General features: G+C 32.7%; 10 protein-coding genes and 3 non-coding genes across 34 annotated transcripts; 7 read left to right on the top strand and 6 right to left on the bottom strand.

Annotated features, from left to right (window-relative positions):
• The first annotated feature begins 20,606 nt into the window (after window positions 1–20,606).
• On the top strand, window positions 20,607–36,296 carry LOC113401399 (PAS domain-containing serine/threonine-protein kinase). 2 transcript variants are annotated; one of them, XM_026641306.2, is made up of 22 exons: window positions 20,607–20,722; window positions 20,938–21,040; window positions 21,117–21,208; window positions 21,277–21,431; window positions 21,550–21,695; window positions 21,997–22,170; window positions 22,385–22,504; window positions 22,765–22,948; window positions 23,192–23,319; window positions 23,951–24,176; window positions 24,648–25,370; window positions 26,252–26,425; window positions 26,930–27,090; window positions 27,283–27,394; window positions 27,553–27,728; window positions 29,349–29,489; window positions 29,731–29,930; window positions 31,300–31,433; window positions 31,667–31,804; window positions 32,136–32,231; window positions 32,859–33,004; window positions 33,174–36,296. In XM_026641306.2, the coding sequence occupies exons 1-22, from the start codon at window positions 20,691–20,693 to the stop codon at window positions 33,324–33,326; spliced, it is 3,714 nt and encodes a 1,237-aa protein (XP_026497091.1). In that variant the 5' UTR covers window positions 20,607–20,690; the 3' UTR covers window positions 33,327–36,296. The 2 variants fall into 2 exon arrangements, with proteins under 2 accessions (XP_026497091.1, XP_026497092.1); XM_026641307.2 differs by lacking the exon at window positions 32,136–32,231.
• Window positions 36,297–38,412: 2,116 nt separating this feature from the next.
• On the top strand, window positions 38,413–52,839 carry LOC113401381 (prolyl endopeptidase). Of its 2 annotated transcripts, none has more exons than XR_003369131.2 (16): window positions 38,413–38,581; window positions 42,429–42,527; window positions 44,777–45,000; window positions 45,789–45,976; window positions 46,770–46,852; window positions 48,095–48,237; window positions 49,026–49,185; window positions 49,456–49,587; window positions 49,706–49,786; window positions 50,144–50,329; window positions 50,429–50,542; window positions 50,705–50,853; window positions 50,929–51,136; window positions 51,721–51,860; window positions 52,020–52,210; window positions 52,572–52,839. XR_003369131.2 is itself a non-coding variant. In XM_026641279.2 (16 exons), exons 1-16 carry the CDS (start codon window positions 38,441–38,443, stop codon window positions 52,635–52,637), a joined length of 2,310 nt encoding a protein of 769 aa, XP_026497064.2. In that variant the 5' UTR covers window positions 38,413–38,440; the 3' UTR covers window positions 52,638–52,839. The 2 variants fall into 2 exon arrangements, 1 of the variants encoding a protein (XP_026497064.2); XM_026641279.2 differs by having other exon boundaries at window positions 50,929–51,141.
• Window positions 52,840–55,072: 2,233 nt separating this feature from the next.
• LOC113401367 (double-stranded RNA-binding protein Staufen homolog 2) lies at window positions 55,073–65,540 on the bottom strand. 2 transcript variants are annotated; one of them, XM_026641261.2, is made up of 18 exons: window positions 65,391–65,540; window positions 65,141–65,298; window positions 62,146–62,311; window positions 61,772–61,904; window positions 61,505–61,564; window positions 61,071–61,333; window positions 60,778–60,879; window positions 60,519–60,651; window positions 60,152–60,359; window positions 59,942–60,066; window positions 59,735–59,865; window positions 59,338–59,538; window positions 58,735–59,041; window positions 58,382–58,512; window positions 57,749–57,857; window positions 57,136–57,260; window positions 56,810–56,967; window positions 55,073–56,736 (listed from the first exon to the last, which is right to left on the bottom strand). In XM_026641261.2, the coding sequence occupies exons 2-18, from the start codon at window positions 65,281–65,283 to the stop codon at window positions 56,673–56,675; spliced, it is 2,559 nt and encodes an 852-aa protein (XP_026497046.2). In that variant the 5' UTR covers window positions 65,284–65,298; window positions 65,391–65,540; the 3' UTR covers window positions 55,073–56,672. The 2 variants fall into 2 exon arrangements, with proteins under 2 accessions (XP_026497046.2, XP_026497049.2); XM_026641264.2 differs by lacking the exon at window positions 61,505–61,564.
• Window positions 65,541–67,313: 1,773 nt separating this feature from the next.
• On the bottom strand, window positions 67,314–76,468 carry LOC113401368 (nucleoporin Nup188). Its single transcript, XM_064215651.1, has 16 exons — window positions 76,283–76,468; window positions 76,001–76,211; window positions 75,096–75,700; window positions 74,890–75,010; window positions 74,388–74,501; window positions 74,014–74,313; window positions 73,424–73,929; window positions 73,166–73,346; window positions 72,711–72,975; window positions 71,949–72,241; window positions 71,237–71,548; window positions 68,998–70,431; window positions 68,783–68,907; window positions 68,487–68,703; window positions 68,074–68,307; window positions 67,314–67,954 (listed from the first exon to the last, which is right to left on the bottom strand). Exons 1-16 carry the CDS (start codon window positions 76,300–76,302, stop codon window positions 67,358–67,360), a joined length of 5,535 nt encoding a protein of 1,844 aa, XP_064071721.1. The 5' UTR covers window positions 76,303–76,468; the 3' UTR covers window positions 67,314–67,357.
• A 1,258-nt stretch (window positions 76,469–77,726) lies between these two features.
• On the top strand, window positions 77,727–79,897 carry Ak2 (Adenylate kinase 2). Its single transcript, XM_026641391.2, has 4 exons — window positions 77,727–77,872; window positions 77,993–78,107; window positions 78,290–78,526; window positions 79,350–79,897. The coding sequence occupies exons 2-4, from the start codon at window positions 78,006–78,008 to the stop codon at window positions 79,737–79,739; spliced, it is 729 nt and encodes a 242-aa protein (XP_026497176.1). The 5' UTR covers window positions 77,727–77,872; window positions 77,993–78,005; the 3' UTR covers window positions 79,740–79,897.
• Window positions 79,898–81,812: 1,915 nt separating this feature from the next.
• Window positions 81,813–161,334, bottom strand: LOC113401434 (guanine nucleotide exchange factor DBS-like). 9 transcript variants are annotated; one of them, XR_003369134.2, is made up of 21 exons: window positions 160,866–161,326; window positions 127,606–127,807; window positions 126,761–126,851; window positions 126,276–126,506; window positions 125,902–126,035; window positions 125,614–125,733; window positions 125,409–125,529; window positions 124,266–124,416; window positions 124,039–124,193; window positions 123,614–123,784; window positions 122,533–122,655; window positions 90,802–90,936; window positions 89,026–89,211; window positions 88,699–88,890; window positions 88,498–88,623; window positions 88,174–88,371; window positions 87,523–87,728; window positions 87,127–87,283; window positions 85,772–86,020; window positions 83,740–83,872; window positions 81,813–83,616 (listed from the first exon to the last, which is right to left on the bottom strand). XR_003369134.2 is itself a non-coding variant. In XM_026641377.2 (20 exons), exons 1-20 carry the CDS (start codon window positions 161,035–161,037, stop codon window positions 83,519–83,521), a joined length of 3,102 nt encoding a protein of 1,033 aa, XP_026497162.2. In that variant the 5' UTR covers window positions 161,038–161,325; the 3' UTR covers window positions 81,813–83,518. The 9 variants fall into 9 exon arrangements, 8 of the variants coding, with proteins under 8 accessions (XP_026497162.2, XP_026497165.1, XP_026497163.1 ...); XM_026641377.2 differs by lacking the exon at window positions 85,772–86,020 and having other exon boundaries at window positions 160,866–161,325; XM_026641380.2 differs by lacking the exons at window positions 85,772–86,020; window positions 160,866–161,326 and adding an exon at window positions 144,558–144,790.
• LOC113401436 (uncharacterized) lies at window positions 154,971–158,423 on the bottom strand. The gene is made up of 4 exons (XM_026641388.2): window positions 158,214–158,423; window positions 157,645–157,925; window positions 157,297–157,527; window positions 154,971–157,039 (listed from the first exon to the last, which is right to left on the bottom strand). The coding sequence occupies exons 2-4, from the start codon at window positions 157,903–157,905 to the stop codon at window positions 155,819–155,821; spliced, it is 1,713 nt and encodes a 570-aa protein (XP_026497173.1). The 5' UTR covers window positions 157,906–157,925; window positions 158,214–158,423; the 3' UTR covers window positions 154,971–155,818.
• Window positions 161,335–161,553: 219 nt separating the features above from the next.
• On the top strand, window positions 161,554–178,106 carry LOC113401439 (glycogenin-2). Of its 11 annotated transcripts, XM_064218847.1 has the most exons (11): window positions 161,554–161,738; window positions 166,435–166,570; window positions 168,291–168,465; window positions 171,872–172,034; window positions 172,185–172,311; window positions 172,421–172,592; window positions 173,666–174,754; window positions 175,025–175,951; window positions 176,066–176,180; window positions 176,445–176,487; window positions 177,188–177,395. In XM_064218847.1, exons 1-10 carry the CDS (start codon window positions 161,732–161,734, stop codon window positions 176,477–176,479), a joined length of 2,946 nt encoding a protein of 981 aa, XP_064074917.1. In that variant the 5' UTR covers window positions 161,554–161,731; the 3' UTR covers window positions 176,480–176,487; window positions 177,188–177,395. The 11 variants fall into 11 exon arrangements, with proteins under 11 accessions (XP_064074917.1, XP_064074816.1, XP_064075052.1 ...); XM_064218746.1 differs by lacking the exon at window positions 176,445–176,487 and having other exon boundaries at window positions 177,282–178,106; XM_064218982.1 differs by lacking the exon at window positions 176,066–176,180 and having other exon boundaries at window positions 175,025–175,466; window positions 177,282–177,395.
• Window positions 178,107–179,033: 927 nt separating this feature from the next.
• On the bottom strand, window positions 179,034–179,105 carry Trnad-guc (transfer RNA aspartic acid (anticodon GUC)). Its single transcript has one exon. It is a non-coding gene; the product is annotated as a tRNA-Asp (tRNA).
• A 603-nt stretch (window positions 179,106–179,708) lies between these two features.
• On the top strand, window positions 179,709–211,356 carry LOC113401386 (tyrosine-protein kinase Drl). Its single transcript, XM_026641289.2, has 6 exons — window positions 179,709–180,163; window positions 203,358–203,485; window positions 206,894–207,580; window positions 207,705–208,018; window positions 208,292–208,588; window positions 208,982–211,356. The coding sequence occupies exons 1-6, from the start codon at window positions 180,073–180,075 to the stop codon at window positions 209,091–209,093; spliced, it is 1,629 nt and encodes a 542-aa protein (XP_026497074.1). The 5' UTR covers window positions 179,709–180,072; the 3' UTR covers window positions 209,094–211,356.
• Window positions 211,357–212,740: 1,384 nt separating this feature from the next.
• On the bottom strand, window positions 212,741–212,814 carry Trnat-agu (transfer RNA threonine (anticodon AGU)). The gene has a single exon. It is a non-coding gene; the product is annotated as a tRNA-Thr (tRNA).
• A 2,910-nt stretch (window positions 212,815–215,724) lies between these two features.
• Trnas-aga (transfer RNA serine (anticodon AGA)) lies at window positions 215,725–215,806 on the top strand. The gene has a single exon. It is a non-coding gene; the product is annotated as a tRNA-Ser (tRNA).
• Window positions 215,807–251,538: 35,732 nt separating this feature from the next.
• LOC113403546 (uncharacterized) lies at window positions 251,539–266,696 on the top strand. Its single transcript, XM_064216202.1, has 2 exons — window positions 251,539–252,071; window positions 266,666–266,696. The coding sequence occupies exons 1-2, from the start codon at window positions 251,539–251,541 to the stop codon at window positions 266,694–266,696; spliced, it is 564 nt and encodes a 187-aa protein (XP_064072272.1).
• The last annotated feature ends 21,662 nt before the right edge of the window (window positions 266,697–288,358 follow it).

Below are 288,358 nucleotides of genomic sequence, written 5' to 3'. Positions count from 1 at the left end.
TAAAATCATAGTACTTTTTAAAAAAGTCATTAATAAACGCAAACAAATTTACCGACAATCTTTTGTTTAAAGTATAGTGTATATAAAATGGTAGCACAAAATATATTACATTATAATGTGGCATGCATTAACTTTTTGTTCTTAGTTGATTATGCACAAATACAATGATCGATGAATCCTTTAAGCGACTCAAATCGTACGTATTCATATATTTTGTGATTAATATTGCAATGCATCAGCAAAATAAACAAAAGTAAATTTTGATTCCGAAATTATTTATAATTTCTAAATAAATTATTTATTATTCTAATTTATAATTAATAGATACTCAAACACTCGCATAGATAGTAAAAATATTATGATGCGCCCGCACCGATATATCACAACAGGTTTTGCCATTCGGATAATGACTTCTAACACAGCATTGACCTCTAATACAAAACAAAGATTTAGGCTGATTCTACACTTGAAACTATTTTTATATACAATAGCTTAAGATTTTAATATTTATGATTATATATTTTTTTTTAAATATTTGCATTAATGTAGAAAAATACTATGAACAATTGGGCAACGTTTCACGGTCTGATTGTATTTTACTTCAAGGTGTTCTCATTTCAGTTTCAATTTCAAAAAGGCCAAATATTTTATCCTTATAATTTATCAATTATAAAACTATACGAATAACAGAGTCATAGAAGCACAGAAAATAAAAATACTACAGTAATTATTTCATAGGTGAAAATGTGTGAAACATTAGGATGTCGAGTTTGAAATTAAATATTATTATAAAAGGGAATATGCACCTAAAAGATTTGGAAGGCCGATTTTTATCTACGTGTTATTGTTCCGGTTTTAAAACTTTAATATACCTACATATAATTCGGATAATTCGACACAATAATTCGGTAACACCTAAATGACTTGTGATGGCGCCAGAAGATGCATTGTGGAACTCTTCAATGGCTACGAAATAATTCTCACATGAACTCATTCGGTTTTGTTCGAACAAATTCCAAACATAAGACTAGGTAACTACTGTAACATACACTAAATAAAATGTATCTTTAGGTTTTTTAAATATAATTACATATTATTCAAAAGCAAACAAGTTCAATGATCTTTCAAAAAGTTTTTATCAAAATTACATTAATGAAATGAACCGGAAACACTTAATATTTTCTTCTTTTTTTTTAATTACATACTTCTCAGTAAAATAATCACGTCTTTATTTTGGTAGAGAAAAGATGAATGTTTTAGATTGTTACATAAGTAATTAAATAAAACTATTATTTATTTCTAATAGACTTACAACGGACATTTTTGTTGACATGAAAAACCGGTAAATATCATACAAATATACGAATTTATGTAAAATACTATACACTATTTATTATTTATTTATTATTATTTTTATTATTTATTTTTATATTACAATTTTTAATCTAATTTCTACACAAGATTTAGTAAGAAACGCATGCATCTTTATCTATAGTGATATATTTATATATAGTGAAAGTTTACTAATGCACATTAATATATTTATAGAATTGTTTTTGTACATCAGTAGTTTTTGCCTTTACTTATATTTAAAGTCAAATACGTCACATACGTCAATGTCACGTAAGCCATTTTATGAAATAATTAAGAATAATTTGTCTAAAATGTTGCAAAAGAGTTGTACACTAGATAAATCTACAAAATAAAAAATACGCTATAACAATAACATGTTCTTTGAAATTTGCACCACCAAAGAATTCTACTGACTACGAGCTGGACAGTAACTTGACTGAAATATTATTATAAACTATCTTAATTTCCAAGAACTATAAATCACAGCGTTTATCAGAACACCCTTAATCAGATATTGTCAAAGTAAGCAACAGTATATTATGAAATTAAATTTATTTATTTATAAAATTTATTGAACCAATAAGGGAATTATGTATTGCTAATCTAATGATACAATGGAAATACTTGTGTTCCGCGACGCACAATACCTTGGCCTCTTGAGTCGATCGATCAACAGTTTGACGTTTAATATCAGATTGAAAGCGAAATTATATTCGCCATATTCCTTTGGTATAGCAGTTGTGACTATCTGAAGGTTATCTGTTTCATCGGATTCCAAGTGCGAAGGCTGCTTTGTATATATATTTTTACAATACGTGACTATTTGAAATATTATGTATTTGAATATCATATATCTGTGTTGTTCTTAATACGATAATCTTTATAATTGTTTATTTAAAATAAACAGTATCTATTACGTCTTACTTAACTTCCTTCTTATTTCTTTGAAATATTCAAGCATGGTGATTTCATTGATATATTTAAATAAGCTATTCTTTTAGCAAACGTTTCCACATAATTTTTATTTCCTTCTACTGTATTCAGTACTTTTTATACATATTTTAAAAATATTTATGAGTATAAATGATAGTTATATGTATAGATATATTTTTTTTAGTTTTAATCATTCACCGCAGCATTTGAATATCGAACGGCATATAATATTGTTGGCAAATAGTATTATTTACATATGCCTCTTATTGCGGGTACTTGATATGTGTTTCAAAACCTTCAATGTATAATATATGCAAAGATTTTTTACAAATATGTATAAATTTCTATGGTAAGATCTTATTTTCATTAGTATTAGACATTTTTAAAATATCATTTGAAGCATACAGCATTTTTTTTGTAAACAGGTTTGTACACTTTTTTTAGAATTAAATTTAAAAATAAATCGCAACTTATTATACAAACGTCACGTTTTTCATTGTTAACCAAATGACAAATTTCTTAATTTATTTTTATCAATAAGAAAGAACTTTGTCTATGAACTTCCTATATGATATTAAAGACGCAAAAAATTATTTAATATTTATTTGAAATAATGTTTAAACACTTGAATTCGTAAGAAATAAAACGTGTCATGATTTTTATATAAACTTTCCAGAGTGAGCGGGAAATGATAAAACCTATAAATATAAAGTTTCCGTTGCTTATGTTCTTATAATACATGCATTAATATTAATTTAAGCAACGGAAATGTCAATGTATAATTAAGTACGTACAATATAAATTTTTTTTTTTTTCAATACATATGGAACAATCGACATTAATTGCCATAAAATAATATAAAATTAAGCATTTTTTTTTTATAAAATTTAATAAATCACTGCGCGAGTACGTAAATTAAAAAAAAAATGTCGTTCGCTTTTTTTGTAGGTGTCCGTGTACTTCTACAAAGTCATAACCTCTTTATAGATTATAACATCTGAACAAAATATAAAATAAAATTCAAGTGAAAGCCAATCAAAAGCATTTTTATTTTATTTTAATGTCGTTAACAACAACTTATGTCCACTTCATATTATTCTAGATCTTTGCCTATATAGGTATATTAAATTAGTTTATATCAATTAGTAATAATCAGTCTAGCTTAGAAATCAAGACGACCTTAAAGGCTTTTATACACAATGACCTTTATAGACGGACTAATTTCAATATGACTGTGAGAACTGGGCAGGTAACTAGGACTTGTTTTGTGACCACTGGCTATTATTTATATTGCAATTTTATCTAACCATTTACGTAAGACCTCCCCAGCCCTCTTAGATATTGCATAAATATAAATCCAGTCTAAGTTAATATTTTACTTGAATTGTTGTTCCCATATACAAAAAAAAAAAACAGAACAAAAGTTATCTGTTTACTTTGAATATTTTTAGATTAGATCTATCTTTAGAATTGAGTTTTTATCTTATTTTATAACATAATTTTTATAATATTATGTTAGCCTATTATATCCTTGTCCTTAGTTATGAGACATTAAAAATTATTTAGGTATTTAGGTAACATGTATATGAAATTATAAAAATATACCAGTAGTTCATTCGTCAGAAGAGATCTCAAAGAATTAAAAAATATGAATATGACATCAAATAGGAGCAATAGTTACGGAAGTGTACATAAACCATTTGAATAATTATTATCTTTAATCACCGCCCACTTACCCAAAAGGTCAACTTACAGTGGACACGATATAAGTCAAATTTTACTCGCCGAGTACTGGAATGTAAGACACCTTGGCATTTGGGAATGGTACATATTGTTGACGCAAACTGTAGCAACATTTGACTATTTAATGCTTTTTATGGCTGGTCTTGTTTAATTAAAATATGACTAATACTAGTATAATTACTTGGCATTATTAAATAAAGCATTATTACTCCACATAAGATTATATATTATGTGTGTAGATGATAAAAAAGCATGGCGATGTCATACAGGATATTAGAGATGCGATAAATGTTATTGTAAATATATTGATTTTTATTTAGATATTTATGTAAAGGACACCAGCTGGTGTGTACTTACCACCGCCCATAGACATTGGAACTGCAAGATATTTTAAATATACCATCTGCCATCGCCATCATTACATCGCCTGCCATCGATGCAATGGAATGCCATTGCATCGATAGATAATGAGCCAATATAAACCTCAGGAACTAAGATGGTATCGCCTTTGTGGCTGTAGTTAATCTCGCTCATTCACCCTTCAAACCACTCGACAATAGACGATTAACCATATAAATAATAATAAATTCGTTTACCTTTAAAAATAAAGAAAGTGTTGAAAGATAATTTAAAGCTTTATTTATTTGTACATATCTAGTCGATATATCTTTTACACACAAAATATATTTTGATTTATATTTAAAGTAATGCTTTTGGTGTTATCTACATTTATGCGGTAATATTTAAATAAACTTGATTAAAGGACGTCTACTACCTTTAAATTAAAACTGGTATTATGTATATCTTGTTTTAAATATGTAATAGCAGTTGCGTTCAATCGATTTAAATAAAATGTATTTCATATTCCAGGTTATATTGACAATTGTTTTAATCAAATAGATGTTATAAATGGGAAAGTAATGGAATAAAATATGATTAATTGCGCCTCAAAAAATTAAAATTAATTGTCAAAAGTCTTATTGGTAAGAGAGCAATCTCTTCCAGACAATCTATGTTTTAAGGGAATGAGATTAATAAAGCGGTAAGGAGGTGTACAATTCGAAAAAAAATATAATAAATATTTTTAATATATCTTTTTATGATAAAAGAATTATAAAACAAAGTCGCTTTCTGTTTTCTCTGATAACTTATTCTTAAGCGCTCAACGGATTTTGATGTGGTTTGCACTAATAGAAAGAATGATAAACAAGGAAGGATTATATTTTGAATATATTTTCTACAAAATGTCTGTGGCTTAAACTTAGGAGATACATCAAAACTATTTACTAGAAAACTGGAGGTTCTATATAAACATAATGCAATAATCAATACAAAATAAATTCAGGATAGCATGTGTCTATCTTCTAGTACACTCATAGTAGCCATTTTTTATTTATTACAAATTATTAAACCCCAAATTTTTTTTTTACGAAGCAATTTTCGCCATTTCCTTAATCCTTATTGAAGTAAATAAATTAGTTACCTTGGGCATTTGTTATAGATTAAAAATATCTTTACCCATTCGAATGAATATCATCGTTTACAAATGATGTGCAACGAAAAAAATCGGTCGCTGCAACGTTTTATGTTTTAAAAATACATACAAAACAGTAGGTATGTCATTGCTAAGCCTACAACACTAAAATAATTAGAAATTAACACCTACCACTATTATAAACCTGAGGTGTGCTTGATTATTCACCACATTCATTTACTTTTAAAAAAAGAACATGTCGTGCTTGCATCAAACATATTCAAAACTTTCAATTGAAAACATATCGATGAAAAGATTAAAAAAATTCAGCTGAAAATAGCTTAAGACGTTATAATCCCACACTTTGCTATTATTAAAATTGATATCTCTGCTCTAGTATTTGGTCAAGGTTTGCCAGTCACTTGCGGTTTGCGAACGCTTGACTAGAATGTGTACTGTGTAGTGTCCAACGAGGAAAGAACGAACGATTTTATTAAGGAAGTAATCTAATTTTAACGCCTTTTATCTTTATACTTAATCACCTTCAGACAAGATTAAACAGTTTAAAAAGCGATTATAAGTTACATTCGCACTATAGAGTTTATATGTTATATTGTATATATATTTCTTACAACGCCAATCGTTATCGGTGGTAACCACTGATCATGATGGATAAGATTCAGAAGATAAGGGCCATTAACCAGCCGTCCACCGAATATGCATGTGTGTGTATAAAAAAAAAACTCTATGAGGTATATCAAAAAATCACACAATTCGATGCGACTTGACTCGCAAAAGTTTCAAACAAATATATATTTTGCGTTTTCGGCCCGATTTGGTACTCTAAAATGAATGACACTTTGAACGAACTGATTTAATGAAACTAAAGATTGAGAACATTCCCTTATAATTACACATGTTTTCCTATGCATGATTAAATTAAGATTTCTAATCTCTATGCCTTATAGTTTAGACTGTGCGTTATAAAATCAGTCTGCAGTCATAGATCTTAAGCAACAGTTTTGTTTCTAAGTTATTGGCTATACCGATCATGTGTCTAAATTTATCTTTGATTGGCCTGTCTGGGATGTGGATGTATTTTAATTGATTATTACATCAAAAATTTACTATATAATATTACAAAACAAACTGTTCCTCGCGACTCTGGACGAGACAATTTTTTTCTTCTAGTTATTACTCCAATCGAAATTTTCCCATAAATTTCGTAAAGTAAAAGTGAAGTCACAACCTCCCACAACTGTAAGTAAATCTCCCACAACTGAGCATGCTCTCCTTTTGAGAAGAAAATTTGGAGCCTTTGCCACCACCTTGCAATGCGAATTGATGTCAGACTTTTATTAGACACATAAAGGTTTACTCACAATACTTCACCGCCTATCACGAGTTGAATTATAATCGTATATTATGCATATTACAGTTCAGTGGCGCTTGCCTGACTTTGAAATTTTAACCCGCAAGCATCGTTTCAAGTGTTCTTCGCCTTTATGTACCGTAATATATCATATTATGATGTGTGTCATATTCCAGTACGATCAGATCAATCATGTTGAAGAAACAAACAGACGAAGACTAAGTACTTTCGCATTTTTAATAATAGTCTGTAGAATGGTATCCAAGGTCTGGTAAATATAATTGTAGATTGCAGTATGTAAAGTTTATAAATCACCACGGAGAAGGGTTACAGGGCAAACTCCCAAACTATTTCTATATACACCGAACACACCGTGTTAAAACTACCGTCCGCAACTAATAACTTAATTAGTAAGTTACGATGTACTCGAACACAGCATTAAAATAATAAATTTTTTACCGCTGTTTGCAATTGTCGATTACAAAACGAACAATCTTTAACTAAATACGTTGAAAGCGATAGGCGCAAAAACATTTTTTCAACGTCGTTAGCAGAAACTGAATCGAACCGGAGCCACGCCTCTTATCCAGGACGGATGCAGCCGCGTTCCGAACAAAACACCTTCAGTTTCCACATACGTTTAAAAAGAACTTGAAATGCGTACTTTACCATAATTCGATAACGCTTTAATAAAACGTATATGAATATTGATGAAATTAATGTATCTTTTTAATGACAAACGTAAAACTGGCAAAAATTATAGCATAAGGAGAATATCTAACATAATAACATCCAAGATCTATAACAATCAGAGATAACTCAACAACTTAATAAATTTAAAAAAGCCTATCAAATATAGTATAAATTGTATAGATATTATAATAAAATAAAGATATTGCATTAGATAATACGATGGTGAAATGAGTAACATTTAAGACTACTAACGTGATTTTGGCCTAAAATCTCGAGTCAGGTCAATAAAAAAAGTTATTACATTTTTCGGTCAAGAAATTTTCAGTAGCAGTCCGAAATTAGGATGTTACTCACGCCCATGACAAACATATAAAGCCTTTAATTATGGTAACACATTCTTACATGTAATATTGAATTTGCATCCCATCGGACTTTCAAATAGATTTGATAGAGAGTACTGCGTTTGTGCACAAACGTGTGTGTTATCTCTGATGTAGTTGCATTCCTTGGCAAAAAAAATCGGTCAAGAGGAATACAACACTGAATTGCACAAAAATGAATATTTATTAATTATTTTAATATATACAATTATCTTACATAGTCGACATATACGTAATCTGGAATATAATCTGTTCTAGAAAACATTAACTACTTACATATAACAAGATACAAAATCAACAGCTTGTCAAATAAATTAGAACAATTTATTAATTCGAAGGTAAAAACAATTGATACAAAACGTGACATTGTAAACATGACCTGTCAAAACTAAAGGTTGGGTCAATTATCGACCCCGTGAAAACTGCATTACAAGAAATACATAACAATAGGTAATACATGCTAACAAAATTATTCAACGATGATATTTCACAACCCTCATTGAATCGAAGGTCGATTGCAACACCCCATTCACACTCCACTATTCCGATTATATTGTCACTTGACATCTAATTTATGTAATAATTTTCGTTCATGAATCCACGACCTTTAAGCGACATTGTTTATTATATAGAAGTTCAATGATGCCGTGCTAAGAATATACATAATGTAAATAAATGACTTCTAGTCCAATGACAGTGAATATGCGTTTTATATACAGTCATACATACACCTAGTATATAAACTGATTATGACCTAAATGGTATAAATATTTGTATTTTCGATATTGATGTTGTTTTCGTAGATCCAATAATCATAAATCGATGTAAAGAATTTAATATGTGTTTGTGAAGACACAATTACTAAGTGCTCAAAGCGAGATTAAAAAAATGTGAATTTATCGAACCTATCCATTACTTAGTATACAATAAAATTATTTTTAATTGTATTTCTAAATGTTTACACATCACTTCGATAGTACTTAAAATATTTTGTGACATGAATAGTTCATAACACATAATATTAATCATTCGTAACGCATAGCAATTTTTTTTTAATATCGAATATAAACTATAACGCTAAAAAGCGGCTAGGATTTTCGCATTTCATAACCTTCAGATGTCGATACAAAAAACTTAAGCCATTACAAGAAAATGTACTTGAACAGAAATCTACCCAAATCCGGGGCACGTAAGACAATACAGTCAATGTCATTTCCATCACGAGCACATTCGTTGGGTGAACAATATCGATTTGGCACGCACCGAGGCTCGTGTCAACGATCGTTGTAGATGTCATAACCAATAGACAAGGCTAAGCTCTTGTTTTGTAATTGAAACAAAAATCATTAAGAATATCGAACGATAGTAATCAGCAAAATTTGATTATTAGTGTATTATTAATAATATGAATCATATTAATGGATCTTTTAATGGTGTTTTGCTCAATACCGGTCAATGACTACTGAGTTTTCGTATAATTATTCATCTCGTGCACAGCGGTAGACGAAACCACATGTGTATCTACCAGCTTGCGATAGACAAACGTGTGATAGGATAAAAACTTCTCCTTAAAAGGAAACTTCTATTCAGCCGTGGGATATTAAAGGGGCTGTTAATTTTTAAAAGGTTTACATTACATTCAAAAAATAAATCTAAATATATCTTATCTTGTCTATATACATAATTTCTTAATACAAGTATTGAATAATTATTTATTTATTTATTTATAGTTTTTCGAAACACCATCGGCATATTCACAAATTATTAAGAAAAAGTAGGAATAATCTCAATGCTATGTTTTTTTTTTTTAATAAATAAAGTTAAAGCTATGCTGGCGAAATATAAAATGCTTGTATTAATTTCTTAAGTAAAACTCTAGTGTGGCATGTTACAATAACGTCGTGTTTTGACGCATTGATGCGGAGCAAGGCTAACCGAATAGGTTCAATTCGCCGACCTCACCGCTAAGGTTATATGATTAATTAAATTAACACCATATTTATTACATTAATACCATAGTATAAGGAACAAGGGAATGTGATCATTAAAATTAGAATTTTATTTAACACAATAAAAGCCATTAGTTTGAATGTTATACTATAATTTAGAAGAATAAAAAACGAATCATATCTGAATTTGTATATAAAAAAAATGCAACACTTACCATAATTGGTCAGACAAACCTCAGGCGATATAATTAAGAACACACATAATGACGTCTTATAAATTAACGACACCCGCCACGAATAATTCCTTGAGCAAAAAACATAATGGTAGATATTGCGTGAACGGACATTAAAAATAGGTAACGAGATCTCACTACTTTTGATATAATAAATTTGTCCTTGATTCTTACATTTTCATGAGATTTTACACTGTTGATTGATAATTGATATCAACAGTATTTACTATTCTGTTGATAACTGACACCAAATTATAATTTATATATTTAGTCATTGGTCACTTAGGAACTTCGATGAAAACTTTATTTTTCAACAAGGAGGTATTATACGAAATTTTGATGTTTAAATGGCCCAGTGCTATAACAAATAAATATAAACATATATTATGTTCGTTTTCAGGACTAAAAAAATGTCTCGCACTGGAAATGAAAAAAAAAATTGGGATTTTTTACCTTGTGCAATGGCCCAAAATTTGCTAGCACTTTAAAACAAAAGTTAGAGCACTATTACCACGTTATTTTACACATTATTAAAACGAAAATATGAATTAACGTAGCTAATTTCACCTGATATTTTTTGTCTCTAATATCTTTCACCTGAATCAATCTAAATAAACATATAAAAATTTTGATTTTAACAGAAACGTCTGTTATTGGTGACTGCAGTAATAGGCCTATAGAATTTAAGCTTCTTAAAATAAGTTTATGTTACTCAAACGTATTTATTCATCTTTATGAGTATTCATGTTTATTTATGTATGAGGAACCTGTATGCTAAAATTCACTATTTGCATGAACCAGTTAAACTGGATTTAAACCTTATCTCTATATTGCAAATATATTTCTAAATGTAATATGATATTCCGATTATATCATTTCCCCCGGATATTAACCAACACTCATAATTATAATCAGTAATTGTGTTTATTTTGGGTTAAAATTATGCAGGTCATCATGGTCGTAAAACTCGTTTTATACAAAATAATTAGTTAAAGTATAGTTAAAACTAGTTGACACTATTTATGAAAGTTTTGCAGAAGAGCAATGCAAATTTAAATAAAAAATAATACTAGTACAGTAGTAAGTTTATATTCTTCATCGCATTGCTAACGATATGTCCATTCTGTACAAAACATAGGGTTCTAAAGGTTTTAATTTTTTTGCCAATCCAATTAAACTTACATAGACGGCCATTTTATCTCATCCTCATTCTCCGATCATGTAAAATAATAATGTAAAACAAATACCTATTGGAGAACTCTAATTTAAATAAAGAAGCCCATATTTTGTAGGCATTTCTGTAAAAGGGTTTTTTTCTGTTTCCTCACATTTCTCGCATTCTGTATCTCGCATTTATTTTATTGTTAACAAACAATACGCATAGATAATTCTGTTAGAGTAATTAATCATTATGGTTAATGATGGACGTCGAAGGCACACGTGTGAGGTACTTTCTCGCAACTATTTAAAAACAGTTGCGCTACAATTGTTCTGTCTTAATGACTTCCCTGCTTTGACGAATTCTTTAACAAACAAAATTCGAATGTACAGGTTGCCTCAAAGCCGGAAATGCATTACAAACTCCACTCTCCTTACATTTTAGGCTTCCATGTGCGAAGGTGACCGCTTAACACCAAACGGAATTTCTGTTAGTTTGCCCACGTCATAATAAAAAACAATGCAGTAACAACCCGTTCACATACAAATTCTGACCAAAGGCCTCCTTTCTCTCTCGGGAGAAGGTGCTGTGCTTATTCCACCACGCTGCTCCGAGAACATGCTGTTGGAGAATAGATTATATAACGTCCACTATTATAAATAGTTGCTTCGATGTTTTCTTTCACTTCTGATATTCTTTGTCAAGACTCAAGTCATTATACATTTACTACCTTACTATTAAACATTGTTTACTTATCTATGCTATGTTTTCTTCTTCTTGAAATACCAAATACTGATGATAGAAAGAGAGAAAATATTATAGCAATAATTCAAGCCTTATTTAGTAGATATTTATTAGTGAAGCTTTTGTTATCCATATCTATCAAATATTAAAATGAAATAGAAATATCTTACAAATCTTTAGTATGCTGTGTGTTCGATGCATTTGTTAAATGGAATAGCGTAAATGTAAACCATAAGAACAACAATTATAATCGTAGAATAAAAATCCTTATGTAAATTCGTCTGTGATTACGTTAATTCTAATTTATCCAATAAATAAAAAAATAAAATAATAAAAAAGATATGCAAAATCACTTTTTTTAATAGGATTAGTATGTTAGATTGGTCAATTTAATATCAGTACCAAAACTAGTTGAGACTCATGTGATGAGCTTGATACTTTATTATATGATATGTTTTTTCTTCTGAATGTAGGTCGCCGATATGAAATGAACGAAATGACCGATAATGTAAGCATATCTAAAAAACTAAAACAAAAAACTACTGAACCGATTTCAATTGAAAAAATATGTATACCCATTTTTTTTATAATTGGAAGTGAAAATAACCTTTTGTTGAAATTATATTGATAAGTATAAAACAATAGTGGGCCTGATAAAGAAAAATACATATAAAACCATCGGTCCAATAAATTATTGAATATGTGTACATAAATTATTTGCATATTGCTCCTTTTTCAAAGTTAGATTAATCAATCGTGAAGTTATTCGCATAATCCCAGGCGATATGAAGTCCATTATACAAAAGAAATCTGCACATTTGTCACACGAAGCTCCAGTGTCACACGAGGTAACATTAAAAAGGAAATATCTGAACAATAGCTTGATTACATAGTCTTCTAATCTAGACCCGTAGCATAATTACTCCTATTCAAATGAAGCATTATGCAAGGTGTGCTCCTATTCTTTTAAACGCCTTTCTCAACACTTTAATTACCGATCAAGAGAAAAGGAACGCTCGAAAAACAAAAGACCGCAAAATAAATAGACCGAAAAGTGGCTGAAATAAAATACAAAAGCCATCAACTATATAAGTTGATGGCTTTTGTATCTTTTTTCTATTTATCTAACTATTGATTAACACTCAATTAAAAATAGCTTTTCAAAATATTTGTTAACTGTCGCTCTCGTAAAAATAGTCTTTTAAATTTACATTTAAAAAAATACAAAGAAAAGTAAAGTATTAAATTGTGGAAGAATAATAGTTATATTTACATTTGATAGCCTTTTGATAACCACTTTAATTATATCTTGAACACGTGAAACGTTCAAACAGGATAAGTAAATCTGAGTTTTTATACCATAGAACAAAAGCCAAATTCCCTTACGAGGGGCTTTAGCCCAGGACTTGACATGAATCGACTCTACTCTGCGAAATGAAACATTAAATAATTGCTAATAACAAAATCTAAGATTACATAGCTTTGTATAAATGCGACACAGATATTACTCATATGGAATGATGAATCCAGATATCGAAGAATGCTGCGTGTGACAATGTTGCGGTATTTCTATTATCCGTTGTGTATAGAAACTCATCTCGTATTATTTGATGTAAGATACAATCTGTCAATTAGAACATGGTATAACTAGAATAAAACATTCATTTAAAGAAACGAATTTCGTTAAATGTTTTAGTATATATTTAAGTATAAGCTATTCCCCACACATACGGAAGTATGTAATATGTAAAAAAGTTTTATAAATATATTTTAAGTAGAATTAAATAAATTGTAAGTTATTTACGCAAGTAAGTGGGCATTTACATTTAAATATTTGATATATTTTTGTGTATATTGTTCTTAAGTTTTATGAATCCATTTAAGTGAATGTAATGTCAAGAGAAGGTTGTACCGTTCACTGCAGGACAAAGTAAATATAAACTTTCGACTTATATTGTAAAACTGTAAAAAATAGCACATATATTCAGAGGATCGCGCAATATGATCTAACTAATAAAGCATGTATTATTCAAATCATAATATTCTTCTGATTAAACTTTGACCACGACTGATAACCGTGCAGAAGTATGTGCGCAAACACAAGTGCTCTCTCTTTACTTTCATACCTATAATCATAGGAATGGCAATAGATTTGTCATGATATTAAAGAAATTGGGCGAAAATCCATGGCTTCACGTCCAAATTCTTACGCTTCTGAGAATAAAAAAAAAGTTTTACTTTCATTTGCCCAGCTTCGTAACCTTCGTACTCTATACACAATGATAGATATACATATTCCTAAAACTCAAAGAAAATAACTCTAGAGACTCCTATAGTATCTGAGAAAAAATATAATGTGGTACATAATTTAAACATCCACCGTAACTTATCAGAGCAGACAGGACGTGGCTCACGACATGTGTGGGCGCATCGCCATTTATTATTTTTTTGAATATACCTAGTAGCTATTGAAAGTGCATTGTGTAGTATTTGCGAAATTATGTTTCTCTTTCTATTTGTGTCACGACATCTGATGTAAGTGTCGTTAAACGATTTTGTAGACATGAAACGTTGTCATTAATAATTTTCTCCTTTTTGATGATTAGTTATATTTTCGGCTTCTATTCATCACTCCTTTCTTTAAGCTTTACATTATAATATAATATATATACAGATTATAAAGCCTACTTCATAAATGGAAAAAATATGTAAAAATATTTACTTATTTAAATTGAGAATTGATGAGATATACAATATCAAATTATAGATATAAAGTGTTATCACGACATAAACTCGTAGTATATTTTATATTGTATGCTTTATTATTTTATACAAAAAAATTTGTGCAGTAACAAAACTCAAAGCCTACAGTCCTCGCAAACCTTGCTGTTCTCTTGCTCTACATCTGATTCTACAACGCAACTGCAGACAACGCATTTTTATGTTTTTTTAGTCACATATATTACAATATATGTACACATATGTACATACTATATTAATATCCTCTAGAGTTTTAGACCATAAAAATATTTCACGTAATCCAAAAATATGAAACGCTTTTTTCTACATACAAAATGTTTTGATATTAAGGTTCTACCCACTATTACTTTTCGATTTATACAAACAGTTAACAGACCCGTTATAATATATTATATAACATGTCACAAGAAAGACGACATACTGACATATTTGAATATCTAAGAATTATATAAAATAATCAGTTATTGAAAGACTGAACTGTTGAAATGAAAAAAAATGAGTTGAAAAAAAATGATCAAATTTAAGAGTGTAGTGGAGTGGTGGTTATGGACTAAGATCACTGGTATATTTCGGTTACAATCGAAAGCATTTTTATTAATTATGCTTTACAGTGCTTTAAAATTTTGTTTAGTATGGCTGTTTGAATGAAAAATATGTGTCTAATCTCTTTTTATTTCGTATTGAATATTTTAATCATTGGGATTGGCTTTCGTAGGCATTACCAGGAATTTTAATAAATAAAGATTATGATATTATATATAAATTTTCTCAAAAACAGTGCGTTGCTATTAGAGCGGAGATACTTTTAGGAGTATAAAACATAAATGGTAAGCATAATCTTACTATTAAACTTAACCGACAAATCCTTGAATTGTATAGCCACAATGGATTTTATGGTCTGTTAAAACATTCAACTCAGAATAGCAACGGTATTGTTTAAACGGATTTTTCACATGAAAAGGATTCATGTATTTTATCTGCTCACAATAAAAGACAAATCAAAGGTCAAAATATTAAGATGCTATAACATTAAGTAAGACAGAATAATCGTACGAGAACGTTTTTTTATTTTTAAAATGACGCTAAGACAAATATATAGTTCCTAAGTTGGTACATGACCTTAATATTAAAAGATATTTGCGTATTAACCATACGTGCTACGAGTATTAACTAGTCTATTATATGTAATAGGGCTTCGTGCAACCCCGATATTCTACCGCCAAGGAACAATACGTATTTTGTGTTCCAGTTTGAAGGATGAGCGAGACTGCGTCCCTACAGGCACAACGGACATATTAACTTAGTCCCCATGTTTGGTGGCGCAATTGACTTACGGAATGACTAAAATTTCGGCGGTAACGACCACTTACCATCACGTGGCCCATTTTCCGTTCGGCCAATAAAATATATATATATTCCAATGACAGGAGGAGTACAGGTAAACAAATCTAAGATTTACAGATTCCATGCGAGTTGCTAAATACTACATATTATACTTAACTATACCAATCTGCTTTATTACAAACAGTTCTTGATTAATTTATATTTTTTCATCGACATTTATCGACTTTATCGACATTCCTATATAAGTTTGAAAAATTGACATGATATTTTATTATATTATAGTGTAGTAAAAATCCTATTAAAGAAAAATTGTTGAAATGCATTCATTAATATTATCTGCAGTAGCCCTTCAACCACCAGAATTTAACAAAATAAACAAATCAAGACTCGCATTTCCATGGAGAACTGACAGTCAGTAAACATTAGGCTGCATATATCCCGTATTGTTATAAAACTTTTTCCAAACAGAAACACACACATGTTCCTACTTTTATTATAATCAGTGAAACAATGTAGAAGTATCAGGACTTACATATATCCACGCACAAGATGGTAACCAAAATGAATATTGACATCCAACAAAAAACTTATAAGCCGTCTTGTATAATTTTAAGTAACTAAGCTTTTTTAATCCTTACTAACAATAAATTCGATTAATTACACCCTAAATCCGACATGAACCTATTTCGTAATAAAACCTTGTATCCGTGATCAGTACCGCCTTACAATCGAAATCAATGTCCGTCCACCTCCGTCATTAACAGTAATAATTAATTATATTTATAAAGCAACAATACATTTATACTGTATTCCAGTTAATAAACGATCAAAATAAAGCTTTGTGTTTTAGATCGAACGACTCAAATTTATATGGCAGCTATAAAAACATAATTAGGTCCACTTACAGCTGGGTGGGGTAAATCGAAAGGACTATGGAAAGACCTTGGGATTTGAAAGTACACAATAACCGGAACATACTTGTAATGCACGTATTATATTATTCTCTCATAGAATATTCTCGAAGAAAATAAAAGAAAACTTTGAATAGTTTAAATCCGCTATTACAATCATAGAACGATCTTTGCGCCCTATGTCGTTGGATACGCAAAAACGGCAACAACGTAATTCACTACAATATTTTATTTTTAGAATATCATCGTGAACTTAACAAATTTTAAACCATAAATGTCTACAAACACAGACCTTGAACATACTGTCAGTCTTTTATATTTATTTTCTATTCTTTTAAATGACTACATCACTTCCCAACTTCTTCTAATAAACTGATAAATTAAAAGTGATATTTGCTTATGAATAAGTGTAGGTATTCCATCTGGACTACGCTGGCACAAAATAAATGTTGTCCTAGATACATTTCTTTAAGATATAGGTACAAACAGATATTGTGATATAATATATGATGTCATATTACAGTATGCACACATCTTAATATCATGCGCGTGCTTTTTAACATCGTATAAAAATCGAACGTATTAATCCAAATTGATATTTATCAATGGTATGATATATTTATAGGAAATTATTAAAATTAATGTTATTTTATTTTAACTAAGATATTTTTTGAACGACTTTCAGACTATGTAGACAGGATCAAATTTTGGATATGAGTATACTCTCATAATCCGATGGAACAAATGCATGCAATGAACAAAAGCGCTGGACCAACAATTTTAATTACTTTCCAAAGAACGAAAGTGTGCAAACACTTCCAACATCCAAGCTCAGTACTGCTACTGAATTTTATTGTTTTGGAGAAAATCCTTTGTCCTGGCACAAATTTAAAATGTAATAAAAATGGTAATAATGTCCAGAAAATTTTAGGAACTAAAATTATTTTATACAGAACTCTAACCTCTATTATCTAAGTAAATAAAATTTAGATATTAAAAAAAAACAAAAAAATAGAAAATTTTGAATAGTTATAAGTGTAACTTATTTATATTTTTACCAGTTTAACGAACAATAAAGTTACGGGGTCGATTTGTAAAAAAATATTATTCAAATTATCTAACAAGCATTAATTACTAAAGTAATTAAACTATTATTGCTTAGAAAAGAGACAACAGCGATATAAACGATAATAGCGAAATTCATTCCATACACAAATCGGCTCCAAAAATAAATCAGGCGTTTTTTAATAAAAAAGTGTCTGTAATATTAAAATAACCGTTTTTTACTAAATGCATATGTATGTATACACGGTACATATATCTAGAGTAATCTCTAGAATTAGGCTAATCTCTAGAATTTACTGGCTGATAGCTAATGTAATAAGGAGTAACTTAGGCTACTTTTATTTTAGAATGATATATAAAATAATAACTAAGTCACGCTTATTTGTTAACTTCAAACGCGCACAAAGTCGCGGGCACAACTAGTTTTACCTAATATTATGGAGTATAAAGTCAGTGTCTACTGAAATTTATGATATAAGTGTTCTAGCTACAATATATTCAATAATTAAAACATTTAAGGACCATTCCATTTTATAAAACACTTTGGGAAAAACAGGCAAAACTTGATAGCTGGAAATTCTCATCAGTATATTATTTTTTTATTGGTCTCCGACTGGGAACACTGCTGTGCTCTGAGCACAGATGCCCGTGTGGAAAGGAGTTGGACTCTTTCGGTTTACATGGTCTCTCTTGCCCAAGGAGTTCAGGCAGGCTTTTCCGCCACGGTTCTCTTAATGACACAATAAAGAGGGCTCCATCGACGTTCCTGCTCTTACTGAGCCTCGTGGAATTAGCCGTGATGATGATAAGTGACCTGATGGATTCACATTGGTTCCCTGGGAACGAGGACGGGTCCTTGCGTTGACACGTTAGCCCCGTCTCATATACAAGAAACAATGTTAAGAGCCGCTGCGGAAAAAGCTGAAGCAAAAATCTAAATATTCGTATCTTATGTCAAATTACTTTTTTGTCCCATTTGCTGTCGAAACACTTGGCCCTTGAAGTAATGGTGCAAAAAGCTTCATCAAAAGTATAACACCTCGCCTTATTGCCTCCACTGGTGACAGGAGAGCTGGTTCGTTTTTAGCCCAGAGGATCGGAATTGCGATTCAACGGGTAAATGCTGCTAGCATTCTTGCCATCATTCCACGCGGTCAAGATTTCATCATCATCATCAGCCCACATTCGTCCACTGCTGGACATAGGCCTCTACAAATGCACGCCACTGTGGTCTTTCTTCGGCAACTCGCATCCAGCTTCTGCCAGCCGTCTTGCGCAAATCGTCACTCCACCGTGCCTGAGGACGTCCTACACTACGTTTGCCGAGACGCGGTTTCCACTCTAGAACACGTTTTCCACAATGGTTATCGGTTCTACGACAAATATGGCGGGCCCACTGCCACTTCAGCTTACTAATCCGGTGGACTATGTCGATGATTTTGCTTCTCTGACGGATGACCTCATTTCTGATGCGATCCCTCAGAGAGACTCCGAGCATAGCCCTTTCCATAGCACGCTGAGCGACTTTAACCCGGTTGACCAGCTTTGTCGTGAGTGTCCACGTTTCGGCTCCGTATGTCATGACGGGTAGGACGCACTGGTTGAAGAATTTCGTCTTAAGCCACTGTGGGATCGACGATGTGAAGATTCGTCGTAACTTCCCAAATGCTGCCCAACCTAGCTGAATTCTTCTATTCAACTCGTCCTCAAAGTTGTTTGTCGATCAAGATTTATATAGTAACTATTTTTAATTCATATTTGTATATATTTAAGAACTTAATGTTATCAATTTTTATGTTAATAAATTTATTTAATTAATTATTGACTCTCACTTGTAATCTTTCGATACAAAAAACAGACAGCTCTGTGTATATGTGTGCTTAATATGCTTCAAAACATATTTTCAATTTATATAATTTTTGCTTTAATTTACAGTTAACTTAAATAATTCAATGTTTTTGTTATTTTCAATGTAAATATCATTTTAATCATAAAATTAAAGGTACTATTACTCATTTAATACCATACACAAAAATCTAGAAAAAATATCCATAGTCATTTTAAAAGGTTATGATTTACTAGTTTTCATTTTAAAAGAATTAGTGAAAACAAGTGAATAAAAATATATTAAACCCAAAAAAATTAATAGCATACCAACTTCTCTTCCTCTCCTTCCATACAATTCAAATTAAACCACAACCTAAAAAAATAAATATTCATTTTTTTTTTAATTATCAAGATAGCAGAAAAGAAAGCAAATAAATATTTACTTTAAAAATATTATATTATTAATTGTTAATTAATACTATTTGAAAAATAATTGTTGACGTATTGACATATTAAATAATTTGAAAATAATTTAAACAAAATGACGAAAATCAAAAATAATTATACTTTGCTTATTTCGATAATTAAAATCCAAATGAATTTCGATGCAATAACAAAACTTTTGACAACTGATTTCGGTTTACCTCTTTTGTTTGAAAATTAAAATTTTAGCATAACGACTAGCTGCAGTAATAAAGAAATATTATCGCCTTATCGACCGCCTATAGGTGTAAAACATATAACATTAAAATGGAAACTGCAAAGATTCTAAAGTTTAACAGGTATGTTGAATATATAACTTAACTTTTCATATCTTATAGCCCATTGCTGTATTTTGAACTTGCGCGCTGTAACTTATTGATTTTCTTATAAAAATAACTCTGTAGGATGTAAATAAATCATAAAGTGCTGATTACCATTTTCTTGTTGTACGTTACTGTAATATTTATTGTTAACGTATTGTAGCACTAACAAAGTTACTTTTTTGCTAAAACAGTGGTGCTACAAAAGAATTGGCAGATTTAACTCCTGTTAAACCGAGACTAGGCAGATTTTTAGATGCTTATTCACCAGAGCATCTAAATTTAACGCCAAAACATGTAAGTACATTTTGAAAATCTTGCTTATTGACGTGGTTTTCCGTAATGTATTAAAATATTAATTTCTATATTTTAGCAACGAAAACTTAAACTTGCTGTAGTGACAAATGAAAACCTTAATAGTTTACTTACACCTGAAAAACAGCTTATTATCAATGACAAATGCAGGTAAATATTGTGCAAACCATTCTTGAATTTTAAAAGTGACTTAATTCTAATATTGAAAAAAATTACAGAACTGTCAAGCCACAACAAAATTTTTGCAATGTTTGGAGCAACTGCTCTTTTGAGGGCAACCAGAGCTTCCCACGTTTAAACCGGCGAGTAAAACCTATTAAGATGGATCTTGAAACCCCCACTAAAGTGAAACCAGCAGTTGATTTAGTAAGAGGCAAGTATATGCCTTATTTATAATAAATAAGACACGCTAGGGGTAACTTCTCCTTCAATTGGCAAGTATACTTATATATAACATTTTTAACCAATTAATAATGAATCTATTATTTTAGTTGATGGTCCAAATGGACTACGATTTAACACATCTCTGGCAGCTGGTGAAGTGGCGGGTTCCCCAGCTCAGTCCCAAACAGACCGTCTGCAACAGTCCATTAACCCGACAAAGGCAGTATTCACCATAGAACCAAATTCATCTAAAGTAATTATAATCATAATTTAATTAAATGGAGAGTTAATTTATACAAGCATGGAAAAAGATTCCCCGTTGGTCTCATTCTCCATAGTTTCAAGTTGAACCCATACGTTTGACTTGAAATTATAAACTAAAATAATAATTCTAGAAATTTAATTGAATTAGTAGTTTTTGTGTGAAATAAAAAAAAATACCGGAAATAACTTTTTATAATATTATTATGTTGATAAGATTTTTGCTTCATTTTCATTATTTGTATTATTACATCTTCACAAAATACATGTTCCTACTCTCCTTATTATTGTAGATTCTCATTGTCAACAACAAGGCTTGTTCCCTCCTTGGCTATTCATCTGGAGAACTATGTGATCTCCGTTTTACTGACCTTTTGAGAAAGAGAAGCAGCAAAACCTTCAAGTTACATGATGCAGGCGATGCTGACATTTCTGAAGATGGCACTATTATATTGCTCAGTGGAAAAGTAATTCAAATAAATATGTATAAATTGTATTTACTACTTAGATCCTTAAACTATTTAAAATTCAATATTGTGAAGAAATTAAAGCATTGGTATTTCATTAATTTTACTTTTGCCATTTAAGAAACACTTTTAAATAGTATAAAGCTTTCTCGGAAAGATCTGCTATGTGATTTTGTATGACTAGACTTTTAATTACATATGAATACTGTGGCAGGTGGTTGAACTTGTGTCAAAAGATGGTGGATCAATCCAAGTTTCGCTTTGGATAAGACAACTGGATAATGATGGACCATGTTTGGTAGTTGCTGAACCAGTGATATGTAAAAATGTTGTGGTAAGATGCAAGTCTTTCAAATATCTTATTATAATAATATAATGTATGCATGTTAATATACATTTTAATATAATCAGTAGCTATTAATTATATAAAAATTGATGTAGTGAATATATACCGGTAGCTACCAGACCCGGCTTCATATGGGTACAATAAGGACACAATATAGAACATTTAAATTGGAGAACAGACATAATAAGAAACTTAGAAAGCCTAGGAAATTAATAGTTTCTAAAATCTGACATATCCTTATTTTTCAGTTGACAATAGAGGCAGAGACCGGTATAATATTGTCCTGTGACGGTGATGATGCAGCAATGTTATTCCAAGCTGATTCATCTGAGAAATTAATTGGTTTGCCTGTTGCATCCCTCATACCTTCTATACAAATACCTGCATATGATGCGCCTATGCCTAAAAATATATCCAAACAGAAGGTGACTGGTAAGTGGACTCAAGGAACTTGCAATAGTCTGTAAAATATTATTGTTGTACAATAAAAAAATGCTGAATATTTCCATATATATATATTTATTTTTATTTATGTTTTATTTTGTCTTGCTTTTATTACATACATCATTTAATTTTTTTGTTATTCTAACAACTGCCTATAACGATTTTCTCGGTAAGAAGATAATTTATTTTTCATCAAGAGAGACCTTAGAAACTATTTTTCATGTTTTTCAGGAAGAACATTAGATGGTGGTTCATTTCCTCTTTGCCTTTGGATATCCAAACCAAATGCTGTGGAATCAGCCACATGGTCATCATTGAAAACAACCAAAGAGAAGCCTGTATTCATAGTGAATGTTAGGGTAAGCTAAATTACTCATAAAATAAAATATGTTGTTGTTAGTTTCTGATTAAAATCATAGAGATTCCTCTTGATGAGTTATGATATGTTCTCTCTCCTTTACCTACAGTCGGCATTTTCATTAGTTTAATTCAGACATGTAATTTTAATGGACAGGGTCTTATAATTTAAAAAAAAGTTTTCTTCATCTTTAAATACTCGAATAACTTTTATTACCTTGACCCCATATTCAAAATCATGCCCTCGTGATCTGCAGGTATGTTGGAGTGTTTTCTACTTCTATTATACTATGTCTATGGGTCTTCTACTTATACTATGTCTGTGGGCAAAGACATTCAGTTACCATTAAATAGCTATAACTATGGGAGTATTGTAACTACAGGCACAAGGAACATAACATCTTAGCTCCCGAGATTAGTGGCGCATTGGTGCATTAAGGAATGGTTAATATTTCTTACAGAGCCAATGTCGGGTATGTATGGGTGGTGGTAGCTACTCACCATCAGGTGGCTCATACGCCTGTCCATATACAATATTACACAAAAAAAAATGACTGCCGAATAACTATGCAACAAAAAAAAATCTTATAATAAATCAGTCACTCTATTATTAATAAAATTAACACTTTTTAGGTAACTTATAATGTAAGCGGACTTCTGGTAGTAGATGAAAATGGTATCATAACAGCTTGTAATCAACACTTTGCAATGCTGACTTTCGGCAAGCCCCATTCTGAAGTTATCGGTCACCACATAGAGAATGTTATACAGAACTTTTGCCGGGAGGCCGATCTTGTCAAAATACAGGACAGGAACCGAAACTTGACTCTGTCAGTTAACAATGAAGATGAAGATTCAGGTATTTTTTATTTTATTACAAACTAATTGTCGCCTGCGGCTTTGCTCGCCTTTGTAGGGTTGGTAGTCAGGTTTTAGATATAAAAATTGGCCTATGTCTTTCTTTGAGGTTCAAGTTTGCTTCATATCAAATTTTATCAAATTCGGTTCAGTGGTTAGGCCGTGAAAGAGTGAGACAGATAGACAGATTTATTTTCGCGTTTATAATATTAGCAATATAATCTAATCTATAGTTTAAATAAGAAATATAACTGTATAAACATTACTAAGCTAAACACACTGCAAACAAATGCAAGCAGAACTAGTATACGGATGGATAAAATGTGGTTTTAAAAAGATTAAATAGTAAAATGCAAGTTTTAGTTTCAAAATGAGTTTAATAACAAAATGTTTTACTGCACTATTAAAATAATTAAAAATATTATAACTGTAAAATATTTTTTTAGAAATAAAGAGAATATTATTATTGTAGCCTCTGACACTGACGATGATTCCTGTGAAGCATTTAACGGCAGTCAAAAATCGGCTTGCATGTCACTAAACGTGCAACAGTCAATGTTATCAACGACTCGGGAGAAGTCTTCAAGCGCACTATGTCTCGACAAGTCTTACAGCATGGTCACCCACACGCCCACACCCACGCAGGACATGGTCTCCAGCCTCAGCACTACGGAGCAGAGAAACGACATGTCCGCTCTGCCCGATGTCACGTCTGGCATGTCCGGCATATCCATAGACGACGAGAACTACTGCCAGAGTAGTATATCGAAATCTCGGTCAGAAAATATACTTCGATCTGAACAATCCAACCAAGTTAAACAGACGCCGACGAAACAAGTCTGTGAAAAATCTGATTCGATATACTACACGTCCCAGCATTCGCAGGAGGTCACGCCGACTGGTAATTCTAGGGTGCGGTTGAACGACACGTCCTTGAGATTGTCATTCGATTCAAGTAAATACAAATCTATTAAAGCCCAAGGAAAAGAGGATAGGAGCAGTATATCATTGGACTTCTGCGACTCGAACGAAACTAGCGCGGATTTCCTTACGCCGATAAATGAAATGCCACCGCCCGGCTGCGAAATAGAAGACCTCCCGAAACATAATGGCAACGATGAGAGTATCGACAGCTTGAGTAATGACAATGATTTGGAAACACAAACTGAATCTGCGCCCAGGAAGAAGTATGACGGTAAGATTATTTAATTGCTAAAATTATTCTATTGAGTTCAAATATTTTTAGGCCTCAATGTTTTTGTATCTGTTAAACTAATAAAATCTAAACTTTTAAAAACAAACAAAAAAACTAAAAGAAAAATACATTTAGTTACATACTGTTAACCATTATGACTTCTTTATCTTTTCTGTGTTTAAAGTTCGGGAGGGTGTAATGTGCTTGTCTCTTAGTATAACTGGAGCTCCTTTTAAATAAACGTCCTCACTTTGATTATTTTCAATATCGTCAGACTATGGATCTATAGCGTATTCCAATGGAAGTAGTAAAAAAGATAAACAAACCTTAGATTTACGTATTTCTTACGATTTGCTAATATCTTAGCTATATTGTGCACTACAAACAGTTCTTGATTAATTTATCTTTATTTGTGTTACAATACTATTACACTTAACCACTTATTTCCACTTTAATTTTACTTCCAACATTATATACAGTAAACGTCGATAACAGTTTCATCGACGTTCAAAACGCCATTTTTTCACAAATTCATATTGAATATCAAGTCAATTTGCTTTCAAATGTTATTTATGTGGCTTTTTTCCTATTGTGGTTGGAATAGAGTATAGCCATACTTAATAAGGTTGATGACAGTTTCATTTTAGTTTAAGGGGATCTCTGAGAATGCAAGTACTTACTACTCTCCGGTCATAGCAAATTAATTTCAATAAATTAATTATATCAGAGAAAAAAATTGAAAAAACATCGAAATTACAAAACAATAGTTCGGTTTTATTAATTTTCAAGCCAACATTTTCCAGTTTTTGCCTCGAGCTTTTCAGTAAACGCCATATACAACGATGTCGTTTTTAATGTTTTTAAATCTTTAATACTATTAGATGACCCTCCTGAAACACCCTGCGCTACGAAACGTGTTCTTCGCACGCACATAACGACCTCCACGCCTCAACATACCCGGAACAGCAAGTCTGAACAATGCGACGCGAACGACTGCGGATACAAAGACGGCACGTACAAGGGCGTCGTCGTACATAAAGACGGAACTGAACTTAGTGAGTTACAATATATTTATCATTTTTATGGTCGGTATTGTTATTGCTACATTGGATCATTTGCACTTCATAATGGATGAAGGGCAAATGGATCCAACGTTACTACATGCAAAATTTAGTTCCCAAGGTTAGTGGCTCATTGGTGATGAAAGGAGTGGGCGGCGGTTACCGTTTACCGTCACGTGGCTCATATCGCGATATCGATATCCCGATATTCATAAAAGAAAATTTTTGCTTTTAAAAATGATAAATCATTTCGTTCGTATTAAAAATAGATTGTTTTATATTTTGATCAATAATATCAGGTCAATTTAAGGTTTTTTATTCATCGTTGCTCCTCTTGCCACTGAATAAGCTATAGCAGATATGGAATTGAGCTAATATGCGCCTTAAGGTGATCATCTCTACTCATCTCGTAGGAATTGTAATGCAATTACGTCGGTGCGTTTGGCGGAAAATAGAAAAGAATTGTGTCACGACTCATTAATATCCAATTCGTTGCAGGCGCGGTGTACACGGTGTCGAGCATGCAGCTGGCGACGGGCCTGCGCGTGCGCTGCGTGTGGCTGCGCGTGCGCGCGGCCGACGCGGCGCTGGAGCTGGCGCCGCGGCACGCCACGCTGGCCTCCAGCCTCGCCTCCACCGCAGACAACTCGCTCGTGCTCGTGAGTACCCGCACGCACCCGTGCGCACGCAGCTGCCGCAGCCGAGCGGTTAACGTTTTGTCTAATGACACGATTAAATGATTACACGATTGTCTATTTATGATGTGTGAGGAAATTGGAAAATAGACTATAAATAAAGTCGATGTTGTTATAGACGGTAAACATTTACTAATTAGTTCAATTTAATTTCAGGGTAACAAATCTGCGAGCAGTCGGCCCCAATCGATGTCATTAATGAGTCAAGGTGGAGAAGAGCAGATCGCCGGGGAATATAACAAGAATTATGTCACACTTAAACAGATCGGTAAACATTCACTTGCTAAAATTCTTTATTTCACATGTACTCACTATGGTTACTTTTCGGAAAAGAAAGACAAAATCGTGATAGTTGTAGATTGATCGTTCTCGATAACGAATTTCAAATTTAGATAACACGTACAGAGTAGTAGCTAATGTCGGCAGGCAAGGGCGCATACGGGTGTGTAAAGATGGCGTACCGTCGCGCGGACCGGCTGCTGTGCGTCGCCAAGTTCATCCTCAAGGAGAAGGTGGGCGTCGCCTTCTGGAGCGACGCGCCCGACGGCCGCCGCGTGCCGCTGGAGCTCAGCCTGCTGCTCACGCTCGACCATCCCAATATCGTAAGAGCTAACACTGCCGCCGTCGCCGTCGCTTGTGTGAGACGTGTGTGGCACTCGATGTGCGTGTCCCGACCTCCGCAATCGGAATTTAACCTGTTTTAATGTGTGCTGGAGGATGCACTTAAGCGAGTTTGTACTGAGCGAAAGAATGGGGTTATTTGTGGATATTTTAACATTTATATTTTAGTGCAATCTTCCATAAGTACTAGGTTCATAAATTTATTTAAGTCTTTTAATCTAAATAAAATGATTTGTGAACCTACAAGAACATCAGCAACTTCCGCAACTTGTATAGATAACGTATTTTGTAATTGTGAGATCGTTAATAAGAAAATCTTGTCAAACCTAACATCGGATCACTTTTGCCAAAAGTTGTCAATAGGTATAAAAGAAATACAAAAGAATCGGAAAATCACTTGTAGGCCATTTACTGTAAATTTTAGCTCAAATGATCCCAACTTTTTATATAATTCTCTTTTAAAATTAATTGAAAACGAATTCAATAAAATCTACCGGTTCGATCAATCATCAATTTATCGAAAAAATCAAATACAGTTCTCAGACTGGGCCACTACCGGTATCTATATTAGTCGAAATAAATTATAAGAGCTATATGAACTTAAGAAATATAATCGTAATTGTAAATTTCTCAATTTTGTTCGAAGTTTTGTTTTGTTCCAAGTTATTTAAACAAGTTTGTCAAACAGCTCGTTGGTTGCATATTAAAAAGAGAATCTTAAAATATAAAAATAAAATCAAAACTACTGGAGACAGAAAGAATGAAGTTTGGTGTAGGGCAATTATTCCTTAATATAAAAGGGAATATTGTAGGTGAAGATTTAGATATGGCCAACGAATTCGAAGAATATTTCTCTAATATTTCTACTAAAGGACTTAATGCGTTACCCAATGACGCCTTAGATTTACTTAAGTGTTACGTTCGTATGCCTAGCAGGGACACAACGTAGTGCCATTTATGCAATAAAAACAATTAGAAAAGTCACGGACATAGTATTGCTAGACTAACAGAAGAATATACAAAAATGTTCCATAAAATCTGATACACATTATTAATACAAGAAATAAGAATAAACTTGTAACCCCTACTTTCCGTTTGCATACGGTACAGAGAACGTTTTTGGGCAATGGTATACGCATATATAATAAGATACCGGAAAATATAATCAATTTACCATTTACTAAATTTAAAAAGTTTATTAAGACTTAATATTGATTAAGATAAATCTTATTATTCATTATAATAATACTTTTAGAAAAAAAAGCATTGTAAATCTGTTTATTTGAAAAGAGCAACTATGCAAGTTTCTTGCCGTTTCTTTTCGCTGGAGGCTGCCTTCCAAAACAGTGGTAATATTTAAATATCGACGATTCAAAAACGCTTAATTGTGAAGTTTACTTGAATAAAATTGATTTGATTTGATTTGTCTTTATGGTTCTATTACCGCTTCTATGAAAATGTCATTTCTGGCGAGCTATTTGTTTTACGTTAATTTACGTATACCTTTTGGCCTACGTCCGGCAGTGGAATAATACAGGCTGATCATGATAAATATTTGCTAACCTTTGTTAGTCATATTATACATGTCGTTAAACCTCCAGGTTAGCGTGATCGACGTGTTTGAGAATGAAAAGTACTTCCAAATGGTTATGGAAAAGCACGGGGCCGGCATGGACCTGTTCGAGTTTATCGAACGACGACCAAGACTCGACGAGCCGCTACTCAGCTATATATTTAGACAGGTCCACTTAACAATTTTAAGCAAACTCGAATCTATAAATTCTATTCAAGTATTCAACAAAGTTTCTTTAGGAAGAGATCAAAACAAAAAGCCTAAATAATAAATAATTTGTGCATGTATGCACAATTCTTCAATGTTGTATGTATAATTATTTCATATTCCTCTCTTAAAAGTAATCAACAAAAATGTGATGAAAATTGTATAGTTAGTGGAAAATAAATTAATGTTGTTTAAATTTTTAGATCGGTCAAGCCGTGGAATACTTACACTCTCTGAATATCTTACATCGTGATATAAAGGATGAAAACGTGATTATCGACAATAAATTCCACGTAAAGCTCATCGATTTTGGCTCGGCAACTTTCATGAGCAAAGATACTCTGTTCGCGACCTTCTACGGCACTACAGAGTACTGCAGTCCAGAGGTGTTAGCAGGCAACAAGTACATATTTTTCCATACCTTTACCACAGTAATAATTTTGACTTTTGATTATATCACAAAATTAATTTATTTATATCTGATTAGATACATACATATAAATGTATGCATGTTAGATATCAGGTACTGTAGATTATTTTATTTTAGATATATTATTAGTTCACTCTAATGTTACGTCATATATTATGTTTATACCTGCCTTGCACACCCCTAATTCTTTCTATATCTGTTTCATTCCTCTAACTTAAAGTTGCCTGGAAGAGATCGCTGTTTTGGCGATAATGCCGCCTCTTGTGTAATTTTTTTATTAAAATCTTTTATTTAATTTCACTTGTATGTATGAATGTATGTACATATGTCCTGGAATCTTGCAATCAATATTACACCCACTTCCACTGAAGCTATGGAGCTGAAAGTTGGCACACCTATTTAGTCTCGATGACAATGCACGATTCATAAATTGCTGCCATATACAATCCAATGTGGCGGACGTTACAAAAAAAATTTAAATTTTTGAATTACGTACAAATGACACTTCTAAATATTCTAGTTCTCTGGTTCACAACAATTAAAATTTTTTTTAATAAAATACTCTTACCTTTTACTATCGTTCATAAATCATATGTATGTTCGGCGCTTAATTTATAGAAAAGTTTTTTAGTTTTTCTCACGCGTTTCACTTTATTTCCCATATTTACACAATTAAAATTTATAACAAATAATATAATAAAAAAACAAGTGCCTAATTACTACTACACTATTTTAACTTAATATATTTATTTACAAGAAAGAATAATAGTTATTATAAGAAAACATGAAACAATGAATTTACAATTAAAATTACAAAAAAATATCTCGTAACGTAATGATGCAGCGAAAAGAACGACACGTCTGTATAGTATCAGGCCTCGGCCGGCAATGTCTGTACACGGCGTGTACGCACACATGCGTACGCATTTTGTTGGAAAATAAGAATATCTGATTTTAAAAAATCTATTGATTTTACTAAAAAAGTGACACATGGGTAAACTAGTATATTGCTTGTAGAATAATCTGACATAAAACCAGAATTATTGAATGTATATAAGTATAGTTATTATTTGTTTAAAGATTTTTTTAGAGGTAACTTTGTGATTTTTTTTTATCGTACCAAATTAATTACATCATATTTTCAAAATAACAAATAACTAGCATGTATTCTGAAGATTATCATATATTTTCATTTCATTTGGTTTTATAATGGATACTTTTTGCATTATAAAGCTTGCATTTAGCTCATGTAGTCCCCTTAAACACGATATTCCATGAACGAGATTCTTATCCTTTTGCAGATTTTGATTCGATTTTAATATTATACCTAAATTGTTTTCAGATATGCAGGTCCTGAATTGGAGATGTGGTCAATGGGGATAACTTTGTATGTACTGACATTCTTTGTTAACCCATTCTCCGACATTGAGGACACAATACAGGGACCACTCACCTTCCCTCAAGTTGTTTCAGAAGGTATAATAATTGTATTCCATAAATTAGTTGAATATTGATGAGACGGGATATAGTGGTTAACAAAAATAATATGTTAAACAAAAAATATTTTTCAAAAATAAATAAGCTATTTTCATTTGGTCCATTGTTTTGCAAATAATCAAAAAAAAATTAGTCATGAGTCTATATTTGTTTTTATGTTCTACTTTCTTGAAACTCTTAAATTGAAAGATTGACAAGATTTTTGATAATAGATCTAGAGCAACTTCTGCGCTGGATGCTTTGCAAGGAGCCGCTGCAGCGCTGCACGGTGGCGCAGCTGATGGCGCACGCGTGGCTGCGACAACCCGTCGCCATTGACAACTACGTCTTCCAAGATGTCGTCGATTGTGGTACTAATGCTAATATTTTTTTTATATTTAGTAGGACAAACGATAGTCTGTCAACTCCCATAGCTATTTATATGTATTAACTAAATTAGCACAATTACATTAATTAAACATCTACTAATTCAAACGATGAGAAGTAAGCTTCGAACTCTTTAATTTTATTAAGAAACCACCAAACACTTAAAAATTGACATCTTCTACAACTTCATTAAATATATTTATGTGAGTTTTTAAAAGCACTGATGGTTTCTTAATACAAAATTTAAATAGAAAGTAGCTATACTTACAAACATTAGCTAGATTATTCCCAGTATGAGATTCAGATGTTTTCTAGATCGTCACGAAGCGAACCCTGAAATGTACTTTAGTGGCAGTTTGGGCTCACCGCGCTCTGCATCTCCCGTATCTCTCGCAGACCCTCTTGCTAAAGGTATTAAAGTAGACGATTATAGACGCTTTAATTAATTTTTTTTTTCAATTATGCACTGTAATATTAGCGTTTAACTAACTAGTTTTGTCATCAAGTTTCGTCTGTGTAATCTATCTGATTTGTCGAAGCAAACGTGGACACGAGTTGGAGGCTTGCCCCCATATCCGGCCCCTAACACTCAGGTCGACGGGGTGCACTTTCCAATACTGACATGATTCCTATCCCTAAGCCGCAGATCCCCGGACCTGGGTTCAAACCCCAAGTCGGGCCGATGTAAGGTTATTGGATTTTTGTGTAGAAAAATTCCCAGAAGTAGCCAAAACTGGAAGGTAGAAGCGTCTACACTCCCTGGAAAGCACGTAAAGCCGTCGATCCAGTGATTGAAGTCTTTCCGGTCGTGTTAGATTTGTCCCCTCGGATTATTTGCTTGAAGGACTAGAGTGCGGCTATGTCTGTGCACACTCTTGTGCATTATAATATGTCCTATGTGTTTGGCTGGTCACCCTTGATATTAGAAGCTGTGGCCGAAATTGGTCTGGAGGACATCGTCATCCTATCCTAGTTGTCTTATAGTTTATCAATCAAAAAAATAAAGTGCAGGAGTAAACGAATTATATTCGTTTCCAGAACGCTCGCACCCGTCGGAGCAGGTGGCGCGCTCGGACAAGCACCTGTGCCGCGACGAGCCCAAGCGCGGCTCCGTGGCGCTGCACGCGCTGTCCGCCGAGCGGGACGCGCACTCCGACAACTACAGCCTGCGGTCGTCGGCTGACGTAAGACGCGATTTATATATCTCTTGTTTCGCTGATATGTTATAGCTGACTCGCGCGAAAGCTGACGTCTCAATACAGGATGTACTAGCCGAACGAAAAAATAAAATAAAGGAAAATTATTTACACATAAATTTAATTAAAGTTTCTATAAATATGTTACTTTACTCAGATACTAGACATTTCGTCGAAACCGGTATCTGATGCGGCACTCACTGACATCAGCTCGGATGCTACCGGCCACGCCGCCTGTGACATCGACTACGATTGTGACCAGTACGAATGCGACAGCTGGGATGAATGCGAGCAGGATAGTTTCTCTTAGAAACGACCGTGCGAGAAAAAATATAGATAAACTTACCATGGCTGAAGTATTGATTTGAGTAATTTGTTGATTCACTGTTGCGAGTGTAGTAAATATATTTCGCTAAAAGTGTCATTTGATGTGATTTTTGGTAGTTAAATGTCAATGTATGCGGGCTACATGGTCTTGTTGTTACAACGCAGGAATATCATATCGCTTCATGCTATAGAGTAAGGAGTTATAATTAAATATTGAGTATTAATTGCCAAAAGATACAAATAAATTACGTTCTGTAGCATATTATATTTATTCACATTATAAATCAAGCTTAGTTTAAGAAACATTCTTGGATGAATTTTTATGCTTATCGCATTGATAATTAATGTTGTAAATGTTGATGTGAATATCGTCATGACAACAATAGTGAAAATACCTTTTTTTCCTTGCCAGAGTCATGGAATCACCATGTCTTTTATTATAATTATCAATGACATATTAAGTAATTTTGTTCCTATAATTCCGCCCTACAATCCAACTTTTGGATTTACATTGCCAAATTATTTAATATCATTTAACATATATGTACATTCATTTTAGTATAATAACACCTTGTACCTTTAGATCACAGACTGCTTATAATATAGTTACATTTATTGACCAATCCTTAGACTCGTATAGTAGGTAGATAATTATTTTTAATTTTCAATTATATTTTTTTAACACAAAATTTGAATATTTAAATAATTCAATCACTTCAGTATTAAGATATACAAAAATTTCGCCTAATTAGATAGAAAAATGTTCTTATTCTGAATTATTTATTAGGAATTGATAAAACCATTGCATTAATGTAGCCAAATATTAGAACGCAATTACAATATTTTTAATATAACAAATATATAATTACAAAGTCGGCAGTCTTGGAATTTGTTTTTTGGTATTACATTCTCTCATAATTATTAATAACAATATTGGTTTTTTGTACGTACTATATATGTTTACCGCATAGTATAATAAATTGAGTAAGAAAGGAGAGTCGTATCGGATAATTAATTTAAAAAATTGTAATGAGACATTTCAATGCATTTCGAGAATTATCTTTTTAGGTCTATCTGTCAGTGTGCCACTTGCTCACTACAATCAATTTAAGTAAAAATAAGCCAGATCTTAAAATTTCAAGACTGAGATCACATCACGCTAAGTGTCTTTTTACAATTTTTTTAAATACTACATAAATTAACTGTTAAACCATTCCAGAAAAAAACATTCGTACAGAACCAATTTCTATATTTTTTAATAACTTTATCAATTGGTGAGTCAAATCGAATTATAGATACAGAATACAAATTCTAAGATGCCGATTTTAGAATTATTCATCTTTATAAAACTTCTAAATTTATAATTTGCTACATATCGGTGCAGATTCTCTTGTACACAAACTTAACTAAATTAATCTGACTAGGCTTAAAGAACTGCTCTGTTATTTCTCACGTTTGTGGCTGAGAAGGTTATTATGAAATAACTAGTTAAATTAACTAATATGTTGTATTCCAGTTCCTAAAACTTTTATCAAAGTCAGATTAACTATTTTGACTTCAATCAGCAAGATCATTGGTCGGCAGCCGATGACGACATAATAGTTAACCAATGAGCGTTAATGTTTTTAGTCATATTAGTTGATCTCAGTTTGCTCAACTTTTAAGATACGGGTGGTGTGTATAATAGAATCGGCACTACTGATAAGAAATATCCTAGTACAGGAATTAAATTAATATCATATATTGAATAAATGTAATTACTAATTAATTATCCCCATTGAAGATGTCTCGACTCCATTTTATTTAATGTGATAAGAAACAAAAGCTTTACCCATTCACACTCGAGTATTATGATATAAAATAACAAACATTGATAGAATTTTCTATAGAGCCCATATTAAGTTCATAATCTTACCTTTTGTTTATATAAGAACGATAAATATTGGATACGTATTTAAATCAATGTTTATTGTTCCTATACTTCCATAGTCTAAAATATTGAACTAATCTAATATTATATCCATTCTGATACTTATAACATTTTAAAAGTATTTTAGCCATAAATATATAATATCGAATCTTATGATTAAATAGTATAATCAGAATTAGGACAATACATTAGTATTTTCTTACATTAAATAATTTTAAAGTAATATTTCGAAAAGAACCAATTATTTATTTGTAGACTACATTGTAAATATCATAATGTAATTTGTTACATATCTGTGTTGGGTTCAATTTGATATAGATTAAAAAGGATGCAGGTGTCCACTGTATTAATATTTAAAAGTAAAATTTTGTTGCACAAGCAATTGCAAGTCATCAGAATGACTGCGTAGACTCTAGTCATATGATATGAAAAGTTTGGTTTTAATTTATCTTTTTTATTCAATAAATAAGTGAATGATTATCTCATGAGTCTTACCAAAAGCTGAACAAAATCATAATTATTATTAAGTGAACAAACTCTTGAAAGTCTGATTTATTTATAAATGCCTAATTCATGATATAAACAATATTTTCTTATTTTATTTTACGTATCTGTGGACACATGTGAAGATTTCTTAAGTTGATTTTTAAAAATAGATGCGTATATTTCAATTTATATTGTATTGTATGTAGACTCGGCCAAAATTGCTTAGAAAATATCAATTTTATGCATTGTACATGTGCAGACTTATTGTTAATTATCTCAAATAATTAATCTAGAATCGAAGATAACTTTGCACAAATTAAATTCCAAACGAACTCTTTTAGCGACATAGTTGTCTTCGCTTCTTATTTAATTAATAGAATTATATTTTTGTAGTTCTCATTATGATTTAATAGATGAAAGTAGTGATTAATTATTGTCCGACGCGTCCGTTTTTGACTAGTGCCTTACGGCGGACGGCGGTTACGTTGCTGGGTGTAGAACATTGTGACCATTCATCATAATAAAAATTCAACGCTACTTATATGATCTTTCATTTTTTTCCTTTTAATTTTATATATACTGTTAAATATACCAATAACTGTTGAAAATAGTAATCATTATTATTTTTGACTACACTTCTCTTATGCACTTTTGCAATTATAATTGAAGATAATTGCTGCCTCTAATATAAAGTGTTAGCGGCGATAATTTTTTGTAGTTTCATAATGAAAGCAGTAAACTATTTTTCTTAAAATACCTGCTATGTCGAATATAAGATGTACAGATTTTGTTATAAATAGATAGACATAAATGTTGCATAATTTAGCATTATTTAAAAGCGCTTATTGCCGCTTCTCAGTTTGTCCTTTTTAAGCTCGCTGCATGTATACGCACAAGTACTACAGTCGTAATGCTATTAGATTATTGTTTCAATTGTATAGAAAATAAAAATACGAATAGTAATAAATTATTGAAACAATTATAATATATTGGATATACACACAGTTCAAATATAAATAGTAAAAACTAAATTATCATTCCATAAATTAAAGATACTAAAGCCTTTCGTAATTAAAGGTAGGTGGTAACTGGTAAGTTAGCGTACCAAATTTATGCGTTCTGAACAAACAATAATACAATTTCAATTGCACTGAGAACTTCCTTTTATTAAAGTCGTTAAAATGTATTGTCATCAATAAAATATCGTTATTTTTTAAAGATGATAAAATTTAATATAAGTTAAAATAAATACATAAGTAGATACTTCAGATCAAAACGTCTTCATCATCATCGTCTTCGTCATCAAAGCGATACATGGTCCTTTTGTTAGCGCTCGGCGCGGTATGCCAATTTGCGAGTTGCTTTTCAATGTTGATAGGTAATTTTGAAAAAAATAATAAATTATAATTAATCGTAACTTTAACTTTATAATTGCATAACTATTTATACAGTTCGATATTTACCCTAGTTTTCAATCCTTTTTTCTCAAAATAATATAAGATTACATTTTATTATCAATACATTCTAGAAAAGGCAATCTGGTCATTTACGAAATGCTTACAGAAATAACTTACAACTCATTTTTATGGATGAAACAGCGTTCAATTTACACTGAAATGTGGAAATTTTTAATAGTTCATGGGAAACTATCGATAGCCAGTTATGTTATATCGATAGTATTATTTGCTGAAGACTTATCTTACTCTTATATATATATATATATATAGTGAAGTATCTTATTCTTATATATAGAGTCTTGTTCTTGTATCTTAATATATATAGTGTTATTAATTGTCTTACTTAGTGACACAGTTAACAACACTATATTTTAATAATTATAATAAAATTTGCGCCAGTAAAGAGTATATAAAGTAACTCATTTTGTACATGGAAAAAAGTTTAAATCTGTGGTACTGATTAAGTTAACCAATATAAGTAAACTGTTGCTGCTGTCAATGTTATTATTCTTCGATATATGAAAAAACATTAAAGTATACCCTCATGCTTAAAAATTATTTATTCTTGTAGAAATGTAGAATTTACATATTTACATACATACGACCGTCGATGTCCAAAGACAAAACAGGGCCTCGATTCAAGGAACATTATCGAGAATAATTCATTCAATTAATTCAAGGAACATTACTTTGACTTCGTAATGATGCTTTTCTCAAAATTCATTCACTGGCTTTCAATAGTCCAAAACCATCGATACTATCAATAGTATCACAGTATATCAATAGTTTTGCTCACAGAGAGCTCTCGATACTATCAATAGTATCGATAGTATTGATCAAAACGATACTATCGATAATACTATCGATATCCTAACTAGTTTTCGAGGACACCTATCGATAGTTATGTAACACTCATCGATAGTTACTGTAGATTAATATAATACAAGTTATTATGCCAGTGAAAGACATGATACATTTATTCATACATGTTACAAGCTATAAAAATAATGTTGTATTGTACAATATGCATAAAATACACGCCACATGGTCTTAAATATTTATTGTACCTTTCTTCAATATGTTTAAAGATTCTGAGCACTATGATGGAATTATTCAATGAAGTTCAATAGCTAGCATTTGATAAGTTTGTAACAAATTGTCTTAAATTTCAACTTCAATTCGCTGACAAATGACAAAATTTTATACATGGCAAGAAAATAGAAAATGTCAAATTGTATGGTGGTGCGTCGCTTTTTGGCTTATCATCGCCGATTTTCCGCGAATTTTGCACTATTTACCTTGCCTCATAATAAACTTATAACGAATTTAAATAATACTCTATTTACTTCAGTCAAAAATAGATTGGTAAGTTTTTTTAAATTTAGAATTAATCTTATAAGAAATTTTTAGCTGCATATTGTACTGTATTATTTAAACTGAAGCGTTTAAAGTTATTAGTCTCTTATCAATTTAAGTCAAGTGATAATAAAACTTTATTAACGTAATAACAAAGTTATGGCTTGACATACTATACTTATTAGTATTAAAGCAATTACAATTTTGGTTACAAAAACTGTCACTACCCCCATATGAGATTCTATTGGATTTTTATATAATATATAAAAATAATATATGCTTTCATTTATTAATTTATTGTAGTATATAATACCTATAAATTAATCAACCTAATAATCTTGAAATTATTTACTTTACTCAATATATTTGTAATATTTATTCTTTAATATATTTTTTGGTATGCATATAAATAAGTGTGACTGTGAAGAACTAAATGAATGTTGCTAAAATTTTTTTATTATAGTGCTTAAGGAAAATTTCAAATCATTATTTATTTTTAATAGCTACATAAATTCTAAAAAAATTATTATAGAATTACAAATATGTCTAATCAGTGTGTAATCTAAAGAAGTGTTTATTGTGTTTGATGTGTGTATCTGTTCTTATCTTGTATGTATTGTAAATATTGTGTACAATACATAAGGTTCACTGGTATTTATAAGAACAACTTAATAGCATTTTAAAATAATTTATAGAAATATATTTTAATGACTTTCGTGAAAGCAATCAATCTCTGCTCTATTATATAAGTAAAACTAAATATTTAAAACATAATATTAGTATGGAAATTAATTTAGTATTCTCTTGGTGGTAGCAATGTAAGAATGTCTGGGTAGATACCACCCACTCATCATATTTTCTACTGCCAAACAGCTATAGTTCATATTGTTGTGTGTACACTGGCACCCAGTGTTACTGCGCATTAGTATTGTAAGGAATGGTAAAAAATTCTTATAGTGTGAATCTCTAAGGACACTAGTGACCCCTTACTATCTGTTGGCCAATTTGCCGGCACTTGCCGGTCTTTAAAAAAGAGTAAAAAAAGGATTTTATAACGTAAGTTACCTTTGCAGGGGATTTTGAACGGCAAATCAATGTTTTTTTTATAACTGCTTATTCAATATAAAATTAAATTATTAATTTCATTACTTCAGTATTCATTATTATAAATTTCTATATTCAAATTGATATATATTCAATGTTGAACATGAGAGTATGTTTTTTTGAGGCCGTATTATGTATTGGTTTTAGATAATAATACAATGTGCTGTAATATTCAGATGCATAAAATGTATTGTAATGGAATTTAATTAGATTGATATTGTTTTGAAATTTAAATAATATTTTGGAATCAAAAAAGTAATAAAGTCTTAAAAATTTTCAAAGCAACTAATTCTGTTGTATGTGTAATTAATATTATATATATATAATACTTAACTATGCAGTATAGTTTTCCTGCTATGGTCCACAGCAGCCTTTGTAAAAAGGTCTTCACCCATATAAGGCTGTCAGACTGCATAATCATAGCGCCTTGATGAAGCGTCATGTGTGGCTCACACAGGAAACGGTCATAACGAAATTCCCTAGGACTGGTCCAAACACCGAAACGTGAGAAATTCCGCATACAACGCCTTACAGGAATAATTGGCTATCCTAAATTTTGCTTTTTTATGCTTTCTCGAGGAGTAATAATGCATTAAAACTATAATTTCTCGTAAACAATAAGGAAACTATGACAGAACATTCCTTATGTTATAATAATTTCGAGACTCATACAGTATAACTGATTATTGCTTTATAAATTTATTTTAGGCAGACATATGTGTTTGTCACCTTGGCCCATAGACATTGCAATCAACATAAACCACTTCTCACACCTTCAATGCTTCGCCATTCAAGACATCTATAGTTTGTTTCTGGTGGTTGTAGTTATACTAGCTTACAGTGAGTAAGCTTAAGAATAAAAATGGGACACAAAAAACAGCATTACGATTATATAACTAGTGAGTTAATGGTACCCATTCTGGTCTGTACGGAACCCTACCACTGGTACGTTATATAAAAAAATCTCTCACATTTAAAATGCGTTTTAAAAACTGAAAAAAAAAACGACTGATGGCGTAGTGTCATTTCAATTGATTACAATACCTTGATTTAAATAAATAGTAAAACAGCAATAACAAGCAAATACACACTAAACATACTAGCTTAAATATAACGATAAATAAACATAAATATACTCTTCTGTAATAAAACCAAAAATAACCACAATGTTTTCGACAAAGTCCTATCTTAGTCGAAAATATATAGGATAATTCGGAAGTATTTTTCTTATTTTAGTAATTCCTTTCGTGTGGCCCAAGACTGACTTTTTAAAGGGCTTGTGAGCCAAATATTTATCAATTACTTAAATAAAAAATAACGTACAAAAGTTTAATCTTTTTTAAATAGAATCTTTAATAATAATCCTAAATAAACATTATTGATATTTGACAAATTATTTGTTATAAAATGTTTTTGTTTTTTTTTCAAAAATGTATTTCGATGTAAATTGAACACTGTTTCACCCATAAAAGTGAGTTGTAAGTTATTTCTGTAAACACTACATAAACGAGAAAATGGCTCCCTCTAGAATGTATTGATAAAAAAAAGTGTATTCCTATATAATTTATTGAGGAAAAAGGAATGAAAACCAGGCTAAATGCACAATATTAAGCTTTAAACTTCATGTTATTTCTACAACACTACATACGTTAACCGAATAAATACTTATGCAATTATAAAGTTATTAAAATAATATTAGTTATATTATTTTTGTTTGTTAGTTGTTTTAAGTATTTTATTACTGAAAACATATATATTTTTTTAAATTACGATTTATTACAATTTATTTATTTAAAAATATATATCTATTCACATTGAAACGCAGCGCCCGAATTGGAATACCACGCCGAGCGCTCACAAAGGGAGGACGTAGCGCTCGTCGTGTGCTACACTCACACATACACATATCTATTTTCTACGTAAACTTCTCCTGGGTACAGGTACAGCGCCGCTAAGACGTTTGATTGGAAGTATTTATGTATTTATTTTAACCTATTTAATTATTAAACTTTATTAACCACAAAAATGTCATTTTCTGATGATAATATATTTTAACCGACTTCAAAAAAGGAGGTTCTCAATTTAATTGTATTATTGTTTGTTCATGACCCGATACCACGCATTTATTAGGTAGTTTAACTGACCACCTACACAAAATTTAAAAAGTATAAACAATAGTAAAATTCAAAATTTTTTTGTCACTGAAATATTTGAGTTGTGATTTTACAATACCTACTTACTATTACTACAACTTTATTATTTTACAAACTTGAAGGTTTTCCAGGCCCTCTACAATAAAATAAGATCCTCGCTACAATAATAATGTAATTGTACTCAGTTGTAATCGGCTTATAATCAAAGAACGTTCCGACTTCTCTTTTCTATTGTTATAAAATAATACTTAAAATATATTTGAAGCAAATTTTTGCTTAAAAAATACGCGATTTATTTGTATGTATTATGTTAATGCATAAAAACTCTATTGTTGTTTTTTAATTATCATATCTGACTCTGGCAATCAAAAGTAATAAACCGTGACTGTTATGTTTAGATGAAACATAATATCGATCAAAATATTTCAAATTTATTTGAAACCGGCTCGGTTGGCTTTACGCAGAGTTTCTCGGTGCGTTTTGTCTAATATAAGACGAGCATGGGCATCAAACCGTTCAGTTTGTGCCCAGTGACTGTGGGTGCAGGATTCAGAATGCGTGCCAATTATGTTGCCGTTCTAATGTGTGCATTGTTGCAGTGCAGCGCAACCAAATACGCCGCTCCGTGGAACATGGTCTTCGACTACCCAGAGGCGCGGAGGGATGAAACAGTGGTTGATGATTACCATGGAACCAAGGTAAAAAATACCATTTTGTTAACATTCACTTTTTATTGTTTACTCTTTGAGTAATTAAAGTAATAATTTATATAAAGACTAAATATAATGAAGATGTTGATATTTCATTATAAATTACATTTCAAGAGTTATCAATTATTTTTGACCTATTTTTTAGAGTTTAATCTTCTAAAATATTATCATTAGCGATTCTCTTCGTTTGTTTTTACATATATGTTATAAAATAACAGTGTTTTGTGTGTTTATTGTTTAAAATGACTTATTAATATATAAATATAATATAATTTTAGTTTTAATATTTAAATGTATGACCCTCACGTGGCAATGTAATGACATGGCATGTCAATTAAAAAAACATTAATTTACTAACGTAATTTTATAACGTCTTTATGTGACAATTTCTACAAATTCAGAAGTACATTTAAACACGATCACAAGTAGCTGATTGTTAATTATTATTGACGAGCTATAATTTAATCGTAAGTAAAGTCACGTACTTGACGCCTTCTACTTGAGTATAGGCATTCCTACATTACATCGCTTGATAGCAATGTATGTAATATCAATATTACTTCTAGATGTATTTTACACACTCAGTTATTTATAACTTAAATAAGAACATACGTTGACGAGGCGTAAACGTTTCACCATTCAACGTCAGCTCATTTTAAAGGAAGTTTTACTTAGCTTAATAAGCTAAGCATAAAACAAAAACAATATTAAAGCGATGTAATTATTGCATCAAGTTATACAAATTAGATGCATAGATTTTCTCAATTTGCGTAGGTACTTCGAATTTTGTCTGAACAGAATATAATTAACTTTCTTGGTTTGAATTATTAAATAATAATTAAAATAATGATCGGAAAATGCAAAGAGACAAATTATTATAACAAAGCTTAGAAAATGTACAAGACACGAAGTTGTGATACGAGTGACGGCTATAGGTTCAGTGACCTCTGCTGTTATAAAAAAAATATTCTTCTTGTTATACTGCTCTAAGATTTTAAGAAAAGAAACGAGCAAATTATGGCTCAAGAATCAAAGTAAATAAAAAAACCTTGTTTTGCTGGTTTTATCTTTTTTTATTATTTGGCTCCTTTATTGACTTGTCTATTTTTTATTCTTAATCGAAAAATGAATATACCTACCGTTTCATAAGTACATATATTAGAAGCTGAGAAAACATCTTAGAAATTAAATTATTTTATATTTATTGAAGTATAAACAATAAATTTTCACCAATTAAATTCAATTTTTGTACCTATGTATTTTTGTAAGTTTGACATTATTTTGTCAATATTCGCTTTTTTTTGTTTATAATATATTTCCAGTGCATCTTTAATATATAAATTTGACAAAATTGCAGTACTTTTTTTCCGTTTACAACGAATACTATTTCAAAATTTGTACAACACGCTTCGTGGCCACTCTCTGAAACTATTGATGTGACTAATCTTGCTTTTGTTTATATATAATAAGGATTGCCTTAACAATAGAATTATTATAAAAATAACTTAAGACGGCGAATAAAATCTATTTGTTTCACAATAAACGACATAGAACTCAATAAATCAAAACAATATGTTGTTATAGTAATGCCATTTATATTCAAAACAGGTACAACTTGTTCATTATATTTTACATGACAATCGAAGCTACAAGTTTCTATAGCCTTGTACGCTTATAAAGAAAATATAAATTGATTGTAATTATAACTGAATAAGTATACGTGCACTGACCCCTAGTCTATTGGAAACTTGTTTTTTTTTTTTTATTCAATGTCAAATGGACCAGGGTTGAGGTTATACTGACTATACTTTAATAAAATTTGCCCAATATTTTGAAACTGTTTTGCTTTTACTTTATATTATATTAAAAATATTAAACGTCTGTTAATTATGAATGAAATGTGTATTACGTGTACACATGCATCTATTCTCTTCGCTTCCTACATTTACGCTTCGACATTTATTTCTCTGCTCACGATCGAAGGACCGCATGAATTCTAATAAAACTTGCTATAAAACCGTTATGTATTTTAATTTACGCTTAGCGTAGCGGATGGGCAAAGTTAGACTTAAATTAATACAGAATTATTAAGTAAACTTAGTATCTCTTGTCATTGAAATTAGTACTTGAAATTAGTTTCATTTTTGTTTATATAAATACGAACAGTTCATTTCGATTAATAAAAGTGTCATTGCCATGATAAGTATATAAATTAATAATATATATCTCATTATCAGATAGCCGATCCATATCGTTGGCTCGAAGATCCAGACGCGGAGGAGACGAAAGCGTTCATCGAGGCAGAAAACAATATTACCCGTCCTTTCCTCGACTCGTGTCCGGTGAAAAAGGATATCCATAACCGACTAACAGAGCTGTGGAACTATCCGAAGTACTCTTGTCCTTTCAAACGAGGCGACCGTTACTTCTTTTTTAAAAACACTGGCCTGCAAAACCAAAAGTGAGTACAGTAGTTTCTTTGGAATAGACATCATCTTTCACGGGTGTGTTAAAAAAACTGCATTAAAAAGTTTGGGTTTGGCGACCATTCTGGGAAATGTCTGCTAATGAATCGGTTCCCACCATAGATTGATTTTTTATGCCTTATTGTATAAATAGATACACTTAACAGATATTCCCTTAAGACAACTCTTACGTCAATCATTTGTTGAAACTTTGAATTGAGTTGAATCCTACTCTGACGGAACCTACATAAATATTGGTATTACATAAATGTTGTTAAACCGGAACACAACAATATTAAGTATTAGTACTTAACGGTAGAACATGTGTGGGTGGTACCTACCTAGACGGGCTTGCACAAAGCCCTACCGTCAAGTAGATATTTAAGTATATAATGCGATTGTACGTTGACGTCGCTATTACGCAGCTAAAGGCTTCTATTTCAATTGATTATTAACGTAGAGCGCAAGTAACCCATACAAGTGCTTTTATAACATAATAAAAAAAATACACACTAATTATAATAATAAACAACTACAAAAAATGCATCTTGACATTGAGCGTTTTTTGTTTTCGACTCCTAAAATATTTTAGTGCTAAGTTTTACCTGAGGAGAACCAGTTCGGAGTTCTTTCTCGACATTTTGAATATAAGATATGTAGGTATAGTTACATAATAGAGTTTTGTACAAATAAATTCTAATTTTGTTCGTGACCGGTTTGACATAAATAAAAATAACAAACTCGAAACGATAGTCACGATCTGACCTTCAAACTTGGTATCTAGTGTCCTCTACATGCAAAAAGGCTTGGACAAGGAGCCCGAAGTTTTTCTCGACCCTAACACGCTCTCGGAGGACGGCACGGTGGCGTTGTCGGGGTACCGCTTCACCGAGGACGGCTTGACGTTCGCGTACGGGCTCTCCGCCAGCGGCTCCGACTGGATTACTATACACTTGAAGGACGTAGTCACTGGTAAGGTAAAATATTGTTTTATTATCTTCGATCGACAAGGTTCTGGGAAAAAAGCACATCACTAAAGCGGACGAAATCGCTTTTATAACTATAAAATAGTTTTATATATCGAATAGCATCACTATGACCTTCTGTCATAGCAGAAAATGTAAAATAACTTATACATAATAAGCTACAAACTTATCGAGTATAATTTGTGCATCTCGGTATCTCTATCAATTATTGTATACTAAAAAGCTATATAATAATATTTTGTATTAATGCTTCAGTTTTTTCAATGTATGTAGGAAGCCTTATTTGCACATATGCTTAATATGTCGAGTCCCATGTTGGATAACACGTTGAAAATTTAAATCATCATTCTGATTAATAAAATAACTGCTATTACCGTCGGTGTGGTTCTTCGCTGCCCGTTTACAATAATATATATATAATATTTATACAATGTCATATCATTGTATTTAATAATGAAACTTTCATACTAAAAAGGTCGAATACATGTTGATATTTATTCAAATTAGTTATTTTGTATTCGATGTCAATTCATAAATGTAAGGTTAATTATGATGTAGGTAGTCAGTCTAGGTTCCTCACAAGGTTTTCCTACATCGCACAAGACAAATGAGAAACATAAATAATAGACTTGAGCTTATCCAGATTTGAATCGATGACCATGTTTTATTTTCACTGGGGCATTGAAGTTACTTAATAATAGTTCCTTAATAACAGTACATTTTGTATTTATTTAAAATAAACGGACTTTTTTTCTAACAAAACATAAATGTTTTTACAGGCAAAGACTATCCGGAGGTGTTGAAGAAGGTGAAGTTTGCGTCAATGGCATGGTCGAAGGATAATAAGGGATTGTTTTACTCGGTATGTATTTAGCTAAATGAATAAACATTAGTGTTAATGTTCCATAGAGGTAGAATAAAATATATGATTGAAATAATTTTACATAAATTTAATCTCCAATAATTACATACTTTGATTTGAGTTTATTGCTTTCAAACAGACAGCAAAGGGGGAACTTCTCTGCATAGTATAAAACAAAGTCGCTTCCTGTTGTCGGTACGCTTAGATGTTATAAACTATGCAAAAGATTTTAATGCGTTTTTAATCAATAAATACAGTGATTCAAGAGAAAGGATTATGTGTGTAAAACATGCATATTATAGTAGAGAAAAGCCGAGAATTTCCGAAACAACATTAATTTTTCCTTTGTTCTTCAATCTAAAATTTGTATATAGACCCAACTTTACCTGCGTGAAAACGGGACGGGTACCTAGAAACTTTAGTTTATCTTTTCATTATACAATCGTACATAAACCTAGAATCATATTTATAAAGATGTAATGTTATATGGCATGTAATTCCACTGTCACAACTAAACAGATTGAAATAGAATTAGTATAGAACCTGACTGAGGATACAGGCATACAAAATTGACGCAGGCGGAGTCTCAGGGCACAACTAGTAAACGGTAAACAATAAGGACGACATAACCATACACTCGATGCCTTGTAACCATTTTCTAATATTATGGTCAACTTGTATGATAATTCAACTTGAGGAAAAGTATCTACATACTATTTTATGAATACCTCATATAATGATTACCTCTATAATATTAATAATACTTGCTTACCACGTGTAAATTATTATTAATTATAATTAATTATTTATACATTCATATGTAACATGAATTATAAATAAAAAACTAAGGTAATTGTTGTTTTTAAAGCATATATTATTTTTATATTATTACATCATATATGAAATTTAGGTTTTTGTGCGATTAGTATAATGATTACGGCATAGCGATTGCTGTTGAGCATGGATAATCTAGGAAAATGTTTACAAATTATTTACTTATATTGATATCATCAAGGAGGAGAATTTGCGTGTTTAGTCATTTTTATTAGTTCTGCTACGATCCTAATGAAAGGAGCGATAACTATTAACATCATTATTCGCTCGAATTTGTACACATAGGCTATGTAATACATAAGTATGAACGTGTGAGTATATATAAGTGCGAAATCTATGGGCAAAGCTGGTTCCTAAAATAAAATAATCATAAAATAAAACTTAAATATTTGACATATTTTATTCCAGCGCTACCCGGACCAGACGGGCAAGACGGACGGCTCCGAGACGGAGGTGAACCGCGACCAGAAGCTGTGCTACCACCGCCTCGACACGCCGCAGTCCGATGACGTCATCGTCGTCGAGTTCCCGCACGAGCCGCTCTGGAGGATGTGAGTCACCATTCGCACTGTGGCCTGTGAACTGATCCCTTCTTTTCGATGTAGTTGATAGTTAGCGACATCTTAACACATTATTATATTATTAACAGAGACGTCAATAGTCGAATGCGGAACGAAGAGAGACGCTCGTATGTTGATTAAAAACTATCATAAGATCCATCATTTATTTATGATAATTATTTTTTTTATTCATACAAAACTATACATACGTACATATAACCATTCCATTTAATTTTGCGAGTAAAACTTCATAGTTACTAAATCACATATAAAATTTAAACTATATTTAATCTGTAATAGTATCGCTGCTAGATTAAAATATATATAGACCGATGCACATGTCTGTTATGTATTGTTTACGTAATTCACATTTAGTTGTTAATATTATTTTAACCCCAAGGTCGTGTGAACGAAAGGTTTGTTTGTACCTCCTGGAATTCTTACCTACGACGCTAAATAGTTTCATGTAGCACTTTATTGTTATACAATATTATCCTTAGATATGGTATTATTAACCACCAACATTCAAGTCTGAATCTGAGTCAAGTCAATTATAGACTATGCATTATAGATATATTTGTCAGATTGTAATTTGTTTAATATAACAATTATTAATTTAACAAAAGTTACAATATTATTGTTTTACCATTTGCGACAGTTGAGAACTTCTAGGCAAAATAGCTCGCTAGGTTTTTATTGACTTGCGATTTGATCCCAGAACTCCGATCAGCAGCGTTTAAGCTAGGCACTAGACCAACGGGCAGTTAACCATTTTCCAGCGGCGCCGAGGTGTCAGACTGCGGCCGGTACCTCATCGTGAGTCCCGTGAAGGACTGCCGCGACAACCTGCTGTTCTTCGCGGACCTCAGCAAGACGCCCGTCATCAGCGGCAAGCTGCCTCTCACGCAGATCGTGCACAAGTTCGAAGCGGACTATGAGGTTTGTACCAATATGTTTAACAACATTAAACCTACATGTTTTTGCAAACAAAAACATATAATGTGTAGAATAAATAGCATAAACTTTTATAATATTTGTTTATATATTAAGTAGGCATTTTTAACTCTTGAGATTTATTCTATAGGATCGACAGTTTTGGTTCACTCTTTATAAGATTACGATACGACATTGGTAGACAAAAGAAGCACGTTAATAAAAAATAAAAAAAACATTCCCAACCTCTATCACATCTGTACTTTTCTTTTACAGTATGTGACGAACAATCTGTCAGAAAATAGCTCAGTGTGTATATTCCGTACAAATAAGAACGCCCCGAACTACAAGCTCATCAAGATCGACCTACACAACCCTGCCGAAGAGAACTGGGAAACAGTCGTACCGGTAATTATACGCATTCTCTTAAATTAATTTGATGACGTCACGTTATGTAAACGTAGAGACATTAACCGATTATAACATATTTGTTGTACCACTATATGAAGTTTATCTTTATTTGTAGGAACATCCCACAGACGTTTTGGATTGGGCATCCCCAGTGGACAATGACAAACTTGTACTTCACTACGTTCGAGACGTCAAGGTACGACGATATTATATTTTTGTTACAATATTGTAGTTATCGATTCTTAGATAAATATAATTATAAATCGATCAAATAAGAGAGAAAGACAAAAGAAAAACATTGTGTGTAAGATTATGTTGATGACTTTTGGTTTGAAAAATATATCTCTAAATAGTTTGAAAATCATGCTCTTCAGTCATTACTGAACTCTACATTTACGTATCTCATTAAATGCCATGTAAATGTATACATTGTAGAACAACATAAAAAAAATGTATAAATTAAAATCTATATAAATATTTCGAAAGTTATCTTATATTCTTATTGGAGTCTCTACACATAAATTAACGTGATCCTTATTCTACTTATTTTCAGAGTGTTTTACAATTGCATTCAGAATCAGGTGAATTGTTGCAAGTGTTTGACTTGGATGTGGGCTCTATAGTGGGCTTTTCGGGCAAGAAGCAGCAGGGCGAGATCTTCTATCATTTCATGTCTTTCCTGACGCCTGGCATCATCTACCATCTCGATTTTAGTAGCCAAAAACCATACAAACCTACTGTGAGTACTTGTCGTTGCATTTTAGAAGTTGAGGCTATCATTATTACATAGCACTTAACACGATAGAGCAGAGTATTAAATGTCATCGTATTTATTCAGGTTTTTAGAGAAGTTGAAGTTAAAGGATTCGACGCATCGCAATACGAGGCCAAGCAGATATTCTACTCCAGCAAAGACGGCACCAAAGTTCCTATGTTCATTGTTTCCAAAAAGGTATACATATGCTGATGTTCTGTTTCTTCTTGGCAATTATCTTAAGTGATAACTAGGGGGCATTTCATTACTTTCAAATTTTAATTTTAATATTATTATCTGTGAAATAATATTTATAATAAAATCGACTCTCGAATTGATTTTTCATTTGGTGTTGCGCAGAATCTGCCACGAGACGGATCGAGTCCGGCGCTGCTGTACGGCTACGGCGGATTCAACATCAACCTGCAACCCAGCTTCAGCGTGACGCGACTCGTCTTCATGCAGCACTTCAACGGCATCGTCGCCATCCCCAACATCCGAGGCGGCGGGTAGGTCTCCGTCCGCGGCTCGCCCTCCCGTCCGGCCTGACGCGACACGTGTGAACTCTGCTTGTGCACTCCCAGGGAGTACGGCGAGCGCTGGCACAACGCGGGGCGCCTCCTCAACAAGCAGAATGTGTTCGACGACTTCCAGGCGGCGGCCGAGTACCTGGTGGCGGAGCGCTACACGCGAGCGTCGCTGCTGACGGCGCAGGGAGGCTCCAACGGCGGGCTGCTGGTAGCGGCCTGCATCAACCAGCGCCCCGCGCTCTTTGGAGCCGCCATCGTGCAGGTCGGGTCAGTAGTCGCCTCCCGTCTGCCCTGCCTGTGCTTTTAGCTTAAAGAATTTATACACTAATTTCATATAACCGCCGATGTCCAAGATTAAATTTTCGGCGTTCGTAAAGACAAAATTTAAAGTTTCGTCGTGTAACTTAGCCGAAATTAGTCTAATCAATTTTATGGACAGCTCTGTTCCAAAAAATAAAGGCACAATGTAAATAAGCGATTTAGAGTCGTCTCGCTAGGTGAATAAATTGAAAGTAAAACTAATACTTTATATACCTAATTTAAGTTATTGACAGATGTTCTTAAACCACACATAAAAAAATTATGAAGGTTTATTTCTCGCTGCCATTATCGAATATTAATACAATAAAGTTTGATTGCCAGATTTATGTCATTACAGAATATTCGATTTAAAACATGCATGCATATTTATATATTTATTGATATTGCAGTGGCTTCGCTGTTCACTTGTCTTAGCTAATATAAAGCGATAATTTAATTTTATTATTTATTTATTTTATTATAAATCAATAATAAATAACATTTTATGTTATTTTACGATATATATAATTATAAACTATTTTTTAGAGTCCTGGACATGTTGCGATTCCAAAAGTTTACGATAGGCCACGCGTGGGTGTCAGACTACGGAAGCTCCGACAACAAGACACATTTCGACAACTTGCTCAAGTACTCGCCCTTACACAATATACAGCCGCCGGATAATGGTAATTAAGATTTTATTATGTATCGTATTAACGATTGGCTCGTTTAAACTCTTCATAGGACAGGCTTCATCATCTGGTCTAGTTGTCGACCCGTTATGTCACTATGACCCATACTAACATAACAGCGAGCACAAACGAGCGGTCGTTGACTATTCGCAGTGAGCCGCGCGGAGTACCCGGCCACACTGGTGCTGACGGCGGACCACGACGACCGCGTGGTGCCGCTGCACTCGCTCAAGTTCATCGCGGCGCTGCAGCACGCCGTGCGCGCCTCCCCGCAGCGCCGCCCGCTGCTGGCGCGCGTCGACACCAAGGCGGGCCACGGAGGCGGGAAGCCCACTGCCAAAATCGTGAGTACTAGCCCAGCTCAACCGCAAATGTGATCTCTGTACTCCATTCGCTCTCCTAATCCGGTCCTATGATAGGAGTGTTCAGACATGGAACCGACTAGTTTCTGAGATACAGAAATGTAAGCACTGGAAATATCCGAACTGAATACTGCTGAGAAAACCTCAATAGTTAACTTTTATTGGCTCAACCGAGGGATTAAGCCCAGGTTTTCGTAATCTTCAATCTAACAAGCTAGCCACTAGTAAGACGCAGTACATGTTACCATTAAACACTTTTATAGACCTAACCGGTGTTGCTATATTATGAGCTTCGACAGCTTACTAATTAATGTAAATGTCTATTAATGTTTCTTATTTGCAGATCGATGAACACACAGATATCTTGTGCTTTATGACACAGGCGCTCGGAATTAATTTTGAGAAGTGATTGACTGCCATATACATGAAGAAAGTTTTATAGTATTAATTGCATTGAGATAATTGAATTTAAATAAATAGTATTATGTAAATATAAAAAAAAACACAGCCACAATCAGTTGATTACCTCAGGTCTTTACCAGGAGACTGGTGATATTGTTACACATTGCTACTATTTTTATTAAATAAACATTGTTTTTATTTTTTAAGAATGTTGTATTTTTTCTTCTAATATTATTGATTTCCTTAAGTTATACTTGAATATTATAATATTAGACTCAGCTCATCACTTCTCTGACTACTAAACAGCTTTTTTTTATGCTATAATAAATTCTTAAAAACTAGTATTTCACAAGAAATATGAAAGGGAATTTGGTACAACCTCAATCTTTCGTTCCTTATCGTTTCCCTTTAAATTTACTTTTATTTTAAAGCTAAACTTCAAAAGTGCTTGTAAGAGCAGACTCAAGTGACACTAAGAGAATACCTTGTTGAGATATTTATTTTTAATATAATACAGGAATATTCAAATATTTACAAAAAAATGTTTGTTTCATTTACATTATGTCAAATGATATAGTAAATTACACATTATATTCATTTCAAGATATAGCACGACTTATTTAAATTGAGCAACAATCCTTGAAAAATATACATCATGAAAGGAAACTATTGATTCGACTCGGTATTTGAACCCAGGACTCGGGATCTGAGTCCTATAAAGATATAAGCTTATTTAGCTAAACTATATAGTTTATTTTTAAATAATCTTTATGAAGGATCTCAAGAACGGTTCATTACATAAAATATTGCATAGGTCAGGGCTGGACCATAAGTTTAGGGGCCCAAGGGCTAACAATACTTAGGGGCCCACCTAAGACATATCTGATCGTAGACTTGAATTAAATTAATTGAATGGGTTTGATTAATTGCAGGACTCGCATGGCTGCAAACCATACTATCTGTTTAATTTAATAAAGTTATGGATTCTTTCACATTATCGTCTATTTTTGACTTTGCCTTGACTTAGCTGGGGCCCCCTTGAATCCACGGTGCCCTGGGCTGAAGCCCATAAAGCCATACGGTAGATACGGACCTGGCATAGGTTAAAATACTTATCCAAAAACTTTTTTATTTCTTTTGACCTTGCACTTGTGTACAGATTTCATGAGCCTGACAGCATACAAATGTCAGACCATACATACAAGTGTAAATATTTTGCCAAGATAAATCTGTATTTGAATAATAAAAAAATATGATTGCCTTTTTATAAAGGCTATGTTTTTTATATACACACTTCATTAAATATGACAAATAAAACTTGCATGTGTTTTTTTTTTAAATTAAACAACATCCGCGGGCTCAGAGTTGTCTGAGCCTTTTTTAAATTTTTTGTTTTACCTAGGCGTTGCGGTATTAAATTTTCCTTATTTACTAAACATCAGAATATCTACGCTTGGAGCTCGTCGTTCTTCTTGAGAGACGTGGCTCACAATGACTTAAGTTTTTTTTTTAACAGACAAATTTACAGATATTTTAAACACACAGTTATGCTACTGTAAGGGCCTAAAAACTAATTCATATATTATTACTTAGGTAAGTTTCATATAACTGTAGTATATAGTGAAAAATTATAATAATCTTTTTTAAAAAATCACATTATTAAATACCATCATGTCATGGATCACATTGCAAATTGTATAGATTCCAATAAATCGTGGCGTTATACAGTTATTGGTAATTCAACGTATTCCCGTTAGGAGGTGATAGTGATGTCTATTTGCGATAATTTTAACCCCCATATGCATAATGCAAAAGTGAACCATTTCCGAGTTATCACGTTTTTTAGATTTTTTCAAAATAAGCCAAAAATGCAATAAACTATCTGTTATCTATCATTATTAAAACAACAATTATATTACTAAAACTATATTATTTCAATATTTTTTTTGAGATTTTTTTCAACTAAAATGCTTGAAAAATAAAAAAAAACGTTATTAGACTTGTCTTGCAGATTATTATAAGTTTTTAAAATTATTTTCTCTGCTATTGAAAGCTATATCTGGGGTCATATGATATCTGTCATGTACGACATCTCGCCTGTGTACTTCACGGAAGAACTCACAAAATATTAAATGAAGATGCACAGATTGACATTTTTTTCATGGGTGCGTACTTTTTGTCCAGCATAAAATTGAAATCCAACGCGTTAATTTTTTTTTGTTCCTCTTTTGAATTTCTGTGAAGTTTCACTGGAAAACTTAACGTAAATTTATAAAATATCTTAATATATTACGCAATTTTGCATCATACAATTGGACCTTGCTGGTTTTAGGTACGCTCATGACGAGCATGTCTTTTCATGCGTGACTAAATTGTAACGTTCAAAAAATTAAAACATATTTATATAAACAAAACGGAAGGGAATATTAAAAGAAACAGAAATTTGTTATTTTCGCTTTTTTATTCTTACACAATCCTAACAGCACGAAGTTCGCTTGGGACTTGCTCAACCCATATAATAATATAAAATATTAGTTACTAAGAATAAAATAAATAAAACACTTCTCAATGCCACTGTGGCGTTTCTATCCAATAATAAATTAATTTCATTATGAATTGTTACTTGTGCAACCTTTAACATGAAGAAATTCTACCATTGGCCTCGATTTAAAATCGTTTTAACGATAACTAAATATATATAGGTGCGTTTTGCCTACGCTTAGATTCAGTAGATCAGATACAATAATAAATTTACTTATAAGTAAGGGCAATCGCACCGACTTCAAAAGTTCTAAAGTTAACGATACAGTTACCATTTTGTAATTAAATATAATTCATACTTTAGACCCATTACAATGAAATGTACAATAATTTGTATACATTCATACAATTGATCGGCGGGCGTCGTGTCGCACGAGGCACGTTAACAAAACAAATAAACCGATATCAGCCTCCGAACAATTGTATTATCGTTCATGATCATTTACAGTCTTAATAATAACATTAGTCCTAGTTAATTAAAGTTACACGAAGTTAAAAGTCACTAAAGATAACAAGCAACCTTACCCTAAGTCGATTAGGAGCTCTACTTCTACTTGCGTATATTTTTCAAGTCGCGGCTTCTCTTACATCTAAAATTACACATTTCAAAGCTTAGGGTCGGGAAAAGAATAAATCTACACTTAGTATAGTTAAAAATCGAGGCCATACGTTGTGTCAATCACCGCACTCCCCGACAACAAGACTACAGCGGAACAAGACGGGCGGCTCGCGAGGGTTGCGGCGATTACTAACGGTAACCTAATCCTAAGTGTCACCATGGCCGCATGATGCAACTTTACTTCGTCGGGACTGCAGGCGACCACCGGCGCGCAGACTCGCCGAGTCCAGCATTTGTAGTTAGTAAAAATTTAATTATGAGAAGAGGTCAATGTTTATTATGTTTTGGCGCCGGTAGTCGCTAATCCATTTCTGCCGAATCCCAAAGAAACCGTTTTGGTTTGGCTTCACAGCCTCAGTTTCGCTTAATATTCGTTACTATGTGATAGTTCCGTCTCGAATGCTATATATTAAACGTTTTAACTACATTCATAAAGTTATAAATATCTTAATTAAATCTACATCGACTTATTTACTAACTGCGATAATAATAACTTTGCAGTGATTGTTTCAAATATTAACTTTATATAAATACATACAGCTGTACAATAAAGTTCACAATTAGTTTTTTCTAACAAGGACAGTTTGAGTTTAACTAAAAATACAATGCAATTTGCAAGTATAACAAAAATATAAACATTTGTATTTCTAAAATAATAGGAAAACTTTTCAGAATAATAAAGAAACTAAGAATTCTTGCAAGACCCGAGATCAAAGGAACGTCGTCGTGAATATGTCATAGCTGATGAAATAAAGTATACTGTCAGAAAAGAAGACGTCCCGAACTGTTTATTTCGCGCCGTGAAATATTCACACGTTTCAATATATTGCATGAAAAATAGAAATCCAATTAGTCTAAAGAAAGCACGAGACAAGCGACAATTCACTCGATGCCGTTACTCATGATGCTCGGCTTAGCGGCGCCGGCGGCCGGCAGGCTCTGCATGCTGCGAACAAACATTCGACGTCAGTTTTAAATACAAAGAAGCACACGATGCGACGCGCGGTCGACGGCCATACCCGGTGGTGGGCGCGTCGAGCCCCATGTGCGCGAGCGCCCGCAGCGCGGCGCGTGCGCACTGCTCGTGCGAGTGCGCCGTGGACGCGCCGCCGCCGTGGCACATGACAGGCGGCTCCGTCGACAGCGACACCAGCGACAGGTACTCGCCGTGATTGCGCTATCGCAAAAAATTACATCGTGAAAATCTTTTCAAGTATCAGTAGTACCATTGACATGATCGTTTGACTGTTTACTGATTGTCTTTAACGGCAAACAGTCCCCATTCTTGATAAAGCATAAAAATGAATACAATAAATATAGTCGATAGTGAAGTGTAATTTGGCACCTTGGGGAAGTCGGAGAACTGCACGGTAAACCCAAGGAGCTGTGACAGATACATGAGTTGGTCCTTCGCGCCCGGCGTGCTGGCCGCCGCACTCGTGCCGCCCGTAGCGCTCGTCTCACTCACACCTGATACATAAATAGACATGATGAGATGAAGACATAAAAACACAATAGTATAAGACACTACACAATTGTTTAAAAAATAAACAAGTACAAAGTACTTTATTTTGAAATAGTATCATTAATAATAGGTGTTTATATTATAGAAGGAACATTATATCTAGTAGCTTGGTTTGATCTCTCATTTATGTAAAATCTTTATTAACTTTGTCTAAGACATCTTGAGATACCACAACTTAAAATGGGATGTTTCTATGTTTTTTACAACATTCAGACATGTCTTCATTATTAGGTATTAACAATAACTTTGGAACCAAGGATTATTAATTGTTTTAAAACACTGAAAAAACAATTCATTCAAATTGTTAATAACTTATCTAAAGACCCATGTATGTTGTATACATCATTGAAGATTCGAATTTTCGTTTCAATTTCAAATTAACAACTAATATGTGCTATTTATTCATAAATGATAATATTAATGCTAATATTACCATTTGGCTGTGAGGGTTGACCAGATCGTTGGTGATAGTCCATCATAAGAACTCCAGGGACTGGTTGACGTACATCACTGTTCGCACCACCTGCATTAGTCTCACTGTCCTGCAAATGAAATAATAACTTTGTTTAAACAATAATGCCCCCTAAAAAAAAATTCACAACATTCTTCGACATCTCAAAGCCATCTACGCAAGTGATTTTATAATATATAATTGTGTGCACAAAAACAGGTCTTTTATATTGCAGTCTTTTAACACTCTCTAAGAACCTCAAAGAAATGAGATAAGGGTAATCGAATGACGATGACGATGAATGATTAATGATGATTAATTTACAAAATTGCTGTTCCTATTAATTTTAATGTTGATAATACCCGCAATACATAAATGTATCTCGAGTAAAGGTGCGGAAGTACAGTCAAATTAAACTGAAGGTATTGGGAAAATTTGACTTTCAAATTTCAATACTATTATTAGTGATTATTAATTTGTAACATCTTCTATAATAAAGGTTCTTAATAATCATGATTCTTATAAACCAAACAATATATAATTATATTAAAAAAAGATTAAAGTCGTAGGACTAAAGAATGTAGTTAAAGATAGAATAAACATATTTTTCCTTACCTTTCGTTTGACATCGACGTTGTTCGATTTATTTGTCTCGCCAGACCCGTTAGTAATTGATTCCGCTGTGTTTGTGTTTGCTGCCGTCTGTTCACCCGTGCTGGCACTCAACTCCATCGCTAGAAGCACATCTGAAATTTCATTAAGATTCAATTGTAAAATCATATTAAAAAATATTATTGCTATAGCACTTTTTTAACTATCCGACAAATTAAACTTTCCTGTTTAATAATTCTTAGTTTTGTTTTTCCGGCCCATTTTCGTAAATGATTTATGATATTAAATCGAAGTAAGAAATAATCATATATTTTAAGATAGATAAAAATAGAGGTAGTTTGACGAGTGATACAGACTATGTGCGGCTCGTCGCTTAGCGGTCTTCTTGTTGGGCCCGAGGCCCGTGGCGCAGTGCGGCGGCGCGTCGCACTGCACGAGGAACTCCCGACGCCGAGCGGCCCCGCGCTCCTCCAGCACGCGGTACTGCGGCGAGCGCGCCCGCGCCGCATGCCGCACCACCGCCAGGCGCGAAATGGGGTTGTCCGCGCCGCCGCCCGCGCTGGGCGTCGAGCCGCCTGCGCTCGTCACAGCCGCCACCGTCGCCGCGCACGGGCCGCCCCCGCCATCCGACCCCGCGGCGGGCACCGTGCTCGATCCTCCTTCCTGAACGATACGATTGTGGTTACATCGGAGGATTCAGAATCATACCCAAAACAAATTAATTCTTCTGACCATATTTTTTTAAATTTCATACATATGAATAAACTGTTTTTTATTTTAATTATTAATGATACGAAAATTTCTCATGAAATATATTTTTTTTCCGAAAACATAACTGGTAATTTAATGATAATAGACATCTAAATACCTACTGCTTATTGTTAAAAAAATCACAATTCGGACCATCAATAACTATAATAATTATATGTAATTATATCAGTCGATTAGGTTAGCAATACCTTGATGAGGTTCCTGGGCTTCTTCTTAGTAGGCGCATGCCTGCGCCGGTCGGCAGGCGGACGCGCACGGAGCAACGCGGGCGGCCAGCGCCGACGCATCTCCTCCAGCATGCGCTCAGCCGCGCGGCGCTTCGACACCTTCTTGCCGTTGCCCTCACCCTCCGTCTCCATCTCACCCACCGTGCACGCCGTAACAAATACCTGTAATTAATAATATACATACATACTCACAAGTATTTATTCAAGCAAAATTCACTTAAATGGATGGGATATAAGAATAATATTAAATCCTTGAAAAAATATATTATGGATATAATATAACACATCTAAATAGAATGTGTTTTCCGAATTCACATTTTTTTTTTTAAAAAACATTAAATATAAATAAAGAACTTACCCTCATATGTGGAGGTCCACGTTCAGATTTAACGGTAAACTGAACTGAGAGATTTCTCTTTAACGCCAACTCATGTACCAACGACACTGGAGACTTCACTTCTGAATTAAGCAAGTCTGAACCTGCATCACCTGTAAATTAACATTACGTAATGTGAGATTGTGAAATATAAATCAATTTATTGTACCGTTATTTACGTGCGCATACCGTTGTCATCAGTATGCGAGAGCGGTCGCAGCTCGTGAAGTGCGCGCGCCGCCGCATCGTGGCGCGCGCTCTGCGGCGTGGCGCCCTCGCCCACCCACGACCGTCCGCCCACGCACACTCGAACTCTGTGAAGGATTTATATATACAATGAAAAACTGGGAAGCAGAATTATAAAGGCTCGAACGCGTGCCACTTGCAAGGTACGGTCACCTGTAGAGAAGCGAAGTGGGTTCGAGAAGGCGAGGCACGTGTGCTGCGTGCGCATGGGCGTGCGGATGGTAGGGCGGCACGAAGGGCGCCGGCAGTCGATATGGAAGACGGGGTCGCGGCCGGGGCACGGCCGGTACCGAGGTGTACACCGCCGGTTGGCACAATTTCATAGCTAGCGCGTTCAACTCTACAGTCGGCATCACCGCACCTAGTAAACAGTATATCCTCAAACATCAAATAAACGAGGTAAATCTTTTTGTATGGTAAATTTTAAATTAAATTAATAAAAAAAAAATTGAATAAATTTATTAATTTTATTCAAATATCTTAGGATTGATTAGATAGGTTTTAATTAGTATGTCGGTACCCGCGTGTCGATGGTGGTGCGCCTGGTGCGCGTGATGCGCCACGGGCGGCGCCCGCGGCGGCGGTGGCAGGAAGCGCGTCCCACTCAACGCTGCTCGTGCTGCTGCGTGCTGTGCGCGTTTAATAGACGACCCCTGTGAAACGTCATTGATTACTTCTTATTCTCCCATCACGAGGGCTGATGTTGTTTACATCATATTTCATTTCCGTTATTAATTATTGTTTAGACTAGAATTAAGAGTAATAATAGTAGATTATACCTCAGCTGTATATTCTTCAGTATCACCCAGTCGGAGTGTTACTGTGAATACTTTTTTGTGAGCGGGTCCTGTTTCTGACGTGAGGCGATATTGATGCTTAATCTATAAAATATCAATTTTCTTTTTGTAACAAATAACAATAAAACAGTTTTAAATGTGGAGTTATTATAATTTTAATCATTAATTTCATACAATAACTGAAATTTTAATCAGTCTACCTAAAATTGAATATCATTTCTGTCTCATCACAAACTTCTTTACCAAATTTCAAAGGGTCAGTCGTGTGATCTTACCTTATTGTACCTGGCCAGTTCGTTGACCAGGCACATGGGTGTCTTCTCTTTACTGTTGGCCGGCGCGGCAGACGTGCGGGCCGCCTCACCCTCGCCCTCTGCCGCGTGCGCGTCTGGAATCTCCCCTTCCACGCCACCAGAGCCGATCACGCCACCCACACTCGTCACGGTCCCCGCGCCGACCGCAGCGGCTGTACTGCTATCCTCCTTCGTATCGGTCGTGTTGTTGGGTGCCACGTTTGTGCTCGGAGTTGCTGGAGTTGCTAGTTAATTATAAACACACAACGTCATTGACAACACATAATAGTGTTATTTTCAGACTTTAAATCAAGTTTTCAAATAATCTTACAAATTAAATTTAATAACACACTTATCTATACTATCTACATTTCTAAGAAATTAAATATATAAGAATAAGCAATGTCTTTACTGACCAAAGTCAGAAGTTAGTTTTGTTTTTGTTGACAAAATCGGTGATTTTGGCTTGCACAGACCTAATGATAAAAGACAAATTATTTTATTACTCTTGCTCATGAAGTTTATAGAACATCAATGAGGCACAGTTTTTATAAAGGCTTATTATATTTCTTTTCAGATTACAATGAAATTATACTAAATTAACAAACTTTGTTTACCAATATAAAGTTCATTCTTGATTTTTTGTGCTTTAATTTACATAATTGTTAATTATATGTAATTACCATTATGGCTCTGTTGTGTAGTGGGTGGTGGTAAGGGTGGTGGCTGCGCGTAGGGCGGCGGCATGACGCCGGGTCCGCCGCCGGGGCCGTATCCGCCGCCGACGGAGTAGGGGCGACGAAGACGAGTCTGTTGCTGTATCACCAATAAAACATAAATTGAATGTCTTAGACATCACATAGGAGTTCAATTGGTCATAAGTCATACAGTATTCAGAGAGCCTAGACAAAGTCACATAGATATTTTCGATTTCGTTTGAAGAAAGGGCAGAATGTGTGGAAATTACATGCATTCAATTAATTATTACATGACCAAAAAGTTTAAAATTCCTTCGATCATTTTCGAGCCAAGGTTCACAATTGTAGGTCAAACTAACTGGTGGAACGTTGTGGTGCTGTGTTGGCGGGTGGTGCATGGCTCTCATAGTGTGAGGAGGTCTCTGCGCGGGCGCATGGTGCGGCGGGACAGGCATCGCGCCCATCGTGCCCATCTGTCCATGCCCGCCCATGCCACCGCCGGGTTGCGATGGACCCAACGGAACTCTGCAAATATTATCCACCGCTTTTATGTGATTCGATATGGTTTATGTTGTGTTGGGTGATGTGAATAATGTAATGAAAACTATGTTATAATAAATTATTTTCAATGAGTTTTTGTTCATATTATAATGCAATGTATTATTTTATATTATTGCATTTTGCCGTACACCTAAAATTTTATAATATTATACCGCACACATTAGTTTATACAAAGTTGTGTAATCAAAAATCTATACTTTAGTTAATGAAATAAAATTAAATACACTGCACACAATAATCAAAATAACTGATATTTAGCAGATTCGGAACTTTTGATAGCAACTCACACAATAATGCACTACACGACATGCAAGGCCACGTGAGAAATTCGAAAGACTTTCTAGGGGGTCGCTTAGTGACCCGCCTGCTGTGATTCTGTTATTCCAACTGGCCAACTGTTCAAAGCGTATGATATATCGGGTCAGTGTTAAGAATTTTTTTATATTCACTACAAGATCACGTCGGATCAAAAGTGCCGTCATATGTTCCATTCATGACCAGTTTAAGTAACAAAGGGAGCCGCAAAGGACCCTCGACATATCAACAAATTACACAACATTTGCATATGAATGCAGGTCGTCTCTTTATAGACGAACGAGTAAAACACAGACTTTTCTTAAATAGTGTCAATGTTTGAGTGATAATCAGCTGGTAACTGGTATTATTCTTGCGCAATACCAAAGTTAATAGAAAACGATATTCATACCTCTATCTATCTTTAAGTCTGAACACTTTACAGATTACATAGCGTCAATTTAGTCGATATGGTACTATTTAGATAGTGCGTATGTTTATCAAATGCAAATAGACTAATTAATAATCTTAATTATCTCAATGTAAATTAAAATATTACTATTACAAGGACTTATAAATTTATACCCTTGCGTGCATAAATTTTCTTCGTAAAAATTTCAATAACAATACTGCATAATATATTTTATCACGTCATTTTTTATGCCTGGAAGGAGTCCGTAACAAATTATTTTATAAATGAGAAATTCAAACTTGGCCCATATTTCTACAAGTGACTGCAAAGTTTATTAATTTTATTATGATTATATGTATTACCTTTAATTAAAATACAGAGAAAATTGTAAAGGATGTAAACTAGAATTGGAAAATATATACAATAAAAAATCCTTAGATTTACGTACTTCGTTCAATTTTCTAATAACTTAGCTATATTGTGCACTAATAACAGTTCATGATTAATATATCTTTATTTATAATACAACACTATTTTTCACACATAAAACCCGATAACAGTTTCGTCGTCGTTCAAAACGCCATTTTGTCGCAAATTCGTAGTGAATATCATAGATTAATCAAGCTTGACCAATGATATCGCGTCAATTAGCTATCAAATGGTTGTTTGTTTGTTTATTTCCTGTTATGGTTGGAATAGAGTATACCTGTTTGGGTGGATACAGACATTATTACTGTATACTAAGGAATAGTGTTCAGATGTGTCTTATCTTAGATCATACTTGGTGGCATATTGATTGTATTATAAAAGTTGTTTGCGCTCTTTAGAGTACCAGTGTCATAGCAAAAGGTGACCACTCACCATTCAGAGGTCCAATTGTGGGTTTCCAGTTTTTAAATTATAAAACTAAATGCGAATAAACAAGAAACATAAAAATACTATTGTAATCATTTGTAATGGTGTCAATGATGACACCGTCCATCACATTTATATTTTTTTGAAGACTGTGGCATTTATAGGTTGAAAGCAGAGCTGTCCCAGTCATAATGGCGGTACCATTAGGAGTGGGACAGGAATACATTTATAGCATTGCCTGTCAATCACCTTTAAACTATTTCTATATTACTCTGATCCAGCTTACTATATAAATAATACAGATAGCATTGTTGCATGTTAGCATTGGAAATACATCCTGTCACCAATACTTAATCAAATAATATTTATATTACTCTAAACAAACAACACAGAAACTTAATTACGGTTCTAATGTTCCACAGATAAAATTCAGGTTTGTATTTGAATTAATAGACCAATATAAGAAATATGATAACAATTTTCTAAGGAAACATTTTGATAAAGATATTTAGCTTAACTAAAGTAAAAATAATATAATAACAAATATTGTGAATAATGTAAGGTACACAATCTCAGTCATGGTATACATTCAATAACATAAAAGCTCAAAACATTGTTGTGATTTAAGGCACTATCGTCACAACTAAAAGGTTTAAAAAATATATGTGGAGCTGAAAAAGATATTTTTGATAAAAGAAATATGAAATTCCATCTTATGTGTTGAGTGTGAACAGAAACACAAAACACTATTAATTTTCTATCAATTACTATACCTATACTGGAAAGTCCAAGCTCCTATTATTAATGTGCAATATAAACAAAGCCAGAAAAAATGCCTTATCTAAATATGTTTGAAATTGAATATTCTTGTTTCTCATCATCCATCACCTCTTTGCTGGTTTAAAATAATGTCAATGTCATATACCTTAATTTAGGTAAATTTACATTTCTAAGTTTATTCTTCATTTATAATAAAAAGTTCATAGTCAAAACAAATGAAAGTATACATTGGATTGAGTAGAAATAGATGTATATTATTAATTGATAACGATACAGATTCAACAACTTTGTTGTATCTGAAAGCTCATCATACAACTGCTTATAAGAACTGAACAATGCAACAATAAACCCAATTGACAAAACAATGACCTAAAGTGGATTAAACAGTCGCAAATGAAACCAGTAAGCATTTCAATAGCATAGCAAATAAATAGTGAAAAGCCGGACGTTACCTAGTTAGTGTTACGTGCCTGTTCTCCCTGTGCATCTGATGCGGCGGCATTTGGTGATGCGCAGGCATACCCTGGTGGCCCGGCAGGTGCTGCGGCGGATGCCCGGACATTGGCTGATGATGCATGTTCGGGTGATGCATCATCGTCGCGATCGCAACCTACATCACAAACAAAATATTCACAAACTGCCGTCAAACAAACTTCCGATGGAATTATACTTCAATTACGGATAACACATTTTGATCCTTACCGTAAATTTGTTTTACAAATTATTCAATTTTTCGGCTTTACGATCGACATAAACCCGCTCACAATAAACGCAAATGTTATTATATTTGGCAAACAGTAAAGAAAATCGTTTTGTTCAACATGCGGCCATGTTAAAAATGTTGCCAGGCGGCATCCGTTCAAAATGTTTAATTAAATAATTAATTATCATGAATAAGAATAAACATCCAAGAATCAAACACATTATTGATTGCTTCTTAAATTGTATTTTTAGTAATTTTTTATTTAAAATATATTTAGCATTACATTCTTGACGACCTCATATATAAAACAAAACAACTTGTGAATATTTTTTTTACATTGTTGCGAATTAAACTAATATTATTTTAATTTTTTTTTAATGGGTAAGTATATATATAATTTAATTAATTTATTTGATTGTTAAAAAATTTGAAAAACTCTGGAACACATTAAGCACACGTGTGTGGTGTACCGAATGTTTGCCCCGGCCCGATACGACTATATATTTTTTTGTTTTACTTTTTTGTTTCTTTTATAAATTACCTTGAAACGTTTTACTTAATATTACTATTCGGTACTTAGTATTTATGTTTTTTGACAAAAATCTTGTTATTTTATTATTATTAATTTCACTTTTATCATACTTTATTATCATAACCGTAAATATATAGACCTCTTAACATTTCCTTTATTTGCAAATTGAAGTCTATTTAGAAATCGAATAGACTTTAAAAATCCATTTGAAGTTTTGTAAAAGCCTTTCATTGAAACTTTCAAATGCTATTATTTCTAATGTGTATGTGTACTATGTATTTCTAATGTTTATTTATAATGTACTGCTAACACAAATAGTGATTAAAATTATATTTAATTTAAACATATATTGTTGAATTAATCCTCCCTGGATCGAGGATGTTAGTAAAAAAAAATTCAAGATATATATAATAATTTGATTAAAAAAAACGGTTGATAACAAAGGAAGGAAAGAAAGGAAAAGGAAAGAAGAGTCCTGAGGAACGCGAATCTTATTATGTTCCCTAAAGATAAGTTCATCCACCAATATTTGATAAATCGTAATCATTTGCCAAATCCAGTATGTGATAACTACATAACATACAACAATTATGTTATTCTCAAGCAGGACTGTTAGCGGTAAATGGTTTTATATAATGTTAAAAAGATTTTGGTAGAACCTCAGCCGGTGACGCTAACAGGGGGTAGTATAACATTGGGTCACATAAATTCACTTTGTAATTTCATGCTGCTTGGTAAGTTGATTTTTTTTTAATTTGTGCTCATGTGATTTTTTTACCTGGACGATTTATCTATAACATAACATCTAACATTATTTTTTTATTATTTATTCTTAAAAATATAATTGAGCTGCTAAATCCTAAAATAAAAATAATTTTGGACAGATAGGCCGCCTTAACAGTTGATATAGCTACTTAGAAATGCAGGCTTTTTATTTCGGAATTAATGTAGAAACAAGTCACGAGTCCAACTAGGTAATTTCCGGACCCACCATTAAAATCGATATCATCCTGTAAAAGACAAAATTCTAAATTTATTTCTTGATGAGAATTCTTACAGGATCATTGCATCAACGTAAAATTTTAAATGTTCTTTAAAAGAGAAGAAATGTTTTGGCTGACACGATCTTGTATATGGAGTTCAGTAAAATTTTCAATAAAAATAACTCTTAACACTATCGCAGTTCTTGTTCTTATTGTCTAGGAACAAGCTCTGGAATTTATTGTGATAATGGCAGAGGACCTGACGAATTGACACTCCTTAGAACGAGAATGGGTCGTATTAAGGTGTGTTACATGGATATTATCAGAGCTATGGCAATAACTAAGCGACAAAAAAAAACAGATATGACTATTTTTTAGCTAACATTTAATTAAGGAAAAAATATCAGTATAAAAAGTAAAAGTGTTTTTTTGCTTATAAAATACATACAAATTATAATTCAGACTGACAAATGTAAAGAAATACAATAGACATAAAATGAAAATAGTCTTCATCATTATTAATTTGCACATCCGTTAAATTTGAGTATACAGGTTCGATCTCTTGTGAATTATCGAGAGTATCATCGCTGTCTCTCGTAGTGTCAGCCCACGAGACCCGCTTCGAACTTCGTGAAATTTCTTTTTTCTTATCAGACGTGGGAGTCGAATGAGATACAGGTGACGGCGGGTCTTTGGTTGGAGTTTGGGCACATTTGTCTAAGTAATGTTTTCGCAAAATGTACTCGCGCATAGAGTCATGAGTTGACCGTTTCGGAGGTGGCGGTGGAGGCAATTCTCTGTCATTGTCTTCGCTGAGACATGGATTTTTTTCTTTTCTTACTTCCTCTATTCTTTTAGTCTCTTCCTCATTGGTTGTCAACGGCCACGCTCCCAGTTTATTACGAATGAGATGTGGGCGCGTATGGGCCGCACATAAGATACGTTTACGTACAAAATCGTGAAAAACGGTGAGTTCAGATGCGAGTTCGCGCCGAAGGAGCTGCTTGTGTCGTGTAGGAACGTGGTGATCACGAACAGCCAGTAATGCCTAAAAGGAATAATCGAATTAAACAAATTTCTTCTTGTTACTATTCAAACGACATTTTAAAAAATATTTTTAAAATACAGTACGAAGAAAAATAGTTTCGGCAATGCATTAGAACAAACCTGCGAAGCGAGAAGCGTAATGGTGGCCTCGAGCGCGCCGGCCACGAGGCGCTCGTTGGGCACCGGCAGCGCGCTGGCGGCGGACGACATGCTGCCCGCCGACTCGCTGCGGCCGGTGCGCGCGGCGCCCGGGCTGCCCGCGCCCGCGCCGCCCGCGCCGCCCGCGCTGCACGAGCACGCGCGCCGCCGCCCGCGAGGCGAGCGCGCCCCGCTCACCTCTTCCGAGTGGTAAGCCTGGGACAGTCAGAGACATACACGTAATTTAACGCCTTGTCGATGATCACTGAATTACGGATACGGAGTACATATTATGACGATGAGAGATTCATTGAATCATCAACGTACGGGGAAGCTGACCTGGCATGGAAGGCTGGTCATCATTTATGCTATTAAAAATATAAGGATATACTCACATGGTTCAAAGATTTAGTCAGAAGGCAAATCGCGGGTAGGATCGTTCCGAATGTGAGTTGAGGGAATTGCTCGTATGTGATTTTTGGGGCTCCGAAATGTAGCTCGACGATCGGCTGCCAGCGTTCCGTGTCCAACTCCGGATCGGCCAGCAAGGATAGCAAGTCTGGGCTAAACGACAGCAGGCAGAGCGTCGCCATGTGAAGAATTTCTAGAATTCTGCAGATAAATGTTTTTTTTTTCATTTTATTAATTTATAATTTTAAAAACGCTAGTCTTCGACCGCTAGACGCCATACCGATGCAGCGCGGCGGGCGAGGGCGGCGCGGGCGCCAGCTCGTCGGGCTGCGGCGTGAGGTCGGGCGAGCGCCGCGCGCGCAGCGTCAGCAGCACGCACTGCTGCAGGCACGCACTCGTGCTGCGCTGTCGAAGGGAAGGATGACACGTTACATTCGAATTTTATAAGAATTAGTCCGAGCGTACGGTGGTAAGGCGTTCGAATTCGATACTCACCATTGTACCGATTAAGGAGCTGATGTTTTGAGTTCGCCACCTCGCCTCGAACTTGACCAGCTGAACGATCAGGTTGAGAGTAGATGCGCATAAATTCAGCGCGTCTATGTTGTACACTTGTCGGGGCAATAACAGGGATTCGATGAGGTGTTCCAAGTGAACTCCGACAAAAGTGATCGCGTCACCGGCGAAGAATTGCCCGTGCTTCATAACCATCATGGATATGAAGTCCAAACCGTAACCGTAGACTCGCCACCATTCTTGATGTTTCCAAGTAGATAATCCGTTTCCATTTCCGTTCGAATTAGTTTCGAACTTTGGTGGTAACAATTGCATCCATAGGAACCTGTCTACATCGCTCATGAGTAGATCTTTTGAAAACGGGCCTCTCGAATAAGCCGTCAAACATCTCAATGCTGCCAAAGATGTCTGATAGTATCGTTTGTTTTGCAAGCAAACTTGAAGGCAACAAAGTAATTTATTAATAAATTTCGTAGATTGGAACCATTGTGAGAGTCCAGAAAACATATCATCGTATAAATCCAAGCACTGCTCAAGCATGGCTAGTGACAAAACAATGGGCGGTATGTCCTCACTTTGGTTAATTTGCTTAATACTGCTTTTATTATCATCTCTTATTTCATCGAACAATTTTTCCAGTTCTAAGCTATTTATATTGGTCACAGAACGTATGATGCTTTGAGCTAGAACAGTATTCGCCTTTATTTCGTAATCTAAGCTGCTAATAGCAACTGTACCAATAGACAATATCGAACGTAATGCTCTCGGGTGTAGACATTCGTAGACGATAGCTGTATTCGTTAATAAGTTATCCACTTGCTTTGCACTAGTTTTTCGATTATCGAAACAATCATCTTTCCAGTTTGCTAGCATGATAACGTAGAGTTCAGCTAAAATAACGACTAGTCTTCCATCTTTTAGATCATCTAATTCATTCAATAATGCAGTCATACACGGTGCTACCATTTTTGTCTTGTGTGCGATATTGAGACTTATTGGTAAGCATTTACAAAAAATCGTTGTGAAGTCTTTCCAAGATGTGAGGAGGCTCAACCACACGGGTACCTTGTCCACTACTTCTTTATCATTATTTCTACATTTTAGTGAGAATATATATTCTATCCAAGTATCCAAATGTGTTTTATTCGTATCGAAAAATAATTCCAACATATCCTTTAAATTTGACTCAAGTTTTCCCCTTGAAATAAACAATTCGATTCCAAGAACGTTAAATATTTGACTATAAGTTCTTAATCCTGGTTGTATTTCACTGAATAGTGGACTTGTCATGTGCTCCCAAAACTTCGGATGCTCTCGAAGTTTCTTCACTAAAATTTGCATATTGTTCTTCCATAAGGCATGGAATAAAGCCATAATACACGCCAATAAAGGGCTATGAAGAAATTTTGCATCCTACGAATTAAATTATAAATCAATATACATATGTTGAAGCTTATATATATGATATAATTTTTATTTAGACATCAGACTCAGAGAATATTTAGAGAAACATAGAAAAAGGCTGAATATAATTTAGCTATTATTTATTATTACTTATTGGCCTTCTATGTGTTTCTTACAGAACCGGTGAACTTTTGAAGGAAATAAAACAAAGAAAATTATTTTTAATCTCCATGAAATTGGTTTTATTTGACAGATTTCATTGCCGAAATACTAATATGAATAATGTGTAAATAGGACCTTCATATTTTACATGCGAACATGCCATGTACACGCTAACATCCACACGCCCGAATACATATGCAAACAAAAGTACCATAAAATGAACTATCAAGTAAAGCCAACGGCATGGAGATAAAAATATTTCTGTGTTTTATTCCAATTTAAACACTTCTTAAACATATAAAAAATAGAATTCTATCTTCTATATTTTAAAAGCATAAATATATATATATTGTCTTTTATTTGGTTTGTACGTCTAAAAGTATTTTCACATTACATTAACACTATTTAATAAAATTAAATATTAATGATAATAAATAATCGAGTAAAGAATTGTGAACGCTTAAAATGTTAAAGTATGGAGATATATTCGAACTGAAACAATGTGTCTCAAGTAAATTTTTGTGTTGCTCAAATATTTCCATCGAGGAATTGTAGGTAATATTTAATTTTTATTCAGGAAGGTGTAATATTGTAAACAAATCTTTATAAATAGAAAATATCGCTTTACTTACTCTAAACATACAGTACTTACAGCTTTAACAGTTCCAAGATAATCGGCCATATATCCTAAGATGCCTTCGAAACTATCGTCTGGCTCTGTTTTAGTTTTTACATCTTTTTCATCCTTTTCTTTGGTGGTTTCATCAACCTTCACGTTTTCGTGGTTCATCATAAAGAATGCCTCAGTGAGTCCTGGCTGTTTGCCGACACATGTTGTGACAAAGTCTAAAATGGCTATTTTCAGTTCGATTGTTTCATATTCGTCACGAAGACGGTCCAGGAACATTACTCGTACTTGATAAGCAGTCATGTCTAGTGAAGAAAATAATGACATTTGGAAGCCCTGTGAATTATTTTACTAATATGTTATTCTATTCTCTGCTCATCTAAAAAAATGCAATAGCTCTGGATATTCTTGACTGGACTTTCGTATCTGCAGCCACACTAATTATAATTGATGGAGGCACAAGTTCAAAGTTATTTCTTTGTATTATGTGTATTGAATGAACCCATTTTTTTCCTAGTCGTCGATATTTGAATATATAATTATTATATAGAAAATGTGAGGAGTACCAATGAATTTGAAGATTTCGAATATTTTACTCATTGTTCCAATTCTTTATTTATTGATAAAATTAAAGCGGAAATAGATACCGAAAATAAATAAAAGAAAAAACAGAGAGAAGAAAAAGTATGCATACAAAGATTAAATGTAAACATTACTTAATGTGGTATTTACTTACATCAGCAAACCTTTTCAGTAGACGACAGCTGAGTACCGAGAGACTTTTATTAAACGAATGATTGATATAACTCGTAACTTTTGGCACTACTTTTAACTCATCTTTCTGTTTATTTTGTGCAAATATGAGACGTTCGAGAGGAGTGACCTCATTCGATTCATTAACTAGCGATTTCTGTCGAAGTACAAACATAACTATTGCAAGACACCGTTGTAGAGTAGATGTGTATTGGAAACCAGGGCCTGATATCCAATTGGTGTCTTCTTGAATAAGGCGCTCCAAATGATCGTTGCCTGTACCAAAGAAAAGGATTGTTGTAAGTTTTTAATAACTTTCATCATTTAATGTCAATGCATTTTTGTTTTCTTCAGTTGAAGACAATTTGTCATTCATATCAGATCACAAACACGTGTCATTACACAATGTCAGTTCGATTTTAATTATGTTAGTAAATAAAGGATTGTAAAGTAGGTAATATTGAATTGGAAAATGAAAACTTATAGTCAGAGAAGAGGAAATCATATCTGCTTATATATTGTAGAATACATTGTCTTGTTTAATAAATTATTTTAGTTTTCCAAATAACATGACTCAAAATGACCATTTTAATGGTACAAAGATCCATAGATCCTGTAAAAAATTACTGGGTCATTTACCAAACTGGGACACAACAATGCGATCTATTAATCTCAAGAGGCACACTAATTGATTGCTGGACAAATAAATCGTAAATTTACTTTTCTTATTTCTAATTTCACTTACCAATTGACAAAATCTTCAGTAACTCCAAGGCGTTTTCTGTATACATGAGACTATAGACACAAGTCTTTCTTAACATTGTAGTGCTTGCTTTTGTACTTGTCTGTTCAAGTACTAAAGTAAATAGTCTAGCACATCTCTGCAAAAGCTGCCGGCGTTCAGCAGTGTTGCTATAACGCCACCCACAAACATTGGGAAAAATTTCACGTATCATAAGGACTAATCCTGGCAGCAAGATTTCTGTTATTATACGATCATCGTCTGAAGCCTGGAATAACATGGAATAATTTTATTTAAGAATGGGTCACTAACTATTGAGTTTCTTGGATAGTTCTTCTCGGTCAACTAAACATTCCGAGTTGGTGGTATTTTTAACATTTAATATAATCCAATAAAATAACGATTCAAGTGCTTGAAAAAAGCCTACTTGCATAAACAATATTTATATAAAATGATACCTCTAGAAAAGCACACAACATGTCAATGTAAGCTCCTAAAAAGCCATAAGTTCCACTTGGCTGTTCAATGGTCACCAAGTACGAGCCAACTGCTGCAGAATCCAAAGATGCCCCATTAGCATACTCTATGTGAGTTAGTTGATGGTTAATAATACGCGGCAGGATACCTGTATTTATAAGTCTACAAAAATATAAAAACATTACAATATTTTTCAACAACAGCATGACAATTATTTAAAAATATATTGGTAGCATTACCTCAAATGGACTTCTTTAGGAAATACTTGAATTAAATTTGTGCAAACTTCGATACATTCAATCAACAGTTGTAATGGTGGTGAATCTGATCTCATGAAACGAACCAATACGTCAAAAACGCCTTCACTTGGGCCTACTAATATTTTTGGAATTTCCTTTTTAATTGCCAATGCTTTTATAACACCTTTTAATACTTTAGTTCCTTCATAAACTCTCTCTAAAGTGACATTTATATTTTGATGATTTTGCTTGCGATCCAAAACTTTTTCTATCGCATTGTTAAAAATTGTCCAATATGAGTATGGTGTACGGAAATGTATCATCGTACCTTCTTTCCTTTCCATCACTGTAGCTTTTGAACCTGTTTCGATACGATAAGATTCGTCACCTAAAGGATAGTACTCACGGCCAATAACAGCGTCGTCTGCTTGTAACGACATTATTGGTACAGCATTAGGATTATATATTTCACTATAAACAGGCAAACTTTTAAGTTGCGCAATAAGCTGGAAAAAAATGTTTCCAAATTATATTTTGAACAATTTTATGAAGAAAATTAGTCATTACACACAAGAATAAAAAATACTAACATTTAACACACTATCAATTTTAGCTTCAGCTAAACCAGCTGAGAGTATTGATAGTGCATGGAAATTATATGGAAAATATTCCAAAGCTGTATTCCAAAGTGAGACTACACCATATTGCTCATCTCTTTGATATAAAGTCCAGAATTGTTCAGCAAGACATGGTGTTTTGAGAAGTTCAGCACATAGAAACATTATGCCAGGCTGGTTGCTCAAAGTTCCATCTCCATCAAATTTATCACAGAGTTCGTTTAAAAGGCAGAATAGTCGTTGTCGCATTATGAGCGAACATTTAGAGTTATCCTATAACATTTGCAGAAACATTTTTATAAAATATGTCGACCCTTAAATTATACTTTTACTATAGTGTAACTTACAGAGAATACTGAACTATTGAGCATTTGTTGGATGAAAACGAAAACCTTCATTTTTAATGCTGTTGCTCCATAGTGCTGATACTTATTCTCAAACAAGTTTGCATGAGTTTCACTCTGCAATAAATTAAACAAAGAATTAGATGGCATTTTTTCATATGATGGTTTGCTAAAGGATAGCAAGTGTAGAGCATTTGGTCATCAAATGGTCTGTATTATAGATTAACTATTATTCATAAAAAAATAAAAATATAATTCGGATTTATATGTTATACTCAACAGTGGACGTCAATCCAAATAAAGCGGTTACATGGGGGCCCGGTGAGTGATAATAGACAAAGATGAACAATTTCATTTTTTGTGATTTCCAAAGGTTATATACTGGTTATAATATTATAATTGATAGCTGCAACTTAGCCTTGTAAAATAACAATTTAAAAGTGCCAGTAAGATTCTATGGGAATAAAGCATATTTCAATATTATTTATGTAATAAGTCTAAATACTTGTAATGTTAACGTCATCCATGTGATCAGCATCAGGCTGTGTTCCGTGTTGGGTTCCAATTTAGTTAATTCTCCTTCAACTGTGTCTTTGGTCTTTTCTATCCAGTCTGATATATTCTTACTAAAATTATATTTGAACTGTTAAAAAATTATTTCAATATACAATAAAATAATAGTTACATATATTTAAAATATTTTATGCTTACATTTTATCTTTATCTAATATTATTGTTATAATTCCAACTTCCATATACATAACTTTTAGACATGTGTCTCTATGTCTCTCTTCTAAAAATATATTATAGCCTTGATTTTTGCCAAAATTATGTTTCCTAAATAGTTTGAACAAATTGATAAACTCTTGTTCTGAAAAGTGATTGTCATTGGCGATTAGCATAAGGTTCTGAAGGATAGCCAGTTGTTCTCTTAAATTTGACTCTGCCCATTCTTGTCTAACAGATTCGCTTCCAAAGTCCCCTTGAATCTTTCTGGGAGGAGGTGTTGCAGTCAATAATTTTTCAAATTGACTAATTAGGGATGTTTTTAATGGTTCAATTTTAATATCATTGATAATTTTAAGAAACTGTTTATGATATTTATGACTAGTATCATTTTGAAATTGAATAATGTACTGTAATAGTTTCAAGAGATATAATCTTTCAGAAAAATAAAAGCTCCAAGCAGTTGGTAATAGAAATGTAGGTCTTGTGTCCACAAAGGCAACATTCTTTAGTGCATTATCTAGGGTGCCATATGATATATCACATAGATAATGTTTCAAGACATCCCATATTTGAAAACAATCAATATCCTGAAATAGTTTAAAAACATTAGATGATTCCATTTCCCAATGTAGTGACAAAAACATGTAAAAAACTTGTTTCTAAGTTGTTTGTCATATAGTAAAAAAAAGGCCAGAGAGAGTATAGTTAGCCTGTAGTTCAGTATTTGCAACAAAAAAAAAACTATTAGAATATTAACACAAAAAAGTTCTGAAACCTACAATTATTTATTTACATTTAATTTTTCTTGGTAATTTAAGAAAATGTCTCAATAGAAAATGTATTAATTTCTACATAATGTAAATATATATATAATTAATATAACTTACAATATAATTTTGCAAGGTTTGAACCACACTCAGTAATTTAGTTTGTTCAGGGTACTTGGACTGTAGCAGTGTGTATGATCCTGTTTTGACTGGCTTATAACTTGCAAGGCCCTCCAACAAAGCTTGAACAACATTCTTGTCTAAAACTGACACTAATTCTTCTTCTGAAAGGCTTTGCGATGACACCCAGCGCCACAAACGCTTCCAGTAACTAATGATAAAAAATAATACTTCAAAATATTTACTAATTGCAGAATACAACAAAACTATGGAGACACTCACGGTGTAACTGTAGTAGTCATTACTGAGAGTTGAAGACCTGATGATAAAGATTTTTTTAAGTAGTTATTTAAGCAGGTAATATATATTTTACCGGTATATTTAGCATATCTGTACACTATTTAGGTTAGAAAATAAGACAGACTATTTGAACGTTCAAACAGAACGCTGTGACGGTGTCAGTTGTTATATAGTTGTAAATTACATCTGTTTTACTCTATGGTTACTGTAAATTTTTGAGAAACGTCAAATTGACAAATGAATATGCAACTGTATTGATGAATTAAATTAATAATTATATACTGCATGTGCGCAAAACGTAGTGGTTACATATACACTGTGGCATAGACAATACAATCAAAATTTAAACGTAATCAACAATCTTTTGGATGATCCTTGATACATAAATGACAAACCATAACAGAACTTGGCTTTAATTAACTTAAAGAATTGTGTATAATCAAGTGACATAGTTAACATTTGACAAAATAAAAGAATACTATAATTTCTTCATACATTGTATATAATTCTTACGGATCTATTTAAAATTAGAGCGTTTTCACATTATCCGATCCGATATCGGTGTCTTGTGTTGAAAGAAGTAAAATGTATGAAATATGTATCTGACTTTTATATTTTCCGATCGGATATCAGAGTCGAGTGTTGACACTGATGTGTCAGAAGCATGATCGGATGCCCGTGAGCTATCTTACGATATTGTTTGTATGTGAGCATAGAGCCCTATGCGCGGCCGCCATGTTATATTTTTTGTTTTGTTTACTTGTTTGGTTGTTTGTGAGATGAATTAAGCAAATTATGGAAAGAGGATTCACTCTTACGACAGTAATTAAAAAAAAACTCTTTAGGTGCGTTTTGTAGCTTGCTAAAATGAGTATGAAATGCTCCCTCTGAATATTTAGCTTCTACAATGGGATGTATTCAATACTTTCTTTCTACAGATCTTTTTTTGCGTCTCTAATATAATAGATACAGTAAATAAAGTTTTCTATTATAATACGAAGCTATGCTAAGCAATCCGAATCGAATCGGAACTACTTTGTCGGAAATATGTGAAAAATGCACATGGTTACGGCTGTCAGCTATCGTCGTCCGACATTGACATTGAATCGGAAAATGTGAAAACGCTCTTACAGTCCAAGATCGCTTACAGTTACTAAACGCAATAACGTAATAAATCTAAAAAAAGGTAAATCTTGAATATAATATATTCCACCTCCTTTTTATCTGTCTTATTTATTGTAGTCTGTATCGTAACAGTTTATCAAAGTTTTGTTTATTGAATTTTGTTTGCATATTTCTTATTATAAAGAGTGTAAATTAAGCTTAACGAATAATAAAAGTACGGTAGATGGTAAATGGTTACCTAATGATTATTGATTAGTGACCGGTATTTTGATTTTTGGGTTGAAAGGTTGATACTTGACAATGACATTGATGTTTTTTACCGACGTCATTTGACGTAAGTAACAATTATCAATCAATTAAGTTCCTTCAATTTTCAATCCTTCATGGTTAAACGTTCATTCACATGACCCTATAAAATCATTTGCCGCTTTTATCAATTTTATAACGGTAGGTTATTTACTGCATTCTTGTTTAGGGAATTTGTACGTAGTCAATTGCCGTTGCTTGTATTTATCCATTATTAACCTTTTTTATAGTACCCTCTACTACATTGTAATAATTGTTTAGAAACTAGATTAAAATGGCACCAGCTGCTCCAGCTGTTAATCCTGTGCCGGCTGAAGAGTCTGTCGGCATAAAGGCAGTTTTATTGGGACCCCCAGGCTCGGGGAAGGGCACTCAAGTGAGTTATTTGAATTGTATTTATTAATTTAATCTTTAACCTTTCTGATAATTGATAGGACAGTTCATATGAACTTACCTTAAAAGATAAATATTGAAAGATAAAAGCTATTGTTATGTAACAAATAAATAATAGTAATATTATGATTGACAATATTTGGTTTCAAAATTTATATTATTCAGGCACCACGCCTCAAAGAGAAGTTCTGTGTATGCCATTTATCAACTGGAGATATGCTCCGAGCAGAAGTGTCATCTGGCTCGGAGCTTGGTCGTCGTCTCAAAAAAGTAATGGATGAAGGCAAACTTGTCTCTGATGAGATGGTAGTGGATATGATAGACAAGAATTTAGACCAGCCAGAATGTAAGAATGGATTCCTATTAGATGGATTTCCCAGGACAGTACCACAAGCTGAAAAGGTATGTTCATTACAATTTATATTTTTTTATGAATCTATCGAAATGTCTTCACAATTACATTTATATTTTATATATCTACCATAAAAATGTATAATGATGGTATAAGATTCTTAAGTATTTTTAGGTTTTTGAATTGCATATCTAGTTTTATATACAGCAAACTTTTTGTATAACCCTGCTGATAGAGAAAAATTACAGCGGTGAATCAACTATTCGATTTACTTGTATATTTCAAATATCAGAAATGGCAAATTTCCATGCTCATTTTCTTCCCACATTTAAAAGCTTATGAAATCAATTTTTATAAATCCTTCCTTAGTGCTCACCTGTTATATGAGAAATTCCTATTCAAAAATACCATTCAGTAAGATTGGTTTAACCTTTGCGTTTATGTCAGTCAGTCAAATTAAAATTTTATTAAGTAGATTTTATCAGTAAGTTTATTTGCTTCTCAACTAAACTTGCTAATTTACAAATTTTTATTATAATTTCAGTAATTTTATATTTGACTCACAAAGGTGATCCACATAACCAGTGCAATCTCATCTATCTATGGTTAGACATACTCAAAAAGAAATATAATTTGAAGCTTAAGGGTGAGTTGGGGCCAGATTGGCAATGGGGTAATAATGTACAATCAAATTTTCATCTGATCGCTTTTTATATGATATTCTCCAAGAAGCAATTTTATTAGCTTGAGTTGTCTGGCGACCTAAATCAATAAAAAGGTGCTTGCCGATCTTACCCCAACACATTGTATTATTTTTTCCGTTATAAGATGTTTTTTTCTATGATATAAATTAAATAAAATCCATTGTTTCAGTTGGATGATTTGCTCGCTAAAAGGAAAACTCAACTGGATGCTGTAATTGAATTTAATATTGAGGACAGTTTACTTGTTCGTAGAATTACAGGTAGAATGATTCACCCACCAAGTGGTCGCAGTTACCATGAGGAATTCCATCCTCCACGGAAACCTATGACTGATGACATTACAGGCGAACCTTTGATAAAAAGGTCAGATGATAATGTTGATGCACTTAAAAAGCGTTTAGCTACATATCATAAACAAACTGTGCCACTTGTTGATTACTACATGCGTAAAGGTCTACATTATAGAGTCGATGCTGCCAAGTCTGCTGAGGATGTCTTCAGTAAAATTGATAATATTTTCAAAAGCCGTATTTTCTCTAGAGGAAGATCATCCTTATAAATATAGTCACTAGGCAGAAGTGTTTGTTGTACAAATATTACATTTATGTGTGTGCATTACGGTCACATATTTTACTGTATTTTGGGAGAACGCTGTATTAATTAAGTCTATTTTGGAGACTATTTTTTTGTACAAATACAGCAAATACAATCAGTATATATTGTTTAATTAATAAATTAAAAAGAACTTTTATATATTTACCTAAAAATATAAATAAATATACATGAAACATGGTCTTCTGAAAATTAAACAATCTTTTAATTGTTACATACTTTAATTATGCTGACTAAGAAATACATGGAATAAATATTTGTATTAAAAACTCGAATATATGAACCATATGAGGTCAGTATTTAGTCGAAATAAGCTCGGAAAGGCTAAAACATTTTTTAACTTTAATATTAAAGTTAATTTTTATTCCAATATAAACGTATTTTAAAGAAAATCCTTCCCTCAAGCCTTATTGCTATCAATACCATGCATCTAATGGTAATCGCATTTTCCTACTATCATTACACCGGCTTCAAAGACTAAGTATCAATTATGACTAAAATAAATAACATTATCAATCATACAATTATCTCTAAAACTAATCGCACTTCGTTTCGCAATCGACTTAAATAAAAAAACAACTAATATCTGACTAAGTAACAAAATTAATCGAGTAAGTATAGCTAATACAATTTTAGATTATTGAAAGTCTCAGGCTCGTAAAACTACGATATTATAATATATTATGGTTAAATGTTAATTGTAAAGGTAAAGTACGATTTATAGAGGTATATTTGTAGTGTTGTAATAGGAAGAAATATCTAAATCTTTTTGCTTTTAAAGTTTAATTATTTATCTACATGAGTATAATAATATGTAACGCATAATTTTACTGTTATATAATATGGTAAAATTTACTAAGAAAATGTAATCAGGTACATTTAATTTATCAAAAAGAAAAATACCCTATTTCTCCTATTCATAAGTTGAATAATACGTTTTTATATGGTTTCTATAAACTGCTAGTATATTTTTTTATTATATATCACTAATTATTTCACAGCCACTTACAACAATTATTTGCATTTAACAATTAACAAAAACTCATCATAAATAAATATATATAATTGAAAATAAAACGGGCATTTAAAGTGGTATATAATAATCATAAGAATGTGGAATTTATAGATTTTTATAACGTTACTAGTTGACGTCGTAAAAGCGACGATAAGGGCATGGCACTTGGGTAAACTAACCATTGTGATAACTATCAAATGCTATCCACTCTGTTTGTTGCAGAATGTTCGCTACCTATTGCTTAAATCTTTGTAACATTTCTAAAAAATAGTTGTTTTGGATTCTCAAACAATATACAATGATTTACCAACATATTATTAATAAAATTAAATAAATAATATGCTAACTTATAAAAATAGAGGTAAAGGACTACTTAGATACTAAAATAAGAATTTTAATTCAATAATATAATCATAAAATCCGTAATAATACAAAGTAATCGAACCATTTGTAATTTTGCAAGAATGAATGTACTATCTCCGACTTCGTTTTCCAATGGGAATATTTTGTAATTTTTATGATTCCAAATTCGATTAATATTTTTAAACTGATTGTTTGTTTTGAGACATTTTCATAGTTATAAAAAGTAGGCTGGATATCTATTATTTAAAATTAGTGTTTATTTAGTTCTACTGGAGTTACTTTAAAAAATATATTTATATTATTTTCTTACTATTGGTTTATTTCTTTAATTTGTCAATTCAAATATTCATTTTCGATCGTCTCGAACAAATAGATTTGTACAAACTCTGTGCTTTTGTATAAAAACAAGTAAACAACAATCGTGGGAATTAATTGGGCGATTAGTTGATTAATCGTTCGTCTATATATTAAATCAAATCAATACTTTTAAAAGTCAATTAAGTAAAATTTTAAGATAATTGTTATCGTGGTTAAAAAAGGATAAATCCTATAGGTAATAAATATTTATGCATGGTAATATGAGCTGATCATGAAATAATTCCTATGTAATGTCTGACAGGATGATGAAATAAAACAACAAAAAAATGGACAAATGTGTGTAATTCGTGGCCAGCGTTATAATGACCTCAGTAGGTACAACGTTATTTTTTTTTCAATGAGATGCTTCGGACAGGTACATGATGTACGGAGATAGATTTAAATAAAAGGCAATATGTTTTATGACAAAGTCGAGATGATATGCAATGAGATGATATAGTTATTATATAACATTCAAATGACAACGACAATTATATATAGGTACGAGGGTTATACAAAATCGCGACTAGTATTTATTTAATACTTAAGATAGGTAGCAAAGCAATCGTAGGCACCAGCATTTTCGTTACATAAAACGATACACGATGACGCTTTGTCATTATTAAAACACGCATATCAGAGTGTAAACTCTGCGATAATATGATAAACGAAAATAATAAACATTATTTAATAGATGCTGCTATCATGAGGAGTAGTCATTCGGTGCAAAACTTGAAATTGAAGTAACCTGCAATTTTTTTTTAATGATAATCAACTCAATATTGTAATGTCTCAATAACGATTAGGTATTGTGTTTTAATATAACAGTCCTAAACAAGAGTAAGTGTTATAATTATATGTATATAGCATAGTTTTGTTATCTGTCGAATAATGTTTTTAGAGTGTTTGAATATTAATCTAAATTTCGTGTTTTATCCTTCTCCCTGTCCGGTGAGACCTGCGAGTCACTTGACTCATGGTCATTGTTTCTGCTGTTTGGACAGGGAGGTTGTCAATTTCTTTAAATTCTGTTGGTTTCACAAATAGCAGCTCTATTGATAATATTATGTAAAGATGCGTCCCCACCAAAATTTTATGTTGTCAATACTGTTGATGACTAAAATTTCTTTATAAAAATGAAGTCGTTCACAAACATAGATACACAATAAGTAATATTAAAAGTGTGGTTTTGTAAAGAATAGCAACTGACATTAACAACTTATTTAGTGGAAACGCACCAGGATTCACACTGTAACTTGCCACATTGACACACATACATAATGACGGGTACACAAAGACATGTCGAACACAGAAATTGTCATGGATAATTGAGACGAAGCACACCTACCGTCGGAATAAATAACTATAATTAAAATAATAATATATATTTACAAAAGAAATACAGTCACGGCTGCTTTAACAACGTCCTACGCCACTATACAGAGCTTTGGATTATCGTAACGATAACGATCTATATCTAAAACTAATTTACAATAAAGCTTTTTAGAACAATACTAACATTATTATTGTTCGATATTAACATTAACAAGTGGGGTGGCGGGCGCTAATCAATATTCTATTCATACAAATTAAATCATAATATAAAATAAGTGTAATTATATTTTTTAATACTTTAAAAAAAAATATACGATTGACAAATATTTTAACACAACCAATGAATAGTACTCAAAGAATACATCGAAAAACGTAACCGAACAATAATAGCCGACACTGCAACAACACTTTTTAAAACGACACTTTCATTAGACGACAATCAAAATCCTAAATGCATTCATTTCTAGCGCACTCAAACATCGATATTATCCTAACACAACTACGCCTATGGGGTAGTTCTAGAGGACATTTCGAAACATTTCCTTCAACAGCTATATCAATTTGCAAGCGTTCATTGGAACAGCTTTTATACCGAACGTCACATGACTTTTATGAGGGTTGAATATAAGTATATCGCACGTGTGGCGCCGGACCGCTCAGTGGTCGTGCAGACGGTCGTGCGAGCGACTTGAGGAGCGCGAAGTTTTGCGCTGGTCTAGGTAAGCTGCTGGCGCCCAACCCTCCCCTTGACCACCTGTCAATTTATAGTCCATAAAGGTACAAAACAGTTTTTTTATATGGGGAAAGTTGTGGATGATTTAATTTTAATAAATTATATTTTATGTTTATAAGAAATTAAGTGTTTATTGGTATGTACCTGCGAGCCGGACGTACCACCAGCCGGCGCAGCCCACCTTGAGCAGGTCGGCGTGCTGTCCTTCACGCAGTGATACCTCGCTGGCGCCCACCGCCGTGTAGTCCGACAGCGCCACCAGCGCACACCCCACCGCCTGGCGTGTACCGTACATTACTCAGGGTTTACAAGAGGATAGCCAGATTTGGGATCTAAATCGTACGATCGATAGTCGTACATCGTATTAATCGATTTTTAACGACCGTTTAAAATTACTTAATAAGAAAAGAGAAACTGTACACTCTAACGGCTTACATGTAAATTTTATTTCACTTGGTTCTCTTGGTATAGTGGAAACAATGTAGGAAAATAGATTTTTACCTTTCAATGCACTAACATTTATTTTCCGTACTGGCTATAACTAATAATTTATTGATCTAAAAGGAGAATCTAATTAAATAATTACTTCGACTAACTAATATTTTTAAACATGATGCCTGTAACTAGGTATCTGTTTTAACAATGTATATTAATTAAAATATAATATACTATTCCAATGTGGGTAATAAATCCGTGTCGCCTATCAGTATAAAAATTACAAGACTTTAATCAATTTTGAATTGATATAAAACTACTAAATAAATGTATTTATTCATTAACCCACTGAACGAAATTATAGTCCCATAACATCGATTAAATCATGCACACATTTATTATCTTTAAAAAAAAAAGCGTAGAATATTCACACCGAAATTTTAACACCAATATTCAGCGCATGCGTGTTATTGCCCATTAAACCTTCGCTTTAATTTATATTTAATCTCATGTAAGCATGCAACATCTCAGTTAGTACCAATACCCATTCGATGCTTTCACGTAGTATTTTTAACCGTAACAACTTAAAATTTCTTTATAATGTATATATTTTTGTGATATCATTAATATACGAGCTGTATTTACATAGCTTAGCTTACGATACCTATATGAATCCTATATAATATTATGTTGTTACAATTAAAATTATACATTAATCTTTTGAAGTCGAGTTTCGTAATTAGCCGTGCATGTTTTACATGAAAAATTTAAATAATTGAACATAGTATGAATAATATGTTTAAGAATTGTGTTTAAATATAATTCACTAAAAATAGATAGAATTTAGTTATGGCATAGTTTTGTTAAACGATATAAATATACCTGAAAAGAAAATACATTCTGGGAAATTTGTATAATGAATAGAGTGTAGAGGTAGTTAAATGTTTTACATAAATAAATATAATTATCGACAATGATATTGTATAATAAATTATGTGATACCTTACTATCTTATACATATTACAATAGTTTATGTACGCTATCTTATATTATTGTTATGTTTTTAAGAATAAAATCTGTCAACATTGGAAACTGTTGCAGGAGTCTGTGACATGTAGCCATAGAAGAGAAAAGACAGTATAGTTATACAGTAGAGTATAGAAGACAGCACGTCGAAAGCCATGTAAGTGAATGATGGAAGCTGAGAGGCCGTGCTGGATCAAGCTAATATTCTTCTTTCCTTAATTCTTCTTTATTATTAACGAGTATATTACTTGTATAATAAGAATATCATGTATTGAGCATAGACTATAGTAACAATATATTCTTTGTAGACCCAGACTAAGATGGCCGCTTTGACATTTAAATCGAAAGGGATCTTTACATTCATTGTAGGGGTAAAGATATTTCTATATCGCTAATAAATAAATCAGTTACAATTAAACAATTTCTGGACGTACTATTTTTTAATAGTAATGTTTTCAATATTTACAAATACAAGTTAATTTCAACATCTTAGTTTGTGACTACAACGCGGAAACTTTAGTGTTTAGAGTGAAATTATAACATATACGTATAATATTTTAATTCTTATATTCTATTTCAAATAAAAATACGGATGAAAATAATATTCTTCATAAACTTACTTATGATACAAGACGTAATCAAAGCGAAGCGCATAATTGAACAAAATCAAAAAGCACACGACAATGAGTGACATAACAAACAAAACATGACTTACACGATAGTTAATGTTCTGCGAATACAACTGAAATATCCACGTTACGTCGTTGTCTTTGGTTACTTTAAACTTTGGATATGAAATCAGTCTCTTTCATAGTATTTACAAAGCCTCTACCGGTTTAGCCGTAGAGAAATTTTATCAGTACTGTGATACGTAAAATGTGGAGGTGGCTTGTGTCGAGCCCGATACTGAAAAGAATTGTACCATTCTGTGTATGGTACCGTTGAGACCGACGGCCTCCGTCACCTGTTGAACAACACAACTTAGAGCATGGCGGCTATTTTGACAACATACGCGTACCACAAAATAGCGTCACAAACTGCCACAAAGCATATAAATAAGATACTTTGAGAGTATTGAGTCTTTTTTACAGAGGTAAACTGTGCTTATCTAATGCCTGTAAGTCAGAGAAAAACGGAGCATATGTCGTTATTATATAAGAATTAAACTTTTAAAATGTTTATTTTTCTAAATTATAAGCGATGATAAGTGAATTGCAAAATCAAATATGCTGTGACGGCGTGAACTCAGATATTGGACGGTATCGTTTTTTACAAAGGTAATGTAGGGAATTCGTAGTAGCAAAACACTAATTCAGTGAAACTAAAATTCTAGATCTACGTTATAATTCATACTACGAATTCTCTAATCATTTGAAAGTTAGTTTTTGTTGAATTATAAACTTTAAAGAGCGGCGGACATTATTCCGGGAAGCGTTAAGTGCGTTCGGGTTGCTAGCTTTTTCATGCTCTACCCGGTGACTATTTTGCCCGCATTCCTTTATAAATTCAATTAAACTTACATTTAGAGTGGATTTCACTTCACTCACAACTGCAAACCCAAAATTAGTTTATATTATTTTATGATGATACCCTTATTAATTAAAGCTATCCCAATAAAGCACCACTAAATGCTATATCTGGTTAGTATATCGACATACGCGGCGAACAAAAATCTTACAAACATACAAAACAGCGAAAACGTCACTGGTATTTTACCCACAAAACAAAACATTTTACATTTAACTGCAATAAAAATTTCGAACTTACGTCTAATTCTTACAAAGTGATATCATCTTAATGAACGAACCATAGTAGTACTGGGTATAACATTTTATAGTTTGAAATGCTGAGATATTATCCCAGAAGACTTTTTAGGTTAGCGCATTAAACACGTTTGTTTCATTAATTGAACATAATATACAAATTCAAAACCTCGCCCATTTTCAAAAGAAAAAAAAAACAAATACAACATACTTTGCTCGAATCTACAATATACACTGGAAACGCGTCATTGGGTGTCGCCGGCCCGGCGACAGGTGATCATAGGGAGAGTGTAAAGAGGGTACGGACCGGTGCGTGTTCGGGCTCGTCGTCGTCGTCGTCCGAGGGGTCGGTGGACCAGCAGGGCTCGTCGTGCGCGTCGCACGAGGCCGCGCGCGCGGGCGCCGCGCCCGGCCGCGCCGCCGCGCCCGCGCCCAGCTCCCACGAGCTCGCCTGGATCAGCGTCCTGTTGGTATACTTGTTTTCAGCACCGCGCTCTTATTCGAGAAGTCGTTTACGAGTAGGTACTTTCAAATTGACAGTTTACCGAAATATATTAAAAGTAAAGCTCCCACCGGTTCTGAATGTAGATTCTACCGAGAAGAACCGGCAAAAAACTGAGTAGAAGTGACCATCAATTCTTATAGTATAATTATTTTTAGTGATTCTGCTCCTACAATTTTATTGCAAAGGCAGCGAACGTACCGATGCTGCGCGCCGTACTGTCGCACGCGCTCGCCCTTGAGCTCGTTGAGCTGGTCGAGCAGCACGCGCTTGATGCGCTCCACCCACACACGCTTGATGTCAGCGGTGGGCGCGGTGATGGTGTGTACTTCTGCGCGGCCCTGACGCCACACCTCGAACTTACGCAGGTCGCCCTTAACCGACTCCGTCAGCCCAATTTGTGACATCTGGATTGACATGAAGCATTTAATTCGTTTAATTTAATTTATATTCAACTCTAATTTTATCATGGGCTACCGATCTAGCAGAAACATTTTAATTTTAAACGATCTGTTGTTGATTAAACTTCATTCATCGTCATTTTACTTGAAGTTAGATATTTACCGCATTTTGGGAATCCCTTTATGTTTTGGAATATGCAGTAATCTATGATTTTAAATCAAATAATTATTTTAAAAAACAAATCCACAAACAGCCCTGCATACATGTTTAAAATTGTAATCTTATATTGATAATGTACCAATCGATAATATTTCTCTCAAGTATTATCTAGATCGTGTTCGAATAGTATTAGGTAAAGCTTACCAGCAGTCAGACATCCTTCAATAATTTTTTAAATTTATTTTGAGTGCTGTATAATATTTGGGTTTTATTTTTATAAGTTCCACTTACTTGGAGATCATGTTTGAAGTGATAGGTTGCTTTGTTATGACTATTCTTTGTAGCGGATTTGCAAAAGAGCATTGCTTTTTCGTAAAGAAAAATATGCCGACGTCTCGGCCGTATCCTCAGTCGGAGATCACGTTTGTTCTCTGACACTACGAGAAATGAACTCTGCAGTAGCAGCTCGCCTTGTTGACTCAAATCCACCTGAATCGAAGAATGGATTTAGTAAATAAGGTCAAATAAATGACTATAAAAAATAAAACATGAGTTAGATGAAATCAGAAGAGAATATACTTTATCATAAATATGTATAACTAGACTTTTACTTACAGGAACTCCAGTAATGGCTATCTGATGCATTGAATCGTTGACACACTTAAGAACGACTAGCATGCAGTCAAGCGCTTGTTGCAAGCCAGAGCTCATTGAACCGCATTCACTATAACGTAGTAAATCCTGAAAACAAAACAACCATTAATGTAAAATTTATATTTTTCAATTATGTTTAGTCCAAGTGTAATATATTAATACCTTAAGTAACAGTTGATATTTTGTGATTCTCTGCACTGGTTTCAGGAGATAGGCGGCCAAAGGTAATTTGTGTCCAAGACGTTGCTGGCAAGCTTGCAGAAATAGGTGAGTGTCCACTAACGTCTCTCGTAGCCTTTCCGACCGCGGGATGTTTTGGCAGTAGTAGCTGTATAGGCGGAAAAACGTCTCCCTCTGCGAACAGTTCAATAGTAAAAAACTGTCACATCTGTCCTCTATGATTTAATGTGTTCAATATAATTACTAATATATATTTAATAATTACGAATATATATTTAATAAAGGCAATAAAATTATTTCCATTGTTACCTTTTCAACAAAACATAATGCGACGAGTTCGGTAGCTGAAATTGATCTCTCCAAGTCTTTTAAGAAAATTTCTTGATGGAATGTAAATAGTTCGTGTAAATTTCCAAATAATACTTCCGTTTGTCCAACTAAGGCTGCTGGTAGGGCGTGTTGATTTTCTGGTTTTTCGATTTCTTCTTTATAGCCCTGGAAAGTACCAAACAATAAAAATATGTATATAAAAGGATATGGAATTTTGTGTTTACATATAAATTATATAAGTAAAAATTAGGTCTGTCAAACAATACCGAGTTTGTGATAGTTGAATAATGACTTATTGTGTCACACCATTCCTTTAGTCGTTTGTCGTAATCTTCGTATATAGCTTCCAAGCATTCACATTCAGATGGTGTTAAATCTTTCTGAAACTTTCGTTTCAAGTATTGTAATGTCGATGTCCAATTGTTGGTTGTAGTGTTTCTGGGCAAACTTTTTCTCTTTCTTTGATCAGAATTTTGATACTTTTTGTAATTTTTAGTCAAGTAAGGATATTTATAATGTTTGTAGTTACAGTATCTTGGAAATTTAGACAGTTGTCTGGATGGTAAAGTTGAATGTAAGCTGTGCACATAACTATCTGCATTACTTTTTCCACAAATAGACGAATTATTTTTGGAATGAGAAATCGTCGAATAATGATCTTTAATAGTGTTATTCCATTCTTTCATTATCCTCTTATAATCATTTAAGATAGTTGTTAAAATATCTTGTGAGTTTGTGCCACTATTCATCGTTTTTCTCAGTTCTGTGCAACTGTTAGAAAGTAATTGAGAATCCTTAGTTATTGATGAATAAGATGAATATTCAGGCGTTAAAATATGAACATCTGTTTCACGACATCCATAAAGAGGATTTTTAACAAGTTCTGGTAAATCAACTATAGTCGGTGCTGTTGTTATAGATTCAGCAGTGTTGTCCTCAGAAACAGTTATTATATCAGAATCTGGTAAATACGCTATTTTTTCTTCATTTTTCTTTACGTTATCATAACCAGGTAATGGTTTTCCGTAAAAGAAATTTCCAGTAAATGGTTCCATATGAACTGGCTTAATATTTCGCTGGCGGCACTTAACGCGATTATTTTTACCAACATCACTTATTGTTTTCTTGGCTTTTTTGTTTTTTGATAATCTTTCTTTCTCGAAGAGATTAATCTGATTAGTGTAATCACTGAAAAGGGTAGAGTCTGATGCGGCTCGCGGTAGCTGTTTGCTTTTGGTTGTGGAATTATTATTTTTTCTATAATACCACGAGTAGGAAGTTCCGACACTGAGATCCGCTGAAGACAGGTCGTATTTTCCGTGTTTCATTTTACAGAGTGCGATGAAGTACAGAACGCGACCGAGAACCTGCACTGGCGAACACTTGGCGAATGTGTAAAATGCATTGCGTTCCGCTTGCTGCCTCCGCGTACTAGTTTGCGTGCGCCGTATCGAATGCATCAGAGGTATATGAGGCCTTGTGAGATGTCAGATGGTCCGTGACTGACCACTGAATGTTCTTAACCATGTAATCCATGCGCTACTTCGTATAAATTGACATATTTAATTTATAGAGCGAGTAACTTATGGGAGATATCGCGCCATAGTAAATGGACTGTAACATATTCTAGTACAATCAAAATAAATACAAAGTGTCTTCCCAATAACTTATTACGAATATGAAGCTTATTATTAAGGATAATAATTTTCTTATTCTTCTATTTTAAATCACACAAGGAATTTTTCTGTTACTTACAGAGAGTATTGATCCAAGTTCTTGCACGTAAGCCCTTTCAGTTTGCAGCAGCTCAGCGAGCACGTGGCCGCGCCGTGAGCGCCGCGCCTCTGCGTCCTCTCCCCCTGAGCTTTCTGAACCTCCTGATGTTTCCATCTGTAAATTAATGTTTTTGTAAACAAACGCACATACAACACGATACAGCTTCCTGTTTAAGGATTTTTTTATCACTTACTGTGTGTAAATGTGTATGATTTATCTGGGTGGACTTAAATATAATAAACAATCTTAAAGGGGCCGAGAAACTCAGTCTTGTTTATTTGATAAAAAGATAAAACATCTTAATCACAGTGGGAGCTATAAAATTAATTGAAAGTATAGCTTTTCAAAGCTCCTTTGTAATTATTTAAATTAAAAGTAGTTGTTTGCAATCATTTAAAATAAAACTGAAGAATAAATATTGAAAAGAAATTAATTTTAATACAGAATTTTGACAAGTTTATGTTTTTATGACATGTTTCGAAAGACAATTGTCAGGTATAAATTGAAGAGTTTTGGCTTCGAGATCTTTATGAGGCCAGAAAAAGAGGACTATCAGTAAATATTAGTATAATAAATACGAACAGAATTATATTTTTAAATAATATAATTTATATAAACGAGAAGATAAAATAATTATAAAATAATAATATTTTTAATATTGAGAAATAATGTTAAAAAAAAATTGTACCATGTGTTGAGTGCATAAAAACAGATTTTGATAAAAAGTGACGTTAAACGAGATTTAAGAGTAATTTCCGTTACTTTACCGTTGAGATGTCCGTGTTGTTGTATAACTTTCACGCACGAAATGAAAAAAATAATTTAATTATACACAATTTGTCGAGTGTTTAAGTTATCGAATTATACGCTCGTTTGAAACACGGCTAATATTGTATGATTTTAATTAAAGAAATAAAGTAATTATCTAATATTTACTTTTTAAATTTGTCGCTTAACAAAGCTCTGAGTAATAAAATACAAAGATACTTACATTTTTAAGAGGTTCAGAAAAATCCTTAACAATTTTGTAACCCGTTTTCAAAACAACATTTATAGTCTCCATTTCTTAAATTTATTAAACGCATATATACATACAGACTTATTATGAATAACTTTCACAAAATATTATTACAGAAAATAAATGTCACGCACGTATATCATAATTTCGAATTTTCTAAAGTGAAGATGTTAGAGCAATGCGCATGCCGTGTGCCTTTTGCTGAGTGTAAGAATAAGGAACTGATGGCTGGGATGTGAAGGGGGCGCGGGAATATGTTGGGTCCGTAAAAAAAGTTGTTGCCACCACTTCACTGGTGTACTGACGAGATGTATGCTCTACTTTAGGTTACAGTTACGTAACATATCATTTAGGCGACAATGTAAATAAAAATAAGTAAGTATTTAAATATTAATTTAAGTAGCCTTAATGTATATTGATTTTAATAAATGTACATAATATACTTGCCTAAATTGTCTTTTAATAAAATTTATATCTATAACATTAATGTTAAACAAAACATATAAAACGAATACAACTATTATATTGCTTACTAGATCAGTATTTTAATAAATTTAGAGTAGAGCATATTTTTCGTTGTATTTTTTGCATCTGTTACAAAGGACGAGCGTGTTGTGTACCGCATTCTACTAAGCACGTAATATTTATCGAATACTTGTGTGCGTGCCTGTACGAATGTAAGAGAAGCACACCTGCCGAGTGTTCCGTAGTTACTGGGGACGAAATCTTTGTCTATTATGCTCTACTGCATTGATCTCAACGGCTGTCTAAATCAAAGCACATTGTATATTTTTTTTATACCGAAACATCTGTGAGTTTTTTTTTTGTTTAGAGCGGACGCTCAAGAGATAAGCACGTGCTGCGTGCAGGAAGGACTTGGAAATATGAGAATATCCTGGCTGTGGGAAAGAAACAAATTAGGTTGGTTTTTTGGAACATTTTTTTGCATCTTAATGCCTAAGATAATAATAATTAAAACTTTTCGAGTTTTCTGACCGATCCAATAAAATTAATTTATAGATATATACGCTTTTTATATGTCATATTACCCATGACCCCAACAGACGCGCGGCGCACTTGAACTGATTGACCATATTATATCCTCAATTGCTACACAAGTGCGCTGGCGGAATGGCAAACGTAGTCGTGAGTAAAGAAGCAATAATATACAAAACCGCCATCAAAAGACAGACACTAATTTTTAATCGTATTTTGAATTATTCCGTGACATTGATGTATCCTTATAACGCTTTTTTATTCATGGGATACCTATAATTTAAAAAATCATGTTGACTTAATAATATAATTAATAATGATTTCTTATTAATTCTTAATAATATAAATTCAACTAAAGGGTGTGAATTATTTTTACAAGATGTTAAGTATATTTAACATACGGATATGAAAATATCTTTGTTAACGAATCAATATAAAATATCTTTTAAGATCTCGCGATACTGTGAACTAATTATACTCATAATCTTTGTTAAGCAAAAGGTTACAGTAAAAACAGGTGAACAGTTGAGTAACTGACTTTGAACCGGGAAAAAGACCGTTAAATTAATCGTCTACTTGAAACTCACACTGGTCCCATTAAAAGTAACATGGAAGCGATATTGATTAATATAATATTTATTAAATTACATGTTAAGTTATATTAGATGAGAAGTCCACTGTATAACATATGTATGAATACTGTTACTGTTTAAAAGCAAATTGTAAGTTATAAAATACACGAGGTCATCTTTTTGTGATTCGAACCTAAAACTGTCATTTAAATTTTAATTATAAAGAACATCATTAATGCGAGCATGCGCAAAAATGAGTTAAGCAATATTTTTTTGTTATATTCAATATGACTCATATATTGACAGATTGACAGTTGATAGTACTTTACCAGAAACCCTCAAGAAAGTACTAACAACAACTGTAATCAACAAGTTTGAACTCAATCACAAAAGAAGCGTAAATTAATAGAATACGAACGAACACAGAATGCTTGTGTTCGTTCGTATTATAAGAAAAACAAAATACTATAAAGTTAAAATGGTACGTCTTATTGAAATTCCAAAGCAAACCATATCCATCGCGGTCGCTAACATTTAGATTGCAACCTTATTTCATGCGTAGATTTGTAGAAGCACATCAAGCTGGGTCATTTTATAGCCTAGTAAAGTTTCCATTACCGGCAAGCACAGTTCCAATCTGTTAAGATCAGTTATATGGTTTTATTTATTGCTTGATTCAAGTATGTGGAGATTGATGGATGTTGATCATGTCAAGATACCACTGTTGTCCTCATTTAAACGATTAGACATAAGACTTTTGTAAAACAAATGATTTATATTTGTATAAGTATTGAAATAAATTACCAACGGTTTTGCGATAATTGTTATTGTAAAACATAAAAATATTATCAATATATACGTACTGAAACGTGACATACAATGATGCATTACAAAAGTATTTAAGGAATTATTGTAAATTGTAAGACAAAGCAAGATTTTTCTTACAATTTCATTGGTTTACTAGTTGTTGCAAAGATAGTCCACCTCCCCAAAAGTTAAAATTTCCAAAAATCCTTTCTTGTTGTTAGTGGATGATTATGTTATCTAATAAACCTATCTTATAAAATTAAGCTTTCTAGACTGAGTAATTTTTGTTATATGTTTATAGTCAGTTCGGACACTAAAATTTTTTTTTATTCCATATCGAATCATTACGTTTACATGATATTCAGTTAAAACAAACACCGGTGTGAAGAAGAAATTACCCTGACCCGAGAATAACGGGCGAAATAAACTCTACAGATTCTTTTATCTACGTTATTGTTTACAATATGCAAAATGGAAAATAATAGGGAGCCGATCATTTCATTTCTAGGGCGTGCTATATCCATGAACTCACTAATTGTACAATTAACCCTTTTAACAGAAACGTTCCTTTAAATTTACAAGGCAGTTTCAATGCCTTCTGCTATTCTGTTTTAAAACCGTGTTAAAACCACACAAAATACTGACTGACTTATACAATTGTTTTTTAATTGTATTAAAATATCTTTTTATATGTATTTTAGTGCATTCTATATGTTATGTAACAATCGATTTACATAAATTAATTCCATATAAAACATACTACCGTGGAACATTTTTGAATTTGAATGCTAATGAACAGAAACAATAGTTGTTTTTTGTTCTTTTGATGCTAAATTGATGTTGATATAGGAAATAAAGACGTCGATTAACACTCCATTAGCAGACACGTCAATTAATGACACGGTGTAAGATTTCTGGAAATTAAGCTGACGTGTTTTCTTTTTAATCGTTATTTTTATAAATACTTACGATAATATTTTAACAATTTTCATGTTTTAAATACACTTCTTTTTTTTTTTTAAACAGTAATATAAATTAAAACTAATTAAATATATTTCGCACATCAATTAAGTTTTACTTTTAATCATATAAAGTATAAAACTGTACAAATTATTTAGTGTATACTTATATAAAATATAAAACCAAATTGTAATGCAAACTGAAACAAATAATTATAAAATATAATAATAGAAAGCATACATACATTAATCAGTCAGGTTTAAATAAATATATTACGATGTGATTCTCAAAATCAAAATATCAGACACCGGACAGTAGTTTGTCAGAAGATCTGTTTTTAAATTTTTAATGAGCATGTGTTATTTTTAAATGTAGCACTCAATTTATTTTGATACATTTACAAATTGATGAGTTAAATATAAAATCATATTTAATCTGCGTTTGTTTATAATAATTAAATACCCAACATTTGTTGTTACTTTCACAACGATGTTATTTACATAGTGCGTTATTGTGCTGCTCATGTTAGTTTAGTAAGCATAAATGTAAAACAAACAAATGTCATCTTTAAATAACGCAAATGTAATATAACAGTAAGTGACAAAAAATAATCTAATAAAAAAAGAACTACAGTCAAACAACTGTACTCAGTATTGTTGTGTTCCGGTTTGAAGGGTGAGCCAGCCAGTGTAACTACAGGCACAAGGTACTTAACATCTTAGTTCCCAAGGTTGGCGCAATGGCGATGTAAGGAACGGTTAATATTTCTTGCAGCACCATTGTTTATGGATGATGGTGACCATTTACTCGTTATATGCTCATATGCTCGTTCACCCACCTATAGATAAAAACAAACAGTACAAAGCTACTTATGTTTTATTTTTGAACTAGACGAATACCTATTTGTTATCTGTTGTCGTCATATACACGAGTATATATTCTTTAATTTTAATATTTATATACATAACAGGTTAATTAAAGCTAATAGTATTAACACGACAATATGGAAAGAATCATAGACTCACTTTGTTAAATTTCCAATCGAGTTCTTCTAGAACTTGTACCCAGTTCATATGGTAACTTTTAGCATATCGTTTTTCGCCATCTTGAGGTGGCCTCGTCACCAAATATTTCTTTCCCATTTTAGTTATTACTTGCTGTCTTAAAACTACACTCTCATCGTCTGATAGTTCGGATTTCGTTAAAGATATAGTCGAATCATCACATTTATTTATAATATTAAACATTTTTTTTGGTAACCATTTTAGTGCGACACGTTTAAATGCCGACATATTTAGATACTAATGTTATTTGTAGAATTTGATATATAAATTCTGCTTGCATAAAATCGCTAGAAGGGTACATAAATATAGAGTTTAAATTAATTTTATAATGATAGAGGCGGTGTAACGAGGTCGAAGTACGTTCTTCCGGCAAGATTCTGTTGATAATGGAAGCGAAACATACTAATATGGCTAAACCATAGTAACATTTTGTTAATTGTCTAGATTACGTAAACGCTGGGAAACAGTGAAAACAAGTTAACGTCATAAAGATACAATAAACATTTGGATTGCATATTTATTTTATTTGACACTTCAAATTTGTCTTTGCTACCAATTTAATGTCATCAAAGTGAATCTTTAAATTGGTAAATCTTGTTTATGTTAAAGGAAATCATTCAACAAAATCTATACTAATATTATAAATGTGAAAGTGACTCCTTCTGTCTGTCTGTCTGTTGCTGTTACGCAGCTAACCTGCTGAAATGTTTTATGAAGCAAGCTTGAACTTTAAGGAAGGACATATACTTAATATGCCTACCACTTGACGCCAATTCTTGATCTCAAGTGAAGACGCTGGCGGCTACAAGTATTTTATAAGAGTAAGATTTTATCATAAACTTCATTTACCGTTTTCCTTATCTCAGCCTATTTACCTTTCTTAATATGCTTACAAAACGAGATTGTTAGAAATATGTTTAATTATTTAAAAATAAATAATTGTCTGGTATTATCTTAATGTTTTTCTTAAGATTTAGAGTACAGTATACGAAACTGATGAAAAATTGTGATAATAATACAGAGATGAATGTAATATTTTAATTAAAAGGTTTTTAATCAGCAAGTCAAGAGACGTAACGAGTCGTTATGAATTAATTACGATGACCCGGATGATCATAGTGACCGTACCGTTTTGAGGCGAAACTCGAATCGTAGCGCCCCTACCAATAACCGGTCTGCGCCTGCGCATGCCAGGAAGTAGGGCAGTAGAAACTTGGAACCCACGTGCATTAACGACCTTCAAGACAGATAACCGAAAACAAATAGTTCAGCACTAGTAATGAGATAACTGTAAGTAAAAATAATTATGTACCTATATCGTACAAAAAGAATTTGATTAAGGATACAAAATTATTATTTGAAATTCAAAATCAAAAGAAATGCAAATTTATAGGTACCCTGACAGATACACATAATTTACATATTTATGACTTAAATGTATTTTTATACAATTTGACTCGACACTGTTTTATGTCATTTGATAATGTCAAATAAATAAATTATATATAAATTCATTAATAGATTTCAACAATTCGTAACCGTTTTTGAAACAGATTTATTACATAGTTTTACAAAATATAGATACATTCAAAATATTTTTTCTATATAATATCTTCTATCGATTAAGCTACAAAACATTTCACCCAACTTCAAAACAACACCTGACAATACCCAACAAAACCAGAAATATCAAACTAAGTTTTCCCTTTAGATTCTATATCAGGTATAGGTAACATACATACGTATTAATTTGTACATTAAAGGATAAGCTGCAGTCTAATCAACTACTATTACGAGGAGGTAATTACTGGGCCACTTATATCAAGGAACTGATCCTGGCGCCTAGAAATGTTTCATATGGCGCCATAGTAACGGCATGTCGTTCTTATGGTTATACATGTATTGCGTTCTCTAATTAGCATGTTATATACCTGGCAGCATTACGTCACACTGGAAGGTGGACCGTCTAAGTCGACAAAATTAAAAATCCATTAGTTACTAAGACTTTCAAACATTTCGGAGCACTATCAACTTAGTCAATTAATTTTTAAAGGTCTTTATAATATAAAACACAATAATAACCTTCAAGAAATTAAAATCTTATTATTCATTCTCTACATAATTCTGTAGTGTATTAATGAAAATGAAAGTATACGTTGTTGATTATATGAGCGATATAAATAATGACGTATCCATAGCATTAGCACACGGTCGACTACCTACCTAATGATGGTGTAAAACAAGATACGGACGAACTGCGACCTGGCGTTCGTGTCATCTTTAAAACACTTTCTCTAAGCCGGAGAATTTATTATCACATATTATAGCTAAATAGTAATTATTTATGTAAGAATTTGTGAACATATGCCTCTATATTGTTTAATAATTCATTGTCAATTTTTATGCAATCATGTGTATTATAGATTTATGGCACGTACGTACATACGCATTTTTTTTTAAATTTAATACTTATTGCTTAGTTAAAAAGACGATAGTGAAATATGGACTAGTTCAACATGATTAAAAAATATATGTATGCAAACATTGCAATCTTTCCTTTAATGTATTTCAAAAATTAAATCAGTTTTAAATATATACTTACGTATTATACAAAATTATTCTATATTCTAATAAAATTGTTTATTTTGTAAACACTGATCTTTGACCTTTGTCTTACTCAATTGACTTATTACAAAACTGTAAAATAGTTATATTTCGTCATATAAATAGAAAGAGGTTTCATTTAGTAATCCGTTTCATAAACATTACGTTCATATTTTATTCTATATCAAAAATACAAGCGTGCCTTCTCTGTGTCATCCAAAGATATAAGTACTTAGTAAAGATCAATACAATTTGTAAGTAACAGCTTGTAAATGTCTCACTGCTAAGACAGTGTTCCTTTCTTCTCGAGGAGAAGATTTGGAGCTTATACCTCGACGTTGCTCCAATTGGGTTAAGAGACATTTATGGCAGATTTTATATGTATTGTATGATTTATATGTATCGTACAAACAAAAGGCTTAAATTTATGGAGATCATTGGTTGGTGGTTAGTGGTAGTAGCTGGTAAATGTTATGAACAATTCGTAACCGTATTTTAAAATTGCTTGATTACTTAGTTTTACAAAATATAGGTACATTCCAAATATTTTTTCACCATAATGTTCTATCATTTGACACACGTAGTTTTTCTAATGATGGTTTCTTTGTCGTTTCAATATGTTCGGCCGTGTGACACGTGTTCTAGCTATGGGCTATCTTGGCTTTGAGTAAAATATATAGCTTAGTTCATACAATACGATGAATTCGTGGAATTATTGCTATAATGATATTCTATTTCTATGACGAATAGAGATACCATCGCTTACTAGCCTCCCACGGTGTCATATTTCCTTTTATAAAGTATCACAGCGTCGAGGTAATTTAACCTTTTTGTTTGTTATCAACAAGACCTAAATTGGAGAAGTTTTAGTTATTTATTCAAGTTACGAAGAAAATGTAGTGAAATAATCTGTCGGATCAACATTGCTTACGAATGCGGCAGTCGAAATAACAGGAAATAAAATATTTCACTTACACTGGTTTGAAAGTAACTTGACTAGGCCGGGAAGTGGTTGTCTGGTTTGCTTAAAAAGAGTAAGGAAGCGAGAAAAAAGTTATTACATAATGTTCGTATTACCTATTACTTACTAAACTTGTCCCATAAGGTGTTTGATTTTTACTTCTCTTTATCTTATCTGTATTCATATTATTAAGCCATCGTGTTTGTATGTTAAACGCGCTAATCCTAGGAACTACCAAAAAGTTTCAATAACTCTACGTTTGATAATCCATAAAGTTTCCTTTAACTATTCTTGAGCAATGTCTCAAACTATATATAACTTCCTGATACGAATTTGGGAACGGAATAGTAACTGTGGACGTCAACCAAACTGAACTAAGGCAAATTACCTATCGTGTGAAGTACATACATATTTTTTACCACAAATTGAAAATGGATGCAACCGTTAGGCATGTATAGTTATTTAAATTAAAAGTGGATACCGAAGTTTTTCATTTTTTAAAATTCTATATATAACATACTTTGTATTGCTATCCGTATAGAGAAAATATACCGTGAGATGTCATTAGCGAACCAAATAATTAATGCTAATTGTTCTTAATGGATTGAACTAATGATTTTCTGAACTAACTGTCAGGAATTTTCATAATAGTACACTATTTTACGGTTAATTTAAAATATAGACAAAGAAATAGATGCTTCGACACGCCATTATCCAATGTCTTTTCACGATTTTAGTTGAGTGGCTAACGTAAAATAAGTATAACAAAAAATAATTCTAAGTGATATCCATCCATTTTTAATAAATATGTATGTTAGTTTCTTATTCGAAAAATAATCTTCTTAATATCGATACTTATTAAAATAATGTTCCGTAAAATACATTTTAATTTACGGTATGGTATTATCTATGGCGTTTTTAAGTAGGTATAAATACTTTATCGCAGGAAGTCGAGTGTCCATTGAAGCATGTCTTCATGTCGTTGTAATATGTCGTAAACAATGGCACTAAAAGCTTGTGGTGAGGTGGTTCGCCGCGTAAGGACCGTTACCTATTGTATGTGCGTAAGAAAAATGTTTTCCTTTTGTAAGAATTGTGGGAAAATCATTTGCAACCAGTAGGTACTTGTTTCAATATGTCTCAGTTTATTGCTTTAATTACTAAATAATAGATTCTGTCATTTTATACATCGGTAATAACTTGTATTGATGCATATCCTTTCCATAAAACTTTTGAAACTGACTTATTCGATAAGTGAAAATGGCTCGTCTCCATAGCAATCATTCGCCCTACAATATTAGATTGTATTGATTTTCAGTCATTAATATCCATGGGGATACCAATTGTTTGCCTCGATATTTAATATGTTAAATATTTAGTAGACAAGTGTTGGAATTATGTCGAAAGCGTGGCCGAATTTTCGTCATTTTGTCAAATCAGTATTAGCCGCCTCTCTGATTTTCAAATGTAATTTTAGTTTATGCCTCAATCAACGTATGTCAAAACTTTGGTTCCGTATGAGTCCTGGAAATAATTTTCAACCGTCTGGTATGATGTTATGAGTCACAGCTATCATACAGTTTATTGTGATTCATCAGACCCCCGACAGTTACAATATTGACCTTGCCTCGTAAATAAATAAAAACGGGAAGAGAGCTTAGATACGCGCACGACTGATAAAAATAAAATCCTGGGAACCCTTCTTTGATAAGAATAAAATTCTCAAGTGATATTAACAATCTTTTGAATATTCAAGTGTTACTTAAAATTTATCGGCATTGCAAAGCATGCAATAGGATCCCCTATAACATCAGCCCTATTTTTCAAGAAACACTCATGACGTAGTACCTACATTAATTTGTACAGCAAGTTAAAAATTACTTTTCGCTTAGTCATTTACATATAATTGTTTTTTGAAATGAAGAAACTTGTACAATCTGAATAAACATGACAAATTACGCTTTTAAAACTGTACGCATATTACTTCAACAATAAAAAAGAAAGAATTTCGACTATATATCCACACATAGTTTTTCTGATTTGTTTTTAATAGGGAAAGTCTAAATTAAGAACAGGAAAATTTGTTTCTTATCCCTAAACTACGTTATTGCAAACGCAATGGGAAAATCGTAAGCAAACAGAAAATGGAGTAAATCTTAACTAATACATATAATACGAAAGTGAGTTTGTCTATTTGTTTGATACGCTTTCACGAATTAACTGCCTACTCAACCAATCATGAAATTTTGCTTACACGTCAGGGGTACCTAACCCCCCCCCCCCACATGCGGGCAGAAACAAGTATACACTTAACCGTTAGTTAACAAAGATAAAAAAAAAACATTTTAAAATTGTCAACTAGAACAATTCAGTCATTACACTTTCACTTGTTCAAATGGACGTTTAAATAAGCCATTACGATTTGACCTTTATTTACTGTAATTGATGGGTTGGTCTCGTTTTACACGTAGGAATGTACAAAAAAGCCTTAATGAGTAAGCTTAGAGAAACCAAATGTTAAATTGATTACCTTGATGTATTCGTGGTGTAAAATACAAATATTCATTAACATCGAATAACGTTTTTTAAAAAAAAAGTATTTTTGTAATTGAAAATGGTGCCGTTATTTAAAAAAAAAATATATGATGTTCATCAGCAGAGTATTATTGGGACAAGTAGGTTATGTCATTTATAACAGTGAAGTCTCAGCGGTCGTTTTGGATTTTCTTTTACTAATGTCATATTTCGAACATTCTCATATCTAAAACTGTTTTATTGATCACGCTAAAGTTTATTAAATAAAAAACAACGTTTTAAAAACACAAGAGAAAAAGGCATTCAACTGTTTTGTCTTTGCTTTCTTATTTATACAGATACTTTTATCAAAATTTAAAATGAAGCCGTGTGAAGCAATTTAAGCTACATAAGATATCTGAACCGATTGCGAAGATCGCAGCCGCAACCCGCAAGCCGCATCCTCAGGCAGGCTACTTGAAACGAGTTGAACCGCAGCCGGTGGGAGCTAGGAGTAATCTCGTTAAGTGCTCGCTGGTACAATGACCCGAGTTAGCGATAACAAAAAAGCGGGGAGATGTGAGGTGCTCGGGAAGATTGATTGAATAAAATTACAGGTTATAATCTGTAATCGGGCGTAAAGTTAGTTCACACACGAATGACTCGCAGAACTTTACCATTTATCTATTATACCTACAGAATATTAAAGAAAAATCCCTTAATCCTTATTACCCTTAATCCCTATAATTATATAAGCCCAGTTAGTTTGGTTAGAGATATAATTCGTGACAGCGAGTTCGAATCTGGTCAAATATCATTTATTAATGTGCTTTATTGGTCATGAGGAAATCTGCACGTGTATAAAATGACGCAGTGGAGCACCATGGTGGAACACGATAATAAAAACCTTCAAGTTAAAAGAAGAGGTTTGTTATTTCCTTTTTTACATATTCAAATAATTATAAATTCACTCGAAACCACTGTTATATGTTTTTAGCCCTAATTATTACAAAATGAAAGTTATTTGAATAAAACTGTACTCATTTGTACACAAATTTGTGTATATTACAAATTAGTAAAGCGAATATGTACAAAATATTATAAAACAAATGTAAATTTAGATTATAACACAAATAATAAGGTAATATCACATAAGTATGCCGGTAGTAAAGCGGCCGCGTCGTAATGGGTTATCGCAGCTATAATTAAGATTGGTGTTCGCAAACATGCGGTTAGCACCTTGCTAGAGGCTGGTTAGTGTTTTGGTTGCGTTTGTTACATTTTTGATGTTGGAATTTTGTTATTATTTTAAACGTTTTGCACAATTATCGACCTTATTCTTATACTTAAACGTTATTAATTGTTTAGAGAGTGATTTATCTCTCTCTGTCAGTGATTTAACAATAAAAATCAAAGTTATTTAACAATAACACCTCTAAACAACATTTATGTAATTTGACTAAGTTCATAAGACAGATGGATTTGTATGACACTAAAACCTAAAACAAGTCATAAAACTTACAGCTGCGTACAATCCTAATGTTTGAATGTAATGTAGGTATGTCCGAAATAAAGTTTTGTACCATCAAAAGACGGCCTTCAACGATCTTAAAGAAAAAGTATTTCCAAAGGTCAAAGCGGAGAAAAATATTTTAACTGTTAATAATTTAATTGATAAAAATAATGTAACTACGACGACATATGAATTGCTGATGAGTCTGTGTCGAAACCACAACTCGGATAAAGGCAAACATACCTCCGGGCTATACACCACGAAATCAAGTGAAGGTCAATGCGATTGTGACCGGTAATAATACGCTGATTTGATTTCATACTACAAACATTACGTCACGCAGCCTGCATCTGTATGAAATGATTTTTAAAAAAGCTTTTCAATTAAGAGGATATAATTAGGTACTAATTAGCATAATTCGCAACAATGAGATTTTGCTAAAAACAAAATATATTTATTTACTTAGATACTATCTTCTTGATGTACCTAACACGATTTATGAAAATATTTGAATAAAATTTTTGAATATCGAATATTTTATTTATAAAATATAACCTATTTTTTCTGTACCTACTCTACATAATACTAATAGCTTGACCCTTGAGTCCCTTGCCAAAATTATTTTCATTTAAAAAAATATATAATCACTAAAACAGTTTTAATTCACAGCACTATCATCACTCATGTATTGACACTTCACAGTTTAATGTTTGAACATTAAAGTCTAGATATGTTGTAAATTTTAAATACAATTCAACAACATAAACGAGTCCAACCGATGCATGTTCAAGGAAAACTGATTAATTAAAATCGTATAGTTTATAATGAATATAACTAATAATTATTACAATATCATCAAATGTTTTAATATTAAACAGTCGATGAACAAAATTCGTTAACAAATAGAGTTAGAAGTAAGACCTCTTCATTTCGAACCATGTTTTATTTTGTAATGGCAATACCAAGTAAGCTATTTTTTTTTCTCAGTCTTAGTAATATAGCTTAGACTGGCCTGAATATTTTGTTAGATGCAATCGACTTTGGCGGACCGAAAACAAATTCGCATTAGTTATCCAATCCAAGAGCGTGAAAGGCCGGCCGACGTATGGTAATATGGATGTTAGAAATTGGAAAACGGTGATCTGTTCGACGGTACTTCACATAATTTGAATTCGGAATACTTTATTTAGTAACATAACGAGTTCCTTTTTATATTTGTTTTGGTAAGTTTAAAATTGAAAAAAGTCGATCATCAAACATTACTTTTCACATTTAGGAATAAAGAGTACCAAAAATAAAGAGCCGAAATAGCTCATTGCCTAGAACACGTGAAGCTTAAACAAAAATTGTGAGTTGAAAGGTGAGCAACTATGAGTTCTAATGTGTTTAATTTGTTTTTATAAATAATTCATCTCGTCCTTGGCGATGAACGATAACATCATAATATTGCATGTTTTTCGCAGAAATTCTCTCACATGTGTATCCATCATTCAGCATTGGAACAACGTGGTGGACTAAGCTTCAAGCTCTCCAAGACTTGAAGTACACTTAAAGGCTGTTAAAATATAATGCGAATTATTAACTGTTTACAACGATTGTGGTATGAAGCAATATAAAAGTAAATTGCCGTTAATTCTTTTTTTACCGCAAATAAATACATAAACTCGTGTCTTGTATTTTCGTTATAGTTTATAAATATTAATTTGTAACGGAGCTTGATCGTTAACATTAACAAGATAATTGCAGAAAAGAATGATACTTGGTACACTTTAGCAAAGTTTATTTTTGTCGTTAGTTCATAAAACATAAAATCAATAAAAACTAAAAAGATAACACGAAAAGCAAAATGTTATGGCAAACTAATAATATTTCGAGAAAGTCTAGACCCTAAATTATTAATAAACGCTCGCTTCCAAAGGCATTTGCGGTCCCCTCTTGAGATACCTTCCAATATTGGATTTACGATTGCTTTCATAGCAATTTTGCAAATCATGTTTGAAATTTGTATACAAAAACTTTTTGATATTTGTCCCTTATAAGATAATCTTACGTCAGAAAAAAACGTAAAATCTTTCTTTACTAGATAAATATATGAAAACCGTTATAAATCATGAGCTCGTTAATCTATAAAGAACACAACAAAAGGGTTTCCCAGAAGCGATGCGGGTAGAAATTCCACTCTTATGAGCTTTCAGACAAAGAGGCGGAGTAAGGTAAGAAAAAAAGCCATATAAAGTTTCACTTTCATTGTGAAACGAGCACTATTGTATGCGACACTGCAGCGGATGACGCTAGACGCCATTTTGTGGCAGCTTCCATTTAGGATGTAAGGTTTCAAAGGGTTGACCCAAAAAGGTTTTAAGCGAAAATAATTTATAAAAAATACAGATAATTAATCTATACATAAACATTCAGACAAAACAATTCGTGCCATTTTCTTCTTTGTTCGTCGACCGTTTTTTGTTTGTGTTTTGTAGTTCTCGAGGAGTTCTAGTGTTGTCAATAACTAAGAGTAAAAAGTATGTTTTGATGACGCATATTTATATAATATATTCCTCAGATTTTCTAAAGTGATTCTGGTCGAATTTCGACCATTGGGGAACTAAATATTTGAATTTACTTTGGACCAATCATTGATTCACTAACGTAATAAAGTGCTATGTATAAGTTTAGTTTAGTTATAACTAGTCTAGTTATCTTATAACTCGAATCTAGGTTTATATTTGCATAGTAATTAAAACATTTTCATCTTTATTTAAATTTTGAATTAACGGTAAAGGTTGGAGTATTAATTTAGTTTAATTTAACATATATTTACCTGTTAGGAATTTATCAAGTTAGTAAAAAGTAATAAAATATATTTTCTTTGATTATAGAGTACTATAAGAGTACTGTCAATGCCGAATAACTCTGCTATAACAATTATATATAATAAATAATATATATAAATAATTATTATGTAAATAAATGGTTAAATAAGATAAATAACTTAATAGTGATAACAAAACAATACACTGTACACTTATTATACGTAGGTAACGTATAATAAGTGTACAGTTTATGTATATACAGTATATGCCTCTGTACTGTAGAGTATATAATATGAATAAAACTGTTTCAGTTAGAGTCAATATTCTCTTTTTCTCGCTTATATAAAAGTAGTGGCCAAGGAACAGAAACAATAAAAATAAAGAGTTAATCAAAGTTAAATATTATAAAGTAAATATTAAATAGAACTTTGTGACAGTAAATAAACAAACACATCATGTGTTTGTTTATTTACTATCATTTTCTAAAATAATTCTTTTTCATGTTTTCCAAATATTAAGGGTAAATTTTGAATGACCCTAAAGAAGTCGTGTACAAGTGAGTTACTTAGACGATGACGACGAGGGAAAAGCCAACCTGTGAATACCTAGGGGCGTCAGCTACGAGATGCTCATTAGCAGATTTTAAACCTAGGGTATAAAATAATAGTCAGTCAGCCTAAATTTTTATAAAGTAAAATTCATTCATCATAGTTTGTTAATTTAACTTAGCATTTTGCGATTTTAAATGTCCATTTGAGCTATAAGAACATCATTATTTATGAACCAACTGGTCAAATATCAGAACCTTGTATGTCACGTCGTAACTTCGTAATATTTGATTCAATTTTGGTAAGACAACTTATTTCTCAATGTGTTGCCAGTTAAAAGTTCAACTATTTCAAGGTAATCTTATATATTCTTGCAATCTATAAAATAAATTGTTAATTATACTAGTTAAAAATGGAAGATACATTATTATAATGCATCTATTATTAAACTTACGAAATCACAAAAAGTATACATATATAACAGATTTATAGGTCACGATTATACATAAAACGTTTGCTATAATATAAAAAAAATAACTCATTTATTACCTTTGCATTTAAAAGGTCAAAAAACCTATTAATAAATAATTAATAATTACTACTTTATGCATAGTCAAAAAATAACCACTCTGTGGAACCAGCTTTCGCCGGCAGTTTTTCCGAACCGATACGACTTAGGAACCTGAGTAAATTATATATGAATACAGCCTCGTATATGTTGCCATATAAAAGGTATTTCAGCGCCACTATGACGGTACAATGTTATTTGATGTCAGCCTTTTTTTCTTGGTATACTGTGTATAATAATGCCTAACCTATAGCTATATATTATACACTCCTTATTATGACATGGAGCATATAACACCACGCTAAGGACCGGATTAAGGATGTCGGGGCTTCTAAGCAATGAACGTTTCGGGGCAATTTTACCCTTTTCGAACTTCCTAAAATATGTATTTTTTCTACCACAACAAAATTGTATATATAATTACGATGTATATATAAATTAATTATTTATAATATATGACGAAGGTATGCCATAATCATATTCAAATAGGTGAAATATTTGATTACAACAATTTTTTTTTTTTTTTAAAACGAATTTAAATACTGTATAGTGTATAATCATGTGCTAAATTTAGGTCATTACATTACACTGCCTAATAGATAATCCGGCCCCAAGACTACGCTGATGTTAAGGGTTGGTGAATGTGGAGGCACGGGCAATGGACACATGCGGCAAATTTTCATTCAGGATGTTTTCCTTGACCGCCGAGCAAGAGAAGAATATGACTATACTACTATAATTACTAATATAGTAATACTGCTATAATAACACGAATGCGGCATATAAAAACTTGTGTCAGTTGTGCTTGCCCGATTTTGATGGAACTCTTCGATGCACATAAATTTTAAATGTAAATGATTGATCTTTAAATAAAATCCCTGCGAAAGTAAATTATCATTCTGTGCGGTTTCGATGAAACGAGGTCTGTGTGTCAGTTATGAAAGGAAATAGCCTATTTACAAAGACCTTTGATCTTTACATATATATATCTAGGTGTATGATATATATATCTAGGAAACATTATTACCGTTTACAGTGGTTTAATGATATAATATTACAGTAAAAGAACGTGTAAAAGGTCAATGGACTTTGAATTTATTTGATTGTTAAATATTTGCTAAAAGATAGTAATGACGATCGACACTCATCGAAAAAGGAATTATTACGCATTAGTCATTTGATTTGAATAAATGGTTTTAAAACATTTCTTTTATTTGAAGAAATAACATGTTAATTTCATTGAAAAGTCAAGAAAAAAACGAAAGTTAGAAATATATTAAAATTTAAAAATTACACGAATTATACAGTCAAAAGACACAAATTATTACGATACTGGTTTGACCATTATTTAAAAGCAATTAAAATAATCTTTTTTCATTTTGTTTCCGTTATACGCAGTTCTTATTTTTATACAAAGTTTACTAATAATCATGATAAATATACCTTATCACTACAGACGCAAACGTAGTTAGGGTTGCAGTAAGCGCAGTCGCATTCCGCGCATTCGCTCCAGAAAATCTCGCCGTTACAGCCGAGCCGGCTGCCGGTTTCCACATCCACCCACGTCGCTCGCTTCATCAGGACGACCACTCACAATAGTTATACACAGTCAACCATAAAACATCACCGGTCTTGAAATATTTTTGATAAATAAATCACACACTGCACAAATCCAATGCAAGTAATATGGTAAACAATAATAATGATCACACGCACGTACGAGGTGAATGTAGAAAAAATGTTCCCGTTAGAAGTTTGTGAGCAGATGATGGATAGGATCGCGAGCGTGGCGGCAGGACCGCCGCGCTACGGCTCATCGAACAGACTGCGAGAGTTCGAGACTCGAGTGCTCGCGGCTCGCGCTGTACAGGGCGCGCATACAATCCCCTGACGCTCACCTACGTGCTCGAGTAGGAAGTCCTCGACAACACTTATTTCAAAATGTTTTTAAAACACATTTTTGTACACTAAACTAAAAATAACAAAAACAAAAAACATTCGCTATTCCGTTGTGAGCAAAATCTATAATTGGAATGCTAGATTTATTTTTATAAAGAATGGATGAACGATGTAGACTTTATTAAAGTAAATAATTAAATTACATTTTAAAACGTTAAAGTATTATTATATCTACTCAGATTTTAATTCTTATTAACAACAACATTCACAGAAGAGCACCGCGCTAAGAAATATGAAATATTTTATTTGTTTTAATAAACGAGCCGGTAACGTATATATATATATCTTCCTTGCAAAAATATTATGTTCTTTAGTGCAGAAACTCTGTTGCATAGTAAATGGCATTCATTCAATACGTGTTGATAAATATCCGTAACAATACACACATTCTTTTCTTACTACGAATCTCCCGTGGATATTAAATTGTTATACTTAGGTACGTGTTGATGTGATCGTTAAGTAAATTCACTACATGAAATTAATTTAAGTTTCAATGATTGATAAGTTCATACCGATTGTAATTCATTGACGGATTTGTTTGTTTGTCAACTGATTTTGAAGAAATAACTTAATTTTTTTGTTTACATACAAAATATAAAGATAATAATAATATTGTTTTAGGGAGTTATTGTTTAATATTTAAAAAAATAAAAATGCGACGAAGTAAAATGTATTTTGCAAACCTGGTCGATCTAGCTTCCACAACCTATTTAAATATTTTTCAATATGGCTTATTCTGTGGATAATCTGAAATTGGCAAAAAAGACGAACATCACAACTACTAAAATCAATACCCACAGATAATAGACGATAAACAATAATTGTATATCCGTTCTTAAATTTTTCGTATAGATTCGTGGTTATAATAATTTTAATTGGAAAATATGATAGGTCCGTTGGCAAACGGGTATTTTATGTACATCTTTTCAAAGACCACAAAAGATTTACATATATGTAGTAACGTAATATAATAAAATGTAATACCTACCCACTAAAAACGTTTAAAATAGAAATTTGATATCAGTAGAAAGCGAATCTTAAATAAATGCTTTAATTATTCACAGGCGAATATTTTAACTGATTTAGTTTTCACGATCTGTTACGAATGTAACAAGAAATTGTGTATACGTTTGTTGCATACAAACTGCATACGAATAAAGAGCTGTATTTCTTCCGCGATTTGCAATGAAACAGTGCAAGATTATTTTATTTTCCTAATGCGTCACTCATACATCGTCCATGATTTTACCTTCAAATGATTATCGCTTTTCTAATTGCGCCAATATCTGATGGTCTTTTAAACGATTTTAAATACCCACTTTAATTCAACTATACAATTAATTCTATAATTTTGTGTTTTTTTTAAAATGCTTCCAAGTTGTCAAGTGCTTAAATATTATTAGATCATTGACCTATGTTATCGTAGGAATAACGAATGTAGGTTAATTGAACATTATATTTACTAGCACGTAAACATAAGATTATACGTATTAATCAAGTCGAAATAATCAAAGCAAAGTTTAAGCGTTCAAACTTCAAACGGGCACAACACTTTCATTTCTAAAATAAAAACAGAGAAATCTCGCCTGAGTAGGACAATTCCGTGATTCGACGTTAACTATTCAATATAATTTACCACAAAGCTCGTGATTTAAGTCTTTGTTCAAATAGTTTTTAGGTCGTTGCCTGCACGTGATATGGTTTTCGGTAGGCGTATTTTGTGTACAAAGAATTTAGTCCTTTTAGAGTATATACCTAACACTTAAATTATTTTTCAATGCTATACGTATAAATTATGTTGTATATGTGACGTGAAGGCAGATATTGAAAAAGAGTACTGAGTTTCTTGCCGGTTCTTCTCGGTAGAATCTACATTCCAAACCGGTGGTAGCTTTACTTTAAATAGTTTGTTAAATGACGATTCAAAAGTGCTTGTAAAAGCCTACTTGAATAAAGTATATTTTGATTTTGATTTTTATAACCCTTTTTATCAGGATTTTGAATCTATGGAAAAATAATTTATAAATGTTTGTAATAATTAACAATTATATTTGATAATGTTATTGTATTGCAATGCGGTAATGAAAGTCAGCCATTATCTATTGATGTATATTTTCTAAATATAGATCTGTTAGATCAGAAACCCTTATTTGGTACCAGTTCTACTTGCACATATAAATATTAAAACATAGATTTAACGTCACAGTTAATTAATGACGTACATATTAGTGACGTAATCAAATTAAAATTTATAATACGTTTTATATAATGTGTTACGTAAACATATAAAAATATGCATAATTTTTTTTTAAAACGATAATATTAAAACAGTAAGTTATGGTCATATGAGACCTACTTTAACTATTAATTGATTTAAAATTACTAAGATGAGAGGCAATTTGATAATGGCAGGGCAAACAGCTATTAAATATATAAAGCAAATTCAGGCCACTGGTACATTGACTGACATATTATGCTTTGTATGACTCTTAATAAGTTGTGGTGATTCGGCAAAATTGAAAGTTATTTTATTATGAATCAAAGGCAGATTCACTATTCATATTAATTTGACGTCAATGAACTTGAAACAGAACTGATCACAGTGCAAATTATTATAAATAGTAGTGTTGCCATTAATAATTATTGTATTATTATATTTAATTAATAATAATGTTTAAATCCCAAACATAAACAATGCCTCGTAATCACTCACATAACATTAAATACTTTATCGATTTCGCAAATAGTCAATTTCGTAATACTTGCGGCGACTAGAAAATTTAATACATTGTGTAAAACTATGCTGGTTTTGTATTGAACAAAACAAGGTTTAGAACAAGATCTGTTTGTATTCGGGTTTCAATTAATGTACTAGAAAGGGAACGCATCACAGCGTAATACCTACTTTACTTTATATTTATTCAAAGCCATATATATATTAATGAAAAAATATTAAACCGAATATTTTCTTTGTTTTTATTGAGGAATAAAGCCATTAAAATTAAAATTACTCAAAAATATAAAATACAGGACAAGAAACTAACATCCGTTAATTAAATATGTAATTAATCCGAATGCAAAGAATATGTTATCATAATTAAAATTCCAAAGTTGTATATAAACAACTTGAAGTGAAATAAAATTAAGCCAAAGCGCAATGCAGTGGTGAGTTCGAGCGCAAGCAATCACTTCCTATTTTTATTTATGTTTGTATATTCCTAACGAGCTTTGTATTTATGCCTTAACTATGAAGCTATATATATTAAAATCGACACTTTATTTTTACAAGATTTTATTTTACTTGACCTCTCTCTTGGGTGGGTCAAATCTTGTAACACAAACAAGTTCCCACTTTTGGTGCTGCTGATAAATACAATCTAGTATAATAAATTTGATTCGTTTCAGTAAATTAAATAACAGTTTCCTTTTAAATATGCTTTTTCTTTAATTGTATTAAAAATATACAGTCAGTTGCAGCCGTTGTTTAAATTAATTTATAACTTACACTTTAATTTAAATAATCCAAGGTTCGAGGACCTGTCTTTTCGGTTGATCAGCCAGGGTCAACAGCGCTTTCGGCATAAGGTTTGAGTATGTGGGCGAACGACATTATAGACACGCATGTTCATACTCAGATATATGACAAGTTTGGTCATTACGTGTTTCTAAATAGGTAAAACGACGACCAATAAACCTGATCGAGTTTAAGAATTAATGTGAAAATCAGCTCCTTTCGAAAGTAATATGACGAATAAATATAATTCCGATCGGTGGTATTAAGCACCTTGTGGAATTTGAGTGCTTAGAGTACGACACTAACGGGTATAGTCGTCAATTTCAAAAGCCCAGTAGTATATTAAGTATCGAATATATTTGTTTTCTTAGCGGGATCTTTGGTCAGACGACGTTTCGACGTTAACTCAAAACAAATCAAAATGTACATACATACTTTATCCAAGTAGGCTCTAGCAAGTAAGTTTGGATCATCGTTTTCCGTTTATTTGTAAATGAGATAAAAAGAGAATTCTACTCAAACTTTGAATACTAATGCTGGTAACACCAAAAAAAACTGTTTTATTAGTTACATTAATATCTCTATGGTTTACATACATTGAAATGCTGTTGTTTTAAATGCAGAAGGATAAATTTTAAACATTTTTTTTTCATTCAACTAAATTTGTTGTTGTTAACCAACTTCTTATCAGTGTCATTGCATTACTTAAGTCGTCAAAACAAGTTTCTTTTTAATGACTTTTAAAATTAGAAAAGGTAAAACAATATATCAATTTTATACCTGTGGATCGTGCAATGGAAGTAACTCAGCAACGCTTAGGAACGTATTATTAATTATTATTTTATTAATAATAATATATTTTAATTTAATCATAATTCCTTTTGATATCTGAATAGGTATCACTCATTTATAATTCTACCACCAAATATCATTGCTGTTTTACGGTTAGAAAGGTTAAAATTAGAGGCACATAAGGACATATCATCTTAGTTCTAATGGTTTGCGGAGCAATGACCGTATATAAAATGCATACGTACGTGTACGCGTACTTTTTTTCTACCAAAACTGTATTAGTAGAATAACTCAAAAAAATTGTAGGGACCGGGTCAGGGGGCTTGAAGCCGGGACCTCAGTATCTATAGCCTTAAAAGCTAGCCACTAGACCACCGAAGCAGTCAAACTACATTTTTGATAAATAGATGCATATATGAATTGAATTGCTTAAAAAAGTGCTAAAAGCGGTATTATGAGTTCGTAATTTTATATCGTTGAGTACCGTAATAAACACGCGACGTCGGCTTGCGTGTACTCAATTACATATTATAAATCCCGTTAATAAATCGGACGAAAGTATAAAACGAGATCAAAATCCAACAAATATAATACGATCCAGTTTGATAATTGTTACTTTCGTTCAACCTCGGCGAATCCAGGAACTTCAAACTAACCTTCTAAAATAAGCTGATGTATTTAAGATGCTTCGATAAGAATATAAAATAATAATACGTACATATGAAATTGAATATTATTGCATTTTATTTCATAACTTCTCGTAATTACCTAAACAGTAAATGTTAAATGTTGTATTTGCCATTACAGAAAATTATTTAAGTTTATATTTGTGTTAAAGTGTTATCTGATACTATGTTTTGGAGAATAGTATAATCTGTACGAATATTATAATGCGAAAGTAACTCTATGTCTCTTACGTGACTAAATTACTAAACCGAATTTGATGAAATTCGGTATGAATCAACCTTGAACTCCATGAAAGGACATCGACTTTCTTACCTATAACTTAAGATTATAACACACGGGCGAAAACTAGTACAAAATAAACAAATACACATCCTACATTGATCTCTATCACCGCCGAGTTACAACTGAATGCTTCCATTGTTTCCGTGTGATGGATGAATCAGCTATCAATCAGAATATATTTTCAACTAATTATTTTTTTTATGTTTAACTAAATATTTGTTTTATTTTTTATGTTTTGATAAAACGGAATCCAACTATTAATTACAAATGGTAGATCATGTTATATAGAGATACGTAAATTTTGTTTTATTTTTTATTTTTCAGATTCATGCTTTTATTAATCCGATTTATTAAAACTTTAATTTTACAACAGTTTAAACTTTGTCAGCGGACATGCCCTATATTTAGCTTTAAATGCACAATTTTGATATACAACATATTATATATAGTCGACGAGATAATTGTAGGGGGTTTTTGAAGCGAACGCATCAAGATTGGAACAGATGCACGATCTTTAGATAAATAAAATAGGTGTTTTGTTAATTCATACGAACAATCCTCCAATTACATTAACCCATAGATAATTAACGTTTCGTATAAATTTAAATAGTTTTTAGTCAAACCACAACAAAAATTGCTATTTCTATTTTGTTATTAGGATATTGGTTTGCTATAAATGTTATGTGTTGATATATTGATTAGCACAGTAAGTCCAACCGAAACTGATTCTATTACAATAATATATATTTGTTTATAACATATATTTAAAACAATATTACGGGTTAATTATATAATAGTAATATAATATGTATACTGGCAACATATATTTAGCCTTTTTTTAAATTAGAAAAGATGCATACAACAGCTATGAGAACTTTTTCATGACGATAGATATGTCCTTAGACGGTAACATTTCTCATGAATCGGTACAGAAAATATGTGAGACAGGACACATACCTATTGTTATTTGTGCTGCACCTGGAATGGAGAATCACGCGGTTCTGCGTTTTTAACAATAGTACGTCATCATTCATACTTCTAGGCTTGAGTTATTTGTGAGAACAGTTTTATGTTCGTGGAATAAATACGAATAAAAGTGCTCTATGAATAAAATAACCGTCAGTTATAATTGGAATTGTGATACTCTGTTTATATTGAGTGATATTAATCAAAGTCGGAATAAATAGTATTTACGTTTTTTATCAAAAGTCAAAAGTCATCGAAATGAAAAACAAAGAAAATCTTTTTGTATTTTAAATTCTCCGACACGAGAAGGTTGTCACTCTAGATTGACGTTTCCAAAACATCCGCACATCTCGTAACGATTTCTAGTTAGCCTATTACGAAAATTTTGAACGTATTTGCTAATATTTTTCGTTTAATATTATACTTGATTTAAACACATTTTCCACGATATACTTAGGTATGATATAATACATTTTACGGTCTGCAAAGATGGAAGATAACAGTCCTCTCAAGGTGAACACACCTTGAGAATGGAATGTTGTAATCTTAAAGGCTAGACTATTCAGAATGAGGCGAAGAAAAATCGTATCGCATATTAAGTATATAGATAACACACAAAAAAAAAATTAAAAATAATTTCATGATGAAAACAAATTAAAAATACCCATTTAGTAGTACTAGTTTCCGAGATTTAAATTCAGATACTATACAAAATATGTTTATTAGAAAATCTCTACGACTGGTCAAAAAACTAAGTAAAAGATTCGGGATAACGTTATCGGACACTTGGTAATTCCACCGCGAATGCCGGATATGAACTTCCGAAGTCTGTGAATTTCATCCTTAAGTAAAGATACATCCTCTTTTTTATTACGTTTACAAATTTACTATCAGAAAATCTTTAAGGTGCATGATCAGATTAGAATCCGTACCGATCGTTTAATAACATCTTAGAAAATAATGTCGTAATTAGGTGATATCACAATCATTAATAGACAATCTTAATCTATCAGCGTGGTGTAGTGTCATCATATATATTTTATAGAAACGTCTGTTAAGATAAAAAGACTTCATATCACTTTAAGTATTTGTACCTATTTAATGTTGACACTTCTTGTTTGTGTTATTTAACAAATGTAAATATTTAACGCCCTAAGCCGAGAGCCGATCTCACAGGAAGCACCTTTAGAACGTGCGTATTTTCAATTCTTAAGTGGACTCCAATCATCTAGCTTGAGTCTCTGTATACGCACCCCTACCGGTGACGCTGTCCCTTGACATCGTAGTGTCAACAGTATATGATTATGTATTATTTATATTATTTAGAAATCTAAATAGAGTCAACAGATCAATTAATAAGATGGGCGGTTATATACTGACATGCCAATTACGTTATAATTTTAAAGATTACAAATAGATTAATGCTTTGTATAATTGACTAGTGGCCTGGCAGCACAAAAAACAACGGGTGCAATTTATTAATAAAAATATATATATCATATAAATGTAATTTAAACTCTATAACATTCCGGAATAATATATCATTCCACTATTGATTTTTTTAAATTTGGATCATTGGTTCCGTAGATTAACCTTACATACAAACAAACATTTTTTTTTTTTAATATAATTATAGCTAAGGCAAATTAAAATGTGTCATATTCTCGTATCGTTAATGCACAAAATTACAATGCTTTTTTCAGTTATATTTGTATTAACCGATATTAATCTGTGTACTTTGATCGTGAACATTAATTATATACATTATCATAATAATAAAACAACGATGAAATGAAAAATACATACGATATAGCTGAACCTGTTTTTGTAGATCTAGAATAATAAAACAAAATCAATACCTTAGACAAGTATTGAAAGCTATCGAAGTTCCAGTCACCGAGTTGCCTTGGAGTACGCATTCCGTTGAGCAGGAAATAATGATTTACCGATTATGATAAAATAATAATAATTTAACTACACACATATTACCGAATAGTGTACATTAGACTAGTGACATTTCGGAATTTTGATGTCTCTAAGGCCGCTCTGCATAAAGGAGTTCTGATATCCTTCTTAACAAATGCAATACGACGCTTACGTACACAAATAGAAATTACCACGATACGATAGCCTATCCTACCTAATAAAGTAAATGCGAAAGTAATTTTATTTGTTATGCTTTCATACCTCACTTACACAACTGATCACCATGAAATTGCATACACTTTGCCAGTAATACAGAAAAGATCATAGAGCACCTAACACCTGACCTCCTCCCTTAACACGCGGGGAAAGTCGCTGACGGAAGCTAGGTAATGATAATTTTATTAGCATCTGCGTTAGTTGCTCTTGTAATAAAAACTATCAGGTTGCTAGACTTGTGTGCAGTTTTTAATGTCTACCGTGAGAACTACTTGTTAAGGTCATTTAAATTTTTTTTTATTGCTTATTAACAAAGTGATTGACTCTATTAAAAAATAAACTTGACAAACCGTTTTTTAAACGTTCTATGTTCTTGTAATATAACTAAAAACTAAATAGAGATATTGAGAAACTCTCCATAAGTACAACTTTTTTTTATAATAAAATATACATTAATTTATGATTATGAGGTACATATATAAATATTTTATAGCCGAAATGTAGTCAATAAATTTGCAAAAAAACATACGACAACTATAGTAATTTCGTTCGACATAGGTAGCTGAAATATGACTTCTAATTAAGATAGAAATTCATCTCATATTGCATATGTAGTTTTTTGTGCTTTTGATCATTTAACTTATTATATACTAGCTGAACTCGGCTTTACACGCGCGAAATTTATATATAGCACACCAACCGTCATCTCCCATGTTTCCCAATCAAGGGGTAATAAAAAAATAATTATAAATTATTCTATGTCTTCCCCGAGGATTCAAACTACCACCACAGCAAATTTCATCTAAATCGGTTAAACGGTCTAAGCGTGAAGAGGTAACAGACAGAATTACTTTCGCAATTATACTATTAAGTATGGATAGGTATAATTAAAAAAACACGCAGTTACCGACGTTATTTATCTTACGTATTAAAACTCCACGAATAACTTCCGAGTATTTTATTTAACTATATTTTGAAATCAATGGCTTGCATATATGTATATTGCTTTCAAATTTTAAGTAATTTCATATTCTTCCATTATTTTTTTTTTATATACATACACAGAAGAATAAGAATGACATATTTACTTATGCATATCATAAAATGATTTTAAATATTTTTTTTTTAATCACGTAAGAAGATTATCTAATTACGGTCATATCATAATTATGTTATATAGAAGTATACTAACTGTCAATAAATTAAAATAATATTTAATTAATTTTTATCAATAATCAAGTCGTTAGTCTGGATATCGGCGACACCGGTAGGGGCGAGGGTCACGACCTCTTCAAATGAATTCGAGCTCGAAGCCCAGCGGCGTCATTCAATTGTCATTGATTACGACTCACAGAATCACTCAAACGTAATAATAGATGCAGCTGCTGGATATTACATAATGTACTTTACGTCCGCTTTATGATTTTTAGCATTGATTGTTAAATTATTTTAATCTACAGTTTTGTGGTTTTGCGGAAGAAATTCTTTTAGATCGGTCGATAGTTATAAAAATATATGCAATAATTTTAAAGTAAAGCCATAAATGTTATCAGCTCGTTACGTTCTTAAAAGGTTATATTATGGAGACACAATCTACCTACAAATTAAATTGCTAATACGTCAGTTCGACGTACGGTTTTGATTATGACGTCCGATCATGTATCGTCACGGATATGGCACCAATGGTCTATAATATTATGGTTTACACAATGCCATATAACCACTTTCACTTACCACGCCATAAAACTGTCGTCTATATTATGCATACCTTATACCAATATTTGTTTAACCGCGTACCCTCTAATATGTAGCAACTGTTATACTATGTAAATGTTAAATTTTATATAACATTATATTTAAAATTTAGACTTGTTTTATTATTGCATTAACGTCCTACCTAATATTCTAAATGCGAAAGTTAGCTTTTTTCTTTGTTACGCATTCATATCTTATACACTCAATCGATCATCTTGAAAATAATAAAGAACATAGCCTACCCATTAACACGTGTAAAGACACAACCCCCACCCCCTTCAAACACGAACGAAGCCGCAGGCGAAAACATAGTTTGTAATATTTTTCGATTAAAAGATGTTAGCGACAAGTTTATTTAATTGTCAATTTCTTCCAACGTATAGATTTTATTTTCGAATGAGTTACTTTTAGAACTAGTTTGTACATTTAGAGTTAGTTTTCAAATGATGTGTTTTTGTCGGTTGTTTAAAGATCAATCTTATAGTTTACAAGTAACAGATTACATAAGCGTCGTACTGCCATCACAAAACATGAAAAAAAACTCGAGTATACCGAGGTAAGCTACTTGGATTCTAAACAAGTTTAGTTTCTAGAAAATTCTGTGATTAAACTTCTCTTGCCTATAAGAGGAAGTGTTTTAAAGGAATCATTAGTTTGAAATATCACATATAATCGTTAAGCTATCACATAGCTTAACGATTTTCCTACATTGGTACAAAAAATATACCGAAGCTGTATATTTTCAAGAGTATCAGATATATTTAAAATTCACCTCACAAAGCAAGGGTTAGCCCTAACCAATGGTTAGAAAGCATCTAAACAATGAAGTCATGATCACGTTACATATATTAATACAATAATGGCATGAAAGTTTGATAGTTACTAAGAAAGTTTGTCCAAATTTCTCTACATGCCTTATAAAAGGTACATTGTAATAAGTGATTTGAATAATATTATAATATATATCATTGGAAAAAATAACAAATTTTAACAACAAACAACATTTGGTAGATCTATAAAGTTGATAGTAATTTGATCATGCAAGTCTCGTAACTAGTTTAATGACGTAATGAAAACGTCGAATAAAAGGCAAATATTGCTGTAACAATGCACTCTTGAACAGGTTTAAAAAAACTTATTTAGATATATTCCTCAATTATCTACAGGCTACACAGTAGATTATAATAAAATCAAATTATTATTTAGTCAAGTAGGCTCATAAAAATATGTATGCTCAATAATAATCAGTTAAATAAAAAATCAACTGACTGTGTGAGTTAAGCTTTTTTTCAAGAAATAAGTTTAAACTTTATTTTCAAAAAAGGCATTTTATTTTCATTATAAAAAAATATACTATTCTCGACTTGACATTTACATTATTTCATCAAAGCCGATATCGACTTTAAATTGAAATACCACAACGGTTTATCGATGATTGGTATTTACATATATTTTAATAAAATAATGGATAAACTAGATGAAGCTACCTAAACTTCAACCATAACGTAACAAATAATTCTCCCTTTATATTATTTTTGGTTTTACGCAAATTAACGCGTTTGAAATATTTGTTAGCGCATTAATTGTATCTTTCAAGTCAAGTGCGTGACACCAAAATGTATATATTATGTGTTGTTTTAAAAGACTTTGCATATGATCAGCGGTAATAATATTCAAAATGCATAATATATATTATTAGCCTTGCAGTAATGATACCTTGTGCGACCTCCACGCATGCTTTCTCGCACTTTCTACGTAACAACTACTGGTTTTTGCATATTTTTGCACAGCAATCTGGACATGTAGTACAGTTCCTTATACGTAACGAGTTTTCATTTTAATAATATTCACATACGAATAGTTCATTTTACGATTAAAAAATAAAAAATATTTATACCTACTTACTTATTTATAATGAAATAAATATAATGTTTCAATTATTTCATGTAGTTTCTTTATTTATTTTTTATATTGAAATATAATCCGATATACAGACGAAATATTATTTTCGTGAAGGAGACAATTGCGGTAGATATTTTAGATAGGTGGAAACTATCGGCTACTTCTAATCTAACTGCTACTAAGAATTCGTTCACGGAAAACTTCAATAACTGTTAATTGCTTTCAATGGCTAACCTATGATTCGAACTATGATCGATAGTCGGAACGCCAAGGTCAGCCTTACGTAATTGTAATATGCAATTGTGATGCTTCAGGAGTAAGCCGCGATGAATCGTCAAAATAATTAATAATGCGTACTTTTTTAGTTACGGGATTCGTTCAATCGTCATTCGTTTGACGGAAATGTGTTTGGTTTTCACGTCACCCGATAGCACACGCAGTAGATGGCAGAATTTGTATGACCGACGCGGCGTTAGGCGTGAACGAACAGAATATTAATTATCGAGTGCAGGAACAGGAAAGTTACACCCTAAACTATACGATATTCTAATTTTGTTATTCAACTATCTGGAACCATAGATTCATTAGTATACTTTACTTTTTACTAAAGATGGAGACTTTCTATATTTAGTCGAAAGGGTAGATATCGACCTCATAGTTTGGTTCAATTTTCCTGGAGTTTACCTGTTGGCAATAGCCGAAAAGGTGCTCGTCCTAAATAAATAAAATAGTATTTGCTCGGGCAACGTGTGTGTGGCGCGGCTGTAGTGACGTACCTGCGAGGCGGCCACGTGCGGCGGCACGGCGTGCACGGGGCGCGCGGGCCGCGCCGCCGCGCGCTGCAGCGACGCGCGCTTCACCGACACCATCAGCCACACGTCCTCCACGCGCTGGCACACCTGCGGACCGCTCTTAGTTAGCCCTTGTTCTTTCGATTTCGTGTAGATATTAATAAAAATACATTTCACATACACTGACCCCTAAGCAAACTAAGGTTAAGTCAGATAATGGCAGGAGTCCTCCCCTGCCGTTATCGAGGAGTACTATTTAATGTAGAAGATTGCACATAACGCCGACGCGCTCCGTGTTTGGCCAGCGACCGATGTTGAAACTAGATGTCAATTAATTCGGTTGTGGAGCGATTTCTGCTTTTTCTCGCGTTTGCTATTTACTTCGCCAATGGATGCACATTCATTTTAATTTCTGCTGTTATTTTCAGGACTTTTACAACGTAATTAATTGACATCTAGTTTCAAAATGCTCGAGAAATCACGCCGCATACTGTCACGTTTGCGTCGCATCGCCGTTCCACTCCGTCCACTGTCTGACCAAACATTTATTTCGTTTCGTTGATTCATACGTTAGACAATATAGAGTAACAAATGAACTAACCGAGAGAAAGACTGTAATGCACTACTGTTTTCATATATAGGTACTTGAATATGAACATAATGAAATGTTTTTAATATACAAAATATGCATGAAAATCTGTTGATCCAAATGGTGAAAGTTTCTGATAAAGCGTTCTTTTCTGTGAAGTATATTATGCTTATTTTTGCATGTTGCTATAATAGAAAATAATTATGTCAAATCGAAAATTATTAACAAGACCGGATTATAATCTGTATTTAATTTCATTTTTTTTTTAAGAGACCATCCCCTTGCGCAACTAACGCTCAATTTCCTATGATTTATCAAATACTTAATAATTTTCAATGTCATTTTTTGCAATTTATTAATTATTCAAATCAATAAAGTTAAAAAATCCAAATATATATATATATTTGTAATAAGTGACTTTCATATCGCATAATAAATCGTAAATCAGACGAGCGAGCAGTCGTCAGTCGTCAGTACCTGCGTGACGAGTGCGCGCGTCTCCTGCGTGGCGGAGTGCAGCAGCATGTCGCGGAAGGGCTCGGGCGCGTCGAGGCCGAAGCTCTTGGCGTCGTCCAGCAGCTTGTCCACGGCGAGCAGCCCGCCCTCGCCCGCTAGGATCTCCACGCCCGTCGCGCACCATTCGTTTGCCTGCAATTTGATTTACCTATTACCTACTTATGAATGACGCCCCATGGCAAAGGAAACGAAGGCGAGCGGGAGAACTTCGGTCCATAAACACTTTAGGCAGTGTAAGAATATATTCTCACTACATAGTGAGGCAGACGGAGCATAGCGTCTAGTCATATCTAACGATAGACGACTTGTCCGCCTTAACCATAAATATAAAACGGTCATTAAAATCTTAAAGAAACTTATAGTATACATTATAGAACTTAAAATACCTTATCTATCCTGTCCATTAGTTCTCTTGCTTTTATTAATAACATACTTCGTTTTTGTATTTTTTCTATCAATAATGAACTCGTTCGCCTCAATTCTTCGCATTTTGATTCTATATGGTCCACGGAGCTCAATGGATCTTTCATTAATTTTTCACCTATGAATATTTTAAAACTTTAATAATGAATAAATTCAATTTTTACATCACATTTTTTGTAAAAAGAATTACCTTCTTCGATCACTGATAAAGCGGCATCTAAATCACAGTTACATAGTTTTTCAAATTCATTTGCTTCTTGTATAAGGCCGTCGACTCTAACTGCTGTTTCACCTACTTCGGTCATATCGCACGCGTTCTTTAAATGAGAATCTAAAGTAGCCTAAATAAAAGAAAAAAAACAACATGTATATTATAAGTCAGAAAAAAATACAGGCCAACGAAAAAAAAAATTACAATACAATTGACACATAACCTCAAATTTAAAATTGTTGTTATTTATATGTAAATGTCTTGTAAACGTCAAATTGATTTATAGTACATATTTGTTTTAGATTACAATGACTTTAGATATAGTGTGCAATTTTAGAAAATGCAGAAAATCACTGTCGAGTCATGCGTGGGTGACGACTTGTTCCCATGCTTTTTGCATCGAACACGGTCAAAGGGAATTCAAAAGGAACGCAGAGAATTCTTTAACATGTCCTGCGTGTGGAAGTGAGTTGCGAGATAAATTTGATGTAATCCAAGCTGATCTCAAACCAAGCGAGACTTTTAAATCTATCGTTTTAGCGGGGATGAAACCAGATGTTATTATGGATATAGCTATGCGAGCAATGTCATTCTGGTCATACCAAGTTGAACAAGAAACTTTATATCAGGAGAGCGTAGCAAAACATTCTAAAGATAAACTTCAATGTTTGGAGGAAGTTAATACGCTAAATGTGCAGAAATTAAAAGCCGAGTTAGAAACGTGCAAACGTAAAGTAAATTCTTTACAGTCAGAATTCAATAAAAAACGGAAGCAAGCAGAAGAATTAACAGCTCGATTAGAAGAGAAAACGAGACAAATACAGAAGTTAACATTCCAACTCGATACTCAAAAGCGAAAAGAATTTCGATTGCCAAATTTCGAAGACAAAAATGACAATCAAGAGACATGTATTAATATTACAGAATTAGTTGGTAAAAGAGCCGCATCAGAAGCCTTCGTTTTCAAACCAATGAAAGATACTGACACGTCACGTCACTTGATATGCTCACCAAAAACTCCGTTGTTTGACTTTCGGCAAAAGAATAAACGGCCTGGTTTTCAATTTAAACCAATCCGATCATAAATAATTCACTTCAGTATGTTGTTATAAGTGTAATTACCTGCATTTGTTTAAAGTTTAATAAAAATGTTCGAAACATCAACCAATGGTTTAATTTCATTGAGTGTTTTTGCCAGAAACTGTCGAATTGTTTTTCAGTCTCTTCAAGTTGCACCAATAATCTGCGACAAATAATATTATATATTTAATAACATTATAAAATAAAAATACGTATATAAGTGATTTGTGATTTAATTATTCTTTACCTTTCAACAGCCGCTACATGGCTTATAATGTTATAAGTAAGATTTGGTTTTCGCACTTGTGTCAGCAGCTCCTCTCCTTGAGTAGTTGCCGACGATAGTTCAGTTTTTAAAGCTTTATATCTGAAAGAAAACAAACTTTTTATAGAACAATTATTACTATCTCGATATTATCTTGGTAATTTAAAATTTTTTTTTTTTTAATAAACATGAACAAGAAGAAAGTTTTTGTTTTTTGAAACTATGTATAGGTTTCATGACTCAGCTAATAAAATGAGAACAATATTTTACCTAGATTCTTGACATTCTAATAATTCTTTGGTTTGTGTGGGATCATTTCCCATGTCGCAGTCCACTATTTCGTGCATGAAGTCATCCAGTTTACTCGATATCTCTTTCATCAACGTTGAAAACTTCTCCAACGCCTGAAATTTATTTTTGTTTTTACAATAACCGCAAAAATGATTTGACTTGTTATAAAGTAAATATAATTCTCTCAGTATTTCGCAAGGCGATCAGCTCTTTACGAAACTTCCTATTTTATCCACTTATGTGATTCAGAGCGCAAGGGTGATACATCATTGAAAATATGTATATGTTCAAATAAGAGGTTTTAGTTATGTATTTAATTGTTGCAGAAACTTGAAAACTTTAACTACACTTACAATTCGCTGTTGAATCCACTCTGAATGTGAATACTGCAGTTCTCCGCCAAGGTCCGGCGTAAGTTGAGACCTGTCGAAGTGTTCGTACAACTCCTCCACGCAGGAACAAACCAGAACTCGGAAACGAAACTCCTCTTTGAACAGTTTATTGCTAACTTCGGATAAGGCTTTTTGGAGAAAACTTGCTGGTCGTAGTACATATACAGCGTGAATAATACCCGGAAAAAACTCCTGAAAGGAAATGAATATTTTGTTACTATAAACCAATCATTTCATCAGTTGAGATTGTATTTATTTCAGGTACAATATGGCAAAGATAACTAATAATTGTCTTCGAAAATGCTATGCTATGTATACGATAAATGCTAAACATCTCTTATAATTGTGTTTTCCTACTGCATTTTTGTAATATCCATTGAAAAGATGAGAGATATAAGTAGACGTACTAAATCACGTATACTAGTGATTACCTTTGGGTCACTTACCGATATTCGAAGTAGGACAGCCTTAACAGAATTCCACCTATCTTTTCTTCGATCTATTATTATATGGAATCCCATTTCAGCTTCTAATATACTGAAACAATATACAAATAGTTTTAGAAAATTAGAAACATAACAGTATTAGACTGTCTGGTTCCTTGAATTTGTCGTAACTATTTCTAACTTAAAAGTGATATTTCTCTTGTGATTAATGTAATTCTGTTAGTTTTCTCTATCATATGAGAAGTGTGAAGTGCTATCCATCTAGTTGGATAGTAAATCCGACACGACTGTGTCGCACGACGAATGTGTTCGCAGGACCAACAGCTTAAGGTGCTCTTCGAGGCATGGGAGTGTACACACTTCCAACATATAGACTCTGGGTTGTTGCTGAGAATTTTTAGACCGAAAAACCAAAAACCTTTTTATCGGCTCGATTTTATCGGTTTTATAGGCTTGAATGCAGAACCTCGTGTTCTGTGGCCTTATAACTGGCCACTCGACCAACGAGGTAGACAGACTAAATATACCTACTACCATTATGAATAGATCTTTCAAATGTTTTATAGTTATTTTATTTCGAATGCGTGAATCGGTAGCAGTAACAGAATTAGAAAACTATATATATTATATACCTATATAAGTGTGTGCGAGTATTCGGCTACATTTTATAAATACAAACGACTTCGTTAAAGTCAAGAGATTAACAGGGATAGAAATACTTGCATAATGTAAATTTTGTATTTTTGAAGGTAAAAATTCACATTTTATAGAAAAAAGTATCGTTGAAATATAACTAATTATTCGTATTCAACAAGTGATGACATGGAATTCTAATAATTACTTACGAGGGCACAGAGGTGAGGTAGAGAAGGAGGCGGCGATACTCGGCGGCGGATAGTACGTGGAAGTTGTTGTTGTCGGGGAATGTGATGAGTGGGCGATGGTCGCGCGCCAGCCCGCCCGTCGCCAGCGCGTACTGCGGGAGCAGCAACTCGCCCACGCTGCGACCGTCCTCGCCGTCGCTGCCGCACCCATCGCACTCCGCTTCTGAAACACCCATCGATATAACTTTTAGCATTTTGCGTTAAAATATAAATTCTTACCATTATTTATTATCATTTTTTGTATATTGTATATGTGTGAAAGTGTTCACATAAAAATTTAAGGGGTTTTTAATAGATTTTTCGTATACAATATTTAAATTTATTTCGGTTAGGAATATAACAATTAGAAAAAAGTAGTAAAATTATCTATGTTTAAATTCCACTGTTTTTTATTTATTTCATTACCACGCCAGAAGTCTATGATAGAGTAGAGTAATCTATGCTGGAGGACTCTGTAGTAATAATCAGTAAAATAAAGCGAAAGAACAGTTCAACAGGACTCCATAACTCATTGTTGATAATTATACCATTTCTAAATATAAAAAAGAAATTGGGACAACAAAGCTTTTAAATCATAGAATCTAAAATAATTGCTGCATAAAGTGTAATTGTACGCTCAAATGTAAGTTAGAGCTATTCTATAAGAACAGACTCGCCTAACATGATGAAATGTTAGAAAGTAATAAGCGACATTTGCTTCAAATGGTTTTAATCATTTTAATTAATACTAGATAAAAATCCAGCTTCTAACAAATACGGTTAAACATTTACTTTTTATATAACGTTACAAATGTTGTGATTATCAAACATCTATATTTTCTAATTTGGTGGTGAAAAGTAACTAAAAATCATTACTTTTAACGACATATAATTGTGGATACGTTTCGATCGGGTCTATCGTAGACAACGAAATTATTAAAATAGATATTTTGAGGATAAACACATGAAAATCACGTATGACAGTAAGATGCTTTTCAATATTTTACGAGTGAGATCCGAACTAAGATCTTACAGAAACACTGCTGCTAACAATAATATCAAGTGAATTACTTTAGAACAAAGCATTTTCTTTAATCACACCACAGCGCTTTGATTTCGTTACGAACGACATACGCATGCCTCTAACGTTTACTTATCTTCTTAAATAATCGTAAATCCGAAAAATCTAATCTTATAATCAAATTCTATTCTGGGCGTATTCTTTTAGTGAGTATATCTGACTGAGTGACTAGCTTATAGTTGCTAAACACGCGATCGGCTCTAGGGAAACGACAACAATTTATAAGGTCCCATTTGAAATCGGATATAATCGCCAACTCCATGAAATAGTTTTCGTATTAATTAATTCGACAAATAATGACTATATTGTTAAGTAAAAGTAGTATTTTTTGAATACTGTAGGTAGGCGGACGGGCAAATGGGCCTAAAGTAATGATAAGTGCTCACCATCGCCCCATGACGTAGTAAGAAGTATTAACCTCTTCTTTGCATCGCCAACGCGCCGCCAAACTTGGGAGTAGTTATGTCACTTTTGGCGGTAGTTAGTAGTAGGTACACAACAATACTTATTCTTGTTATTTAGCAATAGAATATCTGATGGGTGTGTATCATTCATCAAATAAATAAAAGTCACAATAAAAACGATATTCATATATATTTTCCTCATATCTTAATAATACTTATAGTCGAATTTCGACTATTACAATAAATGTACTGAAAGCGTATAACAAAATCGATATTATTTTAGTTAATTCTAACACACGCAGTCATCGTTACTCATCATTAATCACATCTTGATATACCGAGCACTGTATCCACATTTGAATGTAAAATCGATGACTAGCAATATATCAAACAGGTAACAAAACATCCAGTAGCAGCAATGTTAGCTTATAGTATACAAGCGAATATAGAAAAACCACAATACTCGTATCCATCGACGTCAGTGAAAATGGGTTAGAGTTCTATTAAGCTGGAACAATTTAAAAAAAAACAGGTGACAATATCTGTAAATACATATTGACATTGATTAAATAATAAAAAACAATCTATTTAAAAAACACTAACGAAGAATTGTCGATGTGACGTTATATTTTAAGGAATAATTATTACCCGTAAGGGTCAAAATCCAATCACACTTTAACGCGACCCAAAAACCTTTCAACAATTGAGGCTTATCTATACTATTTTATACAGGTTAAGATTTTTCTTTTGTTTGTTAGTTCGGTTTGAACATTTTTGTGTTAGCCCATTTATAGAGAAAGGTTATATAATATATCACGCTATAAATCTTGGCCACAAAAATGTGGCTGCGGTGGTCAATCTTAAGGGTTGATGAACTACGAAGGAGATACACACAGGACATACAGGATAACTTTTCATACAATCAGAGGGAAAATAATGTAGTGGCATTGTTTTTTAGACAAGTTTTATTTAAACCAGCGACTCAAATTTGCCCGACCGTGTTTCGAACCCAGGACATCGGATCCACAGATTTAACATTTATTAAGAGCATTTTTCGTCATATTTCAATACATATACTTCCTAATGTAATGTTTAACATAAGATAATAATGTAAGAAATTACTAACAAGTTGAATTCCGTGACCCGTTCTGTAATCTTAATGAGTTTATCCATTACAGAGTTCATTGAACTAGCTAATTCAATACAATGTACTGAACGGGTTTTCGGAGGTAATATTTATTACTTTATGAATACCCAGACTAATATTATGTGAAAATTTATAACAACCTCTATTATTCCGTTGCCTCCGCTCCGTGATCAATGTATAACAGAAACCATTATTTTAAAACACATACTTTAATATTACATAGCACTCAATTTATTTTTATTTGCACAACTAGTTTCCTAAATAATTGATCGTTAAATGTTATTGGAATGAAATGCAACAGAAGAAAAAAAATATTAGTCTCAAGATAGTCACGAGAAAATGTAACAATCCAAGATAATAAGAGACTATTAAATCTCCTTGGTAGCAACCAGTAATATTTATATAGCATAGATACTCCAGCAAGATTGGTATCTAAACAATTACTAGAAATAATGTGGATACAGTAGAAGGGCTCAAATCAATCGAATAGAAACTACATATTATATTTACATGTTATATTTACTTGAGCCCTATTGTAATATCACCATTTAAAGTAGTGCTTGTTTTTGATTCCCGCTAAAAAATAATTCGACTGATGTTAACCGATATACACGTATACTCTATTCCAACCATAACAGGCAACCATAAAAAAAGACAAATAAACAACATTTGACAGCAAATTGACGCGATATCATTGGTCGCGAGCTTGATTCATGTATGATATTCAATATAGATTTGAGAAATAATGGCGTTTTGAACGTCAACTAAACTGTTATCGGAATGTAGGAAGTAAAATTAAAGAGGAAACAAGTAGTTAAGTGCGATGGTGTTGTTATATAAATAAATATATATTAATCATAAGCTCTTAATAGTGAAAATATAGCTGAGTTATTAGTAAATCGCATTAAATACGTAAATCTAAGGTTTGTTTATCTTTTTTCTTACTTACATTGGAATAGGCTATAGTTTAGTTCTTTCTCGTCTGAACTATTCAGTACGTGATTGATTACAAACGGTTTAATGACTTATAACACAAATGATTTATACAATAAGTATCTCATCGCAAAAGAACACAGTCATTTTGTGTAATAATCTCAATAAATATCTCCGGCTACAACAATTCATGCACCGGTCATTGCATGTAGGTAACTTAAGATATATTAACCGTCACTGTTATATTGCATCCAACTATAATGCTCAGCCTTATTACTGGAGCAAAAAGTGGTCGATATAACGTCTTGTACTTGTACAGCTATGTCGGTAATAATGACTGTTTGGTTTATAACTGTTACGGAGATGTAAAAACATTGTAATTTACACTATACATACATATACATATATTCTATATATAAATACATTTCATCAAACTCAATCTCAAACTCCTTTATTCAATATAGAAGCATTACACTTACTTATTGATAGTCAAATTAAACACTACCTATCTTGACTAAACACCAACCGAAATCAAGGAACAAACGCCGTCATGTTGTATGTGGGGAATATCATTACGAAATTAAATGCACATGTATTATTTATTTATTTCATTCAACTATTACAATAAAAACATTTTAATTCATTACATTTTTTTCAATTCGTTGTAAAACCCGTGAGAATACTTAAATGTTCAAACAATACATACTTAAGTAAGTATTTATAATTTTTATTGTTTTAACTTGTTTTTTGCCAGACTCGTATTTTCTATTCATTAATTTTGGAAGTGTTTCCGAAATTTTAAGTAAGTAAATTGAACTTATAACGCATCGAATTAATATTATTAGATGTAACTATCAATTAAAATAATAGCTAAAAGGTTTTCTTTTAGCTATTATTAAAAGCAGCTCCTATCCAGAAAAATAATTTCAACTCTAATACTTTACCCATATTATTTTAACCCACGAGTTATTTTTTCACCTATTAACATAATTACGAGCATATTTATTATAGTTATACAAACAACGCAAACCAATTATCAGAGTTTTACATACACGTTGGAACGAAATTAACCTTGCTATCGTGTTAGTTAAATAGGATTTAAAGTAATAGTTCATCGTATTTATTTAATTATCTCGATAGATTATAGTGTAATATTGATTGAATGCATGTAGAAAAACAAAACTTACATAAATATGAATAGTTAATAAAATGTTAACAAGGTATATAGTATAATCAGTACTTATCATTGTAAAATGTTTAAGAAAGTATTTATGCAATATTTAATATTTTAGCCGGATCACTCTTACGTTAAAACTGATTTCTTTAACAAACTGAAACGCTATTGCAAGGTCGGACTAGATTTTCCCGTCGGCGACAGTGAGAAATTACCGGCAGCGTTCTCAATTACGATTCAACATAATACAATCCCAGGTTGTTTACTTATGTTGAATTTATATTTAATAGGAAAACAGAAGATTTATAACGTATACAGTTGTAAGATACATCTTCAAATCATATCAATATTACAATGCGAAGGTTTGTTTTCTATGTTTGTTACTAATTATGCTCTTACTGTAATAAAAATTTGGACACTTGTCAAATATATCGGATCTATTTATTAATCGTCATTTTTTTTTAATAATTGTCCTTTTTTTTAATTGGGATTTGTTAATCATAAAAAAATAGTAGTGACTAAAATTATTGTTTTTATTTACACTAAGCGATGCAAAACGACAACTGCTTACAACAGCAGAGTTTATAAGTTTATATAACTTTACGAAGTAAAATCTTTATTACCATAAGAATTATTGACTTTAAGTTCTTAAATACATACAAATATGAATTAAAAATAGTTACTGTATAAATCGTGAATGCGTTGGATGCCGGCAAGAATGCTAGCAGCATTTCTCCATTTATTTTATTGAATTCACTATTAACGGATTTGTGAACATCAAATTAAGTACCTACAGCTGTCATCGTTAACAGCATATGCATCTTTAAAACGTCAGTTTTTATAGTATCAATAAATTCATACATCTATGGTATTAAATGCGAAAGTAACTCTGTCTGTTACTTCTTCAAGCTCAAACCTTGGTATGAAGATAATTTTTTAAATCAGTCGTCGAGGATGTAAAATGTGAGTTTGTGTGCCATACGTAAAGTTTTATAAATTTCGCACGGGTAAAGCCGCAGGTTCAACTAGTTTTATATAAATTATTAAAAAAACTAGTGCATAACAGAAATAAACTTGAAATATTTGTAATAGCTTTCATAATGCATATTTAATTGCTTGTAATCTTAATTTTTGACGTAGCTAGCATTTCATTTATATTTAATGTTGTGTAGATATAGCAACATTTTACGGAAATTCAATCAATATTATATTTATGTAATATATATAAAAGAACATTACTTACTATATTAATCTTTCTTTTAATCGTTACCATATACGGAACATTCAGAACAAGTAACAATTATACGCAACGCATTTAAAAAAAATCTTTTTCTAAAATAATATTCAAACTTCCAAAGACTTTTCTGATTCTGATGTCTACATAATATATGCACAAAATTCACTTGCCTATTTTCTGGCCTTTTATGAAGATATTAAACCGCATGTGCGCAATGGCGAGACGATATTTAATTCGACACATCGCGTGCGCTCGCGCCGTACGCTCGAAGCGCTGTCAGAGATATATCTGAAGAATTGCAGATGCTGCAGTTTCACACACTCGAGAAATAGACCATATTGTTATATACCAACTAAATCAAAAGTTTAATGATATTCACATGAGAAAAAAAAAACACTAAAACTTATCAGCTGTTATTACTAATTACGTGTTTTGTATTAACAGTTGTTAATATGAATTTAATTATGTATCGTTAACGTTACTGTCTGTATGTTTCTACATTGTTTTTGCTTTATCGTTTGCATCTATTCTATACTTTATTCTAATTGTGATTGTAACAATGGGACCGATTTAGCTACGCAAAAGCGATAAAATATTATCGAACGATTTTTAAATTCCTAATAGTTTTTTAAGTGTAGCCAGTCTTAAATATAACAAATCATTATTTTTTTTTAATATAAGTTTTAGTTTGAGGGCGTCAATTCAAATACATTTGATTATTATGCGTCAAATATCGTTGTTCACATATTATAGATCATTACAATAATAACAGTATATTACCATTGAATCCGAAGCACTGCATACTTCTGCGCACGCGACAACAAGCGCCGGCCGCAATGCTCATACTAGTGTTGTCACACTCGGCCGTCATTATGTCAATCGGTAACCTTGACTTACGACCTCACTTCACTGGCACAATATACACCTTATCACAATAACATAAAGCATTAAATATGTAGGTATATAGATATTTAGCACGTTATGCTCGCTCAACCGCAACCGATGCTATGAAATTTGAAGCATTTGTCGGAACGTTATCAATGGCATGCCATCAATCGATCGATAGCTACGGATCAATATGAGATGATTCCGTTATCAACAATGTCAGTTAATATAATACCGTTATCAATTACCCAAAATTATTATTATTAGAATGCACAAAAATGCCGATTTTATTTAAAAATGTTTTAAATAAAATTTTTTTGGGATTTTTATTTAACTTTATTAAATCCATCATCGTGGCCCAGCTGACTCGTTGAATCGACATCTTCGACGAAACGTTAAATAATAATATTTTGAACACTTATAGTAGTAATATTTCAAAATGTATATTAGTAGTACAATTTCATTTAACTTATCGAAAAACCAATTTAGTAATAAGCATGTACCTACATACATATAGCTTGAAATTTACTGAATTGCTTGAAAAAAAATCGGAATTATTTTACGTAAACGTGGGTGTTCCAAAGATTATATAAAATTTAATCAATGTCTAAGAGATCGCATCGAAGCAAAGATGAGTGTTTCTCCTACTCAACTAACCAAAGATAATTCAGACAAGATAAAATTATATTATTGTATTTCTAAATAATGGCTACGCAGTCCTGTCTGTGTGACTAGCGTGGGTACCACCAACCAACCATTTTTTACCGCTAAACGGTAATGTTTTGTATTGCTGCGTTCCAGTTTGGAGGGTATTTGAAGATAGTGGAAGAAGTGACCACTTGCCAACACGTGGTCAATTTACCAGGAAAATCCTAAATATAAACATGTAATAATAATACTGGTCGTTCATATATTTATTTGGCGAAAATAGAGTATCTATAATAGAGCCAAAAATATTAATTGGTTCCGACGAGAAAAACGAGGGCACAGAACTGCGGAATGTGCCGCAAACAGAATGGAACGACAGTTATTAACTTCTAAACGAGTAAACAAAACGTCGGGATCGACAACTTGGACAGCAGATCAATATTAGGTACATTTCATACATTTCAAAAAATCTATATTTACATTTTATTTAGATACTTAAAACAATTTCAATTTGCGTTTTTTATTTATTATGTTTTGTTAAGAGAAGTGGTATCACAATAGATTTTAGGTATTAAATCTTATGTCTATCCTTGGGGTTCAAGTCTGCTTCATAGCAAATGTCATAAATACGATTCAATGGCGATAGCGTAACAGACTAAAAGACAGTTACTTTTACATTTACAACATCAGTACAAATTATATATAGAACTCACGTTATATTCCAGATAAAATCTTGTAATGTAAATAAATAAGAAAAATATATATTCAAAGCAAACATCTATCCCGCGATATACAATGGTCAATGATACAATGTACATACTTTAAAAAACAAGGCATTACAAAAGAAGTTCGTTTCATCGTTTGAAGTTGCTTTTAAAATATTTATAAAGTTTTGAGTTCATTTATTCTCTTTGTAGACATTGTGCAACAGTAGTGTCATCCTTACAATATTTCAGACGGAATAACCTGATAACGTCCATGAAAATTTATGAGAAACTTTCTTTGAAAACTTAACGTAATAAAGTAAATGTAAACAAGACGAGGCCCCACAACTTGGACTGGTCCAGGTGACCCACATTTGTATTTAAACAACCAACTTGAAAACAAAAATGAAATTGAATTTTAGTTACAAAACTGCGCATCGTAAATTAAACATGTTTTTGGGTTTGATGCTATTAAAGGGAAACACATAAGATAACCAATTCTTTAACTTAAATAATTTTACATTAAATATGTATGTATGTATGATATAAAAGTGTTTGCATACCATCAGAGTGTATATGTAGTTTATTCTAACCACAAGAAGAGTGAAACAAAATAACAACTTTGACGTTGAATCGACGATCGATCGAGATCGTCAATCATCAAAAAATATTCATATTACCGTGAAATATTATATCCAAAGATACCTATATATTCATCAAGAACTATCTGTAATGTACAAAACACAGTAGAGCTATAGGCAAATCGCATTAATAAGTTACTTTTTATTTGTCTTTATTCCTTCTTCGATTGGAATAATAATTTAATTAATTCATATTAAATTAGTTTGAAAAAAAAAACTTAATAAATATCTTTAAATTAAAAAATTAAATAAGATCTTACTATAAGTATTTCAAAATTCCGTTATACTCGGTGACACGCTACCGGTTTTCATGGTTTTAATCTCAAATTCTCGGCTATAAATCTAAAAAAAAACAGAAGTTAACAGGAATACTAATAGTATCTGCAAAGTATTAAATAATAAAATATTTTTTTCTAAAGTTTGGTCGACAGTTTTTTTTTAACCAGTTCTATTCGTTGATTTATATCTCTCGAAAGTTGATAAAGTTTTTATCAGTTAGTTGTGTTTAAGGTGATTATTAATTTTACAAATATATTTATTTAATAATATTGTACAACACAAGGCATTCTCTATCAGCTCATCTGAGGAAGTGCAGGAAAAAGCATTGTTAAAAAAAATGATACATCAAAATACATATAGTCACACTTATAATATACTAAAAGTCTAAAATTACAAAATTAAAGTTCGCTACAACTTTGTAATGTTAAGACTTAATAACAGTTTTTTTTTCTGTAAATCGCAGTATAATATTATGATATACATTACCAGTTTTAAGTTGTACATTTCTAGGGCTTCATGCCACCTTATATGACAATGCGATACTGTACCTTTGCATTATGTTACTTGTGTTACTATTTCATAAGAATATTGTAATGAGAAATTACGAAGGTGAATAAAATTTACGTCTCCTCACGTTTTTCTCACTTCATCGAATACGACATGGTACGATTTTCCACGGGTTGGCTTAATGTTGATTAATATTTGAATTTAGTGTTTCCACGGTGTCAAATTCTGGTTAGAAAGATTACGTAATTAAGTTTAATGTCACTAAAAACATTAAATACTACTTACATCAAAGAGATTGGCACACTGTATATTGTAAGTAACACGACAGTAATGTAATTGTTACAAACATAATATGTACGTTTTTTTTATATAAAAAAAAGTATTACAAAAATAATTATCTTAAATATATCCTCAAAGACTGACTGAGCTGTTTTTTATTAATAATACTTATAATGATGTAGAATTAATTGCTAGTAGATGTCTAATTAGTGAATAAATCTATTAATAGTGGGTATGTATATTGTATTATATTAATATCACTGATAAGATTGTAGATATATTTTTGACAGAAGAAGTATTTGTGTGTGTAAACAGTAAATACGTTTTGATATACTATTATACTGAGTATGATAATGTGATATTAAAAAAAATATTAGTTTTTATGATGTAAAATTTGAATTGAACCGTATAGAATGAATTTTATTAAGATGTTAGTACACGAATAGGATATTTGCAAACGGAACAAATTGATCCAGAGTACGTTTAGCAAAAATTAAAGAACTTATTTATAATATACTTTTTTATTAATAATAATTAATGATATTATGGTCGACATAGTTACCAGCGCAATGGTTACCGAGAATTTTGGGGGGCCCAAAACCGGACAAGCACCGGTGAATTGTCGGTTTTCGTTTTTAATTTATTATTTTATAATTTATCTCTTTAGGCGGTGAAGAAAATAGTCTTCAAGAAAGCTGCATGTGTCAGATAAAATTCTTATGTGTTTAGTGTATCCCACCAAGCTGTATGAGCTCTACACCTTTACCTCAAGTCTAAGCACAGTAGTGACACATTTACAATAAATTAAATAATTAATAGTTTTTATTTTAAATTGAAAAAAGGGTCAAATTTCTGTGCATTTTCTTTCAAGTGTAAGCGGAAGTGTAAATCACATTACGAGTATATTACACAGTACGGATAGCTACCTTCATATAATGATTTGTTGAGATCAAACATTAATTTCAATTCAGATTACTAATAAAGTGCGACATATATCATGTGACCTTGGTTGAACCGTGCTCCTGCTTTGTGTCGTTGACGCAGCCGGCGCTGGCGCAGGCATTGTTCTCTCAGCCTTGACACTTGCATAAGCGAAATAAACTCAAAAAGACAAAACTGTGTATTTTTAATATCAAAATATATTCATTTTAAAACAAATTAGCTGTAGTGAATTTTTAAACGAATATTATTATCACTTCTCTCATCGTCTTTAACTCAATTTGTATAATAAAATAATAAATAATAATAATAAATATTGGACAACATCACATACATTACTCTGATCCCAATGTAAGTAGCTAAAGCACTTGTGTTATGGAGAATCAGAAGTAACGACGGTACCACATACACCCAGACCCAAGACAATATAGAAAACTAATGAACTTTTTCTACATCGACTCGGCCGGGAATCGAACCCGGGACCTCGGAGTGACGTACCCATGAAAACCGGTGTACACACTACTCGACCACGGAGGTCGTCAATGTATAAAAATGTATAATAAATAAATGGACATACACGATATTATTACAAACGTGTTGTATTAAACCAATTTTATTATGAAATTAGAAACTTATATTAGAAACTTACATCTGATAGTAATGAGATGGACTATTATAAGAATTATACTGATGATACCTTGACTAGTCTAGGTCAACGCATCGACGGGAAATTAAAACATTCGTGATAGATAGTCGAAAAAAATTATGTTCATGTTCGAATTCCACGCTAATGAAGCAGGGCATACAGCTTATTTTTACGTATCAAGAAAATGTTTGTATTGGAACAATAAGTAGACCGTGTGTAAACTTGTAAAGAGCACCTGTTTAACGTTGTTTCTAAGTTTGTTTATGTGATCTACACTCTCGTCCCAGAACGTGTCAACACTTTCATTTCCAGGTAAATAAACTTTACCCAGTGTAATGATTTAGAATATTTATTTAATAAATATTGTGTAATTATTCATATAACGAGCTTGAACGAGTCACGTTACGAAATTGTACCTCTTTTGTTTTCGTTATTCCCATAATACGTAATTCGCACACATTTTTAAGTTTGCTATTGTAATTGCCTGTGATAATTAGTGTAAGTATGATATTTTAGTTCTTATTTATAGTTCTTGTATTTCATTATGATGTTTTAGAGAATAAGCAGGACTGTGTCTATATTTTATAGTGACAAATATAATGAGGTATTATAAATTAAAAGGCTAAATTATAGTCTGCTGATTGCTGTGAATTGCCTCGCATGTTTTACCTTCGGGTCACAGCAAATATTTTTAAGAAAATAGGTCTGCAGATACATTTGGGACCTGTTAGTCCTATTTTTTAAAGATAATCTAAATCAGCAGTGAGTTCCTGAGGGATACATCAAATATAAATGAAGACGTTGCCCTCAAACTGTTTGAAATACATGTGTTCTTAGTACTAAAATTAAAATCATCCAAAAACTTCTGGATTCGATAAATTAGAACGATCTTATAGCTATTTTTTATAAAATGTTAAATTATAAGCAAGCCAGTAGTAACAGGTGTTGAATTACGTACGTCTTCCAATATCTCTGTACTGAAGTATGTAAGTACTATGATTACAGAGATATATGTCATCCAATGTCAGGAAGATTTGGTTACTCTGATATTGTCATGCACAGCCAACCGTCACTAAAGTGTCCGTACTCAGGGTGAGATTGACTGACAGACACATTCATTGTAATAAACGTTATTCCATTGAAAGGAAATGGTATCTCTTTGGCCAACAAAACGCAAATCGTCAGGTTGTCAGGTTTAAGTTGACTCATCCTGATCCACGTAACGGATTAACCTCCTTTATCTAATCCGTGCCCTGAATGTTTCATGTAATCCTGATATGATTTTATAAAATTGCATTACTAATATGACGTAGGTAAATAAGAGCGTATATCATTTTTTCTTTAGAGCCTTTTTACCTCATACTTCAAGAGAATGCGCTCTTCTCAGTATTTCCTGAACAAAGTCTAAAACTTTCTAAGAACAATAGTAAACATGCGGCATACTTATCATCTTAACTACATCTTACTACATCTTAATAAACTAATTTTTATTTTATACATAACATAAATGTTAATTCACAATAGATCTAAAGGGACTAGCTGCCGGTAACCTAATACTTATATGCCGTATGTAGTCAATTCATAGAGGTATTAAGTGTTATCAATTCAGAACACACCATAGCATAATATCTAGGTTGTTCGAGGACAATAGCTACGGCTAGATAAGTAGCGCTTTGCGGGAAGCGAATATCACGCGCCGGCATTGTGTTAGATAGAACACGTCCGATATTATTTTTTCGAAAATCATATTCAACCAGCATGGACGATGATGCTTTGTTAATTACCCGACTACGGACTGTATATGATTTCACCTCGTATTTACTCGTATGTATTTATTGCTATTCATTATTTTAACAACAAATAGGATAAGGTGGTATAACAGATATACGACTACGGGGATCCCTCAATTTTTTTTCATAATTTATTATTATTCAATTAGTGACCCTGTATACCATTGTAGTTTCGATATATTTTATAAAAATTGGCATATTGTGTCTCTCACGGGTATTGTTAACGAGATTTATTATTTTATTAGGTCCTGAGAATATTTTCGTTATCATGAATAAACACGTACGGCCTGGGAGAGTCATCATGCCGTATTTCATTGAATTCAATATTCTGTGTTATCTGCTCGATATTTTCGCAGCCAAAAATTACGTTAACCAGCAGACAATTTATAAACATTCATACAAATTTTGTCAAATATCTCTATTTTAATTAATTTAACTTAAATTTTATGAAAATTTAATATGAGCCTACTATGATAGTTACACTTTTCGTGTACACTATATTGTATCTCTTATGTTAACAATTTATTTGATCTGATTCACTAAATTCAAGGTCAAATTGTTGACAATATTTCAAGAATAATAGTAGTAACGTTTAATCGATTGAGACTTTTATATTTATGTATTATATATTAATTAGAAACCTCACAACACAATATAATATTCAGTTTTCTCACAGTCAGTATAATATTATAGATCAGTTTAATGCTTCTATGTTGAATAAATAAGGAGTTTAAGTTTGATCTAGTTAGGTATTTAATAGCCTTGTACAAACTTTTGATTTTTATAGCATGTAAAAACTTTAGAAGAACCCCTTTAAGGCTTCACCTATAAGCTACATTTAAGCTGTAAGTCGATTTCTTGGACAATTTAACACCTGAATCCTAAATACTTTTAAAAGTTTGACATTTTGAAAGAAAAAAATGTATACTAAGGTATAAATAAAAAAAAATCGTTGAATTGTTTTTAAGTTACACGCTAATCAATTAATTGAATCAGAATGCGACAGCGAAATTTTTTAAAATTGTAATGTTCAGTAAACACATCTAAAAATCTAAATTATTTTATTATTGAATTGGCTTGTACAAGCACTTTTGAATTGTCATTTTACTAACTAAGTATGTAAGTGAAGCTAACACAGGTTACCTCTAACGCTGGAGCAATATTATTATCAATTGCTTGTAACCTTTTATTATTTATTATATACTTATAGTTACTATTTCTACTTCAAGTTACCTAAATTAATTTTAAAAATAAAAAAATAAATTAGCCAACATTTTAGTAGCACCTGGTGTCCGACAGTAATACTTAGAGCCTAGGGGACGACAGAAGCAGGTGCAGTGTTTTTTGTTGCGGAAACATTCTGTCATTCAACTTTTTTTATAAAAATATTATTAATTTATGTGATGACAAATTTTTAACAAATATAAACCGACTTTGAATGGGTCCAAACTTGAAGTATACCCTTGCCTAAAAAATAAAATAAGTTTCCAAATCGGTTCACAAATGACGGAAGTCTGAGGTGACAAATATTAAATAAATATTAAACCGAATTGAAAAGTTTTTTAAGTCAGTTAATAACTTGATATATAATATTGATTCTTAATTTGATTGAGAGTCAGACAGTGTGGCGATTAATATATAGACTTTAGAATATATGTACTGTACTAATTGATTGGCTACTATTTTGTTTCTGCAGAAATGTTTAAATAAACGATATTTATCTGTGGATTTTGCCCACATTTTTACACTTTACAATACCTTTTATTATTATTGATTGCTTTGGATAGTCCATGTCCATTTTAGCATCATCATTATTCGGTTAATCTTGAATCGAATGGTTTGTTTTTTACTCAATCTTAAATAGTAAGCTATAAGTTCTTCTGTATTATCGTTATTTTCTGTTTCCATAAATAAGTAACTTCTTATATAACAAACAGTTACATTTGGTTACTTAGTTTTCGGAAGGTGACTTCCGGACAAGTTGCCGCGGATTCTTTTACGTGCAGGTAATGATAAATATTTTTACGAATATAACTCGAAATTGCATCGCAATATAATAACTTTCAGGAATTCAACTTGAACGTAAGGAATACGACTATTCTAAATCTTAGTGAGACCAATAACAATATAATACATTAAGTCTCTATTATGCTATTTATTACAGTAATGTTAATTCTTTATGTATTAATCATATATGATGATGATGATGATGTACCTCTGATCGATTTTCGTCGCGGCGGCCTTTCTCGACGAAGAATAGCCAACTGAGCAGAATGAATTATATCGCAAAACTGTATGCACAAACACAGCTTTCATTTATATTTGTATAGAAGTAAGTTGTTTAACGACTTATATCCACTCCGTGGTAATGGACTATTAGCATTTCCAACTTTCAAATATCGTTTGATTCAAAAAATTTTGGATAGAAACCGAGGTTTGAACCCAATACCTCGGGATCAACAGCCTTATAAGATCAACGAGGTAGTCAATGCAGTAATGTAATGATAATCACCTTAATGTTATTATAATAAATAGTAAGTTAGTATACAAGTGTCACTTTTTGTTTCAATAACTTCTCGTTAATGATAAAATCACGTTAATAGCTTATTTTTTGTAATCATATTGCCATCATAAAACGTGAACTTATATTTTAAATTACCTCTCGGCATCCGATAAGTGTGAATTAAATAAAAATAAATATATGTTCAAAATTATTTAACAGTAATTAAAGGCTTGTTTAATTTGTTAATTTCCAAGATGTGCAAAGAGTTTGTATTTTCTGGAATGAAATGTATAAAACTTTTTGGTTTCTGAACTATCGGTGTATGTATATATATGCAATATAATTCGTCAAAAAAATCACCGAATAACTGTTATGGCAATAAATAAAACATTTTTTATAGAATGTGCATAGGCTAATATATATTTTATTCTCTAAATTTAACACAAGACAATAAACCATATTTTCGAATTAATAATAGTATGTCATTTTTTAGTAGCTTAAATTTTGTACCCAAAAGTGCTGCCAGAAGAATAGAAGTTCAATCCATAAAAGATTGGCGAGAACCGGTCAAACCTGATGGCCCGCATTTGTAAATGGAGTATCCGACGCTGATAAACGTTATATAAAATCCGTTAAAATTAATATTAACTCGATTAGGTATCTGCCTAAACTGTCTTTTGTTACCAAAGCAAAATAAAGTATTATGAAGTATTTCTACTTGGCAACCAGCAAGCTTTGTCTCCCACAAAGATGCTAATAATAGGGGTAGTGCATGTTATGTGTATCACGACATAAACAAAGAAAAATGAACATTAATACACACGATATAATTAAACATTAATATTGTTATTGTAAGTTTTTTTTTTAAATTTGTTTTTGATTTAATAAACACATTACAAAGTAAAGTAAAATATTTCTATTAAATATAAATTCCAGTAACTGTTCAAATAACTGATTACAACGAAAACAATAACTTCTGAAGGACTAGTATGTTATCGTAGTATACATAGTTACAAATTAGAATAGGTATTAAAGATAAAAAACTGAACAATCACCAATTACTCCAAAGTTTTTAATTAAATTGTGACTAGAATATTTGTATTTAAAATTTGACATATTTAAGTAAATTTTACTTACTATCTTTTCCAAAAATGATTTCCAATTTATTAGGCACTTCGAAACGTATTTTCATATCACTGGTTTATTTTAACAGTATGCAAGTTTATTCATATCAGGAATAAAAAAAACAAACGTTTCGAAATTTAAATTCAGTAGTCGAATTCAAATTCGCGCTTTGACCCGAACTAATGGCGCGCATCGGATATACTTCGGTGACAACGGAGCGCGGACTGAGCAGCGGCCGCGTCCTTCCGCATGGGATGCCTCCCGCCGCGCCGGCCTACATCTACTATACACTTAGCTGAATGCGGTTGAAGTGATGTAATCTACATGTGAGTCGTGACGAAATGAACAACAGATAGGATATATGACAACGTCACGTTTGATTATTATTAGGGGAACAATATTTTAGCGGGTAGAAGATAACTACTATTGGTGACAGATTTGACATTCATTAAACGAGAATCGCATAAGTCTCCCTACCCATAATCTGTTATAATAATTACTTTATAGCGAACATATCAATGTTTTACCGTAGACTAAATTGTGTAATAAGAATAAACAGTGACCGAAATATACTCTCGATTAGCTCTACACATACAAAGCTATTAATTAATTATTAAAATAAAAAAAAACCGAATATGTAATTAAGTTCTTTTATAATTTGAAGATCGTAAGTGAAGTAACAACTTAAACGAAGTAATAATTATGTAGAGTCAAAGATATTTAAGATTTATAGTCTGTAATGTATTTGAGTAGATTCAATTCAATTTTTTTCAGCATATTAAGTAATAACCAGGGTCAAATATATTTGGAAGACACACATAAATTACATGAAATTGTGACGGTAGTCATTCCATCTATCTGTCTATCCCAATGTAATGTAATATGATACGAACGCCTCTTAATGTTCTTATGGATGTAGTAGCCATTTTTGTTCATTTGAGTCTATTTCGCGGCCCAGGTAACACTGCAAAGCGCACGTGGCCCAAAGTCTACGTTGGCCAACATTGGTCTGAGGCTGCAGATATAAATTCAGGTTTATTAAGTTATTCCGACAACTAATTCTCAGTCGAAGAGTTTGGAAGTCATCAGTGTTAGCAGACGTGCCTCAAAAAGCAAATAAAGCCGTTAGTCCTGCGTCCGAATTTTCTACTGTCGTGTCGGTTTGCAGTCACATCGGATCAAAGATAAGGTCATTCCTGCCTTTGCGTATATTCTTCAGCGCAGTTGACTAGTCTCCATTGGGAATAGCAACTGTGGCCAAAATTACTCAGGTCACCATTAATTTGTAGTTTATTGAACAATTACAAATAAGTTAGTATTTGTACACTGATTTGTTATGGCCCAGTGGATAAAACACTTGAATCACTGAAAGAACTATAATATGTACTTTAATTTCCGTTCATAAATTCTATTCATATTCGGTGATGAAGGATGACATCAGAGGAAGATCGAGATCGAGGAAGCCTTTTTATGTCGGATGAAATTCTGCCACAAGTGCCATTGTGTATCCAACAACTCGCATTGGAGCATCGTGGTTAACTCCAACCCTTCTTATAAATGGAGGCTTTTATACAGCAGTGGGATATTTACGATCGAAAGTACGCAACATTTTATTTATATTTAAAAAAGTCGATCTATCTCTAGGGTGTCTTTATAATTATTCCGAATAAAACTACAAATTTAGTTTTTACATATGAATTAGGATTTTATTGTAATAGTAGAGTAGAATAAAGCCTTTATTTCAGTTCGTGAAGATCACTCCGTGGATCGGAAGAGCCGACTGAGTTAACTTTTGTTATGTGCACGCTTTACAGCACGCTTTTATGTTGGCAGGGTAGCTTATTTAGGGGGGTTGGTTACAAAGATTTATAAGGATTTAAAATATTTATTAAAAATATAATGATAGGATACCATTCAATGCATTCGCATTCGATTCTACAAATCGAATGGGAGTGTATTGAATGGTAAATTAATAGCAGGATTTTTTGAACGAATAATTTTAACGTATACATGACATCTGAATAGTTAAATATTACCGTGATACAGTATTTTTTTAAACAAAATTTCACGTGTGGCAGTTATTTGTTATGCAAACAAAATGATAAATAAAAACATATGAAGATTCATATACCTGAGTAAAGATCGATTATTTAAAGATGATAAAGTAGGTACGGATAATAAAAAATCATCTAACATATCAGTATTGATCGGATATTGTTAATGTTTAAATAACAATCATTTTATACATTATAAACTTTTCTTCAACCCTTTTTTGTAACGTCTGTCTGTTAAGCGTTTTCATTCGCTTTTTACCAATAGAAGTAAAAAAGCTGTGATGTTATAGTGGTTACAAGACGTGAATCTTAACCGAAGATGCTGAGTTATTACTGGGAGCAAGTATCACTGAATTTTATTAATGTTCTGAATTTGTATTTATAATCCATCTCGTACTCGGTGGTGAGGGAAAACATCATGCACGTGGAGGTTGAGAATATTCAACGTATGTCCACCAACCTGCATTGGATCAGCGAGGTGGAATAAACTCTAAAACTTCTCCTCAAAAGAGAGAAAGGCCTTTGCCTAGCAGTGAAAAACATCATGCCAACAGGAAATTTTACTAGCGTGCGCCACGTAAACCAATATAGTAACACGTGTAACGATATAGAATAGTTGTATGTAGAGCGTTAACCTACCCGTGCGAAGTACACGAGTAAGCTAGTATTAAATATGAGCATGCCTTCAAAACAATGACGAATACCGTATATACCCTTAAAGATTTGTTAAAATCTAAATGGGACTAATATGTTCTTATTAAATAAATAATAATTGGTAATTTCATATCATGCATTTTTATTTAATACATTTTTAATGACATAACAATATTAACGTTGCTAAGGAACAACATTATAAGAAAGGATATGACAACCCTCCGCCGCAATTGAACGTGGTATTAAAAGTGCTGAAAGCATTTGGTCTACATGTCGACGTATTATCTCTTTTTCATCTGTGACTATTTGATAGTGTAATTTTCCTAGTCGTTTTTGAATTGTTCCGAAAATCCACTTTTTATTTTAGCGTATACTCGAACTTGTACTCTGTCCCCCTCTTTAAATTGTTTATTTAAAATTATGTTTTCTTTTAATTGTACTCTATCATTTGTATCTCTTTCAAACATTGTATATAAATATGTCCTTATATTTCTGCCAAACCCTGGGGTTCGTCGCAAACAACACTTGACTGTAATTATTTTATCTATTAAGGTTCCTCGTTCCTGTTCCATAGGTTTTAATCTTCTTTTTATTGTTTGAACAAATCGTTCAGCTTACCCATTAGTAGCCGGATGATAAGGGGCTGAAGTCCTATGTAACACTCTTTGCTCAGTAAGAAAGTTTTTGAATTCATGTGATGTAAATTGCCGGCCATTGTCAGATACTAAAATGTTAGGAGCTCCAAAAGTTGAGAAAAGATCTTTTAATTTTTGTATGCACCATGAACTTGTAATAGTTTTCGTAGAAATTATTTCAACCCATTTAGTATATGAATCGACGATGATAAATAGGTAATGTCCACAAATTGGTCCAGCAAAATCAATATGTATTCGCTGCCATGGTTCTGTCGATTCTTCCCAATGGTGTATTGTAGGTTTGTTTAATTGTAATCTGCATGATCTACACGATTTAACTTTATTTTCTATATCTTTATCGATATTTCTCCAATAAACAAAACTTCGAGCCAACAATTTCATTTTAACTATACCAACATGTCCAGTATGTAATTCGTTTAACACAATATCTCGCAAACCTTTTGGAATAAATACTCGTGTACCTTTAAGTATGCAGCCATCTTGCATTATTGTTCATTATCATTGTAGCAAAAATTTCTTAGGGGTTTACCTGTTTGTAGTGCTTGTAATATCGGTTGTAATTCTTCGTTATGAATTGTTTCAGATTTAATTTTATCTATGCTAATTTGTAAAGTACTTATCTGTTGTAATTGATATATACTGTGTTGGTCTCTTTTACTCTTATTGCTCTGTTCGACGGGAAATCTAGATAAATAATCAGCATTTGAATGTCTTTCTGAACTTGTGTATTCAATTTCGTAATCAAACCCAGACAAAAAGTGAGCATATTGAAATAATCTCATAGTACTCATTGTAGGCAAGGTTTTATGTGGATGGAAAATTGTTGAGAGGTTTGTGATCCGTAACTAAAATAAATTTTCGACCGTAGCAGTAATGAAAAAACTTTTTTAATCCCCAGAATATAGCTGTAGCTTCCTTGTCAATCTGACTTTAATTTCTTTCACTTGATGATAAAGTCCTTGATGCAAAAGCTATAGGTCTCTCTGTTCCATCTGGTAGTCTATGTGATAAAACTGCGCCCAAGCCTTTAGGTGCGTCGGTAGCTAGCACTAACGGTTTGTTCTTATCAAAATGGATCAAACATCTTTCGTTTATGATTTCTTCTTTAATTTTCTTAAAGGATTCTTCACACGAACGTGACCAATAAAATGGAACTCCCTTCTTAAGTAATTCATTTAATGGATTAGAAATAGTAGCTAAATTTGGTATAAAGTTATTGTAATAATTCGTCATGCCAATGAAAGTTCTCAATTAATTTACATTAGAAGGACGTTCTGTACTTGTAATTGCTTTTACTTTTTCTTTACTCTTATGTAACCCGTCCTTATCAATTATGTGTCCTAAATACGAGACACTGCTTAAAAAAATTGCATTTCTCTTTATTCACCCTGAGATTATTATCCTTCAGCCTTTGTAGTACTTGATGTAATCGTTGTAATAATTCTCCTGAAGAACCTTGAATTATAATGTCGTCGAAGAAACATTTAACTCCTTCCAACCCTTGTAATTTAATACATTTTTAATGACATAACAATAATAACGTTGCTAAGCAACAACATTATAAGAAAGGATATGACAGGGACCAACCTCGAGTTACATTTCAATCAATTTCGATATAAAAACTTTCTTGTGTTTTCCAGTCGGCTATTGTAAATAAATTCTTTGTTACTTCTATTTTCATGAATTTTAAAATTAGGGCAGTATTGATTAATATGTTTTTTCCATTGTATGCATAAAATGGGCACATAAATAACTTTTTAATTGCATTTCACCTTAAGCAAAGTAGGCTAAATTTAAACAAACCAGTTTTAAACTTTATTGTATTTTTGACATAGTGTTTGTTTTAACGCCTGTGTTCTTCCTACTGTACTGTAACCGCTCTATTTATAACAACCGATGAGCGCAGACATATCCACCTACTTAGCTTGCATCTAGGAAGTGAATATTGCTCGTAAATCGACGTAAATCAATGAAAGAACATCTACCGCCTCATTTAACTAAAAACAGTGCTAAAATATTCCTATTTTCTTTGAACGAGTAGTTATTCTCTAAAAAAGGTGTAGCATTATGATGTGTAAATATTCCTTTCTGAAAGTAACTATTTTTATAATTATCTATGAAAATTTATCTTCACAATGTCTCTCTAACATGGAAAAATGTGTATCGGATTCGGATACCCGACTAATTATTGTTACATTTCGAAACAAAAATAATTCTCTTTATGTTAATTCAGAGAATAAACTGAATCAGTCACGAGTGTTTATCTTATTCACTTATATTACACACCTCAAAGATTGTCAGGTACTAATAGTATATATTAGAGATAGACAAAGCTTCGAGTCTGTCGATTCGCGTCAATCATAACAGCATTTGTCGAGATACGTTGTCATATTAAATTATTTATATTCAGTTATTCATAACTATGCTATTGTTTTCACCATACAATTTGAGCTACCTACCAATTCGTGTTTGAAATATATATTGTGGCTTTATAAAGCCTCATACATTACTTAGTGATTACCATAGTTCTTTGAGAACGATTTTTAAAGTGTAAATTACCACTAGTAAAATCTTATGCGACAGAAACCTAAGGTTATGAAACTAACACTGACCCCATGTTACACTTTCAGACAAAAACAATTGACGTTCCTTGGTATCGAAAACTTCGCATTAAATTTGGTTTAAATAAAGTATTGTTTAGATATTATATATATATTATATATATAAGAAATAAAATCTATCCGCACAATTTTCATAAATTTATCAGTGCTCTCTAGAATTTCCAGTAACTTCCAATTAAATCGACACGATGGCACTCTTATTCCAAGAATGAAAGATTAAAATTACAATGTTAGCCACGATGGTATTCAGTAAAAGTCGGAACCGGAGGAAAGACATGACAATGCGGACAGCAAACAAAAGCCGGCGGACTGCGGCTCGAATAGCAATCAGGCTAGCCGCGTGCCTCATTGGCAGCCTACGCCTTGATTCGGACCTCCACACAATAAATTTTGAGTAATACAAGGTCTTTCCTCTATTTCAAATGAATATAAACATAATGACATATCAGTTTATTTTTCTTAAATTTTAATAATAATTAAAGAAAAATCATGCAGTTCATGTGATGGATAAAATAAAGGCGTCCTAAAGATATCTTACAAAAATAATTAAATTAATAAATGGTCGAAGTTCGACTACAAACGGTAGTTTTAATTATTACCTTGTTATTTACAATAAGCACCAGAGCTTTTTAAAACATTGGTTACGTTGTACACAACTAATAAATAAATTTTAGGACGATAACTAATTATATTGACCAGATCGAGTACAAGTTGAATTATTTCATTCGGCCTTGAGTTTTATTTACAATTGTCGAATCATCGTCGATGGTTCCAGTGTAATTAACGATTGAGATCTCCCCAGACGTAAAATTTATAATTTAAAATATGTTCTAATTAAAAATACTAATAAACAAACGAGTCTTGTTTTTCTTATATTTTAAGCTCATTGTAGTAGTTAAACGATGGCGATCTAAAGCTATTATAATTAAGAAACAAGTGGCGTGCAATCCGTTATTAAACTTTGTTAACTACATAACATGACATCTGAGGACATCTGGACTAATAAGTTATTTAAAAGTATATAGCGTTCAACAACTGATTGATGATGAAGTTACTTGACTCCAAATTATACTACATACATAAGAGGGTCAGTAAGCAATACGAGTAAATATTGTTTCCGATGTTTAATCCTGATCCATCAAATCTGTATTTGAGCATATTAGAGTAAGATTGGTTTAAAAAATATTGTAAACAGTTTAACAAGAACTGAATTCCTTATTAGGACTTAATTTTAAAACAAAGAATTGTTTGGAAAAAAACAGAAAATTGTTTGGAACGACATTGTTTTACCCCGAACTGAAGAGAAAATGCTATATAATGTAATGTTCGCATGTATACATACATATACAAAAAAAAAAAAAACAAAATAATAAATTTATGATAATCTTGTACATACAAAAACACATGTCTTTATTTATTAATTGAAATAAAGACAACTTCGAAATGTTTCCTCAAAAATTTAGGACAATTTCGCCCAGTTAAAAAAGGTAAATATATTACAAATTTTCATAAAAATCGGTTTGTTTAAATAACTTACGATTAGACAGAGAACTTCGTGCACGTTTAGTGTTGCACTTCCAAAACTTCATATCGTCTGTCACCGAGGTCAGCGAGTGAAGAGATGACACCGAACGCGCCCACAAAGGCAAGTAGCCATCGTCAAACTGCCCGATTGGGGACGAAACAATGACTTTTGTTTACAAATGGTTGACGCGGAGAATTTAATGAATTACTAAGTGAAGTGGTCGGAGCAATGAGACGAACAGCACGAGTGCGACGAACATACACCCCCGACAGACAATCTCCGGTTGTAACTCCGCACTGCATAGGATGGCGTGGGTGCGATCCAGATCAGACCTTTGTCGACCTGGAATCCGCTAATGTAAATACATAGACAACACTGTTTTTATTTTATTTATTATCTTATCTTTTTTTGTGAAATTATAATTGATTGTCTTGAAATTTTATTCTATGTCACGTAGGCTATATTATTATAAGCCCACATGTGGCGATAGATCAATTTTATTTAATGAAAGAAAGAGTAGCGTAAAAAAGTTTATTTTCTATCACATCATGTCTTCCTACTTTTAAAAATTTGGGAGCAAATGCCAAACATCACGCTAAGAGCAACCACTACGATTCGAAGCAAGCTTAAGAATTATTAAAAATGATAAAATTTGAGTTTAAATCATACATATAATATAGCCCTTTCAGAAAAATTAAGTGATAAATCTGTTTACATTCCTAAATATGAAAAGATAACTTTAAGTTGTCGATGGTGTATAAAACAATAACCAATGTATAATATTGACACAATTAGACAAAATAAGTGGGGGAAAAACAAATAGTCTGACAAAAATGACAAAATAAGCACATAAACCCTTCAATTTATATAACATAATTGTTATAAAAATTTCAATTCTTGAAACGAATTTATAGATTTATTTTAAGAAATTAGTCTTGTCATTTTTAATTATAAAGTAATTCTTTGATAGTTCTTGCTTCGAACCTTACGAATAGACAAGGGAGATTAATAAATATTTGCCGTTTTATAAAGTTACAGGTACACAATCTTATTGCAAGTTACGAATTTGATTTTAATGTAATGGTAATACAACCTGTATTTTTATGTAAAAATGTGTTTTTTTTTTTGTATACTAAGTTTTTACGCTGCAGCTAAATCTTTTTAGTTATACAATATGATATATATATTTTATGGATCCTTGTTACTAATTTATTTATTAACCTCTCTCGGCCATTGCACTATAAAATACACGGTAAGCATACGTTCTAGGCACAATTCTGTACTGTCTATAGTAATTATATCGATTACACACTTACGGATCTAAAAAAATTATATTTATCTTAACTTAAAATACAGTGAGATTTTCATATTTTAATCCATGATAATAAAATATTTTAATAATGTATATGATATGAAAATAACTTCATTGAAATGCCCAAATAGTTTTTGTCGTAAGAATTCTTACGAATTCCTCAAAGATTGAAATTGCCACAATCATCCTGCATATAGCAGCCACAGCATTTCTATCGTGGTATAATATATTAAGTCTTAAAGGTAAATCGATTACAATTCATTTACTTCTCAAATATATTAGGGACTAAAATTATAAGGATAAAGATAATTTCTGCTTTTATGCCACGGATAATAACAATAGCACGAGAGTTGGCGACCACTTGAAACTAACATGAAGTACTTGATGACATACAAGTTTTTATTAGCAGGAATGGCGCGGTTCCGATATAAGCATCTATTTTATTTATTATTTTAATCAAAAATGACTTATAGTTTGTTAAAAGGTGTTTGTACGGTGTTCAAATATCTAGATTTATGATAAAAATAACAGATGATGCTCTCAGTAAAATTTACCCGTCCGACCCGCCTTAGTTGATAGCAGGAGTAAATATAAATGAAAACATGTATACACTTGTCACAAAATTTCGGCTATGGCATCCTTAAATAATACCTTAAGGACTAAAGGCTTAAGCATTTGCGAAAACGCACTGTTTTCTCTCGCACAGTCCATTGGGACGGCAAACACAAAATCCGGTATGACAGTGGATTAGAAACCTCGGAATACCACTAGACCAACAAGGCAGTAGAAAGATGAGTTGTAGGGAAAATATTATTTAAAGTATGATTTCTTATTTTTCTACACTTAAATCACATATACTCATTAATTGGCTCATACACGTTAGTCAAAGCAGCTGCCAGCTCTCGGTATATAGTGTTTAGCAGATTGTTACAAGACTCACGAGGCTAAGCTATGAAATACTGCCAATGGCTCAAATTCTATATATAATAAATATAATGATTTAGACATATTCAGTAATGACCCATCAATAATCACACAAGGTAGAATAATTATTGCATTGTGGTCCTTCCTCATTACAACTATTCATCATTTAACTTTAACAAACGACACAATTCATTACACACATCTATTTCAAATAAACCTTTGTTTTAATTTAGGTAGAGCAGTCTTATATATTTAACTCACCTTATTATTTGAATGTACAAAACTTAAAATCATGTTTAAGATACAACGCAAGTGTTTTACATTCCTCTCAAGAATGTCTTTTAATTTCATTAAGCAGTGTTTTTTAAGTATAAAAGATCATGATTTGACTTAAAAATGAGTGACTAAACTGTCAAAAAACAAAAACTCTCTTTTTTGACCATTACCTACAATGATAAACATTTACTACTAGGTTAAATACAAGTCAAGAAAAATTATATAAAAAAAAAACAGAATTTATCTGAATGTAATTCATAAATGTCAGTGAAAAATTATCATTTTGCTTTGTAAACAATAGGATCTGCAACCAGAGGCTGATCAATGACATTGATTGAATGTTTTGTGTAACAAGTCTAGTTTTCACTCTATCACCTTAGCCTAAAGCTGCAAACACTAAAACTGCAGTGTATAAGAATCTATTTATTTCACTCATACCCTTCAATACACCATTCCTTGAATACTATCTCATGTATGACATTTTTAACTTGATATGTATTAAAAGTACAAAATATAGACATGATTCCATTGAACGCCATGAAAACTTTGAGAACACTATAATACTTTCTACTCTTCTACATGAAACAATTAAACACCAATCATATCAAGGAATTACAAGTCCACGTCATAATATGAAGGCACTGCTTTTTTTAAAATTAAAATACATGTAATTTTGTGATGAGCAAATAATTAGATAGAAAAAAAATAAAATGTATAAAACAATACATCAATACAGTTTTATTAACCTAGATTTCTACAACGCAATCGGAGAGCACACATTCTTATGTATAATAAAGATGAACAGGCAGATTTCTCAGTAGGTTCAATATATGTAAAAGAATTTAAAGATATTTACTTCCTAAAAATATACACTATAATTAAAATATCCAATATTTAAAATAATAACATAAAAATAATTTTAACTGCCCATTCTTCTACATTATCATAAAAATAAACTACATAGCTAATGCTAATAATATTGTGTAAATATGATTAAATTTATACTTATTAATAGTTGTTAAATCAGTTTATAAACCAATACTGAAAAGGTGTTACCTAAGTATCTTTGCAAACTTATTGCCAAAGTTACAAATGGCTTCAAATAATTACATAGTCAATCATAGTTTTAGTGGGATATCTATGTAAACAGTTCAGTCATAACGAGATCTCATGTTACGTAAACATGTTTATACCCACTCTCTGTTCCTCACATTTTGTGGATACATTGACAGAGGATAGTGTGTTTTCTTGTCAATGTCTATACCAGGCTCCTTGGACTCTTGTTTGGAAGTGTGAGACGGGAGTAACAATATATGCCTGTTGCGGTTGTTGCACTACAGCTAGAGGGATCACTTGCTGAGCCATTTCAACTGGTTGTCCGCTATCTTCGGACACACCAAGTGGTTGAACACAATGTTGCTGTGATACTTGCTGTACTCCACCAACCTGTTGCGTCAGCACTTGTTGGTGTTGACTCACTTGCGGGACCAGCATTTGCTGCTGCATTTGTTGCTGCTGTTGTGGCTGTTGTTGATGTATAACAACATGAGGTCCTTGGTTCTGCATCTGTTGATGCTGTTGCACTTGAACTTGTTGAACTTGCTGTTGTTGTTGTTGCTGCTGTTGCTGTTGAACCTGTTGTTGCTGCTGTTGTTGTTGTTGTTGAGCTTGTTGTTGTGCCTGTTGTTCCCTTTCATGCTCTTCCTTTTTCTTTTGCTCGATAGCTGCTTTTTTAGCTTCTGCTTTCTCCTTTTCTTGTTGTATTCTGATAGGGTCCTTGTTTTTGTCATATGACATACACTTACCACTACGGAATGGAACCATGTCTTTAGGAATTTCCTGTTTCTTTGTTGCAAATTTAACATGAGGAAATTGATCTTTCATGAAAGCTCTAAATGTTGAGTAACCCATAAGTTTTACTCCTGGTTCTAATATTTCCCCATATTCTTTATACGCTTCAAACAAGTGCTTCCTAGAATCACCTTGTATTATAACAGTCTTACTAGCTTTTTTACCTTCTCCTGAAGGTTGTACATCTTTAGGAGAACTTGCATGTTGTTTAAGATATTCTTTTAAGAAGTTTGTTGCATGTTTGTAAATATCAAGTGTGAATGTGTTATATGGTTTCTTACCAACATTTCCGTGTATCCTTGGAGCCACTCCATGCGTCATGACATGCTGCCTGATTCGTTTGAGCTGATAATGGGTAACATTCTCTAGATACAAAAAAGCTTCTAAGCAAACTTTTCTGCCTTGATACACGTAGCAAGCTCTCAGTCTCCTCCTGACCTTGTGTCGGGATGTTTCAGCTGGATTTGCCAAACTAGCCATGGTGATACCCATTAAATACATATCATGTTCACTTTTCGTCAGTTCTGCAATATTTAACCGATGGCGATATACAGCTTCCGGATTCAGCCCTCGATAGCAATTATCTTTACAATCACAACCTCTTTTCAATCTTTCTTTAACCTGAAATATAATTTAAATTTTATTTTATCATTAATATTTAAGACTTATGACAAAAAATATTTACAATATTTTTATGTTTATTAAAATAAAAACATTTTAATTTAAAGCAATTATCATTAAAAACTTACAATGTATATTATTCATATTTATTTGTCATGAGAATGTAACTCAAGAAACATAATCATTATCAGTTCAATAAGGAAATTAATTTATGCAATCTAAATGTATATTTTAAATAAAGTCTTATAGTCAGTCACCTGTGTTGGATTATCTTCCAGTTTATTGTCAAGAACCTCTTCATCGCTATCTGACTCAGCCATTTTTTTCTTCCGTTTTGTGCCGGCTTTTTTTTCAACTTTGGGCTTTGTTTCAACATCCATGTCAGCACCTTCCACATTTGTCTCAAATTCAATACTATATGAGCCTGGAATCCCTTGCAAGTTACCATCACCATTTTCCACTTGGATAGTATGTCCTTGCCAGAGAACCTGAAAAATTATTTCAGATTGATCTTAAAATTGTTTTTGGTTGGTTTAAAAACTAAATATTTTCGAAATTAATATTGATATACATCATGGAGTAATAACAATTTAAACACAAAATACCTGTTCCTGATGTCCATTATAATTGTGTTGTTGCATATTTTGAGTACCACCAAGTTCAAATACAGAATGTTGACCCATCACAGGGGTGTGCCATTGTGCACTCTCGCCGTATTCGCCGCCGCCGTTCTGGTCCGATGGTATAGACACAATTATAGCCTCTTTGCTGTCTACACTTCGTCGTTCTACCGATAAAAGGGAATGCAGGACTTCGCTCGCTTCTTTCTCAGCAGGATTCACCACTTCCATCTTCTCAAAAGACATTATTCTTCCTCGGCGCTACACTACAAGCGAACATTCACGTCAAATCACATGTACTTACTTACATACGTGTATGTACAATGGACATTGAGCGATATGACAAACCCGCCCCGATCGTTTTAAGAATCTACAACCCCACGATTCTCTCAAGAAAACCGCGATAACTTTTCAAATTCATGTAAATAAACATAACAAAAACCGTGCAATTATTAACCTTAATCGCGTTTTTTAAGTTTCATTATCGCATAGCGGATCGAACTCCCGTGGAATATTGGGCCATATAGTCATAGCAGAGAAAGAATCAAACTCACCTTTTTCGCGTTATTTGCACAACTTAGACACTTTAAAGTATACTCCACTGATTACTCCTTTGGTATTGATTGTTTTACTTCACTTCATTTTGATATTATAGTCATAATTGAAGAGAAATTTACAAATATTTCACAAAATTCACGGAAGCAATATGGCGATACACTTTCCGTGAATAAAATCGGAGGACGCCGTAGAACATGTCGTTAGTACAGTGCGCGACCGCGGTATGTCGCTGTCGTCTATGTTTCCGTATCGACACTTTTTGATTTTAAGGCGCGGCATTTTTTAAATATTTTTTTATTCAAATACTGTTTAAATACATGATAGAATAATATTTTCTATGTAAAAAAACATATTTAACAAAATTATTTCATCAAATTAGCTCTGCCGATACTTTTAAATATTGGATTGCTGTATTTTAAAGTTTAATATACATTCAATTGTTTTAAATTTACCAGATTTAATTTCAAATAAATTAAAACAAAATCGTAAAACGTATAAATTATACACATTGACTCAGCACATACATAGGTATATTGGTTTAACTACGACTTTAAAATAAAACATGGTCATAACAATTCACTTATGAGGATTCATCTAGGATTGTATCTTCAATCTTTTATATCTGGATGATATATTGTACATATTTTTTTCGTGGTGATAACTATTTGCTTGTATTTTTTTTTGCAAATCGATGCATATATAAAAAATTTTTTTTTTTAATTTCATAGTCTATTTATGTATAAATATTTACAGCAATGTTTTAATGTGAAAAAATAAAAGTACCTACACATTTTAATGATTAGTATCAGTCCTTGAAAATATCAGATACATTTTTTTTGTATAAAGTATCACCTATCAGGCTACTGGGAAGGGTCCGCACTGGCGTGGAACAAAATGAAACGTTCAACTCCCATCCGTTCGTTTGGTATCAATATTTTTCATACATGTTATGCTATGTAATAACCGGGGGGATATTCGCCATGTTTCCTGGTAGTTGGCTTCGGCGTCCATCAATCAATACCTCTTCAATACTTACTTACACGATGAGTAAACGTAAAAAGTATCAATGGATATCGTTTAAGAATATAATATTTTCAAAGACAACGTGTTATTTATATTGAGATTATTCGGCAGAAGGGCCTGCGAAACGATTATATATAAAAAAAAGAAAACCATAGAAACTATGTCTATAGTAATAAATAGAGAGATGGAGAGCGTGAATTGCGTGAATTTCATGTCCTTGTAAGGAATAAAGAGGATTTCGGATTACTTCAAATGTGCGGGAGAAATGTTCTTATAACCATAAGTCTCGCAATAATCAATCTAGCAATTATAGAAACAAGTTGTATGGGCATCAACATTTTTTTTAATATATTTTATTTCCAAAATACATTAATTTGTAAAAAGTATACTTTCAGAACAAACCGAATACCAAATACTTATAGACATTTTCTAAGTACGAGAAAACTACAGCAGCCTTAAGAATATTTACGCATTTGTTTTAGAAATGATGCTACTCACACTCGAAACCGTCCCTAGGTGAGATCATGGGTTGCATAGACAAGAATGTACCTATTAAGAAAGAAATGAACGTGCATCTCTTTTTAATAACAGATAGAAATATTTTTTTATCTTTCATATTGAGCATTGTTAGATAAAAGAAATAAAAGTTCGTTTTGGGGAAAAAATACTTATAACAACAAAAACAATGTTTTTTTTAATGGTGGTTAAAATTCTATGATGAGTCAAATAAGAAAAACAAAACTAGACCTATCTATGTACATTGCGATACATGACGATGTATCAAATATTTATACTTACATGATGAGTAAAGATTATGAACAATTTTGATATAGTAGATGCAGTCATACCAGTCTTTTGTTTTGATGATAAAAATAATAATAAATATTATCGTTATTATTTGTTAAAACTTAAAAAGTTTTTATTTTATTAAAATCAATTAGTACCTGCCGTCAAGAATAAGCGTTGGCATTTCGGAAACGCCGCAGGATTTTATGAGCTTTAAAAATCATGAAATTATAGTTTTAAAACTAGTGAACTATATTTTTTTTCAGTAAGACTAAAATTTGTAGGTTGTATTTGATTTGCAATTTGCATAATTAAATATCTAACGTTTTTAGTAAATGATTCAGACGCTCTTTATTTTAAATTTAATTATATTTAAAATAAAAGAGTAAAAAATGACAACAATGATTTAAAATGTTATGACGTAAATAACCGGACATTATATAAAACCATAACATTATCTTTTTAAAATTAATACTATTCCATTTATTGTTTAAATAATACATACATACGTATTATGATTACAATTTTTACACTTATTAAAACGATTTTAGGCGGACTTCCAGTGTTTTTTAGACCCAATTAATAAAGGTATAAAAATGAATGCATGTATGCAAGTTTTGGTATTGACATTTGATTATTTAGTTTCACTGAAAATTTGTAACGGTATCGACATTATTATTGGTAATGTGATCAATTAAATTATAAAATGTATTTAGATTAATATATTTCTTGTTTAATATTAAAATTTGTTATATTATGTTTGTAATAAGGTAAGTAATATTATAAAATTTTAATATATTGGTTTGTTCTTTACACAATTAATCAGAATTTGTACTCACCACCAGAAGAAGAATCTAGTGTAAAACAGCTGCTTCGTGATTTAACGATTGCACCTGGAGATGGACCGTCAGGCCACTCCATACGTTCTTCCATAGCTTTCGAAGCACTTCTCTTGAATTGTTCCAAGAAGCTGTCTATTTGCGTCTCTATACTCGTAGGAGAGTTGGCCATCGTTACCACCGAAACACCGAAAACAAACACAACACCGTTTTCCGACTACGACATTTTACAAATAAACTCTAAATATTTTGCTCATACAAGTATTTTTTGTCGCACAATATTGTAAAAATGTACTATTATAGCAATTCTTCATCATTATTAGGCCCTTGTCGTACGAACGCGAATCAATATTTTTTTTTCTTAAGAAATGACACCCCGCAGGCATCAAAGAAACTATTGGGCAGCGAGCATATTTTACTACGGATACCGTTATGCTATATACAGCATCGAAAATAAAGAGACATCCACCGACATCTATCGATCGCTGTAAACAGCAGTTGTACTGGAGTTGCCACTAGCGAGCTTGAATATAATATGTACAAAATGGCTGAATATTTTTATTAATGAGTTTATTAGCGTATTGCTTTATAAATTGCTTATTAATTGCATACAAATAAATAAAAATTGCTTAACTTTTGCTATTTATCATATAATTTAACATTGACACTAACTAGTTACGTATGTGTGTGTAAATGATGACGTATGGTGTGTTTGTGTGCGTGGATGCCGGCGCCGCGAGGGGGTCGCGGTCGTTCGGTCGCGCACGTTGTATGCATTTGCCAGTGCTGCGCGAAGAGCGTGTGTAGTTTGTGGTATTCTTAAGGTGACTCAAACTGTCACGCACGAGACTACACCCGGCCTCAAAATGTCAAGTGAGTCCTGTAATGTAGTATTAAAATATAAATTTAAATATCTAGAGAAAAAAAAAATAAGAATCGATAATAATAACTATTATATTTACTTAAATTATAATTGTTATTAAATGACATGAAGATCGTAAATAAAGGGTAGTTAAAAATATATTTTTTAAATTTTTTATAAAAATATATTTTGCTTTTCTGAACATCATACCAAAATATACTCTTCATTAACTTTAAAAAATAAAATGTAGAAGTTTAGTTTTATATTCTAAAATATTAGTTATTTTAGCAATATTCTAAAACTGTTTTTGTAATGTATGTAAAATCATATGTGCAATTATGTACAATAAATTAGAATTCACTAAAATTGTTTAAATAACAGTATAACTAGCTCTACGTTTCATGCTAAGTTTCAATAGGTATGTGAATAGCTTAATTGAATGTATTTAACGTTAGTACTGAATGGATCAAACACAAATCGGTTATTTTATGTAAAATAATTTATGAGGCAATCATGCATTAATCCGATTAAGGATTAATGCGACTTCCTTTCGGTATACTCGATTTATATTCAATATGTATTTGAAATTACTTTCACATCAGTTGGTATCACTCATTTAAATGTATTAACAAATATGGTTATGAATTAAATTGTTTTATGAGTACAAATGTCAAATACGCGCGTTAACACAACAACACATTTGTTATCAGATAAATTTCTCTGATCGTAAATATACTCATGGTATCGTACGAGTCCATGTTATAAGAGTAGTAATAAATATAATCGCTGATTCGTTATCAGCGGCTAACTGCAATGATCATGACCATGAGCTTCTATTAGAAGCGTATCCAGAGAACGGTCAAGACAGTTCTATTAGTAACAGTAAAAATGTTTACAACAAGAAATTCTCCATTAAGAGTTCATGTTAAGACGATAATCATTTTAATTTTTTGGGCTATTCTAGTTTAATGATACATGACACGTCCCAGAAAAGTTTACTTGACCTTTTTACAACTAATTCGAATATCGACTTCGTATTTTGGAGGTCAGTTTGAAAAAATATTTTAAAAAGATGTTTTAATTTAGATATGCTATCGATTAATAAGAAATGTGCTGCGAATCTTCTGTTTATATACATATTTACACTTATAATTGTTTGCACTTATGTAAGAATATACGTACGTGATCTTATGATGTGAATGAAAATTATTAATATAAAATTGACATTATTTAGTCGACTAGGGATTGCTATAAACTGACGGTTCAATTAATTTCAAATTTAATGTATTTTTAATATTGTGCTAATTATTATCAACCTGAACACCTAATTGAAATTTTTGATATCGTCTGCGGTTTATTTATCCATCCGTTCGCATCATGCGAAAATCGCTCAGCGTATTTTATTAAGGTCAGCATAGGAATAAATGTCCTCGGTCTAAACCATTACAAGTAATAAAAAGAATATCACTGAAATTGTGAAATAACTCAATACTGATTAATTACTTAACACGACTTTTTCAAATATATGACGTTATTTGCCGATATTATCCTGATAATAATTTAAACTCGAGGCCACTCAAATAATCTATTTGTTTCAGTTGAATTATTTTAATTTCATTAATTAAATTGATTGATTGCGTATCTTATAGGTACATTAGTCGCGATATTATAACTACACTAAACCCTGTCTACTCTCTAGTATCAACTTTCTCTAAAGAACTTCAAACACCTATTAATGTATTTCTCCTTTCCATACTGAAACTAACTTTAATTAGCACCACAAACTTCGCTTTACTTGAAATCGCGTGTACAAAAATACACGAAATGTTAACTTAGAAAGTTTAATCCCCGATAATCTTTCTACATGAATGGAATTGCATGTTGGTTTTTTTTGCCAATGTCGTGTCGACATTTGAACAGTGAATGCATGATTACTGCATTCCTTTATTTTGTAAGGCGGTTGAGTGCTCTCATGGTACTATCCCGCCAGACCGGCTGCACCTAAATAGAAACCGCAGGGACATTGCTCCCGACTTCCAGGCGCGTCTGATCCTGCGCCCGCGCCACCGTTAATGTCTCGTGTGCCTTATTGGTATTCCATGTTGCCGGCATTCCTTCTTGTTTCTATTTACATCTCACCCGAAAAAATCTTATAATAATACTACATAATTGTCGAAAATATAACTAATAATTACTAAATATAGGGCCTTGAGATAATATATTTTCCGTAACGAAGCGTACCTATGCAAGTTAAATGAATTGGCAATTTTTCATTATTTATGATTAAGTTTGGATTCGATCGATTATATAAAACTTCTCACGATAAAATATAATTTATAAAATCACAATAATTTTGTTTTCTTATTAAATTTGTAATAAACCTGTATTTTAAATGGTCATTATTATGTTTTAGAAGCAGATGGAAATATATTATTTTGTATATTATAATATTATAGGTTATTTATGCAAAGCTTGGCTATATTTTGTCAGTCTCAGTTATTCAACCTTTATTTATGTTATATTTAAAATAATTTCCGAGGAAGTCAAGAAATATACTTATTTAAATGCTAAATGTTTAATTCTATAATATAACAACTGAACTTGTCAAAGCAATTAATACATAGATAATAATTTACGTATAAATATAGCTTGATTTTGTAATTATTATTTATTATTCTATATTCTCTAAACGATATTATTATAAGAGCTAAGATGGCAATGAAGGAAAACATCGTGAGTAAACATCAGTTAGGTAAAATGCAATTACTTGCATACCAAACCGCATAGAAGCAACGCGATGGAATGAGCTGTGGCAAATTTAGAGGCAATCTATACAAATTGAATTAAGCTTAGAAATTATGAACGCCCGCAATAAATGTCATAATCTCAGTTCAACCATTCGTCTAAATATGAGAATCAATACATAAAATACATACGTTAAGAAATGAAAATACGAATAAAAATAAACATATAAAATACATAAGGAAGTACAGAAAATACTTAAATTGTAATACTCAATTATTTTAAATTTCGAATATCTAAATGCGTACTACCGGGATAAGATTTGGGGATTGTATGATATGTCGACGTCACCGCAACACAGATAGAAAAGACTGATTGTTGGTTTAATTGTGGAATGCATAGTCGTCTAGTCCCGGCCCCAAATATCTGACGCTATCGAGTAGTTTTATTTTCAATTTTATTTGTGTCGCGCTATTTTAGACTAGAACACGAGAAGAACGTGCGGCATCGACTTATCTATTACATGGAGGCGCTGTGTAATGGCCCACGCGGGATACATGCTTTGAGCTATTCATATGAATTCATCAATGCACACATATATACTGTGTTTTAAATATAGTTCCGTTATACGCAATAACACTAAAAGTGTTATGAAAGTTCTAAAAATATATAAAAAACTAGCTATAGTATTTATATGTGTTCTTATTAACAATATCTATAATGCATCCTTATACAAATGTGTCGAATTGAATATTTAAATAAATACCGGTTTTATAATTCACAATTATATGCATTAGACATATATATGCAGCAGACAATGATGAGTAAATTTATTAATAAATTTACGATTATCTACTCAATGTCCAATACATATATGTATTGGACATTGAGTAGATAATCGTTTTAATTCTGTCCTGGGAATATTAAAGAGGAAAAATTTACCTTTAAACTATTTATTCTGATGAATATAAAATCGAAAGTTTTGCATATTAATTTAGAGCTTAGGAAGTTATTTTAGGATAATACGACTATGAGACGACGAACACATCATTTAGAAAAAAAAAAAACAGTTATACGTAAGAGTATTGTTACATTTTTTTAGATGTTTACATTAACATTATAAGAGCAGCAAGTCATGCATGAATCGATTCTGTCATCATTAGTACAAAGATAGTAGTTAAATCCACAGGGAACGCCAAGATATATTGTGTTACACACGTGCCAATATATTTAGTATCATGTAGAGCTACCTACGCGGCGTCATCAAACGTACTGCGCACTTCCTGAATCTTGCCACAAGACTACATCTAGTGAGTAGTGAGACAAGTAATGTGATTTGCGTAGTATCCTAATAATTTCTTGGTATTTTAATATTTTACGTCTTTGGCAATAATAATATATCCATGATACTAGCGATCCGCCCCAACTTTTCACAGGTGCAATGTTGATACTAAATATACTACAGAATGTCTTACAACGTCCACAGTTTTTCAGTCATTAGACAATACAAACCCCTATGTCCCTCCGTTTTAAATCTGTAATATCTTCGAAAATATTAATTAAAGTTACATGCTGTAAAGGTTGATCTAAATGTGTTTATTTACGACGTCACTTCAGAAATCCCTAAAATTATCAGTTTTTCTCTACTATATTGTGCATGTATTATACATATAAACCTTCCTCTTGAATCAAATTATCTATTAAAAAAACCGCATCAAAATCCATTGTGAATTTTTTAAGATTTAAGCATATGTACATAGGGACAGACAGTGGTAAGCGACTTTGTTCTATACTAAGTAATGATGAGGAAAGTTAGGTATAGAATAATTTTAAATTGTTACGTTTAAATAAGAAATTATTATTGGCATACAAAATACATTTTACCGTTTATTTTTTCTAGTTATAGTGTGGTTCTTATATTGCTACTGCAGAAATTTTTTCATAAATTTAATATTTCTTTAATAGATCAAGCATGGGTAACGCTGGCTACAAACGATTCCTACGGCCTTGGAGCGCTGGTGCTGGCGCACTCATTGCGTCGAGTCGGTTCGGCCTACCCTGCAGTGGTGCTTATTACCCCTTCCGTCACCGAGGCTATGAGGTAATCTAGAAAAAGCAATATAAATTCTTATTCTAAGTAGCTATACGGAACAAATTGATTCGATGCTACCAAATTATAGTCAACTGATGATGTATATACTTATTTAAATATGAAAAGTTTGTCTTTAATGTTCTAAATATATATTTTAATATTTAACCACAAAGAAAAGTTATGTACAGTAATTTATTCATAGCCTGACTATTCTATTTTAATATCAATATTTGTATAATTTACAGGAAAATAATTAAAATCGATCAATTAACACACTGTGTAAGTAATTATACAGTATTTATAAAGGAAATGCATCGTATAATTTCCAAAATATCTTGTCTATGCTATGTTAACTGAAAAAAAAAAAATTATGAACGCGACCCTGACTTGTCCTAGTATTTGAAAAAAAAACGGAACACATTTCCGAACAGAACGATATTGCGATTTATATCGTAGTTGATTGCTTTTTAATAACAAACAGGCTAGTTGTAAAAGCCAGTAAAATCTATAGATAAATTTACTTTGGCCTGTGTTTCTGTTGACTCTAATAAAAGAGATAGTGTATTTTGGTCACTACATTCGCCTTCTGGTTCTGACGCCATGTTATTCCATGACGTTACTGGACAAGTGTCCGAGTCTAATTTAGCACGAAAATTACGCAATAATTTAGCGTTAATGCGATATTTAATTTTGATTTTTACTCCAACTTCCTACATTAAATTTGATGATGGAATAACAACGATTTTTACTATCGCGTCGAATCATAAAACTAAACTGTTTTAATACCGTCGATGATTTACTTTAGAAAATAATATAGAAATAAAATAAAATCATAAATAATCTATACTATCATAAATGCGAAAGTAACTCTGTCTGTCTCTCTGCCTGCTGCTCCTTCACGGCCAAACCACTGAATCGAGTTTAATGATTTTTTTTAAAGCTTAACACCAACCAACCAACTACTAAAACGCGAAGGAAGCCGCGCTGGACAACTAGATAAATAGTAAATTCATATGGAAATTTGTTTATAAAAATACGCAATAAATTTCCTCAGGATGTTTTCCTTCACAGATGACGACATGAATTATAAAGAACATGAAAATTCAGTGGTGCTACCTAGGTTTAAATTCATCGGTTACGATTCATGTCTTGTTATAACAGGACCACCATAGCTCTTTAATTTAGGATTTAGGTTCGGGTTCTATCACAGGACTGGTTGAACAATAATTGTGAATAACAACATCTGTTTATTATATCTGTAAATCTGTTTATTTGGAAAGAGCAACTATGCGAGTTTCTTGCCGTTTCTTTTCGCGCGAGACTGCTTTCCGAAACTGTTGTACAGTTTAAATATTGACGATTCAAAACGACTTTATTGTAAAGTTTACTTAAATAAAATACATTTGATTTGATTTTTTTTTTGTTAAGAGATTGCTTTACCACATTGGCTGTGGTGGTTTGACGCCACATTTAGATAAGCACCAGACATTCAATTGCTTTACTTATTCTAACAATTCAATTTACGAATTATGCTGAAGGTAAATATCGTGGTATTATTTTCGAGTGTGTATAACATATTAGTAATATACATAAAGGGTGGGTTAGATATAGCAGCGAGACAAATCTGCAATTATTATCATTTAAGACTTACTGATCTTCGCCTGAGAGCTAATGCTGGCGGTATTCGTCACTATGTTATGTACTATAACAATAATGGATTTTCCCTTAGAGAGCGACTTCGCGCATTATTTGCTGAGGTGGTAGTAGTCAACGTGTTGGATTCTCAAGATGCCACCCACCTCGCACTGCTGCAGCGGCCAGAACTAGGCATCACCTTTACAAAGATCCACTGCTGGAATCTCACGCAATACGAGAAAGGTGTCTTCCTTGATGCTGATACTCTGGTACGTACTGATATTTAAGATAAAGTGTTTTATCGTTAGACCGATTTTCATGCATGTCTTTACTATATATTGACCCATTTATTGTTCGGGAACAAAAACAAAATATTTCATTTGGCATATAGGAACAGAGTTAAATATTCGATATGATATATTCTAGATTTTACAAAATGCCTTGAAAGAAGATTTGATAATATTTAAAAAAAGTCTGTTTAATCTAGGCTAATCTAAAGCTAAAGTATGTAGGAGATATTTTAATGTACAAGTGTTTTCGTAAATACATATAGGTATGTGTATTCTCTGTTTCCTTACTGATTCTTATAGTTCAATAGGATGGTAATCTGACAAGACTGGCGAGAGATTAAGTGGAGACTTACGGCTTTACATGATGTTTTCTGAGGTACAGGGCTATAATTCCACCAACTCCTTAACTCCAGGATGGTACTGGATATTTCTTGACAAAACCCATGAACTTTTACTGGGCTAAATCTGGATCTAAATACGTTGCTTCAACCGTAGTTGTATGTAATATAAACTAGCTACTAGACTTTATTTATAATGTTAATTGAAAATATGGGGAGTATTTTGATTTATGTACGTTTGTTGACATCATTTTGTAAATTATGTCTACAGATGTACATCTATTTATTTGTCATTTGTATGTAACAGAAGATATTGAAGATATATTAAGTATCATTACCAGGATGAATCACAAGGCGCTAGTGTTATACATTACAGTATAGTTTTATTTATTCTAATACTAACCGTAGAGGAATGTTATTCGGATTGAAAAATTATGTAGATTTATTTTAGGTTGAAAACGAAAAAGCGGCTTAGGATTTTAAGAAATGTTTTTTTGGGGTCTATTTGGAAACTTCGTATGTAAATGAATTATAAATGATCATTATACTTAACATTTAATAATTTGCTTAAAAACATGTTTTTTTTAATGTTTGTTACCTCTGAAATTTATGAAGCGATTTGGCCAAAATTCGTTTTCTGTTTGGGAAGGATACTTCCCGTTTGGTCCCATTTAAAATTGAAACTGGTTATATTTTTGGTTTTATATTATTAAAAAGTATCATCGTAAGGGGCTGTTTATTAACTTATTTGTTATTAACTAGATATACCTTGTGCCATAAATGTCTAATAGGTACGACTATATAGTATATATGTACAACTCATGTGCGATAAGCTAGTATTAGGTATTAAATAAAGTAATAATAATATACTTATACAATGTTGTTTTTTATTTTGCTATTTCAATTTTCTTTAATGCATATGATTTCTTTTTATTAATTCCCAAAGATACTGAAATTATATTAGGCCAAAGGTACATATTACTGAAAACAGACAACGTAATGCCATAATTTTCTGTGTCATTATGCAAACTCAATGCAAGTCGTTGTAAAAGCAACAACAAACTTTGACTTATAAGTTAACAATATACATTTGCTTACATAATAATTATTCACACTAAGTACCTAAGTTAATATCTTAGAAAATATTTTATTATTTAATATCTTAGATTTTTTTTTACAGATCATAAGAAAATTAAAAAAAATACAATAGTCTGCAATTTAAAATAATAGGCGTTTTCCTTGGTAATGAGATTGCTTATATCGATTAAAAAAAATCCTCCTGCAGTGGCTCCTAAGTCCGTATGTTTTGTTTCGAAAAAAAAACTTTTCACAAAAAAAATCACAAGTCTTTACAAAAGTTTTTACACGTATTTTGTGTTTGTGAATTATATGGCTTCAAGGATTCAATTCCCGTTGCGAATGGTCGTTGTGGTCCAAATCGGTGAGAAGGACATCATCATCAAATCTTCTTTATACCATTAAAATGTCCATTTGTGATTATTCCCAGGCTTTTGAATATCACTCGTACTATAAACTGACATAACCTACTTGCTATTGATTAATACTAATTGTACAATTGCATTGACTAATGTAACGGGTTAAATGACGAATCAAAGTTTAATAAAGATTAAACATGTTCTTTTTACGACTTGTACAGACGTATAAAAGGCCGTTTACGCCAGACATTGTGAAGATAAATGTCGATTCCCAGCATGTGTCTTATAAAACCGGGTAACTCACCGTGCAAAATGGAACACATTCCTTCTAATTATTTCTATTGGTGCTTGACGATAGTATAAGTGGTGGTTGTTAATATTTATATAGACGAGTTTAAAGAAATTCCTGTCACATAAAATCTATTACTAGTAAATGTTTATGTGATAAGAAAGTCAATGTTACCGGATGCGGTCGTTAGCGCTGTAACACGAGATGATGAGACGCATAACCATGGCCCAAATATTTGTACTCGGTGATTTTGGATAGGATCCAAATCCATAATATACTTTCTTTCGAATTTTACGATAAGATGAAAGCGAAATGTTGACAAAATGTCAGTAGGACTATGAAGAAAATCATTTGCAGTCCATTACGAATGTTGAGTATTCAATTTTTAAGACAATGGACATAATGGACCAATGTTATCGTTATTATCGAGCTGGCTTGTTATTATATTGAGCCAAGCCAATGGCAGGCTCTAAAATAAATTAATTATAAAATTTGCGAGTTTGTTTAAAAATTAACTGACTGGTCTTATTTTGCTTTTATCACATGACTCAAGTAATATTAAATGAATATAAGAAAAACAAAATAAAGCTGGTTAGTGATAATTATAGAATGATGTAGTGAATGAAATATTCTATACGAATTTGATATAAATAAAAACTTTAAATGGAATTATGCGAGGTACGGAGTTTTTTATCACAGGTCAAATGAAGCCCCGATAAAACTATTTGATAACTCATTGTTTGATCACGTGTTTTATGTCGTGTAATGCACATGAAAGTGGGACTATTTCATTTCTAAGGATGCTTTTAATCCTATAACAATTAACGATCAATATCCATACTAATATTATAAACGGAACGGTTTCCATGCCTAAATCGCTGAACCGAATCAAATTAGGAATCCAAAGGAAGTATTCGTTTGCTTCAAAAGTTTAATTTTATGGTTTAACTGTTGTAAGAACACAATGAAAACTGAATTTATTTAAATTTAATAATTATCTACCAAAAATTGACTACTGTTGAAAATATGTTATAAAATTATTATTTTAATTATATTTGGTGATTGTATCAATTAAACGAAGTTGCTCGTATCTTACGTTTGTTTAGATAATTTTATTATGCTCATTTGCAATAATAATAATTAAAAACATATTTCACAAATAAGACGGTATGTTATTAATAACTTATAAAAGGCAATCAAAATTTTCTAACTAGAATTTAGTGCATTCTCATAGTAACGTTAATGAAATGTTTTCGAAGATTATTCCAGCTATGTTTAGGTCTGAGCGAATGACGTAAAGTAAATATAATTTCTATTTCAAGGTCGTCCAAAATTGCGATGAACTGTTCGAGCGTGAAGAACTATCTGCTGCTCCCGACGTCGGCTGGCCCGACTGCTTCAATTCTGGTGTTTTTGTGTTCAAACCATCCGCCGAAACTTTTAGCAACCTTATCACATTTGCATCTGAACGAGGCAGCTTTGATGGTATGTTTACATTCAACAACGTTTGATGTCCTCTAATGCAACATAAATATTTTCATTTTCCATCGTCAGGATTTTAATTGCAATTTTAAGAGTGCTTGTACATTATATGTATATTGTAGTTTCAAAAATACTCGTTTTATTTATGTATAGGTGGTGATCAAGGTCTTCTCAACTCTTATTTCTCGGATTGGGCACACGGTGACATCAAAAAACATCTGCCATTCCTTTACAATGTCACATCGGCCGCATTCTACTCATATTTACCCGCCTTGAAACAGTGAGTGTGTTTGAATATTGAAGATTAGTAATAAATATACATAACTGCAGTATATTGTTAGGATTGAAACGAACTACAGCTTAACTCGGTAATTTCTTTAATTTTCCAGCTTCGGCCAAAATTTAAAGATAATCCACTTTATTGGAGCCGTCAAGCCGTGGCTACAGCAATTTAATTGGGCATCTCGATCCGTTGAAGCGCCAGAACATTTGCGTGATTTCTTGCAACTCTGGTGGGATCTCTTCGTTGCACAAGTTCACGCACAGCTAGATACAAATATGGTAAGTTTTTTTATTTACTTTAGATAAAATCCTTTATTGTCCTTAACTAGTGCTATAAACAGTAATGCTATTAAATTGGAGAGACTTACTGGGCTATTGATTGTTATTGCTATAAAAGCCTTTTTTACTTTTCATTTAACATGGACAGTTCTCTGATCCAAATTTTGTTTATACGGTGTATTTATTATATTGATAACGGCGAAAAAAGTATTGTAAAATGCATAATGTTAAATGAAGCCGTTATTCGATATTATTTCAGTTAACTATATCACATTTGTGGAATGTTTTCGCATTGGTAAGTTATTAGATCCAATATCAATTACCACAATGGGATCAAATGCAATACGGCTTCTAGGATTTCACGGTTCACGACCGCAAATACTTAGCAATACCCTTCATAAAGTCCAATAAGTCAATCCATTCTCATATAAGCGTCTGATCTTGCTCGTACAACATGTGTTCTAAGCATACGCTACAGGATTCGAACATTGAAGAGGAGGTGAGATGAAAAAAATATTTCAACATAGACAAGTGATTTCTTTTATGATTTTTTAAAAGTTTTTATTTACAGTTTTAATTATTTTTTCTGTACATATTACCTTTAGTTTATATCTTCCAAAACTAATGCTTGTCTTTTAAGCTTGTGCACATTTGTAATGCAATTAGCAAGTTTTTAAATGTTTTATGTTAGTTTAATATAAATTAAAAACATTTCTCCAAAATACTAATATTATTCTAATATTTTCAAATAATTTTGTGTGTTTTAAAAAGATCAATGCATTTTGGGTTAGTAGAATTGATGGTGTTGGTATTTTGGTGAAATGGGCATCACTGTACAAACATACAATATTTTAATATTTACAAATTAAACTTAATAATGAATAATAAGCTTGCCATTTCTTTATTTTGGTAAAATTTTTGTATGTTTGTTAAGTAATTATTTTTTAATTCTAGTAATGTTTCCTCGAATTAAGCCATGCACAAAATTTTTAGAATTCTCAGTGTGTTATGCTTTTTTCAAGTTTTTCTCTGCATGCTTAACTACTAAGCTGTTTTATCGCTTTAACCAATAGGATAATATAGAAGACGACTCATCAGCAGTACATGAACAAGAAGTACCCGAATTTAGAGAACCAGTTTTGCATAACATTTATTATGAACCCATACTAGATCCAAATTCTGAATTTCCATGGCATCATCCGGATAATCAAATTTTAGATTCTGAAATAAATGTACCAGAATTTGATCTAAAGCAATTTCACGATCCGTGGAATATTTACAGAGGAAACATTCCGCCTAGTACAGAACAATCTAATCCAACAGAACAAACAATAGATGATTATCAGGATATGAGAAAATATGCATGGGATTACATGCCACCACAACAAGAGCAGCGCGATTTTCATAGTAGTTACGAACAAACGTCCCAGGATCATTGCCAACACGTACACGAGCACAACGAAACAAACAGTCATCACTCTGAACATGAACACCAATCACACTTTTCCTCATTTCATTCTGAATCTCATAATTTTCGTCAGCATTCAGAACATTATAACAATAATAATTCTCAGCAACAATTACAAGATACACAAATTAATACATTACATAACTACGTCGAGCATCAACAAATTAACAACCAAGAGCCACATACTTATCATGATCATCACTACACTTACACTAATCGGTTAGAAAGTAATAAAAGTAATTTAAATGTACAGACTGTTGAATCTCAAAATAATAATCATGTCTCGAATATGTCTTATAATATCCACGATAAAGAAGGATCTAAACAACATAAAAAGAGAGATTGGACCTTTCCTTCTCAGTATGGACAGCAAAACAAAACGGAACAAGTATATACCGTGATGATGGATCACGTCAGATTGCGATGTCAACATACATCAAAAACAAAAGTTAATGGATATGACTCCGATAGCGATAGTGATGTTTATGAGGAACTAAGACCTAGGCACCCATACGATGGCTTTTACTTAAGGCACAGAATGACTATAGACGCACGTGGGCGTAAGGTCTGCATCCATGAAATACCATTTATTCCACGTTCGCCGACACCAGAGAGTTCAGAAGAATTTGAAGATGCTATAGAAACAATCTTAGAGGATATTAACGATAAGACAATAAATAACGAAGAGATTCAAGTAAGTAATGACAAAAAAAATGTATAATAAATTGGTATGTACAAAGAATTATATTACATTTTTTTTTATTTAAGTGCAATAATACTTTAATTAAAATGCATTAGTAGCTTGTTTCTATAATGCATGTGTAACTGAAAGAATTAAAATAACTAAACTGCACGTTGCTTTTTAACCAACCTACCTTTCTCTGTGGTAAAAAATTAAGCTTATAATGGCGAACGAAATCTTAAGCATGAAACATGAAATAATTATATTTTTGTAACTTTTCAGACCGGCGTTGCAGCTAACCTGGCACGTGTAGTTCCCGGCGCACCGTTACAACAAGACGCCGCAGACGAACTAGCGAGGCGACAAGGTTGGGAGGCTGGAAACATAGATTACATGGGAGCAGACTCTTTCGATAATATATGGGCGAAAATATCTCAAACTCTCAATCAACCAGCTTCTCAATCCGAGCAATCATCAGAACCGCAACCTAAACCTGTTGAAGAGACGGTAGCTGTGGCAGCAGTCGAAGCTGTTTCAGAAAAGCAAACATTATTACCTGCACTAGAGAAGGAAGTTACAGCTTCTGCTGCAAAAATTGAGACTGAAGTTCCTAAATCTACAGAGTCTGGACTAGTGGCATCTGTTCCTGTAGAAGTTCCTACATCGACCAAAGAATCGAAACCAGTCGAAATTCCAGTTCCAGCAGACGAAGCTAAACCGTCAGGTAAAATAGAAGAACCAATTCCCGTTCCGGTTGAGATGGCAGCAGAAGTTCCTGAAATAGTGGATGTTGTTGCCCCTGTAGAATCCTCAAGTCCTATTGTTGTAACAGAACAATCTGAGCAATCTGGTATACCAGTTGCCGCCTTAGAAGCGTTAAAAATCGATGAACCACTCCCAGAAGCTCTTCTACCGGTAACAGTTGCAGAACAACCGCCGGTACCAGAGCCAATTCCAGAAGCTCCCCTACCGGTAACAGTTGTAGAACAACCGCCGGTACCAGAGCCAACTCCAGAAGCTCCCCTACCGGTAACAGTTGTAGAACAACCGCCGGTACCGGAGCCAACTCCAGAAGCTCCCCTACCGGTAACAGTTGTAGAACAACCGCCGGTAGCAGAGCCAACTCCAGAAGCTCCTCTGCCGGTAAAAGTTGTAGAACAAGCGCCGGTACCAGAGCCAACTCCAGAAGCTCCTCTGCCGGTAACAGTTGTAGAACAAGCGCCGGTACCAGAGCCAACTCCAGAAGCTCCTCTGCCGGTAACAGTTGTAGAACAAGCGCCGGTACCAGAGCCAACTCCAGAAGCTCCTGCACCCATACCAGAGGCAGCTGAATTAATACCCGAAACACCAGCATCAAAAGCCGAGGCTGACTCTGACAGTCCACCATTAGCTAATACACCATCCAAGGAAGAAATTCCTGAGGCACCAATTGCCAAATGTAAGTAGCCAAAGATTAATAGGTGCCGATTTCGGCTAACCGAACGGCTTTGCATTCAGATCTCACCGAGTTCATTTTGCAGTTTTCATATTCTTGTACTAATATTTTTTATACTGTCATCTTTTACGGGTAATGAATCGAAACTGTAAATAAAATTCGTCAGATCCCGTAAAAGACATAAGTGTTTTTCTTTTGTGCCGTTTTGTGTTTTATCGTTTTATTTTACTGATTATACCTTTCAAAATTCGTTGTTATTTCACCCAGCTACCGAGGAGGCAGCGCAAGAGACGAGGCTTTGATAGAACAGGTAATAACAATATGCAACTTGGACCCAAAACAACTTATGCTGTGCTAGACAATTGTTGTTAATTTATTTAAAATTGCTTTGACAGGTTTCATGTCTTGGTAGAAATCATACATTTTGAAACGGTCTATTTAATGATTAGATTTTGAGTCCAAGTGTAAGCCCCACGTCCATGGATATGAAATCACATGCATACCTATTGGTTATGTTGATGCCTCACCACGACCATATTACACGTTATATTACTCTTATATAATACACGTTGAAGACGTGTATTATGTACCTTGTAAGACTTTTTTATGTTATATAAGTGGTCGTTGTGAAATCAATTCGACTGATTTTCTCTGGGAATGCAACTTTCGTTTTGGTTTATTTGCTTCTCATTATTATCGTTCATCCATTGCAAGGAACATTATTAAATTCACTTTCATAAAACACACTATCATATTCGAGTGAAATCACTATCAATAATTTATGTACTCGTTCGTTATATTTTTAATACAATTAAAATAGCCTTAATATCTATGTAATAGAGTATTGAAAACCACCTTCAACTTCATTAAAGGCAGTTCGCTAGATGCAAAACAAATAATCGTCCTTGTAATGTACAGCTATACTTCGCTAAACTTACACAGTTCTAACTTTCCGCTCGCATCGTTTTGAACTTAACCGTGTAGCTCTGTTTTCCCTAACTTTGTTCCAGGCGCTAACCGAGCTTGCTCTCTAATGTGACCGCCCTACTAACGCCACATCTAACCGAAAGAGAGTATAAAGGCGGGACTAAATTGGTTGTATAGCGGAGGAGCGTCGCAAGCCGGTGGGCAAGTTGCAGCTGCGGCCGCCCGTAGCGACGGACCCGCTGCCCACACCCGACAGCGAGCTGGAGGACGCCGCCACGCTCGCGCACGCCATCATCGCCGGCGAGCTGCGCACGCCCACCGTCACCGCGCCCTCGCCGCCCGCACACTCCCACGCCGCCCCCGCCGATCCCGCCGAACAACTCTCTCGCCTGTCCGTCCAGGAGCCCGAGGTGCCCACCCCACCCGTCGGCTCGGTCGCTCTCTCGCAGATCGGCGTCAAGCCCAAGCCCTCAACTGCTGCCCAGATCGAGTCATCGGTCTCTGCGAAGACTGAGGCCGCTCCGAAACCGGCCGAGGCGTCCGACGCGCCCAAGAAGAAGGTAGTCAAGAAGGTGCTCAAGAAGGACAAAGAGGGCGCGTCGAATGCGGAGGCGCCGGTGCCGCCGCCGCGCAAGAAGGAAAAGAAACCCAAAGAGAAATGAGCGCCCGCCCCTCGCTCCCGATAGTTCCTCTGTGCCATAATTGTAGCCTCACCTCTATGTTACTATTTAATTTAAATTTGCTTTCGTATACGTGTAATCGTTTTATATTTTATATTTGATAATGAATAATACTTAATAATAATACTCGCAACTGCACGTCCGTTATTGAATTAAAATGATGTATCTACGATTTGTAATTTTTATTACATATATTATGTTGATGTTTTTGGTTTTTAAGATTTGATATAATATAATAATTACCAAAGCATGACACATATTTATTAAAACAAAGTGTTATATATTATATATAATATTTGTATTAAAGTATATTTTCAAACGAGGTATTATTTTATTATACTTATGATTTGGCTTTTAGCTTTTAATAATAGGTTAATACTTTCAAAAAGCTACAATCCTGGAATTTTATTGTTATTTCATTACATATTTCCATTCTCATATTTTAAAGTATCATAAAATTTACTCCTTAAAAATTACATTAAAATATAAATCCTCAAGCTATACGTCCCCATTTTACTTTCGAGCTTTTAAAGTTTAAATATAGAAAGAAAATAAGGAAGGTACAAGCAATTTTTGATATATACGCAATATATCAACCCGTACCTGCTTGTTACGTGCTAACTTATTTCTGCTGTGCTGTGGGGGAGTTTCCTGTTGACATGGAAATCTACTAATCTTATAATAATTATGTACCCAAAGTTTTTCTTTTCTGTAACTACTAAATCCTTATAATATGAAATGTTCATATCAATAACTAATGTGTAAATTCAAAAAATAATAAGGAGTATTCCGAGCATAAACTAGCAACGCTATAACATACAATACACAAAAACTTCAGAAGAGATTCATAGGTCTCCAAAATATCTACAGAAAAGTCAACTACGATATATATCTTAAACATAATACTTTAACCAAACTCAAATTAACCGTTTTTTTGGTAAAGTAATATCTTTAGTTTAATTTAATTGACACCAATAATAAATCCTAAAATAAATATTATTATAATAAAAAAATATATATGCTGTTAAATATTGCCTTTAACATTTTTAAGCAGTAGTTTTTCAAATATTACGTTAATAATCAGATAAATTAAGTCGTATATACAGGTGTGTTGTACAATGCAGAACGGACCGGAAATTATTTGAATAATATTAATTGGTACAGAAATATCTCGGTAAAAAGTTTTACCAAGACGATGTCAGGATGGGTAGTTAGTATTTAATATTACAAAATATAATAAAAAATTAAACTCCCCGGCGGGGAATCGAACCCCGGTCTCCCGCGTGACAGGCGGGGATACTTACCACTATACTACCGAGGATAACGACCATGTTGTTAAAAAAGTTATTAACTTAGTAATAACAGCATTGCTTTCAAATATATATTTTTTTCAAAATACTTACTCGAAATTATCTGCTAACACAATTACATATTTAAAGTGGATGGGGTACATTCTTCAATAAAAAATAAAATTCCATAGGTAAGTAACTAACTACTATTTAATGATTAAGTATATTAAATTTTTGTTTGCATTAATTTATATTCTAAAAAAAATGTACATCTAACTCAGTCACGAAATTTAATATTAGCGACATCTATTTAAAAACTTTTGTCTGACCAAGTAAATTGTACTGTGATGGTTATTCATTGAATGCTCACGAGATGCCGCTAAATAGAGTTTTTTATCCTAGGATTTCAAGTTTTTATTTCGAGCAAATAAGATATGACTCAAAATAAGGTTCCAAGGTATTCTTAAGCATATCGCATTATAAAAACTACCACATTTTTATTAATAAAACATTTAAAAATAAATTGTTTGTGGTGCCATCTAGTAAAGATACAATGCAGCTTTTTAAAATTCGTCCCTACGCACACAGCATACTTTAATGGTAGCGAGTAGACAGTAAAATGTCGAAAAGGCGAACTAAAATATAGACAGCTGGCAGCCCGCAACCAGTTTAACAGAGATAAAGTAGCGTGGAGGTAGTGCCGTTGTGTATTGTTGAATAACGATCTGATTATTTTTGTTTATACGCGAATTTTGTGAGGATATCGTATTATAAACTGTTATATATCAATAAAGTTAAAGATTTTTGTAGTTGTAAGCATAATCTGTACTTTTTTTAAGTTCTTCTGTACAAATTGAATATTTTATCCGAGTGTGTAATCTTGTATCGGCGACTTAACGTTGGACGGTGGTTGAAAATGTGAGTTAAATAATATCATGCTGGTTAACATTTCGGCTTAAGGACAAACCTGCAGTTATAAGAGAAAGACCTTGTGTAACTATGAAATTGTTTACGTTTCTCCTGTTGTTACCGGCATGTTTAGCACATCTCAATGTTTACTTGAGTAGTGCTGAAGTATGGAGACTACTGGGTAAGTTTTAATATAAATAAACTAAATTAATAACGATAAAATTTATAAACCAAGAAGTGCAACACTGCTGATTGATACTTGATAAGATACGCGATTACAGATATTATTGAAGTCTATGATGTGGTTAAATATCTGCTACCTCTAAAGAAAAAGATAATGTTATTATGGCTTTAATACAATGTAGTACGGTTCAAATTTGTAAAACTGTATTTGCCGCGCTTAACGAATTAAGGATGCACAGAAGCGATTCTAACGTATTTAGAGGTATTTTATTAAGAAAAATATCTATGTTCATGTTATAAGTAAATTTATTTGCATTTATGTCTTTTATAAGGTTACAGGACTTTCGTTATTTTTATGAAATTAATTTCTTGTTAATATAGGTATTTATTTCCACAATCGAATGTAACACATAACTAATATCTAGAATTAGTGACAAATAATGGCTACATACAGACATACGTATTTACTTTTTAATTTTTATATTACAATTTCTAAAAAATATAAACGTTGAAAATTTAATAGTTTAATTTTTTTAAATAAATTGTTACATAAATCCTCGATTCATATGCAGTCGATATCTATGATTATGATAAAAGTGTACATAATGATTAATGTGTAGATAATATTGCCAGTGAAATATTACATTTATTATTTATTGATAGAGGGAATGGCACCAATCTAAGGGTTTCATATGCTTATGTCTCACTTACCAACATCATAAAAACGTTATGTACTATAAAAAAAAAAAAATATACATTTTCAAATGACATACGTTGTTACGAAATAAAAATGGAAGATCATGATTGATTTAAAAAAGGCAAAATATGTAACATATTTCGGAATAATAAATACAACTTATAGAAAGAGTACGTTTATAAAATTAACTATGAAAATATAACTGTTCAATAAAAGGCAAGACTTAATCCTATTTAACAGCGATTTCAATATAAGAATAAAACCTTTTTCTGGATGTGTTATCTCCAATCTGACTTAAAGTTTTATTGTGCGGAGGTGACAAAACCGGCCTTCTCGAAATGTTTCCCGTGGCGCGTACCACGCGAACAAAAAATCATCATTTGGGCTCAATTTGTAATTTCAACCCTATGATATTTTATGAGAATAGATAAAAACGCTATCTACTTTGTTTAAAATGTTTTATCTGTTTCTATTTATTTATTAGATGAATTTGATATTTTAGTTAGTGAGATTTTTTTTTAAATTACTATATATAATTTTTTATTTCTAAACAGAATAGTATAAGTACATTGAAAATTATTCGTCAAAGTAATATATTTATTGTATATTTTAATTGTTTCACGTATTCCTAGAATCTGTTCAATTGGTACAAATCGTAGTCTTATATTTTGGCCTGTTACACTTTCTGTTGGTAACAAAGACAAGGGTCTGGGCGTCGCAGGTAATGTTCGCTGTAGCGTCGAGTTTTTATCAAAAGCCATTGTGCCAACCAGCGGAGCATAGACTGCAATCTATCTTTGTCAACGACAAACCCATCTGCCCTTTGTTCTTGTTTAAAAATTAGAATTATAATAATAAACAATGCAAGGAGTAAATGAGATCTTGTTCTTGTGACAATGATAAATTGAAAGCTCTTGGAAGCTGTTAAACACTAAATTGCTCTCGACTTTCTAATGTTAAAAGAGATTTCTTGAATCTAAAGTTGAGTAAACCAACGGTCATTTTAAACATATCTATATCGATATAGTCACAGTTGGAAACAATTTACTATATTCAAAATTAACATATCTCGTATTTTTGTTGATATTATGTAAAAGTTTAAAGAGCCATCGAGATCACGGGCTCCGATCGTCGCAGCGAGCAATTTATTTGAAATGACATTTATTGACATTCTATGGACCAATCCAATAAACGCGACGCCCAAAATGTTCCTTCTCACACTCTTGAACATAAAATAATCTTTATTGATTACAATTCAAATATTTAAATTGCGAAATGTTTTATTTAAAACGTATAACAAAATATAGATCTTCATAATATGAATAAATAATGGTGATATGTTTATTGAAATTTTCCATGGATTCGACTAGGTAATAAAATAAATGAATAAGAAAATAATATTAATATGATTTGTATGCGTTTGCCCTCTAAACATTAAAGGACAGAAAAGTGTGTAGAAGTTATGCATAGGTGCGAATGAACAAATGTAAGATTAAGTCTCAAATATTATAGAGATCAATTATTGATGTCTAATTTCTTCTATAGAAGAAAAGAAGACGCTAATCATACCACTATGTCAGTAGTAACAAATGATTACGAGTGAACAGATACTCCTTTACTGTACAGGAGTTAACAACATTATATCAGGATTGAAAACAGAACAACGAAGGCTTTATTACCTTAGCACTCTAAATGGTAAATTCTCGTTGAAATTTTAAAACTACGAAAACAACTATTTGTGATAGAGCCCTATGAGTTGAAGCCCTATGAGCCTGTTGAAGCAGTCAAAATGTATAGAAGTAGGCTAGTTATCTTTAAATCTTATTTACTTTTTAAAGAATTGTTAATAAAATACAATTAAATTATTATTTAATTCTTAACCTGCATTAGAATCAACGTGCCCTAAGTTTACGCTTCTCGTCGTGAATCGCCTTTTATCTAGCAATAAGTGTAATTTGTCTAGGTTTAAAAATATAAGATAAATAATGACCATGTGATGCCATTGTCAGTATAATCGACAATGTTCTTGATATGATATTTTAATGTTTTTTATTAAAAATTAAATAAAAAAACAAAAAAATATATTAAAATTTATATCAGTATAAACGAATACACATCACATCTGGTACTCGTGTGTAAGGAGATATTTACCTGAAGTTTTGAGTTTCTGTGGTAAATAAAAAATAGACGGTAACATGATACTTCAATAAAATATAGAATTTCGTCTGGCCGTAGTAACCTCTTCACCCGGTAAACCAAAAATTTACATCTTACACTAGTATTGATAAATGAAGATTAATCGAATGATGTTATTATTGAATCTAAAATAACACAAATAACTTTTCTTATACAAAGCAAAAAACCTAAATACGTCGCACATTTATAAAGTTATGATGAAATGAATGGTGAATGTTTTAAAATACTCCCTAAAACCTACTCTCATATTTTGACTATGTCATAACAGTAACTAATTTATTGTTGTTAAAAATTTCAAACTGAGACTCATTTCTTTTGAATTGAAATTTTAAGTTTACACGTTCAAAATAACCTAAGTATTTCATATATTATTTATAGAATGCAAGTGTTTATCAACGAAAGGTTCGTCACGTTTCCGGTGGTTTATCTTTAAACGTTATCAAAAGAATGATCTTTAATTTTTTTACCGACCTATGCCAACATTTATCACCGCGTGGCACGTCACTCTCCTACGTGTAAATTGTCCAGCCCCGGAGCTTATCTGGTCTCTTGTTATTACGAAATCTCTTTCTTTCCTGCAGGTATAGAACCGAATGATAATAAGACTATCCAAAAAATATATTGTTATTTTAATAAATACTATTAATACCGCTTTCAGTGCGCCATTCGGATCTCTTCCCCTCCTAAACGAAGTTGTCGTTTAGAGAATTAACAATGAAATATTTCAATAAACATCTAGCGACGCCGCTATATAAATACGGGCTCACGTCCTTCACAAAAATATTCTTTATGTAAATACTGTTGACACTCGGGATGATGTGGAGTGGGCTCTAAATAAATTTAATTTCGCGGCTGTTTCGTACGGAGTTTTTGAATCCATTCGAGTGTAATATGTCATCCGCGGCAGGTGCGGCTTAGGCAAAACAGAATCCTCTTACGTGATGAGAATAAAATTGCCTAATTAAAATTTAATTCAGCTTTCAATTTTGCTGGTTTTATGGTTTATTTTGAAGCTGGAATAGTGTCCGTTTTGTTAGTGTTATGTTGCATAATTTTGTAACAATCTGCCGTTAAGCTGGAAGCACTTAAGGGCTCACAGATGCAGACGGCAGAAATAGAATTAAGCGTGCTTTCGGGCCACGCTGTGGGCGATAAAGGATTATTATACGCGTTACATGAATATGCAACTCGTTATTTTCAATTACATGAAGTGCTAGCTTAATTATGCAGTTTTGTTTTCAAACAATTCACATGTCACACAATCTAATGTATATTAAATGGCATGTCGTACTTGTCTTTCTCTACATAACAATCACGTATGTGTGCTGCACGGGTTACTTAATCAAACACAGATTTATTTCTTCGTCGCATATCCTTCCAATATACTACGTGAGCGATAGGGCTGGTTTATAATTATGTAATGGTATCGTAGTTGGGCTGAAATTGCATTCGACTTGATGTTTTTTTTTCTAGTAAAACGAACGTTCTCGGCGGTACTGGATACGCAATCATCTGTCGATTTGCAGCGAAATCTAGTGGGTGATAATTAGGTGTGTTTTCAATTTATTCCTGTTTCAGCTTATATTGAAGTATTTCATGAATTTGTGAGAGTAATTAATATATATGTGTATATACTCTTTAAAATGAACAGTTTGGAAGTAATGCTTGTATAAGCGCGATTGCGAATTTAATTGGTTTAAGTAATATTTTCGTATGCAATAAAAATTTCATGTTTTTGATCGTGGAAACATAGTTCTTATTATTCGACATATTGATTTTTATTTAAATATTTCAACTTCCTTAACCTGGAATATATATATATCTTAACTCTCTATCTTTACGCGGATGAAAAGTGAAACAGTTATCTTTTATGTTTACTTGCAGAATATAGAAGGTTAAGAGCAATAGGTTTTTGCATTGTGTAATTGCAGTAACATAACTATTATTATTTTAAGAAAATATCCTTTTTGTTCGTGAACTAAATAACACCACATAAATGTTCCGCAGCTAGAGTCCCGAGTTACGGTTATGTTATCTTAAGGTATGAAGCTTTTTACACCTCGGTGCTTCAATGCGGGTTTGGTTTTACATGTTGTAGAATTTCATCCGAAATATGCATGTTTTCCAATGTTTTCATTCCCCGTCGAGCACGAGAGCAATTACTAAATATTTAAAATAATAGTATGAAAACTCAATTGTGCTTGCACGATTGCTCAATTTACGTGTTCTATCGAATAAGCAATTTATGTATGTCAATATATTGTTATATTTTAAACTAATGAGGTGGAATTAGATATATAGCGCCTTTTAAAAAAGACTCTCCATTTCAAATGACGTTATCTGTTGAATTATAAAACAAAATATGCAAAATATGTTGCATATATTATGTACTACCTATCTATTAATACTAGGGATTCGAGACAGTGATTGCCGTTGATAGAACTTGTAATACAAGACTTTCTAGTTCTTATTTCCTGAGACTTCGTGTAATAATGTTGGTTAGGTTAGCATCGCATTTATGGAAAAAGATAATTCTTTCGGATGTAGTTTTTTTTTCATGCATAAGATATCTGTGATAACAAAAAGGTGTGTTATATTCGATGTCCAATGAGAAATGAATAGAAATTTAAGAAATAATTTAAATAATACCGTATAATGTCAAAATGCACATTGAAAAATATGTTGCGAACAATTTGCGTAGACAAATACTAATATAATCGATAAGAAAAAATGTCAAAGGACTTTTAAAAGAAGAATCTTATAAATTTTCTCAGTCCCAATGATTATAGATATAATTAAACGTGGCGAACACTAACAAAATAAATACAAGCTTTGACATACCCGTATCCAGGTCAAGCCGTTCAGCTGAATAAATAGATCTTTATAAATAACGCGAAAGCCACCGTCCAGAGACGGCCAATTTGTTTACAAAGCCGGCTTACTCCTGCCGCAGATTTTAAATCATTTAGTCGACTCTAATTGGTTTTTTAAATTGTTTTTTGGAATGCTTATTTAGGCAGACGATCAGTTGTTTATTAGCTTTTGTTTCGCTTAATGATAATGAATTAACTTTGCAGCGATCTTGTGTGTGAGTTCCAAATATTTTAATAATACTATGTAATTGGTATTATTGAAGTAAGATAATATTAAGTCGTTTATAAAATTTTATATTTAATTAATCATTATCAATAGTAAATTAACTTTTTTTAATAAATTAGTCATAAAATAATCTTATTTATCATAATAAATCATTTTATTTTATTTCTTGTAATAGATAAATCAACTGGCGCCAAGTTAAAAAGAAGTAGTTTTAAAATTAGTTTTCACTTGATCGATAGTTGGGCTTATAAAAAGTAATGGTACGAGGGGTTTCACTCGATCACGACAAGAGTTTTGTTTTAGCTAGACTTGTGTGGCAATTTGCTCGAGAATGGATAGAGACGTCAGCGCGACAAAAAGCTTCGATCGATCAGCGACGCTGCGCGCACGCATACGGCATATGTCACGTTTTTGTGTTCAAATGTGAACGCTAAAGATGTGGGAGGACCGCTTCTAAAGAAATACCTGTGAAATGGTTTTGTACAAATTTGTATTTCTAGTATACTTAAGACCTATGTTGATTATTAGATAATATTTATGTAATACTTCTAAAGTATGCAATAAAGATAAGTTGACGTCAACATTGCAAAGGTTACTGGAAATTGGTCAAACTAGAAAACAAGATATCCTTTCAACCGACATTGACGCAGACGAGCCGTCACGCTGCATCCATTAGCTGCCACCGGTGACGAGTCAGTTTGAACCCAGTTGTGTAGTTTAAAGTCTGACAATGATCGATGAGGAGAGAAATTCACCCAAAACTAAAATAGACATTCATCATCACTAGCTTTGATCGCCTTCATTTTGTTTGAGTTAGTTTACTACGTTTTAAGTAAGTGATGTCCAGATCAATACACAAAATCTCACGGTCATAACTAAAGGTCTTTTTAATAATCCATGAAGTGGTTTTGTCTCTGCGTGACACCGCACCAAGTATAATAATATTTGAACTCCCGTTGTGATGCCACACGTCTGGTATTTTATTTACTGCCAGTGTTTATTCAAACCTCCAAAATGTCCCATTAGGGATGATGCTGTGACAGAATTGCTGAGGTATAATTGAATAGGCGGATGGCAAGCCACGCGACCCCATATACCGAACGGAAAATAAATGTGCGTTTGTGTGTACTAAAAGCTACGAGTATTATTTAATAATTCAAGGCACTTATTCATCAGAGATACGGTACTAATATTTACTGTCATAACCGCGTAATGTTTTCACACTCCCCTGCATTATCTTAATTGTTAAATGCACTTAGCAGTTTTGAGTGGAAATTTTATAGCATAATTTCACATCGTTCTCTTGTTTTTAAAGTACATGTATAATCATATTATTGCTTCTTATTTTTCGAATGATTGTTGTAATGTACTTGGAGAGCGTAGGAGGAGACCACACACATGCGTACAAATTCCCCCTACGCAAATATACGAGGCGTCTGCGTTAACCATGCTTATGGATACCTCCTAGTATCTATGCATACGTACGCATTCACTTAACACTTGTGGGTTTAATTGGTATTATACACAGTACAGCTATCAATGTGAAATTTCCTTCTTTCTCTTATTAACAACTCGATAACCTTAAGTAGTTTCATAGATCATAGTTAGAGAAGGTGCTTTGTTTAATCATCTCATCCAATCATCTAATCAATCGTAACCTGTTTTACCGCAATATACCGCAAATGTGTACTTTTAGTGTTACATAGAAAATAATAATTATTTATTTTTAAAACTATATTTTTGATACAATTGAAACGCAAACTTCGAACAAAAAAGTCTATACAATGGGTTAATTTTCTACTTAAAATCAAATATTGTCATTATTATGGACCATGAAATATGTTACGTTTTTTATCGACGGAGCGCGACAATTCAATGTTTAGGGAACAAGGACCAAAAATAAACAAACACAATATACAATTGGAAAAATAAAATATGCCATCACAATATAAGGGCCGACCAGCACGTCATAATAAGGTAGTGGCTTTTGTGCCATCGATTGTAAATCATACAGTCCTTTGAAGAGAATGGCGTATCATAAATAATGTCTCAAAATTTGAACGCTCTGTTCTTTTTCGAGGGATTTTTGATCCCCGCGGAGAGAATTCTAATGGCAGACCAAATTAATCAATGCGAACCAAGTTAACCTTTTTTTGCTAAACAGACTAGCGTTATAAATGTGTTCTAAATATATTCTTTAATTTAAATAAATATGTCTGAAATGTAATTTTATCCATTATTTACGCATATTTTTAACAGCTACGTAACTGTTACTATTGGTAATTGCTCAAATTCATTAATGTTTCGGTGGAAATAAAAATCTCAAGCTGCAGTAAAATATTGAACTGCAGTCACTCCATTTTTATGGTTTCGTAAGAAAGCAATTAAAGTTGAGCATTATGATAGTATTGAAGAATTTAACGCGGTCGACGTTGTTACGTCTGGAGTTTAATGGTTCACTGCACCCCTGAATAAACAAGCCTATTCGAAGTTAAATTTGCTTGCACCGGATATGGCTGCCACTCGAACAAATCCATCATGTAAATCTTTCAATGAAGACTTGGTCGATCTAACTTATAGTGTGCCTATTACAGATAAAGAAACATTTACTATAGTTACTAAATCACAGCGCTATGAGTTTCTAAATAATAACATTTTATTGGCCATGCCGCTTTAAGAGTCATGAATGCCTTCTGACCTACGATTTATTGTTGATTCACGAGTACCGAAGATTTATGTGTTTCCCTTAAGCTTTATTACTGATGTCGCGCCATAAAAAGGATTTCAAAATTGTTAGTACTTTTTAGGGTTGCATACATTCGATGAAAACCGACGCTTACAGAATAACTATTGTATTTTGTCAAATTCCATTTTTTGGAACAAATATAATTATAATCATTAATTTGTAGTATATTGAACAGGTCCGTTTGGGACATAAAGTAATACCAAGCGAATTATTTTATATTTGATAACAAATATAAGAGTTCGTTACATAAAGAACACTTAAAAGTTAACAGAGTTGAAGATTGGTTTTAAATAAAACAATAGGTCCGTTTACATTTTCTGACAAAACAAGATTCGACAAGAATTGATTGTAGTTTTGTGTAAACATTACACATTAAAGTGAATTCGCATGTCTCGCAGCATGAAGTAGAAATGGGTCAAGTTAGGGATCGGGTGACTTCTATGCCTCCTGCAGCGCCTCCGCTCGCCTCAAATACCCGCATGCTTCTTAATTTAAATTTTGAATAGAACATAATTCTTGTTATGAAGGGATTTACTAACTTAAGGTTATTAGTGTACTTTAAGTGAAAATGCCTTTACTTATGCCTCATTATTTGTAAAATAATTTCTTTCAAAATTAAAATTCAGGTTATCTTTTAAGAACTGCTGGTCAGAATATTCATTGTTAGAGAGTTCTCGTTCTTACTTATGTTGACTCATTTGAAGTCTTCTCTGAATAAACATTGATATTATTTGAACTATCACAAGCGTCGAACAGTAGAGCTTGTTGAATGAGAAAATATACTTTTGGGAAACAGTCGTTCAATATAAATATTGGTTGAATCCGTTTTGAGGTGCTCGTTGACTAATATTTGAACATGCTCGTACTACCGAGGTTTTTATCAACTAAAAATAATCACCAATTTTATAACGTAAATTAAAATTATATGCTTTTGAAATAGATGTTTCCGTTTACAAAACGAGTCAGATTGCCTACCGTTTCCTCGATTTGTAATGTCGCTACATTTCGTTTTTCCGTGATTGGCTCGAGCTTTATTTTTGGATCAGTTAACATACCTACGATCCGCACACCAATAGATTTAATGCGTAGCTCCGTTTATTTAACCGCTCGTAACTCGACTTGTAACGACTGTGTGGATTTTTGGACTATTAACAGCTACCGTTCACTGTTCACAGTGTTATTCTTTTGTACGAAAAAGTTATTATTGTTTTACATCTAGCCAATACTAACGTCTACGATTTTCGAATATCCGACATGTATTGTAATATACTTAAAGCGTTTATGATATTTATTAATAGTTTGTTGCAGATTTTTGTTTTCTACTTGTCTGTGTATGCAATTCAGTTAAATCATTATATGTAAGCTTGCCATGTCTGAATACGTATTTATATGATCTGGTTTCTAGGAAATTGTCAAAACAGCTGTATTTTAATCAGTAACATTCACTTTAATAATGAAAACAACAAAATTACATTAATATTTAAATCACAGTTTTACGAATGGTAACTATCATCAAATATTTGTCCTATACCTAGCAATCTGCCTTAGAGAATCGTGATCGTGAATACCCCGATGTGTGGCAAAGTCACGTTTTTACCTGAACAAAAGAAAATACCACGACGTTCATGCAAATATTGTGCCACATTGAAGGTAAATTAATATTTGCAGCTGCAATTTTGCACGTCCAAAAATGTATGCAATTTTGGCCACAGTTATTTTTATTTTATTGGATGTACAGTCAATTGAGACAATATATAATATAAGCATGATGTTTAAAAATACCTTTTTAAGAATATTTTATTTAAAAATGATGGGTCTCCCAGAATATCTATCATCATATAATATGTATTATTATAGTCGGAAAAATGACTTTATTCTTTTTAATTGCCTTCGTAATGTTGTTTGGAACGCTATTTTCCACTTCGTTAAAATCTTAGGGTTTATTGTACGGTTTATTGGTAACGACTTCGCGTCTTATTGGACTTTTATTTTCCTTTGTATCGATATTTCTTGTTTATTTTTCGAAAGCCTCCGTGGAACTGGTCGCAGTCATTGAATATAGTTTGCATCGCGTGACAATACGATTTTTATTTAGCGTCGATGGCGACTTCGTGACTTACAAGACACGAAAGAAGAAAAAAAGTCGTGTGTCGTGCCTTGGCGACTATCTAAAACCTACTTACCTTAAGTTTGACCTATCCTTAATTATTATCAAACAGATTCAAAGAAAAGTTTGTATCGCTGGAAGGCTCCATATAATAGAGGCGGTAGTTGTTTGTTTAGAATCCACTTTAATTACCATCAAAAGATAAAACTCCGGAGCTATAAGCGTTCTTAATTCTGATTTATAGTCTCCGCATGCTGTTATTATAAAGTAGTAGTTATGTCTACCATAATAGCCGAATCCCCTTTAAATTTAACGTATGTAAACCATAATTTCAATTAACTCATTCTTTTAGGAAATAAAAGCTTTGTTGAGTTACAATAAAGATAAGAAACTTCGCAGAAATCTTGGGCTTATAACGAGCTATTGTACATATATCTGCCATCTTATACGGTAACGGCTAAAGTAAATTACTCCTTGCAGATGTTTCATTTGTGATATGAATACAACGTACTTCTGGTAAAGAGAAATTATTGTTGATTATTTAATGGAAAATAAGATTGGTGTTACCCAGAGACAGAGATGCCTTAGACTGATTGAAGGCAATTCAAATTCAAGAGCTTATACGAAGACGCTTGTTGGGATAATACGAGCAATCTATCTCGCGGTAGTCGACTCTCCATGATGGATCGCTGATGGGCTCACGACTTGTTCTTTGTTGTTTTGCTTCATTGATAATACACGTCAAGACGCTTGTTCAATCGTATTAGAGCCTTGTTATCCTTCGATTTTTTCTATGTTCATCAGAATTATTTTTTCCTTCAACGCTCGTATTAATATTTAATGAAGAACTGTTTTAGATTTTCAGTTAAATAAGGAGCGTCTCATTATGATCATATTTTATTATATCTATTATCAGTCAAGGACCAATTAAACGGAAAAAAATAGAAGCTGTCTTCGAAATTTGATTTAATCGAGAGTCGTTAACAACGTGCATGTTCTCTATCGGCTCTTCAGCGATAACATTCTACTTCGTGCGTAGGTTTTCAATGTAGAAGATATAATCTCATATAATGTCATAGTATTATAGGTTGTCTTTTCCAGCTTTCACCGACGCGTCAGCGAGTAACCAATGGGCGTTGTTGTGACAGCCTCCCACGATAAACTCGATGTTTATGCGCGCACGCCGCCCGCCATGTTTGTTTTATCTCGATCCACTGTTCGTTCGTGTTAATAAATGTCTCGTATTGGAAAAAATCTTATCATCCTTTTTTTTCGTTCGCCGTATGTTTTATTTAGACATCGGTTATTAATAATAATGGATCCTTCGGGGTCGTAAGATCAAAATTTAAGATCTCTACGTGTAGGCACTTTTTACGTTTGTTTGTTTTTTGTAGAGTCAGTTGTGTGGGTCTTTTTATTGTTTTTTCGAACAGGGGACGCGCTGGTTCGTGTTGGTGTTTTATATTCAAAACAGATGCTAACCCACGACGATGACTGGAAATTAATTTAATTTGTTTTTATTTGTTATTCGTTTTAAATTATTCTCATGTTTAAACATTCCCACATTATAATTTATTACTCAGGAATTTGGAAAAAGGGATAAAAAAAATTATCGTAGATTTTTAAATACTTTCATTAGGTATACTAGATAAATGTAATCAAATTTTTTTTTGTACTTACAGTAATGACTTTTAACTTTTACTAAGTACCTATTAACGAAACACATTCAGTTCTGGTCTACTAAACGCGTATTACGCCTTGTTAGCGCGGCGCGTCGAATCGTCAAGTTCGGGAACAGCAACGGATATGCATTGTGCTTCATTCCATCACGGAAATTAGTTGAAAAGCGTGTAATTATCTAATCACCTATCACTCGTGTAAACTCTGAATTCGTCCTACAGTAAAAAGAGTTTTTGTATTCTCTAAATACTAGTTTTGACATATACAATCGTATTTTTCAATTGAATTGTATTGATAATGATACTGATTTCTGACTTGGTTACAGGCACGTTTTAAATACATTCGATCATAAATTTTCATTCGTGATATGAAAGCTGTACCTACTAACGCGAGCTCGGCGGGCGGTGCCAGAGGCTACGGTCGTTTCGACTTATTCTTTTTGCCCATTGTTTACTTTACTGGCGATGTAAAATTTTTATGATTTTCATCATAACTGATGGCGGTGTAAATTATTTTCTGAACGCCTGCCAACTCGATAATTCTCGGTTGTGGATACGATTCCTTACGATTGCTCCTTTATTTATGGTACGAGTCGTTTGGGCGTTCGATTACATGATTAACTTTGGGTCGCGTTTTGTTGCCGTGAGTCATACATTTGATATATAAATACAGGCTACTTGAATCAAGTTTAACATGTTTCTATATTCTTGATCTAAGAGAGTAATGTCTTCGCCAATTTTTTTTTCAAATAAGTTTGAGTATTTCAATATAATAATTAACTTATTGAGGCTTCCTCAATTTCACTTCAGTAGAAAGTATGTTGTCGCCAGATATATGGTATGTTACGCTAAAGCGGACCCCTTGACATGTACGTACGTTTCCTAATCTACTCTCTTCAAAAAATAATATTGAATAGTCTACCTTTTATATTAAAAACTAAACAGTTTTAGTTACACTTACTAACCAACAAACAAGGTGCAAGGCATCATATGCTAGAAATAAAATTTCAGTAAGAGTAATTTGATATCTTTTTATCACATTCTTCACTGATTCATATAACCCTTCTAAGTTCTAAATCAAACACCCTACACTTGCTTCTGTACATTTTGATGTCGATACAAATCCGTCGTCTAATGTGTGACGAGATAATATTTGCTCAGCGTTATTTGAAAAGCGTGTTCGTGTGTTTTGTTATTGGACACCTCAACTCGACTCGGTTTCTATTTGAATTATAGAAATGCCTGCAACGGGTGTTTTCAGAACTTGCTCTAACACGCTTTGTATATAACTAGGAACATTTTAACTTTTGTTCTTTACGAAAGTTCCCAGTAATACTTAAGTTTTGTTTAGCTCTTACTGAGAACAGTGATTTGCGCACGCAGCATTGCGTAAAATTAGGCATTACATTACTTAAGCATATTGTTCTGAATTATCAAAGTATATCGATGTTTATTCGTTAGATTCTGATGAGCCGCTATATATGTATCCAACTTTATAACTTATGTGTTGATATAAACCTTGGTTTTGTCAACTCTTTTAAAATTAAGAATCTATTAAATAATTTAATTTTTTGAAAAGTATTATTTTTAATAACCAATTTATTTATTTTTTAATTTTATTTATATTTACATAGACGTAATAAATATTTGAAATTAAAATAATGTATTTAATTGACAGTTTTATTTTGCTGTTTATTCTTATCTTAAGGTAGGTATTTTCTACAGTTATAACATTATTAAACTGCCTTACAGCGGTTGCTTTATGAGTAATCCGAATCAATTGAATAGTATAGCTGGTATCGTTCAAACATCTATTTCCGTATGTATAATAAACCCCGGTAGTCGGTCTGATAATGTTCCGAATATACGTCTTATCGTTTATTGATAAATGGGTCAAAAATAAATCTCGTATCGTAATAATATGTTTCTTTGATAACAAATCGTTTAACATGAAGGGCTACCGTGCGATAACCTCGCAAGGATCTGCTTAATCCTATGGCTACTGATAAGCTGATATCTTGTCTGCTTGGTAGTGCACGTGGGCTGACTTAATAATTGAGTCTTAACGACGCCAGAGAGAAATTCGTGTTTCGGGGTGCCTAGTTAATCTCTCGTTTGAAAGCAAGTCACGAAAAGTTTTTTCAATCTTCACATATTTCGTTTAAATGTGGAGAAGTATAGGTACGCTTTTTTTGGTAGTTATGACTTTCTGATTCGGTGATGTAGAGTGGACAGAATACGTGAATCGTAAGCTAATATTGCGGGTACAAGTCGGGGCAAGTACCTCTGAATTTCATGTACTTAAATTGCGACTAAAATAATGAAGAGATTACGTGGATGATAAAAAGGTTATCGTACAATATAAGTGCATATTATATTTATTAAGGTACCTATTGACATATAATTTTACGAAACAGTAACTATCTTAGTAATTTCACTGGTTCTTCACTGTAAAATCTACATCTGGAACCAATAGTAACTTTAAATTGAATTTAATCTTTGATAAAGGATAAAGATTAAATCGATAGTATATTTCGAATACCTTCTTTTAACTGTAAAAAAATAAGTATTAATAATGTGATTTCAATGTTAATTATATAATGGAGAATATTGAAAATACGTTCGTAACTTTAAAATTTAAACTAGCTAAAAACAAATTAATTATTAATAAAAAACAAATACAATATATACGTGACCGTATAAAAATTACAAAGAGGAAAAATTTTAATATGAATACAAGACTGCAATGCGCCATAATAATTAATTTCGCCTGATTTAACCGTGTTGATAAACATTAACGATTCTGTTGACACCCCAACGAGACAGGAACATAACTCCGTCTGACTTAATTTTCAACAGTGTCATGTCGTATATTTCGTATACTCAAAACTACACTCGATTTCGCGTTCCGTAATTTAATCCTTAAGGACTTACTAATTGACACACTAAATGAGATCTTAAGCCGCTGATTTAAAATCGAAATTCCATAAACACGTAATCGTTAAAAACATTGAGTCGATCCTTTTAATGTTATGTATAAACATAACTCTTAATACGATGTGAGTTTGTTTTGATAGGTTCGTTCGCTCTATAAAATTTGAGTTTAACATCACAGTTCCTGTAATGTTTATCCATTCGCGATGCGATTCAGCGACAGGTGGATTATGTTTGCTTATAAAGAAACACTTGCCCAAGATATAAATCCGTCGTCGACGTACTCGATGTGTGGAGGATCGTAAACAGACGTGTTTGTTTTATTACCGTGCATTTTGTTACTTTACTACAGATAACGTATTTAGTTATAGTTTTAGTGATTATCACTTTTATTTGGTCGGATCCTATAAAATAAATGTTTCAAATATTTCCATTTCCATGCTTATATTTAAAAAAGCGATTACAATAGAAAATAATTATCCACGAGGAGTTAGTCAAAAGCGATGCTATATAGAACGCTTCGTAAGTTTCGAAGTATCTATAAACGATAAGAAAGAATAATTGCTGTTTCCATTTTCCGTCAACTTAATAATTAAGTATCGAATGAGCTGTCGGTTTTCGTTTCGGTGCACATAATTAAGGGTGGCATTCAATGAACATCTGTGTTTGGTGCGCAAAAAAAAAATCAGGAAAGATTCCGACTGTCAAACTAATTCGATGGGATTAGCCGGGCGTCAGGAACGCGAGCAAAAAGGAACATCCATCAACACGCAGCTCAGAGATATTTTTAAACTGTACAAGGACAGTTCGAAGGTTTCCAGCGTACGATTTACATTGCTGACTGTAACCATTTATCATTAACAAATGTTTTAATCAGACGTCAATGTATACGACGTATAGTGATTAATTTGAAACATTTATTATAGAGATAAAAGAAATTATCCTTGACTAATTTATCCGCACGAGTGAATCCGGTATCACAGTACAAGGTGATTATATAGATTAATTGCTCTTTTTAATTTGCATCGTGTGGATCATTTTTATTTGTTTTTGAGTATTTATTATTTGAAATAATATTATTATGTAAATTTCTGTTAAAGTTCAAAGTTTTAATATAATATGCAAATTAATAAATTAAATAATAGGAATGATGACACTGAACGTTACTGAATTTAATTAGATTGTAGGGATTTGTGGCAAGTCCGTCGGGGTAAGTACCACCCAGTCATCATATATTCTACCGCCATACAGCAATACTGAGTATTGTTGTGATGTGTGAATGAGCCAGTGTGTAGTTACATTGGCTCACTCACACATCCGACCGGAACAAGGGACAGGTACAAGGGCCAAAACACGTTAGTTCCCAAGGGTTATATAACAATCACTTACCATCAAGTGGTCCATTTCCCAGTTTGCTTGCCTATTACATAAAAAAAGATATATATATATATATATATATATATATAAGATAACACATATATGTATTTACAACATATGTATATGTATAAAATAATCTCTTTTAGTATTACAGCTGTTAATGTTCGGTATATCAAATATGCGAGAACGTGAAGTAACAGTTTAATTGCGCAATTTACTCAGGGTGTATTTGTAATTTCATTGCTGTAATTATTAGGGAGACGCGTAATGGCATACACCAAAAGTACTACCTACTCAGGGATAATATAAGATACTATAAGCTCTGTCGAGATTAAGATTCGATGTTTAAATAATATATTAAAATCTATACAATATTTGGTATAAAGCAAGCTTGAACTTTAAGAAAGGACATAGGCTACTTTTTATGCCTAACACATACACAAGCGAAGCCGCGGGCGAGAGTAAAAGCGTCTAGAAAAATATAAAAGATGACGTCATTTCTTACTTCTATACAATAAATGTTTCCCGATAACAGCGACATGGTCACTGTTTATTTGATATAAAATTATATCAAGATTTAGAAAGTTTTGGAATTAAAAATAAAAGATGGGCCGTGTGAGCACGTAATTGCTTAAAAGTAGCTTTGTAATAATTATTTCATCATCTACTTTACTAACGACGACGAGTACTTTTATATATAATTGTAATATAATTAATCATAACACATAGTTTCCGACTTCGCAAAATTAATTCATCCCTCCTGGCATATGAGATATATATATATATATATTTATTTATTGGAGTAGTCTTTACAAGTCTGAATCATTATTTTACAGAAATATGTATGTATGTATGTGTTTCTTAACTCAGTAGTTACTTTTTTTCAACATTTGAGATACATTATGTTAGTTAAATACAATATATGTAATATATCCTGTCTGAAAATCAACAACTATTAATTCCACGCTTTTTTGCCATCTGCTTATGTACATATATAATCTTGCATTGAATATTATGCCTTATTTATAAAATAATGTTTTTTAACAAATAATTTGAATGTGTGATTCGCCAAAATTAAAAATATATAATATTATATAATATAAGTCGACAATTTAACTGGCCTATGAATAAATTTAAACTTCATGTCGAAAAAACATTGACATATAAAACTCCTTGCTCACCTACACACTATATAAATAATAAATATACAAAGAAAATATGAGCTGATAAACATGGATATAATGGAGGATAAATTATAAATTAGTTTTATTTAATTAGTATTTTCGGTTCTTTACATTCTTCGAGTTGAAATTTCATATATCTGTAACTTAGTGTATAGAATTTATCGCAGATGTTCACAAACAATAGCAAATAACACAATAACATCGTAAATATTTAACTGGTTTCTCTATATAATTGATTGACTGACAGTTCTACTGATATTTGTAATAACTTATATCAATGTTATCGACGTTGATATAACAATTAAAAGGTCAAACTGTTTCAAATACATTATCCTTTGATATAAATAAAGATAATTAATATTCCGATATATTGAAATAGTCCTCTGTATGAAATACATTCCCGTGAAAGGCGATCGTTTAATTTTCTTATATTTTAATAATAATCTTAATGTTTCAATGCTCAGGTATTCGGCATATAGATTTAATGAACACAGTGAGCCAATAGCATGGAATTCCAAGAATTGTGTTTTTAAATTATTTTACTTTAATATATTCCAATGTGATTTCATCTCGACATCGAGCTATACCAGTTGATTTTGTCACCAGTTGAACTGCCACTCCTGGCATTGTCATCTGATTTTAAAACACCTGTTAGATATACTTAGGCAATACTTACTATTTTTATTTCTGTTTATGTTTGTAATCAATATTTTGAGAAATAATAGACAAATTTTTAGTTGCTAAACACAAAACAACTTTGCACCTCAATTCATCGTAAAGAGGTTTTCACTTTTAAAGGGCTTAGTGGTACGTTTTGAACGGAGCGAATCTTGTTAGGGACAAAAACAGATCCTATTACCATGTTTCCGGGACACTTATTCTCAATGTTTTACTTATACACCTGAATACACTACGTTCAGATAAATAACCACGAGATTTTAACGGTTGAATTGAGTCCACAAATTACTTTTAAAAAAAATAAAGTGGCACGGTTACATTTTTTCAACCATAACGAGATTGTGGGTCCTATTACGGTGTAATCAAACCAAGTGCTTTTAAACAGAATCGTAAATTGCTAAAAAATATCATATTGTTATGTTGTTAAAAAAAAAAAACAATTTATTTTGGCATATCTGGATTGTACAGATTACCATTACTATGAATCAGAATTATTTGTAAATCTACAGCCATATTTTTACAGCTAAGTAAAACTACTTTAACAAAAAGTTTTTGTAAATGTTTAATACGTATCTGTACATATATAGCATATTCTATCCACAAGTGAAGTAAAGACAAATGAACAAATTTGACGTGATGTCTTTGGTCGACCTCTTGAATAATCTACGCTATGTATTGTGTATTCGCTAAAAATATGGTGTTCTGAATTTCGTTAAGTTGTTATCGGAACTTTGAAAATAAAATTAAAATAGATATAAAAAGAAGTGGAACATTGTTGTATTTTAAATTAAAATATAATGATATAATAATATATTACAAAATTACATGGAATATGTAATTCTAAGGATTGTTTATCTTTACTGTTTGTTTGATTGGATACATAATGGTTTACATAATGTATATATATTTCAGATGATTTTGTGTCTCGGTACATCTCTTATATTTGATATAAAATATAATACAGTAATATTTTAAAGATTCGGTATACATATTCGAAATTTCCAAATTGCCACCATCGTTTAAAAAACCTATTCGTTTTCGTCACCATAAAAGGCTGTATTTCAAAAATGTCTTTAAAATGTTTTTATTTAACTTCACGAGGTAGTAGGTAAACAGAATTTTATGTCAATTCCACCAAATCGATAGAGATGAATTTGCTCAAGCACTTGGTGTTGGTGACTATACTGCAATACTATGTATTGTCATTTGTATATAACCTTTTCAAATTAATTGTTTTTGCGTGAATACGACAAAAATAAGAAAATCTTATTTGGTAAAAAATTCAATGTCCGTGATATGTATTTAATATCTATAATGTGCAATTTAACAACACATAATTTCTCCAAAATTAGACGTCATCCCATTTGGCAAGTGTTCATTACACTTCGAAATCTAGATGAAATTGGAAACTTGCCGGCCAGAAAAGCGTTATGTAAATGTGTGTTAATAACAATAATTTCGTTTTTATTATTCATATAAGATAACTTTATGAAAATATAGTAATTTTATAATTATTTTTTAGTATTCAAATATTAACAGTTTATGTCTTAAGGTAAAAAAAAATATAATAATATTTGTATATTAAAACAGTTTATTTATCACTTTACGATGTTTAATCTGTATCAAAGAAATTAACGCGCCATTAGGAGGACATATTTCTATTTCCTGAGAACGTTTTTAAAATATACCCAGTATGTTAATCATGATAATGTTCATTTTATAAACAGGAATCTATATGTAGCCTTATATAGCTTGTCTCCCTTCTAGAAAAAGGCCTCTTTAGACAAATGCTAGCGCTTATCCAACCAGTCAATTAATTAAAAAAAATATATGTTTTTGTCTTCTGTACGAATATTAATGTTCACAGCTTAAATATTTTTTAAAAATACGATAATACTCTTACAAAAAACGATGATGAATAGTGATGTCATTGACCCTATGTAAACAATTTGTTAATTCAACGTTCTGTTCCACGCCTTAGAACATTAAGACGATGTGTTCCGGTATCGGCCAATAAAACTGTCGCCATTGCTACACGTAGCGCCTAAAAACATGTTTTTATGCATTCTCGAAGATTTTTACTGGACACGAAAACGCTATTCTTAGCACGTTATGTACATTTTATGATAACTATTATCATGCACGCTTATTGGATACGGTGGAGTTATAAAATGTTAAACAGTTTGTTTAGCGGTTTCCCGGTGTACTTGAGCCGCTGGGTTATTGTGCATTCTCAGTCTATCGTGGAATATCTGGCGCGCATAATGCAGCAGTGCGGAAGAAATAATAAACGGCAGCATTTTTCGTCCCCTCCACGAACCCTCTGCGGACTGAAGTGCATAACTTCGCACACCTTTATTTACCGTCACCTCTGCACTTTGTTTTATTTCTTACACGCCTCGTCCGCATAATTCCACTGTAATGCCTTCGCTATGCCCTAAAATTCATCCATCGCCTCCGCAGAGGGGACGCTTTCTTTACGAAATATCAGCCGCTTTTGTGCGACGCTCTATTTTGTTCATTCTTTATAAACGATTTTTTGTACGAATGTAATGAATGCTTTATTCGTAGGTGCGAACCTTGAATGGCAAAGATTTCTCGGCTATTGAAGATTTTATTACGCCAGTCGCTTTAGCATCTCAGTGTAGAGCGAGCGATAAGCAACATAAGTAATAACGTTAGAAATTAGTTTGTTTAAAGTAAAAAAGAGGCGCCATCCGAAGAAGCCTGGGTTATCTCTAGTTATTTATCGTATCAAGTGTTTCGTTTTTTTAACGTCGCCGCATCAAAGACGCCGCGCACGGTAGCAAGCTTCTGCAACCACTTTTGCTTATACGGGAATGCAGAAGTATTTTCGTGAAATCTAATCATAAAAATGTATTTATAATTCTAGGCGACTATTAAATTTTTTAACTGATTTAACATTAGATTTCAACGAAGTCGGTAATATATTATTAAATTTAGAGTTACCTATTTCTTGCGACATCACGACATCAGATAAGGGATTTCTGTGTATTCTTAAACCGGTTATGTTTCGAAAGTTTGATGTAATTGACGTATGATATTAACTAACAATGTTTATCTAGTTAGCTTAATAATAACCCGTACATAAATCGAATTAAATGTACGTGATAGTTTAAGCGTGGAACCAATTTGTCGCGGCGATACGACGCCTGCGTTGACTAACTGCTTTGCATACAAACTACCGCATATGTGATTATATAACACCTAAGACTCGTAAACGCCTAATCGTCCTTATCGTGTCTGGAATAAACAAATAACCATTAGCGGTGTTAAAATTATAAATTGACCATTCCATTTGCATGTGCGGCGACACTGCCGACGAAACCAAATTCTACAAACTTGTTTGGAGAGGACACCGTAATTTATTATTATAATGTTTAATAATGTGCCATAAGCCGAATGACGCCCAAAATAATCAAAAGAACCGGTCACAATATTTAAATTGTTAATTTTTTTTATAGTACCCGTATCATATAGTTATTATGTCACAAAATTTAAATACAGAAAATGACATATTTTAATAGCTAAGTAGGTACGAACTTTCCAAGAATATATTTTACTTTTATTAAACTTTAAATAACTGAAATACAATTGTTTTTAAAACTCCTTAATTCCTAAACAATAATGATTAATCTCAAAATGCAGCGGGTAGCAGTTAAAAATACGACTTTAATAAAATTTTAATGATGAAACTCGATAGGATCATAATGCGTGCTCTTGACTTGTACGACTTCACAGAAATCATACAGTCGTATCAGATCATATTTTAGGTAGAACTGACAGCTACAGTAATTTAACTGTCTGAATTTGTAACATGACCACATCCGACTAATTATGGAAGATTACAATTCAAACAAACAATTTGTGGACAAAACAAATTAAATATTTGTATGTATTTGAGATAAATTACAAGTAGTTTAGTCAGGAGCCGACTGCGGTAGATTACCATATCTTTGTACGTACTTCTCCTCAAACATGAATTAAAAAGGTTTTTTGGTTTCCCATGATTCGTGGACAGGTGGCAGTAGTCGGCGTCTTTGTGCTTTGATGTCGCCGCCATAAAACTCGTGCGATTTGATCCTTTTTTACAATATTTTTTTAGTGTTATTGATGGGTATTGGTTTAATGCCGGTTGTACTTGAATAGATTCGGTTTCAACTTACTACGGTCAATGTTTTTATACATGAGTTGTTGGAACGTTTTGCAATTTATAGCGGGGGTTTCGTCTTATTGTTTCTTCAATCTGATATTCTAAGAATATAGTTTAGTCCTGCAGTTCCTGTCGTTATTTGTGGTAAATTAAAGTGAAACAAAACCGTCAGTATCTCTAAAGGAAGTTTGAAAATTTTTCTCTTTAGCTTGCAATAAAGTGACCGATTCTTGAGAACTATATATTTCTACAGTATATTTGAGAAATAATTAGTAAACATTTGTATTATTTCGTTTAACCTGTAAAATTCTTTGTTAACAGGACTAACAGCGGAATTGTTCTACGTTCGAGACGGACAGATCAACTCTTATGCGCTGAACTTCGTGGTTCCCGTGCCGGCGACCATAGGAGAGCTGCATTTCACATGGCAGAGCCTCACGCGAAGACCGGTAACTATAATAGTTTTTACATATTGGTTTTTAAGACTCGCCAATAATCTTGTCATTGCTTTCGCCGTATTTTACTCGTATTTATTTATTAGATACTTTGTTTTGTGAGTGATTGAGTCAATACTTACAATTTTTATTTATTAATTTTAATATTTTAATAGTTTTCTAATAAATTTAAAGTTGTTAAATTAGTAAGTAAGTTTTGCTGTTTGTATGCAAATATAATTTAATTTGTTTTTGATGTAAAATTACACCAAACTTTCGATAACGAATGGGCAAAATTTTCACTAATATCTTACTTACTATTTTGTTCACAATTATAAGTATAGGTACATATATGTATATATACGTACATACATGTTTAAGTGATCCAAGAAGACTCATTTCAAAATCACACTGTACCCACAGTTACGTGATAGAATAACAAACAGTGCTTTAATAGACACTCTACACCGAAAGGAATTACGATAGCTATTAACCCCTAACAATATATTGTATATGGCTAATGGCGCACAGTGAGCTAACGGTAGAGGAATTTGTAATATATTAGGCAGCGTTAACTAACCGAATGATACCTCTATGGCCCTACAAAACAATGGATCGGATGACAGCTTAGGCGTTATAATGTTCTTAAACGTGAATTGAATACTAGGTAGGTACTCTGTAATCCAATTTAAATGTTATTAAACAAAATGTTTCATGCAAAAATAGCTCATGTGATCATAACATAAGTCTCAAAGTAGTCTTAGCTAATTCAAATTAGTTGATACGATAATACTTTTTTTCTTTTAGAGTCGAAAAAGTTTCACACTTTATTGAAGTGCGGTATACTTTGATTTAATTAGGTTAGAGAAATATTTTTCCGACTCGCCTTCAGTCGCCATGTTCGTTCGCTTTTCTCATGATAATTCCAGACCTTATTTGAATTTTAGATAGCTTGAATAAGTTCCGATAAGACTAACTTGTTCTTGTTGAAACAATTATAGGTCCCATAATTGCTGTTACTTTCCTCATTTGCATTTCGTTTACAAAAAAGTTTAATTTTATCTTTTTAGTAAAATCTGAATACTATCACTGTTGAGTTGATCAAAACTGCAATCCAATTACTGAAAATCTTGTGATTCGTGCTTATACTTGAGTATTTTCCATAACAATATAAGTAGTTCGGAATATATTTGAATTTCAAATGTCAATTTGTTTATAAAACGAAATGGTATATAGTTATTATTTTAATATAAAACATACGCCTGTTATGCAAATACTGCTTGAGCGGATCTCAGCGCAGACGGCAGTTTGTTTGTTCTGCATCAATAATCAAATATTATGTGCATTTATTTACTTAAATCGATGCAAAATGAAATAAGAAAGCTGAAGTTTAAGGGATCAAATCTCACATCCGCTGTGAGCGCTGCTCATGGATTAATCTTTGTTTGTAAAACATACCTATTTGAAGAATACGCGGTATTATACTACACGGCTTTCATACCAAAATTATTTTATTGTAATAAGGGTTTATAATTTAGTCAAATAAATAATAAGAAAAAGGTACGCTAGATTTTATTAGAATTTACTATTCATTTCAAATAACAGAAACGTCAAGATGGTATATAAAATATTATAATAATATGTATAATAAAAATAACAATTGAATGAATGACCGATCACTGGGTTGTTAGTTGTTATATTTTCTGCGCTGGCGGTCGAAGGTTCCGTCCACGGTTATAACAATTCTGCAGATCTTCATATTGTGTTGTACACGGATCAAAACCCGAGGACACCCTAGTGATGGTCGTCGAGTATGCACTATAAATAATTTGGTACTATAAATATATAATTAATTATTATCACTTAAAAATACTCTTTTTTATTATTTAAATAAAATTCGTCGTTTAATTGCATTCGATACATTTGTATCAATAAAAGCATCTGCCTTTTAAAGTGTCATTCAAACAAGTTAATTATGGCAAGTTCGTTTCGTGCTCGTGATCACCACCCAGGTTCGTGGTTTTACAGGTTATTTTATAAATATATTTTCCTTTTTAGTTGAAAATATAAATAAATTTGTTTTAAAATTCACGTTTAAACACTTTTTTCCTCTCTATTGCTCTATTTATTTTGAAAAAGTTGCGTAGTATTATTTAAAATTTTGAGCCAACTTAAGAGCTGGAAACAAAAAGGAAATATTTTATTACGGACATTTAATAAATAACAATATAGAAAATTTTTAATTCAACCGCGTTCGGGGCATGTAATTTAGCGAGACATGAAAAAGAGTTTTAATTTTTTAGTTTCTTTAAATGGTTAAGAGCGCGCAAATTTGCCATAAAACCATAAAAGTAAGCATACTTCGTACAAATACAGAAAACCTTAAGATGCTATGCATTTGTGTACGGAACAGTTGGTGTAAAAGTTTCGACACGAGTTCAGGAGCTATGATGCTGCAGATGTCTTCTACATTTTCTATATATGTATGTTTAAAAATAAAAAGTAAAAAAATATTATAATTACATTACAGTTGTTCATATGAAATGAAAAATTATAAACTTGTAAAGCAGTTTTGAGTAAGTTACGTAATTTGTTTATCTCAAATCCGAGCGCCGATCTAAGACGATAATAATTGTATTCGGTTTATTCTTTGTTGAGAGTCGGCCCCTTTGAATAGTCAGCAAATATTTATTAAACGGTTACTCGCTGCGATGAGCGGTTACTATTGTCTGTCCGAGCCGACTCCCGAGTGATAATGTTTAATTAGAGGCCACGGTGTCGCACCTACGTTTACGAGCCTTCGCATGCCTGATGAAGGCAAAGGGCCCGCGGCGAAACTGTTTGCCTATTTGTTTTATAATTCATGTGCCGCACCATGATTAGGTAGATTGTAATGAGGGTGTTGAGAATTACATGCGGCTCGTTACGCGGTAAAATGAATGGTTTTTTCCGACTAACAATATTTGTTTTATGATAGTAAAGTATGGCTTTGCAGTAAGCGTTCTGTTAAATGATTTTAGATTTATAGTTCTTGGGTTATGGATTAGTGACACAAATCCAAAGTCGATAGAAGGTTAAGATTATTATAGACACCATATAAGATATGTCCGTGATCACGCAATGGGTCACCGACATTTGATCCGCTTGACATGGCCGTGGGTCGCATCTCGTTTAGGTTCGCCCGTCCGTCCGTCAATCGCAGTGATACAGTTATATCGTGATATGTTGGGCCGTTAGGTATGCACGATCATTTATTGCTGCCTTTTAGGGGGAATGTGTCATCGTATTTGGTTACGAATTATATGTTATGCACATAAATTATAGTTTAGGTCACTATAGATTCTACTACATATTTTAATACTTGTACTTGTTATACGTTATTTAAGATATTTATTTGAATGCGTTTATCTCTTGTTGTTGCAGTTACCATATATATTACACGTAGACTTGGGAAAAAACGAAGAAGTATTACACACACCGACGTTTAACATTTCAAGCACGGGTTTTGTGCCTACGGAACCACAAACTTGGAGAGTAGATTTGCCATGTACGGGCACTGTTTCCGCCGAAGTGGCCGTCACCATATCTCTCAACGTGTCCACCGGTTCTTCCTCGACCGCTTTGCTTTTCCGACGACGAAAAATATGTCTTAAAGAAGCCCATAGGCCAGCTGTAAGAGTGGATAGCGTGCCGCATGCAGCAACGTCTGCTGATATATTCTATGCAGGCGCAGGATGTGCTGGAGGTGCACTCTTAATCGCTGCCGTCGCTGCTACAGCGTGCAGGGTACGAGCGAGAAAGCTTCGCAGAGCACGGAGTGACGAACAAGATGGTCATGCATTTCTACCTGATTCTTCTTGTAAGTCTGCCGCTAGTTACACTAGCTATCGACGACCTACTTCCCTACCCGCTGCGGCAGCGGAGGAAAGAGCTAGAGATTTGCAACAGAGAATATCCGAACTGACAATACAAAGATGTCGAGTTAGATTGCGATCAGTGGCAATGGAAGGGACGTTTGGCAGAGTGTATAAAGGAACATATGCTGACGAAGAGGGTAGAGAGCAAGAAGTTCTAGTTAAGACCGTAGCTGAACATGCGTCTCAAGTTCAGGTAAACTATTAATAACAGCGTAAATATGATTATTATTTTAATAAATTATGACGCAATTTTGTTTTTATGTTTGCAATAATGAAGTGTAAAAATACTTTAGTTAATTCTTATTTTTTCGATATAGGTATCGCTTTTACTCCAAGAAGGCTGCATGTTGTACGGACTTCATCACGAGCGCGTCTTGTCTGTACTCGGCGTCAGTATCGAAGATCAAACTGCTCCATTCTTACTCTATCCTTGGAGTACTACCTGGAGGAATTTGAAGCAATTCCTGTTAGCGTGTAGAGGAGTGGGATTCGGTGTTGCGGCAAACGGACCGCCTCCACCACCATTGACCACACAACATGTTGTCAGGATGGCATTACATGCGTTAGATGGCTTGGCCTATTTGCACTCCCAGCACGTTCTGCACAAGGACATCTCAGCAAGAAATTGCATGTAAGTATCAAATTATTTTGACTGCCTTGTGGTTTTTGGTTGGATTGAAAAGAGTCATGTCAACTTTTAACCTCGTGCTGGCCAAGGGATGTTTCTTGTTAAGCTCATTCATTCATACAATTACAGTCCAAATCCTTTTTTCAACAGTATTTTAAAATACTGCTGTTTTAGTGTTTCATGTACATATTATGGAACTACAGCGGAAATAGAACAATCGAACGATAATGATACTATATTGTATGATGATATGTATAATTTGAATTTTGTTAACAGTGTGGATGAGAATCTTCGAGTGATGATAGCGGATAACGCGTTGTCACGCGATCTTTTCCCCGGCGATTATCATTGTTTGGGCGACAACGAAAACCGGCCGATCAAATGGTTGGCTCTTGAAGCATTATCAAAGAAGCAATTCAGCCCCTCGTCGGATGTATGGGCACTTGGAGTATTACTATGGGAGCTGACCACTTTAGCTCACCAGCCGTATGCTGAAGTAGATCCGTTTGAAGTTGCTGCATATCTGCGGGACGGTTACCGATTGCAGCAGCCAGCGAATTGTCCAGACGAACTGTGAGTACATTTGTAAAAGTTACAAGAATACAAAAACAAGTTTTATTAAGATTAATCATTTGTTATACTTTTGATTTTTGGGCGATTAGTTGTAAATGTTTTGTCTTCTTCTTTCGAATGTCAAACCAATATTTACAAAAAGATGAAGTTTTATTAAATCACCCGCTAGTTTTTAGCCGGTGATTTGTTTAAAACTAGTATATAAGTCATATATGTATTTGATTTTAACTTTGAAATTATTAAAATGTATGAATTTACTACTTGTACTTTTAACACAGGCACAATCAACAATCCATTCCATATATAAATAATTATAATGTCAATTTATTTTAGGTAGTCTAAGTTTGTCATTTAATTGTAAAAATAAAACATACTATTATTTTTCCTTCCTAGATTCGCTGTAATGGCTTACTGCTGGGCGATGTCTCCCGACGACCGACCCACTTTGCCGCAACTACAAATTTTCCTACGAGACTTCCACACGCAATTAACGAGATTCGTCTAAGACATTCCTTACATAAAAAAAAAACAATCCAAAGACGACAATAATATACATAGTTAGTGAAATAGTGAAAGAATATAGTGGACATAAAAGAGGCCTTAATATGCCCTAAGTGACATTCTAAAAAGAATTTATAGTGACGAGTATTAAAATGAAGCACGGAGATGAAAGAGACTGATTTAATAGTGATTATTGAATTGTAAATTATACGTTTCATATATCACGGTCGTTACATATTTTTTGTTTCTATTTCGTCAACGATTTCTCCAACAATAAAACTCGAAGCTTTCACAATATGTAATATTTTTTTGCCGCGGGATAAATAAATCAACTTTACGATCGGCTTGTGTAAGTTTCTTAAGACGAACGAAAATATTGCATAATGTTTCTGCTTTTATATAAATAGATCAGTATTAACGGAATAGAAAGAAAAAAATGTGGCATTTATATTATATGTATTGTAATTATAATTTCAAACCTCACTACTGCCATATTAGGATAAAAGAATATATGTAAATATTGTTAGTTTAAACATTTAAATACGTATATTGAATGTGCCTCGGACTTTATGAAAGATATAGAATTTTATTGCTGTTCTGTTGAAATATTGAAGTTTCGATTAAGTCTGTATTTGAATTTTTAATACCTTGTTTCGATATAATTGTAAAATAATGGACATTCAATGTAAATTTTTCAGTGTGGCAACATTTTCTTATCTAAATAATTTATTGTCTGTCTGAAATTTTTCATACACAGGTCAGTATTAAATACGATTATAGCATGTTATTAAAAATTAAAAAAGTATACGATGACTTAACTAAACATCGAACTTACATACATAATATTTTACAAGATCTCTTGTATTAAAATTACTTTTGCAACGAAATTACGATTTTATTTTTATTGGTATCTGTGAAGTACCAAAAATTAAAAGAATTAACTCTCGTTCAGTGCCAACGTATACTCCCATACTCCAACCACAATTACAGATTTACTATCGGTTAACAGTTTAGTCAAATTGCTAATAAGTAACTAAAATATTCCATATATTCTATCAAATATATATCGATTACAATTCGAATGATTCGATTCGCCCACAAATATAATCGATCAAAAACTGTCAAATAAAAAATGTAATAAAGACTAAACTATTGACCGATTTAAATTTAGAACTGAAAATTTAATAACATACGAATAATACCTATAGGTATGTAAGACCATTTGAAATTTCAAACGATGTCGAAGGCCTAACAAGTTCTGCTACTGATTATTTTGACATTTAAAACGGAATTAATTATAAGATACAATTTATGTTGCATTACAACTATAATATCCATTTCAAATAGCATGGGTACTGTGACATTTGATTAATAACATCTTACGCGTGTTGTATTCCGTAACAATAAAAACTCGGTTTTAATTTCCATTTTTAATTATATATTTTTTTTTAATTCTACGTAATTGTTCCAACTTTAATTATAAACATACAAAACTATATTAATTTGGCCGTGAATGGTTTTTTTTGCCTTTCAAAGGCTGACACTATAAAGTCGTTAAATACGATATAATATTTCATAATAAAAGAGTTAAAAAAAAATTAAGGATTTCTTTTGAATGTCATACATTTGAATTAATTGTTACGAATACTCGGTGGAGTCGTGAAAAATGATTCTTCATTCTTCGCGACTTGGTAAATGCTATTAAAATAAATTGTTTTATTGATTCGCAATCAACAATTCACATAAGAGATTATGTATATGTTGAATATTGTAGTGATAAATAGGTGAAAAATTTATATTAAATTCATATTTTTTGTCACTCAATTATTTTTGTCTTGTATTTAAATTAGCACTTCATCGCTAGAAAAGTCCTAAATGTCACCCTATCCATGCTGTGAGAAAAGAGTACAACGAATAATATTTTTTATTGACATTTGTTTTTTTTTTAATCTGTCGAAATTTGACAATTTATTTTATCCATCTGGTTTGCCACCAATTTTGATAGTAGTGGTGACAGGAATTAATAAAACAGTATTGTTATTTCGTAAGTACATGTAAAGTATTGATTTAAAAATAAATTTTAGATAAGGTTGTAAACACTAGATTTTCCATTTGTCAACAATTAGTGTGACGTGACCTTAATATGATCTAATTCATGTATCTTCGAGTTATTTATACATTACTTAAGGCAGCTGTTATAAATATTAAATAGATTTGTATATTTGTAAATACTGTGCAAACGTTATGTCAATATACGAGTGAATATATTAATATGTTTTTGTTACCCTCTTTACTCCCTTGATGCCTTTTATTTTTAATCTAATAAAATGGAATTAAAATATTTACAACATTAAAGTTAAAGACAAAAACACGTACAGCTAGACACCATAAATACACGCATCTCTAAGAACTGCCCCCGGGCTTCTAATATCAATGACTCATTTAAAAAAATATATATATTAATATTTTTCAAGTGACCGATAAAAACTTTATTTATTTTATTTTATTTATTAATTAAACATTATTTTGATTTTTACAAACATACATTTCAGTTATATTAATTTTTTGTACAAATAGTTTTTGCCGAATCTGTTTATCCGTTCTCAACGGGGACTATACAGTTGTGCAGCCTGTGTATGATATATTTTAGTGCACAAATACAAATGCACTTTCAATGCGATAAAACGGCAATCATGATCGAAGGGAGTTCTGACGCGGGACTAACTACGAGCCTACACTGATAATTTTGCTATTGAGATAAGTCCATCTTAAAACAATTTAATTATCTTGTCTGATTAAATATACTACTATAACTTGTTACTAATTTTTAATTAATTACTTTGTTATTAATAGAAAATGTTTCAATAATTGTTCATGAAGAATCGCTATTTACTATTGTACCATCGTACATGTATAATGCAATTATCATTCCCTTCATCTTACAAAGCAGAAAAACAACATAGATGTGTTATGTGTGTACAGATCTAGACCCAGTGTCAGTAAGTACAAAAATAATTATAAAATTGCTCTGATAATTTATATGATTACGTACATATGTAATAAATTAAAAAAATAATATTAATCCTTTTCGCTAGACTCATCAGTATTTCTTATAGAACAGGTGACATGAGTCAGATGAGATGAATTATAAAATACAGTTTGCGCAACTGGAACAAATGAAGAATTTGTAAAGGCTCAATATTTTTTCACTCTATTATAAACTAAATTACTTTTGATTCTAAGTAGCACTTTTACTAATGTGTATAAATATGGTCACATGTCTTTAATAAAGTTGAAAATGTGAGTAAATATATAGATTAAAGCATATCAAATGTGATTAGGTATTTAATTATAAATTACGTTATAAAATACTAGTTTTCGTCCGCGGGTTCGCTCGTTTTGTAGGGATTGTTTGGTCGCGTTTTAGTTAAATGCTGGTAGCGTTTTAAATTACTGAATTTAAAATAATATGAAAAAAAAAATTCAAACTATTTTTATATCAAAACATATTTTCCAGACAAGACACTAATTGGTAGCTCTAGGAGCCTCCAAGGTCATCGTTCTGATATGCTCTACGTTGATATCGTTTTGTGTGTTTATAATAAAAATAAAAGTACTTAGAACATCTACAGTATGCTTTAGATGTCTTGTAGGCCCCGGCGAGATTCGAACTCACGATCTCCTGTTTACTAGACAGGCGCTTTAACCAACTAAGCCACGGCGCCTCTGTATCAATTGACGAAATAAGCAATCATCTACCTAGTTGTTTTTTTTTATAATTATAGATTCTCAATTTGTTGTTTTATTTTGCAGAAGTATTTATCGTTCAAATACATTAATCATATATAATTATAAATAATTATGTTGTTTAAACACTGGCTTCAGCTCGTGACTAAAAATACATGTCGAACCAAACTGGTTTCATTCATTTAAAGAGTACGAAATATATTATATATACTTATTATATATGTACAGTAAGATGGTATTATATTACTAATTCATTTTCTCATAAGTTAATGTTAACGATTTACTCTTAATTATTTGTTTCTAGATATTATTATATTTCTTTTAGCAGCATTTTGTCAAATGTTCTTATACAATTATATTAATTTTGTATTTATAAGCGCATTGAGTAGAATAATTAATAATGTCGAATAACACATTTATAATATTCCATTTCTGTATTTTTTTATTCGTTGGTTACTACTTAAGCTTTTTATATCTTAGTGACATTCCAATATTTAGTGACCGATGTGTACATAACCTATATTAATATTATACTTTGTAAGATTTCTTTGAAAATATTATTTTCAGGTTTGTACGGACTCCAGCAGAACGAAAAAATCTTTGGGTGAAATAGCCTCCTTATTTACGTTTTTTTACAATTGACTTTACTTAACTCTACTCTTAGATACCTGCGTATAATTAACAAATGAAATGGGCAAAACTGCGGGACACAGCTAGTCAAATATTTGAAATAAATAACCTCAATTCTGAGAGGTCTCCGTTATTAGTTATTACAGGTACCTATTACAGTTATTAAAGTAACTTACTAGCTTTTTTGTATTTTTGTTTATTTTATTACTTGTTTTTGTGTCGTGATGCATTGATAGGTCATTAAATAGCATGCGAGAGAGAAATGCCATTTCACACTGTGTTGGGCGGCACAAAGTTGCTGCACGGGTAATTTTCGCTTCACCGATAACGCTCCAAGCTAAAGAAGACTTGAAGAATGACTTCCGACAGGAGTTGGTTTTGTAAAACTGACCGTTTCATTATATACCTAAGGTGTGATTAAACGCGGACACTTTTCGAACTCGAACTAACTTCAAAGCGGAAAATACGTACTGCTTACCGTGTAATGTTATTACGATAAACTAAGTATATATTCAGACAGTCGATTATTGAGTTTGTTTATCTTATCTATTTGATTAATATTCTTTAGACGCGCTAGCTGGAATCAAATTCCAGTAACATTAATTTTTTTGTTTCAATATGTAGCTGTATTTTTTGCTCTTTTCGAAACAATGAGCAGTTCTTGAGAAGATGCTGACTATTCCATTGTGTCTACAGATATAAAATGGTTTATAGCATATTTGTGAACAAGGTGATTAAAAACACGATTGTAATAATCGTTATAATAGCTTTGATGTGTACAGGCGTTAATGCGATGATTCGCGATGTAATGGTACTTATAGAGCATTTAAAGCGTCATGGTATGTTCGATTTTACAAGATACTTTTTTCAAGCTTTTAATGTTTAATAAGGTATAAATAATAAATAATTTGTTACACAGTTTTAGATATGATCATCAACACAATTCATTATTAAATATCTTACGTGATGACTTACTGGTTCTTGTATGAAGTAACCATATTATTGTTTTTGATATACCTACGTATGTAAATAAATATATGTATTGAACAGAAAAAAAAAAATGTTTTCTGATATAACAACAATCTAAAACCACCTATCATTTTAATATTTTTTAATTAAACGTATTAAAAATTGACATTTTTGACAGCTGACAAATTAAGTCCCTTTTATCTGATAATTTATCGCACAATTTATATCATCATATATACTTATACATATATTACTGTATAATTCTAACAATATCCGGTATACCTTAAGATTATATTTTATTAATTTATTTATAAATCCTACTAACTGAATATACTTAGTCACGACACAAAAATATAATATATATACAGTACATAACATTACTTTTAATGTTTTTCCATTAACAGGTGAACTCAACATGCGCAACACAATATTAAGTTAACCCATAATAACTGTTACAAAAAAATAATGTTTATTTTTCGATCATACTAAATTATCTTAAAATTATACTAATATTAAAAAAAACTATGAGCAAAACTGAAAGGGTAAAACTTATTACCAATAATAAATCTGGCAACATTGAATGCTATCAAAACTTGTAAAAGAATGTCGAATTGTAAAAAAAATACGCTGGAACGTGACATTGGCGAAATAACTCTGCACAAATAAAAGCCAAAATAAAAAAAATGCAATTTAGATTATTTATAATAAGTGTTATAGGTTAGATTATATCAGTATGCTTATGAGAAGATAATACACATTGAAGTCTGCGTCCCACTATAACGGACAGGGTACTGGTTTTTTATTGGAATTATGACCAATCGGCCAGGAGTTCTACATACCCCGCCAACTATGAACGTGGGAAATGCAGTGCTTTTTTTCAGCTTCGAAAAAAGTAAAAGCTTGCTTGCAATTAAACTGAACTGGTCTCTTATATGAAATATTGAATGGTTCATTTGTAAAATTTACGATCTCGCTCAAGTAAGGTTCAAGATGTGCGGGGGTGCTGAGCCTGAAGACAGTGCGATACGGTTTTAAAACGTTTCACAATCAAGATCGCTTTAAATATGCATACTATTATAATCGCTCATTTAATCTAGTAATTATTTTTGGTTATATCAAAATGTTACACGTTGATGTAGAGATTTTAATTTATAAATTTGTTTATATAATTGGGAAATTTGTTTAATGCTTGATTAAAAAAAATATTTTTTTACTTATTAGGTTTAATTTTAAACCGCAGTAATTGGTTCGTTATTTATAAGACGTGTATTTTGGACAAGACAAATGTAGCAGTCGTGGCCGAGCGGTTAAGGCGTCTGACTAGAAATCAGATTCCCTCTGGGAGCGTAGGTTCGAATCCTACCGACTGCGAAATATTTTTATTTTCAATTTCATTTTATGTTAAATATATCACGTGTATAACGATTATAGAGACGTTTATATTATCTAATATCGTTTTATGGTGGTCGTAACCCACTCGTAGATAAAAGGAGAATTTTATTGCTCGCATGGCCAATATTTGAGTACGCCGTTTCAATGCCCGATCATTTGATGTATTCCCATAAAAATCGCTTCATAGAGTAGTTATTTATCGGTAAGTACAGTCATTTATGCTGCTTATTATAGTATGTTGAAATTGAAATAAGCAAATAAATTTTATGTGCGTCTCGTAAAACAGTTATGAAATTGTCATTAAGAAAAGTATAGTCTTTCTTGTAACTCATACTATTTCGGTCATAATACATTTATGCCATGCAAAATAACTATTTCATTTTTAGGTAAATATAAAAATATACCTAGATGATATGCATATAATTTTATAGAAAAAATAAATTTAATCATTCTTATGATTATTACTTAAAACATTAAATATAAAAAAAAATGTGTTTAATTATATCTCTAATAGCTACTTATAGTAATTTCACTGGATCCCTATTGATTAATTAAAATGTTTTTTTTAATGATTAATATTAATACCTGATATTGATATCAGGCGAGTTGTCTAAAGTAACATTACTCTGTGTTAAAATAAGGCTAGTCTGGCAGTTTTTATCATATTGACGAAAAATGTAGGGCGTTTCTAATAAAAAAAGTCGTAAAGAGGACATCGACCGTCTAAAAGGTGGTTCTGTGAAACAATAATTGTTTTTTTGAAGCTCATAATTTAATAAACATTCAATGTATACATTATATATTTAGGTTTTAAGTCAGTAACAGTGACCACGACATCTGCAACGCGGTCGAAAATGAATCGAAATAATTCCGATAGAATAAATAAATGAAGCAAGCTGAATAAATAGGGCCGAGATGGTCCAGTGGTTCTAACGCGTGCATCTTAATCGATGATTTCGGGTTCAAACCCAGACAAGCACCAATGAATTTCATGCACTTAATTTGTGTTTATAATTCATCTCGTGCTCGGCGGTGAAGGAAAACATCGTGAGGACACCTGCATGTGTCTAATTTCAACGAAATACTGCCACATGTGTATTCCACCAACCCGCATTGGAGTAGCGTGTTGGAATATGCCCCAAACCTTCTCCTCAAAGCGAGAGGAGGCCTTAGCCCAGCAGTGGGAAATTTACAGGCTGCTAATGTAAAAAAATAAATGAATAAAACAAATATATATTTTATTGGTCGTATAGAGTTGTACGGACAAAGTTACAAATGTTCTCGAATTATATAAATAAATGTATACCTTGTAAAAAACGTAATACCGACGGCTCTGGCTACGCATCTCTAAATATATCATACAAAGGGTCTGATCCCCTATTTATTTGTACAAGATTAATTATCAGGAGTAATTAGCGGTAAAGTGCCACGTTTTATTATTATACCTGTTTAATTGTTTATGCCCGGCAACAAATAACGCTTAATGGGTGATCAATTCAACTGCTTTGGTTCGCTAAACCATTACGTTATGCATTTGTATTTATTGGTTAAGTTTTATTTATTGCGTTTACTCTTCGCAAACAGTCAAATGTGTTATTGAGGGTTTTTACTTTGTGTATTCATAGATGGTATTTATATTTTATCACCATTCCGATCGATTCACTAGATATTACAAACAATATATAAAACGAAAGGCAGATGGAACGTACGGAACTTTATAGTGAAGAAACAAAAGCGAATACAATACGACGTTTTTTTTTAATACGTTACAAGAGCTGTCACTTTAACTAATAATTATGAACATACGCTTAAATTTTTAAATCACACTGACGGGAATTTGCTTTTTTTTATATAATGAGAGATTAAAGACGAGATATTATATAAGTTTATAATATAATTGATGACTTTAGTAGAAAGAGTGTATATAATCGTTCGAGGCTCATATAAATATTCTTATGATATAGACTAATTTTCTTCGCAAAGAATATTTGCATCCTACCTGGGGTAAGGTATTTATGTGTATATGTTACCGGAAATGTATGAAAACTAGGAATTGTTTACAAATCCTAGGAAATTTATACTTAGTTTATTTATATTTTTTATAATAATAAAAGTGTAACTACTTATTAAGCTTGAACAACTTTCGTACTGTTAATTTTTTGGTTACTGAATAAAGCATATTATGATGTTATCTTTACGAGCTTAACTCGTGCTAAGCTTTTAAATATGGAAATGATTGTTTTTTGACATTCCTCTACGAAGTCTTATAACATGAGTCTCTGTTATAAATGTGTTTAATATTTAAGTCATAAGAATCTTAAAAACCCGACCAAGTACAAGTAGGACTCGCACACGAACGGTTCCGTACCATTATCTATAAAAAAGGCAAAAAAATCATGTCTGTTGTATAGGAGCCCCCTTAAATATTTATTATATTCTGTCTTTTGGTTTATTTGTTGTTATAATTGCAAAAGAAATACATCATCTGTGAAAAGACAAGGGAAATACTATGAAAGGACAGCGGAGTCATTGGATCCGTTTTATCCTTAGGGTGCGAAACCCTAAGACCGTTATAGAAATATACTAACAAACAAATCGTTTTATCAAATTAAAAAAATATATTTGATAATGTTTTAAATAACATGTGGTACTCCAATAGAACAACTATTGATATAAATGTTATAAGAAAAGACACAGAAATATAATTTATCACATGCGTCATAATAATTGCTAGCAATGGAGGATTGTTATTAAATAGAGCCATTCATTTCATGACTGAGCACATTTCGCGATCGCGATAAGCGCTCATGGCACTCGAAATTTCTGTATATTGTGGAGAAAACGGAAAATTTTCTGAGTGGTGGCAATGAAGTTTTAGTTATGTGCTCCGTAGCGAGGGTAGTAATTACTGATCGGATTCTTTGTGGGGAGATACGGCATGCGCAGGGTAACGGCAACAAAATGAGAATTTCGGTGAGATTATGTGGCTTAGTTATCATGCTGAGAGATTGAGTAATTCCAGTCACATAAACAATGTATAAGTACCGAGAAAAACGTGTAATTTTATCTTGTTTAATACATTTTTATAGTATACTGTAGTAGGAGCTAGCCAAGTAGTACGCTGTGAAGTTACAACACATTAAGAACATAAGATTACAGGTTTGGTTTTGGATTAAGATAAACTAAAGCATGTTTATCCCTTAATCCGCGTGAAAATTGTGACGTCTTTTATTTTAATCTCATAACAAACTAGGGTTAGTCATCGGGTGTTAGGTAGACTAAGTCCTTCTTTGAAGTTCAAGCTTCAAGTCAATTTTCATCAAATTCGGTCCAGTGGTTTGGCTGTGAGAGAGCAACAGTTACATTCGCTTTTATAATATTAGTGTATATAAATATATATAATATATTTTTTTATTATTTTAACTATCAAATAACCACTTATGTGTTGTCCCTGACGTTACTGATTATTCTGATTGAATTTAGTAGTTTGATGTACCTGCATATTTTTATTTCCAAATATATATAGCAATATACAGTATTGTAATATGATCTTCACAGGTTTTTTTTGGTTTGCAAATCTATTGTTGAGTTCCCGTGGTCTTCCTTGAACGAATACATGTTTACACTTTATGTATCTGATAAAAATTATTCGCACTAAACGAACTTTTAATTTGTTTAAACATAAGTATTTTTTAAAGACTTGATTATTTTTTTTAAATTATTGTTGATATTGCACGCATTGATCGAAATTTAATCTGCTTGAGATTTTGAATTAATGAAATAGATCCTGGGAGCAGTGAGCGTGGGGCTCCGAGCATGTAACCTCAAGGGACAGACGGAAAGCAGTCTCTCCGTCAAATAAAACAAATGAATTGGAATTAAATTGTCACAGTTAATCCCATTTCGGAAGACTAACAATGAGTTTACGTGATTATTTTGCGAAGGAATATTGGTTAAACTTAATGAAATTTTGGGGTTCATCCAAAATGTACTTAGCACCGACAAACGTAATAACACTAATTAGTTGCAATACTGAAATTCAAGTCAATTCAATTCAAGTAAGTATTGGTTTTGTTTAAATTTATTTTTGACTTCATAATTACTAAGGAAGATGCTTGGATATGAATTTATATTTTTTAAAAACGATGCCAACATTAACTGTAAAAAAAAATAAATAAAGAACGATACTATAATTATAAGAGCTAGTTATTCTATCGTAATACAGATGTCCTAGTTTTCTTATTACGGTTGGTGATACTACCGCAGGAACGCTTTAACTTTATCCATGGATACTGCCTAAGTGTTATAATTGTACATTTCTCGATTTTAGATTTACAGTTTCATATAGGTAGTTGGCCTAACTATATAAAAATAGACTATCTACCTACTTATAAGTAGATTATACTTTTATTTCTTCTGTATATCATTCGAAAATTATTATTGTATTGGAAAATTAGATTCAACGTTTCTATTGCAGTATATGTTGCTTATTTAAAAGTGATACCCGTGTTCATTGCGGCTCTAAATACAAATCACGTACAAACCAAATATAGGTTTTAAAAATGAAATAAGCAAAAAAGGACAATATATATTATTATTATTAGTATAAATAGTGTGATATAAATCTAGACAAAATAACGAGTTAAAAAAATACATAATTATAGATTCTGATCAAAATCAGATTAACTAATTTGAGTCTAATCCAAATAGTCATTGAATGATAACAGTCAGTATTCAACCAATCAGCATTCAGTATTTTGTTCGTGCGTTCCAGAACTTGAACGTTAATATTTTAGATAAATAACTCATTATTTTATCAAAGAATACGGGATGTAAATGGTATATCGTGCACGGATTTAATTCAAAATATGAGCAAAACAAACTTCTAGTAGTAAGTATTGTGTTGTTTTAAATGAGAAATAAATAGAAGATTAATTTTCAAGGTATCCGCAAGATTTCATTCGGTTGTTTTAATAAAAACACAAATAAGAACTCAACTTGCGAACGCTTAAATTTTTCTACGAGAACTTTTAAACGATAAATTATAAAGTTCAACTTTCAGCGAGAAAAACAATGAGGAAAATAGGGTATGGAATCTTATAAAATTCTCTCACTTTTAACGGATGTTGGGGAGGGGGTGGGGGGATTTGTTACGTAATCTGTCGTCACGGATGATTGATGGGAGGCTCGCTCGTTACATGATATGATAAAACGTACACATTTTCTTACAATGTGGTGTAGGATTATCTTTTCGAATTTCGAATCTCTTTTTTATAATATGTTACTCGTGTATAATTAAGAAATATTTAAGCACAAAATTATGTATGCAAATCAAATAGCCTATTAGGTGGAACTGTTATTTGGGAGTTGATAAAATATTAATAGAAAGTAAAAACAAACTTAAAATTGGGTAAATGGTAGAATTCGCAGATATGCAAATAAATCAAGATATAGTACCAATAATATTTTAATTGTTAATTTAATGTTAAATCGTTAATTGTTTAAGTTAAAACGTCAATAATTTCGATTCAATTCAATTACTAAACAACCTACCGGGATTTGGATTCGCTTTTGTTGCTTCGACATAATGTTCCGCGCGTTCCATCTGCTGTTTGTATTTATTTGGGATTTATACACATAAAAAATAATCCATTTATTAAATGTTCAATAAATGAGTATATTAGATTGTGTAGCACTAGAAGTTGCACATGAAATGATTTCATCCATAGATACATGTTAAGACTTAAGAGATGACAAATAAAACTTTGCAAAAAGTATAACAACAAAGTTATTTGGTAGAATTTTCTTTCCGAATGGTGGTTTACATTTAACTGATTTGTAAATTGACGAGCTTGTGAAATCATCCACCATAATTTATTTGATTTAATTTCTACAAAATGTCATACCAGTAAGGAATAAAAATATATATTTAAAAACTATTTGCGCAATTGTAAATGATATTCCACTAAGGTAAGATTCCAGTCGCGACGCTATGATAGATTGCGCCAACATCAGGTGCGGTAATCAATCATTCCTGGTTTTAATCAATTTATCCGGCCATATATAAAATTGTATGAGATTTATTATTTCTTGTCCCTCTGGCGGGTAAGCGATACTCGAAAGTGTTAATTCAGATGATGGAGCGTAAACAATACCACTAATTCGTTTGAAAATTTAACAATATTGTAAAGGGTGACGGTTTAGTTCGCATTTCGGCACGGATGGAAATTCTCATGTTGTAATACCTAATTCCTCTCTGGTGTAATTCTCAACGTATACAATTTATAATTGTACAATAATAATAAACAGAATCGTATCTGGTTATTGTTACCCATTGCTTGTTATCAATTTATAAACATTTAATATATATTTCAATCATATAAATACTATCTATTGTTAGAATTAATCCATAAACTTAAGGCATAAATACATGTTTTGGTTTTTGTCTTGGTAAACATTTCCTATTTGGATTGGGATCACACGTACTTTAACTTATTATTTGATTTATACTGTTTTCACATAAAAAAAAACTATTTACTTATCAAATTAAAAAAAGATCTCTCGTAAAAAGCGGCTGCTCTGAACGATATTTAAATAGTTACCGTGCTAAAGTAAAATCAGAGTTCTGAATTATTAATAAAAAAATCAAATAATCAATTATTGTAAACTGTTATAATGACGGTCCCTAGCCAGCATTTGTGGGAGATTAAACCAGATAAAATGTCAGTTATATTTTTCATCTAAATCCGTACAGCATTTTTGAACGCTTAAATTGGTTCCTATTCTTTTGTTACAGCCAAAAAATTTTTTTAAAGTAAATCCTATTAAAAGCCTGTCAAATTAACCTTCAAAAACTTTTGGATGTATTTTATACTAAATATACATACGAAAACAAATAAAATATAATCTGTTAAGACTATCCAAAAAATTATGCAATTTAAAATTAGTAAGGCTGTTTCTGTTATATTAGCCAAAAATCTTCCATTCAACGTCATCCATTATCACCATATTTGCTCGAATATAAAGGTGACACTTCATTTTCTTTCACCCAACCCTTTTAGTAAGCATCGTTTCAAGTTTGCATAATAAATGTTCGCTCTCCATGCTCCTCTGAATATTTGCAGGATTAAGGAAAGGGTTATTCGGAAGTGGTACATACGAGTCCCATGTTTTCAAAAGGTAAGCAACTTGTATTCAAGACACCGATTCCCATTTTTTATCAAATGTTGATGTACTTAAGAAACATTATCAGTATTGAATGTATTGGTAACTTGTATTGAAATACTATAGAGGAGCTCGTGTAACTTTGCAAGTTTCTATATAATAAGTAAACATCGAAAATTTTATCTAATATTTTTTTTTAGTATAAGTTATAGAATATGTAACCTTAGTATGGGCGAATTACAATCTGACGCTTAACTATTAAAAATTTTTTTATATATTATGAAGTTCCATTTGAATTTAGAACTATTGTAAGCGAATTGTAGTATCAGTTCTCTTTACATAAATTATATTACGGGTATAAATTACGATTAATTCTCATGTACTTATATTTTTTTCATCGTATTCTATATAAAAATCATGTAATTACATATTATTGATTCTTCTTTAGAAAAATGTATACACATGGAACTGTTTATTATCAAAATTGACTTAACGTTTTAGAGGTGATGAAATCTGTCACGTATGCTTTTTTGATATCAATGTAAAGTGAGACGGCTATGTTGTCGAATGCTATGTGTACTTCAATTTTTGCCTTTTGTAATACAGCTCAGATAGACTAGAAATGTTACGTTTCTAGTTTCTACGAGTAGGAACGGCCATTTTCTATTCTCCAGACCTCATTAACCTAAATACATAGTGTGCTCGGGTACGTTAAATATTCCTGTAATCACTGCGAGTCTACGAAGTTTTTTAAATGAATTTTTATGCTCGTTAAATATCTTTGTTACGAGTGTTTCGACATTTTTGGTTTGCATTTAATACATTCATTGTTTGGTTCAAATGGTTTCTAAGTCCCGATGTTAATGGAATGAAATTAAACAAGCATGAAGATGACATTCATGGCTTTGAACATATTATCCTATTTAAAATTAGTTTAGATTAAAATATATGTAGTATATAATAATTGTAACTAATAAAATAGACGTGAAAGTGAGTTTGGTTGTCTGTTACGCTTTCTTGTCTTAAGTAGAGAGCTATTTACTCAGAATGGCCCTAAGGCTTTCTGCATAAAATATATTTGTTAAGTTCCAAAATAATTAATTTAACTTGGAGGGCCTCCGTAGAATAGATCGATACTCGACCGATCATCTTGATATTTTGCGTACACTTTATCAAGTGTACAGAAAAAAGTATACGGTACTTTAAGTAAAACGTAAAAAAACTTATATAAATAAATTTTTAATTAAATTCAAATGTGCTAAAAACCAAACATTCAGAGTTGCAACCGCAAGCATTGTAATATGCCATGTAGACATAATTTCAAAAGTTGCTCTATCCTTTACTAAATCTGCAGTATAAGTTCGAAGTAAATTTTGTGTACTTAGATACTACATGGGTGTGAGTATGACGCGTAATTTCCTGAAGCTTGCAAGTCTGCAAGCTGACACTTCAGCTCGTGGTGCTTAATATAACGCGCTCTTGAGCTACGAAATATACTTATCTTAGACTTCGGTATAAAACTGTAAATGAACTTCGTCTCTGATATATTTTTGGAATAAATAAATAAATATAAATATTGGACAACATCACATACATTACTCTGATCCCAATGTAAGTAAAGAACTTCTGTTATGGAAAATCAGAAGTAACGACGGTACCACAAACACCCAGACCCAAGACAACATAGAAAACTAATCAACTTTTTCTACATCGATTCGGCCGGGAATCGAACCCGGGACCTCGGAGTGGCGTACCCATGAAAACCGGTGTACACACCACTCGATTACGGAGGTCGTCTAATATATATTAACAATCGGGATGACATGTGTCGACACTCGACATACAAACATTAATATAAACTGGATGATTCGCGTGCATCGAGAAGATTTAATATAACTCAAAAAATTGTTAAAAACCGCAATCATATTTATTTTTATATAAGATTTTAAATCAACATGGTTATTTTTATTACTAACAGTATTTAAAACGGGATATTTACCATGTTTTTTATTTTTATTTGGTGGAGCTCGATATTTTGACATTATCTACGAATGTCTTGTTCACGAGAACATCTCGTGAACATGACATTCGAGAATTATCTGTTTCCAGCCGGTGTAAACCACTTTAGTGAGGCAAACAGGAGTATGGATCTTTAAAACAATAAATTTAAAAATATAAATTGTGTGAGGGGTATCTAATGTCTCTGATATCGTTGTATGCAAAATTTAATGGCGATAAGTTGTATCGTTAAGGAGTGAAGCGTAATAAACATACAACTTAAACGAATTTCAAATTAAATTTCAATTTTAGGATTTATGATAGTATTTGGAATATTCCCGAAAATCATCAAGTAGATAAACTTGGGAATGTCTGGTAACTAAATAACTTCACCTGTTAGTACAATGACTACGGGTCAAAATTTGCAGCTGAATTTTAAACTAGTTCCGACGAACTGTTTCAGAAATGTCGCTCAAACTTTTGGTCTGGTGACAATACAGTCTACTATAAAGTGAATCGTTTTAGTACTCGGTGAATGTAAGATGGAAGTCAAAGTTTTAAAATTATTGGAATCTCAGCATACCTAACATTTCAACACCGGTTGCTTAGAAATATAAACAGAGCCAATTAATTAATCAGTTACTGGATTATGAGGGAGCAACTCCCTTATAATTCAGTAGACGGTTTGTTTTCATCGCAAACCCAGTTCATTAGCTTCCAAAAGTAAATAGCTATCAACGGTGCGCCGGAAGCCTCCCAGCTCGCTTTCGGACGGAACAAACTTAGGGGGTAACTGCGACATTAGATATTATAACATAATATTGATGGTTGACTACTTTTAATACATAAACAGAAATATAAGGCTTAAAGCTTGGATTGATTTACACATTTTCCATTTATAATTAGGTACATTTAAATTGGATGAGTTCGGGATTATCTTTTGTCTTCATAATTCTACTGTTTATATTCAATAAATCATCCTTAAATGAATATTAAATACGATGATTTCAGAGAGAAGACTAAATGGATGGCATGGGTTACGTAGAGTTCTCAAATATTTTTATCAGGATTAATTAATATACTTAATATTACCTATAATATTTTGTATATATTGGAGATGATGCAATTAATATTAATATGATAATGAAATAATAAATTTTTATTTTAAAGTATTTTCCGGAAAGAGAAAAGAATAAATTATAAAATATTTCGGAACTTTCGAGGGTAAAACCCGAATATTATACAAGAACCGCTTATCAAAAGTGATGAGACGTAAATTGCGGTATCAGTTAGCCCTTGCTTTTCGTCCGTAAATTATTGGAAATCATATTATTATAATTTCTCCCTTAGATTTCCGGGGGGGTAAATATTCGAAGTTTGTTATTGAATTATTTAGGCCTCACCGTGTTTATAAAGTTACTTATAACGCTGTTAAGACTGAAGTTTGTATTTGTTTTAGATTTTTATCAGAAGCTTTAGCTTTTAAATCTAAATTTTTAATTATTTTTAAACATAAAATAAAATAATGCAGTTTGATTTTCTAACATTTATTATTTAAATTGACATAGAACAAACAAATACTATATACTACGAAGGCCGATGGTATCTGCAATAGAAAGCCTTGCGGCTACCATGGTTTCCTCACAGATTTACAGCTTCCACAAAGAATGCAAATTGTAAAAAATATCGAAAATAAAACGATGGTAACTAAAGAAAAAATATTCCTCTCATAAAATGACGTATAATTAAAGAGTTCGATCTCTTCTTCAGGACAAACCCCTCTCACACATCTTTTCGTTTATCCGTTTAATCAATAATATCGCTAATACAAGAATGATCGATGAACATTTTCATATTCTCTAGCATTACTAAATAATACAACAGCATCAAATACACAGTTACAATACGCATTTAAGTAAAATGTAATAATTAATGATTTCATTCAATTAAAGGAGCCCATAAGTCATAATAAATTTCATTGGCATCATGGTAGCATTGAGCAGCCGCTAACTGGAGAATAAGTTATTACGACTCACGATGGTAAATTGGTGTCAAAAATTATACTTTAGGGTCAGTGACCTGGGCTTGCCTTTGTTTAAGAGTAATGGATTCGTAATTAGTTTATACGTTTGGTTATCTAGATACTATGTTTATGTTTGGTGATTGTAACGTAAGTGTATTGAGAAAGAAATATTTTTGTTTTTAACTAAACTATTGAATTTTATGGTCATTTTTGACAAGAAGTTAACTTCGTAAATGTAGTATTTTAATGGTGTATATTAGATATGTTTAAATATAATTTTTGTATAACTGTATATGTACTATGTGTATCGTCCGTGTTTATATTTATAATATTTTATTAATTAATCATATTTTGTCAATATACTTTAAATAAATTCGTTATTACTTAAAATGTTTGTCATTGAACTTTATTGGGCACTATAACTAACAAAGTAATTATTTTTTTTAAAATAAATACTTACTGCTGGGCTAAGGCTTTCTCTCATTCTCAGATAAGGTTTATATCATTTTTGTTTAGTTAATATAATTAAGGCTTGCTCCATCACGTTTCTCCAACGCTGGTTGGTGGATATATATTTGGCAAAATTTCATCGGTCACGTGCAGGCTAGCTCACGATGTTATCTTTTACCGCCGAGGATGACACAAATTATAAAAATAAAATTAGTCACTAGTTTGTTCCTCAGTACTTCTTAAACTTGCAATTTTCGTTTAAGATTTACGTAATCTCGCCACTGAACCATCTAGGCTCGATTTAATCATAAGTCATAGAATACCTTTTAAAGGATTTAGCTTCTATTGGGGTCAAACACAAAACGCCCTTGTTTAACGCTACAAATAATATCTCTTAGAAACTGCACATTTTTCCGGTATAAAAAGAACCCTTCGGTCCATAGACTATCATTGTGCAAATCACGGCATTTTGTTACTTTATTATAACGTGATATTCGTATTCATTTCACAAGATATTCAAAATCAAAATATACTTTTATTAAAGTAGGATTTTACAAGCACTTTTGAATCGTCATTTAACAAACTATATTAAGTAAAGCTACCACCGGTTCAAAATGTAGATTCTACCGAGAAGATTTCTTGTAAAATATACTTTACAAGAAATGCATCTTTTTATCCCGCGCAACGTAGCTTCTTTCCTATATTCGTAATTTCACTGTGGTAACTAACATAATAACTTCGCCTACAGTTGCAGCTGAGATGATCCAGTGTTTAGAATACGTGATCTTAATCGATGATTTTGAGTTTAAATCCGTGAAAGCACCGCTGATTTTTCATGTGCTTATAATTCAACTCACAACTTGTTCATTGATGAAGGAAGCATCGTGGGGAAACCTACATGCGTCGGATGTGAATCTGTCACATGTATATCCAACAAAATGAAATAGCGCAGCGTGTTGGAATAAGCTCCAAGTATTTTCCTCAGAAGAGGATTTTGACCCAACATTGGGACATTAACAGGCTGTAACTTTACTACAGTTTAAACTATTGTAAGTAAATTAAAAAAAAAAAACATTCGTTCCCGGAGCAACTCTTTTATTTGAAACTTCATACATAAGTAATTAACTGTAGGCTCATTCGTCACACATTGTTCTCTCGGAGCAGTTTGTGCTTCCTAGGCATATTCCTGTCGATTGTTTTAGACTCTTTAGTATTCACGAGCTTATTAATCTCGACTAATGACTTGCAGGAACATATTTCGGATCGTTTTTTAGGGATATGTACTTGCGTATAACAAAGAAAGGCTTTTTTGATGTATGACAATAAAATGAAATAATAGGTATTTATCAAATCTAATAATAGGTATTTATCAAATCTAATAATAGGTATTTATCAAATTAAATGTTACCGCTGAGAAACCTTATAAAAAAGTTTTCTGATTGTATTGTTACCAGGACCATACTTTTAGCTCTAAAGGTTGAACTCTTTAAATATTATTGTTTGAAATAGGTAGGCAGACTGGGTGATTGGTCCACCTGGATGGTAAGTACTGGAAATACATTGGAATTGTAAGAAATATTTAAAATCTTTCACACTGTCAATGCGCCACCAACCTTGAAAATTAAGATGTTGTGACCTTCTCTCTGTTAATAAACTCACTCACCCTTCAAACCAGAACACAATAATACTAAGTATTCATGTTTGGCGATAGACGGGCTGCCAAAACCACCAAGATTTTTAATAACTACTGTACAAGGTAAATAAAAGCATAAATGAATGGGGTTTACAACGAGTTAAAAGAAAAAAAAAATGTTTCTACAATTGTACGAATGACAAATCGCATTACAGAATAAAATATACCACGAAATCTTATCAATAGAATAAAAGTCTAGCTTCGACATTGTTCTCTCTATGATACGATTAGGATGCAGCCCGCGTCGCGAGTATCGAGCGACCTACAACCGAGATAAGCCCCCGCCTTTCGACTATCACAAACGCTGTACTGAATATTACCGAATACCGTGACTTACGAATACAATTAAGATTAGTATTTAATACATAAATTTACACGATATTGACTTGCAACATATTGAGTGTAATAAAATATTAACATAATAGTAGTATTTAATTTGATATATGCATATATGGTTGACTTTATATAATAACAATATTAAATAAAGTTTAGTATATATTTATTTTGTGTTTGTTGTACTTTATTAATTAATAACCATCTAGTCAGTATATGTGGCACCTGTGACCTTTCCAATTGGAATCGGATCTAAAAAGAGTATATATGTATATATAAAATAATTAAATAATAATATAACTTTATACTTTCTATGTTTTTACATAATTAAATAACTTAATTACCATAACTTAAATTAATTAATTGCTGCAATTATTAAAATTTAAATGAGAAGTTATATTTTATTTTATGAAGTCTTAAAATATTTTTAAAATCTAAATAACAATAATGTTTTTTACCAAAACAATTATAATTTAACCTTAATTTAATTAGCTCTAAACAAATACTGAATATATTTAATGTAAAATAAAACCTAAACTTGTTAATTAGATACAATTTTATTATTGTATTTAAATGTTTACTTTTTTGTGTCGTTCTTTTAATTACTAACACTTAAAACTCATTTTAAAGTGTCATATGAACATTATTATGGCAACGATATTTATTGTTTGAAAAAAAAAAGTTTAAAGTTGAGGTAATTAGTGCATATTTTAATTGTTAAAATTTACGCAAACACTTGCAAAATCTTTAATTTTCTATTCAATACTAATTGTAATTTAATACGCATAAAGTATATGCTTTTAAATAATTTTAATAAATATGTTCATTAATAAAATTGTCTGTATTTTAAGAACAACCTGCTTAAACTTTGACCGAATGTAATATATAAATAAACCCGCTGTTATGTACACTAAGAGTACATAATACGCCGGTAATTTGTCCATTAAATTGCATATCGATGTTTTAATTAATATATGCAACAGCTCGTCAGTGGGCTCATCTATATTCAAATTGAAAGGCGAACAGTTGCGGCAGATTTCATGAAATTCGTATTATAGTTTATTACGGAATTCGCAACGAACGTCCAAGTAATGCGATTTGCGGTGGATAAGTTTAAATCAGAGATTAAAATTAAAAAAATATGCTGTGATACGAATTAAGTTGTAATTAAATAACGATAAAACTTGTCTGAAATTTAAAAATATATATAAGGTTCCCCCTATACCAAGAAGACAATTTAAGCATAATATATTATGCCCTGTCTGTCTATATATAGTAATTTGTTTACGTCGTTGATTTGACAGTTTTTGACTGATATAGAGAATAAATGGAAATAAAACACCAATAATTTTTATTTGCTTGAACTGGGATTTCAACCCATAATGATTCGTACCAATACATCTCACAAGACCATCAAGTTAGTTAAAAAGGCAGCTACACGATACAAAAGTTTTAAAATAGTTTTATAAACAATAATACCATTAGTAGGAAATAAGTTTTTTTTTTAATAAAATATCCACATTGCGAATGCCATCGGCTGCGTTGGCGCAGTGTGAATGTTTTGTGACAATACAATACAATACCGAAATGTCGTGTTTCCAATAATCTACGATAGGTGATCCTACGTAATATTATAAATGTGAAAAGCTGGTTTGTTTGTTAGTTTTAACTCAACTCAACCGATCGTTATATACTTTTACATAAATGTAGGGTACAGAATAGATTAAAACCCAACAGCTGATATCCTGTCACTCGAAACTAGTGCACGATAAAATTAAAATTGGAATATTTATTATTTTATATTAACTTAACCGTCTACTTTTTAAATTATTTTAACCAAGTTCAAATATATAACCTCTACTAACATTAGACATTTAAAATTATTTCGGATAATAAACATTATATATAATTTAAAAACTAAATAAGAATCAAGGATTTTACAATATATGTGCTTATGATGAAACCAGATTACTATTAAAATGAACTTATTTGTGTTCTCAATTCAGTCAATATTGGCCGAGTAAACGCGTTCGCCGTATGACAATGTAACCAATGTTACATTTATAGTTACAATAGGCTTCGTTATAGCTTCTCTCACTGGATTTACGATGACCACCGAACGCAGAACAATGCGTGTTAACGCTATCGTAGTGAAAATATTTATTTTATTTCGCTACTCAACGCCCACTGAAAACATTAAAATATGTTCTTGACTGGAATGGTCTGGTGGGCGATACCAAACGAACGTTATTTTATTTCTATTGAGATAATATTACTTTTTATTATCTTTCTATTTTGAAATCACGAGTAAATCGTTTATTAAAAATATTTTAGTTTTATTAAAAATTTGGTAACGAAGTTCTAAAAAACAGAAATAATAAATAAATATTTCGTCGCTTAATTAATCGTTCGTTCTTAAAACACACAATGGTTAACTCAATTACAGTTGGAAACATTCAACGTACATAATCGAATTTACCCAGAGCCGTGCACGCGTAGATCTAGCGAAATTCATTTAAGCGGAAATTTATAATTTGATTTTAACTCGATAAAAGAGACCTTGCCTCTAACAAAATTCGTTGTAAATAATATGAACTGGGCTTTGTTTGCGCTCGTAATGTGATTCGAGCCCATCCGATTGCAATTTGTAATAATTTTAATGTACAAGTAATGCTTGTGGGGCACGCATTGTATAGAACCCACCCTCGGTTACTGTATTGTACTTGAGTGTTACTATAATTGCAAAGTTATTTATTGGCACTCCGCGGGAGATAATCTACATGTACATGTTAGTCACATGTTCGATTCAAATATGTTTCGAATGTTAAATAAATTAAGTCACGTTTATAATACCGTGAGACGCGAATTAAAAATATTTACCAGATGTTTCAGCGAATATTTATGTCGGTATAATTATTGTCCCTGTAACGGTTTTAAAATAGCTTGGCATGGCGTTACCGTTTTAAATCATATTAATTGCGTGAGCATATGAAACAAATTCACGACGGTTTTAATAAATAGAAGAATTATCTTTTTTTTTTAAAGACGGCAAGAATTAACTAGATAATAAAGTACTCTTAAAAGGTGAGATGGTCACATATATCTTGATATTTTCGCTGTATTTAAACATTATGGAAATATTCTCATAGTATACAAATATTATTATAGTTAATATCGAAGTGATTGGAACTCGTTTATCCTAGCGAGTTTAAATTCGGACAAACAACACTGAGATGTTCTCATGTTCGACGGTGAAGGAAAATATCTTAAAAATCTGCCATAGTAATCTCCTCAAGAGGATAAGAGCGTTAGCATTGTACGTATTTTGTTACGATATAATATGGAGATTGAGGCAAAATAATAAAGACATCTGCTTATTGACGTTAGTCTTACGACAGGATTCGTATCCTATAGATGCTGTCATTTTTAAGGCAATGGTAGGCACCATTTTAACTCAATATTACTCGCACAAATTTTGCTGATTCTAAGATTACTGGCCGGTGTGTGTGTGATCAGTAACTCAGACATGTACCCTATAACTTGTTAAACACATTAAAGTTTATAACGATCGTAAAAAGTATGCTTCTCTGTGAATAATGTTGTTCGACACGACATTATTCACAGAGAACGGATTAACGCCTTGTCTATGAGTATAAATTTTATGTGAGCTCTGAAATCTATATTTGAATTGAAAATACTTCGTTGATCATGTGCCAAATACGTCATTTAATACAAGATCAACCCTTGCCGCTTAAATCTATTACAAATAGAATATTTTATTTTCGTTTCTTTATGGAATATCACGATTGAATGAATGGTGTCGTGTCAAATTCGATCTTTTCAATGTGTTGCGTTAATCCGCTATTAACGAGAATGGCTTTGTCGGGGACGCCATATGGCGTCTTAAAACTTTGTCCGACAAAGAACTGGCTGTCGTCAGAGATTTAATACACAATGGTGGATTTTACTACATTTGATGACGTGTTTAATTTCATAGGGAGTATGAATGCGATTCATAGTTATTACGAAGTTCGATTGGTGTGAAATCACAAAAAATTAAACGTTTATTAAGGGTCGAGTCTCGGCTATGTAACACTATAACAATGTTGCTGCTGCTAACTGCTTCTTTGTGAAATTTGATTCCCTAAATCTATAATATATCAATATGCATTTTAATTTTGAACAACAGCTTTGCGACAAAAGCATAAATACAATAAAAAGTTCGTTGATCCTAAACTTATTTATTATAACTTTGCGAACAGATGCTAAATTAGGAGCAATAAAAATACCAAGTGAAAATTAATATATTAAAATTTATGCTTACGAGTATTAAATAAATCTGATCACTAGATCTGCAGTGTTGTTAGATCTTGAAAGAAAGAAAATGTTAAAATAAATAATAACACCTATTGGAAATTCGGAATAAAAACTGAGAACTATTTAAAATCTACTAATAAAATTACTTGTTATTCTTTTTGAAAATATAGGTCGCAAAGTATAGGTCGAAGATTAACAAGCACCGCACTATGTCTTATAAATGACAAGTATTATGTCAGCATATAGTGCAACCGATATCTACAAAAAACATTTTCCTCTTTACACTTAAGGCATTGTTATGCATATTAAATTACAATGCATTGTAATAATTTGATTTATTATGTGTACATATGAAAACAGTTGAATATATTTTACTTATAATAATTATCATAGTGTTCTACATGATCAGAATGCTATCGACGATGCAATCACGAACAAAACTTTGTCGTCAGGAAATGCTCGTTTTACACGTTTGTAAATCCGAACATCGAGGATTCATCTCATCAGATGCTCTCGCCTGCTTAGCATACGTTTTTCATCGTAACTGACTAAGCCAAACTATTACTGGATTATACTTACGATTGCATCGCACACATATTAACAAAGCTTTTAAGACTTTTAATGTTTTTAAATGTGGATAATCTCGCTGAGTTTTTATCGCCGGTTTCTCTGTCTCTTTATATCTTCGAAGTATTTTTTGCTAAACCCGATATGCTAAATTTGGTATGATAAATCGGTATTTTATTATTCTATTTTCTTCTTCAATAAAGTGTAGCTCAAGATTCAATATTTACGAGTACATCATAACTGTTTGTCAATGACACAGGTATTCAGCTGTGTTATAGCAACGCAACTGCCTTAAGAATAATTATAATGAAATACAAGTGCCTTACTTACGTACTTATTCTAGTAAGTGGGTTTTTAAGTTCTCCTGGGTAGGTAGCAACCACTTAACACTTGTGCTAACTTAAAACAGCTATATTTAGTATAGCTATGTTCCGGTTTGAAGGTTGAGCAAGTTTAATTACGGCAGTAAGTGACATAATTCTTACAGTACCAAGACTGCATAAAGTCGATTTTAATGAGGTAGTCATTTGTCACATTTGCTAACTTGTTTGTAATTTAGTATTATTTTTACTTTATTTATTTATGCTTTGCAAAATGTTTTCAAAGGAGCTGTAGTACACAGTGCAGAGATAAAGTTTTCCTGCATTCCAGTTTTTCTTACGTGAAGGAGGTTCGTGTTTCAGCCGTAAGTAGCACGGACAAATATGTCAGTTTTCTCCCTGAAGAATATGTACGAGACTCAAGATTATATAGGTCAAAACAGTTTTAACATTTGAAAATATTGCTCTAATACCTACTCCTATTACTAATATTTATTTATGTATATAAGGAAAGATTTTTTTATGATGTAGGAAGGAAGGACGAGCAAATGGTCTACCTGACGGTAAGTGGTCACCACCGCCCAAAGACAATGGCAATGTAAGAAATATTAACCATTTCTTACACGATTACCTTACAGATGTTATAATCCTTGTACATGTAGTTACACTGGCTTACTGACTCTCCAAACTGGAACACAACAATACTGAGAACTGCTGTTTGGCAGTAGAATCTGATGAGTGGGTGGTACCTACGCAGACGGGCTTGCACAAAGCCCTATGACCAAGTAAAGTATTATAGATGTTGAAATATCTATTATTTGTTATTGATAAAATGTAATCTCTTGTAAATAGCATGTTATAAATCTCTTACTCTTAAAGAGTGGCCTAATACTGGTCAGCAATACTTACTTCAGTTGATTGTCAATTATATTTTACTTCAGTGAAGTTTAACTTTTTAATAACCGACCCTCTCTTTTATTTACTCTAACCTACTATAACAGATATGGATTTAATGGAGAAAATAACTGTTTTTTACTAAATTTTCATTAACAAAAAGTTTTGTTAGGAATAGTTTTTTTTTGTTCGTTCGTTTGCATAGGATGCGTAATAAAGAGAGTTTTTGTAGTAAATTATATTTTCATTTAAAATTATAATTGCAACGGTTTCTCCTTAAATTCGTTATTTATAGAGCTCTAAGAAGACGCAAAAACGTCCGGCACGCAACGTACCCCACTAAATCATGAGCGGGGTCGTTAATTGTGAAAAATAATATTTTCGCTTAAAGCATCCTAAACGACGGAAAATTTAGCTGTGAAAGGAATTTCTAATACATTTAATGAACTGAGGGGGAACTCGACGTGTTTTTTTTTATTCATTTAGTAATAATACTCTTCTTATAATAACATTTTTGTTTGTAAAATATAGACTTACTCCTTTTCTATGTAGAATAAAGAATATTCTTTATTCATTAAAGTAGATTCTACCAAGAAGAGCTGACAAGTGAAACCGTAATTGATGGTAGCAGTATTTTCCACCACTTAAATCCCAGCGATATATAAATTAAATATAATAAAATGTTACTTATCCTGTTTGAAAATCGAAGGATACTAACCAGTATTCACTAGTATTAGTGATGTGCCCTATTTATTAATGTTTTATTAATTTAATTTAAATTATTTAATTTAAATTATTTTGGGGAACTTTATAATGGGAATTCTTATTCCAAAATGCTGTGCCTCAGGAATTATGTATTGAATTTCTTAGTCGGTAAATTTTTATTCGTGTTATAATTATATCTTAACTTAAGCATTATATGACTAAATAAATAGTAAAATAAAAGTAAGTAACAGTCTGTAAATATCCCACTGTTGGGCTAATCAACATTGGGCTTATTGTTGTTGTTGTCGTTGGGCTTCATCTATTTTTGAGGAGAAGGTTTAGAGTTAATTCCACCACGCGGTTTGGTAGACGCACGTGGCAGTTTCATCGAACATGATATATGCAGGGTTCCTTACGATGTTTTCCTTCACCACCGAGCACGAGATAAAACATTCAGTGGTGCTTACCTGGGCTTGAACTCACAATTATCGGTTAAGATGGACGCGTTCTACTGACTCCGTAATCTCAGCTCTCTGAAATAAATAGCTTGGACATTATTATAATATGTTTTAATGTTTTAATGTGTAATATAATTGAATAAACAAGTCGGATGGTATTCTTTTCATTATTTACCAGTATATATCATTATCCTATCCTATGACAATATGTATGTTTATTATGCGAAAGTTTATTTGAATCCAGCTGTTTGATACGTGACTCACAATATCTGAACATGAAACGATGACATTTAATGAATATCAGTATTGCGTGTGTTCTCATTTTGCAATTTTTTACGGTAATTCTAATTTTATTCTCTTTATATATTAATATACAGTTAGTAATGTTACTATACATATATGGTTACTGGTTTTTGTTCGCGTGTGTGTGTGTGTGTGTTACCTTATTTGTGGTTCGACTATCGTGGTCTTGATCCACCAGACTGCTCGTACAGCTCACTCTCGAGCAGGCTATTTAGACCTATTCATGCGAAAAACAGTCTTCTCTTAGGTTTACTCCAGCCATTTTAAATTGGACCTTGTGCTTTATTAATTGTCATGGCTAAGCAGACTTTAAGCGTGAACTGTACTCTCTTGAACTTAAAGGGGTATTCTAATGGTATCAAATATATTCGTGGAATATACACTGTTTCTCTTTTAGCACATCCAGTGATAACTGTAGCCTCTATGACATTACGATGGAGTGCTGTTACTATTAGTCTGGTGCCGTTGCATAATTTTGGGGGCCTTAAATTCCTCAGTAACATTATTGGCACCCCAATCTTCTAACTTGGAAAATGACGGACTTCCAGATTAACCTATATAAGAAATGTCAACCCCTATTACGCCCCTTAGGGGCAGAATATGCAGAAACGCTTAAATGCATACTTACTCATTTTTAATCAGTAGGTATCCCAAACATATTTTCATGTTTCTAACTTAAAAAATGTCGGACTTCCATACAAACTTTCAAACCTTATTTCATCCCTTTAGGGGTAGAATATCCAGAAACGCTTAAATACGTGTATGTACCTATCTACTCATTTTTAATCAGTATCCCAAAATAAATTAAAATTTATAATTTTAAAATTTAAAATTTAAAATTTAAATTAAATAGGGGTTCTATTTCACACTCTTAGGGGTAGAATTTCCAAAATTCCTTCCTTAGTGGGTGTCTACTCAATAAAACGATCCTACTCATCACATTTAATAGCCCTAACTTTAATATATTACGCAAATCAATGATGAATCAGTCAATCAGGACATGTTATTTTATATAGACAGATAGAAGATAGATAAATTATTATTTGTAATTTGGAAAGTTACAATTTTCGATACGTTTGTTTTAATTTTTAATACACTCATTTGTTTTTAATGTTTATTACAAAACGAAAAATATGCAATTTATTACCGTCACACATTTTAAAACGAATATATAATTTGATGATATACATAGTTAGTAAGTTTTACTCGTTGGTAGAGTTATGCTATTTTGCACGGGTTTCAGGGATGAGTAATTTAAGGCACAAATGGACGCAAGACGGTACTTACCAATACTGACATTGACGGTGTAAAGACAATTATTATTTGCACGTGACATTGACGAAATAATCTGTGTCTCGGCACAAATGAAATTAAAAATTAGAAATTTTTAGGTGTATAGTTGATATTTCTTACGTTGCCAATTGCCACAATACATAGTACCACCAATAATGGGATAGTTCATCAATCAATTTGATAGGCTTTAATATATTTTTTTTAAAGTTATACATATTACTAGGAAATGGAACAATTAAATTAATTTTAAAGAAATAAAATGACCTTAAGTAGACTAATATTTTAATCTGTAATATTATTTATCTCATTTGTAAGCATTTCAAAATCGTTACGAAAGGTGCAATGTCTCTAATATCTTACGTTTTATCGAGTAAATCATCTACAAGTAAGAAATTGATGTAAGCCTACAACCTGTACCCCGTCAGGATATCTACATAATTCTACGCCCGTATATCTTTCAGACGTTTTAAAATACAAACGAAATTGAACTTTATATCATTGTAATAAAGCTATTAATGAATTATTGTGTTTTTACGTGATACCCAGTATGGTGCCAAAGTCGCGACGGGTGGTACGTCGTATTTGCATATGTTTTGTTTTAAAGTTTAAATCAAACATGTTCCGAGAATGAGTTCTTATATGACAGCGGATGTATAAATTTGATTTTGTAGACGCTTTAATATTTTTCATTTGAATATAAGGCTAGACATCGCCTGTATTTTAGATACCGGGCGTTGCAATTAAAATCTTTTTTTTTTAAATATTTTTTAATAAAGTTGTGTACATCAACTCTACGTATTTTAAATACTCTGTGTTTATTAAAACTCAATTGACTGAATAACTAACGGAGACAACGTACCCCATAAGCTGTTGGATCCAAATATATAGGATATTATGTATATTCTTTAAATTACAAAGATGTCAGAGGAACCCAAATATAAAATAGGTATAAAATATTTATCATTGCCTCTTATTACATAGACCGTTACGTGTTATTTGCGTTCAAATATATACCTATTATATAATATGATATATGTATCTACATATTATATTATATAACACAAGCACAAACTTATTACTCCCTCGACTGCATAAAGATTAACGCTTTTGTGAAGCAATGTCTACGGTTTTATAATCCCGGAAAACATACAAACTGCCTCTGTGATGTATTAAAAAAAAAGCAAAGGAACGTTTATGTACAAAAGGATTATACAATTAGTGAGTTCCCAGATGACAGGACCCCTTCGCAATGTAACTTCTTTCTCACACTGAAATTTGTAAACAATTACGTAAGTTCGATGGTTCATTTCACTTTTTGGTATGATTTTTTAACCTTTAATTGTAGTTTTCATTTTGACTGTCAATGATAAGCTTCTTTGACATTTTTTTTTTAATTTGAATGGTAATTTTTCAAAAATTTGTGAAGCATTTCTTCCCTTGTGCCTGTTAAACTTACTCACTCTTCGAACCAGAATACAACAATAAATAAGTTTTGCTGTTTGCAGCTAGAATTTAATATGTTGACGGGTGCAGGTACCACCCAGGCGAGTTTTAAAGTTACCACTAAGTAAAATAAATAAAAAATATATGCATTATTTCCACTTTAATACTAAAAATATTATATTTTGGCATGTAACAAAAACAAACAAACGTATCTACAACTTTATTAAGGTTGAATTTATTTATGAATATTTATGTATATTTCGCGGCTTCTTTTATCTTTATCGTTCTCGTATTTAATATCTTTTATCTATAAAATGAATTAGATTAAATTTGAGTGGTAAATAATCAAAGCATTTGAGTAGGTAACTTTACCGTAGCACAAGTTCAAGATTCTTTATTATTAAGCGAGAAAGGTTTAAATAGTAATGTTTAAAACTAAACGAGTTTGAATTCTTCATAATAAAGTAAATAAGGCAGAAGTCTAAACCCATTACAAAGGCATATTATTGTTTTATCATACAAAGGCAAGCAAATGATGATTGGATCACGTTGATTCACAGATATTTGGCATTGTAACAAAAAACCGGGCTAGCGCGAATCGGATTGACTCGCAATACTGAAACATTTACGGATTTTCGGCATTTTTTTCTATGCTATTAAATATCGATTACAATATATTGCTTCTTGCCAAATCTCATGTTTCAAGGTCAACGGGAGGTGTATTATTATATATATTGATAGATATTCCTATAGATTTTGATTTCCTTAGCGAATGTATGGGAAATACGCCATAAACGGCCATATGTTTTGAATGCATAGACTTAGAGGTTCGATTCACAGCTGAAGTATTTGCTATTAATTTGAACTTTATATCTCTACGCGTTCCTGAGAAAAAGGGTCTTGACGGACAGACAGACAGATAGACCGACAAACGGATAACGAAGAGATCTTATCATTTTTTTCCTTCATAGGTAACCCTAAAAAGTAACATAACATAGAAGCCTAAAAGTAACATGGTAAAAGTTATTTAAAAGTAAAGTTGGTACACTTTATTCCAATGCGTCTTATATAGGATACGAATTTATTTATTTTTGTTTATTTTTTTCTTTTCCGCTGAGCACGACATAATATAATCACAAAATATCTGGGTTTGAACCCACAATTATCGGTTAAGATGTTGTTGCTGTCTCCTATGTACCTATACCTTACAATAAAATATATTTTTTTCTTTCATATTTTTGTTTCGAAACAAAATACATATTATGAATTCCTCTGAGTCGTGGGTACTAAGCCTTATTAATTTTAAACTACGCTGTACTAACAACAAATATACCCACTTGTTTTCTCACGGACTTTTTTCTAAAGTAAACATTTTGAAAAGAAAATTTCTATTGTTTTCTCTATATCAAGTGGCGTTATATTTTCCGGTTGTATTGTTCGTGCAAATGTTTGTGTAAGTTTAAGTTAACGAGACTCGGCGTCGGCCGGTACCTACTGAGTAACCGCAGATGTATTGGCCCGTAAAATTCTCTTCCGCAAACCAACCCACACATTATTACACGTACACAATATTTATGTGCTAACGATGGGTTTATGTGAAGTACTGTTGACAAAAAAAAAATTTGAATGGCTCGCAATAATTTAATTTTGCTAGAGCTTTAATGGGCATACATATATTAATAGAAAACAGTGACAGCTTCGCACGGGTAGATAAAATAACAGGGACATATAAAACGTTTATACTGAACGAAAATCATACGAAGAAAAAATTTTACGAAAAAAGTTATTTTACGCAGTTTACAGTACCTACTGGCAAAGAGAGTGAAGAGGTAGAAATCGTCATCGGCAGGAAAACGCGTTATGTACACTCAAGGCGAAATTCCTTTATTTCTCTATCTATTGTATACGGTTTTATATAATTTTATTTAAACTAATTTTGTTACCTATAGTTTTAATTCACTGAAATTTAATAAAAAAAATATTTCTTGTCGCTTAAATATTCTTAAACTTTGTTAATTTATTTCATTGTATCTGTTATTTAATATGTAATATAAAGCCAAAGCAAATTGATTTCAACTGGTTACTCCTCGACACCACTTTTAACCCTTTTTTTATTCTCTCTGGGGCCCTAAGAACACCTCACCAAAGTTTCATCACAATCGGATAGTTTCAGACAAACAATAATATTTATTTATTAAGAAAACTTAGAATTGTTATAGTCCTTATATAGTTTCATTTCAAAATCAAAATATTATCTATTTCAAGTAGGATCTTATAAGTGCTTTAGTATCGTCAGATTACAGTATGAAATTAAATGAAAAACTATGAATATTACCTCTAATTAGCTGTAAAATATAGTGCATGTATATACATATAATTATATAATATTATTTTCACACGATTAGTGGGCAAATAGAAAAATTGGGTTGAACGATTTGAAAATCGTTCTGTTTCAGGAGCTTGGATGTATTAATTCAATTTTTATTTATACAATAGTAAACAAAAGAATAACGCATAAATCAATATATTTGTCGTGTAGGATATAGTGTTATATTATCCTTGAGGCAGCTGTTAGTCTGCAATTTTCTTTCGAATGCCTTTTGTTACAAATATTTGTTTAGGACATAGGAATGTACACGTTTCGCCGAACAGGTATTGACAAGGTACGTATTTGTCTCCAATTTGCTTCCGGAATTTTTAGTATTTACGCTATTTCTTAGAATATTAAATTATTAATGAACAAATGATTCAGATTTGCTTAAGGTGCGGAGCAAAAATTGAGTAAAATATTCTTCTGTGCAATCCCGAACCATTTAATGAATTATGTATATTTTATGTATTCTAATTTTCTCTTGATCGAATTATCGCTTACGGTACCAATACTTATGGGCAGTGACCACTTAAGATAGGGTAGTCCATTTTCCTATGACACATTAAATAAAAAAAAATGTTACACGAATTATGAATAATATATTATGTTACTCAAAGAAAAGCGAATTATTGTAAAACTTAACACAGCATTTCAATTTGATTTATAAATAAGTAAGTATAAATAAATATATTTTTTATTATTCCTATTTAGTTTTTTTTCCTTTATTCATTGCATTAATCAGCCTGCAACATACATTATTATTTAAATTACAACTGTGTATTATTTAGTTAATCGTATTCAATAAACGACATCAAAATATAAAGTAATAAAACGCACCAACCTTTTTTAACGTATTTACTTTTTTCGTTTCTTTGCTCGCTTAAATTTAATTTAGCGAAAAAAGCATTAGAATATCTTATTAATTCAATGAAAGAAGCAAGCAACTAGCATGAAATGAATTGTATAATAATAATGCTGTAGGTAATCTGTTTTATACATAAACTATCTTAACGAGTGATGCTTCGTGGCTGGAGACGAGACGTGACGACAGACATGATTAGTTTTTAGTGAAAGTCATTTTTTAGTTCCTTTTAACCAGCCGCTTAACAAACAGCCTCAGGTTAAACGGCTGTTTAAGTCTGTTAATTTATATTATAAATTATTATGAATAATATTAACAACTGATTTAAGATTGTATAGCACGATATGTGGGTAAACAATTTAAGACTCAGTCACTTTATGATAACACAAGTAGGCGATGGCTAAAACCCGTGAATGTTAACGGAAGATTTAGGGTTGTTCGGGCAAGCACTATTGAATTTTTATATGCTTTATTTGAGTCTATGATTCATGTATTTTCGGTGTTGAACGAACACGTTGCGAGGAAACCTGCATATAACGAATGATATTCTGCCAGATATATCTGTCCATCAACCCTGCATTGGAATAGTGTGGTGGAATACAAAAACCTTTCCCGAAGGAAGGCCTTTGCCTAGCAGTGTGATATTTAAAAGTTATTAGACAAAAATGATTTACAAAATTGTATATTTACTTTCTGTATCGATATTAGTAACCACAAAGTGCGGGAACATAATATATCTCCAAGATTAATGTCTCGTGGTCGATGATGCGACTCGATGACAAATATTATTAGCTCAGTGGTCCGTGAATGGAACGAATATACTTTTTAATTTGGTTTTGTTAACGATATAATTGCACTAGTAACATCTGTATATATAAAAAACGGTACTGCAATTCTGTAAGAATTCACTTCGTATCTCACTTAAGAAATATTGACAACTAACTTACGATAATACGTCATTTTGACACGTACGAGTATAACCTTTAAATTTGATAATGTTTATAGTCAATGTCGCATATCGAATTCTGACACTTCACACTCTTGTTTTGAGATGAGTTTTAGTTTCTTTTTACAGAATAGCTCTACTGATCGATTTTTATTTAAGCAAGAGATGTAAAGATAAATTAATAACGTTCAGTTTTCGAAATCAAGTCAAACATTGTTCCTACGTACGGTATTCGAGTCTATAAAATAAATTATTTGTAACCGATTCGATACTATATTAAAAATCATATTAAAGAAAAACTTTAAGTTCAGTTTCGAGCTCTTACATAATATTACAGGCTTAGTTAAAAAAAGATGAATAGTTAATATTGTTGAATAATTACATTAATTAAAATTATTACTTTTAGTTTCAAAATGGAGTGAAGATGTAATAATAATAATAATATATTTTTGAGAATACTTCCTATTAGTTATAACAGTTAAAGAAAGTGTGATGACCAAATTAATCAGTCATGTAAGTACATGTTTTATTTCGTAATCTAAAATATTTAAAGATATTACCTCACTAATTAATAATGCTTAGATCTTAGGAAATATTGAATATACTTGACAAGATATATTCTACTAAGCCACTCAACGGATTTTGATGCGGTTTTCACATCAAAATCCATAAATATATTTTATTTGTACAAAATGGATGGTCGCTAGCAATTGTTATGGTTGCAGTGATTCTGAGGTCTCTATTCAATCATTTCCGAGGGCTTGTGTCTTGCTGTAAGTGTACGTAGACGCCGAACATATTGTTGTCATCAGTCGATTCGTCCGTCAGCGCGGCAATCTGACGACCTGTAAATGTGTCTGCGCTCCCGTTGCAGCTTCCGAAACTATTTACATTTGCTCTGTCTTCCTCCTTTTCGCCACCGTTATCTTTTTGTTCGACATCTGCGGGAAACCGTTTCGCCTTTTTACGACTTATTTACTGGTCACTGCGGTAGGTCGACTTTCGACAAACTTTAAGCAAGTGCAACACATCCTTTTGAATAAAGCAGTTCTTAATAATCTTTGGCCAGGTTTATACGGTTTGTTGTAAATTTAGCGAATTCACTAGAGCCTGCATTTTACCAGTATACTTATTTTCAGTAAATTGAATAAGTATTCTCCTACGGTATCGAAAAGGTCCTACGTTTTCTTGATTTTTATGTGAAATATCTATTGGGGTACATTTGGGGTAAGACCGACTCGTATGACGTGACAGATAACGGCATGGTGCTCACCTATGCCTTCATGACCCTTCGCCTCCGTCGCGCTCTGATCGATAGGTATATGTGCGTGTAGGTAATGTACACTATGCACTATGTTTCTGTTTTTACATATTATTTATAAAAACATATTTATTTTAATGACGATACTCTTTTTTATTTATCTTACTCCAAGTTTGTGTATGTTTTTTTTTTTATTTTAAATTATATATTATTTGTCTTGTTAATGTAATTAATTTGTTAGTTTGTTTTTATTTTATTTGGAAGTTTAATAATTAATTAACGTTGTTTCCGGGTATTGGAAACTTCCTGATGTAATTGTGAAGTAGTTACATGCCCTAACACCTGTTCCACCCTTCTACTATCGGACATCTGGACACTAGGCATCCTGGAAACCTATACCCTTAGTTCATTGACATTCCACCCATTCACAGGAAGCGATTGGCTTCCCCAGGGTATGGAATTTCCTTTCGATATTTGTATTTCCTGAGAAATATAAATATCAATTATTAGGGTATCTTCAAGGTCAGAGTGAATAGGTATCATGTAGGCAAGCATGTTCCATCTAAGACTGTTCCAGTAAGTATTTATCATCAGATGTGCTCACGGCCAAATTTAAGTCTCTGGTCAATAAAATTAAGCGTCGAATAAAATTATCTTAATTTTACGTATGAGAACAATTAATTCAATTCCCAAACATCAATGCATGTAATTTAAAATTATAAACACTCGTGCTTAAAATTTAAAAATTCAAATAATATTAACAGTTATTTTTGTAAATTTTAAATAGGTACTTTAAAGAAGGTTTACATGTTATGAATAATGTCTCTTTTCATTGGTGGAGTTTTTCACAGTTTATTTTATAAACTTTAATCATTGTGTTTTTTGTATAAAAAGCATATTGTATAGCATGTTTAAATATTCAGTATCAATATTCTCAACCTATAATAATAGAGTACTAATATAACATGCTGCTGTTATATAAGTAATATATAAGCTGTTATATAATAATTAATTGATCATTACATTTCACTTTTGATAGTACTTTAAATAGCAGATATATACGTATAATCTTTTTAAATTTATAAAACATATAGAGGCCATATTTAATTCAATGAATATATACAAACCCAAACATAAATCGTATTATTATTTCTTCGATTGCATAAAACAATAATAAAGCAGTATATGAATATTTCGATAAATCCCTTTCGAATCAGAATTTTGCAAATCCGTCTTCCAAATTGAGAATCTCCTCCTTCTTTGAAGTCGGCTAAAACAGCAAAAAGTAAGCTAGATCGTAAAGCCCTCCATCTCAAATCTCTTAGTGAATTAATGGGTAAAGCCGTTGACCCAGCGGGAAAATTGGGTTACATATAACATTTCCCCGTAGAGGAATTAGGTTACACGTCCCTAATACCTACTATCCAAAGCTGTATATATTTTTTATACCATTTATAAATGTAACAAAAAATATATATTTAATCAAATAAAAGGATTTAATCATGACCCAAAAATTCATATACGTGTCACAAATATTTGTATCACAATTAAGTTAATATATATTCATATTAAACTAATAATTTAAATTTAGAATCAAGATATAAATCTATTCACTCACGAAGACGCACTTCTTCACTTTAATTTTTTAATGAAATCCATTTAACAATTATAATCTTATATTTGTAAGTTTGCTTCTCTAAGTCATCTCACGCACACTAAGATATCATAACACTAAGTATATCATATTCGATTACTAGTATACCTTGGCTACCAGTAAGTTAGCACGAGAATTTCGTAATTACTTTTACAGAGCTAATATTAGCAGAAAATATTCGAGATATTTTAAGTAATCGTAGAGGAAATTGAAATGAATTTGATAGGTAGAAATTCGTTATATACAAATACTTGCCATGCGAATTTATTGCTACTATATTCAATGGAATATACATGAGATGGATGTATAATTGTTTATGGTACTGTTGCAACCACGTTTATCCTATCAGAGTATAATTTTAAGCTGTTTAATATTGTGTCAAGCAAGATATGCAAATACAGACTGATGAATAGCATAAAAAGATAAGTTAGCGCTTATAAAATATTTACGCCGAAAAACCCAGATTTTATTAATATTTATCAAATAAAGAAATCATATTCGCACACACAGACACGCGCGCGCTCAATTTATAAATATTATTTGTAATTACTAATTATTTCCACGCCCACCAACGAGATATATGTACGTTTAAAGTGTTTTTTTTTATACCAGAGTTGGGATTTGACACTAAATGTTTACAAGACTGTCAAAAGTAAAATTTCATACCCTGCAAAATAATCGTTTTAAATATCTTAAACGTTCATTGACGTCTTATCTCGTACAGAGCCAAGACATTCGCAATGGCATGATAAAATTGAAATCTCCCCGGAATAGCGCAATCGAGGAAATATGAGGGGTCCGTATCGTTATAGTGCCCGCTACCCCGGTCTCCGACAAATAGCTGGATTATGCTAAACTCAGCTCGTCGTATCTACGGACCTTTACATTCATGGAATTTTGTATATTAAATTATACTGTATGTAACCTGATCATTTATTATTTTCCAGTAGATTGAATCGCGCATAAATATATTTTTATTTATTTATACACTAGACAACCGGACTGGCAAATTAGCGAACTCATGGTTAATGAATACAACTGCCTATAGCCATTGGTACTGGAAGATTTCTTCCAGTTTTTAGCCATTTCCTGCATCACAAAGCTTGGAACGTGTTGTTTGTACACTGGCTCACTTTTCCTTCAAACCAGAATACAAAAATATTCAATAGTGCTATTTTCTTCCCTAGAATTAGTGACGAGTGGAACTCTCTGCTACCCATGCGAACTTGCACAAAGCACCAAAACGAAATTCCTTTTTCAACAAATATTTTGTGCAATTTTTTCTAGAAAAATCTAAACACTTATTGTATTTTTTGGGATCGTGTTATCTTACTGGCGGTCTTTTTTGTCATGGCGGAGTATTTTAGAGTTTTTGAGGACAATAGTATACTTAACTTGAAAGCGGGACTTTTCTACTCAAAATGGGAGTCGTGAGGTCATGCTATGTATTTGAACGACAAGAGTAAAAGTTGCCAGCGTGAGTCCTAAATAAATCTCGGATACATATTTGCAAACTAGTGCTGTATCTACAAATATCGTTGATTTTTTCAAATTTTTATTAAATTAAAAACTATAATCAAGTGATTTAAAAATTAAGAATCAAATTAATCCTTCTCGGTTCCCATACATTTTATTACAGCGATGTGGGCTCCATATTCATATCATTCATTCATATTTGTTAATCACAATTTGTTGTTACGATAGTGTTTGTCTACACATGAACACATAAATCATACTATTTAAACCATTTCCCCCCTTCCGATAGACGGAAAGAACTCGGAACCGAGCACCATATCCGTTTTGACACCGTTGTAATTGTCGTGGGAGTTCCTAGCGGCGTGATTAAGATCCAAAACCGAATAAATTATTGTCACGCTATCTCATTTCCTCATAAAGATTAGTGGTCAATTAGAGAGAGACAGAAATGTTTTTGTATAGAATGGATTTGTTAAGTATTATTGATGGGACAGGAGTTAGTTGGTCAGGCTAGGAAATTTACTCGGTTTGATTTATATTAGTGTTGATTTGGATGCGTCAATATACTTTAAAATTTTGATTAATATTAATATCATCAATCTTACTTGATGGTAGGTTGTGCAAGCCCTCCTGGGTGAAGTACATTTTAAAAATTTTTTTCGTGTTTTCTTCGCGGAAAAAATCCTCTTAAATATTACTTTGCGCTCTCATTTGCTCCCTGCATTTTGAATTTTTCTAAACTTTTAATTTCACCTGTTTTACCTGTTTTTTCTTGCTTTTTTCGATTTTTTCCCAGTTTTTCCTCCACAGTAAATCCATCTGCTGTCCTACCTCTTTCCGTTGTTCGGCGCGATTGTGGGGCCCTCTGTCCTGCATCCGTCGACGCATCACACTCCCGGATCGGCCTCTCCGTTCCGGAGATATTCTCGAAAAACCGAAAATTTTGTTAACTTTTTTCTTTGCATTTTTTCTATTTTTTAATTTTAACTTTTTTATTTGCATTCGTATCTCTTTCTACTGTTTGGCGCGTTTGTGGGTCCTTCTGTCCTGCATCCGCAGAGATATTACACTACCGGATCGGCCTCTCCGTTCCGGAGATATTCTCGAAAAACCGAAAATTTGCGCCCAACCATCCTCCCTGTTATATATATATAGAACAGAGAGGGTCCATTTTTAAACAAAAAATTTTTATCGGCCGACCTGATAGCCCGGGCTCTGAGGATCACAAATGATGCCTTAGAGCCACCCTCAGCCACGTACTTCCTGAGGGAAGCCGCTCTCTTGGCTGCTTAAGGCTAACAAAATCATGGACTCCGATATGGAGACTGCGTCGGACGCCTCGGTCCGGCTTGAAAATGACGCCGAATCCGACTCGGGCTCGGATACGGCGAGACCCGCTGCCGACCGCCGCGGCAACAGCAAGAAGAACGGGCTCAGCCGTGCAAGGGCTGACCTAAAAAATAAAGAGGAGGAAGAGAGGGAGCTCGCCTTCGAGCGGACGCTGCGCAGTCGAGCCTTCAAAAAGGTGCCGGCTGCGGCGCCGGTGGTCGAAGAGCCGACCCCACCGAAAAAAGATCCGGCCAATCTTAATGCCGAGGAGCTCCGCGCGGAGGCTGGAAGGTGTGCGACCGAGATAAGAGAGGTCGCACTAAAATCCTCCAATCTAAAAGGAGGATTTATCAAGAGGCTGAAAGACGCAGCGGCCTCTCTAGAGGGTGTGGTCGAGGCCCTCGCCTCTCGGACGGAGGCTGACGAGAGCAGGAGGCTCAGGGCGGACAACAACCGCCTGCACAGAGAGGTCGAAAACCTCAAGGCGGAAATCAAAGCCCACCGACGTGAGTACGCGGAGATGCGTACCACGTTGGTAGCGGCAAACGAGACGTCCAACACCCCGCAAAGTGCTCCCTCAATGAAAGAGCTGAAGGACTTCATCGTCACGTCGATCGGCGCGGCGATGAAGGACCAACTGGCGGGCCTGGAGGAGCGCCTCCCTGCGAGGATGCAGCGACCTCCCTCTGCGGCGGATAAACCGCAGCCGTCGCAGGAACGACCGCCATCTACCTCAACGGCCCGCCAGGACGGAGGAGCCTCAGCCAGGCCTAGGAAGGCGGCTCCACGAACCGCTCAGACCGCGCCCACCGCTTGCCCACCGAGCGCACCGGCACCGGCGACGTCCCAAACGCCACCGAACCAGGAGACGTCCTGGTCCACGGTGGTGAGAAAGGGTAAGAAGGGGAGCAAGACCGCCCCTTCTGCTGCTAAAGCACCGCCGAAAACGCCCCAGCCAGCCAAGACGAAACTGGCTACCCCTCGATCGGCTGCAATCGTTCTCACGTTGCAGCCGGAAGCAGTAGGGAAGGGCGTCACCTACGCGCAGGTCCTGGAGAGAGCGGAACTAAATGTCAAGCTCCAGGACCTAGGGATCAGCGGTGGGCTGAAGGTGCGACGCACGGCGACCGGGGCCAGGGTTCTCGAATTGCCGAGAGCCCAAGCGGAGCAGGCCGAGAAGTTGGCAGAGAAGCTCCGCACAGCGCTCGACGGGGTCGCGGACGTAGTGCGGCCAGTTAAGAAGGCCGACCTGAAGGTGACGGGGCTCGACGACTCCGTCACCTCGGAGAAACTGGCCGCGGCGATCGCGCGCGCAGGCGACTGCTCCATAGAGTCGGTGAAGTGCGGCGTGATGCAGCGCGGACCCGGCTATATGGGGATGGCCCGGGTCACCTGCCCCCTCACGGCAGCGAAAAAGCTGGCCGCTGCCGGTCGCCTCCTCGTCGGGTGGAGCTCGGCCAAGGTGGCCGTCGTGGAGCAGCGCCCTATGCGCTGCTACAAATGTATGGGCCTTGGCCACACGAGGGCGCTCTGCCCGTCGAAGGCGGAGAGGGGTGGCCTGTGCTACCGCTGTGGCTCGGACGGCCACAAGTCAGCGGTATGCACGGCCAAGATGCGCTGCGCGGTCTGCGCGGAGGCCGGGAAGCCCTCCGGGCATCTGATGGGGGCGAGGGATTGCAACCCCCCCATCACGAAGGGTAAGGCGGCTCTAGGAGCCAAGACCGCCCCGCGCGAGGAAAGCCGCCAGGCTACGGAGGGAGCTAGTTCGACTCAAGGATGCCAGAACAAATAAGCTTCCTCCAAACGAACGTCAACCACTCCGCCGGAGCGCAGGACCTACTGCTGCAGTCCATGGCGGAGTGGCAGGTAGACCTGGCGGTGGCCTGCGAGCCCTATTTCGTCCCTCCCCTGCCTCACTGGCTGGGGGACTCGGACGACACCGTGGCGGTCCTCACGAGGAGCGGAACGGGCCCTCCCCTCTCACTCATCGAGAGGGGCTCGGGCTACGTAGTGGTGGGGTGGGGGGAGTACGTCGTCGTCGGTACGTACTTCTCCCCTAACCGCAGCCTGGCTGAGTTCGAGACTTATCTCGGCTTAGTCAGAGCTGCGGTGGCCAGGCAGTCGCCGAAACCGATAATGGTTCTCGGCGACTTAAACGCGAAGTCGCGTGCCTGGGGCAACCCCGCCACGAATCCGCGAGGGAGGGCCGTCCAGGTGTGGGCCCTGCTCTCCGACCTGTCCCTTCTCAACAGGGGGCAGGTTCACACCTGCGTGCGACATCAGGGGGGCTCCGTGGTGGACGTTTCGTTCGCCACCCCTGTCGTAGCACGCAGAGTGGTCGATTGGAGAGTGGAGGAAGAGGTGGAGACTCTATCGGATCACCGGTACATCCGATTCGAGATCTCCACCTCTCGCAGGCCGGCGGAACCCCAGAGGGTGCCGACTACGCTGCCGAGGTGGTCTCTCGGCCAGGTCGATCGAGAGCTGGTCAAGGAGGCCGCCATCGTGCAGCGGTGGGGTTCCGCGGGGAGGACGGAGGGCGCCAGCGCAGAGGAGCTGGCGGGCCGCATGCGCAGTTCGCTCAAGGAGGTCTGCGATGCGGCCATGCCTCGGACCCGGCGCAGGGTTCCGCGCCGGCACGTCTATTGGTGGTCGCCCGAAATCGCCGACCTTCGGGCGACGTGCTGCCGGGCGCGGAGGGCCTACGTCCGCTGTCGAAGGCGCAACGGCCTCGACACGGACCTGGAGGGACAGATGCTGGACGCTTATCGCCAGCTGAAAAAAGATCTGCAGCTGGCGATAAGCAAGGCCAAGGAAAAGGCCAGGGAGGAGCTTCTGGCGGGTCTCAATCGAGACCCGTGGGGGCGCCCGTACCGCGGCGTACGCGGGAAGTTCCGCACCCAAGGCGCCCCCGTCACTGAGACGCTGCCGCCGGAACTCCTCCTGCGCCTGGTCGGGGAACTCTTTCCCCATCCAGGCGAGCATGTCCCTCCGCAGATGGCCCCCCGCTCCGTGATCGAAGACGCAGTGGCTCCACCACTGATCACGGAGCGGGAGATGGAGATGGCCCTCGGCCGCTTGAGGGCCAAGAACACGGCGCCGGGTCCGGACGGGGTTCCAGGGCGTGTTCTGTGCGACGCCCTGGAATTCCTGGGTGCAAGGCTTCGGGAGCTGTTCGACGAGTGTCTGTGCAGCGGGCAGTTTCCGAAGCCTTGGAAAGAGGGGAAATTGGTCCTGTTGCCGAAGGAAGGTCGGCCGATGGATTCCCCTTCGGCATACAGGCCAATAGTGCTGCTGAACGAGACGGGCAAACTCTTCGAGAAGGTCCTCGCAGCCCGTCTCGTTCAGCACCTCGAGGAGGTCGGTCCGGGTCTCTCGGAGGCTCAGTACGGGTTCAGGGCGGGCCGGTCGACGGTCGACGCCCTGGACGCCCTGAAGACTCGGACGACGGAAGCGGTGGCCCGGGGGAAAGTCGTCCTGGCGGTGTCGCTCGACGTGGCGAACGCCTTCAACAGTCTCCCTTTCGAGACGATACGGGAGGCACTCCGATACCATGGGGTGCCGACCTATCTCAGGAGGCTGCTGGAGGCGTACCTCCAGGACAGGGAGATCCTCTGGGCGGGGGTCGATGGGAGGCTGGTCCGGCGTCGGGTAGGCTGCGGCGTTCCACAGGGGTCGGTTCTCGGCCCAATTCTGTGGAACGTCGGTTTCGACTGGCTCCTGCGAGCTCCCGTCCTTCCCGGGATGGGGGTGTTGTGCTACGCTGACGACACCCTCGTCACGGCGACTGGGCGGGACTTTCGGGAGGCGGCTCGCCTCGCCGAGGTCGGAACGGCTCTCACCGTGGACCGTATGGGAATGCTGGGCTTGAGGGTCTCCATATCCAAAACGGAGGCCCTCCTCTTCCACGGTCCACGGAAAGGACCCCCACGAGGGGCGAGTATCACCGTCCAGGGGACGGTGATCAAGGTGCAGGCCCAGATGAAGTATCTGGGCCTCATCCTGGACGGTCGATGGAGCTTCGGGCAGCATTTTGTCCATCTCGGCCCGAGGCTCATCAACGCCGCCGCCGCTCTCGGCCGCCTCCTTCCGAATGTGGGGGGGCCGGGATCGCTATGCCGGCGTCTCTACTCCGGCGTAGTTAGGTCGATGGCGCTGTACGGTGCCCCGATCTGGGTCGACGCCCTCACCGCTGACAACCGGGTCCTGCTGCGAAAGCCGCAGAGGGTCATAGCGGTGAAAGGCGTCAGAGGGTACCGTACGGTGTCGTGGGCTGCGGCGACACTTCTCGCGGGCGATCCGCCCTGGGAGCTCCAGGCGGAGGTGCTCGCGGAAGTGTACCGGTTCCGGGTCGAGGCGAGGAACCGCGGCGACCGTCCAGGGTCGGCGGAGGTCGGGCGGATCAGGGCTCTAGCCCAGCGAGCCCTGATCGCCCGATGGCAGGAGGACCTGGGGTCACCCACGGCGGGCCTGGCGACAGTGGAGGCGATCCGCCCCCACTTGAGTCGCTGGGTCGAGAGGAAGAAGGGCACACTCACCTTCAGGATGACGCAGGTACTTACCGGGCACGGATGCTTCGGTAAGTACCTGCACGGGATAGCGCGGCGGGAGGTGTCACCCTCCTGCCACGAGTGTGGTGCGCCAGTCGACACGGCGCTCCACACCCTGAGTGAGTGTGCTGCGTGGGGGCCCCAGAGGCACACCCTTGCGGCGACTATGGGCGGAGACCTCTCGTTGCCGAGCATCGTCAACGAAATGCTCGGTAACGAGACGTGTTGGTCGGAGATGCGCTCCTTCTGCGAAAACGTGATGTCGCAGAAGGAAGCCGCGGAGCGGGAGCGGGAAGAGGATGCCGCTGCAGACCCGCTCCGCCGAAGACGACCGGGGAGGAGGAAGAAGCGCTACGCGCACCTTCTCCCCCCGCCTCAATAGGCGTCGCAGGGACTAGGGGGGGTCTCAGTACCCCGAGAACCCCCTCTAGGTGTTGGAGGCCCGCATAGGCGGGCCGACCGTCAGGGCGTCACGGTAGCATGCGCAAGCGATCCCGTGGCGCCCGCCGAAAGACGGAGAGGGTACCGCTGGTTTTTTAGTGGGTAAACCCGGCGTACCTGGGCGCACTCGGCGTCCAGGGCTCCGGGGAGTCCCACACACCCCCCCACCTTCCATCACGTGGGGGAAGCGCGTAACGCGTTTTTCCAGCGAGAAAAAAAAAAAAAAAAAAAAAAAAAAGCCCTCCTGGGTAGTACCACTCACTCGTCATACATTCTACCGCCAAGAAGGAATAGTACTTACTATTACATACTATTTAGTATTATTGTGATCCGGTTTGAATAATGAGTGCGCCAGTGTATCTGTAGGCATAACATCTTAGCTTCTAAGGTTGGTGGTGCATTGGTGATGTAATGAATGGTTCATATTTTCCACAGCGCTAATAGCTATGGGCGGTGGTCACCTCTTACCCCAGGTTGTCTAATCTACATCATAAAATAAAACAAAAACAAATAATATTTGCATCTCAGTTGATTTAATTTATCGGTGATGACGATAGACAAAACCCGCACATAAAGAGATAGCGTTATATATATGTATATATAAATTCAAGATTCTGAACGTCGCTGTGAATGTATACAATTTTAATAACCATATCCATTTATATAATTCATAGCTCTTGAACTTCGCTGATAGAATAATTAACAATAATTTATAGTGTCAGAATTTAGAACCGCTTATAATCGCCGGAGAATGGCCCGTACGTAATCGAGTTAGTGACGCTCACGCATACAAAACACGCGCTAAAAGCAATACGATTAAGAAGTTGTTTTTTCATAAATGTATTTATTTAAGCTTTATTTACGGCATTCATTCTAAAGATTTTGATATTAAATTTGATATTAAGCTTAAATTTAATAAATTCCAATCAAAATATGTAGATACATTTTCTACCAGTTTATGAAGTTTATTAAGATATCTTGTAATTTATCCTTTTAATTTTTATTTAACAAGGCGATATTTAAACACTGCTGAAATTAAAAATAATAAATAAATAATTTCTTTGTAATTTATTGTTGTGGTAAATGTGATAAATATTAATATGTAACAAATTCATGTCCCCATAATGAATACTATCAATTTAAATGAACGTTTAAATTGTTGTGACGTGAATACACTTCACGCCAATTACACGCGGTTAACTTAAATTTAATGATTGAACTTGGCTCTGACACGCCGGCCGAAAAGCGCTAGGATTTTGTATCAACAATTACACGCCTTACTTTTTAGTATTATACTAAAAAGTTTTTTGTTTTTAATTATTTTTTTCGTTTAATCGGATTCTTTTTTTAACAATGGTAGTGCTTTATGTCATCTAAGTCAGGCAGTCAGGGTAAGTAAAAACCGCAAGACACACAAGAGTCGGTCATATAAAAGTATTATAATAGAGTCTATGATTTAATTTTAACTTATGTACATACACTATACCCACTTTTAGAACAAGAATGGAAGGCTATTGTTCCTGCCTGGGTGTGCCATTCACTGACAATTTATTCCATCTTCAAACAGTTATAATTTTTATTGCTGTATTTCGTATTCAAGAGTGAGATGATGTTATATCTGGGGTCACGTGGTCACAATGCCAGTATCTTTTTCTTTACTAATAATTTGCAACCGTTCGAAACCGGGACGTGTGTCTAGTGTATTATATACCTTACAGGTTTATTTAAATGAGTTATAAAAAAGGTCACATTTATTAAAATCATACTAGTTTATGTTTTTGGCTTGTTGTCGTCGTTGTTTTTATAAAGTGTATGGGGAGGAGGATTTATTTGTACTAAGTTTTTATTAATTGGCCTTGGGAAATATTTGTGAAGGTGAAATTGATTTTGAAGTAATTTCTAGATGAGTTACAAACTTGAAATTTTGAATATTGTCATTAATTGGACGACAAGCTAGGCTAGGCTACTAATATGTATATAAAAAAATATTTATATATACATGATAAGTGGTTATATAATTTTATAAATAAATAATTCAAAATTCGCTTTTAATAAAATAACGTAGCTAAACATAACCGATTCATAAACTATATCTTACGAGCAGATGTCACGTATAATTGTTGCCCAATATCATAATGTATTTTTATATGAAATATATAACATAAACTAATACATACAAATCAAAAACACACTGCAGTTTTTTTTCTAAGTTATATATAATTAAAAAAGTTAATTCCAAAACACGTCACTATCGCTACAGTTTTAATAGGAAATAATAAACAAAATTAAATCAACTCGTGGCAAGCAAGGATGACGAGTACAACAAATTAAACGCAAACTATAATAATATTATGGTATAAACAACATATCATATATATCTAAACATTACAAAAACATTTCAGATTAATGAAGTAAGTCCACGTCCGTTTTGCAATTTGATAATTATATTCCATCGAAAAAACTGCATTATAATGCATCGTTTTGATGAGGAGATATAAGTCTCAAGGACCGTGCATTTGGTAGTGGCTTTAAGCACAAGCGGCTTCAGCTATTAACCAGAGCACGTCAAGCACTTGTACGCCATTTGTCATTTGTTTGTTATTCTTTCCAGACCTATTTTTCCCACTTTGAACTGGAGTATTACTTTTGTGTTTAACCGTCTCGTTTGTTTAGTCGTATTCATACTTCATTCCATGTCCTTATGGTGTGTTCAAATCTATAGTCAGGCTAGAAAAAGCTATTGAGTTTCTCTGTTAAAAAATGTTCTATGGTTGTTTGGAGTTACAAAGTTGGTTGATACACTCTCGCCTCGAAAAACACGTAAAGAATGTGCTGTCGTCTTGCACTTGATATCTGTGTGGCCGTGACGGATCTCTGTCCCATCGAACTTTGCGAGTGACGTATTAGAATGCATGATGCTGAAGGGTATGCATTTGTCTATTCTCCATTGAGAATATATAATCCTAGCAGCACAAAAGTAGTAGATATTCAAATTTTTCTTTGGCCCTTTACTTAAACTCCGATTTATAAATACCTCAATATGAAATAGCAATATTCGTATGTATTTTCTCATGTGAATAACGGATATTACTTCAAAACTTTCACCGCTGCATCGAACTTGGCAACTAGTTTTACAGCGTTCCAAACTTTTTCACATTAGCAAACTATTTCGCTGGCCATAAATTTTAAAATGCAAAACATCTGCAGCGAACGTGGGCGAGATTAAAAAGGTCGGTTCTAAAGACCATTTAAATTTAAAGCTGTAGATTAAAGGCGATCTGTCACGAACATTACGCATTCGCACTTTACTATAGAAGGTAATCCTGCACTTGAAATATGTTTGGGGTGGTTCAGAGATCGAACGCGGCACATCCAATTCAGTGTATAGCGAAAGATTAACGCGTTTTCAAGGGGCTGAACTAAATGAGGTACGGTGTGATTGGTCGAACTTTGAAGAGTTTTTTTAGTTAGGAAGAATATATTTGAATTTCGATAATTCTTTATCTATAGTGATTAGTATCAATGAGAAAAAAAAAGCGGTATTTACTTTAAAAAAATATATATATTTTTATTTTTTTTAATGAATACCGAATAAATTGAAGATTCGATTCAAAATTATATTCATTTTTTTTATTTTTTATAAACATATCTTACAAATATCAAGAATTTTGCAGCTATAACAACTCGAGATTAAAATAAGGGTGTTGCTCATTCCCCAAAGGCAGGGTTACGAAAATTAGACCCACGAGAGCTTACTGCATCCGACGCTTCAACCCGGACCTGCATATGTGCATAGAATAGAACCGCGTTATACGCGCGTGAGCAGTTAATATTTTTTATTTCATTTAATTTGCACAGATTTTATACAACTGAATACACTTATCATTAACGATGTGATAAAACACTGATATCGCTAAATGTTAACAATTGGAGATAAACTTGGTAATTAATATAAAATGTGATAAAAACTACACCATCTATGAAACACTTTACTATTAAGACCATAAACCATCATCATTTATGCAATGCCACATACAAACTTTAGTATCTATCAAATATTGTATGATTTTGTGTCATACAACTTTTATTGACAATATTACTGCGACTAAAGTTCGAGACTTTATTACTACTAAAGTTACTACTATTAATACTGATATAATATTAGGTATAAAACCTTGTTATATAAGGTGTAAAATACCTTATATTTATATTATAATTATACGCTAAGTGGCCGATGACCAGTTATTAACTAATTTATTATATTATAGAATGCTTTTTTATGATATAAATGGCAAACGATTTGCAAGTGCACTGTCGGCCATTAAAAAATGTGTACGCTCTTTTCTTAAAGGTTCCCAAGTCGTATCGGTTAGGAAAAACAGCCGGCGAAAGCTAGTTCCACAGAGTGGTTGTGCGAGGCGGAAAATGCCTTAGAAATCGCGTTGTTGTGGATTTTCGGACATCTAGTTGGTGCGGATGAAACTCAGCGGCCGAAATTAATATAACAAATTTCTCGGAACATACCTCGTGAACAATGCGGTAGAAGTTGCAGAGTGATCCAACATCTCTACGCAAAGCCAAAGGATCAAGCAGATCGGAAAGGGCTTGATTGTCGATAATTCGAGCCGCTCTGCGTTGGATGTTACTGGGAAGCAACCGCTCAGAGGTGAGAGCAGTACTCCATGTGACTCCGAATTTGTCCTTGTATAGTTTTAGGAGATGGACCGACGTGAAGTACCGTCTTGCCTCGCCGAAATTTATTCGATTTATTGCACAAATATATGAGATAATATAAATTTATTGTTTGTATATTTTCAATGCGTGGTCTTTTAACAACAACATTTAAAAAATATAATATCAATATTAGTGTATATTTAAAGTGACATCTGCTTAAAACCATTCACATTGTACCGGGGTTTGCAATGAAGTTATCAAGATATTCGGGCCCCTCACTGCGGGGGTCCAAGCAAAAAACCTAACACGTCACAGAATTGCATTACGTTTACTGGGGGAGGTCTGCAAATAGAGAATAATGTATAACTGTCTTATTCATACTGTTAAAAGTTTAAACTCCCTCTATTGACTGAACAATCGTAGGGAGCAAATGTTAAATGCGCAAACCAGTTAAACGTCATTGTGTCCAAAATAATGTATTGTATACACACGTACGCTGATACTATAAAATACTGCACTTGTATTTGTATTTCTTCTTTCAAAATAGCACATAATTTTCTAATGTCACCTCTTTGAGCTTTAGAATTCAATACTTTTTATTTCTCTTTGAGCTGATGCGTTCTCGACTTCAGAAGCGCATCAGTGGATATGAGGACAGATTTCTTTGACGGTAGTCTCGTAAGGTCTTTATTTCAAAATATGGAGAGGTCTTAAGTTAACAATATATCGATTTTTTTTGAAGAACAGTTCGTTCGGTTTCTGTATTATGTTTCATATTGGAAACTTTAGGATCCATATTTAAGTAAAACCATGATTATTATAAACATTAAAGGGAGGATATTATGTTTAAAATATTCAATTTATGTAAATAATATCATTTGTATTTAGCTTAGACAAAATTATACAATTGACACGTGTAATTCCCTTATGTAACTTTACATTATTCAAAAAAACATAACTACCAAATATTAAGAAAAATGTAGAACGTCATTTATCATCATTGCATGATGTAGTCGTTTGATCTCTTTGGGATGTGCTCCGAAACAAATGACGAAAGCTTGTTTTAAACATCGTTGACATGGGATACCTTAGCAGGAATAAAACTAATTTTAAATACTAACAAAAAGTAAATAAAAACGAACAACTCTATTTGAAGTATATCAATAGAGTATAGTTAATAATATAATTAGTGATTACATTCATGTACTTTAAAATTAAAAAAGCCTGACTAAAAAATATTGGCATGAATTTTATCGTTATATTTCTGTTAGTTGTTATCATTTTCATCTCTATACGTTTAACAATATGATCGATTTTCCCATGTTGGGTTGACAATTTTGTCTTATAATTCCTCTGATTTAAGGACTGGGTATCGGAAAAGCAGGTTGTTCTATTGTTATCAGTGATGACTTCTGCTCCAAATCCTTCTCATTAGCCGAGGAAACAATGCGACTTGTCGATTCCTGTTTGTACTTCGGTTGCTTTTTAAAATAGACCAACTATTTTTAAGTAGACTTATATAAACAAGGAACATTTTTTTTAATCCAATGTAAATTAGGTGATTCGAGATCGAGATAGAACAGGTACATCTTTATCGAAGATTGTGGGTTTAAATTCGAGACAACATTTCAGTTTTAATATTTTGTACTTATAATCATAAGATTATAAGTTTTTAAAACGTGTGGTAGTCTACATGTATCTGGCGATATTCTTCCACGTGTACCGATCCGCACTGGAGCAGCTTGATACCAGAACAAACATAAACCTCCTCCTTAAGAAGAGAAGAGTCTGCCCAGCGGTGGGAAAAGTACAGGCTGTTACTAGGAATTGAGCACTGACAATATAATATATAACTATAATATTAGAAGTAGGCATATGATATATTTTGACCTTTTCGAACAATTTGTACGAATTTTATTCGAAATGAAATTTGTACTAAAATAATACTAAAGTCGACTTGTTCGCTGTCGTAATTATTTTGCGTTTCAAATAAAAATATATTTCATACGGTTTTATTCGTTGCAAAAGTATTTAATGCAAACAATTTTATTGCTTCAAAAACTTGCAGCACAAAAATCTTTTGGAATATGTCCAAAGAGACTTTTTGTTTTTGCAATTTTTATTTAGATATAAAATAATAGAGTTTTTACTTTTACTGCTACGATTAACTAAATTTAAAATATATACCTAATACAACGGAAAGATTTAAACTATGTGGAATTCAGAAAAACTCAAATGGGTTTTTTTTATTTTAGGATTTTATACGAATAGACTAAAAACTAGTTCAAAGTCGGTGTTGGTTACAACTGTCATATCTGTAATGAAATCAAAGTTCAGTGTAACAATTCAAGTTAAGTTATTTGTAAGTTAATTTGACAGTGAATACTGCTTTTATTAAATATAATCTATTAAATGGCTCTGCAATTTGTAACTCGGAATCATTAATATATATTTTATTAAATAAAAATATACGTAAGTATTCCCAAATCTCTATTAGGTTGTCATCTAACAAATTATCGACATCGGTTCTCACGTTATATATATTCCCGATTTTTGTAAAAATAGTATATTATATGAAAAAAAAATATTAAGATAATTAAATGCACCTAGGGACTTTAGTCAACAGAATTTATTTTAAAACATCCAAATTGGTTTATCATCAGTTTTAGAGTAATCGGTAAACATATATAACAAAAACATATAGATTTTTGAATATTTCTTTTATTTTGATATGATAGAAAAAATATGTGTTAACCTAAAATATAACAATAAATTGGTAAAAAAATCTATTAGCTAATAAGATACTATTATTAAATAATAAACAAATTCCTTAAAACATTAGGATCACAATTACAAATATTATATATATATATATATATATATATACATTTTTTTATGATATGATATGCGGACGAGCAAATGGTGGCCCCTGATGGTAAGTGGTCAACACAGCCCATAGACAATGGCGTTGTAAGAAATATTAACCATTCCTTACATCATCAATGCGCCTCCAACCTCGGGAACTAAGATGTTACGTCCCTTGTGCCTGTAGCTACACTGGCTCACTCACCCTTCAAACCGGAACACAACAATACTGAGTACTGCTGGCGGTAGAATATCCTATGAGTGGGTGGTATCTACCCAGGTGGGCTTGCACAAAGCCCTAACACCAAGTAAATAAAAACATATTCTGAATGTAAAAAATCTCCATACACATTATCTGATCAAACACCACACTAGTATAATAGTTCGTATTGTGGGCTCAGAGCCTTTGCCTGAACACAGCATTATGAAATCGTTCATTTCCCGTTCAGGAGGTTAAAAAAAGTTTTTGAGTAACAAAGGATAGAGCCATGGAGGCATTTGAACTCGGTATTAATCAATGAAGTTCTGAAGCGATAGTTCCCACAAAGGAAATAATTGAGTCGGGAGATGGCTGAAGCTCGCTGAAATATTGACCTAAGTGATGAGAGTTTTTTATCGAAATCATTTGTAGACATCGAATTCACCTATTGTACTCTATTCGCAGTATGTCAGGTAATACTAATGTTACTAGTAGTAATATACTTTTTCTAAAAAGATTCGTAATTGATAAAAACAAATGAGTATTATTTCTATAGGCCTTAAGTGAGTTGGTAGCAAAAAATTAAATATTCATTCAATTAAACATTTAGTGATTAATGATAATATTCTAAGTATAGAGTTAGTTTTTGGCTGCTTAAATTGTGGTTCCGTCACAGTCGAATCTATGTATCCATTTCTCGAGCCGAATAGGGGAAATTTTTGTTAAACATATCTGTCAATATAACATCCAAGCAGACACCAACCAGCAAAAGCATTCCCAAATAAAACAGACTCATTAAGAACATTGAGAAATCCAAAATAGTTAAGATAAGGGAAGCGAATGAATTTGAAATATTCGCACAAGTAAAAAAAAAAGTTCATTCCAATAGCTCAAGTAAAATAAACACATATAAAGAAGTTTTCAAATTTATCGTCTTCTCTAACTTTCGGTACTACCCGCACCTGGTGAGCATTAGTTCTCTTCAGTTCTTCACTTAAACTACAAAACCCGTCGGCTTACGCCTCGTTATTGAATTGTAGCAGTCGTGAGACAGCTAACTGCAATAGATTCTCATTGAATCCTGGGTATATTGCCTCTTCTGTCAACAATGGTCCCTTGATCGGTGAAACAGTATTCAGCGACACAGCTAACTCCGGTTTACCCTGCATTCACAATAAACGCTTTCGCTATTTTTGAATTGATTCTTTTTTTTGAAAATCGCAATATTAGTTAGAAATAATTTGTTAGTTAGTTATATTATAGAAATTAAAATTACAATGAAAATTCTACGACCTGAATTTGTTAAATTATACTAATGTTATAAATGCCAAAGTAATTCTGACGTCTGTCTGTCTGTTGCTTTCTCACGGCCAAACCACTAAATCGAATTTGATGAAATTTAGTATGAAACAAGTTTGAACTCCAAGGAGTCCTTTCTATATATAGACTCCTTTTTTGCCTAATACTTGACAACCGACCCTTAAAATGCGAGCGAAGCCGCAAACGTTAACTAGTATGAAATAAAAAAAAAATATATGTAAAAGATACCTGTCTATCTAATATAATTTATGGAAAACGAATAGATTAATATTTATAATACATAATATGATATGAAAAATATCTATTTAGATTTCGTTTCAGTGTGTTTTTTAACAAGTAAAACAACAACCGATACAACACAATAAATCTTATATTTTTATACTCATACCTTTATCTTAAATAGCTCAGTGTTAGTGTTCGCAGTGCATATATTTGTATGTTAGTCAATGTAATGAAAATATTTGTGTTTTCAAAGGCTAATAAAAACACTGAATGTCACTGCGCCGAGGAGATATGGACATTGTCATACAAAATTAGATGTATTTCGTCAGGTAGTTCGTGAACTTTTTTATAAAGGTTCAATAAACAGATTAGTGGTATTGGCTTTTAGTGGACATAAGGGAAGCTAAAAGCGGTGACTAGGGAAACATAAACTGGAGATGACGTTTTTTATTTAATCATATTTTACGTGACTTACCGACCGCCTGTGGTTTCGCCCGCATCACCATAAGTATGTTAATATTAACTTCAATACACAAATGTTTTTAGTTTTCAAATGATGGGGGTCGGATTATAAGAAATATGTCTTGGGAACTGCCCGCATTATTTTAGTCTACAGTAATACTATTATATTATGAACGACTACAATTTACAAATAGAACTACTAAATGTCATTTATTATCTAACTAAATACATATTACTTTTTTTATACCATATGCTCGTCCGCCAACATATACCATGTTGGCGGACGAGCATATGTGCCACCCGATGGTAAGTGGTCACCACCGCCCATACACGATGGCGCTATAAGAATTTTTAACCATTCCTTACATCGCCAATGCGGCACCAACCTTGGGAACCAAGATGTTATGTCCCTTGTGTCTGTAGCTACACTGGCTCACTCACCCTTCAAACCGAAACACAACAATACCGACTACTGATGTTTGGCGGCAGAATATCTGATGAGTGGGTGGTACCTACCCCGACGGGCTTGCACAAAGCCCTACCACCAAGTATATTTAAGAAAGGTTTTTACATAAACTGTGGTACTAAAAAAAATGTTGTTAGGCATTACTCGTATTTTACATTGTATTCATTGAAATAACGGTATATTATATCGAGATAATGATTTTCTTCATTTTTTTTTTGCGTCGTTCTCGGTTCGATATATAAACATACTTAAAAATATTTTGTATGATTGTATGTTTTTGAAGGGAATTTTATTTGTAAATTTATAAATAATCTCAGCGATTATCGTCTATTCCTGAAAATAGGACAGCTAATGTACATGCTGTTCTGTGTTTGATCGTAAATATTTTTCTAAAATTTATCATGACAAAGTTCTCAACTAAGAGAAAACAAGAAACTCGTTAAAACCGTTTCATCACAAAATCCACTTAAAACGTTGGAAAACAGACATCTTGACGAAAGTTAAGAAAAACTTGTCTGACAGTTATAAAACTCCATAAAATAAAAAGGAAAGCCGTCCAGGGAAATGATCTCGACTTCACCGACAACTTGAATTAGATCGTCCGACATTCATAAACGTGATCGTCATATTTCTCCTGCCCTACTTTGTTTGTCGCGAAGTTTTATTTGTTTATTTATCGAATTGGAGACTTGTATCTTAAGTTAAATTTAGTTTTACGGTATTTTTAATTGAGTTTGTTATTTGATATATTTTGATCAACCGCCAGTGAAAATTCAAAGTATTATCGAGTACGGAGTTATTTTATTTATCAAATTGAAACATTGCTGTGTACTGAGTATATTTATAAGATGTTATTGCATATCTGGTAAAATTAATGGAGTAAATATAGCTAAGAAGGAACGTAGCGGTAACCATTGACAATAAAACATAAGTTTGAAGTATTAAACGCAAAGCGCAAACTTGAAATCTCTTAGCGCAAAACTGAGTAAATGTATTAAAATTGCAACTTCAGACAATATTTTCTTTTATTTCTAATAATTACTATTTTCAAGATGAAATCCTCATTGTCCTTCCAAGTATTTATGTAAATTACATAACTAGGTACATCACTGTACTAGGGGTATACGTCAGGATTTAACCCACAAATTACAGAATAGTACGATACATACCGTATGTGGCCCCTTTTCTTCTAATCGTCAAGGATTTACTAGCATATATTGCCTGAATAAAAAAAGTCGTTCATTTTTACATTTACCATTTCGATTTGTGATTGCCCAGAACCAGAACATGAACAACTTGGGTTTGAAATTTATCTCGTGCTTATCGATGAAGGAAAACAGCGTGAATATTTACATCCGACACATGCAATCCACATGTGTATCCACTGTATTGGAATAGCGTGGTGGAATTAATTCCAAGCTTTCTGTACAAAGGAAAAGGCCGTAGTTCAGCAACGGGTCGTTTACTTTACTTTTAATACAATTTTAAATGAAATTACAATTTTTATAGTATTTTTTCCGTTTTTATTATTCGATTGCCTTCTACATTCAAAACGATGTCATCCCCTCAGCTGTCAATGATCACTTCGTGATCCTACATCGGGCGTAATACGACGCCACGTTGCTGACCCTACCTCGCTTGCCACGGTGGGGATGCGTGGTCACGTACTAGTATGAAAATAACGAGATGTGTTAACTGTTAGGGTTTACGCGTCGCTTGCTTTACAATAATTTTGACAAATCAATTCGTTATTGAGAGATAAAATTACTTTTATTTCAGAACTTGTGGATTAGAAGTTGTTCTGAAATGAATATTCAGATGTAACATATACGTGATGATAAAGTTGTATGTGAGATGTTTGACGTTCTATGTAGATATTTATGTTTTAATAAATGGAATTACGAAAGTATGTAATTACTTATTTTAAAAATGTATCACTTATGTGTGATTTGTATTAGAGTTCGTTGAACAATGCAAATGTATGTTTTGCATCCTCAACGTTTTTTAGTAACCTATTAATAGTATTTAAGAGACGAGACCGATGGTTACGCTTTCAAAACCGGGCCAGCAGTTCTGTTTTTTTACATGCTTATAATTCATTTCGTGCTCAGTGGTGATCGTTCACCTGATGATATTAAACCTGCATGTGTGGGATGTGTATCTGCCACACGTGTGGCATCAACCCGCAGTGGAGCGTTGTGGTGGAATAAATTCCAAACCTACTCCTCATTTGTCCCCATATTTGGCTTTAGCCCAGTAGGACGTGAATATGTTGTTACTTATTCATCATACGTATGGATTCCATTATTCTAATCACGAGAACGCTTTTAGTATCTACATTTTGGTTTATAGTTTTTATACTGCGATTTAATTCGAAAAACATTGATTACACGTTCGTTTAAGTTTACAGGGGAGATAACAAACGACGCAAATCATTCCAGCCTCTACGGATCACGAGGCGATAATCACAAGGGCGAGTTACCCCTGACCCGGTGACTTGGTGTCTCAATCAGGGACCTCATTATAGTCACTGACGGTTCCGTATCGACAGCTCGTAATAAGTGTCCGGCGTAAATTGTTAGGGTGCTTTCCTTTCTGTTATGTCCATTGCAAAGTACCGTTCGCAATGCTTAGCACTTTATTTTATCATTCGATGAAAAATTTAACAAACAGAAATTTATTAGAGAAACACTTACATCGTTTACAATTTTGTATAGATCTGCTGTTATTAATTTATTTTCTTTAATAAATATTGAAAATGAGTGGAACATTGTTAAACCTATGCAAATTCAGAACAATAATAAAACAAAACAATCGAAAATGTAATCATATACATAAACATTTTTTCCATAATTAAAATTAGTTTACGTATCGATAATGATGGTAAATTAATAAATTAAATTGTATTGCTATCATATATGGGTACTTGTGGTCGAAATTCGTCATTTTTTTAAATTATGTTTTATATATGTATTTTATTTGCACAATAATGGTATTTAAAATCTCATAAGTGTATTTTCCAACGATTGTTGATAAATACAAAAAAAAATAGGACTTTTCAAACTTCTTAATATATAAGGTACTAGTTGTTGTCGGCGGCTTCTCTCGCGTTTTAGGGGTTGGCCGTCAGCTGTTAGGTATAAAGAATAGCCAATCCTTGGAGTTCAGGGTTGCTTCATATCAAAATTTCAATCAAATCGGTCTTCGGTTTGGTCCTGAAAGAGCACCAGACAGACTGATAGAGTTACTTTCGTATTTATAATATTAGTATTGCTAGTATATTTATGTTATATCTTTCGGAATATGATTTATTACATTCAATTAATTACGTTATATTTGTAAGATACGCACAAAAAGTAATTCGAAGAATTTTTTTAAATAAGACTTATGTTTAGTAATGCCATATCAGAATTTGTTTTAGTCAATACTTTTAAACGAATCGATGTTTAAATTATTTTCCGGAACGATACATTATTGCTATGCATTAAAAATACAGAGCAAACATAAACTTAAGGTGATTACTTATCATTATTCGAAATTATAAACAAGAAGTTAAAAAAAATACTCCCAAAATCGATTATCATACGTATACTTAGTACGTAAGTCTTTGTCGTTTTTTTTTTAAATTAGAATGTTTCTTTTTTATCACCCTGTACTTATACAGTAAACATGAGCTTGGAGAACAGATGACCGAACGCGTATCGAAGGTTACAATAATGAGAAGCAATAACGCGGTCCCCAATAATGAGGGTGCCTCCACATTAGTAGCACGTGATGCCGCATTTCTGATTGGTCTCCGAACAACTATATCTGAGAGCATTTTATTGCTTTTGTTATGCGTAATTCGAAATGTTTGTTCTAAATTTTGATTAATTTCTGTCATCGCTCGAAATTAAATCAAACTTTTGGGTACGGAACCCCATAAAGCAATCTTATTTTTAAAAGCTGTCGTATAATTGTTTGTCTGTTTGTCACACCGCATATTTATAATCGTTACAGTTAGATGATGCTTTTCTAATGCCTGAAAAGAAGCATAACATAATTTATCACAAACAATCTTTTTACATATATATATTTTTTAAATATAATGTATTTCGTCTATCAGTATTTACTTGATGGTAGGACTTTGTGCAAGCCCGTCTGGGTAGGTACCACCCATTCATCAGATATTCTACCGCCAAATAACAGTACACTGTATTGTTGTGTTCCGGTTAGAAGGGTGAGTGAGCCAGTGTAATCACAGGCACAAGGGACATAACATCATAGTTCCCAAGGTTGGTGGCGCATAGGTGATGTAAGGAATGGTTAATATTTCTTACAGCGCCTTTGTCTATGGGTGGTGGTGACCACTTACCATCAGGTGGCCCATAAGCTCGTCCGCCAACCACTGCCATAAAAAAAAAATCTGAGTCATGAATCTCTTCCTTGAATTTTAAACAAAGATGGCACATTATTTTAAGAAGCAAACATACTTGAACAAACGGCGTCCGCTTAGCTCACCGTTTAGCTTCTCGACGGTGTTGACTTAGCTCTTCCATATTCTAGACTTAGCTGTAAACCGAATATATCATGAATAATATCTCTACGGTTGATTATTTCGCATTTAATATTTGCTACTTTATAATTTTTTTCTTAATCTACATCTGTGTTCTATAAACTAACGGATTTACTTATAAAGGTTTAGCGTTGCTCTCTTTCTGTTAATATTGATTTTCTATTTAAAAGAAGGAGATACAGAATTTTTGAACTAACCACCGATTAAATATTATAGGTTTAGGTATATTTTAAATATTAATAAGTAATATACTTAAATCACAATGATATTTAATGATTAAACAAGTCACAATAATGTAGGAGATGTTTTCATCTAAATAAATATCATTAATTACATCCATAATTACCAAAATAATGTCGTACAAAGAAAATAACTACACAAGTGTGTAACTACGTAATTATAAAGGCACCTGTGCACTCACTCTCGTTGTCCGAATGAAAGGGTATCCGACTCGGGAAAGCGGTATATTTAGTGGCGGCTTCCAAAGTGTAGCGCTCCAAGCCGAATTGACTCCAAGCTACTATTGGCGTTTTTTGACGGCAAATTTATATTTTTACATATGGTTATACCGCCAGATTAATGAAGTTTGTTACACAATTAAATACGAACATTAAGATAAAATAAAATGAAACGTGTAATATTCCAAGCGATTATTCATTTCAATTATTCATTTCATAGCCTCCGTCGCGCTTGAGTCGCAGACGCATACATCTTATAAGCGACAAAATTATTTATCCCCAACGACAATGACTGGAATAAGTGCAGAGTCCAAGAGTAAATCAACTATTTGCATGCGCCAGTGTCGCGGCAGACAGCGAAGTGGGACTCAGTTTATTTTGTTATACAGAGTGCGCTCGAGATCACTTGAGATATCATTTGAAAATTTTTACAAACAATTACCATTTACATTTCAATTAGAATATCGACGTAGTAAAATTGAAGTTGTTTTATGTCTAAACGGTATATTTAAGTTAGTAAGCTAACCCTGACTTGATACAGGATCATTTTTTTAGAGTCATATTTTTTATATAATAATTAAAGAAACATTTTCTAAACCTATATATTTAAAAGATTTATTTCAAAAATCTCTCTTAATATAATAACATAATAACTATATCGATATAATAATTTAATCAATTAAAACATCTCACGCTGTGGATTTCTGCGCGACGCAGTGCGCGCGCGCACGGCATCTTGTTAACGACAGGCGCCGGCGCAAGACAAATGGGACTTCATTATTAACACGCGCGAAATGCAATAAGAACAGTTCCTTTTGAAATTTAAACAATATTATTAAAATTAGCCCTTTCAACGCCAATTATTTGAAGAGAACAAGATCATTGTTGATTTGGTTGATTCCTTTCTGTGACTTACAATTTTGGAAATCTATAGGCGGCAGTATGTCGGTGGGATATTCCCAAATTTATATTATTATACACTATACTATATATAATAATATATACATATGTGAAAATCACATTCCGTGGATTTCATAAATTTCATTTCACTTCAACGAAATTCTTCATAATTATGATTCATGTCACTAATTCTCCGTAGGCTTCCCAATAAGCACAGTTTCAAATATATAATATAAACATTCGAATACTCGATGAAGGATATACGTTATATATAGGCGATACTGCCTTCAAAGATGAACTACGTTCGCTAGAACTAATCTCGAATTTTCTTACGGATTCAAAGCGTTTAAGCATCTAGTTTAAGTAAGTAAAGTAAAGTATAGAACTGTAATTAAGTGTATTCTAGGAAAGAGCAAAAACATTTTAGAATAACTACGTTCAAGTTTCTAATTACGGGTATTACAGGCGGGCATATGTCGCGCATGTATTTCAGTTCCAACGACAGTTGTAGTCTAAGAGCTTATTGTCAAATTGATAACAAAAGAAAAATATGAAATTCCCGCTTTTCACGCCAACAGATCAAGTTATAGCGAGTACTTATATAATTATAGTAGCGACTCGACCCAGCTTCGCGAGTGTAATTAAGAAAAAAATAAAATGATATAATATATCCGTAGCTTTTTACTAATGATTTTTTTTAGAAATGTATCATAAGTTCGGCAGGATATATCCTACATACAAACAAAAAATTAATAATGGTAGCATAGATTAAATACTAAAACCTTCTCTGATTGCACTGCTTTTTCTGGTATAAGTTTAGTGTATATTGATTAATTAGTAGTTCTAGTAGTTAGGCATTACAGAAAATATGTCTCCAATGAATAGTCGATATAAATTTCATTAGTGGTGTTGTTGTATTACGATAATACTTTACAGTTTAAAATTATTGTTACTGATTTTTTTTTTTGTTTTAGCAAGGGATTCTGATACAACCTTCTTAAACAATTTTTTTTTAATATTTTAAAATTTGTGAGGGGAAATAAAGTATTATTAATGTTAATTTAAATTACGCCAAAATTACACAAATTACAGATTACAACACCCACTTAAAATTTGTACAAATTATAAATAAGTAAGAATTATTAATAACAAATACTAATTAAAATAAAAAGTTACTTTTTTTTCAGCTTTTAAAAAAAAAACATTCTGTCGTTACAAGTTTCGTATCAAGTTAATAATAGTGTTTTAAATAAAGTATAATATTTACGAATTTGACGTCTGCTCTCCGTCTATTAGGAGGCAATTTACAATACGCCCCGCTGAACATTTTAATTGCGAAACATTTAACTGAATTCGTATTTAAATGGTACAAATCCATTTATCAAAATGAAGCAGACACTAAGGCCACAAATCGTTTTAAATATAATAACTTTTTATATTATCGTGACAGGTTGGTTTAGCATCTGTGGTAATAATGAAATACTTGATGTGTGTTTATTCGATTTTCAGCCAACGTCATGAATAAAATTATAATGTTGTCCTTATTTTTTTGTGTATGTTCCTTGATATCTTCGTTGATTGCACAACGCTGTCGATGTTTTTTTTTAATAGATCTTTCACCTGTTCTATGTACTTAATATCTTTAGCGGTTGGAAAGCTGGCCTATGATCCCTTTCTCTGTACTATTATAATTTGAGGGAGATACCGTATAAAACAGAACAACGCGTACGGGCGGATTAAGAGTGGATATTTCACTATTAACAAGATAATTTAACTGAATTATTTTCCCAATTTCTTAAAAAAAACAGGGATATCTCACTTTTTAATACAAAGAATAATTTAAATAAAATTAAACTATATCTGAATTTTCACATTTATAATATTATCTACTAATTAATAAAATTATGTATTTTACATCATTATTGGTCACTGAAGAAAAACACGAAAGGAATTGTAGCTTAACTTTTAATCATGCTTCGTCATTAAAATTATATATTAGTATAAACACATTATGTTAGTTTAGTAGCAAATACGCGTTAAATATAAAACGAGATTACTGAATAAAATAAAATGTCCATAAAATGTTAAAACAAATGCGACGTGTTCACTATTCTTTTAATGCAATTGGTTTTATGCAACAAATTTGTGATCGAAATTTTGTAAAACATACAAAGTTTTGAGTGAGACATCGCAGCCATTGCGGTAAGCAGGCAGCTCACGTGCATCACATTTACGAGTCGATTTTTCAGGATCAGTTTACGGACATAGGGTTCGTTTTCATTACTATGAGAGTATAAATTTGTTATTGTTTTTCCTACCATTTGACGTTAGTTAGTTTTCTTCTAATGTATTATTTAGTTTCGTCGCGATATTAAGCTATTACGGTTTGTAAAAAAAAAGTTGGAGAACTTAAAAGGGCAGCAATTCATAGCAAAAAGTAACCCGTAGATGCTAAATATAAATTTTTATTAGATTGTAAAATATATAATATTTTAATGTATTTTGTGTAAAATATATAATATTTTAACGTATTTTGAACAAAATAGTTTTTAATGCAATGTTGTTGTTTGGCGATACATTAAATAGTGATCTCCTAGACTATAGGCCTGGCATAAATAGGTATTTGTGTAAGATGAATCTAAATTAAAATATACTTTATTCAAGTAGGCTTTTACAAGGACTTTTGCATGGTCATTTTATAAGCTGTTAAGTAAAGCTACCACCGCTCTTTTCCAAGATTTAAAATATTAAGTTACTTTAGTTAAATACAATTACTATATACCTATAATATATATCCCGCCTTATGAAAGTCAACCAGTATTAGCTCCACGTTTTTTATCATCTTCCTAATGTTGTGTTGAATTTTATTTATTAATTTATTTTTAACAAATTGAAAATAAATCGGCAAAGTTAAAAATATCGGCTAAGGATAACATACATTACTACTTTCCCCACTATAAAGGCTAATTTAAAAGCATTTTCGTTCTACAATCCTAAAAACACAATGAAATCGCTCTCTGTACTACTATAACCCCGCTGTAACGTCGTATATCATAAACTAGAGAACGGTGCGGGCGCGTTTAGATTTACTGATAAGAAAGGGTCACAGCGAACAAACGACCCTCCATAAATTTGTATCTACTTATTGGGTTGCGAAATAGGAGCTTGAGATGAGCTGTTCTTTTGATGCGATGCTTTTGAAGGCAATCGCTTTGCTTATAACGACACTATTATCATTTAAATACGGGAGTGAAATAGGGAGGCAGTAAGGTCGACTGTGATTCTTGTGCAATATTTTTGGTTATTTAATATTTTATTAATTTTTATAGGATATTTGTGCAAGCCAGTCTGAGTAGGTATCACACATTCATATATTCTACCGCCAAACAGCAATACTTTGTATTGTTGTTCCGGATTGAAGGGGAGTGAGTCAGATTAACTACAGGCACAAGAGACATAACATCTTAGTTACCAAGGCTGGTGGTATATTGGCGATGTAAGGAAAGGATAAAATTTCTTACAGTGGCAATGTCATCAGCTGGCCGATATATAAAATTAAAAAAAAAATGTTGTGAAACATCTATTGCAGCTATTGTGCCTTGAAGTTAGACAGACTCGTATGACGTGAAGGTAAATCGCATGATGCTCTCTTATGCCGTCCGACCCTCACTCTACTCGCTTGTATGCAAAATATAATTCCTTATAAAAATATATTGTGAAATAAGGTAAAATTCAATTAATTTACTAACGATACATTTTTTTTTATCTTTATATTATAAATTATTTCAATTAATTGCAATGTTCCACATCTGCCGTAAGTCACGTGACAGCCACATTTGTTACAAGCCCAATAAGGGTGTTATGTTTTATTTATTGGTATTATATGTATTAGAATCCGATTCTGGGATTTCTGCGAAGAACTGCGTTGAACAGCGGAAGATGCAGCTTGCAATTTTACCGCGGTTCCACGTGGTCATGTCTTATATTCTGTATATAAATAGGCAAAGACAAATAAGATCTGCTTTTTTAATCTGTTTATTGTAATTAGTGACGTAATTAGTGTTACCAAAAAAATACTAAAGTAGAAGGAAAATAAATATGTTCGAAATATGCAAATCTATCTTCGATTACTCAGCGAATGCTAGTATTTTAATGAAATTGTATATACATACTTGTATAAGTCATCAATGTAAATATATTATTATTCGTGATAAAATAAAATAGAATTAGCAGCTGTTAATAAATAATTCATTGAAAATGTGTTTTCAAGAACGATACATTGTTTTGTTAAAAATGTTCTGTACAGGCTAGTTGTCTTTTGATAAATATAATATGACAAGTCTCTTTAGTATCTATAAATGTGTCCCATTTAAATATTAGATCGGATGTTGGGTCGTCGCTCGAATTTGAATGTGAAGTGACGGTATAGCTTCGAAATCAACAATTGTGTTGCGTGGGCGCAGACATTGTGTGCACGAATGAGACGATAGAATCAATATAATAATAGTAAACACACAATTCCGTTTCTTTCGTTTCCCATATGACTTTTATTTTTTTTTATTTTATTTATTTAGGTTTATCAACAGTTGTTACAATATAAAACTTATAGTAAGTATAAAACTTATAATAAGTAAGATACAATTAAAATAAACAAAATATCATACGCAATTGTACAATTAATTATAGATAAACACTGCGTGCTTATTTAAAAACTTATTGACTATGTGCTTAAAATACTTAAAATTAGTTAGACTATGTAAAATATAAATATAATATAAAACAATAAAGAGAAAAAAAAAATATAGGGAAAAAGAACAATCACCTTAAATAACGGAGACCTTACTTAATTAAAAAAACTACATATACTATACAAACGAAAAAACTATACGATACAAAAATCTGAACTACTATTAATATTTGCTTAGGGTATTTTAAGTATCTTTTTAATTTTTTTGCGAAATTGAATTAATGAGTCATTGTATACATCAAGTGCATTACTGAATGTATAAGGTAATTTTAGTCAAGCGTATATATATATAAAATGTGATTTTTCGGGTTGGAGAAAAGACTTTTTTCTCGGTCATTCTTATATAAAAATATTAAAAATTGATTTATGTTGTTAAACATCATTTACAGTATTTCCTGTTCGTTACAATTTTTTAAAAACAATTGTTAGTGATAATAATAAAAAGCAAAGTGCCCTCTATTTTTGTAATCGTTCCCTTTTTGCTTCGAAGCTATAACAAGATTTTTTTATTGACCTCTGTATATTGAATAATACAAAACCAAGTGGTCCTTCGGCTTATTTTTGCAATATATTATTATAAGTTTTTTTTTTATATTATTGATGCGCGTAAGTCTCGCAGCCCCTCTGTCGTCAAATAAATCAGTGCGAGACGTTGTGCTGAACAGACCTGTGACACTTTTATCCGGATAAAAGTGTCACGGGGTCTGCGCGTTATCTACTTTAACCGAGAAAAGTCAACAATGTATTTCCATCTCTTCACTAGCAATGCCTATGTTACAATGCCACTTTAAATTGTATGATAATGTCATCCTGAGTCCTCAATTTCGATCACGGTGCCCAATCCGGAAACCATCCAACTACGCAGGACATATTATAGTGCCAAACTGTGAGCGCAATCACAGGTGTACTCTTTATTACCCCACTCTCATAATCTGATGGGACATGAAACAGCAAATCCTTCACGATCGAAAAGAGTTCAGGCGCAGGACAAACGGCTATACGTGCTTTCGGAGGTTCGGAAGTGTACACACCTCCCATTTTTAAACTCCCGACTGTTACTGGGAATTTTTGAATAACTCCTACCAGCATCTACTTTTGAATAGTCATTTTACATACCGATCAAAGTGACGCTACTAATGTTTCGGAATGTGGTCTGAAAATAAACTCTACAGTTAGATCACATATCATATATTTTATGGGTATAAAGATCTAGAAGTATCAGCACTGAGACGAACGATTCGTGGCTCCAACTTTTTCAATGCTATCAAAATCTCATCTGCTATTATGTAAATTAAAATCAAACTTTCAGAAACATAACATAAAAGTTACGTAAATTCAATTATTATTTCTTTTTAGAACTTTTTCTTACACCCTGCGCCAATACAAGTAGAAATTTAACAATACATTTAAATATTTCTCCTGAGGTGGTACATTATATCTTAATAATAATGCCACTTCAATTTACATAATTATTGCTTCAAGTTTAAAATTTCCATTACATCCTAATCTAATATAATATATATTTCGTAGACGACCGCTCGTAAGTAATCAGAGTAGAGATTAAAATTGTTAATGGCACCTAAATTACCTTCAAATCGTAGAATTTTATCGAAACCGTAAGATAATCAAGACTATAACAGTATACGTGTCGTGTTTACGGTTCAATAAATATATAAGACATCATTTCTTACGTCCATTACACTCGTAAATAGAGCCTTATCATACTAATATTATACAGTGGTATGTTTTGTATGTTTGTTTTTTCCCGGTTTTATGATTGAAATAAAGCTCTCACGCTATGATAATTTATAGAAGATAAAACTATTGAAGCGTTGGAACTGTGTCTTTGGTCGGTTTTTCTCGATGGAATCTACATTTCGAATTGGTGATATCTTTTAAATAAATTACTTGTATAGTGACGATTCAAAATTGCTTGTAAGAGCCTTCTTGAATTACCCGAGTATTATTTCATTTTGAATGTATTTTTTTATATATTTAAGCTCACTTAGTGAGCTGGGATTAGACTTAAATACTTTATACAATAAAGCAAAGTCGTTTGAGTCAAATCGCGGTTGGAGGCTAGTACATAATAAATTCAATTATACCAGATTGTTAAATTTCAATAATTTAATCAATTATCTGGCCATCGTCATGCAAGGGTAGGAGACTCGACGGATGTGTCTCATACATTATTCAAGAACGCGTGCAAGATAATCGTCTTTAGGTTGACCATTGCTTGTTTCTTTACGGATATTGTCTAACTTCACTCGAATATAATTTGACTTAAATCACTCATATCTTTTTGACATCTTTCTTGATTTCTATGAGTTTGGCCTTATTTTTACACTTGGTAAATAAAAAAGCTGACAAAAGCATTTTCAAATTAAAAAATTAACTGTCTCCTTAATTGAGTGAGGCTATGGCTCGACGCTGAAGTCTTAAGTAGAAGCATAGCTCGAGCCAATTGAATTATTGGCTTCAAGAAATTTAAGCAATATGAAACCAAAGTCAAGGAGACAATTTATATAAAATGATTTAAAAATATTCCTAATCTAAGCGTAATAATTTTTCATTTGTCAAAACAATATTAAAAAAAAAAAACACAAAAAGCCGCTGCGGTTTAAATATCGATAATTTAATTTAATTTCATATTTCGTTTCAATTTCGTGTCATCATAGCCAACCTACTCAAGTTCGATATTGTTTGTTAGTCAAATATGCTATTGTACATGTTAACATCTGATGTAAGGTTGATGGGTGACTTGGGAACTTGTAAGGAAAGTTGAATTTAGGATGGAATTTTGAGTGAAAGTTCTTCTTGGCTCGCCAAAGGTTGTATATACTTATCTATATCTATATCTTTTCCTATACGAAAACTAGCTCAGATTATAGATACCTATACCATAATGTTTGCTTTTTGATATATATGTATAGTGTATACGGTCCGTTCTCTACGGTCATAGCGTAAAGTTTTATAACCACCGTCAATAAACGGATTATATGACGCAAAAATAATTACTGGTATTAAATGATATTCGCGCGGTCATAAGTGAAAATACCAGCCATATAATCTGTATTCATAAATGAGGAGACGTTTTTTGTGGTTCCTACCAAAAACTTCTTAATCAAAATGCTTAAAACTTACCTTACCCGCCAGAAGTTTTAGAGAAGGTTTAGTATATGATTCATGGCACATGACGTATGCCGAAGGTTTAGCTTGTTTATATATTGATATATTACAGAAATGCAATAATATTTCGAATTAAAAATGATAATATTTTCATATTAAATTCATTACAATATTGATATTCATTTATTAGATTTGGTATAAACATAATTATGTTAATATTTCCCGGTATATAAGGTTATAACTGTTGTTTGTTGTTCAAATAAAAGTCATCGAATAATATTGTTTTTATTGACATTTAATTTCATGAATACATATCGTACTTATTTTATCATTGGACAAATTCGCGTCGGTGTTCGTAACCTGCGAAATGCGTTTAAAATGTTAATGAAGTAACCTTCCGTATATAATCATAATATTATTTTAGTAAAAACAATTGAATTCGTTATTTTTTTATCTACAGTCTGAGCAATAGGGTCAGTTTTAACCTAATAATTTTAGTAAACAATTCTTCGTGAGTCAACTACATTTTTGAATAAAAAGGGTGAACGGGTGAGTGACCCAGTGTAAAAAGAATTTGCAAAAAGTCCTGACACAAAATAATATTTCATATAATTCCATCATATTTTTTATTGTAAGTGTACTTTGTATTTATAATTAATTGTAACAGCATTCATTAAAGGTTGGCGTCTGCTAAAAGTAAAATCTATTAGGAAGCTCTCTCAGAACGAACCAATCCATTTGAGATTTTTAACGATATTTTTCCTTTAACGAGCATACTAAGGCTAATCAAAATGTAAACCCACGATAGAGGTTAATATCTACTAACTTATATTAAAATCGTCCGATAAACTTAAAATACTACGATAAAAATAGTCGTACTAACAACACAAATACGTGTTGACATATTTCTAAAAGTATTCTATATTCAAACGCAATGCAAGTAATCGATTTTATAGGCTATTTGACATGATTAATAGCCCATTGAAATAACTAATGTTTTATAGATTTGGTCACAAAACAATAGTAGCCGAACATTCTATTGCGTTCACGTATAGTGCTCAATCATGCGACATTGCTAGATTACGGGTAACGCCTTGAATCACAAATAGTTTATCCATCCGGAATAATACAAATACGATTATTTTTCAAATTCAATTAATAATTAGCATATTATATAATGCTATATATTGTCGTATGTTATCGATCGTAATTGTATAATAACTTATTGCCCATACCTTATTTAATAATGCTTTTATATTATTTACAGCGTTACATATATTTATGTAATATATTCTTCAATTATAATAAAAATGTAGCAATAATAGCATTTACATAGCGTACAGCAAATTTTTCATGTTCTTATTTATTTTGTAACCTTTATTTATATTGCGAAAATTAAATTATAAAATATTGAAAATAAAATGATTGATTATAATCATATATCATATATAATCATATATCATATATAATCATATATCATATATAATCATTTATCATATATAATCATATATCAAATAATTATTTGACATAATATTATTAAGTTATCACATAACCCGGAGCTCATAAGGTATACTTTGCTATAGAACGACACACGAGTTTATTTTGGATTTCAGCTATCGTAAATTTTCAAATCCTCTTACAGTTTCCAAATTACAAATTCCTCGGGATCATTAGGGCTGAATTAATCAACGGGCAGATAGCCCTTCCTTAAGCCAAGACGCGCCCCAAGCCCTTTAATTGTATTGTCAAACCAACACACAGCCGTTTGCGTAATAGCTTTTCTAATCGCCATGTGTTACTGTATTGTAAACCAAGCTACAAATCCATCGCCACAGACTAGATATTTAACATGAACGACGTAAGGATTTGAACCAGCATCCCAATAGTAAAGTATGAGCTTTACATGGAATGCAAGAGAATACATTAGTCTTGAGTATATGAGTATGGTATGATTCTAAAGCACACCGCTACTATCACGTAATTAAGTACCCAGTCCTGATGTTCACCCAGCCGTAAAGGGACAGTCGTCTGAAATATTTGAGAAGTTTAACAAAGTTTAAGTTGACATCGGAACATCAACTTTATGTTTAGAAGATTAAGATACATATTAAATTGAAAATGGTAAAAGGATTTCGAGTGGTACAGTAGGCAATTGGGGTAATGGGAGCCCATATAAATTACTGTTTTCTTTGGGCACAAATTAAGTATTCGAATGGACATAGTTAGCGGGCAATATCCATTGAAGTGGTTACCCTTTTAGTTACCTAGATTTAATTATAAAAAGGTCAGATTATTAACGCTGTAACTAATTTAAATTTTGGAAATGTATGTAATATATTAAAGTTACTGGATCGAAAGATTATTAGTGACAGGCTGAAGTCTGAAATTTAGAAGTGCGTACACTCCCGTGCCTCAGAAAGCACACAAAGCTCTTGGGTCCTGCGCCTGAACTCTTTCCGATTGTTTCGCATTTGCCGTTACATCGAATAATGACAGTGAGGGAATAATGCGTGCACCTGTGTTTGCACACACTATTGTGTATGGCTGTTGTGCCTTGCGTAGTTTAGTAGGCAGGTTTCCTTTGAGATCGAAGTCGGTCAGGACGACATGCTAATATTCTTGTTGTCATCATTTTTCTGGTATAGTTCGAAAAGAGCTTATAGTTCAAAGGAAATTTCGTTGTTAGAAATTGAAGAAGCCTAAATGACTTACACAAATAACAAAATGCGATACACTGGCTCACATACCAAGCCGGTACAACAGCAACGCAAGATTTGATGTTGCAATATTGATGTTTGACGGTAGAACAATTGATGAGTGCTTGAGATATAACGGGCCTACGCCAAGTTTAAAAGTGATCCTACTTTCAAATCGAAATAGAATACTCTTTATTGTACACCAATAAACACATACATATGTCACCTTCAAGTAAGATGCACAATAGGCAGCCTTGTCACTAAAACAGCGATACTTTCATTAGAGTATAGAAGTTATCCCAAAAAAACTTTTTTAAAATTTTGAACTTATTGTTAAATCTTATTCATGTTGAACAAACGTTTTTAATTGAACCGCTATCAAATTTATATTGTGATAATTTTAATATCTAATTATTCTATGAATAATACTTTCAAACATGAAGTTGTGCTAACTTTGAAAACATACGACTGTCTTGGGAACAATATATATTTATCTCGGCTAATTTCATTTGTAGTTTAGAGATACTGTTTTAAACCTCGAATATGTTCCAGAAAAAATGTTGTTGTAATTCGCTTTAAATAAAACATAGTTCTAAATATATATCCATTTAAATGTTCATTAACTTGTCTACTGTTGTATTTGTAGAACTCAAAGCCGTGGTTTATACTGTATCGACGTTAAATAGCTCAAGTTGTAATGATTGCGCTTAAACGCTTTCGTCCGGGGCTAGGGCTCCGTAACTGTCTACAGGCTTTATATGAAATCTCATTTAGAATGTTACACGAATACCATATGATTCTGACAATAGGATTACAATTTTAAAAAAAAATGATATACTTTCGGTGAAAGAAATATAAAACCAAAGCGCTTCTCTTACTGACTATTATTGACTGAAAAATGATTTTACACGCTTACAAAATACTTTTCTTGCATCCCCCAAGGCTAGTTGTAAAACGAAGGGTTAATAACACATTATAAAAGTCTAAATCCGTTTGACGAAAAGCTCGTATAAACATTTGAATGTTTCATTGGCTTAGTCATCATTTAAACAAAATGAAAAGAAACGGTAAGAAAAGACAGATAACTTAATAAAGATTCCTATTATTGCTAGAAAACGAGACTGCGAAGAACGGCATTGTTAAGTTCTAGTAAGTAAATTGTAATTAAATAAATATTGGACAACATCACATACATTACTCTGATCCCAATGTAAGCAGCTAAAGTACTTGTGTTATGGAAAATGAAAATTAAATACGGTACCACATACATCCAGACCCAAGACAACAAAGAAAACTAATGAAATTTTTCTACATCGACTCGGCCGAGAATCAAACCCGGGACCACGGAGTGGCGTACCCACAAAAACCGGTGTACACACTACTCGACCACGGAGGTCGTCCTGCTAATATTTATTTTATTTCTAACTACTATATATAAAGTCCCAGTTTTATACTCAATTTAAATCTACATTATATTTCGGAATATAATATTTTCAAGCTCACAAATTTACAGTCACAAATTTACAGTCACAGTCTGGGTTTGAACCCGCGATCATCGTTTTAGATGTACGCGTTCTAAACACTAGGGCACATGGGCTCAAATAAGCTGTAAATTATTTCGAATAAATTAGAACATTTTGTAATGTCGATTGTAGATTTTATTGTGTACAGTATATAAATTTTTTACAAAATTTCAGTTTAATCTATTAGATGGATCTGGTTACAAGATTGGACAAATACTTATGTACAACATAAGCTGATATTGAAAACAAAGGCTTGCAAATGGCATGGGGAGTAAAATCTACTCGTATAAGCACTGTGTTGGTTAGCAGTGTACTTCCGAACACTTTACCTCATTCCATTGTTTTACAATATTTATTTCTAGGTGAAGTTGAGCTGTGGATATTGTATTGCCGATATATCACAAGTCAGAGTATAACACTTTAATATTCCTAAATTTGTTTCGAGGATAATCAGCACAAAGCTGGTTTCCGAACTTTGTAGTCGTTAGTTTTATTTGTTAATTTGTCATGAAACTCCTCTTGCGCTGATTCGCCCAGCGCTTTACGGTTATGGGATTCGAGGACTTAAAGTTTTCTCGTTAAGATAAATGCGTTCGGCTAGCTTTAAAGGGATTTTACAAACATTACGGTTACCGAATTCATGTATTGACATATGTACCAAGTTTTAAAATTCTCTAATAATAATCGTCGTATCGTTATTATATCAATTAAAACTGTTAAATACAAAGTTAGTGACAACTTTGTTCGTCTAACATCGGTTTGACTTAATTTGTGAAAATTGCCCGCTGACTACGGTTAATAGAGTTCATCCCCATTTCCCGTCGTTACGAAACTTGGCTTTTCAGAAATAATTACATTCCAAACTTTGCCATCCGCAATTAATATTTTACTATATTTTCATTTACGTTTAAATAATACCCTATACAGAAACCTTTTATTAAATCATGAACTTCGCATTGATCGAACTTATGCTAAATAAAAGGAAACAATAAGAAAAGATTGATCACCTAATAAAGATTCCCATTATTGCGCGAAAATCGGACTCCCACGTTATTGGATCCGACATGCCGCAACAAAATAAATACTTCAAATAAATTATCCGTCTCCAATAAAATAACATCCTTACTACGCTTTGCGAAACATTTTATTTGATTGTTAAGCGATTTTGAATTACAAATGTATCGGAAGAAGATTGATAGTCCATTGTAATCATTGCGATGTACTGATGTGCCACGTGGCATGAGTTAGAACGGGCGTTGGTGTATTTTTCAAAACCTATCCTCCGCGCTTAATCGAGCGCGGGTAAACATGGTATTTTTCGACGTTCGCGAAAAATATTGATAGGGTAAGTCGCATTGTGTTAGATCCGGGCGCAGAGATGGGGTTCTCACGAATATGTTTTCGAAGACTGGGACCATTAATCATGCATTGAGTGCAAGCACAATACGCCTAATGGTTGGTTTTGTCGCGAATGAACCTTTGATGGGTATATTCCTAAACGTACGGTAGCAAGGAAAGCTTACAATGGAGGGGAGTTTTGTCTTAAATGCTTCGCCATTTATTATATTTCTAGCCAGAGTACAATCTTTGAAAATGTAATTAATGATAAATATGATTAGAACGCCTCTGGCTGCTTCGAGTCAATCTGTTAGTATAAAATGAATAGATACTTTCTGTAAATGTGATGTACGTTATTGATAGTTTTCTTATAGAAATATAAACATTCCCCGATAAGGAAATATTATTTATAACGAAATGTTTATGTGAGAAGACCTTGTTCCTTTAGCCGTAGGGTTTATCATTCAAAAGTTTAATAAATATGGTAAATGCATAACGGAAAGATTAAAAATGGTCCGTGACGATCAATCAAATGACATAGCCGGCGATACGCAGCGTCTCTTATTTGCATAACGATCGCTTTGAAAAAATAGTAGAGGGATTTATAGCTTGTTAAATATGCTTAAAACTCTTCAATGAATTGGATTTTTTTTTTTTTAAATAACATAAAGAAATTTCTCAATAATTAATAAATTAAGTGCAATATGAATACGCCGTTCATTTATAAAAACAGAATATTATTATGCGATAATACCGTTGATTGTCATTAATATTATCGAGGAGTTAGATCGAATATAAAACCTTTGTTTCTACGTAATATAATAAAAAAAGTTAATGGGCATTTCTGCAAGTCCTTTTCTCACTAAAATAGAAATTCAATAGCAACTAATCAATTTAAATTGAAGGAAGCTCCTCGGCGTTCCCTGTCATTTCACAACTTGTTACGATTCACAAGATTGATCGGGCGGCTACGAACCGACTCAAATTGTACATCATTTTAATATTTGACGCTGACAAGCGCCCACTCACGCCAGTGAAACTTGCAACTTTGTAGTTAATAAAAAATACTAAATCATAAATCCTAAACTAATCTGAGGATAATCTTCGAGCTCATAGTCACAAAAATCATTTTTTTTACTCTGAGAGTTACAATCTTCTTCGTTTACTTCGAATAGTATGCCGTACATTGCTAAGCGTAACCTGTTAGAATTAATTTATCCTTAACATTGGCATAAATCTAATCAAATCATACACAATTTGCTTTAAAAGGTATTGCTATGCATTTTTTTAAGGAACACACATGAGTTAAGTAGTGGTAGGTCTACAACCATTTCTTACACCGACAATGGGCATCCATGACATCTAAGAAGTTATCTCTCTTGTGACTGTAATTACAGTAGTTCACTCACCATTCGATTCAAAACACCGGTTATTGGGTTATAAGTGGTCCCACCCAGACAGGGATGCGCAAAACTCAACCACCGGTAATAAATTGAAGATTAGAAATCCTTTAATTTGAAAACAATTGTGATAACGAGTATTTTCAATAATTGACTTATAGTTTTGTTTTTTTTTATTATTTATTTTTAAACGTCTATAATTACGAGACTGTTTTTGGTTAGTTGCATCGTCCTCCTTTGGCGAATTTATATTTCATAACAGCGATTGATATTCAGGTTCAAAATTCTTTCGAGAATCTTGCTAGGCAGGTTTCTTTATAGGAACGTAGTATAACAGGGTTATATATAAATTAGCTCTTATATATCATGATCAAAATGGTGAAAATAATAACAATAATTTCGGTTAAATAATTCTTTCTACTAGATAAAGCTGAAGAGTTAATTTTTTTGTTTGAAAGCGGATCTTGATTTACTATCCCATTTAAAGGACCATTTTGTGTTACCCCATTTATTAAAAATAGGTTATAGGTTTTGTAAGATCCCGCTACAATCCAGGGTGGTGAGGCTGAAACATTGAGCACGGTGATACTGCACGAAGCACCAAGTAACTGAGTCTGTCTGATGCTCTTTCACGACTAAACCATTAAACCGAATTTGGTTAAATTTGATTTGGAGCAAGCCGCGATGACGACTAGTTATTAACAAAATTTTATGAGAAAATAATCTACAATATTTTATCAAAGTAATGAGAAAATGGAAAGTATTAGAGTTCCAACCATATTAACCATAGTAAATATTTCAAGTTATAAATGATTGATGATTTTGATAATAATATGGCTATCAAATTATAATCATAATTTTGTGTTTGTTTGTTTGTGTGCGGTCATATCTCGTCGGCGCAGGCGTTCAGTGTAACGCCGCCTAATTGATCGGTTGGTCAACGAATAACAAAACATATTATACTTACACCCTTTGAAAAAACATTTTAAACTTTAAGCCTTGTAGTCTTAAACATAAGGCTTAGTTTAATCACGAAAAAGTTTCCAATCAGCATTATTTAAAGTTGTTATTGTACCTTCTACAATTTTACTCTTGTCTGTTTCGTAGGCTTTTAATACAATGTTAGTCTTTATTAGTTACTAGATAAAGCTTATAATGCTATGATGGTTTATTTCAACAGTATAATGTCAATGTTCTTATTTATATTCAAATGAAGCTTATACAAACTATTAAATCAAACATATCCGTCTTCTGTTGGTGCGATAAAAATAATTACGTATCAGCTTTCCACGCCTTATGTGTGCTCGTAACAGTTTATAATTATAGATTTTAATTATGTCCGTTAAAATAAATCATTCTTTTTTCAAAATATATGTATATATAAAAATTTATATGATTTTTACAAGACCATATAAAAAAAATCTCAGAGGAATATTTTGCACCTTTATTATAAATCATAGGTACTTACAATTTAACGGCGATTTAGGTATCTATTACTACCACTACGATGGTAGGATGCCGTTTTTGGTATTAACAACTATATTGCAAAAGTTTTGACTTGCCCGTGGCTTCGCTCATGTTTTGGGGGCTCGTCGTCAGGTATTAAGCTTAAAAAGCTTATGTCCTTCCTTTGACTTCAAGCTTGCCCAATACAAAATTTCATCAAATTCGCTTCACTGGTTTGGCTGTTAAAGATTAACAGAGAGACAAACCGATTTACTTTTGCATTTATAATAGATCAAAATTAAAAATTACTTTATACAAGTAGGGTGTTAGATACCTATCTATTCAGACTACCTAGGCAGACTGACAACGGACTGGTAAATGGGTCAATAGATATTAAGAGGTCACCACCTCCCTTTTGAGATTGATGACATCGTTAATGCATCACCAGCTTGAGAACTAAGGCGTTATATCCATGGTACCTGTAGTTACAATGAATCTTCGAGCCGAAATACAACCATACTAAATATTGCTGTTTGGGGGTAGAATATGTAAGTGAGTGAGTGTCACTTGAATGAGTGAGTATCACCTACCATCTGAGTAGCCTTATTTGTGTTTTTTTTTTTGAAACGCGAAACGCGTTTCCCACCGTGGGGGTATACGGATCGGTGCCCAGGTCGCTTAATACCGCAATAACCACTAAAAAACCGGCGGTATTCTCATCGGCGGGCGTCAAGGGATCGCTTTCGTATGCTAGCGTGACCGTCTGGTAGCGAACAAATAAAAAACAAAAGACATTCCGTTTTATATATAAATAAGTAGATTCTTGACAGCTTATTTATTACTCTAATGGAGAGATTGTGTAAAGACGTCAGCCAGCTGTAATGTACGTTGTACGTATTAATAGCTCGCTTCTAATATATATGGACTTAAAAAGTCGCTTATTTTAATTGAAATTATTACTTACTTGTTCCAATTTTAATTAATAGCTAGATTTTTTTTGTAATAAAAATCAACACATTCATTTTTTCGAAATAATATACCCAGCAATATACCCAGTATATATTCCTAAAATATTTTTTTCATAATAAATATTATAATTGATATATTTTTTAATAAAAACATTCTGAATACTATCTGATAAAATTGTTATTTTACAATATAACATTAAATACTGTATATTTTTATAAATGTAATGTGTTTAATTCGTGATTTTATTTTTAATTGACATACATTTTTTGTTGTTTAAAAAAGAAAGTTACTTAAATATGGAGACATAAGTC

This window comes from Vanessa tameamea, chromosome 2 (genome assembly GCF_037043105.1).
Source record: "Vanessa tameamea isolate UH-Manoa-2023 chromosome 2, ilVanTame1 primary haplotype, whole genome shotgun sequence".
NCBI lineage: Eukaryota > Metazoa > Arthropoda > Insecta > Lepidoptera > Nymphalidae > Vanessa > Vanessa tameamea.
The sequence above is the reverse complement of the archived record's forward strand: the minus strand, read 5'-3'. Positions and strand labels throughout refer to the sequence as shown.

Coding starts and splice junctions, on each gene's coding strand:
- LOC113401439 (XM_026641392.2), top strand. Junction 168,466..171,871: donor TCCTTGATGCTGATACTCTG/GTACGTACTGAT, acceptor TTCTATTTCAAG/GTCGTCCAAAATTGCGATGA. Junction 172,035..172,184: donor TGAACGAGGCAGCTTTGATG/GTATGTTTACAT, acceptor ATTTATGTATAG/GTGGTGATCAAGGTCTTCTC.
- LOC113401381 (XM_026641279.2), top strand. CDS start 38,441: ATGTCAAATTGTATGGTGGTGCGTCGCTTTTTGGCTTATCATCGCCGA. Junction 45,001..45,788: donor ACTGGCCTGCAAAACCAAAA/GTGAGTACAGTA, acceptor CTTGGTATCTAG/TGTCCTCTACATGCAAAAAG. Junction 49,588..49,705: donor ACTGGGAAACAGTCGTACCG/GTAATTATACGC, acceptor CTTTATTTGTAG/GAACATCCCACAGACGTTTT.
- LOC113401399 (XM_026641306.2), top strand. CDS start 20,691: ATGGAAACTGCAAAGATTCTAAAGTTTAACAG. Junction 31,434..31,666: donor CCCTCAAGTTGTTTCAGAAG/GTATAATAATTG, acceptor TTTTGATAATAG/ATCTAGAGCAACTTCTGCGC. Junction 32,232..32,858: donor CGCAGACCCTCTTGCTAAAG/GTATTAAAGTAG, acceptor ATTCGTTTCCAG/AACGCTCGCACCCGTCGGAG.
- LOC113403546 (XM_064216202.1), top strand. CDS start 251,539: ATGGCGGAGTGGCAGGTAGACCTGGCGGTGGCCTGCGAGCCCTATTTC. Junction 252,072..266,665: donor GAGACTCTATCGGATCACCG/GTACATCCGATT, acceptor CTTTTATTTCAG/AACTTGTGGATTAGAAGTTG.
- LOC113401367 (XM_026641261.2), bottom strand. CDS start 65,283: ATGATGCATCACCCGAACATGCATCATCAGCCAATGTCCGGGCATCCG. Junction 58,513..58,734: donor TAAGCGACGAGCCGCACATA/GTCTGTATCACT, acceptor ATGAAATTTCAG/ATGTGCTTCTAGCGATGGAG. Junction 57,261..57,748: donor TCAACCCTCACAGCCAAATG/GTAATATTAGCA, acceptor TTTATGTATCAG/GTGTGAGTGAGACGAGCGCT.
- LOC113401386 (XM_026641289.2), top strand. CDS start 180,073: ATGAAATTGTTTACGTTTCTCCTGTTGTTACCGGCATGTTTAGCACAT. Junction 207,581..207,704: donor AACATGCGTCTCAAGTTCAG/GTAAACTATTAA, acceptor TTTTCGATATAG/GTATCGCTTTTACTCCAAGA. Junction 208,589..208,981: donor GCGAATTGTCCAGACGAACT/GTGAGTACATTT, acceptor TTTCCTTCCTAG/ATTCGCTGTAATGGCTTACT.
- Ak2 (XM_026641391.2), top strand. CDS start 78,006: ATGGCACCAGCTGCTCCAGCTGTTAATCCTGTGCCGGCTGAAGAGTCT. Junction 78,108..78,289: donor GCTCGGGGAAGGGCACTCAA/GTGAGTTATTTG, acceptor TATATTATTCAG/GCACCACGCCTCAAAGAGAA. Junction 78,527..79,349: donor CAGTACCACAAGCTGAAAAG/GTATGTTCATTA, acceptor CCATTGTTTCAG/TTGGATGATTTGCTCGCTAA.
- LOC113401368 (XM_064215651.1), bottom strand. CDS start 76,302: ATGACTACTACAGTTACACC. Junction 74,502..74,889: donor GGATGACGTTAACATTACAA/GTATTTAGACTT, acceptor AATTTATTGCAG/AGTGAAACTCATGCAAACTT. Junction 73,347..73,423: donor CCTAAAGAAGTCCATTTGAG/GTAATGCTACCA, acceptor ATATTTTTGTAG/ACTTATAAATACAGGTATCC.
- LOC113401434 (XM_026641377.2), bottom strand. CDS start 161,037: ATGGCCAACTCTCCTACGAGTATAGAGACGCAAATAGACAGCTTCTTG. Junction 124,194..124,265: donor TTTATCAGTGATCGAAGAAG/GTAATTCTTTTT, acceptor AAATATTCATAG/GTGAAAAATTAATGAAAGAT. Junction 122,656..123,613: donor CGCGCGCACTCGTCACGCAG/GTACTGACGACT, acceptor AGCGGTCCGCAG/GTGTGCCAGCGCGTGGAGGA.
- LOC113401436 (XM_026641388.2), bottom strand. CDS start 157,905: ATGTCTTTTGAGAAGATGGAAGTGGTGAATCCTGCTGAGAAAGAAGCG. Junction 157,528..157,644: donor ATAATGGACATCAGGAACAG/GTATTTTGTGTT, acceptor ATAATTTTTCAG/GTTCTCTGGCAAGGACATAC. Junction 157,040..157,296: donor TGGAAGATAATCCAACACAG/GTGACTGACTAT, acceptor ATTATATTTCAG/GTTAAAGAAAGATTGAAAAG.